A 264,893-nucleotide genomic window follows, 5' to 3' on the forward strand; every position below is an offset into this window, starting at 1 on the left:
TACTGTGGAATTCCACACACGTATATAAATATTTCTGGCCATTGATCTTTATTTAACATTGGTCAGATAAAAGCTAATGTTCTCGCATGTCCTTATATACCCTGAATCAGCCTGAACTTCGCCCTGATGTATTCTCAAGTTGTAAGTATCTCTGATAGAGTTGTTGTCATTTTCCCCACTGGGTATTTATCTCCTGTCTGCTTCCCCAGGTGGGGTTTTGCAAGTTTCACCAGATCTCCTCAACTAAACCCCACTTTACCACCTAAGTAAACTTGATAATTATTGTTTTCTCTCTCTGATTGCACCAGTCCTCTGAAGGGAAACCTATTAGCCAGAGATGCTTAGATTTGATTTTCCCAGAAAATAGGTATTTCTAATCAGATACAGGACTATGTTCTTGAACTTGTGGAGAGAGAGGAAACATGAACTCAGCTGTGTTTAGCTTTCTGCTCTGTTTCTCTGAATCACAGTAGATTTTCAGGAAAGTGGAGGAACCAGAAGTAAGCAAGTTACACTATTAAATTTAGGACATCGCAGGGGTGCCTGGGTGGCTCAGTCGGTTAAGTGTCTGCCTTCGGCCCTGGGTCCCTGGGCTGGGCCCTGAATCTGCTTCTTTCTCTCCCTTTGCTCCTTCCTGCCCCCCCCCACACACTTGTATATGTTCTCTCTCTCTCTCAAATAAATAAATATATAAAATCTTTAAAAATAATAAATTTAGGAGATCACAGCAGTAGCAGGGAAGGCTGATGAAACAAAGTTAGCACGTAGGTCTCACTACTGACCATAGAAATAAATACACCAACAGTGTCAACAGACAACAGTAGGTAACATTTACTAGGGCCTTACTCCAAGCCAGACTCTGTTTTCAGCTTAATTCCCACAATTTTATGAAGTAGATCCCGTCTTGTCGTAGAGCCGGCCAATCTGAGGGCCAACAAGGCTACCATGACTTGTCAAAGGTCAACGGAGGTAGTGAGTTCAGAGCTGGGATTGAAATCCAGGCTGTCAATTTCAAACTAATATTCCACAATTCTGCTTCAATCATTTCTCTAACTTTTAGGCATGCTTTCAAATACAGGATGTTTTGACCACAGAATTGGAAATGTTGAAAGGCCCCAAAGCAGTTAACAATAATTACAACGTCTACAGTCTAACAATATCTCTCACTGCTAAAAGACACCCATGGTTGCCATTCTATGCACTTGGTTGCCCTTGAACATGGACTCCTGGTTTAAGATGAACTGTCTGCTCTGACTATACTCTCTTTCACATAGCAAGGTCGTGCAGGTTCTAATTAAAAAAAAAAAAAGGCACTTTGAGGGTCACTGGCTGTGCATTACAGTATACTTTTAAAGCTCTTGTAAGCATCACGTTTATTCTATCCTGTGTTCAGTTATATGATCCATTCAACTTGCTACCTGATAGATGTGCAGAAACCATGCCCTTACATAATTTACATAATTTTATGTAATTTACATTTTATATATTTAGCAGCCCACCTTTGTGCCATGGTACATTGCTTGAGAACCAATCTATTTTTCTCATAACTGGAAATTTAAGTGAGATTATACATGAAAATCACTCTCATTTATTTTCACCCAAAAAGGGATAGATAGTTTGATTCACAAACATTTGAATCTTACTGTGTCAGACATTGTGTTAGGACCTGGGGATACAAGGAGGATACAAACTAACTCATCAAAGAATTCCCTACCAAAAAATAATTATAATGTAACAAGATAATTGACATAATAACAGTGTATTAACTGTGGTGTGGAAATAAAGAGAAAAATCCCAACTAAGTCTTTGGGGAGTCTCAAAGAAAACTTGACAGAGATGTGGAATTTGAGTCTTTTAGGTTAAGAGGAAAGTTACCAGGTAGACAATGGGGGTTCAGATGTAGCACTTACAAGCAGAAAGTACAGAATAAATAAAGGCATAGAGAACAATGATGGGGTGGGATGTTTGTTGGGATGGTCAAAGCTTCAACTACATGGTCATGATGGTAGTTGCTAAAGAGAGGAGGCTGGAAGGTGGGTTGGGTGAATTGAAAAAATTCTTTTAGACCAGATGAAAAATTGGCCTTATTAGGCAACAAGGAGCCACAGAGAGTCTTAGACCATCATTAGCTTTACATTCTACAGTAGCAATTTGGGTGCCATAAGAAATATAGATTAGAGATTGATAAGAACAGACTCTCAGGGACCAATTCATCACACCCAAGTGCCAATAGATCAAGAGATGATAAAAGTCAGAATTAACATGGTGGGAGTGGATTCCGCGGTGGCATTTTAGGGCTTTAAAAAATGGACTTAAGAGACCATTTGGGATGGGAGGAAGATAGGAGAAGAAAGAAAGAGTCGATGTCTTCAGGGGTTGATGGTGCTTTTGCTAAGATTGGGAATACTAGAAGATTAAATTGGGGGAGGGGAGAAAGGTACTGGATTTTAATTCGAATGTATTGAGTTTGAGAGGCCAGTAGGACATTCAAGAGCTTAGGCCTTCCTTGATGATAATTGTTTAGGTGATTGTATCAAAATGCTGGTGATAACTCCTGTCACACATATCAGCTGTGGGTGAAGAAGAAAATTTGAGTCTTGCATATCAATCCTTTTCTCTGCCACTTAGAAACATTGCATTTTCACCAATGTCAGGGGTTTTTTTGTGTGATTTGATGAGATCAGCTGAAAACTTCCACTCTATTTTCCTGATAACGGTAACCTAGGGAAAGCATTAAATTGTGTTGATAAAATTGTTCGCTACAATCTAGCTCTAATGATAATAGCTTAGAATCGTGAAGCAGCAATATTTTAGTCCAACAGAAAACAAACTTTATCCTGAGCACATGTGTTCTTTTGCCTTTCTCATCTGATGTTGCTTGAAAATTTTATTTTTCCACTTTGAATAGTGGATTCTGCCAACTGTTTTAAAAGCTTTTCTCCCTTTAGGGGAGGAGGGGAACAGTTTTTCCTCCCTTCTGCCTGATAGCTGAGGAGTGAAGATTTAATCGGTGAGAAAAATATACACACTACAACCTCAGAATGTTCCCGCTGCTTTTAATGTTTGATGTACCTGACAGATTACCCTTTCAAAACAGAATAATAGGATAGGTGGTGCTGGAAAAAATTTTTTCCATCCAAGGCAAAACCACATGGACGTTGAATATAACTGGCATTAGCCTAGACATTTGGGGGCTGGGGGGGCATGTCCTTGGGGCACAGATTCTATAATAAAAGGCTTCCAACTCCTTAAGCACATACTCCAGGCTCACTACAGAAGGTGTAATGGAAAGAACATTGAGTAAGAATCAGAAGACTTGGCATCTATTTCTGACTCTGCCACTTTGTGGAACTGGGAAAATCTTACCCCCTCTCTGCCTCAGCATCTTCATTAGCAAAAATTAATGGTTGCGTTAGATGATTTCTAATTTTAATAAAAAATAAATACCATATATTTTTAAACACCCACTATACATGTCAACTACTTTTACATATATATTTACACTCGATATAAACTGATTATGAAAAACAAACTAACCCATGTTACCTGTCATTTTTTTTAAAGATTTATTTGTTTTATTTTTAGAGAGAGAGAGTGTGGGAGCAGGGGGAGGGGCAGAGGGAGAAGGAGAATCCCCAAGGAGACTCCCCGCTGAGCATGGAGCCCAAAGCAGGGCTCCATCTCAAGACCCAGAGATCATGACCTGAGCTGAAATCAAGAGCCGGCCGCTTAACTGACTGAGCCACCCAGGCGCCCCCATCTGTCATGTATTGATGAGGAAACTGAGGCTCAGAGGAAAAGTTCACTCAGTATCAGGAGGTTAGTGAACATTTTAAGGCAAGGTCTTACTTAAATGAGTGTCCTTTCCACAGTATTGCACTGCCACTAAACAATTTCCATTATTTGGCCAGAAGAGAATGACCGATAGATACATCTGAAACTGTAAAACTAACCTACCATTCTTTATCCCAGACAGAAACAGAGGATGATGAGCAACTTTGAGGAAGAATTTCATAAAGTACTTTAGGACAAGAAATCTCGAAGCTTCGAATAGTGATCACGAGAAAAGTGACCCGGAGAGGTGTTATCCAGGTTTGGCAATGGGTCCTTTCTTATGACTGCCAACACAAAAGAAGTTCAACTCAAAAGCTGAGGAGGGAATAAAACACTGACTCTATGCCTTGCAAACTGTGAGGTGGTTAGGAAAATGTTGAGCTCTTCCCTTATCATTTCATAGAATATGTATCTTTGAGAATTAATATTTGTCCTTTGGAGGTGTGTGTGTGTGTGTGTTTGAGCACTCTGTGTGTCCACGTACCCACGTGCAATTATTGGATAAATCAAGAGACAGGACTGACTCCCAGTGGAGGTAAGGTCTTAAAAGAGATCATTTGCTTGGAAATCCCTCCTCCAATCCCTCACCTGCCCTTAATTCTTCCGAAGTTCCTGGGAAGTCAAGGGCTGTCATTGTCTTTTCTATGGAAGGCTTCAAGAAGCAACTAAATTAGGAGCCACTTAGCTTTGAGCTGTGTGTAGGTTTGGGGTGGGCAGGAAGGTGAGACGAGAGACCAATCACCTGGACTGGAGGGGGGAAGATGGAGAGGGAAGCAGAGTTGGTAAGAGAATATCCCCTTTATGGAAAGGGGAGACGCAACAATGAGGGGACTGAAGGCGAAACAGGTTAGAAACAAGAAGAATCTACAAGGAGACCCCACTGTGAATAGCTGACCATTTTGCTGCCCTTGGGCCCTGAACAAGAAGCTTACTTAGCATGTGACTTTAGGTTCTTTTCCCTGCTCTAATTGATTCTGCCACAGACATATCTTTCAAATGGATTCCATCCACTTCTCTCTGATCTGCTGCTAGTATTTTAGTCTAGGACCACTCTTGGCTCTCCCGAGGTTGCTCCACAGAATCCTCCTCAAGCTCCATGTACCGGGTACATGGCCAATCAATTTCAACTCTTTTTTTTTTAATCTTTTTTTAAATTTTTATTTATTTGAGAGAATGAGAGAGAGAGAGAGAGAGAGAGAGCGAGCATGAAAGGGGGTTGGGTCAGAGGGAGAAGCAGACTCCCTGCTGAGCAGGGAGCCCGATGCGGGACTCGATCCCGGGACTCCAGGATCATGACCTGAGCCGAAGGCAGTCGCTTAACCGACTGAGCCACCCAGGCACCCAATTTCAACTCTTACTACATTCCACACCATACAGCCATAGAGACCTGCCTGAAATACAAATCAGATCTTGTTGCTTCATCTCACTTTCCTTGCCCTCCACACTGCCCTCATGGTCAAGTTCAAGCTCTCTAGTGGGAGGGCATAAGTCCCTTGGTGGTTCTCCTGCCTATTTCTCCTCTTTCAGGTCTCACTACCCTCCACCTCGCAGATGATTTCCCAGATGTAAGGGGGTCCTAGTAGGACTTTTTTTTAACCTTTTTTTCCTCTGGCCTCATGGCTGCTCTCTCTGCTATGAGATTCTCTTTCCCTTTTCTATGATAACTCCCCCCAAACTTTAGCATGAATAATATGCATTAATCTTTAGATTTTAGAGATGTCACTTCACCCCGGGAACACTGCCCTGACCTCTTCCTGCAAGACTTTGTTCCTGTTTATGTTTTCATAACTCCTGAGGCACCCTATTGTAGGACACATCACACCTTCTTGTAACCGCCCTATTTGCTTGTCTGTATTTGCTGCTAGTCTTTAAACTTTTTGAGCAGAGTCTTCTTTGTTCATTATTGTAACTTCTTTCTCAGAATAGTTTCAGATATTTGACACTCAGCAAAAGCTAGTCCTTCTTCCCCCCTGTGGAAGGAATAAATGGCTATTTAGCACCATCCAGGAAATAGCTCTCCAGCTAAAGAGAGCTAAGATACTCTATCCTCCTTTTGTCTCAAATCAACAGTTGTGCCTCTTGATTCTTTGTTCATTAATCAAGACTTTAACTTGGGGCTCTCAAATGTGATTATAATCTCCTGGACATTCCAGTAGTAGATTTTGTTTTATTACATACATTAAATTTACACTTTGGCCAAATTTCCATATCTGTGAACTATAAGCATTGTCTGTGAGATTAAAAACCTACAAGTAGGTGGAAGTATGAGAGGGGAAGAAGAGGGTATGGGGTCCACACTGAGTATTATTTCTTTGGGAATTTTGGGGGGAAAAGGAGAAATGCTCAGGATGTCCCGGATACAAATGGTTTGGATTTTGTGGCCACCTGTCTTTCTCAAATTTACCGCTCATTCCTCTGCCTCTTCTCGCACCCCCAAACTGAATTTCCGCCTTCAACATGCTCCCTTCTGCCCCAGGCTCAGTTACACTTCACCTATCAAGAAAATACACTCCTCGACACAAGAGAAGTAGGAATTTCTACTCCGCACATGTTTCTTGTACTTTTGTTTTGGTCTAATTTCTCCACCTCCCAGTTAAAAAGGAAGCTGGATTAGAACCATATTCTAGAATAGGTAGGATCACAACAAAAGAAAGCCAGAGGATTGCTTCAAGAACTTCTGTTAATGTTGTTTTCCATTCAACAACTATTTATTGAGTCATGCTCTTGGCTAAGCACTGTGTGAGGCACTGTGGTTCAAAGATGTGGAGGTAGCCTCTTCCTTGCAAAAGCTTACCCTGCAAGCTTCAGAGTTAATATAAATAATTATTGCTTAACTACAATATTCTTGATTTATATTCTTAAATATTTTGGGTCTTGAGAAATTCATCTGTTTGCGTATTTTTCATTTTTAGGAAAGGTTTGTTGACGTAGTGGATTCTAGGATGGTAGGCTGGTTTTCTGACCCAAGGTGGTGGACCGGACATTTGTATATATGAATTGTGCTTTCCCACACCTCTCAGAAATAAAAGTGCCAATGTACTGATATCTGAAGCTTTCAGCTATGAAAACAGGAAAAATGTATAACATTTTAACTTGATTGTGGAAGATGACAGTTGCATGTTTCTCATTTGTATGTGTTTCCATCTTTGTGATAGATGCTTTAATAAATCTCTTAAATATTAAAAAAAGAAATAAACCTATAAGCAAAGAGAAAGAAAGGGATGTTATCAGCAGATAAGAGATTCTAAAAAAAAAAATTTAGAAATTGAAAGGTAAATTGAATAGTGGGAGTTAGAATTATCAGACATGTTTGGGAAACCAGCAGCATGAATAAGGTAATCCAAGCAAAACAAATTGATCTTGTGAAAATGGAAGGAATTTGAGAAATACAGACACCATGTAAAAACGAAATAATTAAAAACAACAGCATCTATTCAGTATACTCAGAGATAATTGGAAAATTATTAAATCCATAAAACAAGAGCAGGGGTGGGGGGCAGTGAAAAGAGCTAAGCTCTGTGACCAAATGGACAGGGGAGCGTGCACGTGCATGTGTGTAAGAATCAGGAACATGTTCATAAAGAAAGTATTGGGCTGAGTTTACTGGTAAAGTCGTTGTACTGTTCCCCTAGGCAGAGGAAGCCAACCATAGAGGCTTTAAAGAAGACGCGGAGTGAAGTCCAGGAAACCACAGGTAACTGCAGAGAATTTATAGGCTGATGGGTGCCTGGAAAGAGGTCAGCCTGGAGGTAGGCAGGAGCTAGCCCAGAATGGTCTTCAGACTTTTGAAACCACGCTAAAGAGTTGGCATCCTATCGTGTCAGTAATGAGAAACGTGGGCACATTTTGTAGAGATAATTAATTGAGGAACGGATTTATATGATCAAATAAAAGGTTGATTGACCTGAGTACTGTTTGCTGGGTGGAGTTGAAGGGTTAAGCCCTAAGGCAGGAGGAAAAGCCAAGCAATGAGATGATTTGAACTAAAGTGGGGGTGTTGAGATAAGAGTGGGGGATGGGGCACAAAAGTTATTAAGGTGGTAGAATTGATTGGACTTGGTGAGCCTAGTGGCAACATTCATCCAGACAGAGAATACAGGATAAGGAGCAGATTTCAGAGGAACATAATGAGCCCTTTTTTTAGCTCTTTGTGAATGTTCAGAAATGGCAGCTGGTGTTGCATAATTGCAAAATTGGGGTTTAGCTAGTTATTGGCTTCTAAGAATATAAACGTATTCCTTCTTTCCTCTGGCCTACTCTTGGAAAAATGACACCAAGGGATGGGAGTCCAAGGGTGTTTTTTGAGTAAGAGCCTATATGTAAATTTCCTTACATCTTTATCTTTCCTGCCCCTTTTCAACATTTTGGCTGGTTGTTCCGATTATATAGGTAATCCACAATCTTGGCAAAAGTTCAAACAAAAGGAAAATTTAGCAAGTAAAGAATAAAACTCCTGAAGACCTCTCCCAGAGATAACCAGTACTAATAGTTTGGTCTACAGTCTCCCAGATTGTTTTAGAGTATATCGTTTTATTTAATCACTCATTATATTTTATGGGATCTTACTACAGTACTGCTTTTTAATTCATTTACTCTATTTTTAATTTGGAAAATTTCAAATATTCATACAAGTAGAGAAAAAAACATAACACCTATATACTCAGCTCTTAGATTTAAGAGAATATCAGCATGCTGCCAAATCTCCTTTTTTTGTAAGTGAAATTTCAGTTACAGCCAAATCACCCAATTGCTATGACTTTTCTCTCCCTCCCACCCCCACCCACACACTCTTTCTCTCTCCCTTTCTGTATTCCAGAGGTTTGCACTATCCTGAAGTTGGTGTGAATCAGCCTTATGCATGTTTGTTTTTGAAATAATTTTCTACATATGTATCTACCCAGAAAAAAAAATCGTGATATTTTCTATTAGTCTATCATTTTCGTTAAATGTTTACATTAATGGTATCATACTGTATGTATCATTTTTCCGTTCATTTTAAATGTGGCATTATATTTTTGCGATTTACCACATTGCTTCGTGGATTGTTTACTTTTTTTTTTAATCTACTCTATGATACACAACCCCCTGTTTCTTAGTTTTATCAATAGTGCTATAATAGTGCTATCCTTGAACATCTGGCCTTGTGTAAATATGAAAGTCTTTCATCAGTGTGGGACTATGGGTGTGCCCACACTCAACTTTACTAGAGATTGACAAATGGCTTTCCACAGAGGTGATACCATCTTGTATTCCCGCAAGCCATTTGTATACTCTTCTGATTCTTTTCACTCTTTGCCAATGCTTGCTTTTTCTACATGAAAAATTTGGGGTTATGAAATAGTATCTGTGATGGTTGATATTGTGTGTTAACTTGACTGGGCCATGGGGTGCCCTAATATTCGATTAAACACTATTCTGAGTGTGTCCCTGAAAGTGTTTCTGGATGATATTAGCATCTGAATTGCTAGTAAATTGCCTCCCCCAGTGGGGGCGAGCCTCATTCAATCTGTGGAAGAAAGAATGAGAGAGAACCCTCTCTTCAGGCCTGACTATCTTCCAGTGGGGACATGGGTCTTCTCTGCCTTCACAATAGGACTTGGGCTAGAAGTTACAACTTTGGGCCAAAAGTTACACCACCGGTTCTCAGGCCTTCTGACTCAGACTGGAACTGACTATTAGCTTTTCTGGGTCTCTAGCCTGCTGACTACAACGCTTGGGACTTCTCAGCCTCCACAACTACATGAGCCAATTCTTTTATAGTACATTTATATCCATGTCTAGCTACATATTTCTATTGGTTCTGTTTCTCTGGAGGACCCAGACTATTATAATATCTCATTATTGTTTAAATAGACAGTTCCCTTGATAACTAGTAAGGCATTTTTTTCCACATGTTTATTGGCAGTTTGGATGTCCTCTCGTGAATTTTCTGTTCATTACTTTTACCCACTTTGTATGTGTCTAGTCCTAGCCCATCCAACTGTTATTTCTCTCAGCTACTTCACCTTGGGGACATCTGTCCCACCCTTATACCCCTATGCCAAGAATTTTAAATGTTCTATCTATTTAAATATAGATTGCAGAAAATGAAGTCTAATTCAGAATAAAGAAGGGTGATGTAGGCAGACGGGCAGTGTGTCCTTCTGTAAATAGGGGTTTGGGAATAAGAGGAGGTAGAATGAATGCATAACCTCAAACTCTACCACCCACGAATGGTCTCATAGTACATGATAACATTGGCGGGCCGTGCCAGCACTTCTGCCCACCACGGTGACCCAGACTGAAGGACAAAGGGGCAGCTATTGCTAAGGCCTGTGCATAGACCTTGGAAGAGAACATACTTCACTTAAAGCCATTAAGGAAGCAGGTAATAGCTGTGGCTGGTTTTTTACTCCTTTATACGGTTCACAGTGATCTTAAACATTTCTCAGAAAAAAAAATGTCACTCATTTCAACTCCCCTTAATGAGGATTTCTGTTTCTGCAGCATTTTAGTGATATTTATGTCAAAAGCTTACTTTTCAGACCTTCCCTCTTCTTCTATTTCTCTCTCGCTCTCTCCTTTTTTGCTGTTTTGATTGAGCTTTGGTCATGCTCTGTGCTTCATCTGGTGCTCCTTGGAAACAAAGCAATTTGGAGATGACAGATTGGGGACCAGTTAGAGGAACAGGAAGAACTGTGAGAGCAGGACCTTCTCCAGGACAGACGGTGAAGAAAAAGAGATAGGAGAGTGTGTTGAGAGATGCTCATCCAATGGGTGCCCAAGCTGCTGAGTGCTTCAGTGTGAGCTGCCGTTCCGATGGACCCTTGGCTCAGAACCGCCTTGGTGGCAACGGAAATGCAGAGCAATTATCTGAGCATTGTTACAGAGACGCTCCCACCCCAGAGGCTACGGTCCTTGACACTGCTCTCCTGTTGAAAATTTTCCTTTGCCACAGGCTCAGGCAACCCAGACGTAGTTGATGATCCATTTGCAAGCAATGGTTCCTTTGACAGAAACCAAAAAAAAAAACCTTTCGCATCACTCTTTCCTCCAAGAAAAAAAGGAATCACTGACGATACTTGACTGGAAGCCTTACCCATGCAGAGGTGGATTGTCAAAGGTCACCTGCTAACTGTAGGCAGCCTGGACTGGTACACGGTGCCAAGTGAATCTGAGGTAGAGAATGGTTATTTCCTTGTCACTTTCTAGACCCATTCTTGCTCTGAGGTAGAGGTCATGAGACGTACGAGGGACACCAAAGGTGAACCTTTAGAAGTCAACTCCTCTGAGAAGAATTCTCTGACCACTCACCCCTGCTACCGTCCCTACATACACTCCCACATCTTCCTACATCTTAGTCAGGGTTTTCTGGAGAAATAGAACCTATTGGATATATTGAGACACATAGGAGAAGATTTATTATAAGAATTGGCTCGTGCAATGGCAGAGGCCAAGAAGCGAACCAAGAAAGCCAGTGCTGTAATTCAGGCAGAGTCTGAAGGCCCGGGAACCAGGAGAGCTGAGGTTTGAGGGCAGAAGATGGATATTTCAGCTCAGACAGACAAAGCAAATTCACCCTTCCTCAGCTTTTTGTTCTCCTGAGGCCTTCAACAAGTTGGATAATGCCCACCTGCCCTGGGAAGGGCCGCCTTCTTTACTCAATCTACCAATGGAAGTGCTAATTTTTTCCAGAAATACGTTCACAGAATACCCAGAAATAATGACATACCATCTACCTGGGAATTTCTTAGACGAGTCAAGTTGGTACATAGGATTAAAGCTCACATTGTGTTCACCTCCCCTTGCTAGAACTTTGCGCTCATTGAAACTGTTCACTTACCTGTCTCCACCATAAAGCTTAGACTCCTAGAAAGACAGGACCAGTGCTGTTTGGTCCCTGCAACCTAGCACAGTGCTTGTGGAACTTGTGCAACCATTTTAGTGGCTGGAGTTGGGTGTGGTGAAAGGAGCCCCTGCCAACTGCGATCAGGTTCTTGCACTTCTTTGGGCCAGGCTCTCCCTCCCAGCCCCCACCCTGACCTCCCTTTCACCTCCATCTCTCTACTTAGAAAGAGATAAATAATAACACGCATATACAATGGGTTTACACGCATTGTCTTGCTTACATTATTATTCCACAATAGTGGATGAGGTTTAAAAACTCTCAATACCATGCTCTTAAATTTGCAAATCTTTGGAATGAGAATTGGGAACAATGACAACATTCTGAGCTTCCCAGAAGGTAACAACGACGGGGATTTTTGTGGACATCTGAGAGAAGCACGTACACAGATGGTTTGCCTTTTATTGGCTCATTCTTGCCCAGAAGGCAGCGCTCCCTGAAACAAAGGAGCCTTATATTAGAAGGGTGTGGGGGTCACAGCAGCCGTCAGGGCGGCCCTTGTCCTTGCTCTGGTCTCTCTCTGGCCTGTCCTGTATCGTTCACCTTGCTACCTCCCAATCCAGAGCTTGTGTCATTTTTCTTCTCCAGAGTGGAAATGACAGAGCTCTAAAAAAGCGTTTCTGATTGGTATCTCTGAGTCAGGCAAGGGGGCGGGGGTGATTAAAACTGGACTCACACATCTCTTCCCATCAGCTAAACCAGAGCTGGGAAGGACAGAAAGAACTCGCTAGGGGAAGGTCCCCAGGAAAATGTTTTCGGTGGAAAAGTCAGCGAAAGTAAGGCAGATTTCCTTTGTGCTTAAAGAGAGGGTGCCACTGGAGCAGGAGGCCTCTGGCAGAATCCCCATTAAGACGTCAAAACAGGCTGTATTAAATCACTTCTAGAAAGCGTCTCAGAACCAGAAAAAAAAGAAGTCCAATTTCATAGAGCAAGAACTGTGATCGTATTAAGCTCCGACAACTATGGCATTTGGCCAAGAGGGTAAAAATACACTGAAACTCCGAGAAGCCCCGTAAATGTCTCGAATAATCCCAGCTTGTGTGCCAAATGTGTCATCTTTCCTCTCCCCTCTCTTGTCTCTCCTTCTGCTCCCCCTCTCCCTTCCTTCTCCTTTACCTCTTTCCTCCCTGACCTCTTTCTCCTTGGGTGTTCCCTGCAACCCCCCCCCCCCCCCCCCGCTTCCAATGCAAAGCATCAACAAACATGGACAGATCTCCGATCTGGGCCAAATACTGTGCGAAGAGCCAGGGTGTCGAGATGAATCAGTTCTGTTTCCTGTCCAGCACTAAGGGTTGTTTGATAGGCTCTGCCAGGTTCTTCTTGCCCCTCCAATTGCCACCTCCTGGAACATACTCTACTCAGCAGCCTTGGCATTCTTTTTTTTTTTTTTTTTTAAGATTTTGTTTATTTATTTGAGAGAGCGGGAGCAGGAACACAAGCGGGGGAGTGGGAGAGGGAGAAGCAGACTCTCCGCTGAGCAGGGAGCCCGATGCTGGGCTCGATCCCAGAACCCTGGGATCATGACCTGAGCTGAAGGCAGACGCTTAACCGACTGAGCCACTCAGGTGCCCCAGCCTTGGCATTCTTAATCTGTAATATGGGCAACTGGGATTTTTCTTAATCTTATCAAAATTATTCTCAGAAAAACTTTTTTTTTTTTTTTTTTAATCCTCCTATAGCACATCCTCCAAGGATAAGCAATGTGCTTTTTATGCCACCAACATTTCAAGTCCGGTCCCCACCCCACCCCCACCCCCGGTACAGCCCCTGACCACTCCTCTTCCAGTAACATCTCTGCCCCCCTGTGCCTCTTCTTAGAAATTCCAGAGCCGCCCTTGACCCTGCCCTCAAGTGGCTTACCACCTAGGGGAGTCACATTTAGATGAATTGCTTTAAAATTCTTTAATCACTCGAGCAGTTGACAGGAAAAGTTGCACAACTGATTTGGAAACTCCCACTTCAGCAGGTGGCTGTGCTTGGGCCCAAGGGGACGGGTGGAGCAAAGAGCAAGAAGCCAAAGCCCTCAGGCCTCCCGGGGCGATTGCATAAAAGACCGAGGTGTCGATTAGCACAGGGACCAGCCAGGACACTGGGTAATGCCTCCGTGTCCAGTTAGATAAAAAACAGTTCACCCTGTACCTAAATAATATCTTAGTCTCTGTACCAGCCTGATTGAAATCAGCTAACCTTTAGGCAAAGAGCACCACTCTTCTCCGCTAAAGCTTTGGGCAAACTTTTTCAGCTTTGTGCAAAGGATTGGGTTAACTCTTGCAAAACTGGTTCACCAGGAACAATGACTAAGTGGATTTTTTTTTTAGCATCCGGCATATTGTGTCTGAGCAGCTATAAATATATTTACAAGCTGGAATTCCAAGGAGGGTAGGGTATTAGCTTGCTGGAGCTGAATGATGGGCCCACCCCCAGCCTGCATACTGTGGTTTCATCTTCATCGCTTACAATTTTATTTTCCTTCTCAAGGACTTTGGGTCATTTTCTCTTTCACACTAAGAACTTCTCTCCACCCTGCTCCCGTGTGTGTGTGTGTGTGTGTGTGTGTGTGTGCGCGCACAGGTGCACGTGTGCGTGTGCATGTGTGTGTCTGTGTTCTGATCTCCCCAGGGGGTTGAGAATGCCATGCAGGTAGGTCTCTGTTATGAAATGTACTATCTACTTCTTAACCACTCCAGTGATGCAAGCCAACTGACACACACACAGGCCACGCTGTGAATCTGAAAGCTCAGAGATGTGTTCTTTCAAACGGGAAGTGTTTGGGGAGTCTGAACAGCTCTGTCTTTGGACACTGATGTTTCTAGTTCCAGATCTTGGCCCTGGGGCAGGGAGAGGGTGTGGCAGCCAACGACATTGGACATTGCTGTAGGGCAGCGTTTCCGACTGCGTGTTCCCAGGAATTAGCGACAGGAGGGATGCTGCAGAAGTGTTCAGTGAAATAATGATGTCCAATACGGATGCTTTCTGGAGGTACTAAGTATGCTAATGTGCCTTGGGCGTAGTCAAGGATGAGTTGTAAGACTTGCCATTTTTCAGTTTTCTCAGAAGCCGTGTCACCTGCAGCCTTCCCTGCCCTAGTGTTTCGAGAAGCACGCTTGTGTGCTGCCTGAGGGCCTAGGGAAAGAAGAGAATGAGGGAGGTATTCCCGAATAGAAAACTCCTCTGGTCATAGTTCCTGTTGATGTGGCCTGGTGGATAATTTTCCACTTTCCACGACTGATCTGGGGAGAGTAGACCTGACTCGGGGACTGCTGTGTATGGATCTAGGGCTTCTGGCATTTTTCTCGTTCCTTTTCACGACTTTGTCCTATCTTGGCCCCATTGAGAAATCAGCAGAATCCATTTGGTCACAGAGCGGAGCCTTTCTCCAGGATGAGGGATCATCTTCACGTGTATATTTAGGCATTATTTACCATCTGTTCATCTGCCTTTTTTCAAGTTCAAGTCAGTTTGGTCGGCTAAGCACGCACTCAGAGGGATCCTTTCCCAGCTCTGCTGTTTCCTCCGCAAGGTGCTTTCTCTGGCCGAGCCTAACTGACCCTCTTACTGCCCCTGTAGTCACCATGCTGTCTTTCCGGTTCTCTGTGCCACCAGCTTGGTCTCTGCCGTCTAGGACTCCCCCTGGGAAGTATCAGGCTTTCATGTCTGTGTGCCACCGGGCTCAGTCCTGGCCACCCTCAGAGTCACCCAGGCACCATGCCAGCCCATTGACTCCGCTGGGTCCTTTGCCTGGAGGATGTGCCCAGAGATTTCCACTTCTACATGGCACCCCAGTTGATTCTGACGCCTGCCCGGGATTGAGAAACAACGCTCTAGGTTCTGCACACACAGCGCCCTGTCCTTTTTCTTGGCGGCCCGCCTGGGTCACAATTCCAGTTCCCCGACCTTTGCCTTCAGAGGGGGGAAAACAGAAGTATTTGTAAAGTCCCTGTTAGGTCTCAGGTGCTTTACATGGGTTCTTTCATTTCATCTTCACAACACGTTTATGAAGTACACATCGTTATCTTTATTTAAGGATGGGAAAACCAATATTCAGAGAGTCTGGGTAATTTTTGAAAAAGCTCTCGAGCAGGCAATGGCAGCCCAGGAGTTCAGCCTCCGATCTGCCAGCACCGACAGTCTTCTTCTTTGAAAAAGTGTGGTCCCTGGGCCAACAGAACCAATCTGACCTGGCACCTATTAGAAATGCAAATACTTGGGTGCCATCTCAGACCTACCCAGTTTCATTGCGAGTAGGGTCCAGAGACCTGTATTTTAGCAAGCCCCTCAAAATGATTCTGAGGCACCCTGAAGACTAAGACTATGTATTTCCCTGCTATATTGTCTCGTCTCTTTTTCCTTATGTTTTTGCTCAGAAGAATTGCCATATTTCTTTCCCAGAAACCCCACTATCAGTTCACTGTGCCGTTCCACTCATACCTTTCTCAACTAGCAGTTTTATTATGCACACCCTGCTCATTTCCTTAGCGACATTCATGGTATCTGAGCAAGCATGGGGATCCAACCTAGCTTCCGGTTTTGCACTATCTTACCTCAGTCTCTTAAATCTTCCTTGGCACATTTTAAGACATTGAAGACACTGATTTCCAGACCCTTTTTGAATTTGGGAGTGTGTGTGCATGTGTGTGTGCACACATATGCACACACACACCCAGAGTGAAGTTTGATCACACCAACTAATTTCTTCATTATATGATATCCACCACTGCTGGCAAATCCCTACCGGTGGTCCACTCTGAGCTTGGATTCTCAGGTAAAGGACTGAAAACATCCCGTGGACTTAGAAAGTTTCATTCAGCATTGGGCTGTATCTCTTTAAAGTGAATCAAGCGCGGGGAGATTCTTGAGCATGGATTTGCTGATAACATGGCACCTCCTCAAAACTATAATCTCATTCAGGGTTGGATGATGTCCAAGTCAAAACAGAAATGCTCCCAGGCCACTCTGCCAGAGATTCAGGATGGCAAACACCTCTTGCTGACTCTGCCTCTCTCTCGACATGCAGAAAATCCGGGTTGCTCAGCAAAAGTCTGATTACTCCGTATACCAGTTTCATCCTACCTTGCTATTCAGACGACATTTGAGAAATGAATTTATTCCAATATCTACCTTCATACATAATGCATAATGACTGGTGAAGGACTGGTGAAGGATTAGCGTTTTGGAGTTCAAAATATCTGAAGTTTCCTTGGATGGCTGAGGCATGATTGTTCAATAGAGTAAGGGGAAATAGAAGGTTGACAAGGGAACTTAGTTTAGGGGTATTTATTTATTTATTTATTCATTCATTCCAGTTACATTTAGCTTTCCAGATTGTTTCTTCAATGCCATCTCTCACCAGAATAGTCCATGAATAAATATTAGGTTATATCGCTGGGACATCTGTAATGGTGATGTTATTCTGTTCCGTGGCACACTCACGGGATTGTATCCTAACTGGAATTGCAGTTGGTAGATTGAGATGCATTAGATCCATTTATATCTTTCATTCTCCTTTTCTAAATGTATTCTCCCTGGATTAGAGTTCCTAGCCGTGAGTACTCTTGGGTCAGCTTAATTACCAAAAAAAGAATTACGGATTCACCATACGGTGACCTTGCAAGAAGTATCATGGCGACTCAATTTCAAGTTCTTCTCGAATTTCCAATATATTCTTGATATATTTTGCTTAGCAGTTTATTTGCCTTCTCATCACCCCTGTTTTCCCTGAGAAACAGCACAGAACCCTATCACTGGAAGCTGATAATGGGGAGTGACTCAAAAGTCTAGCTGTTTTCATTAGTAAACTATTTGGGGGTGAAAAGTCCACATTTTACATTCTCACGCTCACAGCACTGTACATAAGTCTGATTTTTTTCCCATCTTGGGTTCAAGAGAATATTTTGGAGATGATTGGCAGAAAATAGAATTAGCAAAACAGTGCTATCGATTTTCATGTTGAAAAGATTTAGAGGGAATGATGGCATCTTATACTTAACAATGAACATACAAGGATTTCTAAAAGTTGGCAAACTGTAAGAAAAACACATTTAGAAAATTGTACTATGATTTAATGTTCTGGCTTTATAGCTGATTCACTTGGGGTTTTTTTGTTTGTTTTTTAATTTTTGTTTTTGTCTTCCCCTAAATGTTTAAAATGAAATTTAAAGCACGGTTGATCTTGGCTTGGATAGGTAGCCTGGATATTAACTGGGGATTTAGTTAATATCTAAGAGCTGATCTACTTCAGGCTCCTTGGAAGTTTCCAAGGATGTTGACTAGTCTTTTTTAATTCCTTTCCCTGCTGTCCTGTTAGTCTCTACCTGCTCTAGTTGTGTGCTAATTTGCCACATAGAATTCTGATTTTATGGAATTGCTACCTCAGTGTATATGGGGAAAACAAGATTTAATAAAGCCCTTGATTTTGAAAATCTTGAGTTTTTCCATATTGGATTTTTGGAGGAGAAACATCATCTTAATTTATTTCTATTTTAATAATCTCCAAGGCTTAATAATTAAATGTAAGTTATGGAATGCCCCCTTTCCAATATCCTACTCATTAAACCCATGCTAAACCTCAAAAATATTTAGTCAGTGGTCTACAATTTCCCATTCAAAACCTCCATAAAGCAGAAATAGAAATGTCCTCATTGTTACTACAAACAAACAGACAAAACCAGTAACAACAACAAAACAATTTTTGCACTTATTTCCAGGATGCTTTGTTGGCCTTTGCATGGGTTTTATTTATTAGACATGTTCTAATAATCTTTGTTTTTTAAGAGCAGTTAAAATAGCTTCACCGCTTTAACCTCTTTGCCTCTACCTCTTACCATAGGACCATTAGCAGTCCCAAGAACAAGGGATGCACCCAAACTTCCAACTGAGTCAACTGACTACTCAACATCCCCTATGAGAAGTCTTATACAAGAGCTTTTGTTTCAGAACGAAGTCCCGGGAAATTTTTGCTTCCCCCTCGCAATGGCATGTTTTTTCCTCCTGGGCAATAACAACCATGTAATTGAACATATTTTCCTTTGTGTTTGGCTGCCAGGAATCCCAGAGCCAAACTTCTAGCCCAATTTTTTATGGCCCACATATCTGGGTTCTTCCTTTCTCCTTGATATAGATCTTCGATCCTGACTTTCGTTTATATAAAACATGCCATTATTTAAAAAAATTGCCGAAGTCTGAATAGGCTGCCTGAAATTGTTATGGAATAAAGTGGGTTACAAATAAACCAATAAGTCAGTTGTTCAAAAAACAATGCATTTTGGTGGGGACCTGGGTGGCTCAGTTGGTTGGGCAACTGCCTTCGGCTCAGGTCATGATCTTGGAGTCCTGGGATTGAGTCCCGCATCGGGCTCCCTGCTGGGGGTGGGGGGAGGGTCAGCTTCTCCCTCTGACCTTCTTCCCTCTGGTGCTCTCTGTCTCTCATTCTCTCTCTCTCAAATAAATAAATAAAATCTTTAAAAACAAAACAAAACAAAAAACCCCAAAACAATGCATTTTGCTGGGGAGATCACTTTGCGAACGGTCTTTCGGCTCCTAACTCAAACCCACAGAAGCCTCTTTCATTCCAGGGCACCTTTCCTGTGCATTTCCCACATGCCAGATAGATGTGCTCCAGGCAGGGAGGTTTACAAGTGTTAACAAGGCTCAGTCTCTCAAATTCAAATAATGCAAGACAAAACGAAATAGGTGTGAAGTAGCAAGAAAAACAACTTGATGTGCGGGGACTAGGGAAACAACAATTCACTTTGCAAGGGCTTGAAAGATAAAGTGGTTTTTCAAAGGCTACAACTGAGGCTTTCAAGCCAAGGAGGCTGCATGAAGAAAGCATAATGTCGCTATGTTATGGCGAGAAATGACCAAACGGTGTTGTTGCGGAGCATTGTTAATAAGTAATAGATTATCATTAATATTGCTCCCCAAGGAAGACAGGTTTATCTAGAGGTGGGTAGCACTTTTCTTAAAGGGACTTTGGGGAATCTCAACTGTTAACTTTTTTCTTTTAAATTTTTTATTGTTATGTTAATCACCATACATTACATCATTAGTTTTTGGTGCAGTGTTCCATGATTCATTGTTTGTGCATAACACCCAGTGCTCCAGGCAGTACGTGCCCTCTTTAATAGCCATCACCAGGCTAACCCATCCCCCACCCCCTCCCCTTCAACTGTTAATTTTTTGAGGAGCCTCCATACTGTTTTCCACGGTGGCTGCACCAATATCCATTCCCACCAATGATGCGTGAGGATTCTTCTTCCTCCACATCTTCTCCATTTCTTATTTTTTTGATGCTAGCCATTCGGACAGGTGTGAGGTGATATCTCATTGTGGTTTTGATTTACATTTCCCTGATGATGAGTGATGCTGATCACCTTCTCATCTGTCTGTTGGCCATCTGGCTGTCTTCTTGGGAAAAATATGCTTTTCCTTTTCCTTGATAGGAAAGTGTCATGGGCACTTCCTGCATTCTTCTCCTGATCATGATCAGGGCTATTTCTGAATTGACAGTCAGAATGAAGAGAGAGAGAGCGAATGGGGAAAGGCGGAGACAAGACAAGAAGGCAAGGGAAGGAAAAAGTGATGGTGGGGATGAGCTGTATTTTCCTAAGCCAGAGAGCGTGCATGAGGATGAAATCTTCTCAACAAAGAATTTCTCTGGATTTGGTCTGACTGAAATTGAGAAGGGTGGAGTGAATAGGCATGGAAAGATGTCAGTGGGGGAGTTCCTGGGTCAGACTGTTCTGCTGTCGGGCTGGAACATGGTGGTGATTTGATGGGGAACCCAGTTTGGTACAATGAAGCCATCATTGATGTGTGTTGTGTAGGGATGGGGCAGTGGGGGCACAGGTGGACGGGGGGAGGAGTCATGGCACACCCTGGGGCTTGCCTGTATTCATGTTGGACTTCCACGGCACCACCCTGAACTGTTTGACTTTGGGAGCTAATTTACGCCATCAAGAAGAGCCGCTTGAGCAGAACCAGAGGGAAATCTCATAAACAGCGAAGGCAGTGATTCTTACTGGTTGTGGGCTTTTGGAAACAATTTACACAAGGGCTGATTTCAACATGCACTAATATATACAGTCTAGCTGGCGTTTTTATATGGAAACTTTAATAAACAGTTCTTAATTGGTGTTTCATTTACATAGATTAAGAGTTCCACAGGCCCACGTATTAGGGCTTAGGGATTTGGGGTCATTTAATGGAGACGCCAGCTTGATTCAGAGAAATAACCAATTTTAGGGAATCCTGGCAAAGTTAACCTGATACAAAGCAGGCAGTTTTTAAAAATTTTACTCATTTTAAAAGTCTCTATTTAAGCAGTGATGGAATAGCAAAGGCTTGGAGACAACTGAAATGCCCATCAGTAAGGAACGGATTATATAAAGTACGTCTATCCATGAAATTAAATATGCACCTTTAAAATAGTGAGGCATGTAATGCTAAGGCACACGGCCTAAGATGTATGCTTAAGCTCAGAAAGAAGATGTAAAACATCGTGCAAACACTGGTGTACTAACATTTGTGTTTTTTAAATAAAGAGAGAGTGGTGGGGCACCTGGGTGGCTCAGTCCGTTAAGCATCCGACTCTTGATTTTGGCTCAGGTCATGATCTCAGGGTTGTGAGATGGAGCCCTCCACTGGGCTCCGCCCTGGGCATGGAGCCTGATTAAGAGTCTCTCTCTCTCTCTCTCCCCCTGCCCGTCTCCGACCTCTCTTTAAAAAAAATAAATAAAGAGAGAAGGAGTCCTATATATACATGTCACTGTATATGCCTCGTATTTCTCTAGAAGGCCACAGAAGAAACTAGTGAGGGTGATTGGCCCTGGGGAGGGAATATCAGAGGTCAGTAGTAGGAAGGAGACTTAATTTTTCACTGCATTTCTTTTCATACTAGACAGACTTAACTTGAGTTTCTTTCACTCTTGTCCAGGGGCTTGAACTAGCTTTCCATCTCTTTCTGTGATTCAGGAAAAGAGAACCCCTGTGTCAACATCAGGTGGGAGAGCTTTGATTTTCCTGCCTTGTTTGATGTGGATTTATCCCAGATTCCCCCATAGCCTGGATCAGGGCAGGTACTGACTGACCTTGACATGAAGTTATGTTGTTGTTGTTGTTTTGTTTTGTTTTGTTTTGTTTTAAAGGCTCTTCTTCAGACAGATGAATGAGAACAACTCCCTCCTTCTGTGTGAAGGTGGCATAGCGAACACAGTGGGATGGATCTCACTCACCACTTATCCCTGTGGTTAGGTACTGTTGTGCAGTCTGTGTACTGTGCAGCCATTTGTGGTGGTCCTAAACTGGGTCACCTTGCTGGCGAGACCGTGGATTCCAACCCCCCTCACTTGGCACATCACTAACAGAAAACTCAAGCTCTAGGTAGCTCTTCCCTACTTTTCCATTTGCCCTTACAGTCTTCAGGGTGACCAAGTCCAAGGAACTACTGTAAGTCAGTGTGGCAAATGATAAGACTATCATAGAGAAGTGTCTATGAAAGAGTTCCAAAGAATGAGGAGGAGGCAGGTCACTCTGCATGGTGATGGTTGCAACAAGTGGAGTAGTCTAGGTCAGCCGTTCTCAACTGGGACCCTCTGAGGAAACTTGAACAAAGTTTGGAGACATTTTTGGTTGCCTCAAGTGGGAGTGGTGGTGTTACTGGCATCTAGTGGATGGAGACCCGGGATGCTGCTAACACCCTACAATGCACAGGGCATCATGCCCCCACAAAGAATTATCTAGCCCCCAACATCAGCAGTGCTGCCATTGAGAAACCTGGTCAGATGCTGTGGTGACAAATAACTTGAAAAAATCCCGGTGGATTCACCCAACAACGAATTAATTTGTCCCTCGTGCGGTATGTCCAACATGGGTTGGCAATGCAGCCCTGCTCATCCTGCTCCCATCAGGGAGTCTGGTTGAGGGGAGATTCATTTCCAAGTGGGTTTCCACCATTTCTGTGACAGGTGGGTTGCACAGGAGATTTTAAAGCTTCTGCCCAGACTTGGCACATATCTTTTCCAATCACATTCCATTGGCCATGATGTAGCCCGTAGGCCATGCCTAAATTCAAAGCAGGTGGGACGTGCATTTGCATCTTGTACCCAGAAGGAGGAGAGAGGGAATAACTGTGAACTGCCCTCACGACTCTCACACTGATGGTCGTGGTGGTGTGGCCCTGGCCTGAGGAGTCAAGGAAGGCTTCTGTTCTTGTCACCTATCGCTGCCTAACGCACCACCCCAAACTTAGGGGCTGGGGACAACAGTCCTTTAATTTGTTCCTGGAGCTGAAATCTGGATGGGGCTGGATGGGAACAGCTCATCTCCAGACCATGTGGTGTCATCGGGGGCAGCGTGAAAAGTGGGGGGCCAGGATCCTCTGAAAGCCTGATTGCTCACGTGTCTGGCAGTTGGTGCTGGCTGTAGACTGAGACCTCAGCTGGGCCTGTCAGCTGGACCATCTACCCATGACCTCTACATGAGGCTGTTTGGCTTCCTCACAACATGGTGGCTGGCAGTTTCAACGCTGCCAGTTTCTTAGAGCCTGAGTCCGGCAACTGGCACAGTGTCACTTCATAGTCTGTTCATCGTGGAGATCTAGAACCTGAATTTAAGGGCAAGGAACACAGACCATGTTTCAGTAGAAGGGAGGTCACAGAATCTGGGGGCCTATGTTGCAAAGCCGCTTCCCAGGTCCATGACGGGGCTGAAGAGATGGCAAGATTTCTTTAGGTGCAGTTTGGGGGATGAGCATTCTGAGCCCAGGCATATCAGAGCTGATTTTATTCCAGTTTTTCAGCTGGTCCTGCTTCATATCTACTCACTCCTAGTGCCGACATCAACCTTGTAAAGATGTCTTGATCCAACTATACCATATATATTAAATATGTGAAGGTGAATTGCAATCTGGACTTATTCTGATTTAATCATCTAAGACTAGACATCACTCATTTTCATGCAAACAAGTTAAATTATTAAAGAAATAAGGCCACCAAAATTCTCTGTTAGATATTTGTTTCTGTAATAATAGTTTAGTTTACCTCAATTTGGGGAGTTGGTATATTAGTGGCATTGACTGTGCTTTGGATTCATTTTGCTTTGAACTTCATGGTTCCATTTGGACTTCAAAGCTGGCTGGCCCTGACCTGAAGCACCTTCTTCTGGAATAAGATGAGGTAGGGGTGGAGGAGTAGCATAAAAGGGTCACGATCTTTCTGATGTTGAGAATCACTACCAATACGCCCCTGTGTTTCTGCCTTTCCCGAGTCAATCCTAACAGTGTCGTTCAGAGAGCCACAGAATTTTAGAGTTGAGAGCATCTTTCAAGGTCATCTAAGATGACCTTCCTAATTTTGCCCAGGAGGAAAATGAGAGAGAGACAAAGTGACTTCCTGGAGTTTCGACTCAGTCTGGCGCAGGAAGAGGAAGGGCAGCTGGTGGAACTGGAGGGAACCCCCCGATAAACCACGGGGAATCGGATGTTTCCCCCTGTGCTCGCGCTGAGGGAGAAACAGCTTCTTAGCTTCTGCTGTTCTGCCTTCTCTTGTGACCTCTGTCCTCGCCCTTGGCTGGATCTACTCCACGTCCCTGGGCCTGGACCATTCCATCTGGCCTCTGATTATGCACTGACAACTGCCTTTCTCTTCATCCTTTGTTCTCACTCCTTTGAATCCAAGGGGGGAGTTGCCCCACTGATAGCATTTGAATTCAGCTCATGAAAAATTCTATAACAAGTGCACTTGACAGTTTGATCTCTGGCTTCTCCCACACATTTGCCCTTTCTACCCTGAGAGCCATAAGCTTCATTTCCTTGGAGCAGATTGTGATTTCAATGGAAAGGAAATAACTGTGTGGCCTTCAAGCTGAGCCCAGTTCTAACAAGGACCAAACAAAGCTTAATCCTGAGCAAGAAAACTCAGGCTCCGGATCAGGCACTGGAAAGCTCTCCCCCTGCATAGCTTGGTGGTTATGATGTTAGAAAATCCCTGACCTGGGTTCAAAACCCAGCCCTGCCTTTTACTAGCAAGATGCTTAAACTGTGTAGACTCAGTTTCCCCTTATATTAACGAGAACGTTCATTAGTGCCCACCTCAAAGAGTTGTCCCATTATTCAGTAAGTATTTGTTAGTGCATCCCGTGTGTCCGCCTTCTGCAGTTTACAATCCAGGGAGGAAGAAAAACAGGAATAAAATAATCACAAATAAGTATAAAATTAAAGGTAAATAAATCCATGAGCCATAAGCTCCTAGATCAAGACTTTCCAGAGCGAGAGGAATCAGTATCCCGTCCACCCCGCTCTTTCCATGACAAAGAAGCTTGGGAAAGACTTCCCTGTGGAAGGGACGTTGGAGCTCAGATTGCAGAATGATTACGAGGAAGGTTACGGGCAAAGGGGTAACAGCAAATTCGGGCAGGAGAGCAAGGGATACATTTGAAGGTAGGGCAGGAGAAAGCTTGAGTCTGCTGCGGACTGAAGATGGACAGCCAGCGCGGTAGAACCCGGAGTGAGCGAGGCTCTAAGTGCTGGGGCCAGATCACTAGCCAGCCTCGCAGGTGGCAGGAACGTGGGCTTGACCCTGGCTGATTTTAGGTAATTGCAGGACCAGATTTGCATTTGAAAAGATCAGTCTGGCGGTAGTGGGGAACGAAAGGGAGCGGAGTAGTGGTTCTTAGTCTTGGCCTTTAAAGCGAAGCTCTCAAACGATTACCTGGCCCACCCCCAGAGATTCTGCGGTGATCCGTTTCTAGAGCATCCCAGTAGATTACAGTATTGGCCAGGGTTAAGATTCACCCCGAACGGAGGCTTCCCTCGATGCGGGGAAGTGCTGCAGCAGCCCCGATCAGAAATGATGGAACAGGTTCCCGGCCAAGACAGGGCCCTCTGGGTCTAGGACAGTGGTTCTTCAAGTGTGCTGGACTTCCAATCCCCCCAGAGGGCTTGCTAACATGCAGATTTCTGGGCCCCTGGATTCAGTGGGACTGCGGTGGGGCCTGAGAATTTGCATTTCTGACAAGTTCCCCGGATATGCGAATGTGGCTAGTTGGGAGACCACCTTTGGAGAATCGCTGATCTGGAGAGAAGCTGTCAGATTTGGCAGCTAAAATGAACAGATTTGGTGGTAGATGGTGTAAAGGAGGATTCAGGCAGTCTTTTCTGTTTGCTGAATTTTGCAATGGAACGTATGGGCAAGTCCCGTTCGCTGGCATTCAGGGAAGGGGTGATCAGACCAGAGAAGACCATGAATTCAGTGCTGCATGTGTATTTGCGTGTGCCTTTGAAAGAACTGAGTGGATATGTTGAGTAGGGACATATATATGGGGCTCAAACGGAAGGGTTTGAGATATAAATTTGAGGGTCATTGTATAAATGCTTTTTGAAGCCAAGGACTTACTAACGGGATCATTCAATTCTCTTCCTTTCTTTTGCTCTTATCCTCAGTTTGAAAGCTTTGGCTTCTCTTTTTCTCTGTCTTTCCTAAGTGCCACAGTCTTTCCAGCCTCCATGCCTTCTTAACTGCTGTTCCTTCTGTTTGGGAGAAGGCTTTCTCTTCCCCCTTCCATAATTTTGCTCCTTTTCCTCCTTTGGAGTCCACCCCCCCCCCCACCGCCTCCCCAGCTTGGTCCTGTGTGGCATTAACAACCAGGTACCTTTGTTTCTTTCTGTAGCATAAATCAGAGTTGGCCTTTATGTGTGTGATCATTTGCTAAACGGTCATCTCTCCCACGACAGTCTCAGACACCATTGCTACCCGAGGGCTTGGCTCAATATCTTACACTTAGGAAAACCCTCTGAGACACTTGATGAGTGTCCAGCATGTCAGTCACGGAGACCGTAGCTGTTTTAAGCAGTGGCGATTTCTCAGGAAGCGGGGGAGAGGCGGTGAGTTTTGCGAAGCTGTTTATTCCGTGATGAGAGTTTTGCCGGACTCTGGGTGTGTGAGCCGGCAACTGCGCCATCTGGTGGAATCAAGCGATGCAACAACTATGATCTCGCAGACCGGGCTCCTCGTGGCTTAAACCATGCTGTCCTGGGAGAAAAGACTCATTTCTTACACTTAAAAAATAAGAGTAAATTTTATTAGAGGGAAGACAGACTCTCTCTCTTTGAGAGATCTAGTTGGAGAAAATGGGATATTTATTGAAAGTAGTGTTGACTTTTCAAGAAGAGAAGCATCGGAATCGAGAGGGGCTTATTGAGAGGACTCATGTAGAAATAAGGAAGTCAGCAGTCTCCACCCAAAGCCAGAATCAGAGAAAAACAGGAACAGGCATATAGCTGGGCTTCTCAGACTGATTTGCATTTTGAAACTAGCCAGTCAGTGAGGATGTTGCTCATCTCTAGCCGTCTGTCTTGTAAGCCCTGCAGTGTCAGGCTTGGGTATCAGGTATGTTCTCCCTTCCTTGCTCACCATTGGGGCCCTTCTTCTGCAAGGGGCAAGGTGTCACTAACTGATTATGGTAGTAACTCGGGCAGTGCAATGTGACATGTGGGTGTCTGAGAGTGCGCTTATGATTTTTCTTTGTGTCTAATTTCTCTTATAATGGGGAAGTAGAGGGGGTAGGGAGAGAGAGACTCTCGAGCTGACTCCCCGCTGAGTGCGTAGCCTGACCATGAGCTTGATCCCACGACCTAGAGCTCAAGACCTGAGCCGAGATCAAGAACTGGGCGCTTAACCGACTAAGCCACTCAGGTGCCCCTAATTCAACTATTCTTGCCACCACCATTAGACTTACTAAAGGACATGAAACCAAATGGGTTGATTCTGGTCAGTCACTTCCCCAGATATGATGTCCCTATTAGAGAGAGCTTTTGTATCTGGCTACTTCCTAGACCCCTGCCCAGACTGTGTATTGTTGGCTCAAGAGTCTGGTGTCCTCTCTTCTTCCACTCAGATATGACTATTTTTGGGGGTCACATAGTACAGAACAGAATCACTGTATCAGTGAAAGTGGCTTTCATTTGAATAGGATTAAATCATAAAGGAATTTATTTCTTATAAACTGGCAAGTCCAGCATTAGAATGACCTTCAGGTGAGGGTTGATCCAGTGGTCCAATGCTGTCTATTTTTTTCCACTTCACAATCTACACTGTTGGCTTCATCTTCTTTTTTAAAGATGTATTTATGTATTTGAAAGAGAGAGAAAGAGAGAGATAATGAGCAGGGGAAGGGCAGAGGGAGAGGGAGAGAAGCAGACTCCCTGCTGAATGCAGAGCTTAACACAGGGCTCAATCCTGGGACTGTGGGATGTGTATTTGCATGTGCCTTTGAAATCATGACCTGAGATCATGACCTGAGCCGAAATCAACAGTTGGACGCTCAACCCACTGCACCACCCAGGCTGTGTTGGCTTCGTCTTAAGGTTGCTTTCCCTTTAGGCCCTCTTCCGGGCCCCCCTCTATCCCTTTGGCTAAAAACACATCCATTTTTCCTTCATTTCTTCTTTTAAGTGCTCTCAGATGCCTATGACTCAAGGCCAATGCTTGTAATTGCCTCTTTTTCAAGTCCCATCACCCCAGAAACTGGGTAATAAAAGTTTTTCTAGTCTCTAAAACATGGAGGTAGTATTCCCAGTGACTGAGTGTCATTGCTTTTTTTGCAATGGATGCTGGAATTCTCAGGAATCTCTGAAGTGGAGGCATCTCATAGGACCAAGGGAGTAGATGTACATTGCGTTTAATTATTCATGTAGGTGTTTATTTAATTTAATTTTGCCTGCTAAGGATGGAAGCTAGTTTATTTTAATGCAGCAACAAATGCAACACAAAGCACAGATCTTAAGTGTACAGTTTGATGAGTTTTGCCTATGTGTACATCGATGTAACTACCACCCACATCAGATAGGGAGCATTTTTAGCCCCCCAAAAAGCTCACCATGCCCCTTCCTGGTCAGAACATCCTTCAAGGTATTTACATTTGAAGAGAATGATAACTGCTTCAAACCTAAAGCATGGAGAACAACAAAATGTACCCCAATCCATATATCATCTTCATATTTATCACCAAGACCCCGTGATTATAAAGATTTTGCCATGCAATATTCACTGATTCCCCTTCCCTTGATGTGTGTGTGTTAAGTATTTTAAGCAAATCTCGAATATGGCATCATTCTATTTTGATATGCATCTCTAAAAACATGGAGACTTTCTTACATAACTATAGGTACTACTATTATCCATGACTAAATGACAAGTCCTTGGAGTCGTTTAGCACACAGTACACATTCCAATCAGTCCAATTGCCTTTGTATAATTTATCTGTTCGAATTGGGATTCAATCAAGATCCAAAGTAGTAATCTCCAATTTCTCTCTTTCTCTGTGTCTCTCTCTCTTTTTCTCCTTGTCATTGACTTGTGGAAAATCCTGGTGAGTTGAGCCTGTAGAATGTCCTACATTCTGGATTTGTCTATTTCCCAGAGCTGGTGTTTAACTTGTTCCTCCAGCTGCCGTTTGCTTTATCAACCGGAAGTAAGCTCTAAAGCCTTAATCCAGTCGAGGTCCAGATTTTTGCAAGAATATGATGTTGTGTAGGTCACATTGCATCACTCCTTGAGCAACATCATATCTGATGTTCCACTTTAATGATACTGATTCTTGAATTCAAGTATTCATCACCTGATCTCCATTTCCTTATCAACCTTTTATCAAATGGTTTCCACATTAGCTTTAAATATTTGCTCTACAAATATTTATCAGGGCTGTTACTGAGTACATTTTCTATATGAGATATTGGGGTTAGAAAAGGTGGGCAAAAGAAACCTATTGCTAATAAGTATAAAGACTGTTCATGTATCCTCAGCCTATCAGTATACCGCCCAAAATTGGGGGTACCTATTTTGGGAGCAATTTCCTCACCAGAGGAAAATAGGAATGACAAATGCAATGGGAGCCCAGTGCTTCCTCATGTCTGACGAATCCTATTACCTTCCCTTCCTCCCCTCTTTCTCATCCCGTTCCTTCCCTTCATTTTCCCATCACTTTGCCTTCATGATGTGCCATTTATACCGAGGATTGGTGTTGGAGGTGTGGCGTGCTCAATTATCCTCGTTTGTATGCCGTGGTGATTCATGGTGGAGCTGGCTCCATAGCAGATCATACAACAATCTGATTTTGTGAAAGAGAAAACTGAGCCACAGAAGCCGGGTTACTTGTCCAGTTCACACAGTGACCGGTCCTAATAAGAAATGACTGCTTTATTGAAAGTACCGAGTATCACAACTTCTGACAAACAGCAGAGATTTTCTAGGAAGAAAGTTAGTCAGAAGCACGGAGCAGAAATCTACACCAAAGTCCACCTCATAAGAAATTGTTTACACTGTCTCCTCAGGGAAACTCGGGATAATATGCATTTAACAAAGTTGTTTTGGGGCAGCTTCAAGTAGCTGAGAGTTGTATGTTAGTAGGTCTCATTTGTGGAATTCAAACGTTAAGGGCTTTCCTTCCACCTTGAAGAAAATACGTTACTAACTAGAGAAAATGACAGTTGAAATATTCGGGGGAAAAAAAGAAAAAAGGAAAAACCACTAGAGTCTCTGGAAAGCAGTGTGTGAGACAGCTGTGTGGGAGACAGCATGAAAAGATCATGTTCCTACTTCATTTTTGTGAGTGCGGAAGATGCACCGGCCACCAGCCACCAGCCACCCTGGTAAATATTTGTGGTCTCGAATTTCACAAACTGCAACACAGTCGGCTTAGCTGCTCCTGTTACAGAGCCTTGGCGACAGGATCACCAAACTGCCATGTGGGAGCCTTCTCAGATGACTAGATGTGGGATTCTTAATCAGACAAGTCTATTAGGAAAGACTTTCGCATGCTGCCTCTTTGGAGAAAGGCTCTGACGGGCCAGAGTTCTGGCCACTGAATTTTCTTCCTGCACAGAGAAGAAAGGATGACATGGTGCCCTTCACGTGGGGCAGGCAAGGTGTCCTTGCCAAGGGGGTCAGCGGGGCACAGGGCCCGCCTACCTCACAGTGGTGTACATCGGCTCAGATGGACTCAACTCTGTGGCGTCCCCGTGCTCTGTGACACATTTCAGTTTCTGGAAAGGGAAGGGCCACCTTGAGGACATCTGCTGGTCACCCTCCAGCAGATTAAGATTGAAGACGGGTAGTCGCCTTGTGCAGCAACTGCATAAACAGCCACCTTTTCCAAGCTTTCCCCACGAGGCACTGAGGATAAAGACAAGTGAGTACTTATTAGGGGCAGAGAGAAAGCACGCTGGTGATGATATCCAGATAGAGAAGCCTTTGATGTTACTGGGATCCGTGTTGGGTGGGTTCTGTTTGGCTCCCTTCATGGGCATTAATGATGATCACAACAGTACAGATAGTGAAACCTGGATGTCAGTACAGACCCTCTGTTTTCTGTCTTCTCTGGGATTTCTGCGCTTTCCCAGGGATGAATGTCAGTGCAGAGCTAGCTCCTCCTTCAGGCTGCGTTGCGAACCCACTCCGTGTTCCCAGCCTCCCATTTCCGTGCAAGGTCCCTTTTCTCTACCCCATGCTGAACCAAATGCCATGCTCATCCCCCTTTCTTGGAATGACATGAGAAAAACACTCATGGGGCATTTATGGGTAACAGGTTGGAGAGCACAGATGGGCTTTATATCCTGGCAGAGCAAACATCTGAAATGGAAAATGGAAACAGAACAAAACAAAATAATCCTCAGCCTCAGCTGTGTTGCTTTCTTATTATCTCTTTGTGCACTCTTTGACATCTATAGACTCCCCCTCAGAAGTGGAAGTAGACTCCTATCTTCGGTCTCTGCTCTGGGGATCGTCATTTTTTCCAAACCCAGGTGACTGACCATTTGTCGCCATCTCCGTCTCCTTGTCCATCAGCTTCTGCAATTGAAAGGGGACCACAGAGAGATTTATTTTCCCAGGGACATAAATTATTTCCTCTCTCTGTTCTTCCAGCTTGGAAGACAGATTCGATTGTGGTCAGTTTTGATGAAAAACAAGTTTGTTTCTTTTTTTTTCCCCTTTGATACTAGAAGAATAATGTAACGGAGCATTGTGAGGTGTTGATTGTTCTCTGTTATCTATTATTAGTAACATCTTCGTCGACCTCCCAAAGGTTGCTGAGAAGTGTAGCAAATACGGTGGACACAGAGCTCTGATAATAGCCTTAATGAACTCTCCAAAGCCAAGGGCCTGGTTTTAGGCCATGAGATGAATCCTGGCCTTCCTATTGTCTCGAAGGCCAAATGAGTTTCACAGTCTTCATCAATGAACCACACTGAAGGGTTCTGGGAGAGAGGAAGATGGGTCTTTGGGGGGAGAGCAGAATTCATAATGTAGAAACTATTCCTCCCTACTTTCTTTGCATGGTAGAGAGGGACTTGGACTTGTTCCTCTCCTTGTCCTGTGCACTTGAGGATTCCAGAGCCATGTTTCCTCCTCTCTGCTTGCTTAGGTGCTGACAAAAATCTCCTGTATAAAGTTGCTTATAATGGACCAGCAGAGTGAGGGACACTATTTTGGCAAGGAGAAAGGGGCAGGAGAGGCATGGCCTAAGTAGGAGAAGGAATGCCAGAGGACACCTGTGTTTCCCATTTTATTTGCAAAGATAATAGGATTTTCCTCCATCAGGTGAGTGCCAAAGAAGGTAGATAGGGTGAAAGTTTTCTTGCAGATATCTCCAAAAAAGCTGACCAGTGGGTATGTGGATCTCAGTATTCGGAAGTCTGTAGATTAGGGGCGCCTGGATGGCTCAGTCCATTGAGCGTTTGGCTCAGGTTATGATCTTGGGGTCCTGGGATCGAGTCCCACATCAGGCTCCCTGCTCAGTGGGGAGTCTGCTTGTCCCCTTCTCCTTCTGCCCTTCCCCCACTTGTGTTCTCTCTCCCTGTCTTTCTCTCTCTCTCTAAAATAACTAAATAAATCTTAAAAAAAAGAAAGTCTGTAAATTGAATTTCCCAAGGAAAGATCTGGGGGAATGGGTGTAAGGGGGCCAAGTTAAAGCTGGATTTTCCAAATCAGAGACAGTGCAGTAAAAGGCCCCTCAGATTTCTCCAATGATCCAGCACATGCACATCCACCCGTCATGCAAGGGGACTGATGACCCACCTGTGTGGACACCTGCCATGCAAGGGGACTGATGGCCCAGCCATGCTGGTGGTGGAGAAGCCATAGCTTCCAAAAGGGATGTCAGAATTGCTGTCAGTAGCTTGTAACTTCTCAAATGTCAGTGTTGCCCCCTCCCACCTATTGTCTAAAGTTTCGGGGGGCAGTCACAGGTTGGAGAATGGGGAGAGGAGAAAGGGAGAAGGCAGTCGTGAGAAAGGAGACCATGCTTCAGTGAATACTGGAAACTATTCATATCTGTTCATGAGATGAAGTTTAAATGTTCAGGAATTTTGCCCGTCGTTCATGGGTAGCTTGAGTCAGCCATAGTGGGAGTATTCAAGATAACATTCAGTACACAGTGGACACCAGCAAATGCTACAGACTGGGGCCTTTTGATTTTCTCTCTCCAGGAGAGCTGGTTTACCACCTTCTCCCCAGCCCAAGCAGAGGCACATGGGGGACACACAGAGCCCGAGGTGGTAACGTGTTGGACTGGTTTAACAACCAAAGGGGAATTAAGAATTCTAATACTAGAATGAAATATAGTTAGGGAATCCCGCTCCCCAATAAGAAAAGGGAGACCAATGAAACAAAATTGTGTCAGTTATTAGAAAAGCAAAATACCATTCTATATTTTTACCACAATGGGCAGGTTACGATGCCTTTGCAGGGGAGAAAAAAGTAAGTTTCCCTCTACCCTGTGAGTTCTAGCTAAGACCTCTGTAATAAAAGACAGAAGGCAAGAGGAAAGCCAAAGGAAGTTTATTAACATGTATACCTCATGTTTACGTGGGAGAGACCCCGGAAAAATGAGAAACGCTCCGAGGTGGCTTAGAATTCAAGCTTAAATAGCATCTTAATAGGGAAAAGGGAGACAGGATAAGGCTTCTTTGGAAGAGAGTAAAGGATTTTAGGAAAGATGAATAGGTCCTTAGGAAGGATAGATGGGGGTATGTGGCAGTTTGTGACAAAGCTTGTCTGGATGTTACGTCAACTTCTAGTCTCCTGTCCTGTGACAAGAGTCCTTCTTCCCTGGTTAATAAACCTCTCAGGAAGGGGATTTATGACAATTGATTTCCTTTCAGAGGACCTGTGTTTAGGCAGATGAGGGGAGTTCAGAAGAAAACCTCTTCCTGCATTTGATGTTTTTCAGGGGCAGGCAGCTCAAAATAATCAGTCTATCAAAGTGGCCTCGTGTGGAGTGGCATGTCCTCAACTCTTGTAGTTGTATTTTGTGTTGACATGTTCCACTACCCTTCTCTTCTGTTCTTGATTGAATGGTGTCCTCCCCAAAAGGTGTGTTGAAGTTCTCATATAGTTTTTATAGAGGGAATAAAGTTAAAATAAGGTCATTGGTCCTAATCCAGTATGGCTGGAGTCCTTATAAAAAAGGGACATTTGTACACAGAGACAAATATGCACAGAGGGAGGGCTATGTGAAGACACCTAGAAGGCAATCATGTGGCTGGAATGGTTCATCTAGAAGCCAAGGAACCAAGGATTGTCAGCAACCACTAGGAGCTAGAAGAAACAAGGAAAGATCCTTCCCTAGAGCCATCAGAGAAAGTGAAGTAGAAAAGCTAGGTTCTTGTCTCAGAGTCAAAGAATGAATCTTGCAGACAAAGGAGAGTGAGTAAAGCGATAGAAGTTTATCAAGTGAAGATACAGAAAAAGCTCTCAAGAGTGAGAGGGGTCCTGACAGGGTTGCCAAGGAGGGCCTTTAGGGTTGGTCTTTTATAAAAAGCTAACCAGGGAACTTAAATCCTTTTAACATCTCTATTGGATAACACCTTCAGTGGCTTACTTCCTTTTCAGAGTCTGATTATTCTTTGTTGGCTACGGGTGATGTCATAAAGACACCCACCCCACACGGCTAGGGCAGGGTGGTCCTCCACCCCACACGCCTAGGGTAGGGTGCTCCGATTTGTCCCTTTATCTCTGGTTTCCCCACATCTTCACATTTTTGGGATTTCTGTGAGCCTGATCACATAGCCCCCTATCTATCTCTCCCTACCTAGCCCCACCTGTCCCTTACTCAGAAGCATGATCCTGCCAACACCTTGATACTGGACTTTTAGCCTCCAGCACTGTGAGGTGATAAATGTTATTACTTTTTAAAGATTTTATTTATTCATTTGAGAGAGACAGGGAGAGAGAGAGAGAGTGCTCAAGTGAGCACTAGCAGGGGGTGGGTGGGAGGGTGGGGAGGTTCCCCGCTGAGCAGGGAGCCCAAGGCTTGGCTGGATCCCAGGACCGGGAGATCATGACCTGAGCTGAAGGCAGATACTTAACCATCTGAGCCACCCAGGCACCCCAAATATCTGTTATTTTAAGTCAATTTAGGGATTTGTTTATCCCAAATTAGGGATACTTGTTATGGCAGCCCCAGGAAATTAATAAAGCCTCCAAAATCCAAAGCAATAATAACTATCATTTATTGGTTATTTCCAATGTGTGTATTGTATGCCAACCAGTTGCTTTATTTATTTTACCTGAATTAGTCCTTACAGAGCCCTGCAAGGATGAAGAACTGCAGCTTCCATTGGTCATTGCTAAAGAGCATCACAGAAGTTTCCAAGAAAGGAGGAGCCTCAGGGGCGCCTGGATGGCTCAATTGGTTGGGCATCTGCCTTCTGTGAGACAAGAACCTAGCTCTCCCGCTTCGCGTCTGCCCCCCCCACCTCGTGCCTTCTCTCTGACTCTCTCTCTCAAATAAATAAATGCTTAAAAAAAAAAAAGAAAAATAAAGTAGGAGCCTCAGACCTCTCAGAATCAGCAACAGGGAACTGTCAATAGGTTTTTCAAGGCCGACAGTGAGGAGCTGGGTATTTAATGGGGGTAGGAAAGGGTGAGGGGTGTTATTGTCATTCCATACATATCTATCCACTATTCCCATTCACTCGAACACTGGAAATGTATCTTTTGGCATAAGAGACATGGCTGTAGACACAAGACGATCGTGAGCCATCAAACAAATAAGATATTCTCAAACAATTCGTAATTAATTCAAGGTGTTGGGACTCCTAAGCATTGAGTGCTCCAAGGAAGGAACTGGCTCGATTTGCCACTGGCTGGGTGTTCCAGCCACCCCGGACCAAATGCTTCCGGCTATATGATTTAGCAAGAGTAAAATAGCAGGGGCCCAGAGCAAAGCCAAGCTGAGAAGCGAAAGTCTTCTAAAATGCCCATCTGAGAACTTGTGAAATAGTAGCAGGGCTCCGAGCGAAGTCAGATGGGGGGAGCGGGTTGGGTAAAAGAAAATAATTACCATGATTCTGGAGCCAGGAGGATCACTCCATCGGCTGAGATATGTGGGGTCAGCTGTTTTATAATTGCTAGACCAGTTGATTTTGCAGCTTTGACTTAAATCTTGAAGCTAGAAAGCTCATGATTTAGAGCCTGGGATAAAAATTGGAGTTTCAGGGGTGCCTGGGTGGCTCATTTGGTTAAGCGACTGCCTTCAGCTCAGGTCATGATCCTGGAGTCCAGAGATTGAGTCCCACATCGGGCTCCCCGCTCAGTGGGGAGTCTGCTTCTCCCTCTGACCCTCCCCCCTCTCATGCTCTCTCTCTCTCAAATAAATAAATAAATAAAATCTTTAAAAAAAGAAAATCATTTAAAAAAATTGGAGTTTCAATCTAATATGAACTAACAAATTTAGTAGCTTTGGGGTCAGAATATCTTTTTTATTTTATTTTTTTTCTTTTTAGAAGAGGGGAAGGGGCAGAGGGAGAGGGAGAGAGAGAGAATCTTAAGCAGGCTCCGTGCTCAGCATGGAACCCAATGCGGGGCTGGAGCCCAAGACCCTGAGATCTTGATCTGAGCCTAAACCTAGAGTCGGATGCTTAATAGACTGAGTCACCTGGGCAGCCCTGGGGTCAGACTATCGTCATGAAATGCATTTTTGTGTCTGTCAGAAGACAGCAGTGACAAATAAGATGTTCTGTCTTTGGAGATCACATCTTCTAGAGGAGGATGATACTTGAATCTTGGAAGTGGCAGAGCTTTTTCTCGAAATTCAAAGATTTGGGTCCTTCCACAGGGGGAGAGAAGCTTCGGGTGATTGCTGGGTTTTCCTGGGCTGATCGCTGGGTTTTCCTGGGCTGATCCTTGGCTCACACACAGATCTCGCATTTTAGATCCATGGGAAGTCTTAATTTACTAAGTGTCTCTTTGGTGCTGGGCTTTATGCCAAAAGCTGGAAAAACAAAAATGAAAATGTGCTTCTTGGTGTCAGTAAAAGTGAAGTAAAAGTCTTGTGGAGATCCAGACATTCAAACAATTATTAAATGTGATGTAAAAATGACTTCCAGAGGTTTGCAGACCATGCTTGGGAAGCTCCGAGTTAGGAGGGGCTGACTTCCTACTGATGGAGGGCGGGCTGCCAGGGAAGGCTCCATGGAGGAGGTGTTCACTACAGGATTGGAGTTCATGCCTCAGGTAGGCCAGATGCCAGATTACAAAGGCTCTCACAAGCCAGGTTTAAGGGAGTCATTTAAGTCTTTTAAGCTGTACAGTGACATGACTAAATGTGCACTTAAGGAAATCTCTATGGCAGTGACAAAAATCTACACTTTGGTACACTTAGTTCTAAATAGCGATTTTACCTTTAACCGTGTCTACACCTTCCTGACTCTATTCAAGCAATAGGACCTATAGACTTCAGAATCCTGTTTTACACCCAGCACCTGGCTCTGAAACTGACTCAGCGCATGCCTGTCTATGCTCCAATCTTAGAGTCGTACAATATCGTTTATGGAAATAAGACTAATGACAGTTGGCCTGTGTTCCAATGTACAATCTCTTGATGACCACCAACACCATAGGCTCTCCCTCTTTTAAATGAGCTTTTTCATTGTAGCTTCAGCTTTACAAAATAGACACTTTAATAATAGATCTCCTGGAACACGGTTGTGTGGTGTGACGTATTCTATCTAGCAAAATCAAAAATAAGATGGAAAGAGCTATCCTACAGAAATCTTACTGTTCCAAGACACTGCTGGAATTCTTCTTCCTGTCATTTAGGAAAAAAAAAAAATGAAATCAAACACTCTCCTGCATTTAAATATTCACAAAAACCCAGAAATTCTTAGTAATAAATTCTAGCAGAATATATGTTTTGTCTTACTCTATATTCTACAAGCATAGTTCTCGAACTTCAGTGCGCATCAGAATCACCCGCAGGGCTTCTTAAAGCAGAGTGTTGGATCCTGCCCCAGCATTTCTGATTCAGGGGTCTGGGACATTTTCTATTTCTGACAAGTTCCCAGGTGATGTTACCGCTGCTGGTCCGGGGACCACACGTTGAAAACCATTGCTCGGAAATAGTAACGGCTAACTTTTATTGGGTGCTTTCCATGTTCCAGCTGTGCTCTGTGAATTCATTATTTGTATTAGCCCTCTTAATCCTCTTGGCAACCCCAGGATGCAGGCACTTTTGAAGGGTAGCTGAATAAGCCACCCCAAACTCTGCCTCCTGGGCATAAGTTTTATTTTGAGCTGATTATTTGAGAAGCAGCAGGGACGGGAGAAGCTCTGAAGTAGAAGTTACCCTTTTGTAAAAGAAATTTACACTTATAAAGAAACTCTCGGTTTACAAGAGTGTTTTCCTCTGGGTATCTGGAAGAGAAGGATGACTCAGTCACAGAGTCTTATCAACTGGGAAGGCACCAGGCTGAAATCTGCCTAATAGTTTTATCCGCGTTTCTCGTGCATTTCCTAATAACTTGCCTGTAACTGGCCTTTGCACACCTTTCTTTCTTTTGTCTCGAGCTGAAGATGGTATTGAAGTCCCAGTTCTGAATGTCTCCAGAGAGTGACTCGTTTTCCCCTGGGGATCTCTCATGCATCATGAGGCACACATGTGAATAAACTTCTGTTTGTTTTTCTCCTATTCATCTGTCTTTTCCTACAGGGGTCTGAGCTAGAACTCAGAAAGCAGAGGGAACATTATTTTCCTCCTCTGTGACATTATTACACATGAAGAAACTGAGGATTGAGCAAGTCAAGTCACTCAACTCAAGGTCACTCAGCCAATAAGCGATGGACTTAGACTGAACCCAGAATTATATCTGATAATGATTTGCTGTGATTTTCCTGTTAGTGAATTCCTACCTGCAGGCCCACCACCATTCCAGAAACTACACTGACAGCACTTTGTTGGTATGTTTTGTGACTAATGTTCCCTGATGTGAACGTTGTTTTTTGTGAAAACATTCATATCTTTAGATAGAAATTTACTTTCTCACCAATGAATATTTCTGATTACAGAGAAATTGCCAAACCTGACTCATAACAAAAATAAAGAGCATCTACTGTTTAGTCTAAGGCTTGTCGTTTTGGGAGGTGGTGGGAGGAAAGAAGATTGCCACCCACTACTGATCATTTTCACTTTCTTTTATTCAATGGCATTTATAGTACTGTGTAGGGAGGTGGTCTTGATAACTTTGTGGAGATCATTTCTTCTACTGTACAGATGGCTCTGCTCAATGTTTAAGGCATCTTGGGGAATAAGGGTATGATCCTGACTCTGGGGAACTTGGCCATGTAAATCACTTTGTTTTAAGTGCTTTGGCCTCTGAACATCTAAAATGGACACCCACTTTATTGGCTTGTTAACTCATGTCTATGGTCACTGAAGGCCCAAGCTACAACTTCATGCCTGACCACACACCAAGGATTTTTTTATTGCTTGTTTTCCTGTTCTCTTTTCTCTGTCTATAACCATGTTATGTATAATGTCCAGAATATTCTGTCTCTTTCTCTGGCTCTCTCTTTCTCTTATACACACATACACACATGTGCAGCATTTTTCATGGATAAGTTAGATCTGAAATTTTTTTTAAAGGTTTATTTATTTATTTTAGAGAGATTGCACAGGAGCGGGGCGGGGGGGGAGGGCAGAGGGAGAGAGTGAATCCTCAAGTAGACTCCCCACTGAGCATGGAGCCTGACACAGGCCTCGATCCCAGGACCCTGAGATCATGACCTGAGCTGAAATGAAGAGTCAGCAGCTTAACTGACTGAGCCACCCAGGCGCCCCTAGGTCAGAGATATTTCTATGTTCTGAAGCTAAGTATAAAACATCTCCTCTGACCATGGCCATGTCATGCTTCATTTTAAAGCTATCTTCCCAGAATATAATGGGAGGAAGGGCCATCATCACTTGGCAATAGTGTTTCCTGTAATTATAATCTCATTATGAAGGAGAAAACATTAATGCCCAATATGCTTTTAATTTAATGCCAATTTTCACACATGAAGGCATTGCAATATCTACAATTCTTCTGCTGATAAACTCTCATTGTAATCCTCAACATAACTACAAAAAGGAACTGCATATTGAGACAAACCATGAAAATTAGCTTAAAAATGAGCCACACTAAAACAAGAATATACCACGACACCCCTGAAAGTTTACAAGATTTACTAAAAATTATCAGTAAGGAATTGTTTATAAGAAACTCCTTTACTGGGCGCCTGGGTGGCTCAGTCGGTTAAGCGACTGCCTTCGGCTCAGGTCATGATCCTGGAGTCCCAGGATCGAGTCCCGCATCAGGCTCCCTGCTCAGCGAGGAGCCTGCTTCTCCCTCTGACCCTCCCCCCTCTCATGTGCTCTCTCTCTCTCTCTCTCTCATTCTCACTCCCTCAAAATAAATAAATAAATCTTTTAAAAAAAAAAAAGAAACTCCTTTACTCACCAGCCCAACATCCTCACATTTTTACCCACTGTTTAAAGTGAGCTAGTGATGGCTTAAAATGTTTCCAGCACTGATGGTGTGATTTTCCTGTTTATCATATATCCAGTGAAGTATTATATATTTTACTTATTTTTCTTGTTTATTCTGTCTCCTTCCACAAGCTCTGTGAACAGGGCTTTTTCATCTGTTTTGCTTCCTCCTGTATCCTCAATGCCTAAATAGTGCCTGACACACACTGGGCATTAAATAGACACTCGAGTGGAGCACCTGGGTGGCTCAGTCAGTTGGGCATCCAACTCTTGATCTCAGCTCAGGTCTTGATCTAAGGATCATGAGTTCAAGCCCCGTGTGGAGCCTACTTAAAAAATACATAAATAAGTAAATGAATACTCTAGTGAATAGGTAGTAAATGAATCAGGGGATAGATGTATTGGCTTAATATTCATCATCAGAACTGAAAAACAGTTTAAAGAACCTCTAGTAAGTTATGTAGGATGAGTAGTGATACAAGGGGATAGAGAGATTTCCTTTATTTCTGAGAACTAACTTCCTTTCAAGAGGAAAATAAGATGAGTTTATACAGGCTGTGTTAAATATCTGAAAAGGTAAGTCAGATGGGGAAGACAAATATGTTATCAATTATATGTGGAATCTAAAAAAGCAAGACTCGTAGAAACAGAGAGTAGCATGGTGGTTGCCAGGAGCTGAGGACAGGGGAATTGGGGAGATGTTGGTCAAAGGGTACAAACTTGCACTTGGAAGATAAATTGTGGGGGATGTAATACACAGCATTGTGATTATAGTGAACCAAACTGTATTATGTATTTGTAAGTTGTTAGGAGACTAGATCTTAAATGTTCTCATCACAAAAAGGAAATGATAATTATGTGACATGATAGGGTGTTAGCTATGGTTAGCGATGGTGGCAATCATATGGCAATACATGAGTGTATGTATTGATTGTATGTAAATCAATACATGTACACCTTAAACGTTCACAATGTTATATGTTGATTATAGCTTGATAAAAAAAGAAAAGAGGCAAAAGTATTGAGGGAAAATTTTGTAAAATAGATTGTTTCTAAAATACGTATAGTTAATCATTGTTTATATACTATTTTCTTCCCTTTAAAATTAAATAATGTGGATGGAAACAGGTTCCACAAATGAATAGTTTCTGGACAGTTCAGGCAACAAAAGAATTATTTGTAACATATGCCAAAAACAATATGGCATTTAATCACAACACAGATTTAGAAAGGCAAATCACTTGTCACCATATCACAAGGAATTCAAGTAATTAGGTGATGTATTACTTATCTATTGCTGAATAACAAATTACCCCCAAATTTAGCAGCTTAAAGCAATCATTTATTATCTCACAGTTTTTGTGGGTCAGAGTCCAGGAGCAGCTTAACTGGGTGTTTCTGGCGTCTCTGTACTTATTTGTGAAAGCTGCCATAACAAACTACCACTGACTGAGTAGCTCAAATAATAGAAGCTTATTTTCTCGCAGTTCTGGGGGCTAAAAGTCTAAGATCAAGGTGCTGGCAGGGTTGGTTTTCTCTGAGGCCTTTCTCCTTGGCTTGCAGATGGCCACCATCTCCATACTACTTCACATGGCCACCCCTCTGTGCACACCGACCTTGCTGTTTCTTTTTGAGTGCAAATCACCTCCTCTTATGAGGATACCACTGAGATTAGATTAGGTCCCACCCTAATGGCCTCATTTTAATTTAAGGGCCTCTTTGAAGGCCCTCTCCAAATACAGTCACACTTTGAGGTAATGGGAATCAGGACTTCAAAATATGAATTTTTGAGAAGACACGATTAAGTACACAACAATCTTCCATGAGGTTGTAGTCAGCTGTTGATTGGGGCCGCCATCGCATGTGACAGATTGACTGGGGCCGGATGACCTTCCAAGCTCACTCATGTGGCTATTGGAAGGCCTCACGGTTCCTTGCTGCCTTATAGCTTGAGATTTCAGTTCCTGCCATGTGGGCTTCTCCAAAGGCAAGCCAACTCATGTCATGACATGGCCACTGGCTTCTCCCAGAGCTAGTGATCTGAGAGGGAGGGAGGGAGTGGGAGAAAGAGCGCCCAAGATGGGATATTCAGTCTTTTTACAATCTAATTTTAGGACCATTACTTCTGCATATTCTATTAGTCACACTGACCAATCCTGGTAAAATGTGGGAAAGGACCATACAAGGGTATGGATTCCAGGAGACGGAATCATTGGTGGTCATCTTTGAGGTTGGCTACCACGGTTGGATTAAAAATAAAAATTCATGTATTCTGCAAAAATTTATGTATTTATATTACTTAAAATATTTTGATCAGTTCATGAAATATGACATTGAAATGTTTTTAGTGACTATCATAGAGATTATGCTTTCTGGGGTTGAGTTATTTTTATTAAAGAGACGTTCGAAGTTCTTTGTCAAACAAATTTGTAAATGTTCTGAAGATTAGTGCCCTAGGGTGTATTCTAAATAAAAAACTCCAGGAGTTAGCATAGTAGTTGATGCCAGCCTCTGGTGCTAAAATGCCTAGGCTTTTTGTTTTGTTTTGATTTTTAGGTTTCAATAAATTTAAATCAACTTTATTGGGATATGTTTTACATATAATAAACTCTATCTATTTAAAAGGTATAAACTTCCAGTTACAAAATAAGTCACAGAGATAAAAAGTACATCGTAGGGAATTTTAAAATATAATAAATTAAAAAAGGTACACTTCAACGAGTTTTGACAAATATATATTCTGTGAAACCACTACCATGATCAATATACAGAACATTTCTATCACCCCAAAAAGTTCTCTCTATCAGGCAACCACTGATCTGCTTTCCGTTAGTACAGTTTAGTTTATGTTTTCTAGACTATCTTAATGGTTCTGTTTCTGTGGAGAATCCTGACTAATAGTTTTGAGTCTTAGTCCAATATTTTCAAAACCAAGTTTAAAATATCCAACAGGGTGTACTATTGGGAGTTCCAACTCAATAAGGGCAAAGTGGAATTTTTTCCCATTTTATTCATCCATTGACTTATTCAGTCAACAAGAACTTATGGGATGTCTATTCTGTGCTAGGTAGGTATGCAAAGTGGGGTTTTGGCCTCAGTTCACTGAGTAGTGGAGTCAGCAGATATGGTACAAAAATTAAGTATCACCATTCCCTGTGACAAGCACCATACTAGAAATGTGCAGGGCAGAGTGGTAGTTTGGAGGGCGTGGAGGTGCACTCTGCAGGGGTGAGAGTAGGGGCTGCTGTAGGGAAGACTTCCTGATCAGTAGGCTTGACAGGGAGGAGTTCACCAGATGGGCAGGTAAGATGAGCTGATGGGGGAAATAATTTCAGCAAAGCAAAAAACATGTACAAAGGAAGTTCATGAACCAGCTGTGGGAATTAAAGTAGCTAGGTGTTCAAGGATTGCAAGGGTTAATCATGAATTCCAACTATGATGAAACTAAAGTTATTGAGGTATAAGGGTTCCCAGTTTTTTCTCCCTGTGTGCCTATTAAAAGGAGTTTTGGTATAACTCCTCTTTCCCTTTCCCTCTCCTGCCCTACAAGGAGGTCCCGCTCTGTCACTGCTGTTTGAGTGGGGAGCATGGGAGGGAGAGAGGGAAGGAAGGAAGGATGGAGAGATAGGAGGGAGCGAGGGAGGAATAATAATAATGAGGAGGAGGAGGAGAAACAGCTAGTATTTTTTCAGCATGCCCTTTGTGCCAGGCCCTAGTCTAAGCATTTTTTATGTATTAACTCACATAATCTTCACAACCATGTGAAGCAGATGTTTCTCCCATTTTACATATGAGAAAGCTAAAGAACAGAAATCGAATACATTGCCCAAGTTCTCAAAACTTGTCAATGCCAGAGTCAATATTCAAATTCAAGCAGTTTATACTGCCTATATATAAATCATATATATACACACACATACATACAAATATATAGCTGATGATATGATTTATTATAAGGAATTGGCTCACATGATTATGGAGGCTGATAAGTCCCAAGCTCTGCAGTTGGCAAGCTGGGGACCCCAGGGAGCTGATGGTGTAGTTTCAGTCTGAAGGCTGGCCAGGCTCAAGTCTCAGAAAGGGCCAATGTTTCCATTTGAGTATGCAAGTGGCAGAAAAAAAAAAAAAAAAAAAAAAAACCCATGTCCCAGCTTCAAGGTAGCCAGGTGGAAAGAATTCTCTCTTATTCAGCATTTTTTTTGTTCTATTTAGACTTTTAACTGATTGGATGAGGCCCACCCATATTAGGGAAGGCAACTGCTTTATGTAATCTATTGATTCAACACATTAAAAACCAGAAACACCATCCAACACACCCCTGTTTATGTTTGACCAGATGTCTGGGTGCCCGTGGCCCAGTTAAACTGATGCCAAATTAACTATCACACAGACTAAAGCCTGTAGAGAACTGGTAGCCCTTCACAGAGGAGAGCGTTAACACTATAATAAGATTTTGCAGGCCAAGTAGGAATGGCTAATAAAAGGAGGGGCTGCAATATTTCCTTAGAATCCTTACCAAGGCAAAGGCAATGGGAAGTTAATTTTCATCCGTAGAATGCTGAAATCGAAGTAGATGACCTTCTCTTCCAGGCCTAAAATTCCATTCTCTCCTCAGTCTGAGGTTTCAGATCTGAGTGAATGGGAACATTAAGAGAAATGAGTAATGGAGGAAGGTTTGAGGAAGGTTTGGAGGGAAATGATATCTTGTTATTTACTAGTTGTATGGAAAACTACTTATTTGCAAGATTTTTAATTCTCCAAGAAACGTTACTGGTGTCCTACAAGACATAGCCTTCTGAAACTACTCATTTTATTTGCTTTCATTGTACTGTTGGGGTCATGATTTATTATTAGGTCCTTTGGAGAAAATTCTTTCCTTCAATCAGAAGTACCTGTAAAGGGGCTGGTATAGCCATTCTGGAAGACGGTATGGAGCTTCCTTAAAAAGTTAACAGTAGAGCTACCCTATGACCCAGCAATTACACTACTAGGTATTTACCCAAAAGATACAAATAAAGTGATCCGAAGGGGTGCCCACACTCCAATGTTTATAGCAGCAACGTTCACGATAGCCAAACTATGGAAGGAGCCCAGGTGTCCAACAACAGATGAATGGATAAAGAAGATGTGGTGTATATATACAATGGAATAGTACTCATCCATCAGAAAGTGAAATCTTACCATTTGCAACGATGTAGATAGAACTAGAGAGTGTTTTCTCAATCAGAGAAACAAAATTATCATATCATTTACACTCATATATGCAATTTAAGAAACAAAACAGAGGATCACAGGGAAGGGAAGGAAAAATAAAATAAGATGAAATCAGAGAGGGAGATGAACCATAAGAGACTCTTTTTTTTTTTTAAAGATTTTATTTATTTATTTGAGAGAGAGAGAATGAGAGATAGAGAGCATGACAGGGAAGAGGGTCAGAGGGAGAAGCAGACTCCCTGCTGAGCAGGGAGCCCGATGTGGGACTCGATCCTGGGACTCCAGGATCACGACCTGAGCCGAAGGCAGTTACTTAACCAACTGAGCCACCCAGGCGCCCGAACCATAAGAGACTCTTAACTCTAGGAAATAAACTGAGGGTCGCTGGAGGGGAGTGGGGTGTGGGGATGGGGTAGCTGGGTGATGGGCAGTAAGGAGGGCACGTGATGTAATAAACACTGGGTGTTGTATGCAACTGATGAATCACAGAACTCTACCTCTGAAATTAATAACACACTGTATGTTAATTGAATTTAAATTAAAAAAAAAAAAAGTACCTGCAAAGGGTACAAAGAGGAGGTGGTCAAAGTATGAGATAAAAACCCTAGACTATATGGTGCTATGGAAGCCAAAGGAAGAAATCAGTCAGGAAGGAAAGGATGAGAGCAAGGGATGAGACTGTTGGCTCCAGAGAGGTTAAGGCAGATGAGGTTTTAGGAAAAGGCTATCAGATTTGGTGATTAAGATATTGAGCTCAGTTTTCATTTTTTATTTTCTTTTTAAAGATTTTTTTTATTTATTTGACAGAGAGAAAGAAAGCGAGAGAGAGAACACAAGCAGGGGGAGTGGGAGAGGGAGAAGCAGGCTTCCCGCGGAGCAGGGAGCCCGATGTGGGGCTCGATCCCAGGACCCCGGGATCATGACCTGAGCCGAAGGCAGTCGCTTAACGACTGAGCCACCTTGAGCTCAGTTTTCGTTGAGGACTGAAAGTCATGGGAAGCTGAGCAAACAGACTCCTATTATTGCCCCGATATGATGACATTGAGGTGGATTCAGAAATCAGCGTATTGAAAATGTTTCTATCAATGTTTAGCAATTTGAGGACGTGAGCAGAGAAGGCAGAGGATCGGGGTGGGTGGGAGTGGGGGAGTCTGGTACCTGCTGGGGTTCAAAGGTTTAAATGGTGCCAGTGGGTTTAAGGATCGCAGTTTGTTGGGAAAAACAGCACTGACATATCTGACTACGGGATTTTGTTTCAGAGAGGTGGCAAATGAAGTGAGAAGGTCAGCAGAGAATTCAGAAGAGGATTTTCAAACTGCGATCCCTGTTTCAACTTGAAGAGTATGTCAGAGTCAGGCCAATCTGTGCTGATCTTAATACCTTCCCCACTAAGCATCACAGATGCTTGATTTTGATCAGTGTCAGATATTAGGGCTTGATGCTGGGTATCTTTTGTTTGCCCCCCGGGTCCACTCTCCACCTATGACCTGGGAGACTGACCTGTAAGGATCCCCTCAAGGGATTGTCTTGTCCTGTGGCCTCGGTTTGGATTTGGCCATTAGGGAACACACGTGTGAGATTGGAGGGAGGGAAAATGTGAGGGGGACATTGATTCCTCTGGTTCCCTTCCTACAGAGTCGTCTCGTTCTCTCCCCTTCAGGCCTAGAGGTGGTAAGAACACCCAGCTTTTTTAGCCCTTTGGGATTTCTCCATATTCTGCCACACCTTTGAAATTGCCTTTATAAGTTATTCTGCATATGCTTCACTTCCTCAAATTACCCGAGTTGAATGTTCCATCTGGAGCCCGTCTGACACAAGTTTTATATAAGATTTCATTATAAAAAGATGCCATCACTAAAAAGATGTTTGGAACCAGTAGACTAGGGCAGAGGTTGGCAAAATTTTTTTTCTAAAGAACTGGATAGTAAATATTTTTGGTTATGCAGGTCATACAATATATCACACAACGTCACCACTCCTAGACTCTGCTGTTTTAGGGAGAAAGCACCCATGGATGTTAAGTAAATAAATGAGTGTAACTGTGTTTCAATAAAACTTTATTTACAAAGACCAGGCAATGGGTTTTCCTTTTGGACTACATAGGCTGTAGTTTTACTACAAGCAGTCTTCTGTCTAATCTATGAGAGTGGTTCTCAATCTGGGAAGATTTTGCCCCCTAGGGGATTTTTGGCAATGTCTGGGGACATTCTGATGATCTCAACTGGAGGTAGGGGGATACTGGCATCTACTGGGCAGAAGCCAGGGATACCACTAACTTTTCTACACAACGAACAATTATCCACTCTAAAATACCAACACTCCTGAGGTTGAGAAATTTGGTCTTGGAAAGGTTAGGTAGATTGTCAATTTGCTCACCATATCAATGTGACTCAGTGAAAAGAATCACAGAATTAATTCTATAGCTTTTTTTTTTTTTCTGGCTCCAGTTTTAACATTATTTTACAGTACTTCTTAGAAAACTGGGTTACAATGCATTTATAGGAAATGTGATGGTGTCCTCAGAAATTTTTTCATCCCTCAAATCATTAGGCATATTAATCCACCTTAACTTACTCTTTTTGCCCCTAAGTGTCTTTTGGATAGATAGTGAAAGTGTTCATGCCTCTTTTAGCAAAATTGTATGGCTGTGTCTTGGATTTTCCTTGGCTTGCTAGTTCAGAGTAAGGACTGCCTGGTGAAAGGGTTACATTTGGTCCAAAGGAATAATTATTAACATGGTGTAAGTGTGGGTGGTAGGTATGTGGGGGTGGGGATGAGTAGCTGAGCCTGAGAAAGAGGGTGTGTTGTCTCTGTGTGCAAGTCAGCGGGTGGGCTAGTGGAGAAGAGAGGCCATTAATGAAGGTCTCAGGAGTTGGGAGAGGGGGGACATTTTATTCGCAGGGAAAGGGAAGGAGAATGACAGTTGGAAAAATGAATGGTTAGGAATGGTATGTCAGGGAATGTGGCCCTGAGCTGGTTCTTATGATTATAATCATCCAGGGCCCTGTGTTTCAGACTGGCCACCTTAACATTTCAGAAGGGGAAGGAGAGGAACGGGTGATTCTGACATGACTTACTGTACTGTGAGTTTTAAATGAACCTATGTACTATCCCCAAACTACTAAACCCAAGCAAAATTGCAACATTTGTGTTCCCTGAACTGAACTGATACTTCGTTTGACTAATGTCCTTGTTTAATGACAGGAGAACACAAATTCCGCCCACACCCCTCCCACCCCCCACACGTTGTCAGTTAGTAGACAAGTTGAAGACAAGGACACATGGAGTTCTGTGTCTGGGTGACATCATAATTTTGATCAGCTGAACAGCCTAGCAGTGGCCTTGAAGAGATGCTTGACTTTTGGAAGTCACTTTTTTATTGCCACCAAAGCTATTAAGTTTAAAGGTCCATAAAGATGAGATAAACAGTCATAAAGGCCTTTGAGATTCATACACAATGTGTTAAAGGATTTAATCACTGTCACTTAAATATGGTGATGGTAAAGCCATGTCCATACACTGGCAAAAATCAAATCATCGTCTGCTTAATGGGGGACAAAAATTTGGAGAACAGTGGATGAGATGTTACTTATATGTGATATCAGAGTTGTTTTTGCAAGCTTTTCAAGAGAACCCTTTGACCTTAGTGTACTGCAGTAGGAAAACTGCCCTATATTGTTTTAGTCTTAGAATTAATTTTAGAGCTCCTGTTTTCCTAGTGGGCACTTTTGTCATCGTCTAATTTGTAGATTGACAATCCTTGTAAGATCGGTTTAGACTAATTCTGACCCTGAATACGAATGAAAGAAATGCAAGAGAGACATTCAACCAAATTGAGCCAATGTATTACATACACAATTTAATTTTAAAATCCTGGCTAATATTGGTTATCTCCTATGTTCCAGGCAATATACGAAACAGTTTACATGGGTTACTATTTTAATTCTCCTGATTAACTGGGGGGTATGTACAGTTATTGTCACCCTTATTTTACAGATGGAGAACACTGAGGTATGAAGGCGTTACGTCATTGTCTCAACATTACACAGGAAGTGTTGCTGTTGGAATTTGCAGCCCGGCAATTTAATTTCACAGCCTATACTTAACCACTTTTTTATACCGCTTTCCTCCTCTATATTTTTGGTGGTGAATATGAGAAGATAATTTTGAGGGCATTACGGTAAGTTAGATATTAATAACCCAGGTAATAAATCATCTGTCTATAGTACAAACAAGCTGTTTGGTCTTGGGGAAATCACAGAAACCTGCATCAGTAAAATGAGGGGTTGTTCTGAGTGGTTTCTAAAGTGTCTTTTCTACTTTTAGCAGGATTCCAAGATAGTGTGATAGATGTTTTTTTTTAATCATATCCTTCAATCAAATGGTCATGCTTTTAGTATTAAATTATTTGGAATAGACACTTCCCAAATTTGGAATAATTGCCCAGTTCTTCTTTGACCTCATTGGTTGATGTTTACATGGAATTAGAAACTCCACAGCAAAAAGGGAGAATATTGTATAAGTCATTCCTCTTCATCAAAGGGGTATTTGGTATAGGAAATTCACAGAATTTTGGAACTATAGAGGGCCATGATCTAACCCATTCACATTATAGATGAGGAAGCTGAAATCACAAGGCTGGCTTGTAGTAGAGCTTGCTACAATTATCTGGATCCAGATCCCAGGCCTCTCTCAGCACATCATAACCACTTGTGCCTTCATTTCCCCCAAGTCCTGAAAAACCACTGGCCTATTTTAGTTTGGGTGGTTTAGTGGAACAGAAAGATCTGAGTTTGAATCTTAGCTCTACTGCTTCCCCAGTGTTTCACATTGGGGAAAGTTAAAATGAAAATGTGTGTTTATTCATATATATATACATATTATATATAATGTCCAGGGTTTGTATGTAATGTTTAGGATCATCAGATTGAACCTCGGAGCTGAGTACTGACTTACAATGGGGGCTGTGTTAGAACTAAGCAATGTATCTGCAACTGTTGAATAAGAACATATGGGTACAGAGGTCAACCTAGTTTGTAATTGAGGCCAAATGATGGAATAAAGCTGGTCTGCTGTGGTTTTCAGTCAGTTGAATAGAGTTAACGGGTGAAAAATCAGACCATAAGAAGGGCACATGGGAATGAGTGAACCAAATTCCAAAGAACCTGCCCCCCTTTCTCCCAAATCCGTACAATGGTCACAATGAAGGGAATGGCTCCACTTTATGAAAGCCATTATTATCTGTCAAGTTAAATTAGTGTTGTTGAACTCAGCATTATTAGCATTGTAGGCCTGTTTGCTTTGAGTTTGTCAGGTTGTTTCGTTTTATTATATAAGAACTACAATCATAAGTTGCTTATATCTCCTTTTGTATTATGTATTTAAATGTTATTATTATATGCAAGATTAAGTAAAAAATTAGAGAGATAAGAGGGCGTTTTCTTTTTCAAGAACTATTCATACATTTTTTTTTTCTGGGCATGAAAAATGTTTGATTGTCCAGTATGAATAAAGAAAAAGAGATAAAATGTAAAATTAAAGAAATTAGTAAAAACTTTATTATCATAAGTTGGGATTTGAAACATCACTATAAATTCATAATGCTGGGGTGGCTGGGTGGCTCAGTCATCTGCCTTTGGCTCAGGTCATGATCCCGGGGTCCTGGGGATCGAGTCCTGCATGGGGCTCCCTGTTCAGGGGGGAGCCTGCTTCTCCCTCTGCCTGCCGCTCCCCCTGCTTGTGCTCTCCTTCTCCCTCAAATAAATAAAATCTTAAAAAAAAAAATTCCTTTTAGAGAGAGAGAGCATGAGAGAGTGAGTGGGGGGAGGGGAAGAGGGAGAGAATCTTTCAAGCAGGCTCCCCACTGAGTATGAAGCCCTTTGCAGGGCTGTTTCACAACCCATGAGATCATGACCTGAACGGAAACCAAGAGTCAGAGGCTCAACCAAATGAGCCCCCCAGGCACGCCCAAAATAACAATTCTTAATTCACAATGATATGAACGTAATCACATCACTGATGTTCATAGGAGCATTGTTAAAAAAAATAAAATATTGGAAACCATCTAAATATTCAAAAATAACATGTACTCACATATAAGAGTGTCATTTAAAACTTGTAGAAAAATAATTCATGATTTAGGAAAAGGTTTAAGATACATGATTAAGTAAAAACACAAGTTATAAAATATCATGGTTATAGTATATTTCAGCTTGGCCAATATAACATAGGTATAAGTATGCAGAGAAAGAAAAGTGGATGAATACACAGTGAAATGAGTGAAATGTGAATAGTCACTATATCTGTGTGGCAGGATTACAGGTGATTTTATTTTATCTTCTCTTTATTTTCCAATTTTCTATAGTTAGCATGAATAATTTTGTATTTCCTAAATATAAACAATATAATGTAACAAAATCTATTAAACTAAAAAATCAAAATATTTTTTAAAAATGATAGCCTATGAATGGAAAGATATATTATTTTCAGAGTAGAGACAACACCTGTGTTCAGATTTTGATACCTTGAGTAAGAAACTACTGATCTAGGTAAACTTTTTTAATTTTAAAGATGAGCAAAGAAGATCCCCCAAAATTGAGGTGATTTGCCCAAGAAGACCATCTTTACCAAGCAAAGCAAAGACAAAATTCAAAAGTAGAAAATGTGGTTATACTTTTAAAATTACATTTGTATTACTTCGAAGTTAACCTGTATTCATATTTGTGTGCACAAACCTTTTTGCTTATCTCCTAGAGCTAGAGAAAAATGGCCAGATTTGGTACAAGTGAATTTTCCATGGCCTCACAAATAAGTGACTAAAGATCGACCTCCAAGAAACTCAAGGTCTGGTCTGTGTAGATTTATAGTGATTGTGCTGCACCCCAAGAGATATTTTCAATGCATTGTGTAACTAGCTGGCAATTCACCATTTCAGAGAAATTCAGCCTTGCAGGGGGATCCTTCTCAAAAGTCTCCAAGTGATTTCCAAGGAGATTGAGACCATCAATCAACAATCCTGAGTCAGCCAAGGAAAGTCCTTTGGCACACGACGGAATGCGTGAATGTTTACACCCGGCATTTTATTTTATTTTATTTTGTACTTTTTAATTTTTTTAAAGATTTTATTTATTTGTGAGAGAGAGAGAGAACACAATCAGGGAGAGTGGCGGGCAGAGGGAGGAGTAGGCTCCTCGCTGAGCAAGGAGCCTGATGCAGGACTCGATCCCAGGACCGTGGGATCATGACCGGGGCTGAAGGCGGACGCTTAACTGACTGAGCCACCCAGGTGTCCCTCTTTTTTTAAAAAAAGATATTATTTTTTATTTTATTTTATTTTTTAAAGATTTTATTTTACACCAGGCATTTTAAATTCATTTTCAGCTGACTCAAAATATAAACCAAAAGTATTTGCGGGGCAACAGAATATAATTGACCACGATTTAGGGCACAAAAAGGAGAAACACCCAATGGGGAACAGGAAAGAACCTCAATAGGGAAATTATCTAATGAAACTTTCCTAACTTTGCATCCAGAGAGCTTTATTCTGCCCTAACTCTGTGTCTGTCTTCTCATCTTTTTTTTTTTTTAAGATTTTATTTATTTATTCATGAGAGACAGAGGGAGAGAGAGAGAGAGAAGCAGAGGGAGAAGCAGGCTCCCAAGGAGCAGGGAGCCTGATGTGGGACTCGATTCCAGGACCCTGGGATCATGACCTGAGCCGAAGGCAGACGCCTAACCATCTGAGCCACCCAGGCGCCCTGTCTTCTCATCTTATCAGACCTGAGTTCTGCTCTGATTTTCTTTCGATGTTGGCTGAACTGAGCATGCAAGGGAAAGCAAAAATAAAGGTCTCACAAAAATCCAATAGTCATTGCCAGGGGCTGGGAAAAGGAGTGTGGGGCGGGACTGCTTAATGGGTAGGGTCTGTTTTTGAGGTGATGAAAATGTTCTGGAACTAGATAGTGGTTATGGTTGCAAAACACCATGAATGTACAAATTGCCACTGGATTTTACACGTTAAGGTGTGAAAATGGGGTATTTTATGTTATGTGAGTTTTACCGTAAGAAAAAAATCAAGGTCTCAAATGCAGTGCACTGGGGAGAGTGATATGAGGAGGGCGGGGGAGGTGGTGGGGTCATGGCTGCGGGAGGGGGATGCAGAGCGAGCGAGGGGTTATAGAGACCGGGCTGGAAGCGGTGGGACTTCTGGCTCGGGCCCGAGTCCTGATTTCTTTGGTTCATCCATTTTTAGTTTTTTTCTTAGCACTACTTCAGCTTCTAATTCAGTTCACCCAAGATTTATACAGATGTCATAAACAGGTTGTCTTATAGTCTAATGTAGCTTATAGTTTTTTCCCCTAAGAGTATGTTTTGTTTTGTTTTATTCTATTTTATGTTATTTTATTTTATTTCATTCTATAAAAATGCCTCTCCAGTTTCCCTATTATTTTATATTATTCCTGCTTCATTAATTTCTGATACATGCCTGGCACATGAAACCATTTGTATTTGCAAGACCTGATTATTTATTTATTTTTTAAAAGATTTTATTTATTTATTTATTTGAGCGCGCGCGAGAGAGCACAAGGGGGTGGCACAGAGGGAGAAGCAGACTCCCCACTGAGCGGGGAGCCCCATGTGGGACATGGACTCGATCCCAGGACCCTGGGATCATGACCTGAGCCGAAGGCAGATGCTTAATTGACTGAGCCACACTGGCGCCTCTGCAACACCTGATTTTTAAGGAAAAAGCAAAGCACAATGCTAGATATAGTTTGTTAAAATGGGCTCTTGCTTCAAGGAGTCTTAGGATGAAGACGCAATGCAAATGGCTTATTACAACATGGGCAGAGTAAGTGCCCAAATGCTAATGCAAATTAAGTATATTGGAACCAAAGACAAATGCAAAGATCATGTAATATCTGATTGCCTTCCACTTCTGCTCACTGCATTGAGAGTTTATTTCAGCAAAAGCAGTTAAAGAAGACAAATGGTATTCGTTAAGAAGCTGGGAAGAAATACCATCGAATCTGTAACTAATAGTCATCGGGGCTTAACATTTTATTGTAACCCACTTTTAGCTTGGGCACGAGAAGCGTTTCCATCCTTAATGAAAACAACTTTGGCAAAATGAAGAATATATACAATTGGATTTTTAGCAATACAAGAGCAATGCTCTCAGGAAATAAAGCTCCTGTTTATTGTCTCCTCCTGTGTGCTTTACATGTGTTATTACTGATCCCCACAGCAACCCTGCAGGTTAGTGTATCAGAAGAGAACCTTGACAGAAGTGAGGGGACATCTTGAACATTTCCCGTTTTCAATTCCAAAATGCAGACATGGCTTTTTGGCTTTCTTGAGTCACATTTCTTTCAAGAATCAGCTATTACTTGTGGATATTCTCATGTTTCATTTAAAAAACAATTTCCCCCCATTAGAATTTTAGTTTTATCTCTGCTTTGATAGCCATTTGAATAAACAAATAAACCAAAATTACCTTAGTGAAAGACTCCAAAGAACATGAGTAGGGAACAGGAGCTGGTCATGCTAAGCTAGCTCACTCAACTGTCAAGAGTTTGTTCCAGAATATCAAACTCCTAGAACTGCCCAGGCCTTGCTTATTCTTTATATATTCATATTCTACTGGCGTGAACATAAATTTGCACATCGTGATAAAGAAGCTTTATTATTCTATATCCAAAGATTTTAAAAGTTTAAATCTTTGGACTCGGTGATTCTGTTTCTTAGAATTTATTCGAGGGGCACCCGGGTGGCTCAGTCGTTAAGCATCTGCCTTCGGCTCAGGTAGTGATCCCAGGGTCCTGGGATCGGGCCCCGCATCGGGCTCTAGGAGGGAAGCCTGCTTCCTCTCCCACTCCCCCTGCTTATGTTCCCTCTCTCGCTCTCTCTCTCTCTGTCAAATAAATAAAATCTTAAAAAAAAAATTTATCCTAACGAACATAATCGTAAGAGCCACAAAAAAATTATGTGAATGCTGATAATAGTTTTAGCTAGAACAATATTTTAGTTAGAACAATAGTTTTAGCTTTAGTTAGAACCATAGTTCTAGTTAGAACTTGCAAGGTGCCCGTTAGCGGCGTATTAACTCTGAGCTCCAAATCCATCCTTCTTCACCTTCTCTGTGTTACTGTAGCTAAGCCCTCTCGGCATTTTTTTTGCCAGCGGGCTGGATGTTCAGTTTTATCAATAGAGGGCGCTGTAATGAGGTAGTTGCAGGAAGACCCTTTCAGGTTGCAGTCCTCCAGGCAGAGACCGTGAGAGCCTAGCAGTATTAAGGAAGAACTTGAGCTGCACCCTCGGGCCATCTCTCTCTATCAGCGGCCTCTTCGAAGCATTTTCATCTGTCTGTACCCACCAGCAATCATGGGGCCACTTCTACAGAGCACCTCTGGTCCCCTGCACGGAGCCGCAAGGGCAGACCAACTCCCTCTCAACCACACTCAGCCGCAGCAAGGAACTGCTTTTCCAGACCAGCACCAGCCTGGGCTCTCATGATAATGAGCACGTTACCGCACTTCCTTTGCTGTTAAATGGTGAGTTGGTTTTAGGCAATATTGTAAGGGACACCATAGCTTTGAAAAGTTGTCTTTTTTATTCGAGTGTTGTTGACATGCAATGTTACATTAGTTTCAGGTGTACAATGTAGTGATTTGAGAAGTTTATTTATATTTTTAATATAAATATAAATGATATAAAATAATATAAATATATTTATATTTGATGAATCAAATATTCTGTAGTGCTTGGTAGCCTTGGATGGTGGTGCTGGTGGAAGCACTGGAAGGAAGAGAAGGCGAAGGCATATCCAAAGTATGTGTTGATTTTGGTAAGGACAAATTGCTATCTGCTCTCAGGTAGTTGGGTTCTGATATAATTAATATTCTATCGGGTGTCTTGGCTAGTTTCCCCGAAGAATGGTGCTATAGCAAGGGCTTGGCATCAGACTCTGCTGCCGACGGGTTGGGAACTCAGCAGTGGAAGTGCGTTCAGCAGGGGGTGGCCTCGAGTGCAGCACTATGACCACCATTTATGGGCTTCTGGCATAGGCACTGGGATGTCTGAAGAGGGGGCTAGCCAAGAGTCACGGGATGGATCATCCTGTGCATATGGTCATTGAGAGTCTTCTCTGTAGTGTATGCTCTTTTGTGGGCATTAATGTGAGATCTGCTTTATTTTCATTCCCGTAAGTTCATCCACATACCTCTTTTCCAGACTTCCTTTTCTCTGGTCATCACATCTTTTTTCCTTAGAACATGCAGAAATGATGCTATGTGATATACAAGGCTAGTTTAGAAAAGGCCATGCTGGTTTCTCTGGAGATGATTATTTTGGGACCTGCCAGTGCTCTTCAATTCAAGTTCATCAGGAACACCTTTGCAGTTAAACAGGTTGCATTTATTACTTGCAGCAGGGAAGAATGAACATCATGGGAACTGTGGAGTGTTTCAGTAAGAAGGTGTTAGCAAGAACCTATTATAGGATTTGGGATTTGGTTGGGTGATTGGGGGAAGGTTTGAGAAAGCATAGATTTGGAGCACCTGGGTGGCTCAGTCAGTTAAATGTCTGCCTTCGGCTCAGGTCATGATCCCAGGGTCCTGGGATCAAGCCCCACATTGGGCTTCCTGCTTGGCAGGGAGTCTGCTTCTCCCTGTCCTTCTGCCTGCAGCTCCCCCTGCTTGTGCTCTCTCTCTCTGTCTGTCAAATAAATAAAATCTTAAAAAAAAAAAAAAAGCATAGATTTGGTCCAGATTGGATGCTGTCAGAAAGTGGAGTTAATGCTATGGTTGGATATTTTATAGATGTCATAGTGGCATTTTTACCTGTGCTTACACAACATTATGAAGTGGTCTTGTTTTATCTTATGGTCTCAGAGTAACCTTGTCTGAGGTCAGTATTCTATGAGATTGCTTATGTCCAACAGGAGAATAACATGACCTGGCTGTAAATGTCAGATCAGTTCCAAACACGAGGACATCACGTCTGAACATGAGCTCTTTTTCAGAACTTTCAACTGTCATGTTAGAAGTTTGGCCACCCAGAGGAGTGACTGCGTACATACATATAGAGAGAAATTGTCCAGAGTTTAAGTCTCCAGCTAATCAAGTCTTCCAACCTGGGTGACAGACATGTGAATGAAGACTTTGAGATGATCCCAACCCCAGCCATTGTCTGACCACAACTCCTGAGACCTGGACACAGTGAGAACTGCCTAGCTGAGCCCAGTTGACCTCCAGATTCAGGAGTAAAACAACTGTCATGGATTTGCACCACTATTTTGAGGGGATTTGTTGTGCAGCGATAAATAACTGATACAGTTGTCCTGTAAACAGTTAGCTCTGATCGGCCTGGAGCACAGGAGAGAGAGACTTGGCCTGGTGGTATAGATTAGGACATCCTTTAGCAAGGAGAAGGCTCTTGAAGTCACTGGAACCGATGAAGTCACTGGGGAAATAATGTACATTGAGAAAGGAAAAAAGGACCTATGATGCACCTTTAGTAACAACAGTGAGGGGATCAAAAACAAAGAAGCATTTGCAAGGAGACTGAGAAGGAGTGGATCAGGTGATAAGATGACGTCCAAGAGAGATGATATCAAGGAAGTCAAGACTGAGTGATTCCAGGAAGAAGGGCGTTTGCCACAGAGTCAAATGCTGTGGCAGGAGATCAAATAAGACAAAGATGAAAAGTGTCCTTGAGTTTAGCAACAATGAGTTTACATTGTTGGCAAAAGTAGTTTCCAGGAGGTTGGGGTACGTGAGTGGTAGGCCCAGGAGTGGTGGCAAAATCCAGATTGTAGAGTTAAGGGGGGAAGAGAAGAGGAGAAGGGGACCAAAGCCCAAGCTGTCTTACTATCATGTTGTCTTTTTCCATACTGTTTGCATATAATTCTTTTTCTACTATTCAGTAACCCATAGAACAATCACATCACGTCTTGAACCCTACAATTTCACAAGAGCATGGATAGATTATATCCTTATGTATATTTAATGTTATATTTTAACCTGTGGTTTCCAGTTATAAATATATTGTTCTGTGCCTCTCTGTGTATCTGTCATTATAAGCAATTCAAATATCCCATTGTTTATTTCTCTTACAATTAAAATAGTTTATCATTTAAAATAGTAACCTCTACTCAGTGTTCACTGGTGCCTTATAATTACTTCAGAAAAACATTTCAGTTTAAAAGTTATAAACTCAAGAGGCGTCTCTGCAGGAGGAATAGCTTACTTTTGCCAGAGAAGTCTGGGGAAAATTATTCTAGTCATAGCCTGCTAATTCATGGCCTGCTTGTCACGGCTCCCATTCCATTTCACCCTCCTGGGGGGCTGGAGTGGGACCCTGCTTATCCAAGTGGGGGGTCACGGCCCCCTTAGTGACAGTGAATGAGTTGCCAGGGGGTTGTGGAGAGAAATTCTTCCCAGTTCAACCTGTAAGTTGATGTGGCCATAATGGCCTCGTTTGGCTCCCCTAAGCCTCTTTTCCACCTCTTTTCAGGGGAAATCTTGCCCCATCTATTTTATTATTTGCTCATGGTTTTGTTTTCATAGATGTCTGGTGGCAAGCACTATGATGAGAATAGGAGTAAGGACTTTATTTATTTTTTTAATTTTTTAGATTTTATTTATGTGAGAGAGAGACAGAAGGGGCAGGGGGAGGGGCAGAGGGAGAAGGAGAAGCAGGCTCCCCGCTGAGCAGGGAGCCTGACACAGGGGCTCGATCCCAGGACCCTGAGATCATGACCTGAGTGGAAGTCAGACGCTTAGCCAACTGAGCCACCCAGGCGCCTGGGAGTAAGGACTTTATAAATGAAGAGTTTACAGTTCAAAGGACTTGAAATTTATTTTTCAAATGTCACTTCCAAGTGGGGCTTTACACATGGACAGAACACAATGAACAGATTTGGAGGATGACATGTAGTATATGCATTTGAAACTCCTGTCGGCATTCCTTAGCTGCACTTGCTGTAGCATCTTTTTACAAATCCGATGGTAATCTTGTAAGTATCACCGTAGAGTACACCGTAGTACTTAAAAACATTCTTTTGTGAGATGCAAAAGCTTAAAATCTATTATTTTTGAAAGCCGTTTTTGGCATTTCTTCATATGTCAGAATGCCAGAAACCTCCCAAATGGAAAATCCCTGGACATTTCTCAGCATCTGAGAAGGCCTGCCTGGGGCAGTAACTTTGACTCTCTGTGGCAGGAATCCCCCACAGGGTGTGGAGGGGGATCTGGTGAATGCTCAGAAGGATTTGAAAAGGTAGAAAGAAAACACTGTGTATTGAGCACATTTTTATGCTGTGCACTGTACTAGAGGCTCATATTCTACGTTTAATCATGTGTGGTATGAGGCTGAGAACACAAAGTGCTGGGCAGGATGGTCTGAGCTGTCATCAGAAGGGAAACCGTGGCATGTGGGATGTAAAACCAGCTTGTGATGGGGTTTGGGGTAAAGGTAGAGGAAAAAGATCTTGGCAAATTTATTCTGCACAAATACTTGTATTACCCTCGCTTAGGCACTTTTTGTGACTTTTTTTCTGGGTTCATCTGGTTGGCAGATGGATGCAAATGTCTTTTAGCCCTAAGGGAGGCACACAGAAGGCACACATGAATCATGGCTGTTTGATAAATAAAAGAAACTGAGCTTCAGAGGGTTTCTGGTGTGTGTGTGTGTGTGTGTGTGTGTGTGTACGCGTGCATGTGTTTGCATGTACACGTGCTTGTGCTGAACACACCACCAGTGTAAATCCGATTTTTAACTGGGAAGATTTCACGTACTTCTGTAGTGTGGCCCAAGTGGATATATTTTTAGAAATGAAAAGTAGAGCATGTTCCAAAAGTTCTTTTCTTCAGCCATCAGAGACAGCAAGCCTTTATTTATAGTAATTTGAGGTCCCCAAATACCTTCAGCAATATTAATGGGGCAAACAGAAAAAAATTAAGCAGTCGATGATTAGATCATGTGTTATTTTACAGAGAACTTGATTTCTCTTGCCTTTGGAAAATATAGGCCTACTTTTCTCAACTGTGATTAGAACTAATTCTTCTCTAAGATTTGCTTAAAAGGAATATTCTTGCCCAGGCAGCAGGAATATGGTCAGTGCAACTGACCTTGTGTCTTGGCCTTCATGATTCAAAGAAAAATACATACTTAGGTATCAGATCTTTGAATTCAGTAATATGCATTATAAAGGAAATATATATGCAATAGAAGTATGCATATAATGGAAATACACAATAACTAGAAAGTGGTCTACTATTGAGAGCCACTACTATATGCCAGATTCTTTACATCTATTCAATGCCTCATTTATATTCAAATAATCCTGTAAGGTACGTATTATGATCACTCTTTGTTCCAGTGGAGTGTCAAAGATATTAGGTAATTATTCCAAGGACACTGAACTGGTTAGTGGTAGAACTGGAAGTTTGAACCTAGGTTTGGCTGACTCTGAAGCTTGTATTCTTTCTACTCAGTCTCTCCCTCAAAATCCTAACAATTACTGGGGATGACAGAGTTGGATAACTGAGAAGGCCATGACGTTTATTACACAATAATGTCCATAGGGAAAGAACCATTTACTGAACTTCTACTTTCTTTCAGGCATGATAATAAATGAGGTGGTATCTAGAAATCAAAGATGAGGTGTCCCTGCTCTTGTGGAAACCATGGGCAGGAGGGAAAGTCTGAAAAGAATATTAGTGATAAGGATGTGGGATGTCAGGGGCTATGAGAAAGGTAAGGATAAGCGACTGCTGGGGCCTGGGAAAGGCCACAGGCTCTGTGTGCATGTGTGGTGTGTGTGATTGGGGTATACGTTAAAGGACATTCCAGATAAGGGAACAGCATGTACAAAGTCAAGGCGTTGACAGTATATGGCTTATTTGAGAAGCTGCAGATTGTTTGCAAATCATAGTTATGGGTGGCAGGGTGATGAGAAATGAGAATAAAAGGTCTCGAGAATGGTGAAATCAGGAATTCTACTTTTTGTAATGACCATAAACTTTCAAAATTGTCTTGATAAGATAAGTATTTTCCTTCTGCTTTTGATTTCTCTCTTTTGATGACACACTGCAACAGTCATAGTATTTTCCCAAAGAGGAAATGCAGTTAGTACACAAATATATGGGGAAAATAGGATTATTGGTTATGAAAGTAAAGAACAAAATTAACCCAACCAAAGAATAAAGCTAATGAAAATATCCAATATTGGTAAGAACAAGATGAGATAGGCATATTTGTGTTTTCCTGGCCAGTCTATAAATTGATTCAAATTTTTGTATACCCAATACATATTAAGATGTTTCAAATGTTTATGCCCTTGGATTCAATAGCATTAGTTTTGGAACTCTATAATAACAAAGTCTCTTTAATGGTGCATCATTAGAATCTGTCTAAGTAGCCATGGTACATCATTTTGATGCAACTTAATGTACCATTAAAAATTATGTTTACGAATAACATTTAAAATGCATTTCATACAATTCTAACTTAAAAAGTGGGGTACTGAAAAATACTGTATGTATTTTTTTCTCCCTCACTCTTCTATACTCTCTAAACGTGTACATTAAAAAAAGAAACTGGAAAGAAATCCACAGAACATTAGTGGTGGTATTTGGGTTTGGGTAGTATTACTAGGGATAATTTTTTTCTTTGTACTTTCATGCGTTTTCCACATTTCCTTTAGTGACTTTCTAACTTTTATGAAAGAAGTATTACTACATATTTTTTGTTGATGAGAAAGAAAAAATGTATTATAGAGCCCAATTTTATTTTATGTTTCCTGATGTCTGGTAAACTTCTCATATCTATAGAAGACAGATACGGCTGGGCTGGGCAGCAAGTGGATGATGATTTTTTAAAAATTCCCAGTGTTGGCAAACTTTCTCTTGGCATAGCTCTGCTGGACTTGAGTGAGATCTCTCCTAAGCCACTTGCCTCTTAGACTTTCTAGAAAGAGAAGTCATGAAAAATTACAATCTACCATCTACGAATTACTAGGTGCTGCAGGACCTACTAAACAGTATGACTCTTTATTTTGTGAATGACACTCCAAGGATACAGTGCCTCACAGCTAGTCTCACATCAAATGCAACCTTCTTCAACTACTGTTTCCTCAAAGATGCCTTGTCTTTAGAAAGTGAGGTGTTCGGGGAGGCAGAGACAGCGATCCAGTGACTTGAAAAGCCTCAGCCTTCCACATACCTTGCCTATTTCAAAACATCAAATCTGAACACGCATCTCTTTGTCAGGAATGGATAATTACAAAAGACCTCAGTGAAGCCTATCCAAATAAGAACGCGAAGCAAGAAAACACGAGCGTTGTGTAACAGGAGCACAAAGCCACTACTAGAGAACAAGCCAAGATGAGAAGACATGAGGTTCGCGGGTTGGTGCCCTTGTATCTTTCTGTCTCGGATCTTCCCTATGCTTTTAATTCTGTCACTCATAAAGAATCCAGCAATGTGTGGCTCTTTGATTCTATGGTATATAGGAACACATTCTCCTCGAGCCGTGTTTCTCAGCCAGGGATGATTTTGTCTCCTATGGGACATTTGACAAAGTCTGGAGACAATTTTGGTTGTCACAACTAGGGGGCTGGTGCAATTGGCATCTGGTGTGCAGAGGCCAGGCATGTGGCTAAATACCCTACAGATCAGAGGCCCAGCCACCCACAAAAAGAATTTTTTGGTCCAATGTATGAATGGGGCCATGATTGAGAAACCTGCCCTTAAGAGAAGAAGCCTAGAACTTCTATCAAATTTTTTGTTTACTCAACGAATGAGAAAAATTATGGGAAAAATAGGCACAAATATCAGCAGTCCTCCATGGTGTTCAGAATCCCTTAGGTCTGGATCACTTTAGACATTTGCTGCTCACCCACGTCAACCAGTTCGTCTACTTTCTGAAGTTTAGAGATTTCACCGGGACATGATTATTTAAATTCCTGTTGTTTTCTCTTTTCAAGAGCCGGTTTTAATTGCCTAGTGTGGAGATGTCTAAGATAGAGATCCCGTTTTTTTCCTTTAAGATTTTATTTATTTATTTGAGAGAGAGAGCGAGAGAGAGCGTACAAGCAGGGTGAATGGCAGAGGCAGAGGGAGAGGCAGACTCCCCACTGAGCAGGGAGCCCGACACGGGACTCAATCCCAGGACCCTGGGATCATGACCTGAGCCGAAGACAGATGCCTAAATGACTGAGCCACCCAGGCACCCTCTTAGCTGAATTAATTATTACTCTGATGGTTGTGAAACTATGATTTGCTGATTTGTATATTTTATCTCCATTTATTAATTGGAAGTCTGTAGGGAAAATTTTTCTTTTCCTTTTTTTTCTGAGTGCTGGACCATTTTCACTTACTCAAGATTTTCCTAGTCAACCCATCCTTCACCTGATAATCCAAGAAGTATGACTCCTCCCCCTGGTTCTGTCTGCCTCCATCCCCTGTTGGCAAGTTTTCTACAAGCTCCTCATTGTACTGGGGATGTAGTAGCTCCTAACAATTTCATAGTTAGAACACCCTATTCCTCTGAGCTCTTCATTTCTTAAAATTAATCTCTCTGTAGTAAGTCATAATAATCCAAGTCTGAATCATTCTTCTAGCATCAGTATAGAAGACTAAATTATGACAATATTAGAAGACTTATTTCCCAAAGAGCACCAAGAAAGCCTCACGGATATCTGACAATAACAAACATAGTCTGTTTTCTACCCAATATCCAATAGGGTCAGATACGTAGCTTGAAAATTGTCCTGAAAAACAAGTTAACAAATAATTTTACTAAAGAATCCTAGAAAGTAATTAGCAAAATCCCTTTTATTTTAAGTAGTCCAGGCCATGTTCTTGGATGTAGAAGATATTGCATAAATATCTTTGTAACTGGAAAATTATAAGAGAATGGGTATTACAGTAATAAGGAACCCCTGAATTTTTAAAAAATAAATATAGTCTAGAGCAGGAATAGCCACTGAGTAAATTCTGACATGGAATCTGAAGGAAATTTTTTGAATTTCTGTGATTTTCAGAGTTTTGTCTGACATGGTATAGATGATGATCATGTCCCCCATTCTAGAGACTTCATTTAGGTCTCCACTTAAATGCAACTTCTCAGAAAGTCCCTTCCTGGTATCCTGGTGAAAATATACCTTCTCTCCTCCCCCATTATCTTCTTATACTATTCCAATCCTTTTCTATCCTATGACTCTGATTTTCTATCTAAAAGGATCTTATTTATTTGCTTATACATTAATCATCTATCATTCCCCATACACTATAATGGTTGCTTTCATTCCATGAATAACTGAAGCCCAGGAGCCTAGGAATTATTTTTAAATCCTTCTTTTCCTTGTTCTTTCCTACAGGTCTTCTGTTTCACTGGCTAGTCTTAAGATTGTTATAATTCCAAATATGTCTTGAACTTGTCTGCCTCTCTCAGTGTCCACTGCCCTTGCTCTTGTCAAAGGCCACCATCAGCACTCAGTACACTGTAGGGGCCCCTGCCTGCCATCCCACCTCACCATACCCCTTTGTAACCCATCTGCACAGGGGAGCTGGAAAGACTTTTTTATTTTATTTTATTTTTTATATTTTTTAAAGATTTTATTTATTTGACAAGAGAGAGACACAGCGAGAGAGGGAACACAAGCAGGGGCAGTGGAAGAGGGAGAAGCAGACTTCCCACCGAGCAGGGAGCCCGATGTGGGACTCGATCCCAGGACCCTGGGATCATGACCTGAGCCGAAGGCAGACGCTTAATGACTGAGCCACCCAGGCGCCCTGGAGCTGGAAAGACTTAATAAAAATCCAGATGGTGTGTTCACTCTTGTGCTGGAACAGAGCCTGGCATATATGGGTTCTCAATAGTATTGGCTGAATGAATGGACAGACAGGAATAAATGAGCAGAGAGAATGAATTGGCAGAAAGTCTCCCTCTGTCTTAGCTGACCCAGAGGGCTAGGGACACTTGGTTAAGGTCACAGAGTTACCACATGTCCGATTTAGGACTAAAACCCAATTTTTCTAAGAATGGTCAAGGGTTTATTTATAGAAAACACATTGCCATATCTCATTCTTTCTTACTCTCAACAAATAAGTAGCATTTTACTTTACTTTAATGCACAGTCATTGTTCATCTTGATCGGAAAATTGATACCTATTTACTATAAAAGTTAAATTACTGGAGAGCATAAAGAAATTAAGGAGTAATTCATAATCCTCCTATGCATGAAACTTTTACTTTCATTTGTATACTTTTCTTCCCCATTTTTATTTTTTACCATAAGTATGCATTTATTTTTATAGTCAGGAAATATAGAGAGTTATATTGCTGTATAAAGAATTTCATTCCTGGGAAATAACGGCTGGTGATATTTTAATGAAATTTATTCTAATATTTGATGGGTTCGCTTGCAATGTGTATGCTATGAATTTCCATAATGTATGGAAAGACATTTCAGAAGATGCTAACTGTAAGTTTAAGAAAGTAGACTTCATGATTTTAAACATGGCCCACATGATTAATAAATATAAGAAATTTGCATACTATACCTAATCCCCTGAATTCTTATAGCAACTGGTTGTAAGAACTGCAAAATATTCACAGTTCTAGAAACCTAATTATTCCTTAGAAAAATCCTCTGAGAAAGGAAAAATAAACTTTACAGCTTTTTTATTAGGTAATGTAGCAATACCATAATTCTACCCATATATCTATATCTATCTTTAGAAGCCAATTAATAGGGCACCTGGGTGGCTCAGTCGTTAAGCGTCTGCCTTCGGCTCAGGTCATGATGCCAGGGTCCTGGGATCGAGCCCCGCATCGGGCTCCCTGCTCCGCGCGAAGCCTGCTTCTCCCTCTCCCACTCCCCCTGCTTGTGTTCCTGCTCTCGCCAACTCTCTGTCAAATAAATAAATAAAATCTTTTTTTTTAAAAAAAGAAGCCAATTAATATATATAAAATATTTGACATTTTCCCAGAGACTTTCTCTGCAGGTTGTTTTTGGATATATATATAAAGCAATGAAATAATTTATAATTTTTTTAAAGATTTTTATTTATTATTTTAGAGGGGGAAGGAGAGAGAGAGCAAGCGAGCAGGGGGAGGGCAGAGGGAGAGAATCTCCAGCAGACTCCCTGCTGAGTGCGAAGCCCATCCAGGGGCTTGATCTCAAGACCCTGAGATCACAACCCAGTGGAAATGAAGTCGGAGGCCTAACTGACTGAGCTATCCAGGTACCTCATGAAGTAATTTATAAACCTCATCACTGGTTTGCACATATTGGCAGAGTCACTCATGTGAAATATATGCTTAAAATTTATATAATTGCTTTAACATTTGTTATTAAAATAAACATTCTTACCTAATACATAGGGGAATAAATTAATGTTAACCTCAAAGTTATACTTTCTTAATTAAACAAGAAGGACTGTATTTATTTAAGATTACGTATCATACTCAAGCTGCCTTTGAAGGGAATTTTGTTTCCATTGTCCGTATTTTAAAATGGCTACTGTTTTCTCATTGTTCCTCTCAGTTCTTTAGGTGCTATCTATCCCTCACTCCAACAACCCAAATGAACCCCAATTTGCATCAGAATCATTTAAAATAGACCAAAGAACTAATTTCATAGCCCAGTTTTCAAAAGCATTGTCCACCTGCATCTAAAAAATGTATTTCTGTTGTTTTCAATCTAAAATTAAAAAAAAAATTAAGTGTTTAGCATAGTGTCTGGCACAGAAAAAGCACTTGATAACGTGTCTGACGATGCCTTTGTGATCACCATTTTTATTGATGACATATTGGTATTACTAAAGGTTAATGGGATGTCTGCGTTATGCGCCATAATTTTATCATTAGGGTGACTATATGGCATAGTGGGGGGTTCGTGGGGGAATCACGGTTTATGTCCATTGTCCCTGTGTCCTCTCCAGCTTTACATTTTAGCGCTCTCAACAGCGTCCTGATTTGGGTGGTCAATTGTCTGGTCACTGACGAACGTGCAAAAGGAACCGTGATGAGAAGGCCCATGATGTCACCACTCATCTCGTGATTTGGCCTCCGCTCTCTCCAGGCCAAGTGAGAGGTTGAGCAGCTTGAATGGCGGTAAGCTTCCCAAATGTGGGGAAGGACATTTAAAATTCATATACACACTCCAGGGCCTCTTACACTTTGTAGATGAAAATCAGACAACATATGAGAAACAGAGACCACAAGGCTCTATCTCCCATCACCCTTCCGGTCAGGGTATTTTTTAGTTGGGATTTGGTTTTGGAGAAAAACTTAAAGACATTTCTTAGACACGTCCACCTTCTCATTTGGCAGACAAGGTGGACCAAAACTGTGGTCACAGTGATGTTCGTGGATGTGGATAAAACTAGTGACACCTGAGTGGCAATCTTTTCCATACCAGCTGCTTGTGATTTATTTTTAGGTTGTGGGCATGACTTCTGTTCTTGCCTTTTCTTTTTTTTTCTTTCTTTTGCTTCAGGGTCTGTCTAATCTGTCAACTCAAAACTGTCCAGATAATTTCTTTGCCACCCTCCAGTCTGGCCCATCTGTTGCTGCTGTGGTTTGTCAACACACCTTGACGAAGTCCTATAATAACTTGAAATTGTGTCTTCCACTCTGTCTCCTAGGTCTTTGTGACCATGTCAAATGGGTGCACCATGTCACAAACTGTCCTCTTTTCTGTCCTTTCTTAGAGAAAGCTCAGTGTGGCTCCAAAAGCTCCTGGATTTAGCACTGGCTATATAATTTGTGGGGCTTAGTGCGAATGGAAAATGTAGGGTCTCCTTTTGTTCAAAAATTATTAAGAATTCCAAGATGGAAAGAGTAGACCGTTAAATCAAGCATGTGGCCCTTCTATTTCTGGAGTCCTGTGTACATAGACCTTGTGCCTTTGCAATTGGCCCCCCTTCTATCTTTCATCTATCAGTCTCCTTCATTCTCCTTCCAACTAACAGTTATGGACCACTATGCTTGCTATTGAAAATAAAAAATATGCTTACTTTTAGATTCTAATATCCCTACTTTTTAGATTCTGATGGCTAATATCCCCCATGAGGTAGATGAAATAGCACACACATTTGGGCTATATTTTTGTTTCCTTCAGATCATATGCTCATCTGTAATTTCCTGTACATCAGCCTTAAATTGCAAATTCTCTCCTCCATGTTCTTGTGATCTTTGTATGAACTACAGGAACCCAGCAGTCTCTATCTCCCTGGATCTCTTATCATTCCACGCTTGCCTGTTCCATTCCTACAGACAAGTTTGCTCACACCTGGGTAACAGATTATGCCAATAAAAGTGTTTGTTGAAGTGAGTTTAAGGCGGGGGCTCAAACTCCGATGTCTCTAAGGATTGGGCAGGTAATATGCCATAAAAAGTAAAACCACCACCGAGGGATTGGCTCATGACCAGAGAGAAAAAAGATGCCTACTCAGCCACAGAGGATTATTGCCATGTGAGATGTATTCACAGTGTTGTCAAGTCTTTTCGAAGAAAAGTTAGAAATCTAAAAAATTATATGAAATATTCTTTTTCTGTTGCCAAATAATTTCACTTTTGAAAAGACTCAGTATGGGCAGAGAAAAAGAATAGTGGCCCAAAGTTTACCCAAGAGATGTCAGTTTCTAATTTTTCTTTTTGGTCAGATTCAGTGAGATATGATTCATGTGTAATTCATATGTAATTAAATCACTCTTTTATGTATATAGTTTTGAGTTTTGACAAACACCTACATTTGTGTAACAATCATCACAAGCAAGATATAGGACAGTCCCATCATCACCAAAAGTTCCCTCTGCCTCTTTGTGGTCAGTTTCTCCAGCTCCTGAACCACTGGTATGTTTTCTGTCTTTATAGTTTTGCTTTTTCTAGAATGTCATAGAAATGGAATCATGTACCATGTAGGCTTTGAAGACAGGCTTCTTTCACTTAGCATAAAGCATTTGAGATTTATCCATGTTGTTGTGTGTAGCTGGGTGGTTTTTATCTGATTTTCAAAGGTATTTTTCCTTCCTTCCTTTCTTCCTTCCTTCCATCCTTCCCTCTCTTCTTCCCTCATCCATTCCCCTTTTTCTCTTTCCTTCTTCCTTTCTCTCTCTTCTTTTGAATATCAATTGTACAAAAGTGGCTTAATCTTGATACTTGTTTCCTAACACACCAACATTATTGACTCATGCATGACTTTTATTTTAATAGCTTTATTGAGAGAAAATCGATACATGATAAACTGCACATAGTAGTACAATTTGAAAACTTAGATGGATGAAAACTAACACTACCACCATCACTGCATTTTCTAGAATTTCACATAAATGAAATAATACAGCAGGTCCTCTTTTTCTGTCTAGCTTCTTTCACTCAGCATGATCATTTTGAGATGCATATACATGCTGTTGTGTGTATCAGGAGTTTTTTCTTTATTATTGTCAATTAACATTCCATCGTAAGGATCCATCGCAGTTTCTCTATTCACTGGTTGATGGACATTGGGTCATTTCCAGTTTTGGTTGCTGTAATCATTCATGTAAAGTCTTTGTAGGGACATAAGCCTTTATTTCTCTCGGGTGAATATCTTAGAGTGGAATAGCTAGGTCATATAGTAAATGTCTTTAACTTTTTAGAAGTTGCCAGACTCTTTTCCAAAGATACGCCATTTCACACACCCACCAGCTGTGTATGAGAGTGCTGTTTCTTCCCATACCCAACCCTCAGTATAGCCAGGTTTTAAAATTTTAACCATTTTAATAAATGTGTAATGGGGGGCACCTGGGTGGCTCAGTTGGTTAAGCGACTGCCTTCGGCTCAGGTCATGATCCTGGAGTCCCGGGATCGAGTCCTGCATCGGGCTCCCTACTTGGCAGGGAGTCTGCTTCTCCCTCTGACCCTCCCCCTTCTCATGTGCTCGCTCTCTCTCATTCTCTCTCTCTCAAATAAATAAATAAAATCTTTTAAAAAAATGTGTAATGATATCTCACTGTGGTTTTAATTGCATTTCCCTAATGACTAATGATGTCAAGTGTTTCTTCTTTTTTATTTTATTTTATTTTTTTATTAACATATAATATGTTATTTGTTTCAGGGGTCCAGGTCTGTGATTCATCAGTCTTACACAATTCACAACGCTCCCCATAGCACATACCCTCCCCAATGTCCATCACCCAGCCACCCCATCTCTCCCACCCCCACCACTCCAGCAACCCTCAGTTTCCTGAGGTGAAGAGGGTTAAGAGTCTCTTACGGTTTGTCTCCCCCTCCAGTTTCAGCTTGTTTCATTTTTCCCTCCCTTCCCCTATGATCCTCTGCCTTGTTTCTCAAATTCCACGTATCAGTGAGATCATATGATAATCGTCTTTCTCTGATTGACTTATTTCGCTTAGCATAATACCCTCTACTTCCATCCACATCATTGCAAATGGCAAGATTTCAATTTTTTGATAGCTGCATAATATTCTGTTGTGTATATATATGCCACATCTTCTTTATCCATTCATCTGTTGATGGACATCTAGGCTCTTTCCATAGTTTGGTTACTGTGGACATTGCTGCTATAAATACTGAGGTGCACGTGCGCCTTTGGATCACTACATTTGTATCTTTGGGGTAAATACCCAGTAGTGCAATTGCTGGGTTGTAGGGTAGCTCTATTTTCAACTTTTTGAGGAACCTCCATCAAGTGTTTCTTCTTGTGCTGATTTGCTATCATTATCTTCTTTGGGGCAATACCCATTTAAGTCTTTTGTACATTTTTGGGGGGGTTGTTTTCTTATTATTAACTTTTGAGGGTTGTTATATATATTCTATTATTTATTCTGATTATGAGTCCTTTTTCAGATATATGATTTGCAAATTTTTCTCCCAGTCTGTGATTATCTTTTCATTGTCTTAATGGGGTCTTTTGAAGAGCAGACACTTATAATTTTAATAAAGTCCAATTTATAAATCTGTTATTTTATGGATTAAACATTTGGTGTTACCTCAAAAAATTTCTGCCTAATCCATAGTCTTCTATGTTTTCCTCTAGACTTTTTATGTTTTTAGGTTTTACACTGGGTCTATGGTCCATTTTGAGTTAATTTCTGTATATGGTATAAGATGCAGATTGAAATTCTTTTTTTTAGTGTATATCCAATTGTTCCAACACCGTTTATTAAAAAGACTATTGTTTCTCCACTAAATTGTCTTTGCACCTTTGTTGAGAATGCTTTGACCATATATATATATGTGAGTCTATTTCTGATTTCTCTCCTGTTCCAGATGCTTGTGATAGCCTGTTGGCTTCCCAAGTTCCCTCTCTGTCTTGGGTCTTTCCCACAGCCTCTACCCATTCCCGGTATTTGTCAGTTTCCCCCAGATCAGCAATGGACTCCCAACATCATAAATGTCTTGTCTTATGCCTGGCTTCTGCATGGGTATACCAGGTACTGGGGGTGGACTGAGGTATCTTGGTTTTAATTCCTGAAGTGAATGTGGCCTGATCAGGGCCTTCAAAGACAGGGCAAACAGATATGGTCAGGAAGGTCCCTTTGGCAGTGGAAATTGGATGCTTTCCCCCATGAGAATACAAGGTTTTTATCTCTCCAATACCAGAGAACATATTGGGCATTGACATCCTATAGTCAAACTCTGCAAACTTCTATCAGTGAATCCTGCCTTTGGGGAAGAGTATTCAAACCAGTACTGAGGGGAAACACCAAGTGGGTACCCCAGTGAAGAGTGGTAGCTGTCAAGCAATATAAATCGCCTGGGGGTATAAAGGAATAGAAAAAGCTATCTGAGAACTGCACTGAATAAGTATTGTACGCCCTGCCCATAGTGTTTCCATTAGCCCAGTATGAATGGTAAAAGAAGGCAGATGGCTCATGGCAGTTGACTGTGGACTACGAAGAAATTAAACAAGGTGATGACCCCATCAAACAGCTGTGCCCCACATTGTATTTGTGACTCCAGAAGACACTATGGCAGAGACAACAGGAGAGAGTGCCCCTAGGATTTTGGTCCCAGCTTTGGAAGGGGCAGAAACCTGATACAGTCTCATAGAGGACAGCTCCTAGCTGTGTCCACAGCACTCCTCCAGGTAAAGCCTCTCGTGAAGCAACAGCGAGTCAAGGTAAGAACTTTCTTCCTCTCAAGGGATGGGTTGAGCATAGGTTCCATCAACCCCCTGCTGTGGCTCAAATTCCCGCTTTAAGTGCATGCCTCTTTGCAGCAGAGGGGCACCCTGTCCACCAGCCCACTGTCTCTAGAAATTCAGGTACTCTTGAGGATGTAGACCCTCCAAACGCCCCTGCTTCTATTCCTTTGGTGGCCCCTGCCGAGAGACAATGAAAGTTCCCCCTGATGCCAGGTATACAGATGGGCCTAGCAGGGGCAAGACACCCACATGCACTGCAGTCACTATTCAGCCCAACACTGACACCATCTGGTTGGAAGAAGGAATGAATCACAGCAATCAATAGGCTGGACTTGGAGCGGCTTGGCTGGTGATTGATTACTCACGCACCCTGACCATTAACCCTTTTCACTCATAGTTGGGCTATCTAAAAAAAGATTAACCTTATGGCTTGGACAATGGGAAGCCAAGGTGTCTATGATCATGGATCCTCATAGGGGCACCATACGTGGAAAGACATTGGGTTTGCCTGTGAGAGCCTGGGGCAGTCGTCCTTTTCCATATTCTGGCCCATAAGGCATTGACACACCCTGGCAATCAGGCAGCTGATGCCTTAGCTTAGGCATAAGCCCTAGTAACTAACCCTTTAGTAGATACAGCAGATGGGGTACGTGGAAAGAGTAGCCACTGCAGTGCCCAAGTGGGATGACACATTGCCAAGGATGCTTCCTTGCCCTTGAAATACAGTGCCTTGGTCAATGCAGTAACAAACAGCGTGTCCTGTGTGACCTGAGCAATGCCCAAGGCCACTACCAAAGGAGTCTGTGGGGTCATCCACTGGAGTTCTCAACCAGTGAGGGATTGGCAAATTGATTATATTGGCCCCCTGCCTCCTAGTAAGGATCCTAAATGTGCCTAGCTCTCTGAGTATGACTTATTTGGCCTAACCCAAGCTTTCCCCTGTTGCCACGCAAGCCAGTCTGCCACCATTAGGGGATTAGAGAAACTGAGTACCATGTACGGATACCCTTGCTGAATAGACAGTGATCAGGGGTCACATTTTAAGGGTCATGATGTGCAAGACTGGGCAAAAGTACATGACATTGAACAAAGATTCCATTGCCCCTATAACTGCAGGCAGCAGGTTTGGTAGAAAGGAGAAGTCATGGTAAAGCAGCAGATTAAATTACCAATAGGTTAAAACCACCTTGGCGGGGCAAACTAAAGTATTATCCCAGGCTTTGATACATTAGAATGATCAACTGGTAGGTCCTGTTGTCCTGTGTGCCAGACTGCGGACACCTGCTCAAACACACAACACTATAAATGTATGGAAGTTGCAGGAGATATCATTGCCCCGACTCTCACTGTGGATCAATATGCCATGCTGCTGAAAACACCAAGCCCCTTCACGCCAGGGAGAGATGTTATCTACTGAAATCTGCCATAGGACATCCCACCTTGATGGGTGAGTTACCTTGTATCTCTGAGTGAGGAGGAATTGCTCAATCTCTACCAGGATCCCATTGTCCTGCTGCAAGCTGGACCTATGGAAACACACCCTACTGGAATACAACATGCACCTTTGAGGGAGGGGGAAAAGACAGGGGTGCTAGGCTGGCATATCCAACCCCCTGTCCACAGTGCTGCCTTCTATAACCAACATGCATGGTCAAGTTCCTAAAGCTACAAGCCCCAACATTAACTTCAATAATCAGGCCACAGGTGTAATTCTTACAGAAGGGAAAGACCTTCCCATACAAGTTCATACTAAGTATCTGTCATTTTGACCTTAAACTTCTGCTGCTCCTGTGGTATCCAGTCACGGGCACCTGATAGAAATGTCTTTCTACGGTGGGTCCACTTGTATGCCCAACAAAGGAATCAGTCTAACTGCTAGAAATGTGGGCAGCTGCCCCTCTCTAGCTCTGCAGGACTGCTATGGTGGGTATCTCCCTTCCAGGTTGGGGATTAGAAGGCACTAAAGCAGTACATTAAGGGAGAACAAGCTAGGATTGGCACTCTTAATTCATGATATTACCACTACTGACCCAAACATCTGGTTTGTGGCACACAGTATTAATAACATTGGACATGGGTATTTTTTTTTCTGTCAATCCGACTACACAGGCAGCCTGTCAAACTGCTCACCAGAGGGGTCCTAAAAAAACCACCATCAGAGCCATGGGTAGCTACATTCAAATTTGGGATGGGGTCATATGGGTATTGAACTTTTGAGCACTCATGCGCTCCTATGTTGAGAACAGAAAAACCACTCTAAACAGAACCTACCCAGTTGTACCAGGGATATAGACTGGATGTCACCAGAACTATGCAGTCATTCTGTCACATTAAAGGATATTGGCTGGTTTGGTAGTGACTGGTCATGCTGCTCAGGTATTGATTGGGTAGCCCCAGTTGGGTCTCAGTGGTTGTGTGGCACAAATCTTTGGCCATGGCTTTCATCTGGGGGGTTGGGCTGCTGCATCCTGGATTTTCCCAGGACACAAAGGAAAATCCACCTGACAACAACAAGAGTTGCCAGCTTCCCTCTCCTCAAGGCCAGTGGTCATGTTCTGGGTTTTCCACTGGTACAATCATCTGGCCACCATCTTTTTTCCCTATATTGACCTGGGGGACGTGATAACACAGATAGCAGCCCTTATTAAATTCACCCCACAAGCCTTACGTGATAGCTGACAAAGCCTATCCTTACTGAACCCTGAAATGTCTCAAATGAGAAAAACTGTCCTCTGAAATAGGACGGCCTTGGCCATTATTGCTGCCTCACAAGGAAGCACCTGGGCCATTATCCATGCAAAACATCGTGTGTTCATAGCTGAGGAGTCTGCTCATGTATCCTCTTTATCAAAGCACGTGAGGATACAAGCAAGCACCCTGAATGATTTGACCCCCAGCCTAACAGACTCAATAAAGTCAGTGCTTCCGATCACAGGACTTTAGGTGGGGGGGGGGGGAAAGTTACTTACTTTGGGAATCATTGTCTTAATCTGTGGTACCTGCCTCTGGTATAATGAGTCACCTCCATGTGAATGAACCCCCGGCTGACCATTCAGGGCTCACTGTGAAACAGGGGAAATATGTCAGATCCCAAGAACCAGTCATGAGGGGTGGAGTGCTAGAGAAGGTCATCCAGAGGACATGACTGCCGGTTGACCCTCCAGCTGGTCCCTGGCAATTGGAGGCTCCTCTCCCCCTCCCCTATCTTTGCAATGTACACTCTGCCCGCCATTCTCACGGCTGGAGCTGTTTTCAAGGACACGGCCTCGAGAGAGCAATGCATTGTTGAGACCATTTGAACCCCATTAAGGCCTCCGTATGAACTGTGAAGATTCTGGCGGGCGTGTACAGAGACTTACTTGTCTCGAGGTCGCCCAAGACAAGCCTTGTAAGTACATTCCCTTATTTTTTATAAAACTGCCACCGACAGGGGCTCCTGGGTGGCTCAGTCGGTTAATCATCTGGCTTTGGCAGGGCGCCTGCGTGACTCAGTCATTAAGTGTCTTCCTTCAGCTCAGGTCATGATCCCAGGGTCCTGGGCTCGAGCCCCAAGCTGGGCTCCCTGCTCAGCGAGGAGTCGCCTTCTGTCTCTTTGCTCCTTCTCTCCCCCACCCCCACCCCCGATCGTGCTGGCTCTCTCTCTCGAATAAATAAATAGAATCTTAAAAAACAAACAAACAAAAAAAACTGCCATGTACCCATCTTCAGTGCCCTCCTCTCTCCCGCCCCTCTGTGGACCTGGGCCTGTTTCAGGTTCACCCCGAGGAAGTCCAAGGTTTCAGACCAACATACCCACACCATCAGTGGTGTTGAGTTGTGTTTCTCTAGGTAAGATAGGGCCTTTCTTCATATGTCTGTTGGCCATATGTTTCCTTCTTTTGTGAAATAACCTTTTACGTTGTTCGTTTTTTTTCTTGGGTTACAGGCCATTTTATATATTTATGTGTGAAATGTTTGTTCAGATCTTTTGTCATTTTTTTTTCCCTTTGGGGTTCATGTCTTCTTGTCAAAAGATAGAGGTTCTTTGTTTTTATACTCTCATGAAGTGCTGTGTGAGATGTAAATCTACTTCAGTTTCTTCGAAACATCTTTTGGTGAATAGAATTTTTTTATTTTAAAGTAGTTGAATCCATCTATTTTTAATGTTATAATTTCTGTCTTTAATATTTTGTTTAGTTTTTTTGTACAGTTTTCTGGATACAAGACTTGCAGAACATCTTTTGTTATTTTACTCATAAATTTATGATGGTTTTTATTAGAATAGTGTTTAGAGTTATTTTATATATTCATATTTAATATAAATTAAATTACATATTATTTTCACCCTAGGTTATATGTCCAATGATTTACAATAAAATTTCTTCATGTCTTTATAAATTCTCAAGTTGAAGAACCATTCTGGGCATCTTTATTTATTTATTTATTTATTTTTTAAAGATTTTATTTATTTATTTCAGAGAGAGAGAGAGACAGAATGCAAGCATAAGCGGGGTGGAGATAAGGAGAAGCAGACTCCCTGCTGAGCAGAGAGCCCCATGCAGGGCTCCATCCCTACTTTGGCTAGAATCTGCGTACTAGTCTTTATATGCAAAAAGGCTCAGATCTGTGCACCAATCCATCTGTGAAGCCAAAAGCTACTCTGGTGTAAATATGCCATGGGGATCCATTTCAAAACACTGCTTCCTTTTGCCAAGGTCAGTGGCTATCACCGAAGTAACCAGAGAATGCCTGTGTCCTGACTCTCAAAAAGGCAGCCTCTTCTGCGACATTAAATTACAGCACTTTCTGTCCCTTTCTTTTCAACGGTAGAAATCTTTTTTTATCATTTTAAAGCAAAGATTGACCACCTTTAAATGAGAAGTTCTGATAAAGAGGAAAGTTTTAAAATTGTGTCCAGAAAGTAGCACCTGTCCAGGAGTTGAGAAAATAAATACAATGTGTCCAGGTTTCCCCACATTGGAGACTGATGGCTAAGTTGAACCGCTCTATAGTTTTGCTATTACACCCGAACTCCAGATGTAGGAGTATCTTGTTTATTTCCTCATTTCTTTTACCAAGTACATTTGGTGGTCAGTATTTCTCAGTAAGAGTCCGTAAGAGTGCACTCACACTGCCCTCAGTATTTGTAGTTCTGATAAAGCCCTAAAATGGAAGGGATTCAAAACAAGGCAGGCTAGCACATACATACTGGGCTGAAGCCAGATTTGCTTTGAATATAGCTTACACGATCAGTTTAGTTTTATTTCAAACGCAAGCCCCAAATACAACCCTTTTGACCTGAGTACTCCATCCCTAAATGGCAAACTAAACATTCATGAAAATTTAATGGCGAGGAAATTAGTACCTTCTTATGTTTCAGACTGTGAAATGGCACCAGGGAGCACTTTCAGAGACAGGCAGAAGCGTGTGGATGTGCTGGACCAAACCCGAAACATTTGTCCCTTCCACCTGTCATCCTTCATTAAGTCAGCTGGCTGCTAAGACACTCTGACAGGACACCATCACGATGCCACCCAAGAAAGGTATTTCAAAATAAAGACCTGGTTCTAGAATATTCTACTTTCCTTAGAGATTGGGAACTTGGAATAGACTTTTTCCAGAATTTTTCTTCCCTCTTTGGGTTTTCCCTTTTTTTATATTTCTGTGGTTTGAGACCTTTTGGGTCTTGAGAAATTGGAAAGGGTTTATTTTTTCCTTTAATCTCTTTTCTTTAATGGACATATGTTTCACCAACTAGTAAGTGCTCAAACTTACCTTTCTTTCATTCGGGGAGACAGTGTGGGGAAGCAAAATACACTGAGGTTCAGAGCAACAACTGAAACTGGGGGTTCTGTGTCCCAGCAAGGGACCTCTTGTCAGATTGGTGGGGGGGGGCGCAGCTTTGTGAAGGGGACCAGTTCTGATGCAGTTAGTGAATTAAATACAGTTCTGAAGTAAGTAAAGCTGAAGGGGAGAGGGAAGAGAATTGAGGCAGAGAAAGTGAAGAAAAGAGGCATAAAACCCTCCTGTGGGGGGTGTATGTGAAAAGCAGAGCGATATGATGACACACATTTTTGGTTGCTGTGACTTGTCACAGGGGTACATTTTCAGTACCCTGGAGATAGTGTGCAGCATGTTTGGCTGTCACTCTGTGATGTTTACTGAGCTTACATTGGCTCTGTTTGCAGCCTCATTTCAGTCCCCAAAAGACAAACGGGTAGAATTTTCAACTAGGGAATAACCTGGAAATACATGTTTGCTTTTCGGCATAGAACCATAGAATCCAGATGGCCCTGGTCCTGGTCCTTTCTTCAGCTGACTTGTTGAATCTTTAAATGGAAAGAGGAGACAGAGACCTCACTTAGAAATAATCCATTAAAGTCACCGAGCTTCAGGCTTGTGTCTAGAGAATGTGAGCAGGATCCTATTTAATAGGCTTAGTTGTTTTATTGACGTCAAACATCTGGACAGGCTTAGGAATATCATTATCAAAGTAGGTCAAAGTTTTCAGAAAACAAAAACAAAAGCAACCACTTTTGTGAGGCTCTACACGCATTTTCAAAGAAACTGTTAGAAATGGCCCAAAGATGCATATTGGCTTTTAATAGGGTGGGATTGGTTTTCCATTAATAAGGACAGTGCTTAAATCTTATTAAGATGTTCGAATTCAGCCCCTTTAGGGTTTTCCAACCTGGGTCCTCAAGTTCCTGGTTTTGGTAGTTATAATGTTTTCAGGCTCATTTCCGATCTAATAATCCTTACAGAAACTTGCAATAAGGCTACACAAGCTCTCCTAAATGCCAACCATTTTGTTAAACAAGTAAGAATGGCATTGATTATTCTTGCTGTTTATTCATGCTATTATTTAACATTTATTAACCTTATTGCTTTCATAACAATGGATGTTTTAAAGTTTAATCATTTTATTTTGATAGTGGATGGAATATATCTTGTGGCAGAAAAATGTGTAAATTTTTGAAAAGCGTATTAAAGAAAAACAAAGAATCCCACCACAAATAGATTACTGTAGACATTTGGTTTTCTTCTTCCAGACTTTGTCTATGAAAGTTATGTTTGGTTTATATTTAACGAAATGGATACAAATTAATTGATACATAATGAATGCAGTTTTTGAGACAATGGTCTGGCTTCATAAGAAACTAAAAGAACAATAGCATTGCCTATTTTGGTTACATAATATCATAGTATCATAATAATTGTTTCCATTATTGAGTGCCTATGACATGCTAGGCTCTATATAATATGTAGTGACGAATTACCATGATGGTTAGATGTGGAGGGATAACAAGTGATATCTTACTGTGATGGCTACCACTTTCAACACGCTGGGAAGGGCCATAGGAGGTCAACTGGCAGGTGCATTGCTCAGCATGTTGAACTTCCCTAGACAGGGCACAAGAAAAAACTGCTTATGGGTAGCCCATGAAGAGATGAAGGAAGGCAAACTGGTCTGCCTTGATCCCCCCTGTCTCCTGTTTTCACCTCATGGAGTTAGCACAACCCATCACTGTGTTGTGTTACCCGCCCCCCGGCAACAGCGCATTCCTGTAAGATGCCAGATCCTGTAAGATGCCAGATGCCACACTCCGTGTGCTGTTCCATTCAAGCCTGGAAGTGACAGAGATCCTAACACTCTGGGCCTGCTAGTGGTCGACTCTGCTGGGTGCTTGGTGCTCCAAGGGCAGGTGACTGGTTGGGACTGGGATGCTGTTGGAGCTGTAGGAAGGAAGGAAGCATTGGAAGGAATTTGATGAGGTCCATGAGGTTTGTGTCTGGCACAGAAAGGAAGGATTCCAAAAACATTTAGAATATGGAAATACTAGTACTTTGTGAGAATGAATGTGGGAAGATGAGAGAGGGAGTGTCAAAAATGGCTCTTGTGATTCTGGGTTCAGCAGCAGAGTAGAAGGAAATTCCAATAAGTAAAAGACTCTGGGGGGAGAAAAGGTTTGGTTGAGGGTATGGCTTGATTATCTGCAAAGTATTTTCTGGTGATAGAGATTTTGGCTGGGAGTTGAAGTTCCTAGAATCACATAACTTCCCAGGAAGAGTGTATAGCATAGCAAGGGAGGGTAGCCAGGGGGACAACTTCCACATTTAGTGGTGACTGGAGGAGGGTAAGCCCACTGAAGAAACAGAAAGGATGGGTCAGAGGGATAACCGGAGATCCTGCAGATCAGAGAAGCTAAGGGAGTGGAGAGTTTCCAGGAAGAGGACTGATGGTCAATTAAGAGCACCGGTGTATTGGGAAGAACTATCTTGCAGTGCAGACTAACCATTTGTAAAGATGATGATAATTCTGGGTTGTAATTTAAAATGTAATCATGTTGCACGCTTTCTCTCTCTGTCTTTGTTTAGAACAGATTAACAAAGTGTTAACTAGAAAAGCCCTTAGAAATTTTTCTTCAGTGCATGAACAGATTCTGTTATTTATAGTTAGAAGCTGCCTTTTGCTAAAAATAGTGCTCCTAAATGCTTTAAATGAATTAATGTTTGTGAAGGCCACTTGTAAACCCTGAAATGACGTGCAAAATGAGGGTGGCGATCATTGTCATGTTGTTACACTGTTGTTTGGTCAGATGCTTTTATCCCCAACAATGCAAAATAAACCCCGGCTCTGCTTATACAGCTTCTTCAAGGTTCTAAATTTGTGATGCTCATATAGATGATGTCTTACTATATTTAAAGATGAATAGACAGCATTTCCTAAAGAGATAAATAATATATATAGAAGTGTTAGAGTTATAAATTATCATAGAAATTCCTTCTATTCATTCACTTATTTATTTGGTCACTTCAACGAACAACGCATTTGATTCTTTTCATGTGCTCTGAGAAGAATGTGATGTGGCAGAGTCATCCTTCTCAAAGAGTCTATAGATTAATATATTCGGGTCAGTGCTGAACGGTTGTCGGAACAAAACCAGAATCAAAACATTGCTTTACAAGGTACAGAGGGCCTTTAAAAATTAGGAACATTGATGCATTTGTTTCTCACTGGGCCTGTGATTTCAGGATTTCTCTGCAATGGACAGCACTTCTTGGGTTTGAAATGCCCATCAGTGATGACCAACGGATGATAAGGGAATGATAAATTATTGACACTCTTATTTCCACTTCTTTGATTCCATTTTAAAAACCAGCCTTGTTGAGATACAATGTATGCACAATAAACTGTACACATTAAAAAGGTACAATTTAACGAGCTTTGACAAATATATACATAGTGCTATAATGACCAACACCATCAAGACTTCTGCTCCTCCCGAATGTTCCTTAGTTCTCTTTGGCATAAATCCATACATTCCACCCCCAACCACCCCTACACTCCACCACTAGAGCCAGGCAGTCGCTATGCTGCTTTTTTGTCATGGATTACTATGCATTTTCTAGAATTTCATGTAAATGGAATCATGCAGTAGGTACTCTTTTGTGCCTGGCTTCTTCCGTTTAACATACTGCTTTTGAGATTTACCCACATTATTAGATATACCAATAGTTTGTTTCTTTTTATTGTTGAGTAGCGTTCCATTATATGGGTGTACCACAGTTTGTTTATCCATTCACCTGTTGTTGAACATTTTAATTGTTTCCAATTTGGGGTCATTATGCATAAAGCTGCTGTGAACATTTGAATATAAGTCTTGTGTGAATATATGGATTGAAATTTCCGGGTTGTATGGCAAGTGATTGATTAACTTCATAAGAATCTGCCCAATTCTTGGGGCACCTGGGTGTCTCAGTTGGTTAAGCCTCTGCCTTCAGCTCAGGTCATGATCTCAGCGTCCTGGGACTGAGCCCCCTGTGGAGCCCCACATCAGGCTCCCTGCTCATAGGGAGTCTGCTTCTCCCTTCACCCCTCCCCCTCTCCCTCTGCACCTCCCCCTCTTCCTCTGCCCTCCCCCCACTCATGTGTGCATGCATGCGCATGTGCTCTCTCTCTCAAATAAATAAATAAGTAAATAAATAAACTGCTCCATTCTTTTCCAAAGTGGCTATAGCACTTGTATTTTTACCAGCGATGTATGACAGTTCTAGTGATCTGCATCCTCACGAAAAGTGGATGTTGCAAGTAAATCTTTTTAATTTTAGCCTTTTGAGAAGGTGTGTTGTAGTACATCCCTATGACTTTTATGTGCGTTTCCCTAATGACTAATGATGTTCAGAATGTTTTATGCTACTTTCTTTCTTTTGTCCCATCTTTTCTTTGTTCTTTATTCTCTTTTCTTACCTTTTTCTGGATTAAGTATTTTTTTAAACCATTCTATCTCCACTCTTGGTATATTAGCTGTATCTTTTTTTGTTACTCTATTTTGGTAGGTTTACAATATGCATCTTTAGCTTATCACATTGTACTTTCAAATAATGGTATATCACTTTACAGATATTTTAAGAAACTTAATTGTAGTATAATTTCATGTCCCCCTCCTGTATCTTATGTTACTGTTTTTGTACATTTTATTTCCATATGTATTAAAAACCACAATCTATCATTCTTATTTTTGCTTTAAACATTCAATTATCTTTACAAAGAAATTTGGAAAAATAAGAAAAAAAGTCTTTTGTATTTACCCATATATTTGCTATTTCCAGTGTTTTTCTTCCATATTTCAGATGCATTTTTTTTTTCTTCTGGGATCATTCTTCTTCTGCCTGAAAACTTCCTTTAGTATGTCTTGTAGGACAGGTCTGTGGGCAATGACTTCTCTCAAGATTTGTATGTCTGAAAGAGTCTTTACCTTAATTTTTTGAAAGATATTTTTTGGTGGGAATGGAATTATAGACTGACAATTTTTTCCCTTTTTCTTTTGTTTATTTGTTTTCCCTTTCAAGTGCTTTAAAAGTTTCTCTCTTTCATAGTTTCTGATGAGACGTCTGTGATCATTCTTATCTTGTGTCACTTTTGTCTGGCTGTTTTTATGGTATTCTCATTATTACTGTTCATTCTGGCAATTTGTTTATGCTGTGCCTTGGTATAATTTTATTCAACTCTTTTTCTGTTTGGAGTTCACTGAGATTTTTGGACCTTTGGTGTATAGTTGCAATCAAATTTTTTTTTTTTTTTTTAAGAGAGAGAGAGAGAGAGAGAGTACCCCCCGTGCCAGTTGGGGAAGGGGCAAAGGGAGGGGGGAGAGAGAATCCCAAGCAGTCTCTCCGCCCAGGGAGAGTCCGATGCCGGGCTCAATCCCATGGCCCTGAGATCACAACTTGAGTTGAAATCAAGAGTCAGATGCCCAACTAACTGAGCCACCCAGGTGCCCTAGTTGCTATCAAATTTTTAAAACATTTTTGGCCATTATTTCCTCACTTTTTTCTGACTCCCCCTTCTGGAACTTCAATTACATCTTTGTTAGATAATTTAATTTCATCCCACAGGTCAGAGATGCTCTTCCATTTTTTTTTAATCTTCTATTTTACTTCTTTCATTTCGGGTAAAATCTCTGTCTTCAAATTTGATGCTCTTACCTTCATCAATGTCAAATCCACTGTTGATTGCATCCAGTGTATTTGTCATTTCAGATATCCTATTTTTCATCTCTAGAGTTTGATTTATATTTTCACAATATTTTTTATTTTTTCACGTCATGTTCTTAAGCACATGGAGTGTATTTATTTGCTGGTTTACTATTAATGTGTGCTAATTCTATCATCTATGACATTTCTGGCATTTCTGTGTCTATTGATTCTTTTCATTGCTCTCTTGGTTGGGAGGTATTCATTTCCCAACTTCTTTGTCAGCCTGGTGATTATTTTATTTGCTGTTGGAGATGTTGAATTTTACATTTTTGGGTCCTGGGTTCTTTGGTATTCCTTTAAATATTGTTGGATTATATTCTGGGATGCAGTTAAGTTACTTCAAATTAGCTAGATACTTTTGAGATTTGATCTTCAGCTCTGTTAGGGTGAGCTCAGGGTAGATTTAGTAGATTTAACTTGGTCTAGGCAATGACTTTCTAATGGCTCTAACCAATGCTCCATGAACTAGGAGGTTTCTCCTCCCTGCCTAGTGGAAAACCTCAACTGTTCCTGTCTCTTGTGAGCTCCAGAAATTATTCTGCCTACTCTTTTATTTCTGGTATTTCACCTCACACATTCTAGCTACTTTGGGCTCCCTGAAAACAGAACTATGTCCCCTCAGCTCAGTGAGACCATAAGCCTCTGTTTGGGTCCGTCTCTCTATGTTGCAGCCTAGAAACTCCTTAGGCATAGTGATCAGGCCATGTCAGGGCTCATCTCATTTGCTCCCTTTCTTTCCAGGATCACTGTTTTGGGCTGTCTGTTCAGCAATGTCTGAAAAGAAATGTTTCATATATTTTGTCTGGCTTTTTAGTTGCTTAAGGTAAGAGGGTTAATTCATTCCTACTTATTTCACTGTAGCTGGAAGCAAAACCTCAGTACCGTGTTTATAGTATGCTTTGACTTAATTATTTGAGGATTCCTTCTAGTTATCAAAACTTTTAGGGGCGCCTGGTAGGCTCAGTCGTTAAGCGTCTGCCTTTGGCTCAGGTCATGATCCCAGGGTCCTGGGATTGAGCCCCATGTTGGGCCCCCTGCTCTGTGGGAAGCCTGCTTCTCCTTCTTCCACTCTACCTGCTTGTGTTTTCTCTCTCGCTGTGTCTCTCTCTGTCAAATAAATAAAATCTTTAAAAAAAAAACTTTTAGATGATGTAAGCAGATAATTGAGGACATCTTCAAAATATCTTTCTCCTTTGGAGTAGTTCTCATGGGCCTGGTCTTTACTAAAGATATAAACTTTTAGTATCTGAGTTCCATATGCCAGTATTCATAATTTTGAGGTTTATCCACATGGTATGTTCTAATGGGGAAAAAATGAAATTCCACTCTTGTCTGATGTCTTTATAGGTCTTGGAGAGACTTAAAGAAGAGTCATGAAGTCCATAACCTTTACTAAGTGAGAAATTAAAAGGATCAAAACCAAAATTGCCCTAGACAATGACACATACCCCTCTGAAGAAGCCGAATCTCTAAGGCTTTTCCTCCTGTGACATATTCCACAATGATTGCTCCAATTTGGAGAAATTTATCCATAATACTAACTAATTATCTCATGCTAGTAGGTGAGAATTCTTCCTCTTCTTCTGGTTATGGTATGGAGAGAAGTCAGTTCCCATCAATGCAGACATTCATAACAAATTATTAAATTGTTCTCTTAGTCCCCGGTGTATGAATAGGCTGTGTACCTTCAATTTTAGCTCATTTAACACAATATTTATTGTTTATTGAATACAACAAAAAACATGATGTCGAGAAGCTCAGAAGGTTTTGGGGGGAAATGAGACAAAGACAGAAAATATTAAAAAACAGCATAAGACCATAATGAGAAAGATGTTTGGATGGAGGATATGAAGTGTCGATTGAATTGTAGAGGCAATACATACTATGTGCTTTTTCTCATTTCCAACTCTTTAATCTTCTTTTATGGCTCTCTAGTGAACATTCTTCAATTTATTCTGACCATTCCTTAGCTGCTGAGCTGAAACATTCAGAAGATATGAATTTGATGAGTTCTGAGTATATTCTGACTGCTAGCATTCTGTCTATGCATCCCAGACCTGCACTTGTTCTTATCAGCACATCATAGTATTATCTCTTGGCATTGTGGGTCGTGGAACAAATGTTGGAATCATGCAGGCCTGAGTTTGGATCTTTGTTACCTTTGCAGCCTTTAGATCTTGAGAGGGTGTATTAGTTAAGGGCGATTTCGTTGAAGACAACATATTCCAGCTTAGCTAGCTCAAGCTACAAGATAGCAGGGGGTGACTCATGGAACCCAAAGGCAAGAACGAAATTGAGTCTCAAGCTCAGATAGAACCTGAAAATGTGGCACTCCGGGAAATATGCTTCATTCTTCTTTCTGGCTGCGTATGGTTTTCTCCCTCCTGTAGTAGACATGACAGGTAAGGCCAAGGCCAAGAGTGACCAAAGCCTTCATTTTCTCAGCCATGTGGGTGACAACATATGTGTATGTTTATGTCAGGGTACAGTTCACAGAAAATGTCGGGGAGGTGGTAGAAAAGTTCCCATAAAAGCAGAGTAACTGGGAGAATAAAACGATGATTACTCTCCATAACGAATCATTTCACCTCTTTTAGTTCAACTTACTTATATATAGGAGGTCCTCCATAAATATTAACTCTCTTCTCCCTGACTTTCTTTCTAGTCAGTTTTCATTCTCTGTCCTAGACAATTTTCTGCTAAGAGTGTACAAGATGTACTGCCCACAAATAGGAATATGTCTTGATAAAACAAGTTACATTTCCGTAATTTATCAAGGCAAGGATTCGTATATTCCTCCTGGGTCAAATTGATGCTGTGGAAAGTAACAGAGATTGGTTTTGAAGATTCTTCACCCAAGAAGGTTGCCAGCTGGGGTGAGGATTATGTAGATACAGAGGCTGCGTGTGGTGTGAACTCCTGGGCTGTCCTTTGGGTATTGCAAACGGCCCTCAGGAAAATGCATTAACCAAGTCAAGAAACCATAGTGTGAGGATTCCCTCAGGGCAAAAGGGATGGTTTTTGAAGAACTCACAAATTTCCCCATGCAATGGCCATGGATGGCCACAAGAAGACATGGTAGCCACTAAGTGTGAGTAAAGATACTTAACTTTTTGTCTTTCTAATACTCGTTCTACTATTCTAGGCAAGAACCAGAAGCTACATAGTGAGTAGAAAAGGAGGCATAGGTCATGAGAAGTGGTCAAAGATATGCTTCCATTTCCTTCCCCACTTAGGTCTCCAGGCCTCAGTTGTTGGCATGAATGAGGAGAGGGGAGAATCTTTGAATAGGCTGTGAGATTGCAGTTTTAACTTAGACTGGACTGGGTATTTTAATACCTTACTACCAGAAAATGGGTATGAATGATCAAAGTGAGGTGGTTCTTATAACTATAAAACCTATGGAATCTGTCTAAAATATTATCCAGGGCTGGGAAAATGAAATCCAATGGAGCCTGATTTAAGGTAGCATTATATTTACCCTTTAATTAAATGATCTACACTTATTGAAGTGAATATAGTTATAATTAGTAGGGCACATAGTAGATTTTGATAGAAATACTCAGTTCTTTCTCTTAAGGGAACTAGTTAAACCTTTAAGCAGGACAGCCAAGGAATTGCTTAGAGGGTGGTATGGCTCATCCACCATTCTCTGTGCTCCATTCTGCTCCTGGCCTGATCTTAGCTGAGATCTCTAGTTGCGATTCTTCTTACTAATAACCTATGACCAAGAGTTCGCAATCTTTGCTTTCTAACTGTGAGAATGACCTCATGATGCTGCAAGTTCTTCTCTACTCCTGAGTACTAATGTTCTGTCTTCTTCCTCATGTCCTCCTTGAAGGGGAAGGTGGTCTACACACTGTGTAGATCGAAGAGGCCTTTCTCCCCCTTTGATGTTAATGCTATTTTCTGCTTAAAGTCTTAACTGGAAATGGGTCCCTCGTTTATGCCACACCATGACACTTCGAGTAATAAAGAATTAAACAGCCTTCTCAGCAACAGTCACTGTTTTGTTTTTCTTGCACTTCATAGCCAGTATTGTGTGCAAGTTAACATTACAAAGCCCAAGCCTTCACATATGATGATTTTGTGAAATGGAATTCTCAACTTCAAATATATTTCCTTTTTGCTGAACCTCCTGACTTGCGTTCAGGTCAGTTCTCCTGTTCTTAAACATCTGGTTTTTGAGAAGCGGTGACCAATACAATAAACTCTCTTTCCCCAGTTCTATCCACCTTAAAAAATTATTGGACTCAAAGAAGTAAAGTCTTCTTGCCTTTCTGCCCTCTCCCGAAACACACAGTTTTTCAGAGCTCCAGAGTTTCTATGACTCCACATGAAAGATTTTGCATATAGATACATCTCAGTAATACTCACCTGTGGAACACTTCTGAATAAATGTATTCTAGTCTTTAATACCTTCCTGTCAAGGATCTTCTTGCAAAACTGTCTCCTGGACCCTGCAGGTGAGGACTTGTAAGTTTCAGTCAAAATGTGAAACAGCCCAGGATTCATGCCCTTCCCCATATTATGATAATACAATGTGATCTAGGATCCAGTCCTCCAAAGCTCTCTGACTTCCACCTTTTATTTTAGCTTCCTTTCATGGACGTATCTGAGTTTCTCATAAAATTATCAATACAATATTTTCACACTACAGTGTAAATTATTGGTAGCTAAAAGAGTGCTTTGCAGTTTGCAGCTCTGGCTCATTTTTTAGCCTTGCCTAATTCCTACAATATCATCCGTTATGTCCCCTCCTTCATCGGAAAGCTTAGTTGGTTTTACATTGTTCTCATGTAATGTTTAGACTCCCCAGTCTGGTGTCTCATGGTCTTTTGCCATTTGAACTTAATCTTATTTTAAATTCATATCAAACCCCTTTGATCTACTTTCCATTTCTGGCATATTGAACACGTTTTTCCAACCTCTATGTTTTATTTTTTGGGAGTAATCACCTTAGCTCCTCTCAGTTTTTGCTCATCATTTTCCTATCCATCCTTCAAGGCTCAGTTGATAACCACCTCCTCTGTGATGTTTTTCTGGATTTCCTCAGTAAGACATAATTTCTTTCTCTTCATATTTCGTGTGGCATTAAATATTCATCACTTATATATTACTCTTCTCCAAGTGCTTTGGAGTGGATGTTATTTATGTCCTTTATACAGCTGGTGACTATTTTTTCCAAATATTGACATACTTGGCCAGATCTTTTTTTTTTTCAATTTGTGAGTTTCTTTATATAATTTTTTAAATACACTTATAAAATTAAATTGTATTTTGTTAGGTTGTGAGCTTGAAAAATTTCAAGACTGAAGTGAGCTTGTTGTGGCCAGTTGGCTAGTTGCTAAACTGATGGTTTGTGTTTGCTGGACAACACATTATTGCCTTAGAGAAAATTTACATGGGGAAGCAGATTGCAATGCACATGTTGCTTGGAGAGCCCGTGAAAAGACTTGAGGGATATTTCAGCCAGGTCTGATGGAGCATTCCAGTTTTGCCAGCAGAAACACACACACACACACACACACACACACACACACACTGGAATGGCTTGTCTTCTCCAGGATTTGTATCTCTTTAACTGGATAATGTTTAATAAGCACTAACATTGGGCACCTGGGTGGCTCAGTTGATTAAGCGACTGCCTTCGGCTCAGGTCATGATCCTGGAGTCCTGGGATCGAGTCCCACATCTGGCTCCCTGCTCAGCAGGGAGTCTGCTTCTCCCTCTGACCCTCCCCCCTCTCATGTTCTCTCTCTCTCTCAAATAAATGAATAAAATCTTTAAAAAAAAATAAGCACTAACATTATTTCTTCTTTGACTTCCCATTTTCTGTGCCTCTTTTTCTGATCACTTTCTCTTTTGACCCTTTTGTTTTTTACATTTATTAATACTACCATTTTGGCTATTTATTCTGCTTTAGGAGCCATTCTGTCTCCTTAGGAAGGTTTTGCATGTGTCAGATCCCGTCTTTTATGTTTTGATGTTTAATAGCACTCAAAAGTTTTGGATTTCTGTTTTTTGTTTTTTTTTTTTTTAATATTAGAGTGTGCTCACTTACTAATCAACACTTTCTTGCTTTTTTTCTTGCTTTTTTAATAAAGAAAAATAGAAAATTTTGCAATATTATAGTTTGCAAAACATTTGTAACCAGGACTCTTCCAGAAACTCAGGATGTATTATCCTGTCACTAATTACCCTGGAAGCTCTGGGAAAGCAGGGACGTGGCAGACTTTTAATACTGTATATCCCCTACTGCAACAAGAATAGTTAAGACCTTGTAAATATTTATTGAGTGAATGGCCAACTATAAAGCATAGGTGCAGGCATAATGGGTGAGGGAAACTAGGTTTTTTAAGACACCTCCTGAGACCTGCTTTCAGGTTGTATAAGAGGAGGTAATTATAGTCTGGGACTTCACTCCCTGTTCTTAGCTCATGCTTGCAGGAGGCGTTAGAAAAGGAGCTTGGCCTCTGGTACTATTTTCCTCTGTAGGTTATATGGAAGCAAAGGCAGGACTTAAGGAAGTAGGTCTATTTTTAGACTCAGTGACATATTTAAATAGGTTGCAATAGAAAGTAGTGCAAAGATATTTCACAGGTAGAATATCACATCCAGGGTGCTTTAACACTGCATTCAAGTGACCTGTGATGGGATGGGTAGAAGCATCTGTAAACTGAAATAAGTCACTGTGAGCTCCTCTTTGTAACCTACGACTCCGGCAGTGGGTGACTCAGGCTGTGGGGTCAGGAGACCTGGGTGTTATGTCTAGCACCATGATGCCACTTTAGTTTACAGACTTGGAGATTAATCTAATGAACCTTCAGTAGTTTTCTTCATTAAAAAAAAAATCTGTCTAGTTTTTTGTTCCCCCATAAATTTCTGTTGGTCTATGTCCAAATGTTGGTGAGGGCGCTAGATCCTCGTGAGCTAGCAGCACCGATTGTTAGGAGGGGAAATTATCCCACTCATGAGTGAGTGACATTTGCTTTCCCTGTGAGGAAAAATGATCTGCATAATGCTGGGTAGAAGTAGGGAACACAGCCTGCGGTTCCCTCCGATGACCTTGATCCTCTGCAGTTGCATCTCCTCTGGATGGAGGGATGGGCTGTTTGAGGGACAGAGCTGCCAGCCTGCATGAACACTAGAGCCAAAGATGGCAAATTTAAAAAATCAGAAATTTCAAGGGGAAAGATTTATAATAGCTACACTAAGAAGTATGTTGATATTGAGAGCTCTGAGAGGTCCAGTGAAGGAAAATAGAGGATCTTCTATAAGAAAATTATGAAAGAGCCCCACAGAAGCAGTCCTAACTTAGTCTGGCAAATCTTGACTCTCTCTGTGGCTTGTGCCTCTTTCTTCCATGTGACTTTGCTCATGGTACTCCTTCCTCTTGGAAAATTTTCCTGTGCTAATCCAAAGCCCCCAAGACTCAGGGGAAAATGTGCTAAGTCTGAGACTAGAAGGAAGTTTCTGTGTGATATCCCTTTTGTTCATTCATGGCTTGGTTCGTCCATCCATCCATCCATCCATTTATTTACTCATTCCTGTCACAAATGTTGGCTGAGTGCTTACTCTTTGTCAGGCACTAAGGAAGAAGAGTTGAAGATCAACCAAGGCCCCGTCTTCCTGGAGTGTGCTTGCTTGTGGGGAAAATAAATAGTGGATCAATGAACAACTAACTAGATAACAGAAGGCCATGTGGTGACGGGGTTAGGAAGAAAATTAAAGAAGGGTGAGAGAGCTAGTGATGACATAGTTTTTGGATTCTTTGTCTGTCCAGCTGCACTTGCCCCTCAGTGAGATGGACCAGCGAGGGAAACTTGGCAGAGCTGACTTTGAGTTTAGGGTGGTTTTTCACCCCATGTTTCTCCCTCCGGTCTCTAAGATCTGCAGCTGAAGGCAGCTCCTTCTCTCTTTGTTGCCACTTCACTGCATTGTTTGGCTCGGATGAACCAGAAACCTCTTTTCTTTTTCTCATGTTCACAGTGTTGTAGAAATCGCCCATCTGTCAATGTTCCTGTTTTCCTTTTGTTTTATGCATCTACACCTTCTAAGATCCCTTCACTACCACGTACAGTCGGATCTTGGGATGTTTTAAAGACAAGTGCATCTATACAATCCACCACATCTAAATGGGTTCATCCACTTAATCTGTTTAAAACTGAGATAACAACACAGCCATCACTCAATGGGCTGTCCTTCCTCTTGGCCGATTCTATTTCTTTTTTAGAGATTCATTTTAACTGTCAGAGTTGTCCACATGGAGCATCCAATAATTTGTCAATTACAGTTTCCGTTTCCTCCCTAGTAACAGTTCCCACAGTGGTTTCTGCTTGTGCATTTCTGGCCTGGTAAGCTGTTTTTGTTTCTGCCTGTCTGTCTCTCCAATTCTGGGGGCAACGGTTTTCCCTGGGAAGCTCAATTCTCCAACAGAGCTAAGAAGAGTTGATTTTCAGTTTGTTCAGCTTTTCTTTTATAGGATGGGAGTGATGGCTTGAGTGGATTAAAAATTGCCATTGTTACAGTGCTAGGAAAATTTTTATGTATGAAAATGGCTATAACCTTACACTGAGAACAAATAATATTTAAAAGCATGTGAAGATGTGATCATCTGTGATGTTACTTGTTAAAAAAAAGTATACAGGGCGCCTGGGTGGCTCAGTCGGTTAGGCGACTGCCTTTGGCTCAGGTCATGATCCTGGAGTCCCGGGATCGAGTCCCGCATCGGGCTCCCTGCTCAGCGGGGAGTCTGCTTCTCCCTCTGACCCTCTTCCTTCTCGTGCTATCTCTCATTCTCTCTCTCTCAAATAAATAAATAAAATCTTTAAAAAAAGAAAGTATACATATCTTTTGAAGTGTTGAAAGGAAAATAGTACTTTATATGCTTTATAGCATCACTTTTTGTAAGTATTGAATATATTCTTGTTTATGTATCCATGTTCTGTTTTGTAGCCTTAAGAACTATTTTGAATGTATCTGAGTATATGAAACAAGAGTAAATGTCCTATGTGACGTGATACTGCATTATATATAAAACTGTGTACATAAATTTTTAAAAAAAGTCTTCATACATCTAGGGACTCAGTTTAAGTCTACATGCTCTGACCATTTCAGCTCCTTGGGATGTCTTCCCTTTCTTGGCTTCTATCTTTCATAGTAAATATTAGGATGCTCAATTATATTTCACCTACAACAGCTGTTTTATTTGCACATATCTTGTCTTCTAGCTAGTTGGGGACCTCTTGGAATGAAAAGAGAATATCTTACTCACTTATAGCTGCCCAGATTTTATTGGATGAATATAGATTTGAATGCCTTCCATATGCTCAACACTGCTATTTTACTTCATGATCACATCACTTCTATGAGATAATTTGTTTTCATGATTTGTTGAAATGAAATCTGATCCTCAGGGGGGTTACAAATTTGCCTGTGGTTACTCTTTTTGAAGTGGCCGAGCTAGGTTTTGAATTCAGGTCTGTTTGATTCTAAGAACAAGACGGTGCTCCTTCAACTATAAAAAGCCATACTTAGTGCTTTGTCTCATAGACACAAGTGTATTCTTGTTGACTGAGTGAATTAGTGGATGAATTCTCTGTACCTCCTTTCTACTTACTGTTTCTCTTCTCTGTAAAACGATCATGGAAGGAACCTGACCTAAGAATCAAATAGTCCACTGAGGTCTCTTAATTTGGCAACCAAGAGAAGGTAGAGTTCATTAACTAAAGCTCTCTCCCATCAATTTTCTTTAAACTTCCAGAATGTTTCAGAAGCATTTTCCTGAGTTCCATTACAAGGTGGAACATTTTAGCCATTACCGAAGACAGCACTATTAACATTTTATGAGTTGGCTCCTTTCTTCCTAACACTGTGAGAATAAAACATTGTTTGCTAAATTCTGGCTGCTCAATTCCTATTTTTTCATGACGTTTTATAATCTCGGCCTTCATTATAGGAACATATGGGTATGTTTATTGCTGCAGGACCAAACAAAAGAGTGCCTGAGATCCTAGGAGACATGGCTAAGCAGTAATCTTTGACTTTCTGTAGCTTTCCATTAAAATTATCTCTCATTTTTTATCTCCTTAAATTTCATTCTTAAAAATAAAAACAAAAACACGAGTTAGTCTTTTTAAACATAATACACATCTATTGTATAATTTGAAAAAGAAAAGATCCAAAGAGGAAGAAAATCTCACAATCTCACCATCCAGATACGGTTGCTAACATTTTGGCATATTTCATCTCACTCCCTGCCCTCCCTCCCACTATCTTTGCATAAGGCATTTATTTGAGATATATAGATACATAGAATTTTAATAATCTTTTTGCACAATATAGATTGTAAACACTTCTGCTTGTCATTAAAATATTTATAAACATTATTTCTACTTAGTGGATTCATAGTAAATTGATATAACTATTCTCTCAAAACTGGTAATTCCATGTCGAATTGCCTGGAGATAATTGGGTGTGAAACCAAAAGAAAGGAATAGGAGGCAGCCAGAGTTCTTGACCCATATTTTTTCTCATGTACTGGGAAAAAAAAAAAAAAGAACTCAACTTAAGACACTTATGAAACATTTAGAATGAATAAATTCCTCATGGTCAGGATGGAGTACACATACTGAATTTACTCTTTATGTGAAACAAATAAAAATGGACAAAACATATGAAATAACAAATTGCAAGACATTATACCTCAGACAACAAAGGAGAGTAACCTCTGAGAGATGGAAAATAAATGAGGTTTATTGCCACAGCTGACTGTCTAGCGGGTTTCCAGATCATAGTACAGGGAGGGGGATGTGAGTAGAGACTAGTGAGCTGCCAGAGTTGAGGAGATAGACCTGAGAGTTTGGGGAGATTAAGTCAGCTAAAATGCCCAGGGAAGTGTCCCAGAGAAGGGAAAGCTGAACAGACAGAGAGTTCTGGAGATCTGCATAGTGTTCTTACTGAGTCTTCAATTGACTAATGATCAGTGTATTCACGTGGCTGGGAATGAACCACCTGGTAGGATTAGAGGGAACAATCCCTAGAGCTCATACAGGTCTGGGAGTTTCCTCCTCCCACCAGCAAGAGTATAAAACCTTATAATTCGTGGGATGCCATGTAGAGTACTCAGAAGGTGTTTGCTTCAGCAATAGGAAAATATTAGTCCTAGGATAAACATTGCTTTGGTCTTACTAGCAACTTAAAAGTGAGATCTTAAATGATAAAACTGATTCCAGGTAACTTAAATGCATATCAGAACAAAGCTAAAGAATATTTATGGGAATATAAAAATACCTAACACCCAATAAGGAAAAATTCGTAATGGTTATCATGCAATCAAATATTACCACTAATGCAGAGAAGCATGAAAATACCCATAGTTAAGAGAAAAATCAATTAAACATAATCATCCTATAATTGACACTGTTGATATAATTGATATGCAAACAGTTATGAAATTGTGTTGTATGTATTCAAGAGGCTAATGGAAAAATTGAGTAGAGACATAGATGAAATTAAAAAGACAAAATTCACCTTCCACAGATGAAAAATGCAATGTGGGAGATGAAGCATATGCTTTATGGATTAGCGTAAGGTTAGACATTGCAGAAGAAAAGATTATTGAACTTAAAAACATGTGTGACAACAGCATAAAGTCTGGAAAAGAAGAAATGAAAACATTCTGGTATAAGATTTTACACTATAAATGAAATGGTATTTATATAATTTTCTATTTATATAATTTTCTGTGGCACCATATTAAGTAGTAAAGTGGTATTTAACTAATTATAGATAATAGGCCATAAAAGTCAATAAAATAGTAATACTGGAAAAGTCAATTCATCCAAAAAAAGACTGAAAAAAGGAAAAAGCAGAAACTAGAAGATTAATCAAAAAATAGCAAGATAGCTTTCAAAACAAACTTGTAGGTATGCACATTAAATATTAATGGTCTAAATATCCAAATTAAAAGTTAGAAATTGTCAGATTAGATAAAAATTTCAGTATCCAACTATATGTTGCCTATAACAAATGCACTTTCAGTATAAAGATATACATAAGTTAAAGATAAAAGGATGGAAAAAGACATACTGTATTAAACTAGTAAAAAGAAAGCTGAAGTGGTCATATTAATATTGGATAAGCTTTATTTTATTTTATTTTATTTATTTTATTATTTTTTAAAGATTTTATTTATTTATTTTGACAGAGAGCGAGAGAGGGAACACAAGCAGGGGGAGTGGGAGAGGGAGAAGAAGCAGGCTTCCTGCAGAACAGGGAGCCTGACGTGGGGCTCGGTCCCAGGACCCCGGGATCATGACCTGAGCCAAAGGCAGATGCTTAACAGCTGGGCCACCCAGGTGCCCCGGATACATTTTATTTTAGAACCAAGAATATCATCAGGAATAAATAACATTATTTCATAGTGATAGAGGTAAATTTATCAATAGGAAATAAAAAATGTAAACATTTATACACCTAATAGCAGAACTTCAAAATACATAAAGCAAATAGTGATAGCACTGCAAAGAAAAATAAATAAATCTATTGTTATAGTCAGCACTGTTTTCACAATAATTGATAGAAAAAGCAAAATAATGTCAGTAAACATATAAAAAAAAGACCTCCACAATACTGTCAACCATCTTGAACTAATTGGCATTTATATAACTCCACCTAAGAGCAACAGAATACACACTCTTCACATGTACATAGAACATTTAGCAAGATAAATCATATTCTAAAACATAAGTCTCAACACATTAAAAGGATTCAAGTTATACAAAGTATATTCTCTAACTACAATGGAATTAAATTAGAACTCTAAAGCAAAAGATACGTGAAAAATCCCAAAATATTTGGAAACTAAATATTATACTTCTAAATGAGCCATGGGCCAAATAAAAAATCAAGAGAAATTAGAAAGTGTTTTGAACTGAATTTAAATAAACACATAAGCTTCAAAATTTTGAGATGCAGCTAAAACGGTATTTAATAGTATGATATGCTTATATTAGAAAAAAGGATCTGTTTCTACCTTAAGAAACCAAAGAAGAATAAATAAAATCCAAAATAAGCAGAAGAAAGTAGGTGATGTAGATCAGAACTGAAGTAAATAGAAAACAGAAAAACAATAGAGAAAATTACACCAAAACATATTCTTGGAGATCAATAAAATTAATAAACCAATGACAAAAATGATCTGAAATTTATCAAGAAGAAATAACAATTTTAAGACAGCAATGAGAGATGTAGCATCGCTACAAATTCTACAGATACTGAAAGGATAATAAGGCAAAATTATGAACAACTTGGGCCAATAAATTTGATAACAGATACATTGTACACATTGCTTATATGACAACCTACTACAGCTCACTCAAGAAGAAACAAATTGAACTTAATAGCCTTACATGTGTTAAGGAAATTGAAATTATAGTTAAAAATTGTCTTAACAGGGGCACCTGGGTGGCATAATCAGTTAAGTGTTGGACTCTTGGTTTCAGCTCCAGGTCGTGATCTTAGAATCGTGAGATCAAGCCCTGAGTTGGGTTCCGTTCTCAGTGAAGAGTCTGCTTAAGACTGTCCCTCTCCCTCTGCCCCTCCCCATCTCACTCTCTGTCCCTCTTTCTGTCTCTCAAATAAATAAACAAATCTTAAAAAAATTGTCTTACAATGAATATATCAAACTTTGATTATTTCCATGGATAATTCTACCATATTCAAGGAAGGAGTAATTCTGACTTTGCACAAGTTTTTGTGGAAGAAGGAAGAGGAGAGAGTATTTCATTCCCCAACTTTCTCCAATACTAGGATTACTATGATACCAAAATCAAATGAAGACACTCCCAAGAACACAAAACTACAGACCAATGTATAAAAACAACAATCAGAAATTGAAGTTTTAAAAATATCATTTCAGTATCAGAAAAAAAATTACAAAGCACTTAGAAACAAATTTGACCAAAGTAGTGCAAGACCTACATGTTAAAAACTACAAGACATTGCTGAAAGAAACTAAAAAAGCCCTAAATAAATGGATGTACTCATTTGTAGAATGAAAGATTCAACATTATCAAAATACCAGTTCTCTTCAAATTAATTTTTAGATTTAACACAATTCTAATCAATATCCCACCAGGCTTTTTAAAATTTCTACATAAGTTGACAAGCTGATCCTAAAATTTATATGGAAATGCAAAGGACCTAGAAGAAGCAAGCATCTGAAAAGAATGGACAAAGTTGGAAGACCCCCCAATGCTCATCGTAATGATACGTAATCAGGAGAGTATGAAATTGGCATAAAGATAGACAATCAAGGGAGTGCCGGCGTCGCGGAGCTACCCATTTGTTTGGAGATGGCAGAGGTGGAGGAGACACTGAAGCGACTTCAGAGCCAGAAGGGAGTACAGGGCATCATCGTGGTGAACACAGAAGGCATTCCCATCAAGAGCACCATGGACAATCCACCACCACACAGTATGCCCACCTCATGCACAACATCTTGAAGGCCTGGAGCACAGTGCATGAAATCGACCCCCAGAATGACCTCACCTTCCTTCGAATTCGCTCCAAGAAAAATGAAATTATGGTTCCACCAGATAAAGACTATTTCCTGATTGTGATTCAGAATCCAACTGAATAAGCCGCTCTCTTGGCTCCCTGCATCATTCCTTAATTTAATAGCCCCCAAGAATAATAATGTTTAATCATGTCAACCGACTGGCAGGTAGAAATCACCTTAGAGCCTACTTAGACCAACCCAGTGACAAAAGTCACCAAAGTCATCCCTCTGCTGGCCAATCACCCTTGAATCCTTGGGAGGGCCTTCATTCCTCACCTCCAGATTTTGGAGCAAGAGCTTTGAGCAGCCCACACCCTACTTCCTCCTGACCTTCAGTTCACTTTGTCACCCTTGGAAAAGGCTGTTTTTCTTTAGCTAAAAATAACTGAAATGCTTAAAAAAAATGATAGACAATCAAAGAAAAACAATTTCTAGGTCATAATAGTTATGGTTCCTAAAAGAAGGTGGCAGATGCTGATTAACTTTCCCCACTCCCTCTGGATGCCTCTTAGTGTTGGTTCCCAAAGTGTGATTTGAGGTCTGGCAACATTAGCATTACCTGGAAGCACTTAGAAAAGCCAATTATTGGCACCCCCACCCCCAACTACTACATGCTCCTCACCCTACACCTTTTTTTTTCTCTTGCCACTCAGGTGTAATAATTTGTCCTCTGGATGCCAGGGTACTACCACTTCTTGAATTTGGAAGCTAGGTGAGGGAGAACATGCAAATCTCTCATTCCAGAGTCTATTGATTTTTGTCTCTGTATGGAACTAATTTTATAACTTTCGTGGCACTAAAAAACCATTATTCACAATGGCCACTAATGCTCCTTTTTGAGTCAACTTCAACCTTTTGTAATTGCTCCTCCAGTTGCTAACAAGCAAGAATTGGACGGTTAAGCTGACATTTGGCTCAAGCAGCGTGACTTTCCATGTTGGTTGGCATCATCAACAAGCATGGTGAGGAGAAGATAAGGGTACCAAGAGACAGACTTTAGGGTAATATTTTATTCCTTGTCTTTATCTTTTGGTTAAGCGGCCTTTAATACAATCCCAAACTGAATATTATGGCAATTTTCCTACTTGCTGAGTCTCAGATATTAAGATAAAGGTCAGAGTAGATGTGTCTTCCTTGTCTTTCTAGAATTTTAGGTGAAAACTGTCAAAATTTTGTGTGTAGTTATGTATAAAGCATTTTAACAGCCCTTGTAGATTATTTTAACCTTTGCTATGTGCCAGGCACACTATATTATATACATTGCATTTATTTATTTATTTATTTATTTGATTTTTTTTTAAAAAGATTATTTATTTTAGAGAGGGTGGGGAGGGGCAGAGGGAGAGAAAGAATCCCAAGCAGACTCCTCGCTGAGTGCAGAGCCCCATGGGGTTCGATCCTATGACCCTGAAATCATGATGTGAGCTGAAATCAAGAGTCTGATGCTTAACTGACTAAGCCACCAAGGTGCCCCCCACATCATATGCATTTATTATAGTTTTAATTTTCACAGCAACTCTGTATAGTTGTTATTGCTTCTTCCTTTTACCAACGCATAGAGAATTTAAATAAATTGTCCAAAGTTATGAGATGGCATAAAATTGTAGCAGAGCCAAAACACAAATATTCATCTAACTTGGGATCTTTCCACTAAGGCAGTTGCTTACTTGAAAACTCTGAGTTGTCTTTTGTAGTTCTATGGTATGAATGCAATAGTTTTAGGGACCCAGATGAACAAAAGGCCTTCTTTTTTCATATTTCTCAGTACTTGGCTACTCATGGAAACAAACTTTCTTCTTCATGGCCATGGTGTTGAAAGAATTGGGATTAATCCAAAAGAAATCAGATAGTGAAACATTTATTTATCCTGGTTAGTCTTCTGCCTGTTTTCAGAAGTATTTGAAGAACTGTAACAAAGAGCAGATATCCTAAAATTCCCTAGTGAACATGATTGCCCCCTCTGTCTTATGAACTCTACCAGATCTTCTGCTTGTATTTCTCTATTGGAACTTGTCAAGTTATATCTTGTGTTATTGTTTCTAGTATTTGGTTCTATTCTGGTAATCTTGAATAGAAAGACTGTCTGGATTAGGGTTCTCCAGAGAAACAGACCAGTAGGTTATCTCTCTCTCACTATCATTTACCATCTATTGATTTATTAAAAGGAATTTAATTTATTTATTATTTTATTTTATATATTTAGATACTTATTATTTAAAAAAGTATTTTCTCATTTATTTATTATAAGGGCTTATACATAATATATCCATATAATATATATTATAATGATTCAGCTGCATTTAGGATATAAATTAACACATATTTCACATTCTATGTGAACTATTTTGATAAAATTATAGACCACATACACATTACTTACAGGTTGAGTCTTATTGAGAATCATAAATTGAGTCTGTAGGGAAAAAGATTGGAGTGGGTAGTTGGGTGGTCACAATTCTTATACACCTACATCTAGAATTCAGAATTCCTTTTCCTTAACTGATGATGATGTTAATTAATATCCCTAGTTGGGTAGCAAATCCTATAAAATATGATTTTTCCCGAACAGCTAGAGAGCACAAAAAAAGAACAATTCATTCTAGGTAATGACTTGATTTTTCTTTTATTTCCTTCTCCTTTTTAATTTTCCTTAAAAACTAAAATGAACGAAATCATTTCATCCTTTTTGGTGCTTTTACGATTTTGTCAGGAAGACACTCCTTCCAAATTTTAGGAAATTACGAATGCCTTCCTAAGTCACTCATTTTCTTTTTCTCTGCCTGTCTTCCGTTGCAGTGCTTAACTTGCAACTAAGCCATCATCCTGCCTCTATGCTGCCCCTCGCTGCCTTTGTTCTTTAGAAGACACTCATTAACATTTGTTAATGTATGCTAATGAGAAGTAATTAGCATCTTCTGTGCGGAGCTGGGAAGGAGGGATGAAGACCGCACCGAGTTCAGCCAGCCTTGCTTCCTGCCTCTTTATGCTCTGGGAACAATCTTCTGCTTTTAGTTGTTACACATTTCTTTAGTGCTTTTTTGTTTGTTTCATGTTGTTTGTTTACCCCTGAATCTTGACAAGCATTCTTCTTTGTGACTTGGAATATTGCAGAAATGCTTGGGGGGAGAGAAGAGATTCCTTTTTGTTCTAAGCAATCCACGGATATAAGCGTAACTGCCAAAGGCTTACAACACATTATTTTCATCTGGTTGTTATTTTGGTATCCTATTACTATAAAAGATTTTAGCCACAAAAACTCACACAAGAGAATGTATTTTCGTTTCAGCACACTTATTTACAGTGGTTGCTCTTTATGGTGGTAATTGAAATGTGAGAACACACACTCTGAATATATATGTTATGACAGCGTGGTTAAATAAGAAATGTCCCCTCCCCCAGAATATTCTAAATGTGCAAAGAAAAAGCAAGACTCACCATTTAATTCCCCCCCCCTCTGCCCCCCGCGCGCAACCACGGAGAACTCTAAAGGTCTTTGTAAATAGCTATTTATTGAATATGAATAGTTAAAAAAAAAAAAGCCAGCGCCCCAAACCAGATAGAATAAGAGCTGTTTTTGTTTTTCTGTAGACCAATGGTGTCATAAAATATCTAATTACAGTTTCTCACAAATACTCCAGTATATAATTCACTGTTTGAAGAAGTATGCTTTAGCATTTTATATTTCCTCTTCCAGCTCAAGGGTGGTAGAACTTGGAAACATACCAGCTACCTACTCAGCCTGTGTTTAATTTTAATTTCATGTACAATAAAAACAGAAGGAAAAATGTGCAAAAAAAAAAAATTGGTGTGCATGCCCTTACCCTCCTTCTTATGTATATAAAAAAGATTATTATCATTGTAAAAGGTTAGAAGGAGGATTTTTATTTTGAGTGAATCTCCTTTTTTCTCTCTGGTCTCAGGGTTGGCCATTTTCTCTCCAGGACCTTATAGTTAAATGTGTTTCTCCACAGAATTCATCCTGTTCTGTTTGGCAACTACAATATTTTATATTGCGTTTTTTAACAAAGCAGACATCAGCAGCTATTTATTCTCTACTTCTTAAGGGCTTCACAGCCTCAAAAAAATAAATATAATCTAGAAGGAAAAATATTGGAGAATGACAACGACTATAGCAGTTGAATTTCTTGCCCACTCCCTCCTTTTGGGTGGTTGAGTCTTACCAAAAGTCAAAATTATTATTTTTTGTAATTTTATAAACACTGCAATTTTAAATAACTGTTTCATATCTCCAAGATATTATAATGATTGAAAATATGACCAGCCTTTTGGCACTTATTTTTAAAGTTTTCATTAGTGTGGTTTTGAATGTATGTGCTCCGTGGTCCATTTTCTCAATCGTCTTAAGGAAGATAAGAAGGATGCTGACACCTGCAGAAAAAATATCAGCCCCAACCTGTCAAAATAAACTTTTCCCCCAGAATCCTTGATGATAGTCAAATGTAATGATCTTAATTTGTTTGTTTTTTTTTCCCACTCCAAGGATTTTGTAAATGTCTTATAGTTTACAGGTTTTTACATTATTTGAATGATATAGGAACAAAAATCTTCTCTACTCAATGGCTTCCAACTACTATGCTTAACTCCATCATTTGAAGGTGTTGAGGTTATAAACAAATGTCACAAGCATCTTCTTGTCCTTCCCTAAAAGTAACAAAAATAAGGGGAGCTGCTGATTTAAAATGAATCAGATTTCATGTGTTGGGTAGGTTCTGTTCTTGAGGAAGAAGAATCACATCCCATCATTTTCATTCAATTTTGCTGACAGTGCCTTCTGTTCCCTATTTTGCACCCATCAATAACTGAATGGAAGCAGGATGCTGGGGCATTCTCTGCAGGGGAGAGGATACCTTAATGTGGTTTGTCTGGTGACTTGATGTAGCATCCAAGTGTCTCACTGGTGGGAAATTCTTCTTTACGGCTAACTTTACTCATTCCTTTTTGAAATTTGGGTTGGTTTACCTTCTGTTTGGTTTTTAGAAAAGCAAAATATCTAAATGTTGTTCTTGGCTATAAGTTAAACACAGCTTATAAATACATACATACATACATACATACATATATACATACAATTTTCTCCAGATCATAATTACATCACCATCATCATCATTGTTACTATAATCAAAAATTAGCAACTTGAGCAGCTACTGGTTGGCATCAGACCTAGAAATTTCAGAGCATAAAATTTACAGTGTCTATTCCTAAGGAGTCTGCATTTAAAAGATATTTCTAAAAATCATAGCTTACTTTTCATAGTTTCACTCGTCAGTTTTCTCTCTTCTTTTTTTTTTTCCCCTTGAAAAAAGAGATTTCATGTTTTTGGTAAGGGGATCATAACTCTTCTTCCTTACAGAACAAGGCAAACTTTACTTTGGAATATACTCTCTTAAGAAAAAAGGTACTTTTATTTTGTTCATATTATCTAGCTCTTTGACCTTCACATTCTTGTTCAAAAAGTATTGACGGAAGAAATAGCTGAAGACAGTCTAGATTTTGTTAACTTGAGGTGTTTCTAAACTTTGAAATATCATTGAGTACATGAATTTAGTATTTATAATTTCATATTTATAATATTTATTTACATAAGTATAAGAATGCACATGTGTTTAATTATAACACATAGCAAAGACAAAATGCAGTGTTTTGCTTTATATTTATATTTTTCCCCTCTTATTTGCTGTAATCTCACCTCATTTTTGCCCTTTTATCTCCCTTTATTTGTTGTATTCTTCCCTTCTTCTCCTTACTCTTCCCCATTTTTCTTTTTCTCTCTTCTTCCATCACCACCTTTTGTCCCATTCTTCTGAACTGCTATACAGTGAACACTATATATAAGCAAGGGGTAAGTTGCCCCATCTCTTTACAAAGATTCAGTTAGAGACGCACAGCTCAGTAACAAAACCAAAAATCACATCAGTGAACTAAAACAATTCAGAATCTATGGGGCTCTGTTGAGCAATATTATCTTTTCATAACCTACGTCAATTTCTCATTCTCACTGGATCTCTGCCATCAGCATGTAAACACATTTTGGCTAGAATAACTAACTGTCTCCTATTCCTCACTGCCCCTTCTCTTGTAAAACCACTGAAATTCAGGCTTTTCCTTATACCGTGTCACTAAATATCTGCTTGCCAAAGTCGACATTGACCTCCACACTGCAAAATCCAATGGTCAATTTTTAGTCCTCATTATATTTGAGTTATAAGCCTACGACACATTTCTTATTTTCCTCCTACTCCACTGATTATTCATTTTCAGTGTCTTTGGTTGGTTTTTCTTCTCCCTGTCCTCTCAAATTTTGGAGTTCTCTTTTCTGTTTTGTTTATATTCATTTACCTGGTGATCTCACCTGGTCCTGTGGCTTTAACTAGCATCAATGAGCTGATAATTCCCAAATGTGTATTTCCAGGCCAGACTTCTCTTCTGAACTCCAGACTCAAATATCCAACTGCCTACTCAACTCAAGCATGGGTGTTTAATAGACAACCCAATTCCAGTATGTCATATTAAACTCCTGGTCTTCAGCTCCTCCCACCGAGACTATTTTTCCTATAGTCTTTTTATCTCTTTTTCTTCTGACTCTACCTTTCCAGGTGCCAAGGGTGAAAACCTTCTGATTGTCCTTGATTCTTTTCTTCCTCTCATATTCCATGGACATCACATCCCATACTGATGGCATGGGTTCTTCAGGTAAGATTCAGAAATGTCCTTGTTACAGCATAGATGCCTATCCCTTCCAACGCAGTTTAGTCTGAGGTGACATGTGTCTCATTTATATGGGAAGGACCAAAGTTGACATTTCCTCACACATTAAAAAAAAAAAAAGAACCCTGAAAAGAAACACACAAAGAAGCCAAATAAACATAACTAATACATCACTGCTACCACCCAATGAAGCTAGATAAGATATTCGTACCTAATCTTGCATCTCATTTATAAAGTCATTCTTTTGCATAAAATAGCAAGACTCCTTAAGGACGCCTTATATTTTCTTTTATAGTCTACAAACTTCCTCCCCAGAGTATTTTGCACTGTATTCCCTTGCGAGTGTACAATAAATGCTAATTGGATAAACAAGCTTTTCAGTTTCCAGAGTAATCCCCTAGTGCTCCAAACATCTCTTCAAGAGCTCAGCATGGGTTAAAGGAACAGGCAACACCGCTTAACTTTTCTGGCCACTTGGCTACCTTGAACCTGAAGAACCATAAACTTTTAGTGCTATAGATTAAAAAAGAAAGCCTAGAACAACATCCACTTCTCCAAACGATTCCGATGCCTCTAAAATGTGACATTTTGCTGTTGTTTCCTTTTACTGTTTTTAATTACTGGGTCTATTTGCATGAAATGAGGATCTGGGTTGCCTAGGCGTTCATCTGCTCCGATTGCATATTCCTCTCTTAAATAGCATTCTTCAGTGCGACTTTGCTTGCTGCCTCCAACGTTTTGACAGGACCTCCCCCTCCTCTCCTTTCACCATCCTCCCATCACTCCCCAGGAGAGAGGTTATTTTTAAAGGACATAATCAATAGACTTGGGAAGCAGCCAAAGCATGAGGGGGGTCATATGATCGGGAATAAGCTACTAGGGATTGCTGAGAGAAGGGATGGCAACAGGCCATGCCCAAAAATTGTCTGAGGAGGGAAAAGACTGTCTGTAGCTCCCATTTAAATGTTCTGAGGTATTCTTTTGCACAGGGTTTTGTCTTGGAGGGGTTTCTTAGCTCGGTTCTTTAGCTTCGCTTTGAGTTGCAGGGGATATGGACCACAACTGACAGTAGCTTTTCAGGTCAAATAATGTTCCATTAAAATCAAGGTTGGTCTGAGGCACTTGAAGGAGTCTTAAATCTGGCCACAGTGCTGTTGTTTAGTTCTTGATGCTGATGATGCCTTTGCTGAGAGCTGAGTCAAGAACAATCCAATTATCACAATAACTAAGAAGACAACTGTTTCATTGCCCCTAACTCAACTGCCAAGAGGATGCCATTGAGTAAAGAAAGCACCTAGTGAGAGCGTGCAGATGATCATGCATAGGTGAATATCACTTTCAGAGGGTCACCTCAAGAGGGAGGAAGGGGCTATTTCTGCAACATTCTCCATTACATCACTTAGAAACCATAGCGCTTTTTTAGTTCTTTACTTGCAACCACAGGGATGTCTCCTCTGACAGATTTTTAGGTTTTATTTAATAGCCATTTATTACTACCCTTCCTGTACTTGAGAAGATGATCCATGACTACGGCCCTGCCTTTTCTCCTCCCCTGGTTATCAGAGGAAATGGATTTGTTGCTCATCTCCTTGGCTAGGGACATTTCATTCTGCTGTTCTTACTTAACCTATGATCCTTCCTAAAGATTTGCTTATATTTTTGTTCCTTTAATAATTGTTCTGTTTCATTTCATCATGTCTAGTGAGTTGATTGTTATAAATCAGCATAGTATTTTGTGTGGATTTTGCTTTGCCTCTGATGTTAAAGAATAAGCTGTGGGTCAGTTCTTGCTGTTTGTCCTTTAGCTGTTCTTAATATACACAGATCGGACTCTGCTCCAAGGCTAACCTTCTAGCATTCAAATGCCTTCCTAGGGAATTCTTCCTTGACTGAAGAAGCTTGGTGGTGGCATTAATTACAAATAAAAGTCCAAGGCCGATTGTTAAATGCAAAACATCTTAGAAGTGTCTGCCTTCACTCTTGCGGACTCTCAGTAATGACATAAAGATCTTTGTCCTGTGCAGATCCAGTTACAGCCGGTAACAGAAGCACATATCCCACCCGGAACAAAAGAACACTTATTTTCACATTCCATGGCTGATGTTGAGTGATAACATTTTTGCATATCCTAAAAATTTTTATGCAGATGCTGTTTAAAGGCAAAAAGTGCTTTTACAATGATCTTCTTTGTGAATGGAATTTAAACTCTTGGCATGCGTTCCATTTTCTGTCAAGTTCTGAAAAATAACCTTTGACGGTCTGTGAGCAGAAACAAAACAGAGGTTGTTGCCTCTGTTGGCAGCAACGTTGTTTTGTCGTCTTTACTTTCTCAGACTCAGGCTCATCTGACTTAAGTAAAAATATGATACAGTTACTATTTTATAGACAGGTGACTAGACTATGGTTTTAAAGAAATAGGCGACTCTCATTTTTACCTGGGCAAATTGCAGAGCTTTGTCTCTGGCTGAGACCTGTGATGAATGGATAGTAGATGACAAGTGGAAAAATCTGCCAATTAATATATTTTCACATATTATTAGACAATTACAATTTTTTCTTAAACGCTTTGATGCCTTTGCAAAAATAGAACAAAACTAAAAAGAAAAAACAGTCTTGAGTCTGGGGTGAGGAAGACACAGACAAAATTGTTCTTTGTTTTGAGAAGAACTGCAAAATCACCTGTTCCCACATCGTCAAGGTAAATCCTATGTTGGAAAATTTAGGCTGTCTCCATGTGTGACCTACAGAGATCACTGAAATAGGAAATATCAGCCTTGCGACATTTTCTGAAAGGCTCTTTGACACTGGTAACTGGTTAGAATAAAATGTTCTCTATTTTAATAAGTTAATTTGGTTCTAATAACCACATTGTTTATGCATGTGGATATAGCTTTACTAACAATGCAATTTATTATGGAATGCAATGACCCAGCAAACCCCAAGTCTACTCACTACAACACGGAATTTATTTTGGTAACAGTTATATTCAATTGAGCTGACAGGCTTATAATTGATATGTTTTGCAAGTCTTTGAAGGCAACGAAGCAGAGAAGTCTTTGCACAACACTGTCTAGGATGCCATGGCTGTATATCTTTAATAAACAATGCTGTTTTTGACAAGATCGCTGAAAAATGTTTGCATTAACCACATAGAAAACTTTATGATGAAAATAATAACAATAAAATCCCATTACTAACCACTATACTGTCATTTAAAGAATTGCTGTATTTGTCCTTCAACAGTGCAAATTCAAGTGGAGGAAAAAGAAGATGACACAGAAGAAAGTTCAAGTAAGTGGGGAGGGACCCACATGGAATGAGTTTCCTGTAGAATAGCAGTGAATTCAGGGGACTTGTCCTCTCATCTTGTTGGATTATTCTACTACATGTGAGTGCATGCTACCACGTGTGTGGAAAAATTTGATGCTCTCACAAAAGAGATCAAGTCCAGCAAATGGAATCTCCACTCTAGATTCCATTAATTGGCACACACACATTCTACCCAAAGTATAAGTTACTCATGATCAGGTAGATGGTAGTCCACAAAAATTTGCTTTTAAAAATTTCTCTACTATTTTCCCTGTTAAGGTCTTTGTCCTAAAAGCTCTTCTCTATGGCTCAATCTATTATAATAGAACAGATTGGCCATTTTGACTGAATTGATCAGGTGTTTCAATTAAAATGAATAAGCACATTCTTTTGTACTGAATTTGTAAGGAATTCATGGGTATTTTTGAATTGCTCTGTTGTTTTTACTTTGTGTAGGTTTAGCTTAAGAGTTTGGAGTGTGATCCCTTGTATACAGACAGCTCATGGACTGGAGCATGGGAAAGATCATTATATGAGCAAAAGCTCTGAATTTACTAAAACTGAAAGAAAGAGCAGTATCTCAAGAAGAGTTCAATTGGAGGATATGTCAACACCATCAATGTAATAACCTGAGCACAATATGGCAGCCAGGGAATGTTCATGATGCCGAGTGTTTTCAGTCATTTGATGCATTTTACATGCAAACAGCTCAGAGTCTCACACAGACTCTGCATGTCATGGCTTGAGTACTGGAGGGGAGGAAAAATAATTTTCCCTCTAGCCTTCTGAGTTGTTAGCTGGGACCTCTGTAATATAAGATAGTTTAACAAGAGAAAAAACAAACAGAAGTTTATTAATATGAATACCTCATGTATACATGAGAGATTTTCAGGAAAAATAAGTCACTTTATGAGGTGGCTTAGAATTTAGACTTAAATACCATCTTAATAAGGAAAAAAGAAGGGGTGTATAGGCCTTGTTAGAAGAGAACAAATAATTTTTAGGAAAGGTGAGTGGGCCCTTTGAAGACTAGATTGGAGGCATGATTGTGACAAAGTTTGTCTGGGTGTGGTATTGACTTCTAGGGTCTTCCCTTGTGATGAGTCAGTCTTCCCTAAGGGTGAAATTCGTGGTGAGGGGATTTAGGACAATTCAGTTCCTCTTGGAGGATCTGTATTTGGGCAGAGGAGGGGAGTTCAGGAAAAACCTCCCAAGGCATTTGCTGTTATTCAAATACCTACAGCTGGATATAATCAACATAACAAAGTGGCTCAGCTTGGGGTGGTATGTCCTGAGCTCATGCAGTCATATTTTGAGGTGGCATATTCCTCTACCCTTCCATACTGAACGAAGACCATTTCAAACGGTAAAACTTTATGCAACTCTGCATTTAGCCGGCAACTGCAAAATAATGATTATTTGTTTTAGAATTTGAATATTTGGAAACCAGTGAAGGCACTAAGAACAGCCTTTTTGTTGCCAAGTGGTAAAAGAGAAATCGGATATAACACTTTTCATCCACGGTCAAACTGCAAGTTTAATAGGTTAGTCTTAATACAAAATATCCTAAAATGCATAGTACTAAGTGGCTGTTTGAGTTTTTGAGTTATTTGTGGGAAAATTGTTTCTCGATCCTTATCAAGGGCTTGTTCTTTCCATAAATGGTGACTAATGTGACTAATAAAGACTGGGCAAATTTTCAGAATGTCCGAATGGGGTTCACATAACATACAACATTTGCCACATATTTAACAAGTGGAACATCATTCTTGGTTTTGATGACACTGTATAGTTATCAAAGCCTAGTTTGAAAGTTACCCTTCTGTTTTTCTCTGCTAGCCAAACTTTAGTACTATAGGTAATATTTAGATCTCAGATTTGAAATATCAATAAAAAATGATTCAGTAAGTAATGTTAAAAGATAATTAGGGGTGCCTGGGTGGCTCAGTGGGTTAAGACTCAGACTCTTGATTTTGGCTCAGGTCATGATCCCAGGGTCATGAGATGGAGCCCAGGCGGGGCTCTGTGCTGGCCATGGAGCCTGCTTAAGATTCTCTCTCTACCTCTGCTACCCCCCCCATAAAAGTAAAAAACAAAAAATAAAAAAAGATAAAAAATAAATAAAATTATGACACACGCACATAAGAATGAACATATTTTATGAACAAATGAGGACTCTCTAGGTGTTGCAACCAGTTCAAAGGAAAATCCAAAGAACAGATACATTTATAGATCAGGGATATTGAAATGATTGTGCAGATGGAGGCATGACTGTTTTGTGGGATTTTTTTTTTTTTCTGGTGAGGGAAAATTGTCTCTCCACTGGACTGTGTTCATGTACATGTCTACAGATGAGGATTATTTTGCATTGCTATCTAGTAATCTGTAACTTTCAAAATTATAAAACAGCTCCCATGGAATCAGAATCAGATAACATGAAAGGGTACACTGTGGACAATTCATAGTTTTCCATTAAAGTACAGTTTGTCCCTATAGTAGCTTCTGTTTAAGAGGAGAGTGATAACTATGAGTTGATTTTTTAGTAACAGATTATTCTAAATATCAGGAGAAGCACAAAAATGAAAGTGAAGTAAGATTGTATGTTATAAACTGAAGGAAGGACCTGGATTCTTTCTCTACTCTATCTGGAAGATTCCAGTGAAGTTATGGACAGATGAGGCATTGATGAATAAAATAAAATGTCATTTCTCTCAGTTTTACATTAAATTTGTATGTTATCTATTTCTATTCATAAAGATATGATCAAGCAAGTATTTATGTAAATAAATATATTTAGTATCAATTTCATTTAGGAAAGGGGAAAATATTTAGGAAAAGAAGAACAATCTTAGAATCAGGAATAAAGATAATTAGAATTAGAAATCTCAAGGGCTGAGTTAGTTTCTTCAAAATTATTCTAGTTTGTTGCATTTTCTTGTCCTTCCTGTCCTTTGTTCTAAGATAGAAATAGTAGTAAACATATAGTAGCTAATCACTTAATCCTTATGTGTTAGATCAGTAACCTCTAAACTTGGTCTTAGAGGGCATTTGGTATGATATTAAACTCTAAGTCATCTAGCAACCCATATAAATGAAGACTGGATTTCTAAGGATTATTAAAATTTGGGGATCCACATTCACATATTTGAGTAGATGAACCACAAAAGAAATGAGATTCTAGATAAGTGTATTTGAATGGCAGGCTATGGAATATATATATGGCATGGTGCATCTTACCATGATGTAGAGACTTGCTGGATTGTGATCTCATGTGTGACAACGGTCATTAAGACAGTAAGCATACCTTTGGCAGGGGGAGAGAGAACTTTCCGATATTGGTCCTCGAAGCATTCACTGTTGTGTTTAGGTGAAGAGGAAGAGGAGGAGGAAGATAAACTACCTCGAAGGGAGAGCTTGAGACCGAAGAGGAAACGGACCAGAGATGTTATCAATGAGGATGACCCGGAACCTGAACCAGAGGATGAAGAAACAAGGAAGGCCAGAGAGAAAGAGCGAAGGAGGAGGCTGAAAAGAGGAGCGTAAGTGAGCTCTAATCTATAACTGAAACTGTGACTCGTTCAAAAGTGCCTAACTCTGAGAGAAGACCACTCCCTTCAGGCACTCTGTGGCCTTAAAACTGGTAATTAAGACAACTTTTAAAAAGACGACAGGTTTAATCCAATGCTGCCATTTTATTCCACTTAGTTAAATGTATTTTAAAATTTAAATACAATTAAAAAGTGAATATATGTATTAAGAATGGGCTAAGACAGATTTCCTTATGAGAGATCTAAACGGTCGTAGGTTATTAATATATTAGCGTTCATTTAAATATGTTAAAGTTATTCCATTAATGATAGGCATTGTTATCAAAATTAAGTGGAAAATTCCTAAAAAATGAGCCCAAATCACTTTACCTTATAGAGCAGGGTTTGGCAAAATATGGCTAATTCCAGCCCAAGAGCTATTATTACAGTTTTAAAGGGTTGTTGATTAAACAAAACAAAACAAAACAGGGGCGCCTGGGTGGCTCAGTCGGTTGGGCATCTGCCTTCAACTCAGGTCGTGATCCTGGGATTGAGCCCCCATCGGGCTCCCTGCTCGACGGGAGGCCTGCTTCTCCCTCTCCCACTCCCTCTGCTTGTGTTCCTTCTCTCGCTGTCTCTCTCCTTGTCAAATAAATAAATAAAATCTTGAAAAAACAACAACAACAAAAACAAAAACCAACCAAACAAACAAAACCAAAGACAAATATGGGATAGAGCCATATGTGGCTCTCAAAACCTAAAATATCAACTATCTGTTCTTTTCCAGAAAAAAAAAAGTGTGCTGGCCCATATTATGGAGTATTGGGGTTGTCATTTCCTTTTTAACACAACCCTACATCTATCATTTCCACCAGACAAACATTTCACTGAGTGCTGACTTTGTATAAAATAATATATTAAATACCCTTTAGGAAAAAAATCCAAGAAAATACTTTTCGAGTCTTGGCTTTCTGGAAATTTGCAGATGGCAGGCCAGTAAGAAAAGTGTGCGTGTGACACACATCAAATAATAGAAAATCTAGACCCCTGGGAAATGTTTTACAAGAACAGCTTCTCTGTTGTTTCCAGGTAGTAGGGCCATGGGGAACCACCATGGGGTGAGGGAATCTCCTCCAAAACATTGCTAGGACTTTGGATGGAGAGGAACTTTCTAAGATGTCCTCCCCAAATGACACATTCTAGTGTTCACAACTAGCTTTTACTTTCCTTTTCATAAAAAATTGCAATTAAATACAATTGTATGAAATTTTGGCAGGTAGAGAAGCTTAGCATTGATAGATGATGGTTCCTTTTAAAATATAGGAATAAAAGAAAAATGGGGGTGCCTGTTTCTTCATCATATTTTTGTTGATTTCAGTTTTTAAATCTTTCTCTGCCTCTTCCTTTCTCTCCTCCATCTCAAGCTCATTTCTTCCATCTTTGAATACCAAGACACCACCTTCTTTAAATTTTGCCTCTGGTAGGGCGCCTGGGCGGCTCAGTTGGTTAAGCGACTGCCTTCGGCTCAGGTCATGATCCTGGAGTCCCGGGATTGAGTCCCGCATCAGGCTCCCTGCTCAGCGGGGAGTCTGCTTCTCCCTCTGACCCTCCCCCGTCTCATGTGCTCTCTCTCTCTCTCATTCTCTCTCTCTTTCAAATAAATAAATAAAGAAATCTTTAAAAAAAATAAATAAATTTTGCCCCTGGTATTTTTTTTCCTATTTCCTTTTTATGTCTTCCTGTGCTTTTTTTTTTAAAAAAAAAAACAAACAAAAAAAATCATCTCACACTTTTAAGTTCTATGTCTTATTGTTACCACTATTATGATGTAGTAATATTTCCTATTAGCAACGCCTGTGCTTGCTGACGGCGCTGTTTCATCAGTAGAAGTGTGCATGATGTAGGCTGTGTTCCAGAATTTGCTTTTACTCTCCACTTGTGCCTCAGAGAGGTCCTTTTAAAAAGGTGAGTTGGATGAAAATTTCTGTGCTCTCTCCGTCTGCTTAAGGCTCTCAGGTGAACTGCTCAACCCCCTAGAGATAGGACCATATGAATCAACTGAATCTCGGCACCTGAGAGAATGTTGTCTCAGTGCCAGAGTGTCTGCCCCTAGCGGGTACCACTCACGTCTTCATTCTGAGAATCCCCCAAGCACCCCTGTCACCTGTCCTCCCCACTTCTCCACACAGCCAAATTTGGCTAAAGTGAACTTTGTCTCCAAAGGTTTTTCAAATTATATAATTACTGCTCTAATTTGGACAACTAAGCTAAATCGTATCATAAATTATTTGTGATGATTGATGATTCATTTTCTCCTGTTCATTCTGAAGATAAGTATTTCTTTAAAGAAAATGTATCAGCAAATATATTTTGAAAAAAAGTTGTAGGCAAATCAGGGCACATTTATTTAGATTAACCGATTTATGGTCTTTTTAAACTTAAACGTTCAAGTGACACACCTAAGGGAATTTCCCCCGCACTGACAAAACATTTGAAGCCAACTAAAACCAAGGTTGTAATGCTAACTATCTTTGGAGACAGTTAAAAAACTCTGCCTCGTTAGACATTTTGGAGGATTTCTAATAATACGACAGGCTTTTCCTGACCCAGTTTTAAGTGAATAAGAAATATGTTCATAGCAGTGAGCAATTCAGCACATTATGCCTTCCCCCCCAACAACTGTTGTTTAAGTAAATCAAACTTAAGATAGAAAGCCATTCTTGCACAGATTAGCCCTACATTTTCGAAGATGAGGCGTATCTATGAGATATTCTTTTAACATGATTAGCACTTTCTTTGAGTGATTCCTGGAAAAGCGATTCCCCTTATATGCTGGCAGAAGTAATATTTTAATTACCTGCCTATTTGAAGATAACTCAGGAAACAACTATACCTGGTAGCACAACATTATCTGTTTGGAGCAATTAACAACAAAGACTTTAAAAATACACCCATCTGGGGTTATTTAGCGTAAGGATTTATTCTTATCTTTCCATACCATACTAATCTTGGAGGACATTGTTCTATGTTAGTGGACTTTGAGTCCTGGATTTATAATGATAACCCTGTCATCCAGAAAGATTCTGTACATAAACATTTTATTTAGTTAATATTTATCCAGCTCCACTGCTGTGGAAGCTAATTGGCTAATTCTTTTGGAAGACATGGGTATGAATACACAATTGACTGTATTCTCTAGGAGTTCATAATAAAGTAAGGGAGGGGCCACTTAGACTCAAATTATTGTGAAGTAAGACAATATAAATGCACCAAAGAAGAAGGACAAAGTTGTTTGGAGTCTTAGAGAAGACGAAACTATTTGTTATACGGGATGATAAATATGTGGATAATCAGAAAAGGGGGTTATTGAAGAGATTTCATATAATCTTTTAAGGAATCATAGAATAGGTTAAACACAAATAACTGGATTTAAGATAGCAGGAAAGTGTATAATTAGTGTTAGGAAGATCTCCATTAAATGGTTTCTAAAAATTGGCATGTGAAGAAATAAGCTGTGATTACATGGTAAATCCACATACCTAACAGATCATTTTTTAAAAATTTTTTGTGACTCTGGATTAAATGAGATACTGTTATAGATATGTTTCTTAACAAGAATTCATTAATATAAAGCTTTAAGACACTTACGTGTAGATACAGTTGACCCTTGAACAGCATGATTTTGAACTGCATGGGTCCACATACACATGGACTTTTTTTCCTTTTTTTAAAAAAAAATTTAATTGCAGGGCACCTGGGTGGCTCAGTCGTTAAGCGTCTGCCTTCGGCTCAGGTCATGATCCCAGGGTCCTGGGATCGAGCCCTGCATCGGGCTCCCTGCTCCGCGGGAAGCCTGCTTCTCCCTCTCCCACTCCCCCTGCTTGTGTTCCTGCTCTCGCTGTGTCTCTCTCTGTCAAATTAATAAATAAAATCTTTAAAAAAAATTTAATTGCAGTATAGTTAACATACAGTGTTATATTAGTTTCAGGTGTACAATACAGCGATTGACGGATTCTGTATGTTACTCAGCGCTCTTCATGCTAATCCCCTTCACCTATTTCCCCCATCTCCCCACCCACCTCCCCTCTGGTGACCACCAGTTTGTTCTCTATTGTTAAGGGTCTGTTTTTGGTCTCTTTTTTTCTTTTTGGTTTCATTTGTTTTGTTTCTTAAATCCATACAGGAATGAAATCATATGGCATTTTTCTTTCTCTGACTGGCTTATTTTACTTAGCATTATAACTCTAGATCCATCCATGTTGTTGCAAATGACAGGATTTCATTCTTTTTTTCTTGTTCAGTAATATTCCAGTGTACTACATCTTCTTTATCCATTCATCTATCCACGGATACTTGGGCTGCTTCCATAATTTGGCCATTTGTAAATGATGCTACAATAAACATGGTGGTGCATATATCTTTTCAAATTGGTATTTTCATATTCTTTGGGTAAATACCCAGTAGTGAATTCCTGGATCATACGGTAGTTCTATTTTTAATTTTTTGAGGAACCTCCATACTGTTTTCCAAAGTGGCTGCACCAGCTTGCATTCCCACCAGCAGTGCACAAGGGTTCCTTTCTCTCCATATCCTCGCCAACATTTGTTGTTTATGTTTTTGATTTTAGCTATTAAACAGGTATGAAGTTATATTTCATCATAGTTTTGATTTGCATTTCCCTGATGATTAGTGATGTTGAGCATCTTTTTATGTGTCTGTTGGCCATCTGCATATCTTCTTTGGAGAAATGTCTCTTCGTGTCTTCTGCCCATTTTTTTAAATTGGATTATTTTCTTTTTGGTGTTGAGTTGTGTAAGTTCTCTCTATATTTTGAATACTAACCCTTTATCAGATTATGTCATCTGCAAATATCTTCTCCCATTCCTTAGGTTGTCTTTTAGTTTTGTTGATTGTTTCCTTTGCTGTGCAGAAGCTTTTTATTTTGATGTAGTCTCAATAGTTTATTTTTGCTTTTGTTTCCCTTACCTCAGGAGACATATCTAGAAAATGTTGCTACAGCTGATGTCAGGGAAATCACTCTGTTGCTCTCTTTTAGGATTTTTATGGTTTCAGCCCTCACATTTAGGTCCTTAATCCATTTTGAGCTTATTTTTGTGTATGGTACAAGGAAGTCATCCAGTTTCATTCTTTTTCATGAAGCTGTCCAGTTTTCCCAACATCATTTGTTGAAGAGACTATCTTTTCCCCATTGCAGATTCTTGCCTTACATGGATTATTTTTAATAAATATAGTATAGTACTGTAAATGTATTTTCTCTTCCTTACGATTTTCTAACAGTTTCTTTTCTCTAGCTTACTTTATTGTAAGCATACAGTATGTAATACATATAACCTACAAAATATGTGTTAATTGACCCTTTATGTCATTGGTAAGACTTCAGGTCAACAGTTGGCTATTAATAGTTAAGTTTTGGGAGAGTCTAAAGTTATATGTGAATTTTCGACTGCCCAGTGGTGAGCATACCTAAGCACCTTGTTATTCTAGGGTCAACTGTACTCTGAGTTTTTTTGGAAGAATGGGCAAGTTAAAAACTTAAAATATCAAGCAGTTGGATTATCTGAAATCTTTTTGTTGCTCTTTTTTTTTTCTAATTGAATTCATTTTAGTAGTTTCTTTTTCTTTTTTTTTAAAGATTTTATTTATTTATTTGACAGAGAGACACAGAGAGAGAGGGAACACAAGCAGGGGGAGTGGGAGAGGGAGAAGCAGGCTTCCCACTGAGCAGAGAGCCTGATGCAGGGCTCGATCCCAGGACCCCGGGATCATGACCTGAGCCGAAGGCAGACGCTTAACGACTGAGCCACCCAGGCACCCCCATTTGTAGTAGTTTCTTGACATATTTTCTTTTCCTTTTGATAGTTTCCATAACGATTTCAATGAAACAGTTAACTATATAATCTAGACTTAGTCTATGTCTACATGGAAACAATTTTTTGAGTAATCTTAATAAAACAATCTTTTCTTTCAACTGAAGTATAATTGACACACGATGTTACATTAGCTTCAGGTGTACAACATAGTGATTTGACAAGCAAAACAATCATTTTTACTAAAATATATGTTTTCCTCTTATGACAAACCAACACACACATTATTATTCTGATTGGCAAATTAAGCAAACAACAACTGTGGATATAGATGTAGTAAAAATGTTCTCAAGTATTTTATGTCATAGTTGTGCAGCGCTGTAAGATTTTATATACTAAACATCAAATAATTAAAAAGGAAACAACCTAATGGCAATCAGATTTGTATTTTAGAGTGTACTTCCATAGTTCCCTTACTGTGAATTGCTATTCTAAGCCAAATATCTGAATTGGTCAAGAAATCAAACTGTCAACAGGAAGTGTTATTTTAGAAAATTAAGGTGAGTCTTTATTTCATGACATGATTAAAAACTGGGTTGGTGGGAAAGAACGGAGGAGGCAAAGTCATTTTGTACGGTGGGCCATAAAACCATGGCTATGTCCTCCTGTTCCTCAGCGGGAACTTTCAAAGGCAGCCATGCCATAGTCCTACTGTGTGGAGTCAGGACGAGTAGAGTGAGCAACAATGTTTCTGACTAAGGCTGAGTCAGATTACAATTTGTCAGTCAGGGTTTAGTTAGGAGAAAGAAACTTCAGCACTTAACTGAACAGAAAGTATTTACTCAGAGAACTGATGAGTAGGTATAAATAATTGTAAACTAGGTTACTAGAAAGGTGACAAGAGAACACTTAACGTGTCATGGTGACAGCAAGTATAAGAAGAAGCTACCACTCCAGAGGCTGGAGGAATGGTGGAAAGGGGTTGAAATTTAAACTTAGAAGCATAGAGGAAGGATGCCAGGGGCTGAAGCCACTGAGGAGGGGGTGATGCTAAAGGGATTTGGTTTCTTTGGGAGTGGCGATGAAGCTGGTTCTGTGAGTGTTGGAAAAGTTGGCAAACTAGATTCACCCGCAGCTGTGGGAAGGCCCTTCAGTTAGTGGGGTGAAGAGGAATTACTAAGGAGGATCTGCCACCCCAGGAAGCCAAAGGAAAGCCTAAGTCCCTTCTTGTTATCTTCTGTTGGTGGCCTACCATTGAGCCGGCCAACAAAGCAGAAGGGTCCCCTATAGAGTCCCAGCTCCAGCATCACAATATTTAGTATAGAAGTGAGTTTGAAGTTGAATGACAATAACTTAATAAATAAAACAATCTATCACTAAAACAATTGATCGTTACAATAGGGCATTTCATTCCTCGATTTAAAATCATGTTGTTCATGTTTAGTTTTTTTTGTTTTGTTAATTCTAGACTACGTGGTATTTTTGCAGTCCTAGGAATATAGAAGAGAAAAGATACATCTCATTTGCTCAGTGAGATACTAAATTCCTTTGAAGGTCTCTTCAAAGGATTCACTTCCGCCAAATATACTTCAAGTTGAATTTTATCAACTGAAGTTTTGAATTTAATTAGCAGATTAAGTTACCTTTGAGAAATAGATTTTTTATTTTCCCCTAATTCAATTTTTCTCTTTCTCTTGAGACATGGCTAACAAATTTGTAAGGGCACTTCAAAGACATCTTCACCTCTGATGTACTATCCTTATCGAAAAGTAACGTTTTTCAATGAAATGAAGAATTGGTGGGGAAAGTGTACAAGGGAACAAAGAAGAGAGGAAAATATGTTGATAGATCTGGAACTAATCTTCCACAGATTTTTTTCATCCTGAGACTTTGAGGCTGTGGATGTAAAACAGTTTCAGGACTTCAGAATGTAAACACTATTGTTTAAAGTTATAATAATTCCAGAAATCCTGTATCAGCATTCACATAGATACAAGCTCTAATGCTTATAAATCTCAGCATCCACTATGTACAGCCAAGCTGATTCACATTGACCGAGTATCGGATAGCATTCTTCTTTAAGTTTGGAAATCAAGGAAAACTTAACTTTTTTTTTCTCCCTTTTAAAGGGAAGAAGAAGAAGAAATTAATGAAGAGGAATTGGAAAGACTGAAGGCAGAGTTAGATGAGAAAAAACAAATGATTGCTACTGTCAAATGCAAGCCTTGGAAAATGGAGAAGAAAATTGAAGTTCTCAAGTATGATGCCACTTTTTGTAATTAAACATACTTTGCCTGATTGCTGATCTCTTAAATCCTCTGAGAATTACCTATATTTTATACATAGTGCTATCTATAGTATATCACATATATAAAATACTCATTATTATATATAATATTCATGGTCATAGACACTATACAGAATAATATATATGTTAATGCCATGTATGTGAACACATCATATATATGTACATAGATGCTTATATATTGTCATCATTAGAGAGACTGAACTAATGATTATATTTTTGAAAAAACTATGAGCAAATTCATTGTTCAGAGTCTTATAACCTCTGGTCACTTTTAGTTATTTGTTCCTTGAACTGAGACTTTCTTTAGTTTAATACGTTCGTTCCTATCTCTCTGAAGAGATAATATATTTGACTTTTACACGTTTGTGTGGCTTGCACATTCATGTTTCTCTGCAGGGTCCCAGCCTCAAATGATATAATCAGGTGACAGCTCTCTTTAAAGCACAGGGATGATATTAAGCCAACGGAACAGTACACAGGATTCCAATTAAGGATTATGCTAAATAGCTATTCCATGGTGACATGTCAGTGACCCAATTTCAGTCTTCCGTTGGGTGTTGGTGAGAGTAAAACACACTCAGAGGCACATAGATTTGCCAACTCCCTATATGAAAAGACAAATGATTCTTTCTGAGGAATGGGAGCAGATTCACTTCTGATCACTTCTGAGGATCACACTCTTATTTCCATGCCAAGGTTGTTGGGGAGGTGAGGCATGACTATGAGGGAATGTGTCTGTGATAACAAGCATGTTTATATCTTTCAGTTGTGCTACCGATTGCATTTTTCCGCAGAAGCATTTTTGTAAATGGTCGTAAATTGCCAAAGCTGTCTTTCCACCGGGATATTGAGCTAATAATGTTAAATATTATAGTATAGTATCATTGTCTTTGGTGATGAAAAAAAGAACTGAAGTAGTTATGAGGATATTTCACTTCTAATCTTAGCTTTGCAAAAAAGTAGGTGTTATTTAAGGACATTGCTTAAGCTTCTGGGGCCTCAGTTACCTCATATCCAAAATAAAACAAGAGATTCTAGATCTATCCTGTGAAATGGGAACCTAGCCATCATTTATAATGGCATCGTTTTGTTTTGCGGAATGAAGTTTTCCAAGTTCCAAACAATGGTCTTCCCAGCAAAGTTCTAGAACACTGCAGTTGTAGGCTGGGAACTCCATGTACATTGGACACACCAGCCATGAATGAAAGCAAAGACAAACAGGGTGCCTGGTTCCATGGAGCGAGTCATGTGTGTGTGTGTGCATACGCATGTGTGTGGGTATGTGTGCACCTGTCTGTTAAAATAGTTTTCATTCAGTGAAGTGATAATGATGCCAAATTATAGGTTTAAAAATGTCCTTACTTGGCAAAATACAAGTTTGGCAACCACCTTATGTTGCTTCCGAAATATATTTTGAAAAGTTACTGGCCATAAAGTCCCCCCAAACTGGAAACCACAGGTAACTGTGTGTAGAACATTGTCACATTGGAAAGCGGTAATACTGTGAAATTTCAAAGCATGGTGTGAAATTGAGTAAGAATGCCAAAGAGTGGATCTTCCCTTTCTACCTGCAGAAGGCATAGAAATACCCCCCACTCTCCCTTTTCTCTATCTCCCATGTAGGGCCGTGGAGCAGGAATGGGCTTCTGATTACAGTTTGAATCTCAGACCTTTCACTTAATAGCTGTGCGAATTTGAATGAATTGTGTAGCTCTTTGCCATTCAGGTTCCTTATGAAATTATGCTAATTTCAGGGTTATTGGCATCATAAAGTGAGATAATTTACATAAAACACTTAGCACGGCGCCAGAACATATCACATTGCTGGGAAGCACAAATTGTAATTATTATTTCCTCTCAGTACAGAGTCAATGATGCCTGGTCCCCTGCAGTGTGACCGGAGAGATGGAGAGAGCGTGAGACAGGCAGGGCTGGGTAGAAGCAGACCTAGCCAGGGACAACCTCGGGAACCGTGGGGGACGGTGACACATTGGTAGCAGTCTAGATGGGCAACAGATTTTGACATTCCAACAAAGAACAGAACATCTTGGTAATTTGGCAGAATCTGGGGCCAAACTACGTTCAGGTCTTCCAAATGTACCCAGGGTAATCCTGTGGCAGATTCCAGGACCTGGAGCCTTGAGCTGAGTCCAGGAATGAACCCATTTTTGGAAGGGGGGGAGAGAGAGGAATTGGGATGGCAGTAAGAGAATACCAGGACCTATTGCTAGGCAGAGATTGAATGTGGGGAGTCTGCAGCTCAATCCAGGTCTTAGGTCTGAATGTTAGGTTTTTAATTGGCCCACATGATTTTTGTTTCTTTTTCTTTTATTATTTTTTCATTTTTCATTCATATATATATATATATATATATATATATATATAACATAAAATTTGCCATTTTAACCATTTGGGGGTATTTTTTTTTATAACATTTTTTCTTTGTTGTCAAACATTGAAAAGTAGGAGATTTCACGTTAAAAAAAATCCAGGGGTGCCTGGGTGGCTCAGTCGGTTAAGTGTCTGACTCTTGATCTCAGCTCAGGTCTTCATCTCAGGGTCATGAGTTCAAGCCCCACATTGGGTTCCACGGTGGGCATGGAGCCTATATATATATATATATAAAATCCAGACATCCAGCTTCTGCTGGACAAATGGAGGATCTGGACCCTCATTCCTTCAGGAAATAGCAGCTGGGACTTGGCATTCACTTTCAGTGTGCACAGTTCTCAAACAATCCACATCCGTTGCTCATGCTACTTGATCAAACCTTGCATGCATTCCAGTCTGCTGCCTCCTACCCGTGCAGCAAGGGAGCAGGTTAGGCATGTTACCAAGACAGTGATTCAGAACGTCAGCTTCAAAGCCAGCTTGCAGAATGGAAGCACAGATGCAGGCCCAGAGAAGAAACAACTATGGCTTCTCACCTGTCAGTAATGCTCACTATCTTGTGACGATTCTCCATGGCCCGAAGTGGGTCCTGCTTTGTAGCTTTGCAATTCTCTGCACAGCTGGTGCTGGTGGTCACGGTCGTCCTGATTCCCTTGATTTCAGCCTCTGTTATGAAACTGTTGGCACTATGGTGCCCGGGCTGTCTCCCTTTGTGGGTTTCTGAATGTTGTATTGAGCTTCTCCCTCATGGATTTCAATCACATTATTAGAGCAAGTGGTCAATATTTTATAGTAGAGGTAAAGGTTTCTCTGCCCCAACATGGAAGTCAGGGAGCTTTTCTCCTACCCTTTATGTCTTTCAGGGACGTCTAACTCTGAGAGAATCTTTCTGAGGATTATGTTATTCCCAGAATTTACCTCTAGTCATCAATCTTCGCTAAGTATATGGAATCCAAGGCACTAGGCTCAATATAACTAGAGCAGATACTTTGATCACAGGTTTGGATCTGCACCGAGGTTCCAAGGCTTTCCATCTGGCTCTGCACTCTGAAAAACTGGTGAAACTTCTAAGACAGATTTAACAGAGGGTCAGGCTTTCAAGATGTGTTTTAGAGTAAAGCATTGGGAATAGTAGCTTATTCTGAGGATGCTGTCGGGGCCGGGGTGGGGTGGTGCCCGGGGATAGTTCCCACATTCTGAAAGAGGATCTACCCCTAGCAACGTGAGCATCTCCAGAGCTGAGGGCCAAACGACAGTTAAAATAAGCAGTTAATAATAGGCACGAAGCCCTAAAAATGGGTTGTTAATCCCGAAGGACTCTCAAATACGGCTCAGGAATTGGAGCTTGGCATTTTCAAGGCCAGCAGTATTGGCTTTTTCTGACTGAGGAGAAGCTACATCTTTTCCACTGTCGCTGTGGAACTATGTTTTTCATTGTCTTTTCCTGTGTGTTAACGCAGTTTTGTACATTCATGTGGCCTTAAACCTGTTGAATGATAATCTCTGGGTGGGAGGGCAGATGTGTCTGTCCCAGACTACAATATGCATATTTTTGTTTTCTGCTCTGAAAGCCCTTGATATACAGTCAGGATTGAGGGCCATGTCTTTTGATTCTGAGAAGCAGAAAAACCTCAGTAAGCAGAACGTCCTACTCTATAAACTGTTTATTGAATGGGTGAGAATATGTTGAGGGGGTGGGACAGGGCAAGGGAAATCCTGGTGTATTTTCCAACTATTTGAAAGTCAATTTCTATGTTTTATTAGTAACTAACCAAAAAAAAAAAATCCAACAGCGAGGATTTTAGGCATAATTTATTTTTAAGTTGTTAATGCGTTTCCCTCAAGTTGGTTGACCAGATAGATCATTCCTCCCTGTAATAGGTGGCTGCACTAACCTGGTAGCAACCACCACAGGTGATATAAAACACCTGGATGGAAAATAACCGGTCTACTTATTATTCATCCTGAAACCTCAAACCTGACTGTACCAGAACATTCTACCGGGATTAGATTTAAAGCCTGCCTGACTACACCTGAAAAAGCAACCATTTTATTTTGGTCCAGTAGGGTAGGTTGGGGATTGAAAATTAAGAGACGTGGACTCGGGGCTAAGTTCTACCTCTAACCTCACCTCTCTGAGCCTCATGGATTTATTTATACAATGAAGGGATTGGATTGTGGCTGGTGGTTTTCAGACTGCTTTCCTCAGAGTTCCAGCGGTGTGGTGAAATCCTTTCAGGGCAAGGGAGCAGAGGTTAATTAAGAGTGGTGCTCGGCTACACCACCAGCTTCGAGCAGAGACTTCACGGTTTCCTTCTTCTACACAATGTACTTGTGTATAAAGCACCTGTTTGAAGGAAAAAAAAATGCTTCTGTGCCTATTAATACAAGAAATAATTAAAAACCCTCACTCAGTTGATTATTTAAAGAAGCTGATTTTGGGAAGGGAGCAGTTCTCACATTTCATGGGTCTACAGAGCAGGGTATGGGAATACTTCAGTATACTTTTGCATCGAAATGGCTCTTGGGTAGAAGCCCTTTTAAATTTATTTATTTTGATAACAACCATGTTTACTTAGCTATACCGACTGCTTTAATTTCTTAGCTTTGTGGCACCCTGACCCAGTGTTTCTGGGAGTTGTTCATTGGCTGACTTGGCCTGGTGATTTATTAATGGAACATTCAGTAAAGCCAAGAAAGTAATTCTTAGGATTTCAATCACCTTAAACATGTGCTTTTAATGGTCAGCTAGTCATTAAGGTAATATTCTTCCTTACTCAATCTTCCTTCACCCTCCAGTATTCTTTTTGTTTGTTTTGTTTTTGACTTTATTGTATTTTTTTTGGTCAGGGGAACGAAAATATTTCTAGGACAGTAAGAATAGACCAGAGTTGATTTCCTTTGCCAGAGCCATCTGGGAAAACTAGCCCCCTGGCTCCCATCCATCCCTCTCAAGTTTCCTTGGAGCTTGAGATTTTTATAAGTAAGAATCATGATTTCTCCTTTGTTTCACAAAGGCTTTCCTTTATCTGTCATTATGAAGGAGTGAAGACTTCCACACAAGAGGACCTTTAATCATGTGTACATACCTACTAACACACGCTTTAACCATTTGGGATTCTTTTTCATCAATAACTCAACCAAAGCAGCAGCTTTCAATTCTTGTACTTTATAAGTACCTTATGTATATTGATTTTCTCATCCAAAGAGTGGAGACTATTGGAAATCAGTACATCTGAATTTTGTTGATCAAGATATAATGTTGGCATCCAATTATTCTTTTTTAAAAATTTAATTTAATTTTAATTTATTTTTATTTTCATTTTTTAGAGAGAAAGTATGTGTGAGTGGGGGTGGGGAGGGACAGAGGAAGAGGGAAGGGGAGAATCTTAAGCAGGCTGCATGGAGCCTGATGCAAGGCTCGATCTCACGACCCTGAGATCATGACCTGATTCGAAACCAAGAGTCTGACACTTAACTGCCTGAGCCACCCAGGCACCCTGACATCCAATTTTTTTATTATTTAATAAATGCCTAGTAGGTATTAAGCATTATGCTGCGACCTTGGGCAATTTTCTTAACTTCTGCAACCTTGCTTTTTCTCACTAAATGGGGATAAAAGTAGTACTACTTTGTAGAATTATCGAGAGGATTAAATCAGTTAAGATCTAAAGCACCTAGAATGATGCTGGCACATAATAATCATTTTACACATGTTAGCTATTATTATTTTACTATCATAATTTCATTTATCACTCTCAACCATTCTTCAAGATAGGTATTTGTTACTTTGGTTTTGCATGTAAGAAAACCAACACTCTGAGAGGATAAGTAATTGTTTATGTTCAGACACCTATTAAGTGGTAGACCCATGATTTGAACTTGTGTAGAAAATTACTTTGATGAGATGGAGATCTTTAAGTCTACTACTGGGCAAGCTCTACCAGTGGTCATGGGACTGAGGGGTTTGTAGAGCAAACTAACATGCTCAAATCACACGGTCTATTAAGTCACGTTAAAGTATAGTGACAAGTGAGAGCAAATAGATGGGATAAATAAACATGGCAGGAAGGAATGGCAATAGGGTGGCATAGTAGGCCACAGGATCACACTTCTTGAATCCTGGATTTCACCGTGTTCACATGCCCTGCCTCTCTTATTCTACTGATGGTGTGGTTAAGAGGACTGAGGTCCCAGGGGACCTGGATGGCTCAGTCAGTTAAACGTCTGACTCTTGATTTTGGCTCAGGTCATGATCTCAGGGTTGTGAGATCGAGCCCCACATCGGGCTCTGTGCTGACTGTGGAGTCTGCTTAAGATTCTCTCTCTCTATCTCCCCCTCTCCCTCTACCCCCTAACTCCCACTGCCTGAGCTTGCACGTGTACTCTTTCTCTCTTAAAAAACAAAACAAAACAAAACAAAACAAAACAAAACAAAAAACCAAACAAACAAAAAAGAGGACAGATGTCCCAAAGGATCCTGTAGAATGAAGATGACAGGCCAATGATAGGCATTTGCTCTATCAGAATGACACAGAGCAAGTATGCTTGACTATAGTAGTACCTTGTCAATTAGCCTGTTGAAATGCTACAAGTTGTAGCTGCTTTTCTTGAGCAGAACACACATGAGGAGAACAGAAACATATTGGATGACACCAATGGGTGGTCAGTTTAGTGGCGACAGATAATCAGTCTCAAAGTGACAGGATCATAAGTTGGCCTTCCCATCCACTTCTAACTATAATATTCTTATTTGTTCATCGTATTTTCCATCTATTTTCTGTCTTTCTTGGGCAGGTATTACAGGTTACTAACTTATTCACGACCTGTATTGGAACACATCTTATTAATTATGCCTATGTGTCACATGCTACAGGCTTATTTATTAGCTATACTTAACACATCCTATGTGCTGAACCAGCTACATAATTTGCAGGATCTGGTGAAAATGAAAATGTAAGGCCCTTTGTTAAAAAAAATAATTCAGAATTTCAATTATTAAGGATTTCAAGGTACCAATGGCAGAGCATTAAAGTAGGCACTGGGCCCACCTGAGTATGGGGTTCTGTGTGACTACATAGTCAAGACACACCAAATTTACCCTGCCTGTGAGTTTCACCTGAATATTATGAACCAAGAGCTTTCTTACTGTCTATGCTTAATATTTCTGATGAGTTCCATCCATTACCATAGCATAATGGAATGGTCTCAAATAATTCAGCAAACTCACTAACCAGAACTCAAGTCTATATTACTCCAAAGACAGTGTTCATGCTCGATAGCCAGGGTGTTCTTTTTAAATACCACTTTGAACATGTCATCCTTATGTTCAAGGCCTTCAGTATCTCCCCAGTAATTAATAAAGTTTACAAGCTTAACAAATCAGTGAGCTCTACAATCTGGATTCACACTCTGAAGTCCAGTTTCTTTTCCAAATCATGAGTTACTGATGACGATGACCATGAGGTTTGGAGATGGATGGTACCATCTTCAGGTTTTTTTTTTTTTTTTTTTTTTTTTTTTTTTTTTTTTAGTGTCAACTATGTATCAGATCTTGTGCTAGGAGATGCTTCACACATTAACTTTTTTAATCCTCATAAGCACCTTGAAAACAGAAAGTTATCCCCATTTTACAGATGAGAAAGCTGAGATTGACAGACGTAAAGTAGTTTCACACAGCTAGTAACACCCTGCTAAATGTCTTTCATTTGTATTCTAGAATTTCCTCCCCTATCTGTGAGTATGTACAGAGTTTTAATCTTTCTCTCTTCACCTCCTATTCTGCTCTTCTCCCTCTCTCCCTCTCTTTTATTGAAGTAGAGTTACCATATAGTGCTATATTACTTTCAGGTGTACCATATGATTTAACAGTTCTCTACATTACTCAATGCTTATCATGATAAGTGAACTCTTTTTTTTAAATTGTTATTTTTATGTTAATCACCATACATTACATCATTAGTTTTTGATGCAGTGTTCCATGATTCATTGTTTGTGCATAACACCCAGTGCTCCATGCAGAATGTGCCCTCTTTAATACCCATCACCAGGCTAACCCATCCTCCCACCCCCCTCCCCTCTAGAACCCTCAGTTTGTTTTTCAGAGTCCATTGTCTCTCATGGTTCGTCTCCCCCTCCGATTCCCCCCCTTCATTCTTCCCCTCCTGCTATCTTCTTCTTTTTTTTTCCCTTAACGTATATTGCATTATTTGTTTCAGAGGTACAGATCTGTGATTCAGCAGTCTTGCACAATTCACAGCTCTCACCATAGCACATACTCTCCCCAATGTCTATCACCCAACCACCGCATCCCTCCCACCCCGCCCCCACTCCAGCAACCCTCAGTTTGTTTCCTGAGATTAAGAATTCCTCATATCAGTGAAGTCATATGATACCTGTCTTTCTCTGATTGACTTATTTTGCTCAGCATAACACCCTCCAGTTCCATCCATGTTGTTGCAAATGGCAAGATCTCATTCCTTTTGATGGCTGCATAATATTCCATTGTGTATATATACCACCTCTTCTTTATCCATTCATCTGTCGATGGACATCTTGGCTCTTTCCACAGTTTGGCTATTGTGGACATTGTTGCTATAAACATTGGGGTGCACGTACCCCTTCAGGTCCCTACATTTGTATCGTTGGGGTAAATACCCAGTAGTGCAATTGCTGAATTGTATGGTAGCTCTATTTTCAACTGTTTGAGGAACCTCCATACTGTTTTCCAGAGTGGCTGCACCAGCTTGCATTCCCACCAACAGTGTAGGAAAGTTCCCCTTTCTCCACATCCCCGCCAACATCTGTCGTTTCCTGACTTGTTAATTTTAGCCATTCTGACGGGTGTGAGGTGATATCTCATTGAGGTTTTGATTTGGATTTCCCTGATGCCGAGCGATGTTGAGCACTTTTTCATGTGTCTGTGGGCCATTTGGATGTCTTCTTTGGAAAAATGTCTGTTCATGTCTTCTGCCCATTTCTTGATTGGATTATTTGTTTTTTGGGTGTTGAGTTTGATAAGTTCTTTATAGATTTTGGATACTAGCCCTTTATCTGATATGTCATTTGCAAATATCTTCTCCCATTCTGTCGGTTGTCTTTTGGTTTTGGTGACTGTTTCTTTTGCTGTGCAAAAGCTTTTTATCTTGATGAAGTCCCAAGAGTTCATTTTTGCCCTTGCTTTCCTTGCCTTTGGTGATGTTTCTAGGAAGAAGTTTCTGCGGCTGAGGTCGAAGAGGTTGCTTCCTGTGTTCTCCTTTAGGATGTTGATGGACTCCTGTCTCACATTGAGGTCTTTCAACCATTTGGAGTCTATTTTTGTTTGTGGTGTAAGGAAATGGTCCAGTTTCATTCTTCTGCATGTGGCTGTCCGATTTTCCCAACACCATTTGTTGAAGAGACTGTCTTTTTTCCGTTGGACATTCCTTCCTGCTTTGTTGAAGATGAGTTAACCATAGAGTTGAGGGTCCATTTCTGGGCTCTCTGATAAGTGAACTCTTAACCCCCTTTATCTATTTCACCCATCCCCCACCCACTTCCCCTCTGGCAACCACCCATTTGTTCTCTGTATTTAAGAATCTGATTAAAAAAAAAAAAGTCTGATTTTGTTTATCCCTTTTTTTTCTTTTTTCTCCTTTTAAAATTCAACATTAAGAGGACATTTTTTTATTTAACAATAATCGAGTCTTGATTGGGATCTGAAATCTCTTCTGACTTATCATTCACATTTGAGTTCACCTGTACCAATTGCCTCTCTTATCATTTTCATTGCATAAGAAGTAATCTTTCCTATTAAATAAGAACAATGATCCTGACAATTCTTTCTTTTTGGATTTAGCTTGTTCATATTTGCTGTGTTATTGTGAGTGGTTAGAAAAATCACTATGGATAATTTTAATAATGTTTTCCAAATAATATTTTGAATTTCTCCCTTAAAGGATGCCGATAGGAACCACATGAGAAAATTGTTTTGTTTTTTTCCTTGAGACTTGAAACTTTTTCAGTTGCCAAAGAAGTCAGCTCTGAAACATTGGGGATACATATACTTTTGCCCACCAAAAGTTCTTCTTTATTTCTTTCATGATTTATTTAATCTTTCCTATCTACAGTGTACCATTTTACCAGAGTTACCTGAAGGTGTTCTATTCTTCACCCTGGTTTTGCAAACTTTTCAGGTGGCCCACTGGGCTCCAGCTCCCATCTCTTTTAGAGAGCTGTGAAGGCATTTATGGCTCTTGTACCAACCTCAAAATCCCAAATACCCTCCTTATTAAATCAGCCTGCAATTCTGCCCAGATGCTTGATGGAAGAGTAATTAATGGTCATTGGAAAATGGGTCTAAAATATGCCAATATTCAGGGTTGCTCATGAGACTCTTGGCAGTCAATCTTACTACCTTTCACAAATATCTGCTTATCCAGAATTCAAATAATCTCAAGGTTCAAATAAACAGGGATTTTTTTTACAGTACGCCGTAAGATAATAATTATAATAAAAAGTAAATATTAGACAAAAGAAAGTTCTAAAGTGTTTTTCTAGATAGATAAAATATGGTTACTATCATCTTCTTAACTTCAGACACACTGAATCAGTTTTCCCACATTGCCAAACTATCCTCCCCTCCAACCATTTTTGATAAATAGCAATTTACCTAACTTACGTTCTTTAGAATGTCAGCTACTGGTGACAGCTAATTTTCACAACTTGTTATTAGACGATCCATAGATGTATTATCTTTGAAAGTTGATTAAGAAGAGAAATTCACTAATTACCACTTCAAATTATCTAGAAATGCTTTTAAATATGTTTGACATAATACATTAACAATAAAAGGAAAGCAAATGTGTACAGGATAAGCACAGAATATGATTAATTTGAGAAATGTATCTTTTTTGTTTAGGGGAAGTGTCATCCAGATCTTGGGTAAGGTACGAATTCTGAAAGTAACCCTTTACTTTATCAGGTTTACAATAAGAGAATGATGAAGGCATTTTTTAAAAAAGATTTTTATTTATTAGAGAGAGAGAGAGAGAACATGAGCAGGGAGGAGAGGTGGAGGGAAAGGGAGAAGCAGGCTCCTTGCTGAGCAGGCCCTCCCCAACCATGTGGGGCTCGAGTTCAGGGCCCCGAGATCATGTCCTGAGATGAAGGCAGACATTACCCAACTGAGCCACGCAGGTGCCCCATGAAGTCATTTTTGAAGATGTTTTTATGTATATGACCAAGGAATGGCAAGTGGAGTATTACTTTGGGGGATTTAAATAAGCTTGTTGCTGTAGAATAAAAGTGGTTAAGCCTTATTAAAATGCATATCCTACAGTAAATGTTTGGAGAACATTATATTAGAATATCATGACAAATTAGATGGAAGGAAGAAAGGGGAATGGTTTTATACATTCAATATAATGTGTCTAAAATTTCTTTCTACAGTCCTGAAAATTAGAAATTTTAAGTATTATAAATCACTTCTTTCAAATAGCTGTTAATTATGTGCTGACAGTATACATGCATAAATTTGCTTATATATGTATATGTGTGTGTATATATGTATATGTATATATATGTCCATGTTATTTCACATGTACATACACATACATACTGGGATATCTACATAAAGACACGACTCTCTGGATGAATTAATGTTTCATATTACACATATCCTATTATAGTGTTTCTTGACCAACAAGCATTAGGAAAGCTTAGAAGGGAGGCTATGCAAGAGAACAGTGAAATAGTACGACTTCAAGTCAACTGAGTAGAAAGCCTAGTTCACTCAGGAACATAGAATGCTCTGTGGGTGACCTCACCTAAGTTGTGTTGCCAAGTGCTCAGGACAGACCTCTAGATCTAAGCTTGCCATGTAGCAAGCAGTCAAGTTTACTAGGTAGTCTCAATTATTTGCAGAGCTCACTGAACTGCCATCATTTGAAATTTCTTGCCCGCTCATGGAGCAAAAGGCAGAACACACTGTTCCAACAGAAAACTAAGGCTCTTTTTTAGCACTCCTAAGTATCACAACACAGCATTTTGAAAACATATTCCATAGTACTTAGAAATGTTTAGCATAGGGTAGAAACATGAACACACGGGTATTGTGCAGAATCGTTTTACCCAGTCTTCCAAAGCAGAATGGCCTCTCACTCTGAGGCAATGCCTTGTAAATCCATCTGTTTACAGTATTCAGAATTTATTGCATGTGTTTGATTCAAATGAACATGAACTGAGCAAAATCAGCACGGTCTGCCTGCCAAGCCCTGTCAATGGTCTCCTGAAGAGCTGAATGTAAGTCTCTCTAAGAATATGAGCTTGTATATGTGCTCCATGGTGGAAATATCTCCTTTGTTAGAAAAATTCCTACAAACCGATGCCTAGAATGCCTTTCTCTGCCTACTTGAATTCTATCGGTGCTTCCGATACCCAGTTTAATTCTTCTCTCATCTACATCTTCAACAAGCTCTTGGGTCTCCAGTGTCCTCTCCCTTTTCACTTTAAAGCTGTTGAACACTGTCATATAACAATTTTATGGGCTTATATCTCATTTTTCTTAATGGCATTTAAACTTCAGAAAAGAATCCACGTTTCTTTTATTTCTTTCAAAACACTTAACCCATTGCTAAGAATAAACACACTCAATAAATGCTTAGAAAAAATGGCTAAGTGTACCATGTCTTCTCTATTTTTATGTGTCCTTGTGCCGATCACGTGAGGTAGATAATGATGTTATTCAGGGGAAACTGGGAGCACTGAGCTCCAGTCCCAGACAAGCTGGGACACTTACTCTTTGGGAAAGCTTGGACCCTAATTTCGTTAATCTAATCCTCAGTTTCTCATCTCTGAGAAGGGGGTAACCATAGTTACCACCTTGCTGGATTTTGTAGGGATTAAATGAGATGATGGGCATAAATAGTGCCCAGTACATGGCAAGCATTTATTGTATGTTAGCTGTTACCACCATTACTGCTGCCCATCACATTTTACAGATAAGAACACTCAGTTGGGATCCATAAGTCTTGTAATTCTCCCAAGAGCACACAGCTAGTGTGTGACAGAGCCAAGATTCAAACCTGTGTCTCAATAAGACACAGATCATAGAATTGAATAGAATGTAGTCATATTCAAGGGAGAGAGATTCCTTTTTACCTCTTAGCACAGAGATGCCCCAGCTGACCTAGGCTCTCTGGAGCAGCACAGCCCGGCTGGAGCAGGACTCAGGCTGGAATTCATCCCTGCATCCTCTCAGGCTGAGGCATAACTGGGTCTTCTGAAGCTGGACACCGGCGTCCTCATGGTGGGTGTCAAATGCGGGTCTCTCCCACTCATTTAGTGGCAAGAACAATTCTCACTCTTCCCACATCTCATCATCTGATGGGAAATGGGTTGGCTTTCTGAGAGGTTTTGCCTGGAAATATCTTCTCCTTTCTCAACTTTGTCATTTGGAAACTCAGGCATAAAAATTGAAGTCAGCACTATTAGTACTATTGCTATTAATAATAGTTCCTATTTATAGTGCTCTTACTGTTTGCCATGGACACATTACATGTGTTATGACTAAACTTATTGCGTGCATTATTTCGCATAAAACACAGGACAACCCCATGACAGAGCTATTAGTATCTCCATTTCATAGATGATGCAACCAAGCATCCAACCATTACCACCACTGCCACAGCATCTCCTTAAAAAAAAAAAATCACTTCCAGTATTAGGTTGATTTTAAATAACACTACCAGTCTAATTATGGAGTTCTATTATCTAGGAGGCCTATAGTCCTTATTGCCAATCTCTGTGCATGAGAGTAGCTTCCAACCTCTGAAACTTCCTTTCAGTTACTCAATACTATTTTAGGAAAAGTCAGTTCTGACTTGGAGTCCATTTAAATTGGTCGATTTTTTTTTTTTCTAAACAACAGTGTTTACTAAGAAAAGATTTCTCATTCTTGTGATCCCTTTTACTGGGAAGTGTTCATGAGCACAAGTCTTGATTATAGTTGCCTTAAAGACCAGTTTTGAAATGTCTTCCTTTACTTGAGCAATACATTGGTTGCCTAACCATACCATCCAACTGAAAACAAGAGGAAAGAAGAGTCAACTTAACCTAACCCAAAGAGGGAACATGTTCCCTGGGTTGAGAATGTGTCAAAGACAGCATAGCATGTCCTGACTCCCCTGTGTAATCAGGGCTATATCATGTGTTGTGGGTAAATTATCTATTTTGTAAGTTAGGCCAAAGTGTGCTCCTTCAACTAACTGTGAAAGTATTCTTGAAAGCCCATGAAACCTTATTATTCTAATTACCAACACAAAGGGTTGATAAATGAATTATGAGGCCAGGTATTATTGCCATTAAATAGATCTCACTCAATTATTTATCCCTGGGTCTGGGGTTACAGTGCAGGGAGCTGTGCATACTGTACCAGGGCTGGCTTGAGCTCCAAGACCTGGAGCCTGGATTATAGACTTGGCAGGCAGCTTTTGTTGAATGCAATTCAAGGGAATGACACACATTTTTCAGTCAGACATTTGGATGGTTTGAAGCCAATGGATATTCAAAGTTTATCCACAAAATCTTATTCATTTTATCCGTGCAAAAAAAAAAAATCTCTTTAAATTATCCAGATACATACACATGGGTAGGAAGTTGAATTACCTATAGGAAAAACACAGACGTTTTCTTGCTTTTTAGTTTTCAAAGGCTCTGCTCTTTATTTTCTTGGATTCTGATATCTGTAATGGGCACATTAGTGTGATAAGCATCAGTCTGTGCTCATCTCCATATTGGATAGTTTCTTTTTGTATCTTATTTCTAATAGCACAATGAAAGATGTCTTCTGGTTAAGAAATCTGTTAGTGGAGAGGATGGGATTGGAAGCTACTAGTTTTTTTTCTTTTTTCCTGAAATCATGCAACTCATAACAAAGATTAGCCTGGAAAATAGTGTTAAGAGATGTTCTCTCACTGAGTCACCAATTTCTTCCCATCCAATGTCCCTTCTTCTAGGCCAGCAAGCTGCAAAAGTGCTTCCTTATGTCCCAAGAACATCCTATTAGGAGGTTCAAGAATCTGTTCTCACTAAAAAAATTATTCTCTGCCCGCCCTTGTAACCCCTGGTTTTATTTTAACATCATCCCCTAGACTTCTGATGAGTTGAGTTCTCTACTTATTTTGGCAAGAGTGGGCAATGGGAAACAGAAGAAGCTACAATGACTCTTCAGGGATCCTTCTGGTATGAAACTTGGGGGAGGTATTTTGGAGAATGGAGGAGGTGGGACATTAGGGAAGAGAAGAAATTTCTACGTGAGACTACATGGAGTTGAGTCAGGTCCAGGCTTTTATCTGAAAATCAATGTCAGAATCTGTATGTTGAGGGTGGGGTGGGGTTGTACTTGGGAGAGAAATATGAAACTATGCCTAGCATCAGGAAAAATTTGTCAGTTGAAGAAACAAATGATAAAACCTTGTTTAGATTGTTCCAAGGAAAATTATATTTATAATAACTGACAAAAACCTTATGAGTGCCATATAAAGAGGTTCCTATATTATTAGATGGATTTATGATTAATTTTGTGGTGATTTTAATTTGGTTATAACCCTGACTTCCCTCTCTCTCTCTCTCTTAAGTCTTGCTAGTTTAATGATCCTATAGCATAATCATCAGTTCGTAAAATTAAAAAATCTTGTCAGAAATATAAAGTAGAATAGATATTTCTTTACATTTATGGCTGTTTAAAGCAGTCATGTTTTCTAATTGGCCACTCATCTAGCAAGCGATATAACTCTAAAAAACCAAACTGAGCGTCTTTTAAATTATCTGCTAAGAATCTAGAGTAGCAAATATGCCCATAATGTAGGCAATTTACATTTGAAAAACAAATTTTGATTTTACTACGAGGAAGAATGTTTGATTCTCTATTTCTATGTGTTTATTAGAATAGAGTGATGTGATGATTCCTATGTATACTTGGTTGTAGGAATTTCAACATTCTTGATGCCAAATAATTGAATTATGGCCAGTTCCACTATGACACCATGTATGGGTTCCTAAAACCCACCACACTGCAAAATAGGGCAATGGAAACCACAGGGCTTATAGGGAAACTGGGGCTAGGGGAATAATACTCAGAAATATCATCAATGACACATGGACAAAGATGGATATAAAATGGTGGCAACATTTTACACAGAATTTGCGCTATGCTTGAATTGTTCTGTAATGCATCAATCATGTTAGGACAGATTTTCAGTTCTGAAACAACTGTTACAGGAGAATCCACTGTGTAATAATCCCTCCAACACTTTCACACTTATGATGGCACCCTCTTGCTACCCCTGGGCAAGCAGGGAAGCCATTGCTCACCCTCTAGTTTGTTGAGGAATCTTGACCTGTTAAAGGCCACAAAGTAACCGAGGGCAACTGCAGATCATGCTCACATGTGTGTGAGTCCTGGGCACGCGTGCCTTCCTCTGAGAAACAGGACCCTCCTGAACATGTGTACAGAGAGGGTCAAAAGCGTGGGCAAAGTCATAGAGACAAATCACAGAGGCGGGGTTAGAACTCAAGTTAGAGTCGACTTTAGTTTAGTTCAACATTTTATAAATGTTTGTGAGGTGCCATGCTCACTCCTGCCATATCATCTCTAGAACATATTGTTAATGCTTAAATGGGATATGTTTTCTTGATTGCATGGATGGAGAAACCCAGCCATGAGTCCTCAGCTTATACTTTTTGATAGGGCTTCATTAAACATTTTAGAATATGTAGAATGTTTTAGAAACCATTTTCAAATTAATCTTCATAGCTCAGAGGTCATGTCAAATGTCAGGGCATTTGACAACAAGGCCAGTCTGGTAACACTTGCCATTTTCCAGGGGTCTGCTCTAGGAAGTTTCGCTTTTCTTTTCTTTTTTCTTTTCTTTTCTTTTCTTTTCTTTTCTTTTCTTTTCTTTTCTCTTCTCTTCTCTTCTCTTCTCTTCTCTTCTCTTCTCTTTTCTTTCTTTTCTTTTCTTTTCTTTTAAGACTTTATTTATTTGAGAGAGGGAGTGAGAGAGGGAGCACAAGAGAGGGGAGGCTCAGAGGGAGAAGCAGATCTCCCTCTGTGCTGGGAGCTGGACACCGGGCTTGATCCTAGGACTCCGGGATCATGACCTGAGCTGAAGGCCGACACAACTGAATGAGCCACCCAAGGCCCCTTTCCCATTAAGTTTCCGAGAAGACTCATGTAAAAGGGTGCAATTCCAAAGTTTAGGAGGGACTTTGCTTTGGAGCATTAATTAATGTGGAAAATACAATTATTGGATGCTCCCCTGTCTATATGTATCTCAAATTATGCCTCTTGGCTCCACTTCCAGAAGGTTTAAGTTTATTAAGCACCTTCTCTGCTCAAAGTAGTGGTCAGTGCTGTGGGAGATACAAAAGGAGAGGATACTGTCCCTGCCACTCCATTGCACTTGTGTTTTTATGGCAGAATATGGGTGGGTACTCAGGTGCAGGTGAGTAAGGAGGTGCCACTGTGGAGTCACTGGCTAAGTCAGCAGGTGCGTGTTGGGTTTTGATCACTGGGCATTATAAAATCATGAATTTAGCACTGTAGCTAAGGAACAGTTTACCAAAAAAAAAAAAAAAAAAAATTCTTGACTTCATTTTTTCAAAATTTACTTTGTTTGTTAATAAGCTTATTTATAGTCATACGTTGAAGGGTCTTATCCTGTAAAATCACACATTCCAGGGGCCATCCAACTGACAATGTTGCAGCTGTGGAAAGGCAGTCCAGGTTTGGGTTCTTCTGGGTGATGCCCTCTATGGCCCCTAAAAGGTCAAGACAAGCCTGGGCCACCTCTCTTTTTAAAATTCTTTTCGCATGTCAAACACACAACAATAGCAAAATTGGCCAAAGTTACGAAATTGTAGTATATTTAACATTAACCATTCTGCTGAGTTGATGCTTTTCTACACACACACACACAAAGACAGTACTGTGACAACTGTAATGTGTAACTATTTGGGAATAGGGTTAAAGTTTATATTTGAGGCCCTTTCGGAATGGTAAAGCTAAAAGTATTCCTTTCCTTTCCCTTCTTCCCTCAACCCCATTTGCTGCACATAATATGACTCCTCTGTTCCAAGTCATAATTGGTTTCATGAGATTAAATACCAGGTCAATAAAGTATGTTCTACGTCAGTTTGTCCTAAACTCTTTGACTTACTTTTTTAAAAAGTAATCCTTAAAAAAGAAAGAAAAGAAAATATTTTAATTTAACTTTTTTTAAGATTTTATGTATTTAACAGAGAGAGACACAGCGAGAGAGGGAACACAAGCGGGGGGAGTGGGAGTGGGGGAAAGCAGGCGGAGCAGGGAGCCCGATGCGGGACTCGATCCCAGGACCCTGGGATCATGACCTGAGCCGAAAGCAGACGCTTAACGGAAAGGAAATATTTAAAAATAAACATTCTGACTGCCCGAATCTGAAGTCAACTTTGGATTCAATTTTATATGTGGTAAAAATGAAAAGAATTAGTATTCTCTGTTTTGACACTTAGAACAAATTACTTGCTTTTTGATGACTCCAGCTGATTAATAATAATAAATGAGACTAAAATATCTTATTCTTCCTGGCCAGAATTAAAAAGCTTAAACATCTATTACAAGTCCTGAACTTGAAATAGAGCTTAAATTCATGAGCTAAGGGTCTAGAAGAAATAAGGCTGCAAACCTAATAAAATGAAATGTCCACTATCTCTATTCTATGATTCTTAACCTATCCCTCCCTTACCCCTTATTTTGTTTTATTTTCTCAGAGAAGCAAAAAAATTTGTGAGTGAAAATGAAGGAGCCCTTGGGAAAGGGAAAGGAAAGCGGTGGTTTGCATTTAAGATGATGATGGCCAAGGTAAGCATTTTCACAACTCAATTTGGTTGATGCCATGCATTCTTAATGGCAGCCATATTGATTTTAAGGAGGAGAACATTGGTTCTGTTAGGGGAGAGGGAAAGCATCTTACATTTTCTATGTACAAAGCATGTATACACATAAAGTAAGTACACAGTATATCTCTGGTATTAAAATTTGGGGCAGGGCATGATTCAGAAAACAAACGAAAAGGCCCCAAAATACTCCTTAAAGGAGATATAATGAAAAATAAGTTGAGAAACATTGATTTATGGCAAAAGACTTACATGTGTGATTTTCTCACCCCTAAATGGCAAAGGCTGTGCCCCTCTCATTTTTATTCCCTGGTAGTGAAGGGGTTCTGGATTAAAGTTTCTTTCTCAGAATGTCTACAAGCTTTCGGGCCATATAGCTCTTCTCTATCAGGAACATCAACTTATACATTGAATAGAACATGAGAAGGAAAACAAAAGATATACCAATATAAACACAGGTTCTTGGAAAATATAGAAAAGAAGTGAACATTTATTTAGTATTTACTATATGCTAAACACTGAACTGAATCCTTCTATGAAGTTATCATATTTAATTCTCAAAGCAAAGTAGGTATGTAGGCATTATTGTCCCCTCTTTACAATTGTTACCCCACTTGTAAGCTAAATGCATTTCCATACAGATGGGGTTTTGTGAATAAAATTCACAAATCTTAAGTATGAAATAGAAAGATTTATGTTGTATATCATGGATTAATTTTGTCTGTTTTTATAACTTAAATGAAAAGAACCATATAGTATTTATATTTTTGTTTCTGCCTTCTTTGATGCAATGTTATATTCATGAGATACGTTCATGTTGTGCCAGCTCTAGTCCATTTTTATCAACGTGCTGTATTCCATCGTATGAAGGTACCACAATTTATTAATCCATTCTCTTGTAGATGGACATTCGGGTTGTCTCTAGTTTGGGTCATCTTTTGAACTTCAGACTTGTCTCATAGTCTTATTTGGGCCCTACATGCCTGTCCATCTCACACGTGATCCCAGCATAATGTGCACTTACGCAAAGTTATTTGCCCCATTCCCATTCTTCCATGTGGTTCTTGTGGTCCACTTGACCATGGATGGCCCAACATTGTGGAATAAAATGGAAGGAAGGTCTTTTATAAAAACTAATGTGTGATTCTTTTTCTTCCTCCCTTTTCTATGATACCATGACTTTCCATTTAATTAGCTGCTTTACTCGTACCAGAATAAAAAGTGTCCTATGTCATCACACTTACCATCCTGTATTGAAGTTACTTGTTTATGTTCAGCTTACTCTAGTAGAGTAAGAAGCTCTTCAAGGCAGGAGCTATGTTTTATTCATATTTCATCAATTTCTTCATGCCATGAGTATTTAATTAAACACGTACAATTTTCCAATCGCCTAATATTAGGTGCCAACTCAGTCCCTGCTCCCTTATTATCTGTCAGAATACACAGATCTGTCTCAGCCTATTTGCTATAAAACAGGGGATCCATAAAAGTTTTTTTTAATTGAATTGGTGTGGAGGTGGGTGGGGAACAGGGAGGCAAGTAAAACCTACTCTTTTCCTCTTTTTACAAAAAGCCTTACGTGGCACCAGAGAGATCTTTCCAAGCTCATTGTCTTGTGATATTTTGGGATGGGGATGCAGGATAAACCTCTTGGCAAACAAGAGGCTGAGTTTTACTGTTGTATTTGTCTTTCTTTTCAGAAATGGGCAAAATTTCTTCGTGATTTTGAAAACTTCAAAGCCGCCTGCATCCCATGGGAAAATAAAATCAAGGCAATTGAAAGTAAGTGCTCATGAGATCTCATTAGATGGGAAGGTTGTGTCATAAGCTTATGAGATGCCTTTCTCAGTTTCTATACTATTGGAAAGATTAAAAACAAGAAAATGAACAAACAAACATAACCATTTTTTACATTCTCTTTGTACTGTGAAAATTTGCGAGCACTTACCAATCACAGCACTGGAGACCCCACTCTCCCTTCCTATGTTAGACCAGAATATTCTCATTCTGACCTTTTCTGTCCTATACAAGTCAGTCAATATTGTGCCAATGACACTGAGTCATATATATCACTGGGAAAGCAGCGATTTTATATTGGCAATGAATATGACATTGAAAATATATTCTTATGAGAGTTAGACAATAATCAAAATGAACAGTGTCTAAAAAGAATGAAGAAATCTTAAAGCCTTATTTTCAAATCTGAAGTAGAATTAGTAATCATCATCCAGGAACTTGCTATGTGAATATTATATTGTGCCTTCATTTGATACAGTATTCCTAGGTTACAGAGAAGTCAGGAGAATATACGCAATCAAAAGCCTATTTAGAACAGTGCTCCAGGCTTAGAATAAGGCAAGTAAAAATTTTAAAATAATGTAAATGTAATAAATAATGTTTTAAAAATATATAAAGAATGTAATAATAAGGAATGTAAAGAAAAAGGGATAATATTTCAAACATTTCTGAGCACCGTCTTGCCATGTTTTGGTTTCCAGGAGTTTTGACTAGGATCTGATTTTCCTCCCTGACTTTTCAGATCGAGAGGCAGGTTTTCCTGCTGCTTAAATGTGGCGTTGCCTAATTAAAATGGAGGCTCCATAGGGAGATAACACGGTTGATGGATATTTCACGGACATGATTGGGCATGTTTTAGGTGTGCCTACCCACAGTCTTCTGTCTCTCATTATCAAGTGGCAATGAATTAAAAATACATCAGCTAATTAATTGCACTTCCTCCCACAGATTCCTGTACCACCCCGTCATTGCTTTATTTTCCTCCTTAACACTTGCTATCTAAAATACCGTATTTTTAATTTAGTTTTTAAATGTAATTTCATTTCATTTTATTTTGTGTTTATTTCTTCCAGTAGACTACGAAAGCAGAGGTTTGGTTTGGTGTACTCCTGGATCACCAGACCTAGAGTTTGCTTGACCTTAATAAGTACGCCTCGAATAAAATTAAAGAGTAGATGTTCTTCAAATGTCTACCATTCTAGGAAGTGGGAAAAGGAATTTAGACCCACCAGAAAAGAACAGACACCATGGAATACTTAAGTTTCAAGTGTACAGCACAAATGTGGTACCTTGAGAGGCACTGAGGAGCAGAAAGCCATTTGGAACATTAAGGTCTTGATATAATTTGTGTAAAAATAACTCTGGATTTGGTTCTTGCTTTGTGGCCGATTTGCTGTTCAACTCTGAGGCAGTCATTTAATCCCTCTGGGCCTCAGTCTATTCATCTATGAGATGATAGGGTTGAATCTTGATCGGTCTTGAGATGTAGCCCAAGAAATTTGTAATAATGAGAGTTAAAATGTACATTTGCAATTATTTATTTGGAAGGTCCACTAGGTTCTAGCAGGTTCTAGCTTGTCTCAATAATAATGTCCTGCCCACTTGTGTTGCAATAGCCTATCTTGAGTGGGATAGAAACACATGGAATGATTTTCCTTGCCCAGGAATTTCACACAGGAATGAGTGACAATATAACCACCATCCAGCATGTGTGTTACTAGGGGAAAGATAGATCGAGAGCCACTCAATTATACTTTTAGTTATCTTCCTTCCTCCCCTCTTCCTCCAGGAAATTTGTAACGGTCAGTTGGGTAATTCCAGCAGATGCGGGTTATTTTCTCTCCCATATGCAATTCCATGTTTGATTAGGTTGTCCTGATTTCTCCACCTTTCATGGTGCTTTGCCTCACTGTGAAGAACTGATCCTTATTTTCTATTCCATCAACAATCGCCACAACCACCACTCTTTGGGTGTCACTCAGATACCCTACAAACACTTCTCGAATGTGCCTGCAATGTGCCCATTAGCCTTCCTATTTTCAAGTTGCTGTTGAATAAAGGTCCCAGAATTAGTTACCAGAGGAGCTGAGATGTCAGGTGAAGTCTCTCTGGGTCCACGGCTTATGGTTTTTCTCAATGTGGCTTGCTCATTTGTTACTTGAAGGAAAATTTTATAAACTCTCTCTTTTGCATCAGGTCCCAGAGTAGATTTGACCAGAGCAATGGCAGGATGAGCAGTTAGAGATTTTCTTGATCATTATCCAATTTGGAGAATTGTGTCCCATTTTCTCATGTGTTTATTTTTGAATGAGTTCTTTATTTAATTACATACTTAAGCTTCTCTAAGGTACTTAATGCATTATGATCTTAATGATAATCATCAGTACACCATATGCTTTTGGGCGATTGTAGTAGTTGGAAGAGTAGGAAGCCTCTCTAAAAGTGTTATTAGTAAAGTCATTGGGTCGGACCAACCATCTCATAGAAAGTACCCTACCAAAGATGGGGGAGCATGTATCTGTGATGGTCTTTGAAACTTAACTAAATGGAAATTGGAAAAGAAATGGGACATGGAATCAGTTTTCTAAAGGTTGAGGTCCTTTTACCCCTGACCGGCTCTATAGTATAGCTAATCCTTCAATATCTGGGGCCCTCTGTTTCCACATTTGGGGTTTTACTGGTTTCTATACAAGGCAATTTCCAACCCAACATTCTATGATTTATAAGTTACAATCAGTTTGAGATTTATATGTAAGCAGATGAAGCTCTTTATACTTTTGAGTGATAAATAATTGAAACAGTTAAATGAAAAATAGACTTACAGCAAGAGAGGCCTGCATAATTTACCTTCTATGCCAGTTCGTCTTAGAAAAAAGCAGATTAAACATGTACCCTATTTATAAAATACATATTTCATATTTTAAAATAATACCAAGTCTTTTCTCTTACAGAAATGACCACTTAATCTTACAGAAGCTTCAGAAATATTATTGTATTCCTTTTGAAAGTCAGAATAATCTAACATGTCATACCTCATTTAATCTTCAAAATAAACTTGACTGGACTGATTAATTGAGCAAATACTCACTGAGTGCCTGCCATTATTAGGCCTGTTTTCCAGGCACTGGGCATGCGTTGCTGACAAAGACAGGCGAGGCTTGATCTTACAACCAATTGTGTTAATAAGCATGTGGGTGGGGAAGACAGGGCATAAAATATAAGCAATTAAATCATGAAGAAAGTTCAGATTGTGGTCAGAGGCATGTTTAAAACAGGAGCAGCTAAGTTCCATTCCAAAGTCTTTCTAATCCATTTGCCCTCATTCTCTGCTCAATCTCTAGATAATACTGAGCAAGTGTTTTTGTAAGTGTGGTTTTAAAGAAGTCCTGAATTACCAGCCTTCTCTGAGTTTCCATAAAGCTCTAATAATTGGCAGAATCGAGAGGGGAACTTAAATCAAGTCTAAAACTCATGCTGTTTCCCACCTTGATTCCAGTAAGGCCTGGATCCCTTTGCTAGTGTGGACCAGGTACTCACTTGAGGACTCCCCAATTTTTTTTTTCACATCAAAAATAGATTTGATCATTCCTGCCACAAAAGGATGCTGTGGAGTTCTACATCACGTGGGGATGCTGTGGAATTTTACTGTCATGCCAGCCCTGTGAAGAGGCCATGCTAAAAACCCCAGCATTACCCACAAGGATGAACTTTATTAACTCCCTTTCATTATGTATTTTGCTGAAAAAGCTGTGTATTTGTACTCCCAGGAAGTATCATCTATATCCATTGTGACTCCAGAATTATTATCAAAACCATGGATTAAATCATGGAATGTTCTTCAAGCTGGAGATTACAAGTCTTTCTCAGAACTGAAATCTATTTCTTCCTAATAATAAAGTATGGCATCAAAATAGGTGTGAGAGAACTATTTTTCAGACCAGAAAGATCTGCAGATAGACAACCCTAAGAACAGAGTTTAAACCTCATGTTTCTCTACTGGCCTAAGAGCTGCAGAAAATGCAAATCAAATTTGCGACATTTAATTCCCCTAGACCAGTTTGAAAGCAACTATGCTTCATGTCCTAGCCAACAAGATGGTATTTATACTGTGCTTCTACAGCAGGTGATTTAATTGGTCTTTTCCCACTTAGAAATGCTCATATTTGTCTGCCTGTCTTATTACCTATCTGTTCAAGAGGAAATTATACATGATGATAGACTACAAATTACTTTGCCTTAATAATAAATAACCAGACGGAGAGGTGAAACTTTAACCTGAATTTAAAAGAAATGCAAGAAAATTCAGCAACAAGAATATTGCATAAGCTTAAAAGGCCTCACTTGAATAGGTACCAAGGACTCTGTTTTACCGTATTAATAATTCATTATGGAAACAGAATTTATTAGTCAGATTAAAGAAAAAAAGAATTGGTCATTTCTGGGCACCAGCCCAGTTTATGAATGTGAATGGCCTTAGCTGATTGGTGGATCATGCCTATGTTTTTTCAGACATACACATTCATGGCTTATGTATTCCATATACTATAGTTTTTTTTTTTTTAAATAGTGTAATTATGATTCTACTTGGGTAGCAGTATAGCACTGTGGTTAAGAGAGATCTGGATTTGAAGTCACACCTACAGATCAAGGCTGCCTAGTTTAGAACTCTGGCTCCATCATTTTCTACCTATTCCTACATAACTCCCTATGTAACCCTGGTTCCATCATTTACTAGTTGTATAACACGTGGGCCTAAGTCTCTGTAAAGTGAGAGTATAGGAATTCTCTTCTTGCAGGAATTCCATGATGACTAAAGGAATTAATACACAAGATCAAAATAGGTGTCTGAAACAAAATTCATTAAATGTTAGCTATTGCTATTATTAATCAAGTCTTGGTTCAGTCAAATGCTGTGTTTAGGTTTTTGGTCCCCATCCACAGTGGGACTAATAACACTTAACCTTATCGGGTTCCAAAAGCAATAAAATGAGTGATGTTGGCGAAGTTTACGGTATGCACAATTGACCAGCAAGATACGTCAGCTATTATTATTACTACGACTACTACTTCTCCTCCTTAGTCCTGTCTCTACAAGAGTGAAACAATTTTATCTAAGAGACTAAGCACATAGAATGACTGTTCTTTTTAATTACGACCTCTTAGCTACACTTTAGGAAGGTTTCTCTTTTCAGTCAATGCCAGATTTAGCCACCTACCACTGATCGGATAGAACCACTAGGATACATGGATGTGAAGAGGGAAGAGTTCTCCTTTTTTATTTATTTTATTTTATTTTATTTTTTTATGTTATTTTTATTATTTGTGTTGAGACAGGTCCTATGGAGCTTGGATGCCAACCAGTTGATCTGTGTTCTTTCCTTTACAATCTTTCTTTTGTTACTGTCCTCTGCCCTCTGCCATTGGTAGGTGTTCTGTAGAAGGAACAATATCTTCTGGATTTCTTGGTCTCTTTGACCTGTGTCTGGGTCTTTTGTACAATCACTGATTTTAGTGAAATCTGTTTTCCTAAAATTCATTTCCTTTAGACTTAGGATTCTATAAAAAAAAAAAAAAAAGAAAGAAAGAAAGAAAGGAGGGGGTTGCTTAATGGTTACTTCTCTACTTCCAATAAAATAGTTATGAAAAGATGCAGCCTGAAAGCTTTGGAGTCTAAAATATATTTCATCCATAATGAATATGGATTATGTATGGGGGAGGGGATACTTTCTGAAACATTATAATTTGCTCCTCCTTTTTGCCTTTAGGTATATTTACACTCTGTACTCAATTTAAGAAATTCATTTGCTAGGGTTTGTGTATGGGGGCTGAGAGAAGATGGGCTGTGGGTGCTAACGAGAAGAGCAAAACTGTAAGAAGGAAGGTCGGAAAGGAAAGAAGGAAGGAAGGGAGGGAGGGACTGAGTGAAGGAGGGCAGGATGGAGGGAGGGATGGGGAAGGAGGAAAGGATGAGTCAGCATCCGGTGCTTGGGACTACTCTACACCAGAAGATCTCCTGTGTGTTTCAGGGAAAAGCTTGCTCCAGATACCTAGGGACAAAGTTCCTTCTCCGGTTAATGAGTAACTGTAAAGACTAGCAAGCAGGAAGTCTACTGCCTTCAATAAAACATGACAAGTGAACTTGGCTGAGACGGGCCTTGGGCAGTTGTTACCAGAGAACATAGATAACAGCCATGAAATGATCTGGAATCACTGGGAGCCAGGTGGATGATCAGATGTCCCGGGAGGGGCAGATCTGCCTAGCCTTTCTGCAGATGGACCCGTGCATCTGGTTACAGCACCTGTGGGCATGTTTATCAAAACCATACCCTTTTAGAAATCCAGTAGGACTCCGCCTTTCTCTGCAAAGTGAAATGAATCCAAATATTCAGACTTGAAAATAATTGATTTTTTTTTAAATGTCCGTTTAGACACTGACTTTTTTTTTTAAGTTTCTATAAAAATTGTCACTGTGTTATGGGAAGAGGCAAGGTGGCTCCTAACGAATAGACTAAGTTTCAGAAACGGAAGCATGACTCGTGTGATCTCAGCCTCATCTTACTAAGCAGAGACTGGAATTTGCTTCACCCGAACCTCCTTCTTTGTACAATGTTTCCTTACCGGTGATGCTGCAAAGCCAGAGGGCCAAGAAAGCCGTTGGTCCCTGGAGGTATTTTGCTGAAGGAGTCAGGAAAAAGGGCCTGATGTACAGCTGCAAAGGGGACCTGGGAATTGGGAAGAAAACTTGCACCTTGGTGTTGAACTTTAAGTGATAATCAAAGAAAGTTGGGCTTTTGTTAATCAATGAAATCTCAACCTGAGACTCCAAATTCCTGGTCTTTCTTCCTCTTCCATTCTCTGATTTAAGATAATGTGTTTTTTCGTTTTGTTTGTTTTTTTTTTAAGATTTTATTTATTTATTTGACAGAGAGAGACACAGCGAGAGAGGGAACACAAGCAGGGGGAGTGGGAGAGGGAGAAGCAGGCCTCCCTCTGAGCAGGGAGCCTGACACGGGGCTCGACTGAGCCACCCAGGCACCCCTGTTTTGTTTTGTTTTGTTTTTTAATAGTTTTTCTCAATAAATATGATTTGGACAGATCATTTTCCACTGGGGCACGTGCATGTTGACGGCACATTCTTGCCTGTCCCCTCCCAATTTGTTTTCCAAAGCTGAAGAGACCTTAAAGGTCAGTCTACTTCCCATCCCGCCCCCACCCCCAATCCTGTTGCTTAACACCTGTTGGCGACTTTCTCAACACATTTAAAATAAAAGTCTCATTTTTTACCTGTCTTTAGGAGGCCCTACACAGTGTGGTTTGGCTTGTCTCTTCATCCCTCATCTGTCACCGCTTTCCCTTGTTCACTGGGCTCCAACCACATAGTCCTTCGGTTCGTTCCTCAATTGTCCTGAGCTCTCACCTGCCTCCAGATACTTGTTCTCGCTCTTTCCTCCGCTCAAGCTGCTCTTCCCCAGCCTGAGCGTTCGCTGTCTCTTCCTCCAACTTCAGACCTCTGCTCGAATGTTACCCTCTCTGATACACCTTCCTCAATGAGCTTATCGAAAGCAACCTTCTCAGTATTTTGCCGTCTTCTCTCTAGGACCTATCTGGTATATGTAATTGTTATATCTATATCTATACTATATCTATAGTTGTTATAATTATATATATAATTACATATTATATGCATGTATAATTGTTATAATAATGTAATCATGTGTGATTTCATATATCATATATAATACATACATATCATATGTATGCTATATGCACATAGGATATACCATACATAATACACAGATATTAAACAATGTATTTGAATATACATATACATATTACATATAGATGTATATATATAATATATAATATGACACATACTGTACATACATATAATATGCTATATAATAGCATATAGCTCATACATTATGATAAATACATATATTTTATTTATTTATTTTTAAAATTCCTGCCTCTCTGTTGTTTCCATACGTCACTAAAACGTAAGCTGTATTAGGGCAGCAACGCTGTCTGTGACATTGTGTTTCACAGCTAAGGTAATTCCTGAGGGAAGATTCTTGAAATATGTGAAGAGTGAGTGAATGAACTTCAGCTTCTGCGCTATACCTAAAAAATGCCAGTGATACAGAAAAATAGCACAGGAGGGTCTGCAGGCTAGCTGTCCCTGAAGGATGTGGGAAAGGCTTTTGAGAAAGGCATTGTTGCCTGAGAGAAAGGAGGCAGAAGTGCAGTGATTATAATGATAATGGTAGCTAACGACTGGCAGATACTGTGGTAACCACTTTACAGGTATTTGCTCAACTTAATGTTATTAACTTATTAGTTAATAAAATGGGCTTTCACCTAGCAACCCTAGCTGCTAAGGCCCAGGCTGCTCTCCCCTGGATGGGCTCTAAAGGCGTAGGCCACAGTCATTCTGCACAACTGCATCTACATAGTAGAGAACACTTCCATTACCAATAACATTTTCTCTTCCTGGATAGAAACAGAATGCTGAAGACTGTCAACGTAGAAAGGACCAATGTGTTGCGATGAGCAGATTTATTTTTGAAAGCACCAAGACATAGCTTTTGTTTCGTTTGGTTCTGACCTGCCTTTCAACATTTTCATTTTCTTTTTGATAGGTCAGTTTGGCTCCTCTGTGGCCTCATACTTCCTCTTCTTGAGATGGATGTATGGAGTAAACATGGTTCTCTTCATCCTGACATTCAGCCTCATCATGTTGCCAGAGGTAAGGATCTGACTTTCAGTTTACAAAAAACAAAACAAAACTAAAGCTGAAACAGGTTTCTCATGTGATCACTGTCCTAGAAAATTTCTTTTCTCTTCTGAAGAACAGCACGATTAACTGGCGATATCCACCCTTGGAGTCATAGCGCTTGCAACAAGGTTAATCCTCAAAATGGTGCCCGTGGGCCAAAGATCCTAATCCTTGCTCCAAAGGGCACATGAGCCTCCTGAAATCATATATAAAATGTCATGTGTATGTTTAAATATACATTTTTATGTGGAATGGTTCATGGCTTCTATCAGATTCCCAAGGTGGTCCCTGTGCTCAAATGTTAATTGCTCAAAAGGAAGGCTTTGACACCTTGTAAATTGTATTTATTTTGCCAAGTTTGCTTTGAAAGAAATGCTTCTTACTGCAACTCAGGACATTTAGCTTTTCTATCTGAAGAAACACAAAGTGAGCAATTTTTTTCCAGATGTAAAGTAAGGTAAACCAGACATCCCCCCCACCCACGCACATGTACACATACACAGTGGGGTGGGGTCTTTTAGGATCAAGGCCAGAGAGGAGAGGAAAGCAGATAGTGCTTCCAGATTGAAGAAGATGCCAAACCCCTGAGCTGATGGGTGGGGTGGGGTGGGGAGAGTCCATCAGCTAAGGCCAAGAAGCAAGACTGAGGTTAGAGCCTTTATCCACAAGAAGTTAAAGGACTCTGACCCTTGGATGCTTACTTATACAAAAGTCAGGTTAGGCTTTACTCAAGCTACAAAGGGTCTTTTCACGTGCCATTATTTCAAAGCCAATTTGTTCAGGACAGCATTGCCCACAGCCAAAACTAAGTGTTTTGAGGGACTTGTTATCCCCATGGTTTTGAATCAGAGCCAGTTTCTGTATCAAGCCTCCCCACGGGCATAATAATCTTAATAATTCCTTACAGTCATGACAAGTTTTAGCTTTTAATAGTGCAAAAACACTTTCACTTCTTTTACTTACTGAGCCTCACAACAAATTTATGAGGTAGACTATAGAAGAGTTTTCTTTCCCCATTTAAAACTGTGGAAACAGAATCACGCATTGCTCATTGGGCTTAACCGATATCTCAGAATGAGGTTTTTTTATGCTGTTCTGGGTCTAGGACCGTGATTATACCCTTCATCCCAAGATTTTGCAACCTAATCCATTAGTTTTATAATCCCTGAGGTAATTCGGGAGGTTCTACGGCTATCTGGCTCCCAGGAGGCAGTGAATGCAGAAGTCCTGTATAGTTCATCTCTCAAGTGAAAACTTTCAGGTGATGAGGCAGAATGCATGTCATCAATTTCAAATTAACCCCAGCTTTCTTTTTGCTCATCTCTCTAAGGAACCTCAAAACTCCTTCACTGGCTATTATGATGCCCCTTAGAGTCAGACTCAGGGTCTCTGTGGAGTTCTATCAGGTGTGCTTTCTTGTCTCCCCACACCACGCAACCGCCATGGAAATGAAAGGTTGTGGCTGGACTTACTCCACCTATATGAGATTACAGAATGCCTGATAAGAGAGTGGAGGGAGCCAATCTGTGCCTGATGGGATGTAGTCCTAGAACGAAGCAGCGTATTGTCTTTGGATGCTTTCTTACAGGTTTGTGTTAGATGCTGAGGGGCATCCTGTTTTCTGGGCAATGGTTGCCAGCTCCAGCAAAAGAACAAAGGAGGATGTGTTAACTTTACAGAGCCACCAGAGGCCAGGGCTGGTCTGCTCCTGGCAACAAGGTTCCATTTTCCTCTGCCTCCTCCCACCCAGCCTCGTTCAGCATTCCTCTGAAGCAGATGCCCTTTTGCCCGAAGTTCCCATATCCCTGAGCAAGCGTGAGACCTTAATCTTCTTTGTCCTTTGTGGCCCCCAACTTCGGGGTGAGACAACATGGATAAGACCCACCTTCTGCTCTGTTCAGTCCTAGGAAGTCAAGAAGCTTCCATGAATCCCATGCCACTTGTATGGAGGGTAGGAGTAGGGGCTGACTTCCAGCCCTTGTCCAGTCAAGCTTGGCACCCAGGCTTCCAGCCACATTCATCCTCCATCCCCAGCCCCAAGGAAGGAAAGTTTTCATGTTACATAAGAAGCAACATCTGCTCGGCAAGCCGTGTGCCTGCCCTGGTGCTTTTTCCAGTTCTCACCAAGACACCTGCTAGAGCCCTATTCATGTTGCCTCGCTGGCTGGCTCTGCCCCTAAAAACTCCTCTCTGAATCTGGTAGCATAAGATCAGGGCAGCAAACCTGAATTAGTGGTAAAACAAATATAATCAGGGTACAATCTTTCCTCCTCTTTGACATGCTCAAATTGTATGAGCGATTCACTTGAGTCTTCTCTTCCTTAACATGAAGGAGAGAATCTCCCTCCACCCCCACCTCTAAGAGGTAACCCCATATGAAGGTGTGGGTAATATGGTTTTTTTTTTTTTTGAACACTATATTTCCCCCAAAGGCCTCTCTTCTCCTCTCCAGACGTCCCCCAAAAGAGATCAGTTTGGAGGTGGTGGTGGGTAGTGGGGCTTCTCAGCAAGCCTCTGGGCAATGTGGTTGGCCCAGCTGCTGGTGGTCCACTGAACTTAGCATGCAGGGTTCTTAGCACTCCCTTTGTTCTTCACTCTGGATTTAGTAGTCGATTCCCAGAAAATGGGACCCCACGTGGAGACCCACAGAGTCGCCATGAAAATGTGTAAGAAGTGCTTTTAAACAAAACCATTTGTGATCACATGTGTGGCTCAGACTTTGTTTCCAATTATTAACTGCTTTCTTTACTTCTCTGTATAGTACCTCTGGGGTTTGCCATATGGCAGTTTACCTAGGAAAACAGTTCCCAGAGCTGAAGAGGCATCTGCGGCAAACTTTGGTGTGTTGTACGACTTCAATGTAAGTGTCTCCCCACAGCTGTGTTGGTAGGAGCACAGATTTTTCCTTACTCTCTGAAACCCCATGGCCTCTTCCTCTGGGGCTGGTTGGAAGTCTTACGAGATATATACATACCTCCTGCTAAAAAAAATAGGAAATGAAGGAAGGAAGGAAAGGAGGGAGGTAAGGAGGAAGGAAGGAAGGAAGGAAGGAAGGAGGAAGGGAGGGAGGGCATAAGAGAGAGAGAGATAAAAAAAGGAAAAGGATTGGCTTAAGAATATGATAACATGATTAAATGGGAATATAGACTACTGAATGAAGGTGAACTCAGCGATCAAAGGCTTGAAACAAGTATCTTTATCTCTGGCTTTGGAAAAGAACAAAGGAAGAGTTTGCAAGTATGCTTTTTGAAAAATCTTGTAGGATTCTTAGGGAATTAGAGCTTTAACATTTTGTATTAACCTCTTTGTTTCCTAAGCAAATCTATTTAGTATTACTGAAGACTCAGTACTATTCAGTAATTATTCAATAAATAAAGCTAAATGTTAAATACAAAACAGTCCTGGATTCTAACTTCTAAATAATACTAAAATGAGTATACTCAATTGCGGTAGCCCTATGAGCATTACTCGACTGTAGTACGAGAATAGTATTACTCTTTGAGCTGCCCTGGGTGGGGATAGTTGTTATACCAGAGATGCATTTTTACCCATTGAAAAATCGTTTCGGAGTCTGATTCAAGACGGTGGCAACTACTCAGTTCCACACATTCTTTTTAAAATAACGACCAGATCAGAGATGTTTGAAAGTGTAGAGGATAAGAAAGTAGCAAGGTAGACTTTGGGGAATTGATAATTCAAGGAATTTTGGGAGAGTAGTAAATGAGAATAAGATTTTATGTAGGCTGGGGAATAAAAGAAGGAGAGAAAAACTAATAAACACTCTTCACGGTCATAGTATTGATAGGTATATTTCATAGATGTTTGGAATTCTGCCTTCAAGCCCCCTAAATTGTGAGCTCCCCAAAGAGGGGATCATATCTGTTACATCTTCTTTGAAGCCCTTAATTTGATATTCAACCAACAGAGGCTTAATGAATCTTATTGACTGACAATCCTGAGTAAGGGGAGGATTTGTAGAGCCTTGAGATAAGAGCTGTAAAAATTAATTTATGTGAGCAGTTCCAGGAAATGTAAACTTTAGGAAAGGTTCCCAGTCTCTGAGTAAGCAAGCCAAGCTAGAGAATAAGCCTAAGGCATGGTGGCAGCCCTGATTTTGTGGCATTTGGAATCTCCAGTCATCCCTGTCAGTTCACTTTTCATTTCAATTCAACATTTATGTATTGACTATAAACATGCACTGGTTTTACAAAGATAAAGGTGACATGATCCTTGACCTCAAGGCACTCATGAGAGTAGAAGATAGTCAGCTAGTATACCACATGCTATATGCTACACTAGCAAAATAGAAGAAAAGAAAAAGACACTGGGGATCCCTGAGTTAGTAGTTGTTAGTTTTGCCCGGGAAGGTCTAGGATTTATGAAGGATACAACCTCTGAGTTAGATTTTACTTATCTTTTTTTCCTCCTTTCTATTGTCCCCCATCCATCTCTCTCTCTCTCCTGGCCCTTTCTCTAAGTTTCAAATAATAATTTTTTACTATGCTCGCCTGAAACTTCTTTTACATCTCACTCTCTTCTGATTAGCAAGATTATAAACTTCCAGTCTGGTTATCATTGGCATTTTCTGATGTTTCAGTCAAACCAGAGAAAAGAAGAACTGAAAGTATGAACAAAAGGTTTTTAGATTTGTAAACATATATTTAACAAAGTTTAAGCACTTATAAATTTTTCAACTAACTGAAATAAAAAAGTTGGGAGAGAAAGTCCATTAGGGATTTGAAAGATATTAATCAGCTGAGGGAAAAAAAAAAAAAAAAAAGAGGAAGATGGCTCTAAGAGGCAAACCAGAGGCTCTAACAGGTGGATACAGGAGGAAGCCAGGGGAGAGGGTTTGGGCAATAAATGGGCTTACCAGGATTTTATGACTGCCCTTGATAGCTCTCTCATGTTTCAGTTTGGTGAAATACTATTTGTAGGTGGATAGAGGAAGACAGAAACCAGAGTAGTCTGTGATACTCATTTTCCTTTATAGTTCTTGGCCTGCCTCAAAACAATTCTAAAGCAATAAGAGAATATAAATGGCCAAGAAAGAAATAAGAATGTCACTAAAGTGATCTTATTCATTTATAGCTTTTCTTAATTTTCTGCATACTGTAACCACTCAATTATTTGGCATGTATCATTAAATAAGAGATTTTTAGAGATAGGAGTACCTTTAGAGCTCTTCCATCCCATGTTTCACATTATAAAATGAGGGAAACTGAGTCACAGAAGCATGTCCAGGGTCTTATAGCTATTGAGGGGCTCCTAATCCAGTACTCTTTCTATGCCCAGTATCACATCAGTAATTCTGCTGCATTGATTTCCAACATTCTCATTGACTGTTTCCAGAACACAGACTGACTCCCTTCAATGCCATCGCTATCTCAATGGGGAGAAGGAGTTGAAACATATCCCATTTTCACCTTTCATAATAAACACACAATTTGCAAATTAGCAAATAGAATGGTAGGTTCAATATTTGCTCTTGCCCAAGTTTTTTACTTGGTCCTCTGATCTGTGACATCATAGAGGTGCCCACCCTGTATTATAAGATGATCTAACTGGACAGCACAGTATTCTTAATCTATCATGGCATCATGGAGGAAATCATTAACTGAATATTCTTGAGATCCCAAAAAACAGAATTCTGCACTTCCGAAGAGCCCAGAGATGCCAGGAGGAAAAGACATGTTTCAGGCCTGAGGCAGAGATAACAAGTGCCTGAACAGTCTAATTAAGCCATGGGTTAGTTTGTTGCATCTAAAAAGGTTAATGCGCCAGCTTAGCTAAGCAATTCCATATAGATATAGGTGAAGAGAAGCAGAAAAAGATTTCTAGAACACTGTGAAAGAGATGCAAGCATGACCTCTTGTGGTAGAGGAGCTTATATGATGTGAAGGGTCCGAAAACCTTTGAGGTGGAGGTGGGGAGGTGAGTCTCCTGTTGGAAACTTGGGACTTACCTCTGGACACCCACCTCCCGCAAAGTATCTCTCTGGAGTTCAGTGCTCTGCCATTTGTAAATATGTATCATAACTTGGGGCGCCTGGGTGGCTCAGTCAGTAAAGCGTCTGCCTTTGGCTCAGGTCATGATCCCAGGGTCCTGGGATCGAGCCCCACGTGAGGCTCCCTGCTCAGTGGGTAGTCTGCTTCTCCCTCTGCACCAACTTACGCTTGCTTTCTCTCTCTCTCTCTCTCAAATAAATAAATAAAATCTTTAAAAAAACCCCACATGTCATAACTCATCAAAATTCCCTCTTATTAATAAATAGTAAACAAATGCCGTTTGATATATGCCAGTTTGGCCAGTCTTATGGCTTCTCAAAGTCACGGTTTACAAAGCATGATATTTTTGATCCTTTTATTGAGTACCTCCTGGTGGGTCTTACTAATCTGGAGGAAAACATATTTTATTAAAATAGTAAGAAATAGGGAGATTGTCTAATATGTGTGCTATGAATTGAATTGGCAGATATGGTATTATTTGAAGCAGTAGAATCGGAAGAACAGATTTAGGTCAGGAAGAAGAGGATGTCTTTGTTGGCAAATACTTGGAGACACAAGAATGACGTATGAATGATAAAGAGAAAAAGATTACAGTTTTGATATTCTTGTAAGTGAGAGAGAGGGAGGAGCTGAGGTGGTATTTGGAAGTAGCTTGAGTTGATAACAGAGGGTGAGATCATTCGGGTAAAGATTTGAGTTGTGAATAAAGGGAAATGCACTGTTTTCCAGCTTGTGAACATCTTGTACATTGCGTGCGGTTAAATGGTGAGTGAACTTTGCCTCCCCTTTTCTGCCGGTCATCATAGATGTTGGTGGGATGAAGCCCTAGAAGGGACAGAAGAGAAGAGTTAACACCTATCATGTGTTAAGTAGGCACATATATTAAATTTCATCTTCAAAACAACCCTTCAGAATGAAGATCAATAATCTTCTTATAGGGGCGCCAGGGTGGCTCAGTTGGTTGGGCATTAGACTCTTGATTTCTGCTGAAGTCATGATCTTGGGGTCCCAGGATGGGCCCCTCATTGGGCCCCACACTCAGTACAGAGTCTGCTTGCCCCTCTCCCTGTGCTCCTACTGCACTCCCCCCAGCTCTCTCTGTCACAAATAAATAAATAAGGGGCGCCTGGGTGGCTCAGATGGTTAAGCGTCTGCCTTCGGCTCGGGTCATGATCCCGGGGTCCTGGGATCGAGCCCCGCATGGGGCTCCCTGCTCAGCGGGGAGCCTGCTTCTCCCTCTGCTTCTCTCTCTCTCTCTCTCTGTCTCTCTGTCTCTCATGAATAAATAAATAAAATCTTTAAAAAAAAAACAAATAAATAAATAAAATCTTTAAAAATAATCTTTTTACTTTTTAAATTATTTTAAAGATTTTATTTATTTATTTGAAAGAGAGCATGCGCACAAGCTGGGAGAGGGGTAAAGAGAGAGGGAAAAGCACGCTCCCCGCTGAGCAGGGAGCCCAACACAGGGCTCCATCCCAGGACCCTGGGATCATGACCTGAGCTGAAGGCAGATGCTTAACCAATTGAGCCACCCAGGAGTCCCAATAATCTTTTTATAGTTGAGGGGATTGGGACTCTGAGAGGTTGGTCAGTTTGCCAAACACAGCACAGGTAATTAGAGGAGGTACTGAAATTCAAAGTAAAATGGGGCTGATTTTAATGTCACATTGTTCGTTTACTTCTAACACACCCCAAGCTGATTCCTTCTGCCCTGCCCACTTGTGTCATATATCACCCTTGAAGTCTGTCCTCCGAGGAAACTGTCGCAGACACTCTGAATGTTTTCAAACAGCAGTTCCACTCCTGATTTTATCAGCAGCAACAGTTCTTCTAAATAATAATCTTCCAGGGCGACAGTGTCTCCTCACAGACATATGTCAGTTCTCTTAAGTTCCTTCATCTCTTATTGTACTGGCCACATTCAGAAGAGATATTTTTGTGATATACATATGGAACAACGTTTTTTTTAAGGGATATTTCAGTAGTTCAAATGCATCTTTATTTTCAGAGAGTACCCCCTTTTTTACTGAGCTATAATTGACATACAACATTATATTAGTTTCAGGTGTACAGCATAATGATTCAATATTTGTATATATTGTGAAATGATCACCACAGTAAGACTGGTTAACATCTGTCAACATACATAGCTACAGAATTCTTTTTCTTGTGATGAGAACTTTTAAGATTTACTGTCTTAGCAATTTTCAAATATGCAGTACAGAATTAGTAACTGTAGTCTCCATGTTGTACATTGCATCCCCATGACTTGTTTATTTGTAGCTGGAAATCTGTACATTTTTACTTCCTTCACTCATTGTGCCCATCCCCCACCTCCTGCCTCTGGCAACCACTCATCTGTTCTCTATATCTATGAGCTTGTTTTTTTCTTTTTCTTTAAGATTCTACATACAAGTGAGATTATGCATTCTTTGTCTTTCTCTGTCTGACTTATTTTACTTAGCATAATGCCCAGGGTCCTTCCATACTGTTGCAAATGGCAAGATTTCCTTCTTTTTTGTGGCTGAACAATATTGCATTATATATAATATGTATTATATATATATATGTATATATATATATATATATATATACACAAACACTCCACGTTTTCTTTATCCATTCATCCATTGACAGACACTTAGGTTGCTTCTGTATGTTGGCTATTGTAAATAATGCTGCAATGACATGGGGGTACAAATATCTTTTCAAGTTACTTTTTCATTTTCTTCAGAAAAATACCCAGCCATACCATATGGTATTTTTATTTCTAATTTTTTGAGGAACCTCTATACGATTTTCTGTAGTGACTACACCAATTTACATTGCCACCACCAAGGCACAGAGTTCTTCTTTGAAGGGGCAAATACCCTTCATTTTAGGTTTCCTAAGAAATGGACATCAAGACAATATTAGATGCAGGATATGTTTTGGAGGAAAATACCTACAAATGAGGAAGGGGAGAGGGAGTATGAGTAGGTGGGGAGAGTCTCCAGTTAACAAAGCCAGCCTGATTCCTGTGAAGGGAGAGAAGTGGGCAAGATTGAGTAGGAAGAGTCTCAGTCTGCAGTACAGTTCTGGAAAAAGTCTTGGCCAGGCTGATGGTGTGTCTCCAAGCAAAGTATGTCCATTGCACAAATCCCATATCACTGGCTCTAGTATTTCTTTCTTTTTTTAAAAAATTTTTTTACTGTTATGTTAATCACCATGCATCATTAGTTTTTGATATAGTGTTCCATGATTCATTGTTTGTGCATAACACCCAGTGCTCCACGCAGAACGTGCCCTCTTTAATACCATCACCAGACTAACCCATCCTCCCACCCCCCTCCCCTCTAGAACCCTCAGTTTGTTTCTCAGAGTCCATAGTCTCTCAGTTCGTCTCCCCCTCCGATTTACCCCCCTTCATTCTTCCCCTCCTGCTATCTTCTTCTTCTTCTTTTTCTTAACGTATATTGCATTATTTGTTTCAGAGGTACAGATCTGTGATTCAACAGTCTTGCACAATTCACAGCACTCGCCATAGCACATACCTTCCCCAATGTCTATCACCCAGGCACCCCATCCCTCCCAACCCTCACCACTCCAGCAACCCTCAGTTTGTTTCCTGAGATTAAGAATTCCTCATATCAGTGAGGTCATATGATACATGTCTTTCTCTGATTGACTTATTTCACTCAGCATAACCCCCTCCAGTTCCATCCACGTCGTTGCAAATGGCAAGATCTCATTGCTTTTGATGGCTGCATAATATTCCATTGTGTATATACACCACCTCTTCTTTATCCATTCATCTGTCGATGGACATCTTGGCTCTTTCCACAGTTTGGCTATTGTGGACATTGCTGCTATAAACATCGGGGTGCACGTACCCCTTTGGGTCCCTACATTTGTATCTTTGGGGTAAATACCCAGTAGTGCAATTGCTGGATCGTATGGTAGCTCTATTTTCAACTGTTTGAGGAACCTCCATACTGTTTTCCAGAGTGGTTGCACCAGCTTGCATTCCCACCAACAGTGTAGGAGGGTTCCCCTTTCTCCGCATCCCCGCCGACATCTGTCATTTCCTGACTTGTTCATTTTAGCCATTCTGACTGGTGTGAGGTGGTATCTCATTGAGGTTTTGATTTGGATTCCCCTGATGCCGAGCGATGTTGAGCACTTTTTCATGTGTCTGTGGGCCATTTGGATGTCTTCTTTGGAAAAATGTCTGTTCATGTCTTCTGCCCATTTCTTGATTGGATTATTTGTTCTTTGGGTGTTGAGTGTGATAAGTTCTTTATAGATTTTGCATACTAGCCCTTTATCTGATATGTCATTTGCAAATATCTTCTCCCATTCTGTCGGTTGTCTTTTGGTTTTGTGGACTGTTTCTTTTGCTGTGCAAAAGCTTTTTATCTTGATGAAGTCCCAAGAGTTCATTTTTGCCCTTGCTTCCCTTGCCTTTGGCGATGTTTCTAGGAAGAAGTTTCTGCGGCTGAGGTCGAAGAGGTTGTTGCCTGTGTTCTCCTTTAGGATGCTGATGGACTCCTGTCTCACGTTTAGGTCTTTCAACCATTTGGAGTCTATTTTTGTGTGTGGTGTAAGGAAATGGTCCAGTTTCATTCTTCTGCATGTGGCTGTCCAATTTTCCCAACACCATTCGTTGAAGAGACTGTCTTTTTTCCATTGGACATTCTTTCCTGCTTTGTCAAAGATGAGTTGACCATAGAGTTGAGGGTCCATTTCTGGGCTCTCTATTCTGTTCCATTGATCTATGTGTCTGTTTTTGTGCCAGTACCATATTGTCTTGAGGATGACAGCTTTGTAATAGAGCTGGAAGTCCGGAATTGTGATGCCGCCAGCTTTGCTTTTCTTTTTCAACATTCCTCTGGCTATTTGGGGTCTCTTCTGGTTCCATACAAATTTTAGGATTATTTGTTCCATTTCTTTGAAAAAGGTGAATGGTATTTTGATGGGGATTGCATTGAATGTGTAGATTGCTCTAGGTAGCATTGACATCTTCACAATGTTTGTTCTTCCAATCCATGAGCATGGAACATTTTTCCATTTCTTTGTGTCTTCCTCAATTTCTTTCATGAGTGTTTTATAGTTTTCTGAGTACAGATCCTTTGCCTCTTTGGTTAGATTTATTCCTAGGTATCCTATGGTTTTGGGTGCAATTGTAAATGGGATCGACTCCTTAATTTCTCTCTCTTCTGTCTTGTTGTTGGTGTATAGGAATGCCACTGATTTCTGTGCATTGATTTTATATCCTGCCACTTTACTGAATTCCTGTATGAGTTCTAGCAGTTTTGGGGTGGAGTCTTTTGGGTTTTCCACATAAAGTATCATCTCATCTGCAAAGAGTGAGAGTTTGACTTCCTCTTTGCCGATTTGGATGCCTTTGATTTCTTTTTGTTGTCTGATTGCTGAGGCTAGGACTTCTAATACTATGTTGAATAGCAGTGGTGATAGTGGACATCCCTGCCGCGTTCCTGACCTTAGGGGGAAAGCTCTCAGCTTTTCCCCATTGAGAATGATATTCGCTGTAGGTTTTTCATAGATGGCTTTTATGATCTTGAGGTATGTACCCTTTATTCCTATACTCTGAAGAGTTTTGATCAAGAAAGGATGCTGTACTTTGTCAAATGCTTTTTCTGCATCTATTGAGAGGATATGATTCTTGTCCTTTCTTTTATTAATGTATTGTATCATGTTGATTGATTTTCAGATGTTGAACCATCCTTGCAGCCCAGGGATAAATCCCACTTGGTCACGGTGAATAATCCTTTTAATGTACTGTTGGGTCCTATGGGCTAGTATTTTGGTGAGAATTTTTGCATCCATGTTCATCAAGGATATTGGTCTGTAATTCTCCTTTTTGATGGGGTCTTTGTCTGGTTTTGGGATCAAGGTAACGGTGGCCTCATAAAATGAGTTTGGAAGTTTTCCTTCCATTTCTATTTTTTGGAACAGTTTCAAGAGAATAGGTATTAATTCTTCTTTAAATGTTTGCTGGAATTCCCCTAGGAAGCCATATGGCTGTGGGCTCTTGTTTGTTGGGAGATTTTTGATGACTGCTTCAATTTCCTTAGTGGTTATAGGTCTGTTCAGGTTTTCTATTTCTTCCTGGTTCAATTTTGGTAGTTGATACATCTCTAGGAATGCACCCATTTCTTCCAGGTTATCTAATTTGCTGGCATAGAGTTGCTCATAATATGTTCTTATAATTGTTTTTATTTCTTTGGTGTTGGTTGTGATCTCTCCTCTTTCCTTCATGATTTTGTTAATTTCGGTCATTTCTCTTTTCTTTTTGATAAGTCTGGCCAGGGGTTTATCAATCTTGTTAATTCTTTCAAAGAACCATCTCCTAGTTTCATTGATCTGTTCTATTGTTCTTTTGGTTTCTTTCATTGATTTCTGCTCTGAGATTTATTATTTCTCTTCTCCTGCTGGGTTTAGGCTTTATTTGCTGTTTTTTTTCTCTAGCTCCTTTAGGTGTAGGTTTAGGTTGTGTATTTGAGACTTTTCTTGTTTCTTGAGAAAGGCTCGTATTGCTATGTACTTTCCTCTCAGGACTGCCTTTGCTGTATCCCAAAGATTTTGAACAGTTGTGTTTTTCATTTTCATTGATTTCCATGAATTTTTAAAATTCTTCTTTATTTTCCTGGTTGACCCATTCATTCTTTAGTAGGATGCTCTTTAGCCTCCATGTATTTGAGTTCTTTCTGACTTTCCTCTTGTGATTGAGTTCTAGTTTCAAAGCATTGTGGTCTGAAAATATGCAGGGAATAATCCCAGTCTTTTGGTACCGGTTGAGACCTGATTCGTGACCCAGGATGTGATCTGTTCCGGAGAATGTTCCATGTGCACTAGAAAAGAATGTGTATTCTGTCGCTTTGGGATGGAATGTTCTGAATATGTCTGTGAAGTCCATTTGGTCCAATGTGTCATTTAAAGTCTTTATTTCCTTGTTGATCTTTTGCTTAGATGATCTGTCCATTTCAGTCACGGGGGTGTTAAAGTCCCCCACTATTATTGTATTGTTGTCAATGTGTTTCTTTGCTTTTGTTAGTAATTGCCTTGTATAATTGGCTGCTCCCATGTTAGGGGCATAGATATTTACAATTGTTAGATCTTCTTGTTGGATAGACCCTTTAAGTAGGATATAGTGTCCTTCTTCATCTCTTATTACACTCTGTGTTTAAAATCTAATTTGTCTGATATAAGGATTGCCACCCCAGGTTTCTTTTGGTGTCCGTTAGCATGGTAAATGGTTTTCCACCCCCTCACTTTCAATGTGGGGGTGTCTTTGGGTCCGAAATGAGTCTCTTGCAGACAGCATATTGATGGGTCTTGTTTTTTAATCCAATCTGATAGCCTGTGTCTTTTGATTGGGGCATTTAGCCCATTTACATTCAGGGTAACTATTGAAAGAGATGAATTTAGTGCCATTGTATTGCCTGTAAGGTGGCTGTGACTGTATATTGTCTGTGTTCCTTTCTGGTCTATGCTGCTTTTAGGCTCTCTCTTTGCTTAGAGGAGCCCTTTCAATATTTCTTGGAGGGCTGGTTTTGTGTTTGCAAATTCCTTTAGTTTTTGTTTGTCTTGGAAGATTTTTATCTCTCCTTCTATTTTCAATGACAGCCTAGCTGGATATAGTATTCTTGACTGCATATTTTTCTCATTTAGTGCTCTGACGATATCATGCCAGTCCTTTATGGCCTGCCAGGTCTCTGGGGATGGGTCTGTTGCCAATCTAATGTTTCTACCATTATAGGTTACATATCTCTTCTGCCGAGCTGCTTTCAAGATTTTCTCTTTGTCTCTGAGACTCGTAAGTTTTACTAATAGATGTTGGGGTGTTGACCTATTTTTATTGGTTTTGAGGGGGGTTCTCTGTGCCTCCTGGATTTCGATGCCTGTGTCCTTCCCCACATTAGGGAAGTTCTCTGCTATAATTTGCTCCAATATACCTTCTGCCTCTCTCTCTCTTTCTTCTTCTTCTGGGATCCCAATTATTGAATGTTGTTTCATCTTATCGTTTTGCTTATCTCTCGAATTTTGCCCTCGTGATCCAGTAGTTGTTTATCTCTCTTTTTCTCAGCTTCTTTATTTTCCATCATTTGGTCTTCTATATCGCTGATTCTCTCTTCTGCCTCATTTATCCTAGCAGTTAGTGCCCCCATTTTTGATTGCACCTCATTAATAGCCTTTTTGATTTCGACTTGGTTAGATTTTAGTTCTTTTATTTCTCCAGAAAGGGTTTCTCTAATAACTTCCACGCTTTTTTCAAGCCCAGCTAGTATCTTTAAAATCATGATTCTGAACTCTAGGTCCGACATCGTACTAATGTCCGTATTGAGTAGGTCCCTGGCAGATGGTACTACCTCTTGTTCTTTTTGTTGAGGTGATTTTTTTCGTCTTGTCATTTTGTCCAGAGGAGAATAGATGAATGAGAGAACAAAATGCTAACAGGTTAACAACGTCCCCAGAAAATATACTCTAAACAAATCAGAAAAGACCTGAAACCAGGGGAAAAGAAAGGGAAAGAAAGCAAAAAGAAAGAGAGAGAAAAAAAAAGAAAAAGATAAAAACAAACAAAAACAGAACAAAACAAAACAAAAAAACAGAATATGATCAAATATGATCAGCCTGGTCCATAGATCAGTGCCACACACTAGATTTTGGGTGTATTTTGGTCTGTTAGAAGAAAGTCCCTCCTAAAAGTTTAAAGAAAGAAAGACTTATATATGTATAAAATAAGCGTTGATTTGCAACGATGTGGTTGGAACTGGAGGGGGTTATGCTGAGTGAAATAAGTCAATCAGAGAAAGACATGTATCATATGACCTCACTGATATGAGGAATTCTTAATCTCAGGAAACAAACAGAGGGTTGCTGGAGTGGTGGGGGGCAGGAGGGATGGGGTGGCTGGGAGATGGACATCGGGGAGGGTATGTGCTATGGTGAGCGCTGTGAATTGTGCAAGACTGTTGAATCACAGATCTGTACTTCTGAAACAAATAATGCAATATATGTTAAGAAGAAAAATAAGGGTTGATACGATGAAGGGATGGAATATGACTGTAAAAATGAAAATTATAAAAAATTTTAAAAAAGTACTTGATCAGAAGGTGTTTGAAAAAATAAAGAGGATTTTAAAAAAAGGAAAGAAAGAAAGAAAAAGAGGGGAGAGAATGTGATCAGGCAGGAGACTAGAAAAAAGTCTGGATGTGGTCTCAGGACGAGCACATTATGTTCCATACTGGTTGATCCAAAGTGGTGGCATCTGGAGGCCGTCTCCTGAACACTATCTGAGCGGCACATCTGTACGGCTGCTGTAGGGGTCTGTTGGCTCTGAAAATGTGAGCTTGGTTCCTCTACTTTAGATCAGAACTGTTACTGCTGTGCTGATCTTAGTTTCAACAAGCTTCAAATACACCAACATAACCTCTTTGTTTCTGCCATTGTCTCAGCCTCACCTGGGGCTGGCTCAGCAGAGACTGAATGCCTAGATGATAAACAATCTTTTGTTGAGGGCAAAAGTATGACCCCGAGCCAGAGTGCTAAGCCTCTTGGGGACAAAGCTAAGCCTGTGGATTGTCAAGTCCACCCAGACATATGGCTTTTCCCTGGAATAGAGATCCTAGGTTTGGAAGGGGTAGGGATCTTCTCCTGAGGGATCTTCTATCTGAGGTGAGACTCCTTAGAAGACTTCACTGAACAGAGTGGGTGCTGCTCAGGCGTGTGGTGCTGGGATTGGCAGCATCCAAAGGCTATTCATCCCTGGGTCCCATATTTGCTTTACTTTCTCAATGTTCAGTACGGGTAGCTTTGGTTTAAAAGGGCTCATTAGGTTTGATTAAGAGAAGCGGCGTCTCAAATTCTGCTCTCACTCATAGGCCTCTTAATCTGCTACTCCTGGACTTCTTCATACATGTCTATAGCTTGTGATAGAAGAGATCCCTGGGTCTGCTTTTAGCTTTCCTGGTATCTTTTTATTCTGTAGACTTGGGACACTGATCCCTTGGGGTCTTCATTTCTATCAGTGCTTTCTTTAATTCAGCAACCACTTCTAGTTTTCACCATCTCCCTAAGTGGCACCTGGCCAAACCAAAGTGGACCTTTCTTTTTGCCAAAATTTGGGATGCCTATGATCCTGATGTCATACTTGTAACATGAAGACAGCATCCCTTCTTTGGATGTGATCACCTAACCAAGTCTTCTTTTCATTAATTTAGTGAACACTTATTGAGCATTTGCCAGATGCCAGGTAGTGTGGCGGGTGCTAAGCAAAGGTGAGCAAAACCCAACTAGGTCTCTGCCCTCAGAAATTCAAAGTCTAGTAGAGTAATCAAATAATCACAAAAATAAGCATAACTATGACTGTGCCAAGTACTACAGAAGAAAGGGAAACAGTATTAAGAACATGTAGCAGAGATCCTGACCTGGTTTGCAGCCTAAGACAGGGAGGTAGAGGAGAGCAGAAATTTTTCTGAGAAAGTAAGATTTGAATCGGGCTCTGAGGAGTCAGTATCAGCTCCCAATTTGAGAGGGGGCAGAGGCATTCTAGAAAACAGGGATAGCAAGTCAAAGGACCTGTTGTGGGGGAAGGTTGCCCTACTCAAGGGACTGACTGGAGGTTAGTGAAACTAGATGAAGAGGCATCGGGGTGGATGGCCTGACAAAGGTATCATGACGTGTGGGACCCTCTAGAATCTAGGCCATGATAATTTATTTTTTCTCAGAGCAGTTGAAAGTAATTCAGGCAAGTGGTGGATGAGTAGTGGCATTATCAAACTTGGAAATTAGAAAGGTCAACAGAACAGAGAGGAGGAAATTGAATGTGGGGACACCAAGGAAGAGTCTCTCAATACGTGAGAGTATCACATGTCAATAAATATCAGAAAGTGGAGAGACTAAGATTTTTTGGAAGAGCTCAATTTGCCTGGTAGGAATTTGCTGATATGTAAATATTAGCTGCCAACCTCATAGATAAAAGGCTGAGCCATCGAGTCAGATTAGAACTTCACAGTCTATTAAATTATCCCATAATACAAACAAATGGCACCAGATTTTCCGTCTGATACCTCTGCTGTGACAATAGATTATTTAAGGTTACAAACACTTGAAAACAATTCCGTAAAAACTCTATCCCATGTTCCAGCATCATGTATCTCCAGTAGATGTTATTTACTTATACATTGTATTTGAAATTAATTACATTCATTGATCTTAAATGTTTGAAATAAAATATGTGCTGCTCATATAGGATTGAAATTTTCTGAACTTCATTTTTTTCAAATAGTTTATTTTCTCTACTTTTTTTTTTGTATTTTCATTTGTTCAAAAACTTTTTAAGATAGATAAAGTAAGGTAATTCCAAGTACAGGCTGTGTCCATATAACCAGATACATTTCTCTTCATATATGAATTTATGATGCTTCATTTTTCATTACTTAAAGGACTGGTAGGCAGATTTAGAAGACCAGAAGTCAATTGAACAACAAAGCCCCATAAGATAATGCTTTTAATCTCCACCTTGTGAAACAAAAGACCATTTTTCCCATTTGGGAAGAAACTATATGTAGAAGCTCATTTTATAGCACTGAGAATTTATTTTCTAAGAGTTTTAGGCACTTAGACAGTAGGAAAAATTGAGGAGTTTTGGCAGTATTAATGTCTCTCAGACACTTTCTTGGTGTTTTGATTCATTAAATCCCAACATAAGATTGTTATCATCATGTTACTGTCTTGAATGATTTACTCTCTTCTATTAAAATGGGGAGCAGAGAGAAGAAAAACAGAAAAAGGTGGTTTAGATGATAATTTGAAAGAGCGTAATCTCACTGAGGATTGCTAATGACCACCAGAAGCAATTTTTCTGTTCATTCAGTCATTCCACAAACATAAATTGAATGTGAGATGCTGGGAATACAAAGATAACTAATATATTTCCCCTGCCCACAGAGACCTTTTGGTTTAATTGGATGTGCGAACAAACAATTGTCTTATGATGTGACAATCTCAAGCTAACAGATACATGTCCTGGGCACATGAAGGCATAAGGGAGGGAGGAGTCTGAGTGACGCTTTACTGGAGTTCCATTTACTGGAGACCTGAGAGGACCCAGTAAAGCAATAACTATTTTCCATCTGAGTTCTGAATAGTTTGTTTGAAAGGGGAGGCAGATGGGCACCAAAACTTCACATTCATTACCACTGGGGGCCAAATGGGAGAAATAATCCGAGACTCATAGCCAAATGGCCCTGCTGATATGGGACTCCAAATTAGTCCATCTTATCCTGGGAAAGCTTATGTCCTACAGGAAGGCAGTTATATTTGGGCTAGGCAAGTGTAGCTAATTCATTCAAAAGTACGGATCTGAGAAGTCACTCTACCTTCCCTGGGAGGTAGTGAGTAGAGGGATAGTGAGGGCCTGGGGAGTGTTTCATGAGGTGGAGCTCTGTGCATCTGAAGGAAATGACCATTTCCCCGTAACAAGTAGCTCGGGTCTAGAGGTCAGTAAAGGCTTTACAGAGGTTGTTTGAACTGGTTTTAAAGGAAGAGTAGCAATAAACTAGACTCTGAAATGGGGAGGATAGCTGGGAACAGTGTTCCAAGCAGAAGAACCTGCACACACCAAGGCGTGGAGGCAGGAATTGGTGTCATGCCCTCAATACCCATGAGCGATTCAGCAGAGCTGGTGTTTAGGGAAGGAGTGGCATACTTAAAGATGAGTGTGTCATACAAAAAGGGATCTAATCAAGGAGGACAATTTCATTCCTTTTGCTAAGGAGTCAGACTTTATTCTATAGGCAGTGGAGAGCACAAAGTTTTGAAGTAGGATGGAAGTGTGGTCAGTTACCCTTTAGAAGGTTCTTTGTGAATATGAGATGGACTTGGTTGGACTTGGTGTAAGACGGAGGAAGAGAGGCCTGTGAATGGCAGTGGCGTACACAGAAGAGATCAGCGTCACATGTGACCGTGAGGCAGAAACTACAGGATTCAGCTAGTAACTGCATGTGACTTACAGGTGAAAGTGGGAAGATAATGAAATATCCAGGTTTCTGACTGAGGTGACAGATAGGTTGGTGATGTCACTCCCTGAGAGAGGAAGAAGAGGTAGGTTTGGGGGAACGTCTTGAGTTCAAGGTTTCTGTGGGATACCCAAGGAAATAAGATGTGTATTGGGCACTGGGCATAGTATCTAGAATTCCCAACATTAGTGTCAGTTGTTGACCGTGGCACAGAAAAGACAAATGGAAATGCTCTTTACAGAAGCCAGCAAACTGAGGGTTCTAGAGGGGAGGGGGGTAGGGGGATGGGTTAGCCTGGTGACGGGCATTGAGGAGGGCACGTTCTGCATGGAGCACTGGGTGTTATGCACAAACAATGAATCATGGAACACTGCGCCAAAAACTAATGATGTAATATATGGTGATTAACATAACAATAAAAAAATTAAAAAAAAAAAGAAGCCAGCATAGTTTAAAATGCAGTGTCACATAATGAAAAGAATTCATGGGATTTAGACAGACCTGAGTCAGAATCCTGCCGCTTACCACCTGTGAGATATTAAGACAACCACTCTGAGCCTCTTAATTGTCGTGTGTAAAATAGTAGTATTACTACCCATCGAGCAGGCTGGTGTTAAAAAGTAAATGAGGTTGTGTGTGTAAAGCACTAGCACAATGCCTGGCACGTGGTAGATGTTTAATAAAAATTTCTTTTCTTTAATGCTTATTCATGGGTACTTAAGTCATGAAAATATCCATTTCTTGGAGGGACAAGAAAAGAAGAAGAGGGAACCCTGACGGAGAGAGCATGGTATCCACAAGCCAGAAAGGGGAGTGGGGCACCAGCAATGTGAGTTCTCTGGGAAGGAGGCAGAGACATGAGAGAGCTGATCTATGGATGGGCACTAAAAGCAACTGTCTACTTCATGGCTTTTTGAGCGTGGGAGTTCAGGACTACAGTCCTGTAGACAGGTACTTAATTCCAGCTATGCAAAACTGGAAGTTCTCTAAAGGCCCAGCCCAGTTTCCTCTTTGTAATCTACATGCTCCCTAGCTAAGAGCCATAGGGTGTCAGTTTCATACTCCCAGATCTGGGTTGTAGCAAAAAAGAAAGGAAATAATGGATGGTGATCAAAGCATGAGGTGGAAGCTTGGTGAGTCTGGGCGGAGAGAAAGAAGGCGGCCATGAGCTGGATCTCAGTGCGTACACGTAGGTGCCAGGCTGGTTGACGTCCTTGTGAAGTTAGTTGAGGTTTGTGTTGGGTGTTGTTAGCCTTCTCACGCCTTGCTTCTGTCCGCTTTATCAGATATTAACTGATGCCATGTCCTATCTTTCATCCAGACTTGCAACTTTCTTTAAAGCTAAGGTATAAATGACTGTTAACAATACAGAGAAGGGTAGGAACATATCCCACGGTGTGGTGCCACTCTCCCTTCACATGCCCTTAGCAGGCATGGTCAGAAATCATATCTTCCTTTCCCACCAGTTTTGACTTCAAGATTTTTTTTTTTTTTTTTACAAAACAGTGGTCTGGAGGTTACTACAAACTGAAAAGAGTTGCTAAGGACACTGAAACTCATTTACCATCCTGGGGATGGAATGTCTTGTTTCGCAGTGACTGTTTATTTGCCATCATGAGAAACGCCAAAGGGGTGGAGTTCTAATATAATTTAAGGTGACAGATACTCATGAAGAGGACATTTGGCATGCAGAACACTTTTAGGGTCCTCGGCCATCCGGTATCTTTCTCCATCTGTGTATCATGTTTGGCAAATAGTCAATTCTCAATAAAAAGTTAGTTAAATAAACAAATACGTGAGTTGATTCCTAGCGACATCATCAAAACATTCTCTTTCTTGGGGAAATGTGTTGGTGACTGTGAACTAGACCAGCTGCGGCACTCAAACAGAAATTAGACTCTTAATAGACGATGTGCAAGCATGGAACCCAGAGTTGGACGGGAATGTTTCATGCTCATTTGAAACTTGGCTCTGACTGTGACTTCTCTGTCACAGATTTCGGGGTGGGAGAGTGCTCCCCCAGGGAAAGCCATGAGCGCTGACATGGAAACTGAATAGAACTTTGGCTAGGCTAGGAGTCATTGCTATTTTAGTCACTTCCAGATGTTTGCTGTTGGAGTTTTAAGGGAAAGGGAAAGATGTGTGGAGTGTGGGGGGCCCGCGGGGTGGGAGGGGAGGGCTGTTTCAAGTCACCCTTCAATATGCTTACGAAGATGGATTGGATAAAGCTTTTTAAAATTGTGTTCTTCAGTAGTGCCTCTTTTATTTACATGCTTGACCGCACATGTAGTAGTAGGCAAACTGAAGAAAGCTTTGTGAAATCATCAGGATTCCCCCCAAAAGGAACCTTATCCCTCTGGGTTGCTGTCTAATATTTATGAAGTGCCAGCCATTGAATGGTGCACACACCAGATGAACCTAACAAGTGCACCAGATGCTTGTTATCTATCTACTTTCTCCTTTCATGTTGTTTTGTTGGAGGCGCCTTTTAATCCCGGTGCTGCCATGATGAACTAGAAAATGATGTCAGGTTGTAATGTTTAAGCACTTGGAGATGAGGCCTTTTGAAATCTTCAGAAGGGGTGTTCAGGTCCTTCTCGAGAGGTCCTGGCACCACCATGGATCAGTCCAGGGGGGTAGGTCAAAAGGCCCTGCTGAGTTGGTAGGGTTTCTTATTTCTTTGTTTCACTGGGAAGGTATGGCATTAGCATGGTACAAGGGGAGGAAGGCAAAGCATGGGAGAAGGAGTAGAGCTTATAGAGTTATGAAGTATATGGATTTGAATCAGACAGACCCAGTTCAAGTTCAGACTGTCACTTGATGGCTATGTGAGTGTGCACAAGTTACTCAACCTCTCTAAAACTCAGTTTCTTCACCTGCAAAGTGGGAATAAGGCTATTGAGTCTTGCTGGGCAGGGGAATCATGGTGGATAACACCCCTACCTTGTTTAACCAGGTTGTGAGCTAACCAGAAACAAGACAAAACATTAGACAGATGGAGGTCAACATGCCACTTTTATTATTGTTAAAACTGAAATGAAAGAATGTGGCGTCTTTCTATGGGCAAGTGAGCTTCACAGCCAGAACTTTCTACGCAGCCGCCCCAGCCCAGGACAGGATGCTCCCTGGGGTAGGGCACAGTGTGTGCTGTCTCAGGAGGGAGAAGAGAGGTGGCCTGCATCATCCCCATCTCTTCCTTCATGCTGTGCTATCAGGTAAGTTTCTCCTCCCCAGGGACAGCATAAGGAAGCTGGGAGTGTTAGAGTTATGGGTCTTGCCCTCATGCAAGGCAGCACCAAGAGTGGAGGAAAACCCATTGCCCCTAACAGAAGCAACTTCAGAGGGTTCTTGTAAGGATTCTGTGAGATGAGAGAACGTGTTTGGCAAATGCTAAATGCTCAACAAAATGTCCTGATTGATGTTATTGCATCATCACCAAGCACAGGGATAGTGGCAAGGAAATGCGGTGAGGGTCGTTTGCAGGGAAAAATAGAGGAGTTTGGAAAATGATATGTGTTGTACTCATGGGGAAAAATATAAACACTTTAGGATATCTTTAAACCAGATAGGAGGCAAGTGCCTATACTTACCAGACTCTGTTATTGTTGCTCTGGGACAGGAAGACCAGCCTGAAGCCTTAGGACACGGTAGAAAGAGACTGGATTTAAAATAGCTGAGAAGAAGCAGAGTCCTTAACTAGATGAATGTGAAACAAGAAGATGTCATTGAACTGGGTGAGGGAAATCCTTCCAATGTTTATTCTCCTGGGATGATTTCTGGGTCTTGGGCAGTTGACCAATCCCTCCCTATGTGGTTTTTTATTTGGGGCATGAGATTAGCCCATGTGCTTCCCCAGTCTGAGGTTTCTACAAGTTCTTTAGCCCCAGATTTTTCTTTTGGGTAGGATTTCTTTCTTTTTTTTTTTTTAAGATTTTATTTATTTATTTGACAGAGAGAGACAGCGAGAGAGAGAACACAAGGAGGGGGAGTGAGAGAGGGAGAAGCAGGCTTCCCGCAGAGCAGGGAGCCCGATGCGAGGCTCGATCCCAGGACCCCGGGATCATGACCTGAGCAGAAGGCAAACGCTTAACGACTGAGCCACCCAGGTGCCCCATGGATTTCTTTTTTCTTGAGCTGAAAAAAAAAAAAATGCAGACAAAGGCAGGTGTGGTGTGGGGAAACACTTCTGTTTTTACCTTCATCCCCCTCATTCCATCCTGACCCTACTCAAAGCCCATGAGCTCTTCTGAGATTTTCTTTCTTTCTTCTGAGATTTTTCCTGCTAATTCTTACACAGTATTAAAACATAAACTTGCTGCAAATTTCTAAAGCAATAATTATTCCAGATCTTTTTTGGCCTCTGTTTTGAGCTAGGCATGATCTCCGTTTAAGGCAATTTTCTAAATTGGTTCTCTTAAATCTTCCTTCTGGGAATTAACATCCAGGGGATTTTCTCCTCTTTCTCTTCCACCCTGCCTCCCCACTTTTTTAGTAGTGGGCCTTAAAGTCCCTGGCTGTATATAAATGATGTTAAAGGTAGCCAATTGGGCTTTCTAAGACTCAAGGGTAACTCACTTGATCTCCAGAGGAAGCCTTGCATTGGCAAGTTATTATTGTCTCACTTCACAAAACACAGTAATTTCAAGTTATTGCCAGAGAGAGGAAGTCAGAGGGAAGCCAGGGCAGTGGAAATGTAGTAATAGGGAAACATGCTTCAAAGCTGAGAGTGAAAAACAGTGAATTCGAGGAGAGAAAGATGAAGACCATGACAGAGGAAAGAGCATCAGAATATGCCAATGTTCCCCGTATAAAGAGGGCTCCTCAGGAAGCTTTGGGAGATGGTAATTCTAATTATCTGGCAGGTCATTTTAAGGAAAGAACACGTAATTGCACAAATAAACATGCTTGCTCTGGGAGAATGCTCTAATGGTCTTGATGCCTACAAGGTTGTGCAGACTTGGTTCCCATGACCTCTCACCTGCTCTTCACCTTTGCTCAATGTGAGCTGAGACACGGCCTCTGTGGTTCGAGGAGAATCAATCTAATGGTGGTTCAGGTGACTGGAGGTGGAAACTTGCCATGACACTTTGAGGAAGCACGTTTCAGATCCTCCCCAAATGTTAAGCAAGCTCTTAAAATTGTAAATCTAATGGCACCATGAAGTGTGTTTTGATGTTTCAATCAATGGGCATTTCACGGTGATGGCTCCACAGCTCAGCAAGCCTATATTTGGTTTAAAATTTGGCCTATTTAGAAGTCCCTGAATTTCGAGTAAACCAAGAGGCTGCCAATCAATGTGGCAGCTGAAACATTTGCTCTACGAAACAAAAACAATAGGACTCAACTCCCAAGTTTGAAAATTAATGCCATTTTGTTGTTTCTCTTAAAAGTCAATCTTTTTTCTTTGAGTTGCTCTTCATAGCATCTGCTAAGTGGCTTTGTTGTTGGATTTTAGGGCTTGGCGCAATATTCCATCCTCTTTTATGGCTATTATGACAATAAACGAACAATTGGATGGATGAATTTCAGGCTGCCGCTCTCCTATTTTCTGGTGGGGCTCATGTGCATCGGATACAGCTTTCTGGTTGTCCTTAAAGCGTAAGTTTCACCGGTCTCTTGGGAAGCGAGCCATGATTTCTGGAATCAAATAGTATAGTTAATTTAAGAATTGGATGTAATTTTTATTCTATTTTATATCTAGAGGATACTGAGTCTGTAAGAGATAAAATGTAGTTTTAATACCAACACTAATGTTAGACTCTGACATTCCCCAAACAAAAGGGTTGAACACAAGCTCAGGCCTTTGGATCATCTCACTGGGCTGCACCCCTTCCCTGTGTTTAAGCAGATTTTGAAGATACACCTTTTTAAACTTCAAGGTATGAATCCATATTGCAAACAAGCCAGGGAAACAGCTGCTGGCCCCCCTTTTTTGTGTGCAGAGAAGTTTGCAAGTTGCAGAATCAGCTCAATAGGCAGAATCTGTTATTCTCTGCTTATTAAAAAAACAAAACAGAACCAGAGTAGTCACTCAACCAAAAAAAAAAATCAGCCGTATAAGACAGCAAAAACGAATGGCCCCCAATGGGACCGTCATGATCAACTGCAGAATCATGGTCTGTCTGGAAGAACATTTATTAGAGCATAGAGAAGAATTTCATCAGAGAACTGATGAAGCTGCAGTTCATTTCCCCCCTGCCTGAAATGTATGTGTAGCAACCCATTTAAAGACAGGGCAGAAACCTGCTTGTGGGGCTATGAGTAATCTCCATAATCCGTGAGCCAATTCTCTGAGCTAGCTTAGAAGTCTTGAGAGACCTCCATCAGTGTCCTGACCCTTTTATTGGATCATGAACAAGGTGAATTGGCTTTTTGCTTCATCACAGGAAAGAACCTCTGCCTGAGGGTCCAGGTCATCCTCCCCGATCACGCTTCTTGCTCAGCAGGGAGCCTGCTTCTCCATCTCCCACTCCCCCTGCTTGTCCTTTCTCTCTGTCGAATAAATAAATAAAATCTTAAAAAAAAAAGAATGTAATACATGCTATTTAGTATAGTATGGCCCTTACTGTAATTTTTCCCCCTTGTGTAGTGGGCTTATCCTGTGAGGTTCTAGAGAGTTGCTTCCTACCTCCCTTTCAATCCCCTCGCTCCTCCTGACTTTCATTTTAGCAGAGGCTCCATTACAGTGACCCTGTTGGCTTAGGATTTATGGAGGCACTTATTCGAATAATTGAAAACTTTCACCATCCATAAAATGACCAAATAACCAAGGCAAAAAGTCGAGGCAAAGGCATGAATGCAACAGTTGCTTTCTACAACCTCCCAGCAAAGCAAACGGTATGCGGAGGTTGCTTGTCATAGACACAGTGGTTCAAATCTACAGCCTCCTTGAAAAAGGAAGAATTTCCATAGGGAGTTGCATTTTTTTTCCCCTCTATGGGCAAGGGCTAGAGCTGTCCATGGAACATTTAATAGGTGTTAGGGCTGTCCCCGAACAAAAGTGTGCTACAATCCCACAGTTTGTCTTCGGGATCTTCCCTTCCTTCTTTTAGCACTCCCCTCTCTTTCTAGTCGGTTCCCGCATGCTGGCTTTTCCTGACTTGCTTGCCCAGCTCATTCTCCCTTATCTGGTAGCCACAGCCCACAGTTTTGCCGGGGAAGCTCCATTCAAAACTTCAATCTGTCAAGCATCCATTTTGATTTGAAGCCCTACCCTTTTGCTCAGTGACAGTGCAGAAATGGATGGTGGCATATGAATCATATAAGTAATTTTCTCCCCCAGTTAAACCAGTGGGAATCTTGGATTTCAACCCCTTTTGACCTACAGAAAGGCATTTTATGTGATTCAACATATCTCATACAGTCCTAGCTTGGGCACCAGAGAGAAGTCGGAGAGCCTAAGCCCTTGACCTACCTCCGTGGTTAACTCCTGGAAAGTGTCCAGCAAATCACTTCATAATTCTAACCCTTACCTTCCCCATCTGTAAAAAGAGAATAATATTAACTACCTTGACCTTTTGCTCAGTTGTTGAGAAGGGGCAAATATGCTGATACAGGCAAACACCTGATTTCAAAGCGTAAAATGATAGACTGAAATAAGGGATAATTATTTTTGGTGATTTTTCGTAACCCATTAACCCATTTAAAATATATAAACCTCTATAAGGAGTGGAGCTAATAGTAGGCCATGTCAGAGGTGCCTGCCAACCTATAATCTCAGCTTTATGGCATGGTGCTTCTTTCCTTTTTGGTTCCGTATCACTATAATATTCAAAAAACCAAAACCTTATGGGATCATTTTATAATATGTATCATATGAAATTTTAATTTTGCTATTTATAGTGATAAGGGGAAAAGAAAGGAAGTGGAGTGGAATATAGATCTCAAACCACTGAAATAAACTTTAAGTAAATGCATTTTAAGCTCTCCAAGCAAAAAAAAGTGTGTGTGTGTGTGTGTGTGTGTATACATATATACACACACATATATATTCTAATCAGTGATTTATATATATTAAAATATATAGATTAGAATATATGTAACCCATTGGCATGAAGGTTGTATAAAAACTTTGCTTTTTGTTTGAGAGTTATAGAGTATGGGGAAATTTCATGCATTCAGTCTGTTCTTTGGGAAGAGATTCTTGGGTGGGAGTTGAATCTATGCAGGAGTTTCCTGACCTGCCCTGGGTTAGTTCATTCCTAGCTGCAGCGGGATCTGGAAATAAGCTAAAGCTGCCTAGAACAGTTTAAGCGTATACACATGTTTTTTTTTTTTTTCCTGGGGAGGGACCCATTTGTTTTCGTCAGAGTTTTAAAGAGAGCCTTATCCTGCAAAAGGTTAAGAAACAAGTATATGATGCTAAGAAAAGAGTTTGGAAAAACAAATTAAAAATATATATTTTTATAGGACCAGTTTCATTGTTAAAATCATCAATGCTTCATAGTCTTTTAATCTTGAAAGACCTGGAAAATGAACAGTTTAAAAAATTAAAACAAAACCAAAATTTAAAGATAAACTTCTATTTTCTGGTCATAAGAACAAACTTTGTTTGAAAATACATGCTTTTAGGATATTGCTTCTCCAGGCTACCTGTAATTGTACTATTTTGCTACTCCCTACCCTCTCCCTTTCTTTGTGTTTCTGGGGGGCTAGATTAAACTCCGTGTTTTTACAGGATGACCAAAAATATCGGGGATGATGGGGGTGGTGATGACAATACATTCAACTTCAGCTGGAAGGTATTCACAAGCTGGGACTACCTGATTGGCAATCCGGAAACAGCAGACAACAAATTCAATTCTATCACCATGAACTTTAAGGTAAACACATCAACTTCAGGAGCTGTGCCTTTGGATTTCTAAGACTAAAATCAGAGCCATTCCATACGGTTTAGCTAGCGAAGTATCCTGACAATTAAAAGAAAGATTAACTCATCATTTCTGCCTACCAGGATCCGGGCAGGGTTCTGATTGTGATTGGAAAATATCTGATGACCCACGACAGCACAATTTCTTCTCTAAATTTGGTAATAAAAATACCGCCATTGGTTTGAAACAGGAGACCATTAGTAATCAGAATCGGATAGTCTAAATAATAGAACAATGCTGACTAATTATTTACAGGAATAAGCTAGCTCAATATTCAAAATGACTCTTAGGTATTGTTTTGTAGCTTCAAAAAAAAAAAAAAGACTTTATCAGAAGAGAATTTAGAAAGAAGATTGTCCTAGTATTAGATCCATCAGAGTTTGTAAGAATTCTCCCTTCCTTCACTTGTTCTCACTTGCTGCTGATAGCCACCTGGTTTGCGGAATCCCAGATAGAGTGTGCATTTTCATTCCTCATTGGATATTTGCAAGAATATTTTCCGAGTGTGTGCTAGTTTTTGTAGCTCAGATACACTTTTTTTTTTCTGTTTTGCTTGAGTGCAGGAAGCAATCATAGAGGAAAGAGCAGCCCAAGTAGAAGAAAACGTCCACTTGATCCGATTCCTGAGGTTTCTTGCTAACTTCTTTGTGTTTCTAACACTTGGAGGAAGTGGATACCTCATCTTCTGGGCTGTGAAGCGATCCCAGGAATTTGCACAGCAAGATCCTGACACCCTTGGGTGGTGGGAAAAGAATGAAGTTCGTCTCTGCATGCTTTCTGTGTGCTTAGAACCTGACATTTGAAATTGTGTGGGTTATGCTTCTATGATGCAATGTTAAACAAGGCCACATTTTTCCTATCTTCGCCCATGCTGCCCTGTCTCACATTTTCCACTCTATTCCAGTCTTATTTCCAGATCTTTCTACTGCCTGTCTGTTTTTCATTTTGTGAATTTATGGTAAAGCTGGAGTTGGAAGATATTGGAACACATATATTCCAACCAGTATATTTAACAGATGCGGTTAATGAGTGTCAGGAGAGGGGGCGGTGTGTTCAGGTCACAGAATCGTGGAGTAGAGTGAGTTAAAACTGAGGGATCTTGATTTCAAGGCCCACACTCCTTCCATGACTCTATGTTTCTTGCTCTGTAGATTCTGTGTCTGTCACTGAAAGATCCAATTGTTGCCCGAATTCTTTGAAACAGCAATGTTAGAGTCCTTGGTTCCTATGTTTATCTCACCAGAAACATTCAGATTACCTCCTCCACTGTTGGCAAGTCTGGGATTCTCTCTGTCTCTCCCTAGCAGCCTCACTGCACACTTTCCACCTTCTCCTCCCCTTGCCTTATTTCCTCCCCCTCCAAGAGATAGTCAAATGAGGAAGGCCCGCTCTTTGCTTGCCTGGAATTAAATCGGATTGTGATGCGTCTTCCGGATATGTGCCCACTGAGCAGGTCAGAGGAAGGAAGTCAGATATTGAGAGTAAGGAAATTCAGGTATTTAGAATAAGGAAATCATTATGTGTTGTCACTAGGGCCTGTTCCCTTCCATAAAATGTCCTGGCATACAGTGTGGCATCATTTTAAACTTGGCCATTTTCAAGGTATGTATAGATTGAGGCTGTGGGAAGTGTAGACTGCCCACAATGAAACTTGTGCAGAGCCTCAGAAAGAGATTTCCAAAGAGATTCAGACCAAAGAGGTTCAGAAAGTCCGTATAAGCGTAGAATTTTCTAGAAATATCTTGGACAAAATATAACCCATTTCCAACAAAAAGCTCCAAACGAAAACATTCCAAAGAGATTCAGAAAGTCTGTATAAGCGTAGAATTTTCTAGAAATATCTTGGACAAAATATAACCTATTTACAATGAAAAGCTCCAAATGAAAACATTCCAGGTATTTCAGAAGTGGTAATACTGGAAACGGGAGACCATACATTTAAGAGGCTATAACAGCACAGACATTTCAGAGAAACCTATAAAAAGTCATTAGGTAGAGGGATTTTATTTATTTAAAGCAGAGGAGAACCTCAAAGCATTTATCCAGTCTTTTGCCAAAGTTTCTCCTTATAGTTGTGATAATTGCTATAATAGTCAAAATTACCATGCCACTTTGGTCCAAGGGTTCATATTGATCATATTTTTGTATAAATGAACCAGAGTAGAGGGTGGGGAGTTGATTTTCATTAGGTAGAAGAGTCACTCTATGGAAGGTCTGTTTAACACCATTTTAGGGGACCCTGAGTCCTAAGGGCCAACAAAGGTAGTAATGGGGATTCATGAATAACTTCATACATTTGATGAAACAGAATTTAAATTTACCTTATAAAAGATTGCACAGGATCTGCCAAGTTTTTACCTTAGACTGAAATTATATCGTGCTGATTTTATATTATGCCATGCTGATTTTTATCTCCTCTTGGTCATGCTCATATAATGTTCTTAATAAAAATGGGAAAAACCATACTGACAATTATTTTCTCAATACAGTCTGGTAGTTATAATCATTCAAAACATGGAATCAAGAAATGGCAATAGGAAATGTTTAGTGGTGACAGTTTGAACCAGGTATTTAGGAAAGGCCCTTGCCAGGGCTACCCAAAATCTTTTTTCATTTAAGGAGGCTTTTTCCCCATCACAAAAGTAGTACATGCACTGAATTCTTTTCCCCGATTTAATTTAGCCTAATATTATAATTATAAAGGTGCCAGACAGGAAATATGGACCATACATTTGCTACTTTCCCTATTCTCTTTCCCTCCCTCCCCCCTGCACCCCCCCCCCTACTGGCATTATAAACCAGTTCTTCTTTCCTGGAACTTTCCTACCTTGGCTTTGATAACATCATGACTTGTGTTCTCCTTTTGTTTCTCTGAATATCCTGTTTTCTTTGATAAACCCATTCCTTTTTTTTTTTTTTTTGCCCCAATAGGGTGTATCCCCCAGAATTCAGTATTTAGTCCTGAGCCCATCTCAAGGAGCTCATTTATTCCAACTGATTGGACTAGCCCATATGCTGGTAATTGTCAAATTAGTATTTCCAGTTTGGACCTCATTCCTCAAGCAGATCATTTTCCCTTTCCTTTGGAAATCTTGTTGCAAAGTGTATCACCTTATCAGAATCAGTCAGTTCCCATGTAGAACAATATGTGTTCTTTGGATAGAGAGTGATGTAAGTTACTTCCCTCATTATACTAGGAAACAGACTATTATTACTGGCACGTACATAAGCTCATATCCAAGCACACCTCGAGATGGGGAGTTGAATATTTTCTTTGTTGTCTTATTAAGATCAAATTTTAAAAGTGCATAAGATAATCTTCTTCAGTCTTATAAAAGATGAAGGAAATCTAGCTGAAATCTTGCAAAATCCTGGAAGAAAGCAATTATTTTTTAAATACCATTAACTTAGTTAATTCCTTGTGTCTCCCTGTAGATGAACATGGTCATGTCCCTCCTGGGGATGTTCTGTCCAACACTGTTTGACTTATTTGCTGAATTGGAAGACTACCATCCCCTCATTGCTCTGAAATGGCTCCTGGGACGCATTTTTGCTCTACTTTTAGGCAACTTGTATGTATTTATTCTTGCCTTGATGGATGAGATTAACAACAAGGTAAGTCTTGTATCTGGACTGTTCTTGGCATCAATGTGTTGTTACATTCCCAGTCTCCAGATTGCTGGAAATGCCTCTGAACTCTGTGCTGTCTCCATCTTTGCTTCCATCATTTTGCATCCTAGATTGAAGAGGAGAAGCTGGTGAAGGCCAATATTACCCTCTGGGAAGCCAACATGATCAAGGCCTACAATGCATCACTCACGGGAAATAGCACTGGGCCACCTTTTTTTGTGCACCCTGCAGATGTACCTCGAGGACCCTGCTGGGAAACAATGGTGGGGCAGGTAATGTCACCAACAGAAGTGTGTGACAATAAATGGATTAAAAAAGAGCAGAATCAATTATGTCTTTCATAAGTGTGGCCTATTTTTTTTATTGCTTCATAAAAAATACCAAAGATTTACTGAAGGCTTACTATGGTGCTGGCTATGAATTTCATATGTAGTCTCTCATGCAGTCCTCACTCCATCTATTGAGGTAAATACTACTTTTACACCTTTTTTTTACAGTTGTGTATAAAGAAAGGATATTTTCAAATGGTGTGAGGAGAGGTTCATCTTTTATTTGTGTTATAATAAGGCACTTAGATTTAGATACAGGCTCCAGTGAATATTTAAATGGAACTCTACATATTACTACCAGTTTTCCATTAAAAAAATAGATTCTTTGGGGAGTGCACACTAATACTAATTTCGGCAGTGTCCATTTTTGTCAAATAATTGTCCCTTAAGTGTTAAAGGAAATACTATTTTAGGTTAGTTGTTTTCATGATGATTATGTAAACGGCCCCAGTCCAAGACTACTAGTATTTTACCAGAGAAAAGAGAGAATGTTTCACATGGCTTTCTGTCCAATAAAGGAAACCAAATAAGGAAAAACAACAATAAACTATTTTACATCTCTTATTTCTATACAGATCCAATTTTTATTTTGAAAAGCCTTTAATTTGATCTGATTAGAATTGACATTGCTACTGTGCATTTCATAAACCAATTTTGGACTTGGGTTCATCGATGAGGACCAGATACTTTTAAATATGTCATCATGCATCTGCCTGCCTATTGGACGACATTCAGTCTCAGCAGTAATGTGGTCTTATGGAATTATTTGAATGATTTTTTGCTGTGTACTTATTTTTTATAATCTAAAAGGAAAAATTGAAAGTTAGTGTTAGGCTTATAAAACTGATGCAACGTAAACAAATGTGGATATCATTAGATGCCCTCATGCTCAATTAGATGCTCATCAAACTAAAGCCAATCAACTGATATTTAATTGTGGGGAAAAAAATAAGAACAACGTATGTGATGCTAGACACATGTCCAAAAAGTATGGTATGATTAAGGATTTTGTTTTACTTTATTTTTATGCTTTCAGGGGCCAGATAAGCATCTCCCTTTCCGGTTACATATCATTAAATACTCAATTTTCAGATATGCACATTCCATATATGTTTATAGAACATATTATATGTGAAATAGTAAATGAAATGAAAATAAGTGAAGGCTGCCTTTACTTAGGAGAGAGGTATGGTAGATGGGGTAATGGCCCTTCAAAGATGTCCATGCCTAATCTCTGGAATCCCTCTGACTATGTTACCTTACATGGTAACATGGACTTTGCTGATGGGATTAAGTGAAGGAAAATTATCCTGGATTATGTGGATGGACCTAATGAAATCACAAGTAGGGACAAAAGAGTCAAAGTCAGAAAAAACAGACGTGACAGTGGAACCAGTTGGAGAGATGTGCTTTATAGATGGACAAAGAGGGGCTGTGAGCCCAGGAGCGCTGGCAGTCTCTAGAAGCTGAACAAGGTGGGGACCCAGATTCCTCCCTGATGCCTACACCTTGATTTTAGACTTCTGACCTCCAGAACTGTAAGAAAATAAATTTGTGTTGTTTTAAGCCCTGAAGTTTGTGGTAATTTGTGACAGCAGGTACAGGAGGTGAATGCACAGGAGTACATTGGTTTCTGGGTTTCAAGGGTCCTTCCTTGAAGTGAAGTCTGGTCACGGTGCTTCACACAGCTCTTATCACATCTAGCCTGCTCCTTGAGTCTTCAGCTAAAGTGGAAAGAAATGAAAAATTGGGGAAAAAAGGATTTTTTTTCACAAACTCGGAAAGTTTGAGATGTTCTCTTCTGTATGTCCTAGAATGCAGACTGGCAGGTGGGCTATGACACCTACCCTTTAACAGTCTTGACGGAATGGACTGTCAAGGATAAGATTGAGGCTGCTCACTTCTGGGGAAGAGAAAGTGATTAATTAGGTAGGAATGCCAGTGCAATTGAGCAGGATACTTATGTCTCCAATTATGCAGAAGCTTCTGTGTTGGTCCTACACATACTGGCTTAAAGGAAAAGTCACTTATTTAATTCTTCTTGAGACCTTGCTGCTTGTCTTGTCCTTAAAAAAAAAAAAATCCCATCTTTGGTGCTTCTCCTTGCTTCATCATCTCTCCTTACTTCCCCCTTCTCTTTCACCTTCCTTTCCCTAAGGGGGCATTCAGCGCTTGTGGGAAAGTTTGCAGGAGCTGACCCAGAGGTTGTGGTTCTGAACAGAATGTAGATGAGGGAGGTAGAGTCCTTGCAGACAAGGAGAACACAAGGGACACAAAAACCCTGAGCACTGGAAAGTTTTGTCTTTAAGAGATCAATATCTATATCCATGCACCTAGAAACATTTTGTTTAACCACTTAAAAAAGAAGTGACTCCAGGGGCGCCTGGGTGGTTCAGTCAGTTAAGGGTCTGACTCTTGATTTCAGCTCAGGTCATGATCTCTTGGTGGTGAGATCCAGCCCTGAGTCAGGCTCTGCACTCAGGACCGAGTCTGCTTGAGATTCTCTCTCTCTCACCCTTGGCCCCTCCCCCCACTCATGCACACGTGCTCTCTCTCTCTCTCTCTCTAAAGTAAAATAAATAAAGTCTTTTTAAAAAAAGTGACTCCGGGAGAAACAGTAAAGGCATCTGATTTGCATGTCATCTTGGGGACACACTCCAAACACTCATTCATTGTTCCATAGGAACATTCCTGAAGTTTCCTCTTGTCCTCCCTCTGCTTTGTTTCCTCAAGGGTGATATAAGACTCAAACCTCTCTTTGATCTGAATATAGGATAATTTGGTGGCCTCTTTACCCCTCCAGGGAATCTCAAGATGTAGCTGCTTAGGCAGCAAAGCCACCCTTGGGAGATTGCTATTTAAAGCTATCTACTGAGGTCTGCATTTTGGGGAAAGGGAAAGCAGCCAACAACTGAACAGAACAACAGTGGCTAACATTTATTGAATGCCTATAATATGCCCAGCGCTGTTTCCTTGAATTTTTAAATTACCCTTGGAGATAAGTCATACAACTATCTCTATTTTATAGATGAGGAGGCTGTGACCTGAAAAGCTATAATAATTTGCTCAAGCTCTTAAAGGAAGTCAATGACAGAAGCCCAGATTTAACCCATGCATCCCTGTCCGAAGTGCTGAATTGTCCCTAGAAACATAATCAGCATCAACGCATACTCTCTAAACTCCTGCCATGGGACATGTAGAGTCTGTGGTCCTTTGTGATGCCCCTTGACTGTCGTGTTCCTGTTACCTGCTAATGACTTTTATGTTCACTGATCAAAGCTGCCCAGGCATTTAATAACTAACTGTCACGAGTGGAAAGTTGTGAGGTGTGGGGCGCGGTGCTCCACTGAGGGCCTGTGTGGAGACTGTGCTCCCATCCTGACTAGCACGCTAGGAACTGGGATTGGTGCCCCTGAGGTGGGCTGGGCCACTGTTGGGGGATTCTCTCTTATGAAGCCTTGTGTTCTTCCTATGGTTTGTGAATAAATCTTCTTATGTTTCCATATAATGCTTCATTCAATCCTTTTCTGGTATTTTATATGACAGACCGCTGCTTAGGAAAAAGTAGGATTTCAACCATTGGGATGAGAATGTTGAGGAAGTTGAGGGGGACTTTAAAACCTTACCTTCTGACAAGGTAGTGGAAGCCAAAAAATATTCCTCATTGCCTCCCTCTGGCTGATACTAATTATTAGAATCTGAACTCAAGTTGCCTGGGCAATGAAAAAGAGAATAAGAACAGGAAGAGAAAAGTTATGGCTAGAAATAACTGCAGGAATTTACTATCATTCAACAATTCATTCCATATTTATTGAGTGCAAGCTGAGTGGCAGGCATCGTGTTGGATACTAGAGGTCCAATGGGCACAAAGGTGGGCTAGGTCCCTGCTCTTGTGAAAACTACAATTTCTTGGGGTGGGGGAACAAAGCCATTAATTAAGTCATTATGCAAAATTTGCAAATTTACAATGATAGCCAAGCACTACAAGAATGAAATACATGGAATCTGAGAATTTTTTATGGGGAAGCTTGCCCTTGTCAGTGAGGTGAGTGAAACTTTCCTAAACCAGTGACACTGTAGTGGTGTGTATTCATTGGTATAAACTGAGTCAAGAGGTGAAGTAACAATGACTGAGTGCAGTGAAGACCCATGCAAAGGCCCTGTGGCCTGAGGAAGTATGGAGATTGAGGGTCTGAATGAAAGCCAGTGAGGCTGGAGTGAAGAAGAGGGATGAGCCATACCAGAAGAATATGGGGAGCTAGACAGGAGCCGGACTATACAGAGACTTTCAGATCATGCAGGAACCTCGCACTCTCTTGGCCCATCTTTTACTCCAGCTGTTCTGCATGCAGCTGTTAACCTGACAGCATCTCAACAGCTGTATGCATATTCACTTTATCTTCAAAGTTTCTCTGCTGTCATCAAGTGGAGTGTTAATACCTCATGGGGACATCTTTGACTAATGGGAGTGGTTGTTGGTGGATCAGTATGTCTCTCTTCTGTCACTGGCATGGACAGTTCTGAGGCTTATTCTCTACAGCTTCTAGTCTTCCAGGTGGGGTCCCCAGAAGGATAAGACTCACTTGCCCCAGTAGTGACAGATTTTAGCATGCTCTTGGGCAAAAGCTTTCCTTCCTTCTGTTTCATTCTTCCCAACCTCCATTCCTGTTCTTTGACACCATTTCCCAAAATACACTGCCAGCCTACACGCCCTTGTCACAGGCACTACGGTTGGTAAAAACTAATGCTAAGTTTTTAAATTTGTATTTTTAAGGTTTTACTATAATAATTTTTGCTTGGGTTATGGGTATATTTTAGTTAACTATTATTTATAGCAGATTATATTTACAATAGTCGCGGTTATTTTTTAAGAATAAAGTATGTTAATGTTAAAAGAAATCTGAGATAAATTATATTTCATATGGTACTTGGATGTATCAAGAATCATGGAGGTGCTAAACGATGATCTGGCACTCAGGAAGCATTGCTCTGAAGTATGAGACTGGAAACTAATCTAAAGACAGCTAGTCAAATGCCCTTTGCCCCATGAGAAAATTCTTTCTCACTAGTTATTTTAGAGGGGAGATTATATAGGTAGCTGGAAATAGAAACCGAAAGACGTCAGAAATTATAGAAGAACACTGGTATTTCTGGCAAAATATGTATTATGAGATATCCAGTGTCTTCAGTCTTAGGACATAAATTATTGAGAAGGAAAAGAAAAGGAAGAGCAGAGGAGAACTATCACAACAAACATTTATAATTATGTGTCTATTCTAATATTTATCACTTATTGTCAAAGGGGTTCCACGAGGAAATAGTGAACTTTCCCTCTAATCCACAGCACACATCCTTTTGCACATAAATTTAAGTCCACACCACTGAGGTAACCAGTTTCTAATTTTCCAGAACTTTCTATGCCTATATGTATACATATATGCATATATACATAGGAATTTTTGTTAACAAATGAGTTCATACCACATATCCTATCTTGTAAATTTTTAAGGATCCGTTTCTTATCAGAGCATAGCGTTTTAGAACTTTTTAAAGTTTATTGAGGTGTGATTCATCCACCACACATTCCACCCATTTACAATATACAATTCAGTGGTTTCTAGTGTATGTTCACATAGTTGTGCATCTATAACCACTATTGTACTCTTTTTCTTTCAAGAGCTCATGATATTCCATTGTGTGGACATACTGTTCGTGTGGACATACTGTTCTTTTTCATTAATCTCCTGAGCATATTTGAATTGTTTCCAATTTTTATCTGGAAGAAGTCCTACTTTAATAATCACATGTATAGATCTGTGCACTTGTGTTCATTCTTTCGTGGGACACCTTTCTACAAGTGGATTTCCTTGATCATATTCTACTCACTTTAAAATGTGATGGATTTCCACAAATTTCCCACCAAGTGTTGTTGGGGGTCAACATTCCCCCATCAGTTTATGGTAGTGTTTACTTCACCACACTCACCAATAAGGAGAAGCCTGGATTTTTAAAGATTTATCTTTCTGTGAGGCAACAACACTTTGTTTTAGTTTGCACTTTTGTGTGTGGGGTTTCAATGTTTTTCAACATTTTAATTGACTGCATATTTCCTTCTGTGAATTTCTTATTTGTGCCATTTGCCAGCTTCTTTCCTTATTGGATTGCCCATCTATTGTCAGGCTGATTTATAAACATTTTTAGTATGTTAGAAAAACTAATCCTGTATCACGGATGCTGCCAGTACTTTTCAAAGTTCATCTTTTAACTTCATAAACATTGCCGTTTGCCAGATTAAAGTTTTAAACATATGTGTGGTCAATATATTCCTGGTTTTGTTTCTTGTGTTATGCCTATAAAAGTTTCTCGGTAAGAAGACTTTTGATACAGTGGTTTTGGAAGTGGAGATAATTACCTTTAGATGAATAAAATAAGGGTGAAACATTCTTCACTTGCTAGATATGCCTCACTATTTTTTCACTATTAGTGGCAGTTTCTAAGCTAATACAATGCAGACGCATAACAAACTTGACGCTGACACTAGGGTCATTTGAAGGGAGAGATGCTCGTTTTTAATCTGGATAATATCTCGACAGGAATTTGTGCGGCTGACCGTTTCTGATGTTCTGACCACTTATGTCACAATCCTCACTGGAGACTTTCTCCGGGCATGTTTTGTGAGGTTTTGCAATTATTGCTGGTGCTGGGATTTGGAATATGGATATGTAAGTATGATGCTCATTTTTCCTCTTGTCAGATTGTTCCTTTGTGGTTTATCATTTGCACACACTTTGCCAGAAGAAGAATTTAGGAGTGACCACCTGTTAGATGTTAATAAGTGAAGACCAGTGAGTACAGTTTTAATTCAGAAGGGTGTCAGACTTGAGTGTCATGGTTTATGATATTCTAGTAAAGTGAGCACAGGATGGTTAAAGCAGTGGACCTCAACCTGTCCATGAATATGGTGAACTCAATCTGGGACCCATAGCCAGCCCCCTCCCTATAAAGCTTTCTGACATTTCCAGAAGCTGGATAAGATGGGTAGTATCAACTGCACGTTCTATTGATTCCTTTGAATTCTACTAAACAGACTCCTGGAGAGTTACTGTGCAGTGCAATGGATGATAAGTGGATCTAGTAAATATGGTGCTCGTTTCATAAAGCTCCCAGGCTAATAAGAGCTCAGCAGAGACACAGCAGGGAGCTGTGGAAGTTTCAAGGCAGGCCCAGGGTGCTGATAGGTGTCTGGCCAATGGTGGACCTGAACTCTGGCAAGTTGACATCCTTCCAGCACCACAGCAAGAACCCAGGTTTCTCTGAGCCCCACTGATTGATGTTGACTCCATTCCCAGTTCACCCTCTGCGTGCAGCCCCTGGTCCCCCCCCCACAACCCCCCAAAGTTCAAGGGAGGCAACAGAGCACACACCACTCTGCGGTCTTCCACATTGCCAGGTGACCACGGTCCCTCTTTTGCAACTGTAACAGTCATCTTGGGAACTATGACTGTAGTTGGGTTGTAGTACTGGGTTGACAGTAATCGTGTGCTTAAAATCCTCCAGTGGTTAATAAGTACTTAGAATGAATTCCAAATCTCTTTCTAAGGCCTTCGATATCTTATAGGATCTGTGGTTTTTTTTTTTTTCTCTTTCTTTCTTTCTTTCTTTCTTTCTTTCTTTCTTTCTTTCTTTCTTTCTTTCTTTCTTTTTCTTTCTTTCTTTCTTTCTTTCTTTCTTTCTTTCTTTCTTTCTTTCTTTCTTTCTTTCTTCCTTCCTTCCTTCCTTCCTTCCTTCCTTCCTTCCTTCCTTCCTTCCTTCCTTCCTTCCTTCCTTCCTTCCTTCCTTTCTTTCTTTCTTTCTTTCTTTCTTTCTTTCTTTCTTTCTTTCTTTCTTTCTTTCTTTCTTTCTTTCTTTCTTTCTTTCTTTCTTTCTTTTCTTTCCGAGCTCATCTTCTACCACTTTTGTTCTTGCTTTGTAAAATCCATAAATGGTAGAATTCTTTCTTACGCTCAAACACAAGATGACCCTTGCATTGGCTCTAGCTGTTTTTCCCTGTAGGGGTGCAGATTCCTAGAATTTGGCATGGCTGATGCCTTCTTTATTATTAAGGACTCTGCTAATATGTCACCATCTTCGAGCTCTTCTCTGACCTTCCCATCTAATACAGCCTTCCAGACTCTCTCCTTCAACACCCTCCTTGATTTTCCTCACATGATGTATAACTAGCTGACATTTCCTTTTAAAAACATGCTTATAATCTATCTCCCTCTGTTAGAATGAAAACCCTATGAAAACAGAAGCCTTGACCTCTATACTTGTCACACGGTGGGCATTATCTGCTGACTGTCTGCTTCTGTGTTAAACCTCTACATTCTAGCACCATCCAGGCAACGCCATCTATTGGCGGAATTCTGCCTGCTTCCAGGGAAGTGCTCATGGAGTCCGTCCTGGTTTAGTAATCTCAAGCCAATGACGTTTCTCTCCTCTCTAAGGAAATGGTATCCTTTATTGCCGACCTCTCCCCAGCCCCATGCCCTCTAGTCTCTGGACAAGTCCTATGCTCAGAACAGTTTTCAAGACCCCAGGCTGGATCCTCAGCCTGGCTATCTGACTTGGAGATCATACCTTTGATTAGGTCATCTCTGTCATCCTCGCTGAAAGTGCCCATGGGACGAGCCAAAAGTGGTTAGATAATGCTCTTTGGTGAGCGCCAGTGAGGTAATGCTATGGATCCAGGATGATGTTGCGCTGCTTTCCCATTCCCTGCTATGAGGTATTCAGCTGGCTGGGTTTCATTTCTATTTTCCTTGTCTGATTCAGCTCTTCTGAGGCAGACATAAAAATTGCCATTTCTCTCTGAGGCCCTTGCCTGGCTTATGCTTGCCTTTTATCCCTTACTGCTCTCTTCCTAAGTGCTAGAAAATTTTGCTTCAAATATGAAGTCAATAAAACATGACCTGGATGTATAATAGCTATAATTAAATGACTGTCATTTATTATTTATTGAGTGCTGACAGGGCTCTTGGGTTAGTACAAAGTACAGGGACAAAAAAGACAAGTTCCTGTTTTAGGTCACAGAGAATTTTCTTCCATGTTACTTTTGGAAAGCTCTGCAGAAAGCATCCCAGCATCAAAACAAATTTTAAACAGTAAAGGGTGGGTGGTGGAACTTTGATGCGGATCCTATTATCATTGGCCCATCCGGTAGATAGCTGACACAGCTGAGTGCCTACTAAGTGCAAATCAGTAAGAGCAAAGCTCTGTGCTGGGTGATAAGGGGATACAGAGATGTAAAAATGTCCGCCTAAGGAGAGATTGCAAACTTGGGCTTGCTGCCTAGATTCAGCTTGCTGATATATTTTTCTTTCTTTGCAGAGTGTTTTCGTTTGTTTTTATTTATTTATTTATTTTTTTAATGAGCTCACATTTTAAAACTAGAATTTTTACATTTTACAAAGTAGAGATTTCTTGCTTTTCTTGACATATTGGAAAGGCTGGCAACATTCGATCCATATTCCCATTCGGAAGAAATTGGCTGGAGTGAGAAACCACTGCCCTGTACAGACGGAATATTCGCCCACTAGTTCCTCACACTCCCTACTGCCCTTTAATCCTGCAAGCTCTCTCCTTATCGATACAGAGCACAAAATGTAAATGCCATAGGAGAAACCAATGGCTACATGACTTTGGGGGTGGAGGGAGGGAAGAAAATAGGGAGGGAGGGAGAGGGAGGAAGAAAGACACAGAGAAAGAGAGAGAGAGAGAGGTCAGAAAGGCCAAGACCCAAAGACATGTTGGAGGAAGAAGCACTTGGGCCAGTCTTGGGAAAGGATCAGAATTTCAAAGATCCAGTGGAAGCAAGGATTCTTGGTGGAGGGACCAACATAAGACAGGGCCCAATGGGTATGGGCAAAGTGTGGGCAGGCCTCCATGCAGAAATCTCAGCTGGGGCTGTTCCAGAGCAGAAAAGGCTGATGAGAATGTTTCTCTGATATTCTCCTGGACATCCTAATTGAAAATGTGAGTCCCGGAAATACCTGTCATGAAGTAAAGGAGAACCTGAAATGGGCAGAGAAGATACTTTTAAGATGCCTTTCAGAAATCAAAAAGAAGGGGCGCCTGGATGGCTCAGTCGTTAAGCATCTGCCTTCGGCTCAGGTCATGATCCCGGGGTCCTGGGATCGAGCCCCACATCGGACTCCCTGCTCGGCCGGAAGCCTGCTTCTCCCTCTCCCACTCCCCCTGCTTGTGTTCCTCTCTCACTGTGTCTCTCTCTGTCAAATAAATAAATAAAATCTTTAAAAAAAAAGAAATTAATTAAAAAAAAAAAGAAATCAAAAAGAAGGGGTACCTGGATGGCTCAGTCAGTTAAGTGTCTGCCTTCCAATCCGGTCATGATCCTAGGGTCCTGGGGTCAAGCCCCGCATCCGGCTCTGTGCTCAGCAGGGAGTCTGCTTCTCCCTCTCCCTCTGCCTGCCTGTCTGCCTACTTGTGATCTCTCTCTCTGTGTCAAATAAATAAATAAAATCTTTAAAAAAAAAGAAATCAAAAAGAAAAATGTGTCCATTTCCACCACCAAAAAAAATTTTTTCTGAGTTCCCAAAATAATACTAGCTCATTATAAAAAATCCAGAAAATCCAGTGTAAGTTAAATATGAAAATAAGAATCGCAGGTAATCTCACCATAATGGCATTACTTATTTTGATTATTTGAATCGGATAGTATTAGTGTTTATTTATATGTAAATAAACAAGTACAGTAGATTTTTATATATTATAGATTTTTATAAATATACCCTTTAAAAATTTTTTTATTAAAAAGTATATATTTAATGACTGGTTACCTGCTTTTTTCACCTGTGACCATTTCCCTAGGTTATTCTTTTTTTTAAATAATTGATTTTAGTTTTTAAAGATTTTGTTTATTTGAGAGAGAGAGAAAGAGCAAGAGCAGGGGGAATGACAGAGCGAGAGGGATAAGCAGACTCCTCACCGAGTAGGGAGCCCGATGTGGGGCTTGATCCCAGGACCCTGGGACCATGACCTGAGCCACAGGCAGATGCTTAACCAACGGAGCCACCCAGGTGCCTGGTTAACTGTTCTTTTATGACAGTTTTAAATGACAGTGTGATATTCTATGAATGAATGAACTATAATTTAATTTTTATTGGCTGTCAGTAAAACTTTACCTAATTTTTAATTATTATAATAATTATTGCGGTTACATTTATTTATATTCATGTAGTTAAATATCTTCACAGATAAGTTATAGTGGCATGCACAGATTATTTCCTTATGAGAACTTTCCCTAAGTTGAATTTCTCATTCCTAGAGAACATGCCTTTTTTAAAAAAATCCATTCGCTTTTCTTAACAACAGCTTCTGTAAAAACTGAACTCTGCGGACTCTAGCGTCAGATGTAGCAGTCCACGGAATATTAATGTTGGGTGGAATTTTGACATAATCAATCATGCATCCTTTATTTCACATCTGAAAAATTGGGGGCTCGTGAATTGAAGTGAGTTACCTCAGTTTGTGTAGCCAGTTTGTGTATTTATTTCACAAATAAACAAGGGCAATGAAGTGTCCTTCTGGACACAGCCATTATGTTAAATACGCTGAATTATACACTGGTTGTATCAGAGTACATTACGTTAGAAGTGACCCTGTAGATTTTTCCAGCTGTAAATTTATGGCTAAAGTGTTATCACAACAAACCTATAAAGATGGACTGAGGTGAGGAAATTACTGGCTAGGAGCAGGCTGTTAGACCATGTAATGTAAGTTAATCTTTCCTAAGGCTTCTCCAAGCATAGCAGACAGTTCTCAATGTTTCTGAAGTGTTCACTGACTCATCGGGAATGGAATGGTTTCTCCCAGGAGCGATTTTAACCACCCAGATTCAGCATAACTGCCCTAAAGCCTCTTGTAAACTCTGGGTTTCCTGCTGTAGCTCAACACAGAATGCCTTTACTTTCAGCTTGATTTGTGTTGACAATATCTTTGTCATTTATCAACAAAATAGGTAACAGATACCTAAGAAGAAATAGAATTGAATACATGGCATGGGATTAGAATACGTTCAACCAAATTAAAACCTCAGCATCTTGTTTAAAGTTACATTTTTAAGGTGGTCTTTTTAAAATTTATATAAATGGAAAATATAAGAGATTTCCCTGTGCTCTGATGAAGGGGCTCAAGATTATCCATAAATAAGAGGCATATGACTGCCAGACCATAAGAGTAGGTTCTATATTATATTATATTATATTATATTATATTATATTATATTATATCATATTATATTTTTATGTAGTGTTTATTATAGGTCAGAACTTCTACAATATACATATATTTTTCCATGTATTCATAGCAGCAACGCTCTAAGGTAAATACTATTTTTTCCTACTTTACAGTAAGCTGAGGCTTAGAGAATGTTTAATAATTTGCTCAAAGACATATAGGTGGTCAGTGATGGAGCTATGACTCAAACCCATGTCTAATCGACTTCAAAGCCATCAACCAGATTTCTGTCATGTTGAATTTTCACTGTGATGCTTAACCCTAGAAATTTCAAGAACTCTGTCAAATCATGACTAATTCATGAGCCAATCTGTGGTGTTTGTAACTCAAAGCACCCCAAAATTAGATAGGTCGCTTGCAATAGAATGGAGTTACAGGAGGGGCTGTGATACAGAATTAGAAATAAATGATGTTCTCCAGCTGGGAATAAGATATTACTTAGCAGTGCAGGAAGATGCCAAGCTAAAGGGTCAGTAAGAAGTCTTGAGTAGTCCCTGAAGGATTGACAACTTGGGGAAAGGGACAGCACAGTCTGGATTTGAAGTTCCACTTGAATATTTGTTGGAATCTGCCTGCAGGCAACAAGGGGTGAAGTGCAAAGACCTGAGTCGCTGAATCATCCTAGTGGATGAAGCTAGGATTTGTCCTAGATCAGTGGTTCTCAAATTTGAGGGTAGACCAGAATCCCCTGAAGGCATGTGAAAACAGTGTTTCTGATTCCATCGGAGCTGGGGCAGGTCCCAGATAATTTACTTTTCTAAGTTCCCAGGTGATGATGCGGCTTCTGGCATGGGGACCATGCTTGAGAACCATTCACCCAGAGTGATTTCAGGTGTGGGGAGTGAGATTTGTACATCAGACAGGATGTTGCAATGACAGAATTCTCTCTGAGATATTTCACAATATCCAAAGGTTAATGATCTTTCCCAAATAACAAAACTTGCAGAGAGCGGATGGGTTTTCCTGGGCATTTCAGTCCAACGACAACCTTCTGTCTTCCCTATGGGTAGATGACTGACTTTCACCCACCACAAACAAAGGTCCAGAAATAAAATGAGATAATTTTCAATCCCTTGACTATTAGTAAGTTATTATAGACCTCAGCCTGTATCCAAATGGGATCTTCTTTTGCTGGTGCCTAAAAAGCTTATTAGGGATGAGTGACTCTTAGTGTTATATGCATCCCATTTGAATCATTTCATTTCTCAGTTTTCAAGAAAACCTATTTTTTCCCAAGGCTCATTTACCTTTAAGCTTTTTTTATGTTTTAGAGGCAATTAAGCAAAGGTATTGCAAAATGATTTACCCTTGTATTATTAAAGTATTGCTTTTAAAACTTTAAAATACAATATAGTCTCATATGTTTTTACTAAATCCATCCCTAAAAGAATGAGCATTGAATTTTATTGTGTGTGTGTGTGTGTTTGCTTTCCTACTTCTGTTTTATTTTTAGAGGGAGATTTTCTGAGTTTAACTCATACCGTATTCAATTGCATTTCTAAAGTGTTTACAGAGAAGCAATTCTTTAATAACTGGGTCTAATTTTTCAACCAATTACAGATTTTAGATTAGAAAAGGATCTTAGAAATGATCTAGTTCAGAAGTTGGCAGACTTTCTCTGTAAAAGGCTGGATAGTATCAGTTGCACTTCTGCAGGTGGGATATTATGATATAATAAGAAATATATATTTTGGTCTCCATTACCATCTCCTGGCCAGAGTTCCTAAATCTTTTTATAACTGTCTAAGCAACACAGGTGCTAGGATCATCTTTTGTTCTAATATTTGGTCTTTGACCCTGGTTCCTGATACAGAAGGCCTACATTCCTTGGGTTTTCCTGGGTGATAGGAACATTGCTTATTCTAATGAGGCAGTGCTTGGTGGCTTCTGAATCGCTTCAGGATGGGGGAATGGTCACTAGAAAGAGCAAGACATGATTAGAAGCTTGAAACTTTCAGCCCCATCCCCCCATCCTCCAGGGAGGGGAGCGGGGCTGGAGACTGAGTTAATTATTGATTATGCTTACTGATGAAGTCTCCATAAGACTCCCTGACCTATGGGGTTCACTGAACCAGGTCGCTGAACATGTTGAGGTGCTGGAGGGTGGTGTGCTGGGAGAGGACATGGAAAAGGACCCTTTTCCTCATACCTTGCCCTCTGCATCTCTTGCATCTGTCTATTCCTATCCTGCATTTTTTAAATAAACCAGTAGCCTAGTAAATCAAGTGTTTTCGAGAGTTCTGTGAGCTATTCTAGCAAATTATCAAACCTGAAGAGGGAGTCGTAGGATTCTCTGATGTATAGCCAGTCACTCAGCATAGGTGGCACCCCAAACTTGTGACCGGTGTTTGAAGTGGGGCAGTCTTGTGGGACTGAGTTCTTAACCTGTGGGGTCTGCTCTAACTCTGGACAGTCAGTATCAGAGCTGAGGGAAATGGTAGGGCATCCAGCTTAGGTCCACAGAGAACTGGGGCATTGTTTGGTATGGGGAGTCAGTACATCTGGGTCAGAAGTACTGTGAGTAGAGTATAGAGGACAAGGGGTTTGTGTTCAGTGGGCAATATGGTCTCTGTGCCAACCATTAAACTTTCCTGTTTTAGTGCCAAACAGCCACAGAGACTACCTAAACAAATGAATGCAGCTGTATTCTAACAAATCTTTATTTATAAAAACAGGTGGCAGTCCAGATTTGGCTCATGGACCATAGTGTGACAACCACTGACCTAGTTCATTTCCTCAGTTTATCTGTGACAAGATAAGCAACTGGCCCAGCTCACCCAACCAGAACATGGCAAGGCAAAGTCCAGTACTCAGGTGTGAATCCCTGACAAGTGTCTGGACCAAAAACCTGTTTGGTACACTAGGGATACCCTATACCCATTTTCTGCATTGGGTCCATTTGTGGATCAAAAATTATATTCCTGGGGCGCCTATGTGGCTCAGTTGGTTGAGCGTCTGCCTTCAGCTCAGGGTATGATCCCGGGGTCCTGGGATTGAGTCCTGCATTGGGCTCCCTGCTCAGTGGGGAGTCGGCTTCTTCCTCTCCCTCTCTCCCTCTCTCCCTCTGCCTCCCCCCACCTGTGCTCATGTGTGCTCTTTCTCAAATAAATAAATAAAATCTTTTTAAAAAATTATTTTCCTTCGGCTGCCCCTGCTGCAAACACAATATGAGAACAAGGGTTCCCAGTGTGTCTTTGGTGTTTTTCTAGTCACCTAGTTATAAAAATATCTCAAATGGCTTTTAAGAAGCTTATATGTTTGTGAGGGTAAAGAAAATATACTTCTAAAAGGTTGAATTTTTTTTTAATTTCACATAGATTGGTGGGTTAAATCATGGCACCATTCTAAAGAGGCCAAAGATGAAGGTTTGACTCTTGATCTGACACAGAGACAAGCTGTTCCAAGACCACAGATGGTACAGGCCACCCAGCTGAGCATTTGTCATATGTGTTCTGTGAGCTCACAAGGCTTCAGGGGAAGAGAAGAGGTGGTCCACAGCAAAGCTCTCCCGTGGCGGGAGAAAGACTCCAAATTAACGTTTCTAGAGATTAGAAGCAGTTTACTTTTCTCCACGAGGCACACATTGCTTTCGTTGGTGATTTTAGAACAAAAACTGCCAACCGTACCTCTTCGCATCCTGTGAATGTTAGGCTTCTAGATCATTGGAAAACCAGCAAAACACAACGTATATCATCTAGGTCATCTTTGTCCTGCTTAATATAACAGGGCTATGTATTCTTTCATTATGTATCATCTCATCATTTTATCTTGTTATTGAACCATTCTTGCTGCTCATGCCCTGAATCTGTTACAGGGCACATGACCCTTATCCTTCCCCAGAGTACTGCTATCTTTTGGGAAAATGATGACATTGAGGCCTGACTTCAAGAACTCTTGAGGTAAAGAGTCCAAAAGCTGTGAAGGTTTTATCGGGGTTCCAAACCAGAGAACTGTTCCATCTTCTTACACATATTTTTTTTTTGGGGGGGGAGGGGTCTTGGGTTTGAGAACGGTGACACTCTCAGATCAGCCTCATTGTGTTTGTGTGGGTGTGTTGAGGAGGGAGTAATTACAAGGACCCATATGGTGTGAAGCCACACCTGCAGATGCCAGGATCTGGGACGGGATGAGGGACCTGCCCCTTTTTTGGTCCCTCTTTCATGGTCTTGATGCTCTTCGTCCACATATTTTGCTTTTCTTCTTTTCTCTTGTGACCTACCAGTTAGTCAGTTTCCTGACTGATTGTTGTCTATCTCAATTTAAACAGGAGCCAGTTCCATTGTGGTTGCTAAGTAGCATTACTCCCACTGATAGAAACTTTCCTTCCAGGCTGCCCGATGTGTCACAAGGAAGCCTTTGGACAGGCCACCCTGGGACAGATGCCCACCGGTGCCCCTCTGCCCAAAAAAGACAGGCTCGTGTTGCTGCCCTAAGCGGGATGGTATTACCTAGGAGATAAACACTGGATATTGAGTTGAATAACTTCTCAAACTTGTACTGTATTTCTCTATATTTATTTTATTGTAAAAGAAATTCACATTTTTTTGAAAAATATTTTAAAATATGCAAACGTAAGGAAGAAAACAAAAGTCATATTCCATCGCCTATTTATAACACCTATTAATTTTGTTGGTCATTTTGAAGTCTTTTCCTTATGCGTCATTTCATATTCCATAGATAAAAATAATGACTGTCTAATTTTATATTTTTGTTGTTTAACATCAAGTCATAGTTTTCTCTGTGTATGTAAATATTCTCCAAACAGTGATTGTAATTAGGTGCAATATATATTACAGTATGGATATACTATGTTTACTTAACCAATATTGGACATTTTGGTGGTTTCATCTCTGTTAAAATTTGTCAACATTTAAGATCAATTTGTTAAAACAAATTCCTAGAGGTAGACTTACAGGGTTAAAGAGAATGAGATTTTTTTTTAAGCTTTTAATCTATACGGTCAAAGTTTTCTAAAATATTGCTCCAATTTTCTCTTTCCCCAGCCATGTAAAGAGAACCTGCTGGTCCACATTTTCACAACATTGAATAACTGCTTTAGAAAATGAGCCTTGCTCTGTTAGAAAGCATGCTTTATTGTTTTATTTACCGCTAATTATTTATTATATCGATTACTCTGCTATTGTTGCTGCAAGGAAGCAGTTGAGAGCCTAGCCATACCTATGCAGAAAGTTGAAACACTTGGCTTTCAATTTTCACCAGTTGATATGCTAATCCAGTGAATATCTGTGTCTTCCATAGCCCTCATACACTGAATTTGATATCAGCGGCAATGTCCTCGCTCTGATCTTCAACCAAGGCATGATCTGGTAGGTCAGCTGTTGGACAGTGTATCACTTGTAGAAAAGCCTCAAAGATTGTTATGGCATAAAGCACTGTAGCCTGGTGTCTGAGAAGTCCACAACCTGGGGCTAACTCAACAATTGCCTTTGCAAAGTGGATTGCTAGGAAAAGCTAATATATATGTGTATATATATATAATACGTATGCTATATAATATATAGTATACTATATATTATAGTATATATACTATATATTGTATATATATGTATATATATGTCTTGGAATATATAGAATATATATTTTACATATAATATACACTATATAATACAGTATATATATATTATATATATATTTTTTCATATCTTAACTTTTGGTTCTCAAAGGCATCTGCCTGTTTTGCAGAGAATTCCTTTATCAAATACTGGGAGTCTATTTCTACTTTGTAGATTATTTGAAGGCTTTTTATACTTTTATATCCTCTGACGCCAGGGTCTAACAGTGAAACATTAATGATCCCATAACCGCATGTTACGTATGAAACAAATTAATGTAAGGCCCCTCTGAGAAACTGATTTTATTTTGTCATTATTGAGTATATTTAGAAGACAACTCGTTGCTACTTTTAAAAATAATATTTTACCAAATCCAGTAGTTCATAGAGATGAAACACATGTTTTAGGAAGGTCAAGCTAAAAATACGCTCTTTATTTTGTAACTTGTTTCACAGGCCATTTGCACATCAGAATTATGTCTTTTGATGTACAAAGGGCTGTCATATCTTTTATTAAATGAAAGCATTCTCACTGTCAACCTTGACAGGTTAAGGCGAGCGGATACAGTAGAACTGGTTTGGAGTTTAAAAATTGAATCACAGCATGTGATTCATCTGGGAACCATGTGGTCTTGGAAATCTGTCAGTCTTAACTAAGAACACCCAACCCACAAGCAGTTACAATTGAGCCTCTTTATCCTACCAACACATGCTTAATATTGCACTGTGCCACTGACCACACCATTGTCCTATGTACAAGGACCAGTAACTATACAAGTTTTGCACAAGCTTCATATATTACTTAAATCCTTCAATCATAGCTGGATTGAATTATTAAACCGTTGCAAGACTGGACCTCTCTGCAAATGTTAAAATTATCTTGCTTCAGTAATATAAAGACCATAGCCAAGGGCCCCATCGTCCTGCAATGGGGCCTGTCAAATTCCTGTGCCTCCCTAGGTCAACACATATGAAGGAAAGGCTCTAAAAAGATGATCTTCTCCATTATCACGTATGTTTAAAAATTTAATTCCTGCCCTCTCACTTTCTAAATTTTGCAAGTTATGGCTCATGTGTCCAGAGAGTCATTAAAGACTGCATCTTTCATTCTCCAAGTGGGAGGAAAGTAAGGGTGGCCCCATCTAGGACCACCAGCAGAGAGAGTAAAGGGAGCAGCTTCTATGAGTTCTGGATCTTTCCTTTTCTAGAGGGGATTCTGTGGTCACAGCAGAAAATGGCTAACATGGCATGTGGAACAATGAGAAACCATCACCTTGTATCAGTTTTAAAACTCCCTGGCCCTTACAGCATGCCACAAATCCCTCAGGCCTGGTGACTGTTGTTTGTGCTGACATCTGCTGTGGGTCTGTGTCTTGTTCTTTCCTAGCTCAGACAACAGATTGGCCTAGAAATTCATTTTCATGATCGGAAAAGCTGTTGTAATGGCTGTCCTGATGGGTTTCACTTAGAATTTTGCAGCTCTTTGGTCCACTATTGCTCGTGTTGAGATTCTTAAGTATCTCCAGATCTTCCCCCGTTCTCTCATAGGTGGACCCATTATCGAGATCTCTCCACTGTCACTGCACTGTCCCTTTCTAGGTGTTCATCCTATAGATACTGGTCAAGTCTTGCTTCTTGTTAGTCTGAAGAAGACATTAGAAAGTGATGGTGTTTTTTTTTTTTTTTTTTTGAGTGTACAGAGATAACCATACACTTACCAGAGTTTCAGAAGCAGAAGAACTATTATTTTGACCTTCGGGTCCACCCTTGGTACAGATGGTCTTTTCCAAACTCCCAGGAAGCTAGTGAAGAATGGGGGTGCGGTGTGGTGGGCGAGGTGTGGGGAGTGTGTATTCTAAGTGCAGTAGGGCTCCCCTGCCACAGGGTACTCACACCTGGTAAGCTACTATTTTACAAGGCATGAGGAACCGATGCTTGAATTGCGCCATACAGAAACACAAGAGTATGGGAAGTTTGCACTCAATTCCATTGGTTTGTGACTGGAGACATTCATTTATTGCTTTAGGGGTTTCTAATTAATGGAGGATGGAGGTTATTTACAATGATGCTGTTAAAGTGAAACTTTATAGGTAAAATCCATTTTGTCATGAAGTGGGTGAAATGACCAGTAAACCTTTATATGACACGCTTAATTGAAAAATGGACAGCATTGGGGCGCTGGGTGGCTCAGTTGGTTAAGCGACTGCCTTCGGCTCAGGTCATGATCCTGGAGTCCCAGGATCAAGTCCCACATCGGGCTCCCTGCTCAGCAGGGAGTCTGCTTCTCCCTCTGACCCTCTTCCTTCTCGTGCTCTCAGTCTCTCATTCTCTCTCTCTCAAATAAATAAATAAAATCTTTAAAAAAAATGGACAGCATAGGTTTTTCGATCGTATTTTAAAATGATGAAGGCCCATCCCATCTCTCTCGTAGCAGGGTATAGAGGCAGCAGAGAACATGGTGAGAGAGAAGATGGGTTTGGACGTTGTTCCAACACTGTCTCTTTGTATACCCTTTCGTTAGGGTTGTCACCGTCTGCTACCTCATTTTCTTGGTTGATCAAATGTGAATAATTTACCTGACATGTACCATGTCGCTGGAGTAATAAGGAGAGCTCAATAAAAGAAGCTTTCATTTGCTTTGATCTTCTTGGAAGAAAAGCACTTTATAAGGCTAAGGTATTACAATGATCTTTAACTGACAGATGACGGGCTCAAGTTTGGGGAAGGGACTTAGTGAGCCGAGCTGATTAGTGAGTCATGAGCTAAGACAGGATGAGCATTAAGGTGCAGATATCAGTGTGCTGGGATCTGTTTTTCTAGGTTATGGTTTCTTGAGCCATTTGTTCAATATTTATTTTGAAAATCTGAAATGTATTTATAGAGGCAATACATACATGTATACACGTATATGAATACAGATGAATGATGCAGGTATACATAGAGGTAAAAATATATGTGGCTTTAGGCAAGACTAGGTCTTAAATGATGTACAGAATTGTGTCTGAGGATAAACTAGCTTGTGCAGCAGTTGACCAGAACCCCCAAGTCTTAGTGGCTTCCAAAGGGAAACATTTACTTCTTGTTTTCTCTACATGCCCAGTGTGGGTTGGTAGAGGGCTCTGCTCTTGCAAGTTACTCTCACCGTGGATTCCTAGACTTGCAAAATAGGGTCCATCTGGAACATCACCGGTCAAGGTAGCAGAGAGATGAGAATAGAATCCATACGGGGCTTTTAACGTCTCCATCCAGTAGCAAGACACCTCATTTTAATGACCATTTCGTTGGCCAAAACAAATCACATGGCCAAGCCTGACCTTTAGAAATGAGCAAGTATAACGATTCACAAGCATCTCACATTACTAATATTGGCATTTGAGAATGTAGTATAGCGCTGTGTAGTTCTGGCCCCTAACCTGGGCCTGTCACTCGCTCACTTGCTCACGTTCTTGAGGCTCCGGGATCTCTCTTGCTATCCTGTAACAAAGATACCACGTGTTGTTCCAAAGTCTATCATCTTACTTTTTTTTTAATTCATAAAATGTCTATTTTAGAGCAGTGTTGGGTTCACAGAAAAACTGAGTGGAGAGTACAGAGTGTTCCCATATATCCGCATGCCCCGACATGCACAGCCTCCCCTACTATTGGCTTCCCAAATCACAGTGGTACATGTGTTACAGTTGATGAACCTATGTGGCTAGATCATCACCTGAAGTTCATGCCATTAAAAAAAAAATCATTTAGCTTCCTTCAGAGTCTCTGGTCCATTCAATATGTTAAAATATCATTCAGATCTGTTGCGTGAAATCCTACCAACAAGATGATCTAAATTTTGGCATGATTCCACTTTTAAATGAAATCCTTTATTGCTGGCTTGCATAATTTTAGTTATGGAAATAGCAGAAACTAATTTCTTCATCTAACTCACCCTTGCTGCCTCCCCACCCCATATTATACCAAATTTGCGTTGGATTAGTTAAAATAGCTACTCTACATACTCAGGAAGTATAAAATGCTGACCCTAACTAGAAGTGCTGAGGGTTTTATTACAGCTGGGACAGTTTAAAAGATAAGACTGTGCTTATGCTTCTAAAATAAGTACACATGTATCCTCTTTTTGGCTTTGGACCAATACATTGCTATTAATATGGTTTTATGATGTTAATGGATTTTCTCATCAAAGAAAATTGAAATTTATTTTGTTGAAATAACCAACTAAGCTAGCAAGTAAAAGTGACCTCACCTAAGTGCTTCCTGTTTAAAAGTGGCATTTAAAGAGTTTTTAAAAATCAGATGTGCAAAGCAGTGAATTTCTAGGACAAGCTGAAGTAAGCAAGTAAACAGATTAAATTAAATTAAATTAAATGTATGTGTTGAATTTTCATCTCAAACACATAAAGCTTCTTATAGACTATTGAGAAAACACTACTATTGGGCATAAATACATCAGCTCAGAAACACCTTAATAGCTACATAGCTAATAAAGAATAGCATCAGAAAAAAGATAAGCTTATTTTAATTTTTTCTCTTCCATTAAGCAAAAATTAATTAGCTATGAGAAAAGTAATTAATCCAGATGTGCAGTTTATTTGAATAGAATGAGTGCTTTCAGGGGCACTTATTAAAAAGAAGTTAAATTTCCAGATTTATTAATCAATGATTTGAGTATTAGGGGATTCAAGTTTATCTGAGAAGTAGAAGAGAGAAGTTAATACGTGTGATACATTGTTTTCTCCAGTGTAGTTTAAATTTATTAATGAGAGCAGATACAGTTAGTGAACAGCATAATTGCTATGAGCGAATCACGTAGGCAATTCCTGGATAATGGGGGAGATGATAAAATGTGCACAGAAGATGGAAATTGGCCAGTCAAGTTTATTTATAAAAAAGCGTTTGTGGATTGAAAGTGGCCCTCCATTTTCTGCCTTTAGCAAACAAGCATGATGTGAAATCAGCAGGTGCTGTGTGACTTAGTTATGGAGAGAAGACTGGAATTGAGCAGAACCCTGTTTTTCTTTCCAGGATGGGCTCCTTCTTCGCCCCCAGCCTCCCAGGAATCAATATCCTTCGACTCCACACCTCCATGTACTTCCAGTGCTGGGCCGTGATGTGTTGCAACGTTCCTGAGGCCAGGGTCTTCAAAGCTTCCAGATCGAATAACTTCTACCTGGGCATGCTTCTGCTCATCCTGTTCTTGTCCACCATGCCCGTCCTGTACATGATTGTATCGCTCCCGCCATCTTTTGATTGTGGCCCCTTCAGGTTCTGGCCTTTGAACTTCCACCTGGGTGTCATTTTCTTCCAGGCGTGGAGATAGGAATAGTCACTCCTATGAGTTTTGTGGGTCCCCCTCCCAAACAATGGCGTTTTGGTCTGTAGAAATGTGGTTCTTTGGGCATTCAGTCTCATTAGGTAACATGGAGCTTCTTAGGGAAGTTCCATCGATTTTCTTATTTGGGAATCATAAAAGGGAAAATGATTTGAGTGTGCCCGGGCTCTACCTGGGTAAAATATGGACCATAAATTTCAGCCATAAGAGGTAGCAAAGAGCAAGGTTTGATTATGCTAATGGGGGTGTGAAAGTTTTCCTGATGCTAGGCCCCACGTCCAGAAATCAGAAGCAATTGCCATGTTATGCCCAATAGAAAATAATTAATTAAAAGTAGATTATTCCACGACCTACGTAGAAATGGGATCATTATTAGACAATTATGAATATAAAGTAGGTCACACATTTTATAATCCACAATGCTACATGCTAGTAAAACAACTGAGGATGATGTTCAGCATGTGTAGTCTCCCAAAATAACAAGGAAAAATCGCTCAAGTCAGTAATAAAGAGTTAAGAAGTCTCTGTGATCCAAGCTGAAATGTACTTTTCTCCAGTTCTCTATGACCAAGTTCTGTCTGTGACACTTAGCAAGAAAGCAAAATCCCCAGGATCTGGGGAATTGAGATTTCATTCCCTTAATAGGGCCTTAGAAATGAATCTGCCATGGGGCACCTGGGTGGCTCAGTTGGTTAAGTGTCTGATTCTTGAATTTGGCTCAGGTCGCGATTTCAGGGTCGTGAAATAGAGCCCTGCGTGCTTCAGGCTCTGCACTGGGTGTGGAGCCTGCTTTAGATTCTTTCTCTCTCTCTCCCTCTGCCCTCCTCTCTCTCTAAAAAAAAAAAAAAAAAAAAGAAGAAGAAGAAAGAGTGAAAGAAAGAAAGAGAAAGAAAAAAGAATCTACCACAAGTCTCCCCCAAGAATATCTGCCTGTTGAGTCATTGGTCAGCATGCATTTGACTTATTTCTCCTTTCCAAGTGAAAGAAATGTGAACATGAAAAGCCACGTGAATACAAGCATGAGCTGATAATGGCCACATATAATTTCCTCGTCATGCTGTCAGATGCAAGTTATTAAATTAAAGTCAAAAGTTTCATTGCTCACAAAGTATAAAAGATGCATTTGTACTCTAATAATAGTCTGAGTTATTATTGCTTTACTGGAAAAAAAAAAAGAAAGAAAATGTTAAGCCAGCTGATAGGGCAGAAACCACTGGAGTTTTTGTCATATTCAGGAAGCTAATGTTGACAAATCCTGATCTCTCACCACCCCCCACACTGTGGGCTAAAATAAATAATGCAGACAGTGACATCTGGAGACTAAATAGGAAATTGCAGTCTTGAAGAAGAGCTTGGTCTTAATAAATCTCTAATGAATCTCAGGGCAGGGAGTTCACCAGATAAGCCGTTCAAAGACTTTAGTTGATTGCAAATTACCCACACAAGTGAATATCCAGGTTGAGTTTTAGAGGCGCTTTTAACTTTCTAGTTGCAAGTCGATCTTTCCCAGAAAAATGTATCAAAGGAAGGGAATCCCCACAGTGTGCACATGGAGCTGGACGATGGTTACACCTGTGCATTCCTCTGAAAAATATTATTGAGCTAGACATGTACCATGACCACGCAATTTTAGCCTTTTGAACCTAAGTCCCTTGCCTCTCTTTATATCACACACAGTTACTAAGAATTTAATGAAAAAAAATTAGTCTGTATCTGAGACATACGGATTTTGACCAAGTGTTTCCCAATTGGCAAACTTAGGCAGAATTCCTGCATATATATCACTATTTTGAGATCAAGAAAATATACATATTTTCAGTAGCATGTTGGGAAAGGGGTATCTCTATCTTATTTAAAGAGTCTATTTCTCATGTCAGTTTCCTCATTTTGGAGCAAAAAAATGTATGCTTCGTTTTTTTGTTTGGACTTAAAAGCTTGAAAGGGTTGCTCTGCCCTAGAAATGAGCTGAGAAAGCATGTATTAATAGGAGCCTCATGGCTTGGCCTTCTTAGGGACCCAGAGTTTGGGGTGGTTTGCTCAGCCTGTCTAGTCTGACCCTATGTGGCACCTGGGTGGGCAGCAAACATGCATTTGAAGTAGGTTAATGGGTGGCACAGTGATGGCTAATCACTCCCAGGTACAGGTATGTTTTCAGGTAAGGTGGCTTCCATACCTTAGAAGACCCATTCTGTAAAGTAATTTGATAAGGTGTTCTAGCTCGCTCTGGTTTCCTAAGACCTGGCTAGGGAGGGTGAATTTTCCAGAAAATTATTCCAATAGGCTATTAAGTGGATTTACCTTAAACAGTTCAACCATTTAAAAACTATTTATTTGGTGTCCAGATGAAGAAAATTTTCTAATTGTTCCACCACATTGACTGACATGATGTTTCTCCTCCGACCCCTCACTAATAATTCTGAACAATTTATAATTCTCTAGGTTCTCACATTCTCTCCCTGTTAGCACCATGGTAATTATATTTTTATGTATTTTCATCTTACCGCAAAGGTATTATGTGTTTATCCTAGAAAACCTTGAAATTATAGAAACATTTCTACATGAAAATAAACACTACTCATAACCCCAAAGATCTTAAATAACAACTCTCAACATTTTGGCATTTTGTATTCTGGTTTTCATTTTATGCAGCTTTTTAAAATAACCAAGATCGTACAATAAGTGCACATTTACATTAAATTGTGACACTTTTATATTTATATTTTTGTTTTACAACAATGTTTTGTTTTGTGATGCTGCTATTATATTATTTATTTGCTATTATACTTTATGTGCTTTTTTTTTTTTTAAAGTGTAGCTGGCTTCTCGAGGTTGGGGATAGAATATTTTCATCTCTGTGAGTCTAAACACAGTAGTGTTGGCCAGTAATTTTAAGTAATGAATGAATAATGACTGTTTATGCACTAAGCATTAGAGGAGATGTAGGAGTAAACTGGACACTGATTCTGGTCCTGGGAAGCTCCCAGTCCACTGGAGGTCTGCTCATAGACTATTCTAATCCAGGGTGGATGGAGCTCTGCCCACAGGAACTTAGGTGCAGTATCATTTCATTTGACTGTGGAACCACAGCAGACTGGTAAGGACTTCTGGGAATATTGGGAAGTGGCACACTTGGGCTAAACTGTCAGAAAAAAAAGGATTTCTGGGGATCAGTAGATGCTTCTTTAGTTTGTACAGATGTAAGAGAGCTGGACTCCTGGTAAGACACCAGACCAGGAAAGGAGAGAATCCCCAGAGATGCTAATGGCTTTGAATTTGGGACAGGTTGGATGCAGAGAAGACCTTTGTGAGTAGAGAGCATTTTGTAAAATTCCAGTCCCCTCATTCTAAATGCAGGCATCAGTCTCAGCCCAACCTGGAGAAGGGAGAGTGGATGGTCTTACCTTCTCTCATCCTTGCCTACCTTCTCACTCTGGCTGTATCCCCCATGTCTAGGAGAAAAGCCTGGCCAATTAGAATAGATGAGGACAAAGAAATCTTAGGGGAATAATTCGATATAATCTTGAATGATCTGCAAGCTACATTCCCCCTTAATACAGGTTTTGCTGGGTGCAGATTTGTAATTTGTGAAGCAAAACTTATACCTCGGCAGTCCAGCAACTAACTCTTGACTAGATACTTGGGGTTACTCTCAGTCTTTTGAAAGATATTATTAGTTAGATCAGGAGCAAAAAAAAAAAAAAAAAAAGAGCTCATCTGGAACTTGAGGCTCATGTTTATTTAGTAGGTGAGAATGTATAAAATCAAAAAACAAAAGTGAAACCAGACTATTATACTAAGTGTTATACCAACCTTTATTCTGATGATACATACCACTTGGTGATAAGTAAACTAATCTTCTTTTCTGAGAATTACCACTTTTCATAGTAGAATCAATATGCATATATAGAAAAAATAGCTTGACATGATGGGTATTACTTTATAATTCTGAATATTACGTATGAAGATAAGACAGACTTCCTGCTCTCATTTTTCTAGCTTATAAAAGCTGATTCTTACCTTAACGGGCTGAGAACGAACCCATTAAGGACTTTGGCTTTTTAGGCTTATTTTCCTTCTTTTTGCATTTTCTTTTCCTAGCAGTGGGACTGAGCCAGCAGTCATTTAGGGCCTGTCAACAAGAAATGCAGAAAGGCCTCCTCATTCAGTGTGGTTACCTATTAATAACTCTGATGAAAGAAGTCTGTGGAAAATGAGATAGCAGCTATTGCATGGGAGAGATATGGGATTATTTGTGGACTTTATTCCATTAAGCTATTCCTTATGCTCATTTCTAAGGCCAATTAAACAATTGAGAGCACTATTTATTCAGCCCAAAGGGAGTGTTCCCCAACAAGGACAGCTGGCTGAGGCGTAGACTTATGAGCTATTTATAAAATATATTTCAAGCAAAATCTTAGAAATACAGCTTTAAAAAGTCTTTTCCTAAGGCTGTGGTTAAATTCCTAACTGCTCCACTGTGTGTTCGTGTTGGGATAGCATTTCTCATACCTCACCCCCACGTTGACAATAAGAGGTCAAACTGCCAGGAGTTGTGGCTAAACCTTAGGTTCCCAACCTGAAAGAGCACTTAGGTGGTGTTTGAGAAAGATTCCTTGTTTTCTTGCTATAATCGTGGTTTTTACGTAGGTTGTAAATAAATTTCTTTTCCCCACCCCGCCCTTTTTTTTTCAGTGGTAAAAATAGGATGTTCGAAGTCATTGGAGAAACGCTGGAGCATGATTTCCCAAGCTGGATGGCAAAGATCTTGAGACAGCTTTCTAACCCTGGACTGGTCATCGCTATCATTTTGATTATGGTGTATGTGCTTCCCCGCTCATAGAAAGGGCCTTTGTAATGAAGAAAGCCTGGCTCCCTTTAAGTTCCAGCTTTTTTTTTTTTTTTACTTTCTCACGCTCTCTAAGGGTTGTGCTGTAACCTCACCCAATTCAGGGCTGATTACATGGTGGTAAGAGGCTGAAATTCATGAGCCATATTCTGATCCTATTGGATGTAATTCATAGCCATTTGCATCTGTCTTTGCCTGCCTAGGATTATAAGATTTGTTCCCAAGTAACCAAAATAATTATCAGTAAACAGCTAAAGCAAGGGAAACATAAACGCTAAATGCTAAATCTAATCAGCACATTGAGCTTCCCGCCATGTCCTGGCCCCCGCCTCTTGTTCCATAAAGCAGATGGCTGGGAACACATAGAAATGATGAGCCTCTAAGTTAATAATCCCTCTGGGGGCCCTATCAGCTATATTCTAGGGCTAAGGGTTTAAGCGGTCTTAAAAATTATCATGTCCTTGTTCCTGAAAGGCTATCAATAAGTGTGTGTCCATGGTAATAGAATCAGAGGACCAGAGGGGTCTTGGAAAGGTCACTTAGTCTAGCCCTTCAAACGTTAGAGGTGAGATCCAAAGGAGAACTTGGGAGGAGACTTTTGTTCCTATGTAACTTTCACTGGCTTCTGACTTTTGAACAGATAAAGTTACATTCTGAGGAAAAATATATGCTTGCTTTCAAAGAGCTTAAAAAAAAATGCCCTAGACCTTCCTTTCAACCCCTGAGGCCCTCCAAAATAGAAAGTCTGGAACCGCCACTGCTGTCTCTCAGTCAAGGAGGGCAACTATGAAACCACCCTCAGAAACACTTTAGAAACAAAGCTGATGCAAAGGGTGGGATTTGTTTTATAAAAGGTAAAACTAGGAAATCTCCTGGAAAGAAATCCCAGTGATTTGAAGTACAGGAACTGGGTTCTGGGCCAAGTTGTTAGCATTTTCCCTAGGTTAGAAAGAGTATAGTATAACAAAATGGTGATAGTAGGTTGACAATAAATCCAACCTCTTTACACGTGACACCTTTTCTGAGGGCGAGCTAATAAGCCCACAGGGATAATTAAAGAGTAAAGCAGATTACTTTTATATATTAGAGAACCTTGATCGGGGGGTGACATTCCGAATCTCATAGCGAGGCCCTATGTGTTGGAAAATGACCTGCTAAATGCAGCCTATTTCACCAGATGGCCCTTGAAGTGATTTTTCTTTTCCAAGTTTTCATGATACAGTGGCTTCTGGGACCATGTTAAGTATTATACGGTTTTTAAAAGTCAAAGCCATTTAGTGGTACCAATGAGATTTTTAAAAAAATTTTATTATGTTATGTTAATCACCATACATTACATCATTAGTTTTTGATGTAGTGTTCCATGATTCATTGTTTGCATCTAACACCCAGTGCTCCATTCAGTACGTGCCCTCCTTAATACCCATCACTGGGCTAACCCCTCCCCCCCTCCCCCCCCATCTAGAACCCTCAGTTTGTTTCTCAGAGTCCATAGTCTCTCATGGTTCATCTCCCCCTCCAATTCCCCCCCCCTTCGTTTTTCCCTTCCTACTATCTTCTTCTTTTTTTTTTTTTAACTTATAATGTATTGTTTCAGAGGTACAGATCTGTGATTCAACAGACTTACACAATTCACAGCGCTCACCATAGCACATACCCTCCCCAATGTCTATCACCCAGCCACCTCGTCCCTCCCGACCCCACCACTCCAGAAACGCTCAATTTGTTTCCTGAGATTAAGAATTCCTCATATCAGTGAGGTCATATGATACATGTCTTTCTCTGATTGACTTATTTCGCTCAGCATAATACCCTCCAGTTCCATCCACGTCATTGCAAATGGCAATATTTCATTCCTTTTGATGACTGCATAATATTCCGTTATATATATATATATATATATATATATATATATATATATACAGACACACACACCACATCTTCTTTATGCATTCATCTGTCGATGGATATCTTGGCTCTTTCCATAGTTTTGCTATTGTGGACATTGCTGCTATAAACATCGGGGTGCACATACCCCTTCGGATCCCTACATTTCTATCTTTGGGGTAAATACCCAGTAGTGCAATTGCTGGATCATATGGTAGCTCTATTTTCAACTGTTTGAGGACCTCCACACTGTTTTCCAGGGTGGTTGCACCAGCTTGCATTCCCACCAACAGTGTAGGAGGGTTCCCCTTTCTCCACATCCCCGCCAACATCTGTCCTTTCCTGACTTGTTAATTTTAGCCATTCTCACTGGTGTGAGGTGGTATCTCATTGAGGTTTTGATTTGGATTTCCCTGATGCCGAGCGATGTTGAGCACTTTTTCATGTGCCTGTTGGCCATTTGGATGTCTTCTTTGGAAAAATGTCTGTTCATGTCTTCTGCCCATTTCTTGATTGGATTATTTGTTCTTTGGGTGTTGAATTTGATAAGTCCCTTATAGATTTTGGATACTAGCCCTTTATCTGATATGTCATTTGCAAATATCTACTCCCATTCTGTCAGTTATCTTTTGGTCTTGTTGAGTGTTTCTTTTGCTGTGCAAAAGTTTTTATCTTGATGAAGTCCCAATAATTCATTTTTGTCCTTGCTTCCCTTGCCTTTGGCGATGTTTCTAAGAAGTTACTGCGGCTGAGGTCGAAGAGGTTGCTGCCTGTGTTCTCCTTTAGGATGCTGATGGACTCCTGTCTCACATTGAGGTCTTTCAACCATTTGGAGTCTATTTTTGTGTGTGGTGTAAGAAAATGGTCCAGTTTCATTCTGCATGTGACTGTCCAATTTTCCCAACACCATTCGTTGAAGAGACTGTCTTTTTTCCATTGGACATTCCTTCCTGCTTTGTCGAAGATTAGTTGACCATAGAGTTGAGGGTCTATTTCTGGGCTCTCTATTATGTCCCATTGATCTGTGTGTCTGTTTTTGTGCCAGTACCATATTGTCTTGATGATGACAGCTTTGTAATAGAGCTTGAAGTCTGGAATTGTGATGCCACCAGCTTTGCTTTTCTTTTTCAACATTCCTCTGGCTATTCGGAGTCTTCTCTGGTTCCATGCAAATTTTAGGATTATTTGTTCCATTTCTTTGAAAAAAGTGGATGGTATTTTGATGGGGATTGCATTGAATGTGTAGATTGCTCTAGGTAGCATTGACATCTTCACAATATTTGTTCTTCCAATCCATGAGGATGGAGCGTTTTTCCATTTCTTTGTGTCTTCCTGAATTTCTTTCAGGAGTATTTTATAGTTTTCTGAGTACAGATTCTTTGCCTCTTTGGTTAGATTTATTCCTAGGTATCTTACGGTTTTGGGTGCAATTGTAAATGGGATCGACTCCTTAATTTCTCTTTCTTCTGTTTTGTTGTTGGTGTATAGGAATGGCATTGATTTCTGTGCATTGATTCTATATCCTGCCACTTTACTGAATTCCTGTATGAGTTCTAGCAGTTTTGGGGTGGAGTCTTTTGGGTTTTCCACATAAAGTATCATCTCATCTGCAAAGAGTGAGAGTTTGACTTCTTTGCCGATTAGGATGCCTTTTATTTCTTTTTGTTGTCTGATTGCTGAGGCTAGGACTTCTAATACTATGTTGAATAGCAGTGGTGATAGTGGACATCTCTGCTGCATTCCTGACCGTAGGGGGAAAGTTCTCAGTTTTTCCCGATTGAGAATGATATTCATTGTGGGTTTTCCATAGATGGCTTTTATGATCTTGAGGTATGTACCCTCTATCCCTATACTCTGAAGAGTTTTGATCAAGAAAGGATGCTGTACTTTGTCAAACGCTTTTTCTGCATCTATTGAGAGGATATGATTCTTGTTCTTTCTTTTATTAATGTATTGTATCATGTTGATTGATTTTCAGATGTTGAACCATCCTTGCAGCCCAGGGATAAATCCCACTTGGTTGTGGTGAATAATCCGTTTAATGTACTCTTGGATCCTATTGGCTAGTATTTTGGTGAGAATTTTTGCATCCATGTTCATCAGGGATCCTGGTCTGTAATTCTCCTTTTTGATGGGGTCTTTGGTTTTGGGATCAAGATAATGGTGGCCTCATAAAACGAGTTTGGAAGTTTTCCTTCCATTTCTATTTTTTGGAACAGTTTCAGAAGATTGGTATTAATTTTTCTTTAAATGTTTGCTGGAATTCCCCTAGGAAGCCATATGGCTGTGGGCTCTTGTTTGTTGGGAGATTTTTGATGACTGCTTCAATTTCCTTAGTGGTTATAGGTCTGTTCAGGTTTTCTATTTCTTCCTGGTTCAGTTTTGGTAGTATACATGTCTAGGAATGCATCCATTTCTTCCAGATTATCTCATTTGCTGGCATAGAGTTGCTCATAATATGTTCTTATAATTGTTTGTATTTCTTTGCTGTTGGTTGTGATCTCTCCTCTTTCATTCATGATTTTATTTATTTGGGTCATTTCTCTTTCCTTTTTCATAAGTCTGGCCAGGGGTTTATCAATCTTATTAATTCTTTCAGAGAACCAGATCTTAGTTTCGTTGATCTGTTCTACTGTTCTTTTGGTTTCTATTTCATTGATTTCTGCTCTGATCTTTATTATTTCTCTTCTCCTGCTGCGTTTAGGCTTTATTTGCTGTCCTTTCTCCAGCTCCTTTAGGTGTAGGGTTAGGTTGTGTATTTGAGAACTTTCTTGTTTCTTGAGAAAGGCTTGTATTGCTATATACTTTCATCTTAGGACAGCCTTTGCTGTATCCCAAAGATTTTTCATTGTCATTTGTTTCCATGAATTTTTTAAATTCTTCTTTAATTTCCTGGTTGACCCATTCATTCTTTAGTAGGATGCTCTTTAGCCTCTATGTATTTGAGTTCTTTCCGACTTTCCTCTTGTGATTGAGTTCTAGTTTCGAAGCATTGTGGTCCAAAAAGCTGTAGGGAATGATTCCAGTCTTTTGGTACCAGTTGAGACCTGATTTGTGACCTAGGATGTGATCTATTCTGGAGAATGTTCCATGGGCACTAGAGAAGAATGTGTATTCTGTTGCTTTGGGGTGGAATGTTCTGTTAATATCTGTGAGGTCCATTTGGTCCAGTGTGTCATTTAAAGTTGATCTTTTGCTTAGATGAGCTGTCCATTTCAGTGAGGGGCGGTTAAAGTCCCCTACTATTATTGTGTTGTTGTTGATGTGTTTCTTTGCTTTTGTTATTAATTGGCTTATATAATTGGCTGCTCCCATGTTAGGGGCATAGATACTTACAATTGTTAGATCTTCTTGTTGGATAGACCCTTTAAGTAGGATATAGTGTCCTTCCTCATCTCTTATTATAGTCTTTGGTTTAAAATCTAATTTGTCTGATATAAGGATTGCCACCCCAGCTTTCTTTTGGTGTCCATTAGTATGGTAAATGGTTTTCCACCGCCTCACTTTAAATCTGGAGGTGTCTTTGGGTCTAAAACAAGTCTCTTGCAGACAGTATATCAATGGGTCTTGTTTTTTTTATCCAGTCTGATAGCCTGTGTCTTTTGATTGGGTCAATTATCCCATTTACCTTCAGGGTAACTATTGAAAGATGAATTTAGTGCCATTGTATTGCCTGTAAGATGACTGTTACTGTATATTGTCTCTGTTCCTTTCTGGTCTATGTTACTTTTAGGCTCTCTCTTTGCTTAGAGGACCTCTTTCAATATTTCTTGTAGGACTAGTTTCATGTTTGCAAATTCCTTTAGTTTTTGTTTGTCCTAGAAGCTTTTTATCTCTCCTATTTTCAGTGACATTCTAGTTGGATATAGTATTCTTGGCTGCATATTTTTCTCCTTTAGTGCTCTGAATATATCATGCCAGTCCTTTCTGGCCTGCTGGGTCTCTGTGGATAGGTCTGTTGCCAATTTAATGTTTCTACCATTGTAGGTTACAGATCTCTTGTCCCGAGCTGCGTTCAGGATTTTCTCTTTGTCTCTGAGACTTGTAACTTTTACTATTAGCTGTCAGGGTGTTTACCTATTTTTATTGATTTTGAGGGGTGTTCTCTGTGCCTCCTGGATTTTGATGCTTGTTTCTTTCCTCAAATTAGGGAAGTTCTCTGCTATAATTTGCTCCAATATATCTCCCTGCCCCTCTCTCTCTTTCTTCTTCTTCTGGGATCCCAATTATTCTAATATTGTTTCATCTTATGGTATCACTTATCTCTCAAATTCTGCCCTCATGATACAGCAGTTGTTTATCTCTCTTTTTCTCAGCTTCTTTATTTTCCATCATTTGGTCTTCCATATCACTAATTCTCTCTTCTGCCTCATTTATCTTAGCAGTTAGAGCCTCCATTTTTTATTGCACCTCATTAATAGCCGTTTTGATTTCAACTTGGTTAGACTTTAGTTCTTTTATTTCTCCAGAAAGGGTTTCTCTAATATCTTCCATGCTTTTTTCAAGCCCACCTAGTATCTTTATAATCATCATTCTGAACTCTAGTTCTGACATCTTACTGATGTCCATATTGATTAGGTCCCTGGCAGTCAGTCCTGACTCTTGTTCTTTTTTTCGAGGTGATTTTTTTCCATCTTGTCATTTTGTCCAGAGGAGAATAGATGAATGAGAGAACAAAAGCTAACAGAGTAAGAACGACCCCAGAAAAATATACACTAAACAAATCAGAAGAGACCTTCCAGAAAGTGGTTGCTTTTCTGTTCAGAGAGTTGCTGCTATTCTTTTCTTTGATCTCCTTTTTAGTTCGTAGGTGTTCAGAATGGTTTGATCCCTATCTAGCTGAGTTCCTGGGACCAAACGAAATTTAGGTCTCCTACTCCTCTGCCATCTTGTTCCTCCGGTATCAATGAGATCTTATATTAAAAAAATAAAACCCAACAAAACTTAATGTCAGATTTTATAACTATAGTCTTAACTTACTGAGAGACAGATTTTTTTATTTATTTTATTTTTAAGCAAAGGCGCAACATTGTTTTAATGCCACCAATTAAAGATTTAATAAGCTGTCTGGAGAGCTAACATTGCCTGTGTCCCAGGCACCACCCATACATTAATCATTTAATTTCCACAATAACCTGAAAAGGTTGGCCTCATTAATCACATTATTGATATCGCCTGGAAGATCTGCCCCAAATCAAGCGGCTAATAAGTAAATTCAAACCCCATGTCTTATTTCCCGACTCTTATTCCCCCTAAGCCTCTGAAGCACCAAACACTGAGTTTGGGATGAGTGGGAAGATACAGAAGGGCTAGAAGCCACTTGGCAGGGGTGGTTTATACCCACGGTTGGCACATTTTTTCTTAAAGGGCCAAATCGTAGATATATTAGGTTGTGTGGGTCAAAAGGCAAAATTGAGAATATTATATAAGTACTTACATGACCATTTAAAAAGGTAAAAACCATTCTTAGTTCATGGGCCATGCAAAACAGGCTGGGAGTCATTTCTACCCTGGAGACTATAGTTTGCCAGCCCTTGGCACAGACTGTGTAGAGAAAAGCTGGCAGAATATGAGGTCAAATAGATGTCCTGCAAGGCTGATTATAGTTCTGAGGTTCTGATTTAAAACCCATTTCAGTTTATTACTGATTTGATTTTTCAAATCCCGAGATCTCATCTTCCAGTTTATGGGGCTCATGCAATTGGCTTGGCTCTCTATTACCTTTAATTAGAGAATGTTACATGTTATAAGCCTTTTGAATTTCCCCAGTGGATCATATTAAATCAGCTTGGGTGGTTTTTGGGTAACTGAGTAGAATTCAGGTTTGTTCTCTGTAGCCAGGTTCATTCCTTTGGAGACTAGAGAATTCCAGGACTGCGAGTGACTTGTGAGGTCTTTGAGTTTATCCTCCAAATCCAGGCACTTTTCTAAGAATATCCTTATAATACACACACACACACACACACACACACACACACACAATTTAGTGAGCACCTACTTCATGCCAAATAGCATACCAAATGCTTTCATGTATGTAATTTCAAACTCCCATCACTCGTATAAGAGATAAACAAACCCGGCTAAACCATATCAATAATTGTGTTGCTAGCACCAGATGGCTCATAAAGGATATAATCTGGCATGGTTGGGGAGTAGAAGAAATGTGTTTAGTATCCAGTTATTTGCAACAAAGAGCAATGCCAGTTACCTTTTTTTTTTTACTGCATTTTGTTTGTTTGTTTTTGCTTTAAGTGAAGATGAACATATTTATTTTTACACAAATGTTTGGCTGGAATTCGCTCTTTCTAGAAATGTAAATGTCAACTAAAAGCCAAGAATATTCCTTTATAAAACATTTTCTTTTTGAGGAAGGGAGAAATACACCCTATGGAAAAAAATCCATGTTAGTGAACTATGACTATGAGAATTATATTCTTTGCTGTAAAAGCCAAAGGGGGAAATTTAAAGCAGGTCAATTTTTTATTCTACACATTCCTTATGCTTCAGTAGATTTATGTCAATTTGAAATGTTACTTTTAATTATGATTTCAACTGATGTTAGTACATTTCCAAGAAGGAGCTACAGTTAGGCAGTGAGGTATGGTAGATAGAATGCGGGGCTGTGGAAGAGGACCCCCTTGGGTCCCATCTTCCCAGGTACACCCCTAGTAACCTTTCCTGAATGTACTCCTTGACCTCTGTGTACTTCAATCCTAAAAAAAAAAAAAGAAAGAAAGAAAAGAAAATATCTTAAAGTCCACTCCAGTGCCAACATTCTATGATTTAGTGAATGTAAATTTAAGAAGAATCTTCAACTAAAAAACACCATAAATCTTATTATTTTTTAAAATGTAGCTTGACCATTTATTATCTCAATGCTACTGCAAAGGGCCAGAAGGCAGCAAATCTGGATCTAAAAAAGAAGATGAAACAGGTAGGATATAATTTATTTCATTAACATATTACCTTCATTAATGGCAAGTAATAGGAAATACCAGTAAACCTCATGTTCTTTTCTCCTTTTTGTATTATGTAGCAAGCTTTGGAGAACAAAATACGCAACAAGAAAATGGCGGCTGCCCGAGCAGGTTGGAGAAATGTTTATGATGACAGTTTTTTCCCCTACAAAAAAATGCTCTTCCTTCTTTTTCTTTTCTCTCTCTCCAAATGGGGCATTTGATGTGGTGTGGCATTATTGCCCTAAGCGAGTCATTCCACAATTTTTACTATTCACTTTTTGAGACCCTCTCAGGCATTGTATCCAGAAGGCTTGGTTGGTTTCCAGTGGGGGAAAGGCAAGAGAAAGAAAAATCCAGAAATGTAAACTTGGCAGTAGTAATAGGAAGGTGACTTTGCAATTGACAGAAGATGAAGACATCCATATGGTCATATACAAATAGCTGACACAAGGGGCACCTGGGTGGTTCAGTTGGTTGAGTGTCTGCCTTCTGCCTAGGTCATGATCTCAGGGTCCTGGGATCAAGGCCCAGGTCTGCTTCTCCCTCTGCTCTCCCCCACCCACTCATGCTCTCTTTCTCTCTCTCAAAAAAATAAATAAAATCTTGAAAAAAAAAAACAAATAGCAGACACAAATGCAGAGTCTCTCCTGCTCATTGGGACCATTTTTATATATAGATGGACACACTGGGAAGATACCATTAGGCTCTTCTGAACTCACCACTGTTGATCTCCTGGAGCCTTTTCTAAGTCATTAATCTCTCTTTTTTGGTAACCTCCTTAATTTTAAAAACATTCCAGTAAGGCATACCCCAATTTGCCAAAATCCCTGACGTGCTCTGTTTTCCACATGGAAAAGTGATGCCCAAGAAGTTTAAGGAAAATTTTTTCAAACTTTCCCCTCATTCTTAACTTTAAAACTCTTAGTATTACTAGGGCTCTCCCCGCACCCCCGCCTTGTAAGTAATAAAACTCAACCCAAATTGGTTTAAGTAGGAAAAAACAATAAATAAATTCATTAGCCCACACAGATGAATAGGAGAGTGGTATATGGATGGCTACAGGCCAAGTTTTATCCCAAGTTTAGAAGTGAGCAGGGCTGAGCCCCATTTCTGTGTGGTTCTTTCAACACTACTCCTTCCATGTTGGCTGACCTTAATGCCAATAGGAATGGATGCAGCAAATTTCCAGTGCTATGTTCTTGTATTACACTTGACTTAGATTTTTTTTCATCACTAATCTACTTGTTTCTTGAATTGCATTTAAATTTTTTCAGCTTCGACAAGTAAAATTGTAATATATTTTAAGTGTACAATGTGCGTGCTGATATGCATATCCATTATGAAAGGACTCCCACCACTGAATTCATTAACACGTCCATCAGCTCACATATTTATCTTTTTCTTTTTGTTGAAAGGACTTAAGTTCTACCCGCTTAGCCAATTTCAATTATATAATACGGTATTGTCAACAGTAGTTCACTGTGTTATACATTACAGTCTCGGACCTTATTCATCCTATGACTGAAAATTTGTACCCTTTTACCAACCTCTCCCTATTTCCCCCACCCCCAAGCTCCTGGGTACCACCATGCTACTCTCTGTTTTCAGGAGTTTTGACTTTTTTTTCTTTTTTTGTTTTCAGATTCCACATATAAGTGATACTGTGCAGTGTTTGTCTTCCTCTGTCTAACTTATTTTACTTCGAATAATGCCTTCAAAGGCAGGTTTAGCCACATTGTTGTAAATGGCAGGGTTTTCTTTTTTTTTTATAAGGCTGAATATCATTATATTATTATATTATGATGATATTATACGTATATCACATTTTCTTTATCCATTTCTTCATAGATGGACTCTTACGTTGTTTCCATCCTCCCATGCTGCAGTGAGGATGGGAATACAAATTAGTGATTTCCTTTCCCTTGGATATATATCCAGAAGTAGGATGCTGGATCATATGATAGTTCTAGTTTTAATTTCTCGAGGAACTTTCATACTGTTTTCCATATTGGCTGTATCAGTTTACATTCCCACCAACAGTGCACAATGTTCCCTTTTCTCCACATCCTCGCCACCATTGGTTGTCTGTTGCCTTTGTGATAATAGACATCCTAATGGTGTGAGTTGCTATCTCATTGTGGTTTGGTTTGCACTTCCCTGATAGTGATGTCGAGCATCTTTTCATGTACAAATAGTGACCATTTGTATGTCTTCTTTGAATAAATGTCTGTTCAGGTCCTTTGCTCATGTTCAAACTAGGTTATTTGGTTTTTATGTTGTTGAGTTGTATCATTTCCTTGTCTATATTGGATATTAACCCCTTATCAAATTGCAGATATTTTCTCCCATCCCATAGGTTGCCTGTTCATTTTATTGATGATTTCCTCTGCTGTGCAGAAGCTTTTTAGCTTAATGTTTACTTTTGCTTTTGCTGCTTTTGTTTTTGGTGTCAAATACAAAAATCATTGCCAAGACCGAGGGCAAGTAGATTTTTCCCTAGATTTTCTTCTAGGGCTTTTATGGTTTAAGGTCTTACGTTTTGTGGTGATTTTTGTGTATGTTGTAAGATAGGGTTCAGCTTCATTCTTTTGCATGTGGATATCCAGTTTTCCCAGCACTATTTATTAAAGAGAATATCTGTTCTTCATGGTGTAACCTTAGTACCTTGTCAAAAACTAATTGGCCATATATGCATGTATTTATTTCTCATTTCTCTCTTCTGTTCCAGTGATCTTACTTTCTGTTTTGATGCCAACACCATACTGTTTAATTACTATAGCTTTGCAGTAGAGTTTGAGATCAGGATGTGTGAGGTCTCCAGCTTTGTTCTCTCTCAAGATTGCTTTGGCTATTTAGGATATTTTTGTGGTTCCATCCAATATAAGGATTGTTTTTTTCTATTTCTTTGAAAATGCCGTTGGAATTTTGATAAGGATTGCATTGAATCTGTAGATTGCTTTGGGTGGTATGGACATTTTCACAGTATTAATTCTTCTAACCCATTAACATGAACTATCTCTCCATTTATTTGTGCCTTCTTTAGTCATTACATAATGACCTTCTGTGTCTCTTGTTACCGTTTTTGGCTTAACATGTATTTTGTCTGAAATAAATGTAGCTACACCTGTTTCTGGTTTCCATTTTCATGGAATATCTCTTTCCATCCCTTCACTCTCAGTTTATGTGTGTCCTTAAAGCCGAAGTGAGCCCCTTGGGCATCTCATAGTTAGAAGCAGATACGTCACATATATCCACACTGCTCTTGTATTTGCTCTAGATTATGACTATAACTTAACATGATCGATTTAGTGTTTAGAATAGTGAGTGAAAAGTTTTGACTTCTAAGATCTGAATTCTAGTTAAAGCTTATTGTTTTAAGTAATGATATAATCCTATTGCATGCTATTTATTTGATATTTTCCTATAATTTGTACTTAAAAATATATACAACTATTGTAAAAGCAGATACTATCTTATTCATAGTTGTTTCCTCAGAAGTTATTACAGAACTTTATACATAACAGTCATCCAGTAAATACCTACTGAATTCCCACTGGCCGATAAGGAATTCTTTGACTGGAAAAATTTAAACAGGATACATTTTTATATTATTTACATAAGCAGTACTTAATAAGTATTATAAAAAGAGAAGAACGTTCACTTTCCCTCTCCTGAAAAATAAGAAATATAGAAATATTTTGAATATAAAAATGCTAAATATTATGGCAATGTGGGGCACATTTGGAAGATACAGGTTTCAGATCACCTCTTTGAGAACATTAAGCACAATGAAAGCTAAATTGTCACTTGCTTCTTCATCTTTTCTCTCTCTCTCTCCCTCTCTCGAACAGCTGCGACTGCTGGTGGCCAGTGACTTTCATAGACATGCTGGGACCCAGAAGTACTCCTCACCTTGCTGCTTAAAAGCAATGACTCACGTAAAGGGCAAGAACACAAGCATTGTGAAGTTGCTGTTCCCCTGTTCTAACCCTCATGGATTGTCAAGGTCATGCTGGCCAATCAAGGCATTGTCAGTCCTAGTTCAGCTGGGAGGATCTCCACTTTGTTCCAAATGAAGGGATTTGCTCCTGCACCGCCACTTTCTCCCCTGACTCATCTCCCTGGGGTCTCTTCTAGTAAACTGAGTTTAAGAGTGGATTTGATTCAGCAATACAGGTTACTGGTTTACCTTTTGGGTTAATTAAAAATACTTTGCTCATATGGACTTCTGTTTTGTACACTCCTGCCTTAGTTTTCTTTGCCTTGGATCAGAGATATTTCACCATTTTTTTCCTTCAGAGTTCAGAAATATCTTAATAAAGTATTCATTGTAATTATTCATTAACTCACAGTTTGAAACCAACATCTTGTTTTCCATTTTTTTTTTCTGTCTCCCCATCCAGGGCCCCCACAACTATACACTCAAGACATTTTATTTGCTGCTGGATTCAGTATGAAAAGGAATGGGCTTTTTAAAAGAAAAATCCTAAGGGAAATAGGGGCTAAGTAGCCCTGGGTTGAAGGTCTCTCAGCTTGAGGAGGTACATGGGTTTTAGACAGCCCATCTTTTTGTGAGTTAAAAAAAAAAAAAGACAATTGTACATGATTGCAACTCCAGCACTGCCTGATCATGACCTCCAGTGATCACATCTCCTGAGTTTAGATTCTAATAGTCCATAATTCGTCTTTGGTTTTTTGTTGAGGTTGGAAAAACATACACTTTTGGGGGGGGGCTTTGGTTTATAGATGCGTTTAAGCATTATTACTTATTTGAAGTTTGAATGGACTTCGAAGAGCTGCAATCAGTGCCCTCAGCCAGGCTTGTTGTGTGATTTTAATTACATCTGCTCACCCACAGTGTCCTTTTCCAGAGCTAAGCCAATTTGCTTGCCATTCCCTGCAATTGACTTGCTGGTTTTTGTTACCATGTTTTTGAGTTTTTCCTTCTTCACTCTTGATCTGGCCATGAAACTATCTCCCTGTTCCTCTGCCAATCCATGTGCTCATCACTTGCTATGATACAAATTCAAGATGTACTTCCTTTGGTCCAGTTTTCCAGACTGGCCTCCAACTTCCCGATAGGTTTCCTTGTGGCCCAATGTCTTTAATTCAGAGTCTATTATCTATACAGATTTTCCTGTGACTTTTAACAGTTATTTATTGTTTCCTGTATGCATGGATCATCTTTCCTCTCCAGATTGGAAGCTCCCTATGGGCAGGGATCCTACCTTTTAACTCTTTTGTATGCCTCATAAGTGTAGTGCTGTCCACAGGTAGGCACTGAGTAAATGCTTGTTAATTAAATTGAATCAATTTAACCTGCAGCAGCTGCACTGTGAAACAAAAACTTCTGTTATCTGCACGAAAAATGTTACTATGATATCAGAGATGGAATTATCTGTTGCTCTGCAGGGCTTATCATCTCATTCGATTATAATGCCCATGAGTAAATAAAGCTAATGGTTATTTCTACGTGGATCATTTTTATACTGTATAGTAATAAGATTAGAGAATTGGTTTATATGTGTTGCCAAGTTTACAATGTGGATGACACTCCCTTGTTCTTGATCTACTTCATAACAAAGATGATGAGAGATGACAAACCGTCCCCCAAGGATGTCATCTCCTAAAGGTAATTTCCTTTTTTTTTTTTTTCAGGCTAGTTACCATCTGTCACCACACACAGTTATTAACAGTACTATTGACTATATTCCCTGTGCTGTGCATTGCATCTCCATGACTTACTTGTTCTATAATTGAGTTTGTACTTCTTAAAACAATTGTACTTTTGGAATCGGTATAAGAATTCAGGCATGATATTCTAAGTTTCAATCTTTCTAAAAATTATGTTGGATTTTTATGGCACCTAAATACCCACCTGATTTAAGTTAAGCATTTTTAGAAAATTTAACCCTTTTAGCCTCCAGAGAGCTGCCCCAAATATTTCCACAGTCCCACATGAACAAGCATCTGACAGAGTGAAAGCCATTTCCACAGTTGTCTGAGGACTATTCCGAGAATAGCCTTGTACCGGGAAGGTTCTGATCACTATGATCTAGTTCTATATCATTATTTCTATATATAATGATCAGAGCCATAGGGAAAATTTTACAAGGCAAATGAACAAACCAACCAGCCAGACTGCACCTTTCATTTTTTTTCTGAGGGAAATAAAAAATAAATAAATTCTGGCAAACACATGTGGAAACTAAATTTACTTCTCTGAAGAGCTTCACCACCGATTTTGAAAACTGAAAGACTGCATTTTGACACATGGTTAGAATCATCTCCTTTGGCTTCTGCGGGGAGTACATAGTTTAAACCATATCGAGGGGTTCATATTAACAATACTTTGACCTAATTCTTATCCTGATGGATCCCTACCTGTACCAGAACCATGCTGGCCAGGTTTGGAAATGTATTTGGTACCCAAGTATTATCATATGGTGAGGTATAGTTCCCCTAGTTGCCACAGGGGGTCAGCCTTTGCTATCTTCACTCCTCAGTGGATGAGTTAATAAGAAGAGATTTTGGGGTCCATTTCCCTGTCTTACACTTGAGTGCTGGAACCCTGCCTTTAACCTAGTCCACCCTACTGGAACTTGCAATAATTCACTTTGCTCTACCAGCCCCTTTCCTCAAGGAATATGGGTAGATTGTGGGGAAGTGGGTTTGTAACACATGCTGGGACTACACTGGGTGCATGATCACCAGGAACCACCATGAGGTGGTACATCATCCATTTGATAAATATTTATCAGGCACTGTGTGTCACATGTTTATCAAACATAATGTATCCCAAGTCTCACCTGCTCTTTATATTTTCTCCCACTGTTTTGTACCACCTGACATATTGATCTTCTTGGTTTCCAGAATCTTCTAGAATGATACTACAACTTACAAAGCCATTTTAAGGTTGCGGAAAATCAATGATACCTTTCCATTTCAGGCAAGACTGTCCCTTTCTTCACCATGACACAGATATTACAGTACATTGTCAGAAATTGGAAAAGAGTTTTACTATCTTTTATTCTCTATCAAGTGCAATGCCAAGCAAAATCCAGATGTTATCCTCACCTTTCCCAGCCTTCTTCCAAAGCTAGGATTTTTTGATGGGCAAATAACACTGGACCTCAGTATTGGCATCACATGCTTAGGGAATGGAATGCAAACAAAGGAGTTTAGCCTACAATGGAAAACCAAGTTCTTTGGGGGGAAACCAATGAGATGGGAGTCTGATGACTTATTTCCTCACATGAATCAAAAATATAATATCCAGTTATAAATTTCTTTGGCCTTGTTTGGTGTACAAGGATAAAAGCATCTCCACAACTTATTTGTCAAGAAATATATCCCCAAAGAATAAGTAAGCAGGCTTCAAAAACAAGAGACTTAAGAATGGGATTGGCAGGTGTTCTCAGCTCTCAATGCAGGTATGCACTTGATTTTTTTGGAAGACAGACATTGAGACTTAAGAATGTATTTTTTTTTTTAATGAACTATAGTCATGGGCTCTTTTTGTCTTTACTTCCTGCAAGAAAGAAATGCCATAATGTGATGGTGACAGGAGTTCTGAAGCCCCTTTATGAGATTTATTTTCCTCAAAGTTCTCTGGCAGTAGATTGCCTTGATACTTGGCCTTGGATGGTCCAGCTGCCTTTTCCAGGATGGGTTTTGGTGACTTAGTAACTATGAATAATGGAAAAATATATATAAGAAATACTTGACCTCTTCTGAGGACTTAGATATTATATAACACTCATCTTTTTCATACACACCCAGAAGTTTTCATACAAATCCTTGTGGTTAGGTTATAAAACCTTATAATAGGGACGCCTGGGTGGCTCAGGCAGTTAAGTGTCTGACTCTTGATTTCGGCTCAGGTCATGATCTTAAGGTCCTGGGATTGAGCCCCGCATCTGGCTCTGTGCTCAGTAGGGAGTCTACTTAAGGCTTCTCCCTCTCCCTCTCCCTCTGCCACTCCCCCCACCGGCACATGAGCTCTCTCTCCCAAATAAATAAAGAAATCTTTAAAAAAATAAAAACTTAAATAGAGGGACATGTTCATTACAGCAAATTTAAAAATTTTGAATAGAATAAAAAAGTAAAAAAACAAAACAAAACACAATTCTACCATCCAGAAAAACTGCTGTTAGTGTTTGAGCACATTTTTTCCCTTCAGATTCACACACATATACACACAGACTTCATAAAATGTTTTGGATCATAAGATATATTTAGTTTTATCTTACTTCCTTATTTAACATTTTCCCATGTCATAAAATTACTTCAAGACATTTTTTAATGGCTATATGTCACGTGACTTAAAGGAAATTGTTCAAAACCTCATGTTTCTCATCTCTGAAAATGGGGTTAATAAGAGTCCTACCCCATAAAGTTTCTACTTGGGATTAAAAGATAAAACCTGCATAGAACATAGCACCATGCCTGGCATGTGGTCAGTGCTCAGCAACAGCCATGGTTGCCATCCTTGTTTTTAGGGAGTTTTAAATAATTGTAGTTATGGTATAATTAATTTTTCTGCTTGACCATACATATAAGCTCTGTGAAGTAATTGAGAACACTACTGAAATGAGAATCATCCAGAGCCTGGTCATAATTTTTATAGGAATGGGATACTGAAAATATCATGGTGATCCCCGATATCTACTTTTAAATAAAAACAAGATTAGTCTTAAAATACTAAACTTACACACATACTGAAATCAGATGCTTCTTTCTAAAAAAAATAAAAACAATCCTGCTCTGTTTGTTCTCTAGACACCTGCTTACTTGCTCTATCATATAATCCAGCCACGGAATTAGCAATCTAATGTGCTTATAAATTAGAGCGTAAGGCCCTACAGGTACGGTTAGCATTTTGCAGGGATTATATAAATGGGCTAAACGAGGACCAGTGAGTCAACAGAAACAGAAAGTGTGACTGAGTTGAGTGCTAAAATCCTAAAATGCTTTTTTTTCCCTTTTAGGATCAAACTTTTTCCTATATGAGTATACAGCACAGATTTGATAATAGAAGTAAACGGAAGAAATGGCTTCAGTACACATTTTGAGAAATGAGTCTCTGTATTAAGGCAGGTCAAACTGAATGACACTAATTAAGAGAAATGTTTTGTGAATGTGGTATTGTTATGCCTGATATGAAAATACCTCTGAAAAAGTTAATAGATAGATAAACAGGTCTGAAGGGCATGGGCCTCAGAATTGACAAACTCTTGTAGTGGAATTCAAAGTTGCATAAGTGACTAAGGCATGACCCTCAGCAGAAGAAAATTAGCCCACTGCAGAAGGAGCCATTGGCTGGAAGTACAACTGATCTCAGTGGGACATGGAATGAGTTGGTTCCATGGGGAATGTTTGTCCCTGGTGAAGTAATAGATAAGACCCAGTGGATATACTCAGCCTTTGAATCACAGAAAAGGCTCCATACATATCAACTCAACAGACTATTAGATTAACAGTGGGGGCTGAATGTGGCAAGGCAGGTGGGGGTGGGGGGGTAAAGAGCACTGACTAGGGAGTCTAAGGTTTGAGTTCAAGTTCTGTTCCTGACTAAGAGCATTATTCACTGGCCATGTGCTTTTCTGGTTATCATTAGTAACTTTTTTACCTAGGCTGACTACTTACCCTCACTAGGCTTCACTTACCTCATCTTTAAAATGGGTTATAATCGTCTCTGTTCAAATTGCTATAGGAATTGCATGAGATGCTGCTGCTGCTGAAAACCTCCCTGCCCTGTTTAGCATGAAGCACAGTTTAGCGCATAGTTAACAGTTGGGTCAATATTACCCATAATTCTCCTTTTTCTTGTCAATCAAATATTTTTATTTGAAAATGTTAGTCATGTTTTAGTTGAAAAATTAGGATGACTTTAATTGAGCGAATTCAGAGAGCTATTAATCTGAAACCAGTTGCAAAGCAGGTTTACTCAGTTGGAAAAACCCAATCTTTCACAGACCCAATAAAAACAACTGTCCGGGGGCACCAGGCTGGCTCAGTCCATAAAGCATGTGACTCAGTCTCAGGGTGGTGAGTTCGAGCTCCACCTTGGGTGTTGAGGTTACTTAAAACACACAAACAAACAAAAAACAACAAAAAACAAAAAAACCCCGCTCAGATTATTTTGGCACATTCTTAGTATTTTTTAGAGGGGTGTGTTTTAGTAGCAGAATGGCTTAGCAAATACTACATAAGCAGCATTGAATGAATGAAAATGTCTGTGATTGAGCATTGGGGCCCCAGTGCGCTAGTCCTGTCTCTACTACTGATTAGCTGTTTGAACTTGATAGGAATGCGGCATCCTCTCTCAGTCTCATTCGCAAGATAAGGGGGTTGCACAGTGTGATGTCTCTGATTCCTTCCTGTGCTCTAAACCAGAGCTGCCCCATCAGGTAGGGACCGGCCGTATGGGATGACTGAGCCCTTGCAACATGGCTGGAAATTGAGATGTGCTATAAACATCAATTTCACCCTGATTTGGAAGACTGTGTGAAAAGCTACTGCAAAATATCTCATTAATATCTTTTTCCTTTTGATTGAGTGTGGGAAAGATATTATTTTGCATATTTTTGGCTAAATGAACTAAATTACTAAAATTGCTTTCGCTTGTTTCTTTTTCCTTTCTTTAATGTGGCTACTAGGAAATTCTAAACAACATGTGGCTTCCATGTGTGGCTCCATTCCCTTTCTATTCGATAGTAAATGCTGCTCTAAAAATTCTGTTGATGAAATAAGTTTTTGTGATGGTTTCAATTAAATTGTACACAGAGCTGGGTTTCAGCCATGCTGGGAAATTTATGATAGGCTGATAGACCTGGCGGCTCCCACCCATCTGATTTCAGCAGTTGATTTGCGTTAGGGGTGGGGGATGCTGCCTTTGAGGAAGTGGGGAAAAGAAATACAACTGGATTAGATTAGAGTCCAATGGAGATGGACAGAAACTGCAGACTGGATCTGATGGAGCAAGCTGGTAGAGGGAGGACTCCAGGACAGTGGGGTACATGTGATGCTCTGCTGGTGGCCAGGGGATAAAGCCTAACACTTAGAAGGGAGCAGAGACATTCTGCTCACCTGCGAATGGAGCATGACACCACTGTGGCGCTACCATCAATTGGCAGATCAATATGGCAGACCATAGGAGATGACCCACTTGAAAGGGTTCTGGTGTCTCCACGGCAGACATCCATGACAGGCACTTCTCCGATACTGGTTTAAGGGACTGGAGGAGCAAAGTAAGAGTACAGAGCAAGCTTCATGGTGAATGAGCCTGAGAGATCCATAAACTATGGATCAACAAACATAAACATGTGGCACTTTGCAGGGTACTAATGTGTATGTACCATGTGGATGCAGTACCTTTGGGATCTTAATGTTAATAAATACCTCCTTTGGACCCAAGGAAGGATTTTTAGCTAAACAGCAATAATAACCTTTTAAAAATCAAAGTTTCTTGGGGAGCCTGGCTGGCTCAGTCCAAACATACGACTCTTGATCTTGGAGTTGTGAGTTTGAGCCCCATGTTGGGTGTAGAGATTACTAAAGTAGAATAGAATAGAATAGAATAGAATAGAATAGAATAGAATAGAATAGAATAGAATAGAATTAGTTTCTTGAAAGCAATGACATGCCAGGTCAAAGAGTTGTGTCTTGCCCAGGTTGTCTGGGGATGTAGGGGGCCCAGCAAAGAGGGAGGAAGTAAGTGTTGACAGACATATACTTTGACACTTTTGTATTGCCTTAAGTTGCTTTATAACCAGTGAAATATAAATGGGGATCACAGAGCTTCCTTTTCTGGGACACAGAGATAGTATTCTTGAGGCAATGACAGTACTGAATACTAACTCATACCATTTCCTAAGCCTATGATTTAAAAAAAACTCAAATTATTACTTTGCAATAGCATTTGTGGTTCATTTTTCTTAAACATGTTTGTCACGTGGCTACTGATTACCTTCTTGCTGTTAATATGCATGCTGATCTGTGATAAACTATGAAAACTTAATAAAAGACATGTGGCCCTAGGAATGAAGACATTTCCTTCCCAATTTTCAACATTATTTAATTCTTAAACCCACTTCAGAGTTAGAAATTATGAAAAATGAATGTCAAAAATCTGTGACTCACAAGTGATACATAGTTATTCCTAGATGAAACCAATGAACCCTTTTTAGCTTTGGGGTTCATTGGGTTCATGGTCAGGGTCACACTGACTGCTGAGAAGTGTTTCCCCCCGCTAGTGCACAGCCCAGCAAAGTGAATTGTTACCTCCTTGATTGTGAGTGATCGCTCTTTGTCTTCCTTAATAACATCAGCTAGACTTCCAAGACTCTCAGCTCTTCTCCGTTTTCTATTCTCCCTGGGGATAACATCTGAGACTATACAGAATCAACCAGTCTTCAGTATAGGTTGGGAAACTACCCTATAAGGTACATAAATATTTGTGGGACAGTTAGCCTCAGGCACAGTAGTAGGCTCCAGAACCCAGAATTGAACACAATCCCCCCTTTCCATAAGAAGGATCTAGACCATAAGCCATTACAAAAACAAACAAATACCCCGAATAAACACATGAGTAAACTGGAAAGAACAAAGCAACATCTGCCACTGATAATGGCCAAGAGAAAAGTAAAATGAAGGAAATGTGACCAGGGGAGCTTGTCAGGGAGGGTGACACTGGGCTGGGGACAAAGCTGATAAGAAAGGGACACCCAGACGGCCCTTCTTTGAATGTTTTGATTTTTACTCCCTCTTGGGGAGTGAGAGACACCTCACAAAAAGAGTTTAAATTACAGTGAACTGGATAGTTGGAAGTGTGACCATCATTTGCTTGTTTTTGAGAAATGAACATTATTTAAAAAATAGTGTTGTAGAGTATAATCCATACCTGCTCTACATACGTATTCTCTTTAGTGAAAAAAGAAAGCCCAGAGGAATTGGATTGGATGAGTATAAGAAATGATAAGAATGCAGAGGCCTCCAGATAGGGACTGTTTTTCCCCAAAGTGACCCAGCCAGGAAGTGACAAAGCTGGGAACCAGAAGAGCCCTTAAGTCCATGTTTTTGGCTCTTCCAAGGACATTGGCGCCTTTTTTGCTATGCACTTCCTGCTTTAACAGGAATCACAAACCCAGACTCCAACAGAGGCCAAGAAAATAACACAATAAGTTGTTTGGTGGGATATGTTGGAATGAAAAAGGACTGTCTTATCTTTAGGGAGCTTTAACTATTCAGTTCTAGCTAATTATTGCAGAACCAGGGCTTCCAGAGCTTCCGATTTTTTTAAAAGGGAATCGAGAAACCTGAATTTTTATGTCACATACCAAAATATTTTAAAGTTAATAATTAGCACAAATTCACACACACACACACACACACACACACAAGCACATACATGCACACTCCATCTGTCAGCAGGATGCTGTCCAAGGGCCATCAGCATACACTCTATTTTTGATACTATAAGTCCTTCACATAAAGTTCTCTTTTGTACACTCTGAAACCATTTGTCAGAGCTTTGCTTTTTTTCTTCTTTTAACAACTGCAATTTTTCTTTTGGTTCACTAAGGCATATTCATGCTTTTCCTGCCCCCCCCCAAAAAAAACAAAAACCAAAAACCGTTATTTGAGTTCAGCTCTCAAAATATACTACCACAAGGGGGAGCTCAAACTTTTTTTTTTTTTTTTAAGTTTTATGTGAGGTTAACCCTAATTAATGCAGTAACAGAAACTATTACCCTATGACATTTTAGGTTACTTCTTCTTCCTGAGATTGTCGATGCGGCTTGATTTTGTGAAGAGTCGTTTAATTAACTATGAAAACACACAGCAAACAAACTCACCCCAAACCCAACATCACAGCCTATCAGCCTACTTTTAATTTTTACTTTATTTTATATTTTACTGTTTTTATTTTATACATTTGATTCAGCTTTTTTTTTTTTTAAAAAACCACACTAGTGCTCTAGGCAGAGGGAAAGGAGCAAGAAGTGTATAGCACATTGGGGTCCCATAGGCCTATAATTCAAATTTGAAATTAAAAACAAACAAAAAACCCAGGATTCTCTGAGACAAGAAAGAGATTTTTCACTTAGGTAAAGGAAAACCCCTGATTAGTCCCCAGGGACTGAGGTACTTGAGGACACTTTTCCCCTTAGCACCAAGCTGTTTCTTAGATTTCCAGCTTCAGTACCTTTGTGTCTCTTGGAATCTCTGTGAACTTCGCTCCAACACATCCATCCGCACACCCGAGCTGAGATGTGGTTTGCTCGTTGTTTTGTTTCCTGGTTGCTTCTGCGGTCTGGAAGGTGCTTTATTGGCTGCACCTAGACTATACAGTTAGGGATTTTTTTTGTTGTTGCTGTTTATGTTTTTCAAAAAAGTCTTGTTTCAAGGCTCAGCTGGAATCTTCCCAGATCTTCTCCATCCACTTGACTAACTTACTCTTCCCCAAGCTCTGGGCACCACGCGAGCTAACGCGAGCTCTGGGCACCACGCAGACGTTCATCATGTAGTCCTCACATGAGCCTTGGAGGTTGTCTCAAAGGTCTTCTTGTCTTGCAGATAACCAATAAGGGTAGTGGCACTGGAGCGGGGCGGGTCTCATCCACTGGGTTAGACGGGTTTGGCACAGCATCGGCTACGTGGCCTTATCCTAGCGTTTATAACTTCTCCTTCACCTTCTTTTCCTTCTCATCCCCTTCCCCTTCTCCTCCGCCATTTTCTTCCTCTTCCTCCTCGCTCCTCCTTCTGCCTATTCCTCCTCCTCCTCCTTCCCACCATCATCATTACTCCTGCTTATGTATGCTTCTGTTTACCCCATTAGAGTTTGACTCTTGAAGTCCAGAGGCCAAGTCTTGTCAAGGTGCCGGCTCTAGGCTGTCCATCCAGCACGGAGGGAGGGGCTGTGGAGTCCTGGTGAAGCGAATGAGCTCCAGAGTCCAAAGGTTGGGGGGCATCCGCCACTAGTTAACCAGGAGACCTAGGGAAAGACATACTATCTCACAGCCTTATTGTCCTCCCCAGGAAAGCTTGGAGAATAATAGCACTTCTGCCACGAGGCTTTGTGAAAGGGGGTCGAATTAAAGTCCATGCAGCGCTCCATGCGGGGTCTGGCGCACGGAGCTCCATTGGGGTTAGGAATTCTAGCAGCCACTTGATATGGATGAATCTTGTTGCACTGACATTCCTGAAATTCAAACTGTGATACAGCTCCCAGTTTTCAAGGCAGCTTTCGAAGCTTTTTTTTTTTAAAGTTCTCGTTAGATTGTTAATATTTTACTCTCCATGATCTTTAGAATAGAGTTTCAGAATTAGTTGGTGACTAGCATTGACAGACTGCAACATAAAAACAAAATAAACGTCAAAAATCATTTAAAAATGTAAAGATTACCACATGCCACATATATTTAGTGTTTAAAAGTTCACATCCTTGAATTTTAAAACACAAAGCATTAGTTGCCTTCTTCGATTGCCTCGATCAATGTTTTGCGACAAAGATTGTTTTTATTCTGCGTTGATGTTTGTTCACTCACCCAAAACCATCTTTAAGTTGGGTGTTAGGATATACATTGTTTCATATAAGCTTATTTCCTTTTTAAACAATTTTGGGGTTTTTGTCCAAATCAATACAGTTTTTGCCCATTCAGATATTAGATCAATTTCTGATTTCCCAAGGGAGCATCCTTCAATAATATTTACATCTTCTCCTCCTTGCATTTACTCTTTTAAGGTATTTAGGAAGAACTGTAGTGGAGAGCAAATATTTAGAGAGCAAATATTTAGACACTCCCAATAAAATATCATTGGGCAGTTTATGAATGACATAACAGTAAGATCTGCTATGAAGTTTACAGACTGCACAGACTCACTAGTTGAAGGTGCTAATTTAAGGACTTCTTTCCGAACTTGTTATTTTTTGGCACACCATTCACGAATTTGTTAAAATGTGCCATGAGATAAACTTATTGATTATTTTATTTACAAGAATAACTGTTAGCACACCGGGCCATGAATACTCATTTATAACATAATGTAGTCGAGCTACAGCAAGACTGGGTTAAATCATTCCTGCTTCTCTGCTCCATGTTTTAGTCCATGTTCCTAGAAAGGTTCAGGCCCCAGATGTCTTGCTTTCTACTAGATATCAGTGAATTCCTTACAACCAGTAACACCTCCATGTTGATTTTTAGCTTACAGAAGAATTAGGGCTTTTTTCCCCTTGATTCCTCAACTGATTTTTGTTGAGATTCCGAGAAGCATAAACTTCCCATGACACACTGGACAAGAATGCTCACATTGAAATTGAAATGTAGGATCCTCTGGGTGCTGTTCCCACCTTTGTTGCTGAACTTTCTCATGCTTTTCTTGTGCTATGAGTTTTCTTATAAACCCAGCCTATTGGGCTTTTGTATTTCCAGGATTTCTCACGATTTCTTGTCTATTATAGGAGATGTCTTCTTTTTATTCTTTCAGCCTGGCCGAATATCCTTTAAAATGTTTTTTCTGTGATTTCTATGGGTTTGATGTGAGAAAGACATTATAACGTCTTGAAATGAAAGTTTAGCATTTCCATTTCTAGACTTCAGTATTGCAGTGAAGAGATAAATGGATCCTCTTCATAAATGGTGTTGGAAATGAAGGAGAGGCAGGATTCCCATCTGCTTTAGAGACAAATGGTGCTATATGGAGCTGTTCTTGTAGCTTGTGCCTGGGAGGTAAGTAATTTGGCCGGCAGTGGTTTGATTCTCTCTCTCTCTTTTTTAATTTTTATTAAAATGAGCTGTTCTCCCTGCAGTAATTGCTTTAATATATTAATCAGTACTTTCTGATTAAATGCTATATTCTATTATACTGTGCTGTTGAAATGATAGGCTGTATGATTAGAGACAAACTTTCATGTAATGAGCAAATCTGGCTTCAAATTTGTTCACTGCTCACACCTGCCCTCCTCACGACCTGATGATTGTTAAAATATTCAGCTTGGCTTCCGTCCTAATGTTCTTTAGGGTTGCCCATTTCTTTGTTATTCTGTTTTTATTTGTACAATGAAGGCTTTCCATGTAAAGAAGCAGAATTAGTGAGAGAGAGAGAGAGGGAGAAAAGTCTCCCTCCATGCCCCACCCCTCCCCATAGCAGTTTCCATCAGCCTTGGTTTATAGTGGGGGAAGGAGGAATGAATTCAGTCCCTCACAGGAAAGGACACGGGGCACCAGAAGTCCTTGACTTTAGCATGTTCATAGTGAAATGTCATAGGGTTGAAAAATGAGCACTACAAGCCATCAATGTGTGGCGCTGCCGGTATCCCAGCATTTTAATTTGACCCAGGCAATGCAGGTACAATCGGGATCAAACAATTAGATAAAATAAAACCTATGGTGTTTAAAAATCTTATTTTATTAAAAAGTTGCAAATTGGAAAATTGAAGTGGGGCAAGTAAAAATACAACTGAAATAAAAATGGACTTCTTTAAAGATACTTAAATGGTAAACCCTGATCTATTTATAGCACTTCCATGAGGTGTGTAGTTGAGAAGGAAAAGAACAGGTTTAAGAGCAGGTTCAAAATGATGGAAAATTCTATTGTGGAGATTTGACACTTTTTGGCTGACTGCTGTTAAAGCCCCATGCCTGTATTAATCAGAGTTCTCCAGAGAAACAGAACAGAACCAATAGTGTGTGTGTGAGTGTGTGTGTGTGTGTGTGTGTGTGTGTGTGTGTGTTGACGCACATGATTATGGAACTGATAAGTCCCAAGATCTGTAGTGATCAAGCTGGGGACCTAGGAGAGCCAGTGATGCATTTACAGTCTGAGTCAGGCTTGAGAACCAGAAGATCTGTTGGTCTAATCCTGTCTGGAAGTTGGTGGGCTCGAGATCTAGGAAGAGCCCATGTTTTGGTTCTAACATGAAGGCAGAAAAAACCAACCAACCAGCTCAAGGCAATCATCAGTTCCCATTACTTGCAGGAAGGCCAGGCTTTTTGTTCTAGTCAAGCCTTCAGTTGATTGGATGAGTCCCACTCACATCAAGGAGGGAAATCTGCTTTCCCTGGTCTATAATTTAAATATAATCTCACCCAGAAACATCCTCATAGGTACACCCAGAATACCCAGTCAAGCTGACACAGAAAATGAACCATCACAGTGCCACTGGGGGGCGGTTAACTCCTGTTTGGAAGGAGTTTCTCCTCTGGAAGCCAAAAGGGCCACATCTTCTCTGTTTCTATTCTGATGCAGCCACAGGGTAGGCATATGACTTAGGCTCAGCCAGTCAGAAACTTTCTTTGACTCTCATATGGGTGACACACTAAGACATGCTACCCATTGGAGATCCACTGTGGGGGAAGAATACTATATATATATATCTTGACTGAATAGTTTTAGAATATTTTATCTTTTGGGGAGTAGGATTATCCTTACACCATATGCACTCAACAGTATTACACATTTCTCAAGTATATGTTACATGCACAAGCAGAAGATTAACTATATTTTAAGAAAAGAATTAATCCGAAGGCCTCAGGCTGCACCTATATGGAATTTCCTGTGAGGGGATTTTCAATATAGATTGAAGATGAAGGAATGAAAGGAAAAAAGGCACTATGGAATTTCCTTACTTATAAATTAGGGGGAATATACAGACCTCATGAGATTGTGAAGATGAAATGTAATAAAATGAAATCTGTAGTCCTAAGAAAAATATCTGTCACTTAGTATGTGTATAATAAATACTTAATGTTGATGTTGATGATGATGATGATATGTGGTGAGGATTTTTTCAGGAATCATCCAACGACATAGGTTAAAGCCAGAAAAGTAGGTGGTGAGGAGAAGGAACTTTTGAGAGTCTGAAACAACAATATCAGGATACCCACATTCGTTACAAGTGGTCAAATTTATTTGACATGGATGAGCATTGATTTAGCCCTCAGGGGATAAAAAGTTTAAAAAAAGAAAAAGAAAAGGAAGCATAAACAATGATGACGTATCTAGAGCTGCCATCTTTTCTTCTTTTAAGCCAACAAGGCATCAGCTCAGAAATGAAGACTGAGACTCAGATGAATTCACTCTTAAGTGGAGATGTCAAGTTTATCCTGAACCATGACCAATCACTACACTAGTGTGGATTTGGTGATATGTCTGGTATATTGGAAACAAATAGATTATCATATACTTCTTAAAAAGAGGAACTAAAATTTTTCACCAAGACAATGACAGAGCCAGTACAAATTTTCAAAGCTTTAAAGATGAAGTCAATAGGATGGTGCTGAAGGTCAGGGAAGTCAGGAAATCCAATCCAGTCTGACCATTCTAGATGAGTTCAGGGAAGGACCCTGAACTGGAAACATTTTCATGACCAATGTATAGCACGAGACTACTCTGAGAAATGTTTGAGACACTATTGATCAACAGATAGGATGTACATATCACCTTCAACAGATTTACTAGTAAGAATGGAAATGTTATAGGCATCTGGGTGGTTCAGTCTATTGAGTGACCAATTCTTGGTTTTGGCTCTGGTCATGATCTCAGGGTCGTGAGAGAGTCCTGTGCAGGATCCATGCTCAGTGGGTAATCTGCTTGAAGATTCTCTCCCTCTCTCTCTCTGCTCCTACTCCCTGCTCATGCACATGCATGTTCTGTCTCTAAAATAAATAACTCTTTTTTTTTAAAATTCTTGTTAAATATATACATTTCTAATCTCTACCTTTTTAATCTTTTCAATCTTAATCTCTGCTGAATGAGCCCTAAAATCTATATTTTTAACAAACTCCCTAGATGTATTTCTGCACAATCACCCCTGTCTATTTAGACTAACAGGGATCCTAGATGAAATTAGGTCTCTGGAGAAAATGTGTTCTCCACCACCCCAACCCAAGAAGAAATGGAGTTAGAGCAGGTGTGAAGTCTTCTGCATTGCCGAGCTTGTGCTAAGAATCTCAGAGTTGCCCATACTGTTGAGGCTGCACCAAATAATCTCCATCATCAGGGTCATAAAAGAACACTTAACACTATGGCGTACTACAAGTACTCTCTTCCAGACTGAAACTGCTGCATGACTGACTTCAAATATAGTGATGATTTGAAAAATTGGAGGTTAGCTGGGCTGGAAGATCTAAGAGGGCCTCACCCTCATTTGGGTGGTGGTCGTGGGCTGGGATGCTTATTAACATTTTTAAGTCTGTCTGAGCCTTATTTCATTATAGTTTCAATTCTGTGTTTCTTTTCCCTTCCTCCTCATTTTCCAAAAAGCTGTTGCAACATTTACTTATATTAACCGTGTATACAAAACTTGTAGAAATATGATCTACCAAAAGTAATAGGGTCTCTGAGATTTAAGCTTACTCTGAGCTAAATGTCGAAAGTAGAATTTGTTCCTAGATTAAACATCACATTTTCCAAAATGTATATTCTGTTTAATTCCTGCAACTAAATATGTAGTTGCAGGAAATAGCAAGTTTAAAACTGCATCTAATTCTGATGCAAATTTAAGGACAGAAGGCACAGCAATTTACAAAACCGTGTTTTATATAAATTGAGAAATGGAAGATGGATGGAATTAACACTGTTACAATTTTGATGTTATTTTCTGCCAGTTTTTAATCATGCGTTTCATAATGTTGTCATAATTGTTTTAAATGCTGTTTTTTAAAAAGCTTAGGCCACAAATAATCTCTCATATTGCTATATGATACTCAAGACATATTTTTAATGGAGGGTTGATTTTCCATCCAGTGGGTGAACTGTAATTTATTTAACCAATTCCCCAAGGGTGGACATGCAGTTTGTTTCCAGTTATTTTTTGTTTTGTTTTGTCCCCCCTCCTTTTTTTTAAAATTTTTACCTAAGGCCAGATTCCTCTAAGTGTAGTCAAAGCTTATGAACACGTTTACAAGACATGGCTGACATCAGTTCCAAAGAGCTGCACCAACTTACTTGCCCATCAGTAATCTATGAGCATGATTGTTTGTCCTCTCCAGCATTTCTAGTATTCACAAAATGTTACCGTCTTCATAATTTCTTCAAATGTGTTTACTGAACACTTTACTATGTGTCACAGCCTCCAGATACAAAGAAGTTAAAGCCTAAAAAAGCTTGGGACTAAGTAGGAAATACAGATATCTAAAAAACGTTATTTCCAAGGACACCTGGGTGGCCCAGTTGTTAAGCGTCTGCCTTCAGCTCAGGTCATGATCCCAGGGTCTTGGGATGGAGCCCTGCATGGGGCTCTCTGCTCCGCAGGGAGCCTGCTTCTCCCTCTCCCACTCCCCCTGCTTGTGTTCCCTCTCTCGCTGTCTCTCTCTCTCTCTGTCAAATAAATAAATAAATAAATCTTTAAAAAATAAAAAAAAATTAAAAAAATAAAAAACGTATTTCCAGTTCAATTTTAAAAGTCCAGTAAGAGAGATTCCTGGTTAAGATGGCCTTAGATCATCATGACTGCAATCTGCTTCAGATACATAACAACGATGGGCAAAGGACAAAAAATATAACATTTAAAAGGCATGGCTATATTAAAAGCCAAATAAAAGTGAAGTTATAGGCCTACTGGGCTGTTGGTTTCTGGTATCAATGGTGTGGGTGCAGGGAGAGACTAACATGTTGACGGGTTCCTCCCCCAAACCCAATGAATAATACACAACTTCTATCAGTGTGTGGCAATTTACAGAGTCAACTGTGTTGATAGATCCCTTAACACCACAATAGAAACTGCATGCTTTTTTACTTTGTTTAGTGCTTAATTCATTAAACTTCAAACCTTTCTGTTACTAACACTCACTTAAACATTGAGTGATCACAATCTTTCTAAATATTTCTATACTATTTATAAAGAAAATCCATCACAACTTATAAAGTTAAAGTTAGAATATCTCAAATGTTTAAATGATTATGAGCTTATTTAATTTTACTCTCCTAAATATTTAATTAAAATCAAAACATAAGTTATGAAATTCTCTCAACTGCCTTTAGCAACTTAAGGAGCAGAGAGAACACACACAAAATATCACACCAATTACAAATATTACAGTAAAATTAAAATACAGTTGACCCTTGAACAACATGGATTTGAACTGTGCAGGTCCACTTCTACGTGGGTTTGTTACAATACAGCACTGTAAATGTACTTTCTCTTCCTTATGATTTCCTTAACATTCTTTCCCTCTAGCTTACTTTATTGTAAGAATACAGTATATAATACACATAACATACAGAATATGTTAACCAACTGTGTGTGTTATCAGTAAGGCTTCTGGTCAACAGCTAGGCTATTAGTAGGTAAGTTTTGGGGGAGTTAAAGTTATATAAGAATTTTTGACTGTGCTGTAAGTGTGGAAGGGAGGATTGGAGCCCCTTACCTTTGCCTTGGTTCAAGGGTCAACTGTAGCTGTAAAGGTAATGATGAGAACATTTACCTGCATTAATTAGTGATTTCATTTCATATTTATATTCTTATTTTTGCTCTTATGTTTTTACCTCCCCAAGATTGCAGTAATTTTTCCAGAAGGTGGAAATAATATTTTCAAATCCTAAAGCAAAAGAATACTCTCTCTGACTTGCTGAGTTCCAGGCTTTGCTCTTGAGCAGTTGATTCTCAGTTGAATTGCAGGACCCAAGACATCCAAAGTGATGCAAAATTGAGCCACCATGTAGGAGGAGTCTTTTCCAATGATGAAACTCCCGTCTTAGGTCATGAGACCGTAAGACCATATATTTTATGAAATTTTATGTTTCTGAAATTTGATACTTTTCCAGGAATAATGTACACTTTATTTATTTATTTAAAGATATTATTTATTTATTTGAGAGAGAGTATGCGAGAGAGAAACCACAAGCTGGGGAGCGGCAGAGGGAGAGGGAGAAGGAGGCTTCCAGTGCAGGGCTCCATTGCAGGACCCCAAGATCATGACCTGAGCCAAAGGCAGATGCTTAACCGGCTGAGCCACCCAGGTGCCCCTAAGGTACACTTTAAAATAGACAACAACACTAATTGATAGTCCTCTCATTTTGAGGTTTTTTTCCTTTTCTTTTGTTCTTTCTTTCTTTCTTTTTTGCATCACGGGAAATTTACACATGTTTTTATAAGTGTTTCATGGTGACTGGCAGAGTCATCAGGGGTGTCAACTTCTAGAGAGAAATGAATGAAAGAGTGTGGAAGGAACAAAACTTTAAGTTTAGAAATGGTGAGAAACACTTTTTAAAAAATCCAAATTCATTGTAAGTAGATTTTTGGCAAAAACTGTATAATCCAGATCCACATAGACTTTTGGCTTCTTTCTCTATGGCTTGGAAAGAGCTGTCCCCCAAGGGACACTGTGCCTCTTCAGTCCACAATAGTATTAAAGACCAAAAATTAGATGCTGGCTACAACTCAGTGGTGGGGGTAGAAAAGCCCATGAACTTCACTTCCTTAAGTATTTTATCCCTTTTGATGCTACTCTAAATGGAGTTGCTTTCTTAATTTTCTGTGTGGATTGTTCATTGTTAATGTATGGAAATTCAACTCATGTTTGTGTGTTGATTTTGTATCCTGCTACTTAGCTAAATTCATTATTTCTTCTAACAGTCGTGTATGTGTGTGTGTGTGTGTGTGTGTGTGTGTGTGCGCGTCTGTGGAATCTTTGTTTTTTTTACTATGAACTAAAGTTATATAAAGTTATATGAGTCATAGAAGTCCAGTTGTCTATGAACAGAGATAATTTCACTTCTTCCTTCCCAACTTGGATGTCTTTTATTTCTTTTTTCTTGCCTCATTGCTCTGACTAGATCTTCTAGTACTGTGTTGAAAACAAATGGTGATAGTGGGCATCTTTGTCTTTTTCTTGATCCCAGAGGAAAGTTTTTCAGTGTTCCACCAATCAGTAGAATATTGGATGTGAGTTTTTCATCTATGGCCTTTATTATGCTGAAGTCGTTTTCTTCTTTTTTTTTTTTTAATTTTATTACATTATGTTAGTCACCATACATCGTTAGTTTTTGATGTGGTGATCCACGTTCCATTGTTTGCGTATAACACCCAGTGCTCCATGCAGAACGTGCCCTCTTTAATACCCATCACCGGGCTAACCCATCCTCCCTCCCCCCTCCGCTCTAGAACCCTCAGTTTGTTTCTCACAGTCCATCGTCTCTCATGGTTCGTCTCCCCCTCCGATTCCCCCCCCATTCATGAAGTCGTTTTCTTCTATGCCCAGTTTAAGTAGTTTTTTATCATGAAAGGGTGTTGAATTTTGTCAAATGCTTTTTATGAATTGAAATGATCATGTGGCTTTTAATAGGTAAAGTACATTGATTTATTTATGTGTGTAGAACAAGCTTTGCATTGTTCTAGGAATAAATCCCACTTGGTTATATTATATAAAGCATTTAACATGCTGTCCAATTTGATTTGCTAGTATTTTCTTGAAGATTTTGCAAATCAATATTCACCAGGGATATTAGTCTGTTGTTTCCTTTTCCTGTAATGTGTTTGTCTGGTCTTCATAAGAGGGAAACGCTGACCTCATAAGGTGCATTTGAAAGTGCTCCCTCCTCTTCAATATTTTAGAAGAGTTTTAGGAAGATTGATGTTAATTTTTTTTTTTTTTTTACGTTTGGTAGAACTCACCTGTGAAGTCATCTGGTTCTGGGCTTTTATTCATTAGGAGGTTTCTGATTACTGATTCAAACTCCTTACGAGTTATAGGTCTATTTATATTTTTTATTTCTTCATGATAGAGTGTTGGTAGATAATATGTTTCTAGAATTTGCCAGTTCCATCTAGGTTATCCAGTTTGTATACAGTTGTTCATAGTATGCTTAATAATCCTTTTTATTTCTATAAACCTGTGGTAATGTCCCCTTTTTCTTTTCTGACTTTGGTTATATGAGTTTGGTCTCTTTTTTTCTTTATCAATCTAGCCAAAGGTTTGTCAGTGTTGTTGTTGTTTATCCCAAAGACCCAACCCTTGGTTTCATTGATTTTTCTCTATTTTGTTTATCTAGCCTATTGCTTTTAAAATTGCTGCAATTGAGTAATCATACGATTGTTAGGAAAGGTTAAAGGTTAGCAGATACCTGCTACTGTTTTGATATTCATTTCTTTTTTTTTATTTTTAAAGATTTTATTTATTTATTTGAGAGAGAGAGAATGAGAGATAGAAAGCACGAGAAGGAAGAGGGTCAGAGGGAGAAGCAGACTCCCTGCTGAGCAGGAAGCCCGATGTGGGACTCGATCCCGGGACTCCAGGATCATGACCTGAGCCGAAGGCAGTCGCTTAACCAACTGAGCCACCCAGGCGCCCGATATTCATTTCTTTAATTAACCCTGAAGTAACTACTTTTTTTTCTTTGTTTTGGAGAGAGGGGGGAGGGGATGGGGGAAAGGGCAGAGGGAGAGGAAGAGAGAGAATCCCAAGCAGGCTGTACGCCCAGCATGGAGCCTGATGCAGGGCTTGATCTCAGTACTCTGAAATCATGATCTGAGCTAAAATCAAGAGATGGACGTTTAACTGATTGAGCCACCCAGACATCCCAGAAGGAACTACTTTTTAAATCTTTGTTGACCAGTAGGTCAAGGAAGAGAGTGATAGCATTTGTCCTTTAGAAATATAACTTTGATAACAATGTGCTGAATGGTTTGAAAAGAGGAGAGACTCAAAGCAGAGAGAATAGTTTGGAGGATCCTGACATAATGGAATTAATAACAAGCTTGAACAAAGGTAGTGACTGCAAGCCTCTTTTCAATCTGAGATTTCCTTTTTCATTTGTGTACTTTTTTCTCTGAGTTGAAAATTTTAGAAGAGTTAAATGTCTATGTACACAAACATGCCAGTCTTTACTGTAATTTATTTGTAACTTCTAAAGTAAAAAAAAAAAAAGCCACTTTGAGTTTCTTCTGTGGTTTTTTAAAAAAATTAACTTTTAATTTACCAGGTCATTTTCATTCATTTTCTGAAATTGATCTAAATCAGGATATTCAGGCCTTGAGACAGAAGTGGGTCAAGCCTTTAGGTTTTCAAACAGAGGAATCAAATACAGGAAATTGGTTATACTTAGGTAACTATGTTAAGTAGCTGCTGGGACCAGCAACAATCCCTCTGACTAAAGGAATGCATGAAGGCAATGGGCCACCGGAGCCCAGGATCCTGGAGGAGGGGTCGGCCTGGGCCAGTGCTGAGGCTGCAACAAAGCACCACGTAACCAGGTGCTGGGGCTGCTGAGAGGCTGCTAGTCAGCAGGTTGGTGGTACTCATTGCTGTGGGTGCCGGAAAGTGCTATCAGATGATGATGGAGTGTTGGCTATCTCTTGCTGCTGGAAGGTGCCCCCCGAATCTGGACCAGGAAGCAAACCCCTTCTCCCAACTCTTGCCCATACTTCCTCTTGGTAGAAACTAACCAGAAGCTTGGGGCAAGTGACTGGGACACTGGAACATGCAGGTCCCTGGACTCTCAGAGCTGAGCTGAGACCAGCAGGTGAATGATTGTTCAAGCCTGTTTATTGTCAGGGACGCTGAGTGGGCCAAAACATTCCAGAAGGTCCTCTATTTGACTTTCTGAGTCTCTGTCTTTTCTTGTTGAGAAATGAAATAGGTCTGCTGCCTTTTATTCCTCCTTTGGATGGATTCATTGCCACAGATTTCTATATCTCCACCAGGTGGAGTCAGAGGCCAGTTTTAAAGGGTTAAATTTAGGAAGTAAATTTGGTTGAGAGTTTCAGTTTCAGATTGTATGAAGCAACGATAAACAATACCAGGGGGACTACTTCTTTCGTTTGATGTTTCCTGCTAGAATGTTACCTTGTTATTATTTTATTCACTTTGACTGTTATGTCAATGTGCCCCATTCTCTGGCTGTAACTTAGGACATTTCTGTTGAGAGGAACAGAGACTCATTCCAGCTGGCTTCAGAAAAGAGAATCTTATTATAAATATACAAGAAGAAATATCACAGACATTTTTGGAAGAGAAACAAAATACAGCAAAGGCTTACGAGGGGCTGCTCTTTGCTTCTTGTAGGGAACACATAGTCACTCTCATGTCTACTTCTCATTTATTTGTTATTCATTCATGAATGTGCACTGAGTCTCTGCTATGGTGTTGGAGACTTGAGATACAAGGGTAGATAAGGCATTAATAGGGAAGAGAGATATCAAACAAATAAACACATATAAAATTATAAATCACTATAAATGCTCTGCAGACAATGTGCAGCTTTTTTTGACTTTCTTTTTTTAATATTTTTAATTTAAATTCAATTAATTAACATATAGGTATTACCAGTTTCAGAGGTAGAGGTAAGTGATTCATCAGTCTTATATAATACCCATTGCTCGTATATCACATGCCCTCCTTAATGTTCATCACCCAGTTACCTCATCCCCCCCGACCCCAGCAAACCTGTTTGTTTCCTATGATTAAGAGTCTCTTATGGTTTTTCTCCCTCTCTGATTTCGTCTTGTGTTTTTTTTTCTTTTCCCCTGTGATCCTGTTTTGTTTCTTAAATTCCACATATCAATGAGATCATATAATAATTATCTTTCTGATTGACTTATTTCGCTTAGCATAATACCCTCTAGTTCCATCCACGTCATTGCAAATGGCAAGATTTCATTGTTTTGATAGCTGCATAATATTCCATTACATGCACAATGGAATATATATATATATGTGTGTGTGTGTGTATATATATATATATATACCACTTCTTTATCCATTCATCTGTCGATGGACATCTGGGTTCCTTCCATAGTTTGGCTGTCGTTAACATTGTTGCTATAAACATTGGGGTGTAGGTGCCTGTTTGGATCACTACATTTGTATCTTGGGGTAAATACCCAGTAGTGCAATTGCTGGGTCATAGGGTAAATGAGGAACCTCCATACTGTTTTCCAGAGAAGCTGCACCAGTTTGCATTCCCACCAAAAGCATAAGAGGGTTCCCCTTTCTCCACATCCTCGCCAACAGATGTCATTTCCTGACTTGTTAATTAGCCATTCTGACTGGTGTGAGGTGGTATCTCATTGTGGTTTTGATTTGTATATCCCTGACGCTGAGTGATGTTGAGCATTTTTTCATGTGTCTGTTGGCTTTTTGGATAAATGTCTGTTCATGTCTTCTGCCCATTTCTTGATTGGATCATTTGTTCTTTGGGTGTTGAGTTTGATAAGTTCTTTATAGATTTTGGATACTAGCCCTTTATCTGATAAGACATTTGCAAATATCTTTTCCCGTTCTGTCAGTTGTCTTTTGGTTTTGTTGACTGTTTCTTTTGCTGTGCAAAAGCTTTTTTTTATCTTGATGAAGTCCCAATAGTTCATATTTGCCTTTGTTTCCTTTGCCTTTGGAGATGTGTCTAACAAGAAGTTGCAGTGGCTGAGGCCACAGAGGTTGCTGCCTGTGTTCTCCTCTAAGATTTTGATGGATTCCTATCTCACATTTAGGTGTTTCATCCATTTTGAGTCTATTTTTGTATATGTTATAAGAAAATGGTCCAGTTTCATTCTTCTGCATGTGGCTGTCCAATTTTCCCAACACCACTTGTTGAAGAGACTGTCTTTTTTCCATTGGACATTCTTTGCTTCTTTGTTGAAGATGAGTTGACCATAGAGTTGAGGGTCCATTTCTGGGCTCTCTATTCTGTTCCATTGATCTGTGTGTCTGTTTTTGTGCCAGTACCACACTGTCTTGATGATGACAGCTTTGTAATAGAGCTGGAAGTCCGGAATTGTGATGCTGCCAGCTTTGGTTTTCTTTTTCAACATTCCTTTAGCTATTTGGGGTCTTTTCTGGTTCCATACAAATGTTAGGATTATTTGTTCCAGCTCTGTGAAAAAAGTTGATGGTATTTTGATAGAGATGGCATTGAATGTATAGATTGTCCTAGGTAGCATAGACATTTTAACAATATTTGTTCTTCCAATCCATGAGCATGGAACTTTTTCCATTTCTTTGTGTCTTCTTCAATTTCTTTCATGAGTGTTCCATACTTTTCTGAGTACAGATCCCTTGCCTCTTTGGTTAGGTTTATTCCTAGGTATCTTATGGTTTTAGGTCAGTTGTAAATGGGATCTACTCTTTAATTTCTCTTTCTTCTGTCTCATTGTTAGTATAAGAAATGCAACTGATTTCTGTGCATTGATTTTATATCCTGCCACTTAGCAGATTTCCTGTATGAGTTCTGGCAGTTTTGGGGTAGAGTCTTTTGGCTTTTCCACATAGAGTATCATGTCATCTGCAAAGAGTGAGAGTTTGACTTCTTTGCTGATTCGGATGCCTTTTATTTGTTTTTGTTGTCTTATTGCTGAGGCTAGGACTTCTAGTACTGTGTGGTGATAATGGCCATCTCTGCCGTGTTTCTGACCTTAGGGGAAAGGCTCTCAGTTTTTCCCCATTGAGAATGATATTCGTTGTGGGTTTTTCATAAATGGCTTTTATGATATCAAGATGTGTTCCTTCTATCCCTAGACTGTGAAGAGTTTTGATCAAGAAAGGATGCTGTACTTTGTCAAATGCTTTTTCTGCATCTATTGAGAGGATCATATGGTTCTTGTCCTTTCTTTTATTAATGTACTGTATCACACTGATTGATTTGCGGATGTTGAACTACCCTTGCAGCCCAGGAATAAATCCCACTTGATTGTGGTGAATAATCTTTTGCATGGACTGTTGGATCCTGTTGGCTAGTATCTTGGTGAGATTTTTTGCATCCATGTTCATCAGGGATATTGGTCTATAATTCTTTTTGGTGGGGTCTTTGTCTGGTTTGGGAATCAAGGTAATGCTGGCCTTATAAAAAGAGTTTGAAAATTTTCCTTCCATTTCTATTTTTTGAAACAGCTTTGGAAGAATAGGTATTATTTTCTTTAATTGTTTGGTGGAATTCCCCTGGGAAGCCATCTGGCCCTGGGCTCTTGTTTGTTGGGAGATTTTTGATTACTGCTTCAATTTCCTTGCCGGTTATGGGTCTTTTCAGGTTTTCTCTTTTTCCTGTTTCAGTTCTGGTAGTTTACACGTCTCTAGGAATGCATCCATTTCTTCCAGATTGCCTAATTTGTTGGCATATAGTTGCTCATAATATATTATAATTGTTTGTATTTCTTAGGTGTTGGTTGTGATCTCACCTCTTTCATTCATGATTTTATTTATTTGGGTCCTTTCTCTCTTCTTTTTGATAAGTCTGGCCAGGGGTTTATCAACCTTACTAATTCTTTCAAAGAACCAGCTCCTAGTTTTGTTAATCTGTTCGACTGTTCTTTTGGTTTCTAGTTCATTGATTTCTGCTCTGATCTTTATTATTTCTTTTCTCCTGCTGGGTTTAGGCTTTATTTGCTGTTCTTTCTCCAGCTCCTTTAGGTGTAAGGTTTGGTTGTGTATTGAGACCTTTCTTGTTTCTTGAGAAAGGTTTGTATTGCTATATAATTCCCTCTTAGGACCACCTTTGCTGCATCCCAAAGGTTTTGGACAGTTGTGTTTTCATTTTCATTTGTTTCCATGAGTTTTTTTAATTCTTCTTTGATTTCCTCCCATTCATTCTTTAGTAGGATGCTCTTTAGCCTCCATGTATTTGAGTTCTTTCCAAATTTCCTCTTGTGATGGAGTTCCATTTTCAAAGCACTGTGGTCTGAAAATATTCAGGGAATGATCCCAGTCTTTTGGTACTGGTTGAGACCTGATTTATGACCCAGTATGTGATCTATTCTGGAGAATGTTCCATGTGCACTAGAGAAGAATATGTATTCTGTTGCTCCAGGATGGAATGTCTTGAATACATCTGTGAAGTCCATCGGGTCATTCAAAGTGTGTCATTCAAAGCCCTTGTTTCCTTGTTGATTTTCTGCTTAGATTATCTGTCCATGCAGTGAGTGGGGTTGTTAAAGTCCCCTACTATTATTGTATTATTATCAATGTGTTTCTTTAATTTTGTTATTAATTGGCTTATATAATTGGCTGCTCCCATGTTAGAGTCATAAATATTTACAGTTGTTAGATTTTCTAACAAATGGATAGACCCTTTAATTATAATATAATGTCCTTCCTCATCTCTTATTACAGTCTTTGGTTTAAAATCTAATTTGTCTGATATAAGGATTGCCACCCCAGCTTTCTTTTGATGTCCATTAGCGTGATAAATAGTTTTCCACCCCCTCACTTTAAATCTGGAGGTGTCTTTGGGTCTAAAATGAGTCTCTTGCTGACAGTTTACTGATGGGTCTTGCTTTTTTATCCAATCTGATACCCTGTGTCTTTTGATTGGGGCATTTAGCCCATTTACATTCAGAGGAACTATTGAAAGATATGAATTTAGTGCCATTGTATTGCCTGTAAAGTCACTGTTTTTGTATATTGTCTCTGTTCCTTTCTAGTCTATGTTACTTTTGGGCTCTCTCTTTGCTTAGAGGACTCCTTTTAATATTTCTTGCAGAGTGGGTTAGTGATCACAAATTCTTCTAGCTTCTTTTTGTCCTGGAAGCTTTTTATCTCTCCTTCTATTTTGAATGACATCCTAGCTGGATAAAGTATTCTTGGCTGCATAATTTTCTCATTTAGCACACTGAATATATCATGCCGGTCCTTTCTGGCCTGCCAGACCTCTGTGGATAGGTCTATTGACAATCTAATGTTTATACCCTTGTAGGTTATGGACTGCTTGTCCCAAGCTACCTTCAGGATTTTCTCTGTGTCTCTGAGATTTGCAAGTTTCACTATTATATGTCAGGGTGTTGATCTTTTTTTATTGATTTTGAGGGGGGTTCTTTGTACCTCCTGGACTTGAATGCCTGTTCCCTTCCCCAGATTAGGGAAGTTCTCTGGTATAATTTGCTCCAATATACCTTCTGCCCCTCTCTCTTTTTCCTCTTCTGGGATCCCAATTATTCTAATATTGTTTTGCTTTATGGTTTTCACTTATCTCTTGAATTCTCCCCTCGTGATCCAGTAGTTATCTCTCTTTTTCTCAGCTTCTTTATTTGACATCATTTTCTCTTCTATATCACTGATTCTCTCTTCTGCCTCATTTATCCTAGCAGTTAGAGCCCCCATTTTTTAATTGCATCTCATTAATAGAATTTTTTATTTAAATTTGATTAGATTTTAGTTCTTCTATTTCTCCAGAAAGGGATTCTCTAGTGTCTTCTATGCTTTTTTCAAGCCCAGCTAGTGTCTTTATAATCGTTATTCTGAACTCTAGTTCTGGCATCTTACTTATGTCCATACTGATTAGGTCCCTGGCTGTCAGTACTGCCTCTTGTTCTCTTTTTTGAGGTGAGTTTTTCCATCTTGTCATTTTATCCAGAGAGGAATAGATGAATGAGAGAACAAAATACTAAAATGGTAACAATGACCCCAAGACATATACACTAAACAAATCAGAACAGACCTGAAACTGGAAAAAAAAAAAAAAAGAATATAATCAGACAGGTGAACACAAGAGAGCAATACACTGGATCTTGTGTGTTTTGTTCCATTTGTTAGAAAACTAGAACCGAAAATTGTAAAGAAAGAAAAACTTATATATGTACAAAAATAAAATTAAATATAATGAAAGGATAGAATGTAACTGTAAAAATGAAAATTAAAAGACCAAAAAAAAAAAAGGAAGGAATATAAATAGACAGGTGAACAGAGCAGAGCAATACACTATATCCTGAGTGTATTTAGGTCAATTTTTTAGAAGAAACTACATCTCAAAATCGTAAAGAAAGAAAAATATATATACACAAAAATAAAATTAAATACATTGAAAGGATAGAATGTAACTGTAAAGATGAAAATTAAAAAAGGCTTTAACAAAAAAAAGAAGAAAAAGAGAATATTATCAGACAGGTGAAGAGAACAAAGCCATACACTAGATTTTGGGTGTATTTTGGTTTGTTTGTTAGAAGAAACTGCAGCCAGAAATTGTAAAGAAAGAAAAACTTATATAGGGGCGCTTGGGTGGCTCAGTCATTAAGCGTCTGCCTTTGGCCCAGGTCATGATCCCAGGGTCCTCGGATCGAGCCCTGCATCAGGCTCCCTGCTCGTCGGGAGGCCTGCTTCTCCCTCTCCCACTCCCCCTGCTTGTGTTCCTTCTCTCGCTATGTCTCTCTGTCAAATAAATAAATAAAATATTTAAAAAAATGTATACACAAAAATAAAATTAAATTTAATGAAAGGATAGAATGTTACCGTAAAAATGAAAATTTTAAAAAGATTTAAAAGAGTTGATAAAATAAGAAATGGGTTGAGAAAGGAATGAGAAAAAAATTAAAATTGAAACACTAAAGAACCATAGGAAAAAAAACATGAATTCTATATGCTATATTCCCCTTGCACTGGAGTTTTGCAGTTCTCTATGATTGGAAAACATCTTAGCAGGCTGTTCTTGCCGATCTTCTGGGGGAGGGGCCTGTTGCTTTGATGCTCCAGTGTCTTGCCCCAGGCAGAATTGCACCGCCCTTGCCTGGGGCCAGGCTAAGTAATCTGCTCAGGTTTGCTCTATGTGGCTTTTGTTTCCCTGAAGGCTTTCTGCTCAGCTTTAGAGGATGAGAATGAAAATAGCAGCCTCCCAATCCCCCCGCCCCCAACCCTACCGCTGCCCAAAGCTCAGGGCCCCGCTCCTCAGTGAGCCCTCAGGGAAAGGCAGTCAATCACTCCTGTCTGGTCTCCATCTGCACTCCGTGCTCACCTGGCCTGTGACCCAGCATTTGTATCTCAGGCACACCACCCCTTTTTGACTCTCCAAACCCTGCAGACTCTGGTGAGCACCTGTGCCGCTCCTCCCGTGGGAGGAAGGGGGGTCTCCCCAACTCTGCTGCTTGTTGGGCCCCTGCTCGCAGAGCAGTTGCACGATCGTGCCACAGTTGGAGGTTTATGGCAACCCTGAGCTGAAGGCCCACTCCTGGGTTCACTGATTGCAGCCGACTTCCTCTATAGGATGCCTGGGAACTCTGCCCGCACTCAGGCACCCTCTTCCTTCTGTGACCCCAGTGATACTGAGAACACAGTGTCCCACCTAGATTCCACCCCACGTCACCACCTGAGCATCTTTCAGACACAGACGTTCCTCGCTGCGCAGACTTCTAAAAGGTCTGATTTTGTGCTCCATTGTTATGTCACTTGCCAGTAGCCAGCTGATGGAGACTCCCTACCTCTCCCCCCCCCGCCCACCCCCCCGTGGTCTATCATCCCTTATATCACCTCAGATTCACTTCTCTGCACCTCCTACCTTGCAGAAGGTGGTTGTTTCCTATTTGTAGAGTTGCAGCTATGCTTTTCTTAGATCTCCGATTGAGTTCACAGGTGTTCAGAATGATTTGATAGCTATCTAGCTGAATTCCGGGGACCAGATGAAACTAGGGTACCCTACTCCTCTGTCATCTTGGACTATCTGCCAATGGGCAGCTTTTAAGAGAGTGTAACATGGGGACTTAATTGCAGTTATGAAGTTAAGGCAAAAAGAATTTTTAAGTAGCATTTAAGTATAGCTCTAAAAAGATGATTATGAATCAGCCCAATTAGATTGAAGAAGCAAGTTTGCTCAGTTACAAAGTGTTTGAGAAAGAATCTCATTATTTGCTATGTGTATACATAAGCACTAGGCTTATAATTTAAATAGCTTATTATTTTGGGGCGCCCGGGTGGCTCAGTTGTTAAGCATCTGCCTTCGGCTCAGGCCATGATCCCAGGGTCCTGGGATCGAGCCCCGCATCAGGCTCCCTGCTCGGCGGGAAGCCTGCTTCTGCCTCTCCTACTCCCCTCTCTTGCTGTGTCTCTCTCTGTCAAATAAATAAATAACATCTAAAAAAATAAAAATAAATAGCTTACTACTTTAATATGGGGTATACATATTTGTGGTGAGTGGAGAAAGTCCTTATCAGAATTAGTGAAAACCTGAGTTGTGAAAACCTGTGAAATACACATAGTGCTATTTCATTCGGATCAGTTCTTTATTTTATATTTGCTTTATGTAGTAATTAAAGGTAGAAATCATAAATTTGTGATCGGCACAATGTTTTCCAATACTTGTTCCCAGTGTAATTTTAAAGTGCATGAAAATAACTTGCCTTGCATTTTAAGTTGGCCAAACTCCCTGCCTCTTGGGGGAGATTTATTACATGAACTCACAGATCTGGTTCTCTTTATCACCACCAAAATGGCACAAAGGCCAATTTGAGTGAGGCATAAAAATGATGTCCTCAATACAGATGATTTCTCTTTTAAATCAAGTCATTGCAAGTCCCTATACACTACCTGATATGCATCTGGTCTCACTGTGTCCAGGGTGTACATTTGACTTTCAGGGGTCTGACATACAGTCCTTATTCTCCCTGACCTTTCTCGTATGCAGCAGGCTAATTGTGAATGAGTGAGTTAGCCACCCTGGCTCAGAATGTTACCCCCGGTGGCTTTATTCCCCTCAGGTCCTGATTTCACAGACAACAATCCACAATTAAATGCATTGATTTAATAAAGCTCCACTGACCATTCTGATTCCTTTGTTGCTGTGCTTCTACTTACTGGATTTGGGATAATGTATTACTCGACCACAGATAGACAAAAAAAATTGAAAAACAAGAAGTAGATCCTAACAGTCTGCTGGAGTAAATGAATGAACATAAAATGATCACTCTTATCTTCTAGCTACCTAAGCCTAGCAAATGGACTATTTAAAAACCCTGTCCATAAAAGAAATTTTGCACTTAGAATTTTCTGAGAAATACCTAGAAAATATAACTAAAGCAAATTTACTTATATTTGAGTGATAGAGTTGGCAATTTAAATGAAAACTTCCTACTAATCCTGGGGGTCCTTTGCAGGTATTTATTTAAGGGAGAGGAAGTGTCCAGGTCTGTTTGTTTTTGTTTTTCCTGTTGTTAACTCATTTCAATAAAAATAACTGGAAATATGTAGTCTCAGCTAATCATATTTTATTATCTTTAGAGATTTTTGGCCTCCACACAGTTAGTGGTTGGACGGCCAAAAGATAAACCAAGATATGAAATTGATTCTATTCTTCAGAATTAAAAAGTATTTTTCCTAGATATATGGGCATGACTCCCATAACTGAATCATCCAAAATAAACTAGATTAATTAGGTCCAGGATGGATAAGGTAGAATATCCACAAAAGAATCACACTGCATGTAAACTTAGAAGTATTCATTCTCCTATGTCGGTAGTTTTATATTTAGTCTGTGGCCGTGTAAAGAAAATGAGTGAGCCAGCAAGACTTAAAAAATGCTGTTCATATCTCAGTGCATGGATTAAGATGACAGGCCCGGATTCGAATCCTAGCTCTACCAACCACTATTATGCAGCTGGTAGGGCCAATTACTTAAGGTCTTTGTGTCTTAGTCCTAGCCTATAAAATGGCCATCAGGACAACGTATACACATCGAAAGGTTTTTATGAGGATGGAAGGATAATCAGGTTTCTAAAGTACTTGGCAAGGAATAAGCCCTTATTTAAAAATCAGACAGCATTATTAACAACCTGTAATTTGGTTTCATTGCTTATCTCTGCATGGTGTACCCCTAGGGCCATGATTCCAAACTGGGGGCTACCCTACCTCCTATCACCAGGGGGCATTTAGCAATGTATGGAAACACGTTTGGTTGTCACATCTGGGGAAGGAGAGCATTATGCTGGTATTTAGTGGGTAGAATTCAGAGATACAGCTAAACATTCTATAATGCCCAGGGCAATCCCAACCACAAAGACTTATCCAGCCCAAAATGTCAATAGTGCTTTGGCTGGGAGCTCTGTGTTAGGGTTTAGTGCGCCTCTGTTTTACTGAATGTGTGCTGTATAAGGGTGTGACTTTGTGTTTTGTTCTCTGATCTACTCTCTGCTTCGTCTTCTCCCCCCACCCCCCATTCTGGTAGGCAATGAACTACTTGGGCAAGTTTTAGAGCATCTCTATCACGGTCGTGCTTGCATTGCCCAGCCCAAGGCCTGACCCAGACACCTCAGCAAATGCTGAAGGATGTTTTGAAAAATGCTTTTCCAAAAGTCCATAAAAAGCTAAATCTATTATTGTGGTCTGTGCATAGCAACCATGTATTTTGAACTAAAACTCAGGACATTTGTGCTGACGAGATAGGAGAATTTTCATGGTGAAGTCAGAGCACAGTTGTTTGGGAGTTAGAAAGACCTAGGTTTTAATTTTGCTCTGAATTTACCACTTAGCCTGTTACTTTGACAAGTTACAAAACTGTTGCTAATCATGCGTTTATTCTAGGGATGTTGTGAAGATTTGAAGTGCTTAGTTCAAGACCCTCGTTCCTAGCAGCTAGGACATCCTATGACTTTGGGCAAATTCCCACCCCCAGCTCCCCAGCCACAGCCTTCATCAGTAAGATAGAGATAATAACTTCTTTGCATGAGCTTCAAGGCTTAAAGGAAACCATGATGTGCTTAGCAGAATTTAATGAACAATAGCTGTTATCATTGGTTTTATTTTTATATCAGTGGCAAAAACAAAACAAAACAAAAAAAACCTCCAGAAAAGAACTGGTTCTCCCTGAGAACAACAGGAAGGAAACAAAACAGACCAGAGCAAGGCATCCAAAGAGAGACATTTTAAGGTATTTTGCACATATTCCAAAATAGTGAGATGCATTTAGAGCTCTCTTCCAAAAAAGAGTTGGACACCCTAGTTCTTGTAGCTACATTGACTGGAAAGGCACTGAAGCCTTTACCTGTGTTTCTGGGCCATTCTTCAAAGTATTGAATTATCCCAGGATGAATGTGTTTCTTTTCTTGGGCATGTGACAACAAAGAAGTAAATTGTGATGATTAAGGTCACCTTCTGCCCTGTCTCTTTTTTTTATGCAGAGATGAAGCTGCCAAAACATTGAAAAGGGGTTTATATCAAACATTTGGTGGCAGTGCAAGAGAGAGGAAATAGTACGTACATAATATGGGGATATGTCTTATTTGATTATGAGTGTGGGGGGAGGGGAAGAGACTGGGAGAGAAAAAGAGACAGTGTGAGTATTAGTCAGGTTTGGTTTTTGTTTTCAAGGGCAGGGATGCCACTTAAAAGGAAACTTTATTGGCTCACTGCCCGGCGCCTTAGGATGGACTCCATTTGGGCTGGATTGGGTTTTATGTTCAAACCTGGGGACATCTTCAGGAAGAGGGATGGAATATTGTTTTCCTGACAGTGAGAGACTCGAGTTCGCCACTGTGCCCAGAGGGTCAGACACTATGTTTGTAGGCTCCCCTGGGGGAGTTCCCCTAAATCTTTCCTTCTTTCCCTTTCTTTTTTTATTTCCTTTTTTTTTCCTTCTAATTTCGGTGTGGTATGAGACCGCTTGTTACCTCTCCTATGGGATCTATCTTTCTGTTGCAAGAGATGGGAAAGTTTAAAACATCATAATCTACTGGTGGATGCGAGAAACACCTGCTCGGCGTTACACTTACTAAATAATGTCACAAGTTGCTCTTAGTGACCCTGAGAGTTTTTTCAGAGTCCAACATGAGGAGCATGCCTTAGGGACGCTGTAATGTCCAGGCAGGTCTGACAGCCATAAAGCCCCCTGAGAGAGACCTATGAAGGGCTCTTGGCAGGGGGCCTAGAATCCACTCCTTGGAAATCAGCATTAAGATGTTCACAGAAAAGAGGGCAGATCTATGAGTCTGTCTTATTGGCAGAAGGTGTCCTGTCGTGCTCAGTTTCCCCTGAATAGAATAATTTCTTAATAACCATCTGTTGAATGAAGGAAACTGGGGTAAAGCCAAACTCTTGGGCTCCATTTTGAGTTTCAGGGTTGGTATGCAAAGGATTCTATGGAACTCGGAGTCACACCAGTCTGGAACTTTCAGGCCTGTTGAACAAGAGAGGGGGATATCAGTACAGGCCAGAAGCATTCACCCTTTTCTATAACGCATTTTCAACTAAAAACTTGTTGCTGAAGCTCAGTATGTAGACAATACAGGGGACATTCTGGTTGGAGCTGGAGGGAGCAGGCAGGGTTCCCCAAACCTGGCCATTCACCCTTCACCTTGCCACACGGACACCCCTGCCCTGATTCATCAAGAGGCACATGGGATAGTTCACAAAAACCAAGACCAAGGCACTAGAAAGAGGGCGGACACTTGAAAACAAGCCTCTGTCCTGTTGAGTCTAAATCTCAGCACATCAAAATTGAACTGCAAGAGTATTATACCAAGAGAGCAAGCCTCGTTACACATGGGTAACGATAAAACCCTGTTTTATCCTTATCCCTGTCACCTTCTCTGGGATGCAAATTCAACAGGTGATTGTTGTGGGACCACAGCAAAGAGGGTGAGAAGCCGGGCCCCAAGAAGCAATTGTATGGGTCCAGGGCTGTCTCTTCATGGCAGTGGAACAATAAAAGCCCCAGGCAGTGTGGAGAAGTGTTAATTGACTCGCTAAAGGGACCTTGAAGGCTAAACACCCCTGACAGGATGCCCCAGATAAAGAAGGAAGTGAGGGAGAAGATTAAGAGGCATTGTCTTCTTGTGAGAAAGCCTCGTGAGGAGCCAGCTGTCAGGGTGGGTGCGGCATGAGACGCCCATGGGAACTGCTACCAGATACCCCTTTACCCTGGATACTGCTGTTTTGAGAGCTTCTTACCTCACCCGCAAGAGCAGGTCACTTGAGGGCAGCAGGCCAAGTTGGCTTTCCTGACCCCAGCTGCCAGACCTGGGAATGGTAGAAGCTGCTACCTTCTCCATCAACCTAAAAGGATGATCCTACCAGTGTGGTAGCTCAGGTTTGTTTCCACATGGAGTCTCTGACTTCGAAGAATGGGAATCAAGTGGGAGATGACAAAGTCAGCCAGGCCTCCAGCCCCTTCCCTCCTGGAAGTGTTCTGGGCTCTGCAGGCTAACAAATTTAGATGGAAGAGTGAGTTTGCTCAGGAATCTGCTAAACAAGATTGCCCTGTCAGACATATCCAGGGACTTCGGTGAGTCTTCTTCTTACAGGAAAAAAGAGAGCAGAGAAGACTTGATACAAACTTTGACTTTATTTTGGGATAGCGATTATGGATTTCTCTCCTCTTCTCCCCAGGGGAATCATCAGTTTTGGGGTCTAGCTGGTAAGACCTGTCTGGGGTGGCACTCCCTGGGAGCAAGTGTGTCAGCGGTCGCCCCATGTTCCTCATGCCGTGTCCCCTCAAGAGTGACCCTATTACCCCACAGCAACTCTCAGACATTTATCCGGCTTTCTGTTTTTTCTCAGTGCTTACAACCAGACAAAATGGTGTATATTTACTTGTCTGCTGCTATATCATCTCTGCCTCCCTCCCTAGAGTGAGAGCACAGACTTTCTCAGTATTCCTCGCTGTGTCCCCACCACCTAGAAGAGTGATTGGCATGCAGCTTGCCGTGTGTTTTAAGGATTTTCCTTCCTCATTTAACTTCTCGGCCTATGGGTTGGGCACCATCCTTATCCCCATGTTACAGGAAACAACTTTAATCTTAACTTGGTCAAGATCCCACAATGAGAACTGATGAAATCAAGATTTGAACTCCGGGCTTCCTGCTTCCGAGCCTACAGACTTTCCAATCCAATTCCCTCATCTGCCAAGTTTCAACTGAATTAAAAGCACTCTCTTGATGAAGAAATTCTTTGCAAGCGTCTTATTGGCAGTTGGTTTTGTGCCTCTGTCTTTGCATCAAACTTGCTGTGGTCCCAGCAGCTGGGGAGCTGGGTGTGGTGCTGTGAGTCTGGAGTCCTCGTTGTTCAGAGGACTGGGCAGGGAGGTTCTTTAGAGCGTGAGTCTGTCTGGGTGTGGAAGTTTGACAGAGGAGGAGGTTCACAGAGGAGCATTCAGATAGGGCAAACAATAAGAGAAAAAGAAGTTGAGTTAACAAATGAACAAACAAACCCACAAATGAAGAAATGAGTATTTATCATTGGTGGAGTGAAATCAGGTAAGTGTAGAAGGAGTACCCTGTTTTATCCTTAGTAACCTGGCCACACTCTTATTCAGGACTCTGGTGAGAATAGAGAAAGCCTGGGAGTTCCTGTCTCCTCGTTATTTTTTTTCATCTTCATTAAGATATCACTGAAAAATAAAAACTGCATGCATTTAAGGTGTATAATGTGAAGGTTTGATATATGTATATATTGTGAAATGATAACCACAAGTTAGTTAAGATATCCATCACCTCACATAGTTACCCCCCCCCCTTTTTGGTATAGTGAGGAAAGTGCAGATTTACACTCTTAGCATATTTCAGGTATACAGTGCAATATTAGCAATAGTCACCACGCTCGACATTAGATCTCCAGAATTTCTTCATCTTATAACTGGAAGTATGTACCCTTTGACCAATATCTTCTCATCTCCCCCACCCTCCAGGTCCTGGAAGCTACCATTCTCTATCAGGTTCTGTGAGTTCTTCCAGTCTCATTGCTCATTCCTACCACATTTTGACTGGTTTAGGTGGAGCAGAGTCAGGCACATCTATGTGGAATATGCTAAGAGGTTTTGGAGGACGTCTTGCATACCCCTTTTTTAACCTGGTGAGGGGGACTCTTCGAAGTCATTCCAATTCCGGGTTGGAAAACCAGCTTCATAACTTACTAGGCACATGACCTTGAAGAACTAACTTACCCTTCTTGTGCTTCAGTTCCTTTCACTATATAATATTCTCCATCCCCTCATGATGTTACCAGTATGATGAAAAATTGTATAAAACACACACACATACACAAACACACACACACCCCACCTAGTGCCATGCTTATAGCTCCATAAATACAGCTGTCATTCATTATGTTTGAGAAGGCAAAAATAAAGCCAAAACAAAATATGGTTGTTGGGGGGGTATATGTCCCAACAGGATTGTCATGGTTAACAGGATTTCTTTTTAAAGATTTATTTATTTATTTATTTATTTGAGCAGGGGAGGGGCAGAGGGAGAGAGAGAGAGAATCTCAAGCAGATTCCCCACCGAGCGCAGAGCCCGAGTGGGGGCTAGATCTCATGACCCTGAGATCATGACCTGAGCTGAAACCAAGAGTCAGGCACGTAACCGACTATGCCATGCAGGCGCCCCATGATTTTTGACAGGATTAATATGGGCAAACGACGTTCAGAGCTGCAGCTTGCCTTTCTCTTCCTACTTATTTTCCAGGAAAGCAGTTTGCTAACATCCTGTGTTTTCTACTGAAGGGTAGGGCCATTTGATAGCTTCTATATTTATTTTACTCTTGGGTTTTGTACAGTGTCTTGTTTCGATTAGTGTCCAGTTAGATAGTTAGGGATTCTTCACTTTTTCCTAAATTGCATTGGAGGATTTATAGAATCTTGTTATTTTAATGTGTAGATGCCGGACGTTGGAGTGGTTTTTCACAGGTTTAGGTGTTATGTTTTGCAGCAAGTTGGCAAAAGCACACAGATGTCCCTGCGGTTGACTGAAGATGCCATATATCACAAGAAACCAGGTACCCACAAGAAGAAGAAATGAACGCTGATAAATTCCAAATTAGAATCACCAAAGCTTTCCTCCTCTAGCCCTTTTGATAGTAATTTTATCTGTATATTATGGGTGTGCATTATAGTGATGGGAGAATCGGGAAATATTATACAGAAAAAATGGCTGAGCTTACTTAATATTTAGGAAAATGTACCTCTTTGAGCTGGCTTTGAAATATAATGCATTTCCCTGTGATGATGGCAAGGGTTACAAAGCTAATAACCATTTTGTAACCTGCAAACCAGACTACATATGTAATATATCACTTCTGGGCAGAGGCTGTTAAAAGCTAGTGTTCCTTTTCCACCTACCTTTTCCCTTAAAGTGGTGACCTTGACGGTTGCATATTCTGAAGAGGGAGCTATAGGAGGTACGGAGGCTGCAGTACCCACCCAAGACTGTGTAAGAGTAATCAGTCCTCGCTGTGCAAAGACAGAGCTCTGGAGGTTCTTCTGTTATTGCAGCATTATGTAGCCCACCTGACTAATTTGGAGGATTGAGGAAATATTCACGGGACAAAGCCACAGGAGAAGAAAACAGGGTACAAAAAGAAAGGCAGTATAAGGTCATCCTTCAGAGACTGAACTGAGTTTGAGTTCAGGGTCAGCCGAAGCCTGTGACTTTACATAACACTACACCTGTTTTCTGTAAAGTGGGAATAAAAATAGTATGTACTTCAGAAGGCTGTGGTATGGGGCGCTGGGTGGCTCAGTTTGTTGGGTGTTGGACTCTTGATTTCAGCTCAGGTCATGATCTCAGGGTTGTGAGATGGAGCCCTGTGTTGGGCTCCGTTATCAGCACTAGGTCTGCTCAAGATTCTCTCCTTCTCCACCTGCCTCTCTCCCTGATCTCTCTCTCTCTTTCTCAAATAAATAAATAAATAAATGAAATATTTTTTAAAAAGAAGGTTGTGGTAAGAATAAATGAGGCAACTCATGCAAAATCACAGTGTTTTGCATAGTTCCTGGCACATAATAAGCCCTTAATAAAATTAATAAAACACAGATTTTAAAAAAATAAACAATACAAAAACTCAGCTCACCTTGTTCGCCGCAATATTGATGTCCATCAATATTGTGAAAGCCAACTCAGGTCCAACTATAAGAGAGAGGTTCTTAAGTTATAAGATCTACAGATGGATTTTAGAAGGGTAAGTAAACCCCATAAATTGTATGCAAAATTGCATAAACAAGTGTGCTTGTTTAAATATAGTGAATCCTAAGTGAGAGTTTTATTGAGAGTGTCTGTAGGCTTATATAACAGATCATAGGAATGGAGAATCAAGTTTGGATATGAAAGATACTGCAGTGAAAGTATTGATAAGACATAAAGACTCACTGGATTATTGGGAAGTTCAAGGGTCAAAAAAATTAATCTGGGAATCTGCAATGGTCAAAGCTCAAAGACTCTTGGCTCTGGTCATTTGCCCTACTTCAGACTGCTTGTGTCTCCATCCATCCCCCCTTAGAAAATCTTCTACACACAGCGGGTCTCCTGTGCTCCAAGGAATATTTCTGCCCAGCCCTCTGAGTAATGCAGACTCTGGGCTCATGCCATGGCACCCAAGCCCCCAGTTGCTGTGACCACTATGGCCAGTTTCATAACAGGATGAGGGACCTGAACCAATCAATAATAAAACCCTTGAAAATAATCACCTTATCCGTGGGATTTGTTTTATTTCAATGGGAACTTTGAAAATGAGGGAGCAAACAGTAAGAATGCTGGCTTTGAGGTCAGCTCACTTAACTGAACTATCCCAAGCTAGAACCTACTCAGGTATAGCTGAATTCAGGACTGCGAATAATACTATCTAGACTGTTCTTTTCCATCCACTGGTTTTACTTTTCCTTGTGAATTGACTTCATTTCTACCTAGGCTCTTGTCATGAAGGATATAATTTTATATCTAATTGAACAAAAGTTTCAGCGGCATCACTGAAATTCAGTATCTATTGCATTACAAAGGAGGAACTAAGCCATAGGGGGAGATTGCAAAGAGCTAACCAAAAATAAATTATATGATGATGGAAATCTCTTACAGTTACCAAAAGGGTTGGCATGGGTGATATTAAGGAGGAGTTAGGGGAAAGATTTGTTTGGAGAAAACTGTTTGTGAGAAGGTGTAAGTGGGGGAGATTTAAAGGAATCACTCTGAGAGCTTGACATGATATATATAATGTGGTTTCCCCTGCAACTGATTACTCTCTGACTCCTGAGAAATCTCGAGGATGAGAGAAAAGTTGCCTAGCTTCTTTGGAAGTATAACAAAGGAGAATTGCTGTGATGTTAGGCTTGTGCTTCTAAAGTCTGACAGCAAGAATGATGCGTAAGTGTTTCCCTTGGACTGCGTGTGGCTTTCCTAGGTCCACCATAACAAAGTATCATACGCTGGGTGGCTTCGACAACAGAAATTTATTTTTTCAGTTCTGGAGTCCGAAGTCCATGATTAAGATGTCAACACGCTGGGTTTCCCCTGAGGCCTTTTTCCTTGGCTTGGAGACAGTCACCTTCTTGATGTGTCTTCACATGGTCTTTCCTATGTGTGTGTCTGTGTCCTAATACCTTATTATTAAGACACTTGTCGTATTGGCCCACCCTACTCACCTCATTTTAACATAATCACCTCTTTAAAGGCCATTTCCCCAAGTACAGTCACATTTCGAGGTACAGGGGATTAGGACCTTAACATATAAATGGAGTGGGGGCGGGGCACAAGTCCCACAAGTCAATGATACTGGGAAAAATCCCAGCGTACAGATCAGCAATCCTGGATTCTAGTAATGATGCTGTCGCTAATGAGTTGTGTGATAGCAGCCATTTCCCTTCACCTCTAGGACCCCCAGTATCTTCATCTATATAATCGTAGGTCTGGGCTAAAGTGTTTACTTGATTCCTTCCCACTTATAAGCCTATGGCAGGTACAGAATGATCCTGTCTGTTTCTAGAGGGAGGATTTTGACTTTGCAGTCATTTTATGCCGACTTCTTCCTCCAATCTACAGCAAACAATCTGTCACAACCAGCAAAGCTGTGCAAAGTTAATTGCAATGTGGATGACTTACAGAGACATAATTTCAGTGCTTCTCTTTTACCTGCTGGGTGTAATCATGTCAGAGCTGCCGACATTTGTTTGATTCTAAAAAAGCTTATAAACCAGCAGA

At 40.1% G+C, this 264,893-nt stretch overlaps 1 protein-coding gene, 1 long non-coding RNA gene and 1 pseudogene across 4 annotated transcripts; all 3 read left to right on the plus strand.

Annotated features, from left to right (window-relative positions):
• The first annotated feature begins 27,033 nt into the window (after nucleotides 1-27,033).
• LOC114197886 (uncharacterized) lies at nucleotides 27,034-73,797 on the plus strand. Of its 3 annotated transcripts, XR_003606979.2 has the most exons (6): nucleotides 27,034-30,901; nucleotides 38,702-38,949; nucleotides 46,990-47,071; nucleotides 49,727-49,910; nucleotides 67,684-67,855; nucleotides 72,576-73,797. It is a non-coding gene; the product is annotated as an uncharacterized LOC114197886 (long non-coding RNA). The 3 variants fall into 3 exon arrangements; XR_015766896.1 differs by lacking the exon at nucleotides 72,576-73,797 and having other exon boundaries at nucleotides 67,684-70,645; XR_003606978.2 differs by lacking the exons at nucleotides 67,684-67,855; nucleotides 72,576-73,797 and adding an exon at nucleotides 57,753-58,822.
• Nucleotides 73,798-77,349: 3,552 nt separating this feature from the next.
• On the plus strand, nucleotides 77,350-223,673 carry TMC1 (transmembrane channel like 1). The gene is made up of 20 exons (XM_088019128.1): nucleotides 77,350-77,587; nucleotides 78,253-78,415; nucleotides 108,946-108,993; nucleotides 112,379-112,550; nucleotides 120,496-120,624; nucleotides 139,857-139,947; nucleotides 141,683-141,764; nucleotides 150,419-150,525; nucleotides 153,317-153,415; nucleotides 175,047-175,189; nucleotides 178,269-178,413; nucleotides 181,897-182,076; nucleotides 182,202-182,363; nucleotides 189,014-189,142; nucleotides 199,977-200,044; nucleotides 205,309-205,548; nucleotides 210,308-210,433; nucleotides 219,204-219,282; nucleotides 219,385-219,436; nucleotides 223,159-223,673. The coding sequence occupies exons 2-20, from the start codon at nucleotides 78,400-78,402 to the stop codon at nucleotides 223,179-223,181; spliced, it is 2,091 nt and encodes a 696-aa protein (XP_087875254.1). The 5' UTR covers nucleotides 77,350-77,587; nucleotides 78,253-78,399; the 3' UTR covers nucleotides 223,182-223,673.
• Nucleotides 98,739-99,374, plus strand: LOC114197884 (dynein light chain roadblock-type 1 pseudogene; annotated as a pseudogene).
• Nucleotides 223,674-264,893: the final 41,220 nt, after the last annotated feature.

The sequence above is a fragment of the Eumetopias jubatus genome, unplaced genomic scaffold, assembly GCF_037043125.1.
Source record: "Eumetopias jubatus isolate StellerSeaLion01/CBP00866 unplaced genomic scaffold, mEumJub1_p1.0 scaffold_15, whole genome shotgun sequence".
Classification (NCBI taxonomy): domain Eukaryota; kingdom Metazoa; phylum Chordata; class Mammalia; order Carnivora; family Otariidae; genus Eumetopias; species Eumetopias jubatus.

Bases quoted from the DNA above. Each gene is read 5' to 3' on its own strand.
- TMC1 (XM_088019128.1), top strand. The intron at 108,994-112,378 runs GTAAGTGGGGAG...TGTTGTGTTTAG, and splicing joins TGACACAGAAGAAAGTTCAA to GTGAAGAGGAAGAGGAGGAG. The intron at 189,143-199,976 runs GTAAGTATGATG...TGTCTTCCATAG, and splicing joins GGGATTTGGAATATGGATAT to CCCTCATACACTGAATTTGA.